The sequence below is a fragment of the Salmo trutta genome, chromosome 37, assembly GCF_901001165.1.
Source record: "Salmo trutta chromosome 37, fSalTru1.1, whole genome shotgun sequence".
NCBI lineage: Eukaryota > Metazoa > Chordata > Actinopteri > Salmoniformes > Salmonidae > Salmo > Salmo trutta.
Window position 1 is genome coordinate 19,481,528 of NC_042993.1, and position 267,142 is coordinate 19,748,669.

At 43.0% G+C, this 267,142-nt stretch overlaps 11 protein-coding genes, 1 long non-coding RNA gene, 1 other non-coding gene and 1 pseudogene across 25 annotated transcripts; 8 read left to right on the plus strand and 6 right to left on the minus strand.

The window, feature by feature from the left end:
* Positions 1-7,581: 7,581 nt before the first annotated feature.
* Positions 7,582-27,713, minus strand: LOC115177203 (immunoglobulin superfamily DCC subclass member 3-like). Its single transcript, XM_029737775.1, has 14 exons — positions 27,632-27,713; positions 19,083-19,388; positions 18,171-18,315; positions 17,874-18,016; positions 17,189-17,320; positions 16,679-16,837; positions 11,440-11,605; positions 11,034-11,284; positions 10,640-10,804; positions 10,168-10,356; positions 9,852-9,968; positions 8,346-8,475; positions 8,039-8,165; positions 7,582-7,924 (listed from the first exon to the last, which is right to left on the minus strand). The coding sequence occupies exons 1-14, from the start codon at positions 27,681-27,683 to the stop codon at positions 7,808-7,810; spliced, it is 2,199 nt and encodes a 732-aa protein (XP_029593635.1). The 5' UTR covers positions 27,684-27,713; the 3' UTR covers positions 7,582-7,807.
* A 10,943-nt stretch (positions 27,714-38,656) lies between these two features.
* LOC115176586 (DENN domain-containing protein 4B) lies at positions 38,657-78,326 on the minus strand. Of its 3 annotated transcripts, none has more exons than XM_029736658.1 (27): positions 77,859-78,326; positions 60,221-60,538; positions 59,466-59,718; positions 59,268-59,337; positions 58,882-59,051; positions 55,117-55,358; positions 54,904-54,970; positions 54,094-54,152; positions 53,762-53,906; positions 53,236-53,411; positions 53,011-53,111; positions 52,543-52,758; positions 52,172-52,317; positions 51,808-51,944; positions 51,314-51,428; positions 50,027-50,362; positions 49,764-49,908; positions 49,466-49,618; positions 47,060-47,297; positions 46,660-46,942; positions 46,220-46,500; positions 45,634-45,796; positions 45,295-45,534; positions 45,084-45,183; positions 44,829-44,994; positions 42,551-42,609; positions 38,657-42,443 (listed from the first exon to the last, which is right to left on the minus strand). In XM_029736658.1, the coding sequence occupies exons 2-27, from the start codon at positions 60,517-60,519 to the stop codon at positions 42,298-42,300; spliced, it is 4,506 nt and encodes a 1,501-aa protein (XP_029592518.1). In that variant the 5' UTR covers positions 60,520-60,538; positions 77,859-78,326; the 3' UTR covers positions 38,657-42,297. The 3 variants fall into 3 exon arrangements, with proteins under 3 accessions (XP_029592518.1, XP_029592519.1, XP_029592520.1); XM_029736659.1 differs by having other exon boundaries at positions 51,808-51,941; positions 77,859-78,324; XM_029736660.1 differs by having other exon boundaries at positions 45,634-45,784; positions 77,859-78,324.
* A 2,615-nt stretch (positions 78,327-80,941) lies between these two features.
* On the minus strand, positions 80,942-105,395 carry LOC115176587 (CREB-regulated transcription coactivator 2). 2 transcript variants are annotated; one of them, XM_029736661.1, is made up of 14 exons: positions 105,126-105,395; positions 101,649-101,750; positions 101,328-101,438; positions 101,054-101,115; positions 99,889-99,957; positions 99,379-99,479; positions 99,159-99,185; positions 98,878-99,007; positions 97,718-97,956; positions 90,660-91,138; positions 89,438-89,971; positions 83,899-83,973; positions 83,558-83,759; positions 80,942-83,295 (listed from the first exon to the last, which is right to left on the minus strand). In XM_029736661.1, exons 1-14 carry the CDS (start codon positions 105,297-105,299, stop codon positions 83,096-83,098), a joined length of 2,505 nt encoding a protein of 834 aa, XP_029592521.1. In that variant the 5' UTR covers positions 105,300-105,395; the 3' UTR covers positions 80,942-83,095. The 2 variants fall into 2 exon arrangements, with proteins under 2 accessions (XP_029592521.1, XP_029592522.1); XM_029736662.1 differs by lacking the exon at positions 99,889-99,957.
* A 462-nt stretch (positions 105,396-105,857) lies between these two features.
* LOC115176588 (zinc transporter ZIP1) lies at positions 105,858-110,169 on the minus strand. 3 transcript variants are annotated; one of them, XM_029736664.1, is made up of 5 exons: positions 110,014-110,169; positions 109,282-109,575; positions 107,805-107,935; positions 107,253-107,439; positions 105,858-107,147 (listed from the first exon to the last, which is right to left on the minus strand). In XM_029736664.1, exons 2-5 carry the CDS (start codon positions 109,472-109,474, stop codon positions 106,744-106,746), a joined length of 915 nt encoding a protein of 304 aa, XP_029592524.1. In that variant the 5' UTR covers positions 109,475-109,575; positions 110,014-110,169; the 3' UTR covers positions 105,858-106,743. The 3 variants fall into 3 exon arrangements, with proteins under 3 accessions (XP_029592524.1, XP_029592523.1, XP_029592525.1); XM_029736663.1 differs by having other exon boundaries at positions 105,858-107,439; XM_029736665.1 differs by having other exon boundaries at positions 105,858-107,439; positions 109,385-109,575; positions 110,014-110,168.
* A 5,491-nt stretch (positions 110,170-115,660) lies between these two features.
* LOC115176590 (cyclic AMP-responsive element-binding protein 3-like protein 4) lies at positions 115,661-120,295 on the plus strand. Of its 2 annotated transcripts, none has more exons than XM_029736667.1 (10): positions 115,661-115,922; positions 116,642-116,782; positions 116,964-117,228; positions 117,316-117,458; positions 117,885-117,974; positions 118,181-118,287; positions 118,557-118,625; positions 118,724-118,808; positions 118,904-119,000; positions 119,092-120,295. In XM_029736667.1, exons 2-10 carry the CDS (start codon positions 116,645-116,647, stop codon positions 119,421-119,423), a joined length of 1,326 nt encoding a protein of 441 aa, XP_029592527.1. In that variant the 5' UTR covers positions 115,661-115,922; positions 116,642-116,644; the 3' UTR covers positions 119,424-120,295. The 2 variants fall into 2 exon arrangements, with proteins under 2 accessions (XP_029592527.1, XP_029592526.1); XM_029736666.1 differs by having other exon boundaries at positions 115,663-115,922; positions 116,642-116,797.
* A 9,074-nt stretch (positions 120,296-129,369) lies between these two features.
* LOC115176591 (interleukin enhancer-binding factor 2 homolog) lies at positions 129,370-143,284 on the plus strand. The gene is made up of 14 exons (XM_029736669.1): positions 129,370-129,587; positions 130,477-130,659; positions 130,973-131,035; positions 131,202-131,244; positions 131,503-131,607; positions 136,064-136,141; positions 136,277-136,379; positions 136,501-136,566; positions 136,711-136,827; positions 140,577-140,655; positions 140,819-140,906; positions 141,353-141,529; positions 141,947-142,037; positions 142,140-143,284. The coding sequence occupies exons 1-14, from the start codon at positions 129,574-129,576 to the stop codon at positions 142,310-142,312; spliced, it is 1,380 nt and encodes a 459-aa protein (XP_029592529.1). The 5' UTR covers positions 129,370-129,573; the 3' UTR covers positions 142,313-143,284.
* A 13,389-nt stretch (positions 143,285-156,673) lies between these two features.
* On the plus strand, positions 156,674-213,571 carry LOC115176751 (atrial natriuretic peptide receptor 1). 4 transcript variants are annotated; one of them, XM_029737008.1, is made up of 22 exons: positions 156,674-157,577; positions 158,604-159,418; positions 182,430-182,617; positions 183,217-183,330; positions 185,739-185,874; positions 200,711-200,805; positions 204,770-204,905; positions 205,105-205,189; positions 205,362-205,482; positions 205,586-205,660; positions 205,742-205,819; positions 205,942-206,046; positions 206,230-206,301; positions 206,533-206,692; positions 206,856-207,011; positions 210,688-210,856; positions 212,125-212,271; positions 212,363-212,486; positions 212,618-212,686; positions 212,812-212,986; positions 213,082-213,180; positions 213,307-213,571. In XM_029737008.1, exons 2-22 carry the CDS (start codon positions 158,653-158,655, stop codon positions 213,462-213,464), a joined length of 3,228 nt encoding a protein of 1,075 aa, XP_029592868.1. In that variant the 5' UTR covers positions 156,674-157,577; positions 158,604-158,652; the 3' UTR covers positions 213,465-213,571. The 4 variants fall into 4 exon arrangements, with proteins under 4 accessions (XP_029592868.1, XP_029592867.1, XP_029592870.1 ...); XM_029737007.1 differs by having other exon boundaries at positions 158,644-159,418; XM_029737010.1 differs by lacking the exon at positions 158,604-159,418.
* A 4,116-nt stretch (positions 213,572-217,687) lies between these two features.
* Positions 217,688-221,302, plus strand: LOC115177202 (uncharacterized). Its single transcript, XR_003872368.1, has 2 exons — positions 217,688-217,872; positions 220,373-221,302. It is a non-coding gene; the product is annotated as an uncharacterized LOC115177202 (long non-coding RNA).
* Positions 219,846-220,952, minus strand: LOC115177200 (uncharacterized). The gene is made up of 2 exons (XM_029737774.1): positions 220,877-220,952; positions 219,846-220,639 (listed from the first exon to the last, which is right to left on the minus strand). Exons 1-2 carry the CDS (start codon positions 220,892-220,894, stop codon positions 219,899-219,901), a joined length of 759 nt encoding a protein of 252 aa, XP_029593634.1. The 5' UTR covers positions 220,895-220,952; the 3' UTR covers positions 219,846-219,898.
* Positions 221,303-221,424: 122 nt separating the features above from the next.
* LOC115176500 (GON-4-like protein) lies at positions 221,425-236,500 on the plus strand (annotated as a pseudogene).
* An 82-nt stretch (positions 236,501-236,582) lies between these two features.
* On the plus strand, positions 236,583-240,934 carry pdia7 (protein disulfide isomerase family A, member 7). The gene is made up of 12 exons (XM_029736671.1): positions 236,583-236,883; positions 237,456-237,534; positions 237,832-237,949; positions 238,040-238,147; positions 238,294-238,423; positions 238,590-238,829; positions 239,375-239,557; positions 239,647-239,755; positions 239,839-239,967; positions 240,069-240,148; positions 240,252-240,309; positions 240,430-240,934. The coding sequence occupies exons 1-12, from the start codon at positions 236,726-236,728 to the stop codon at positions 240,517-240,519; spliced, it is 1,482 nt and encodes a 493-aa protein (XP_029592531.1). The 5' UTR covers positions 236,583-236,725; the 3' UTR covers positions 240,520-240,934.
* Positions 240,935-242,396: 1,462 nt separating this feature from the next.
* Positions 242,397-248,053, plus strand: LOC115176594 (T-complex protein 1 subunit gamma). The gene is made up of 14 exons (XM_029736672.1): positions 242,397-242,497; positions 243,064-243,125; positions 243,244-243,294; positions 243,390-243,452; positions 243,564-243,660; positions 243,923-244,040; positions 244,127-244,313; positions 244,447-244,596; positions 244,708-244,840; positions 244,959-245,040; positions 245,146-245,326; positions 245,513-245,758; positions 247,298-247,429; positions 247,759-248,053. The coding sequence occupies exons 1-14, from the start codon at positions 242,470-242,472 to the stop codon at positions 247,849-247,851; spliced, it is 1,623 nt and encodes a 540-aa protein (XP_029592532.1). The 5' UTR covers positions 242,397-242,469; the 3' UTR covers positions 247,852-248,053.
* On the plus strand, positions 247,522-247,659 carry LOC115177564 (small nucleolar RNA SNORA15). Its single transcript, XR_003872426.1, has one exon. It is a non-coding gene; the product is annotated as a small nucleolar RNA SNORA15 (small nucleolar RNA).
* Positions 248,054-253,783: 5,730 nt separating the features above from the next.
* On the minus strand, positions 253,784-257,902 carry LOC115176595 (transmembrane protein 79). 4 transcript variants are annotated; one of them, XM_029736673.1, is made up of 5 exons: positions 257,777-257,902; positions 256,370-257,222; positions 255,916-256,110; positions 255,579-255,795; positions 253,784-255,374 (listed from the first exon to the last, which is right to left on the minus strand). In XM_029736673.1, the coding sequence occupies exons 2-5, from the start codon at positions 257,052-257,054 to the stop codon at positions 255,173-255,175; spliced, it is 1,299 nt and encodes a 432-aa protein (XP_029592533.1). In that variant the 5' UTR covers positions 257,055-257,222; positions 257,777-257,902; the 3' UTR covers positions 253,784-255,172. The 4 variants fall into 4 exon arrangements, with proteins under 4 accessions (XP_029592533.1, XP_029592534.1, XP_029592536.1 ...); XM_029736674.1 differs by having other exon boundaries at positions 257,833-257,901; XM_029736676.1 differs by lacking the exon at positions 257,777-257,902 and adding an exon at positions 257,629-257,685.
* Positions 257,903-267,142: the final 9,240 nt, after the last annotated feature.

Consider the following 267,142-nt stretch of genomic DNA (forward strand, 5'->3'; position numbering starts at 1 on the left):
CCTTAGCCTAGTGACAAAGCTGTCAATGGACTCCCCATCCTCCTGTTTGCAACAACCTAAAACATAACGCTCGTAGATAACGTTCTTTGCTGGCTTGAAGTAATGTTCAAGAGCATCAAGAATAGCTGTAGCGTTACCTTGCTGAGCTGCTGTTAGGTTCAGGTTGTGTTTGTATACGTGTCGGCATTCTGTTCCCATTATAGTCCTCAAAGTGGCAGGCACTACCTCATCGTCCTTTTCCTGAAGTCCCGTTGCTAGTGCATAGTCCTCCCATTCACCTCTAAACGTATCCCAGTTTGTGCTCCAGTCTCCGCTAAGCTTCATAACGGCGGGAGGGGGAATGTTCGCTGCCATGTCTAATCGGTGCTAACAACACTGAAGCTAACTAGCAAACTCACTCTAGCTAAGGACAATTCCGGCGTCAGGCGAAGTTTTACTCAAATAAGCATTTTTCAGGGGGTAAACCAGAACAGGTGGCTCTAATTTGCGGAAAGCATGGTTAGTTATCCGACTCTGACACCATGTTTGAATGTTAAATGACGAGACAGAGGCATGGATGCGGGTAACCAGTCTTGTTCAGTATATTGCAATACATCCGGGTATTTCAAGCACACCGGTAAAACACTGGAGTTGCAGTAATTAACATTTACCAACAGATGGCATCACTGTGCCATCTTACACCCATAACATAGATCTACAGTATGTCACTGGGGCTGGAATTCAATCAAACCCACACTCTGAATAACCTTGCATTAGGGAAGTCACTGCCTCTGAAAAAGGCATGCTTTATGGTGTAATTAATTCAACAGGGTTGACTGGTTGAAACCAGGCAATACTTATTTTAAATGAACCTCTCTAGGGGGTGTGGGATGGTAGCGTCCCACCTGGCCAACATCCGGTGAAATTGCAGAGCGCCAAATTCAAATTAAATTACTATAAATATTTAACTTTCATGAAATCACAAGTGTAATACATCAAAATAAAGCTTAACTTGTTGTTAATCCAGCCACCATGTCAGATTTCAAAAAGGCTTTACGGCGAAAGCAAACCATACGATTATCTGAGGACAGTGCTCAGCACACAAAACATTACATACAGTTACCAGCCAAGTAGATTAGTCACGAAAGTCAGAAATAGCAATAAAATTAATCACTTACCTTTGATGATCTTCGTATGGTTGCACTCACAAGACTCCCGGTTACACAATAAATGTTAATTTTGTTCGATAAAGTCCCTCTTTATATCCATGTTGGCGTGTTTTGTTCAGTAATCCAATGACTCAAATGCGGTCACAACAGGCAGACGAAAATTCCAAATAGTATCCGTAAAGTTCGTAGAAACATGTCAAACGATGTTTATAATCAATCCTCAGGTTGTTTTCAGCCTAAATAATCGCTAACATTTCAACCGGACAATAGCGTTGTCAATATAAAAGAAAAACAAGAAAGGCGCGCTCTCGGTCGCACACAGAAAACAGCTCTGGGGACATCCCACTATCCACTCATTCAAAGTTGTCATTCTCCCTCATTTTTCAGAATAAAAGCCTGAAACAATGTCTAAAGACTGTTCACAACTAGTGGAAGCCATAGGGAATGGAATCTGGGTCCTATCCCTTTAACCTCTCTTGGGTAGCGGGCAGTATTTTCACGGCCGGACGAAAAACGTACCCAGATTAAACAGCCTACTACTCGGGCCCACAAACTACAATATGCATATTATTAGTATATTTGGATGGAAAACACTCTGACGGTTCTAAAACTGTTTGAATGATGTCTGTGAGTATAACAGAACTCATATGGCAGGCAAAAACCTGAGAAAAATCTAAACAGGAAGTGGGAAATCTGGTGCTTGTAGTCCCTTCAAGTCATTGCCTATCGAACACACAGTGACTTAGGGTTCATTTTGCACTTCCTAAGGCTTCCACTAGATGTCAACAGTCTGTTTGAGGCGTCTATGGTGAACAGAAAGCGAACAGAGGAAGTTGAAAGTTGTTGACTCAGGAAAGGACATGAGTTCATTGGCGCGCATTCACGTGAGGAGGTAGCTGTGTTCCAAAACGTTTTTCAAGACACTGGAATCGTCCGGTTGGAATATTATTGAAGTTCTAAGTTAAAAAGGCCCTAAAGATTGATGCTATACAACGTTTGACATGTTTGAACGAACGTAAATATAACTTTTTTTGACTTTTCGTGGTGACATTTTTGCCGCGCTTCCTACACTTGGAGTAGCTTACTGAACGCGCAAACAATAAGGAGCTATTTGGACATAAATTATGGACTTTATCGAACAAAACAACATTTATTGTGGACCTGGGATTCCTGGAAGTGCCTTCTGATGAAGATCATCAAAGGTAAGTGAATATTTCTAATGCTATTTATGATTTTAGATGACTCCAAAATGGCAGGTATCTGTATTGCTTGATGTCTTTTTCTGAGCGCAGTACTCAGATTATTGCAAAGTGTGCTTTCCCCATGAAACTTTTTTGAAATCTGTCACAGCGGTTACATAAAGGAGATGTTCATCTATAATTCTTTGAATAACAGTTTAATATTTTATCAACGTTTATGATGAGTATTTTTGTAAATTGTTGTGCTGATTCACCGGCAGTATTGGAGGCAAAATATTTTCTGAACATCACGCGGCAATGTAAAATGCTGTTTTTGGATATAAATATGAACTTGATCGAACAAAAAATGCATGTATTGTGTAACATGATGTCCTAGGAGTGTCATCTGATGAAGATCGTCAAAGGTTAGTGCATAATTTTAGCTGGTTTTCTGGTTTTTGTGACGCCAGTCCTTGCTAGGAAAATGGCTGTGTGGTTTTTCTTGTGTTGGAACTGTCCTAACATAATCTAACTTTATGCTTTCAACGTAAAGCCTTTTTGAAATCGGACAATGGGGTTACATTAAGGAGACGTGTATCTTTAAAATGGTGTAAAATAGTCGTATGTCTGAGAACTTTGAATTATGACATTTTGTGGTTTTGAATTTGGCGCTCTGATTTTTCACTGGCTGTTGAATAGTGTGAACCGTGGGTGGGACGCTAGCGTTAGCGTCTCACCTTCCCAAGAGAGGTTAAATAGTGGATAGGCTTTCATTGGAAAAACAGCCATTTCAAAATAATGGCACTTCCTGGATGGATTTTCCTCAGGTTTTTGCCTGCCATTTCAGTTCTGTTATACTCACAGACATTATTTTAACAGTTTTAGAAACTTTGGAGTGTTTACTAATTATAATCTACTAATTATATGCATATCCTAGCTTCTGGGCCTGAGTAGCAGGCAGTTTACTTTGGGCATGCTTTTCATCCGGAGGTGAAAATAGTGCCCCCTACCCTAGTGAGGTTAAATCAGTTTTAACATTAATCATTTCATTATAATATTCAAATTTTAGCTGGTTCAGGCCCGGGGTATAGCTTTTTGATAAAAGTCTACAATGCACATCTTTGAATACTTGGAAGCTATGAACATTTGAATCGTGTTAATACATTTAAACTTTCATTCATTATAAGGGTATCAGCAGCATTATAAATGAACTCTCCAGGAAGACTGATGTCTACATAATGATCCTAGTTTTTATTTGGTTTACAGGTGCCATTTCATTTGAAAGAAGGAGAAACATAAAGAAATAGTCAACATATTCAAACAGTCATATCAACCAGAGACCTATGGTATAAAAGTCAGGGACAAAAACAACTACAATGTGATCTTACTCTGCGATAGATCAATTCAATTATTAACCAAACAATGATCCATTTGTACAGTAAAAAAAAATATGTACGTCTCTAGTTGTGCTATAATGGTACACATACACGCCTTCCTCTCTTTCATCTGGTCTGTAACTAGTTTAAAAGCAGTTTAAAGCTTTGGGGGTGGGGTTCTTATGAAATACAGAAATGAATTTTTTTAGAGAAAAGAAAAGTATGAACATTAAAGCATTTATTTTTTCATTGGTTCTAGCATTCATTCAGTACTTCTCTACATTTCAGATGTTTTCTATTATGTGTAAATGTTTAGCAAGAGGTAGGTTGTGCGTCTGGCATCAAGAAATACTGTACTTAGTTGATAGGTTACAATTCAGTGACCTGATATCAAAGTATGGACTGTAATACACGACAGTAGTGTAAATTATGGCTTAGGAAAACTCCTATATGGCTTACTTTAGTATGGCAAGTGTCCATCTTTGCAAATTAACTTAACATGGTTGTGGCTGAGCTGCTGCTAAAGTAGTTAAGAGAGGAAATATCCATTTGGAGAATACAAGACAGTTTGAGGTATCGTTCCTTCAATGTCAAAATACTGTTTTTTACACTACCCTTTGCTGACAACACACCGTTCTATTTAGAATTCTCACATTTCTAGCAAACATTTTTCACATCATTCAACTACAAATAAAACAGAAACAAAAAGAGCCAACCAATATGAAATCAAAATGAAAGGAGTGAATCCAAAAATGGCAATAATTATAATATTAATAACAATAATAACATTTTAAAAAGGAACGTCTTAATTTTGGCAAGATTTCCCATACACAGCAGGACAACCTTGAGAGGGAACATTTATAAAATGAATGAAGAAGAAATGTTCTATAAAAAGAAAAGCATATCATTTTTTTAAATCCTTTTTTGTTTTGTTCAAAGAAATATTGGGTCAACTTATGTCTTGTTATTCAAATAATAAAATATTGACCATAATGTTTTTCATTTGTCCTTTTGGTATCACACTTATCATACTGCCCCCCAAAAATGGTAGATAAGTTATTCACAGTAAAAAAAAAAAGGATGGAATCAGTGATACAGTTGAACTTAAACCTTGAGGACAGTGGCACTATGTGACTTTGTTAGGGTATGTGGCGGTAGCTAGTCCAATTCTGCACAGAATACTAGATTCAGAAACTGGCAATGAAAGATGGACCTCCACACAAAACAGAGACATAAACTTGTAGTGAGGATAAGTTTTTCACAGCCATTCAAACAGTTACAACACAATATATTTGGAGGATCTGAAAACAAATGTACTTACATGGAATCCTCTTATGCTTGATGGACACTTGCCCGAGTATCTCCAGCAAATTGACTGGAATTTTATTCAGTAGTTACAAAAAGGGGAAAGGCGGTGCCCTATCACAATACGGATATTCCTGTGGTTAGGTCATTAATAAATGGAACAGAAGTTATTTAAAATGTTAGAATATGGTTATAGTATTTCTATAATTCAAAGGACAGTTATTTGGCAATTTCAACTCCATCCTTCTTGTAACAATATATGAAAATATATATCCCATTTTCGGTTTTCAAAGTAAAATGTTATGTTGAAAAGAAACTGAAAATATGTGGAATTCCATGCCTCAAGTGGTCTGCCAGTGAGACACATGAAAAACTATCTGTGAACATTTTACAGTGTTACAGGTGGTTTCTTGAATTATCATTGTAATTTGTTTTTTGGTTTATGTAAGCTGTTTATGTAAGCTGCTTGCGTTTCTTAGTTTGTCTCGTCATTGACAAATGGCAGCCCCTTAAAACAGGAACCCAACTGAAAACAACTTTTTTTAAAAGGTTAATCGAGGAAAGACTGAAAACCGTAACAATCATTCATCTTTGGATATCGTTCGACTTGGTTTTTATAGAACATTTGGAAATATTTGTTGAAACAGCGGTCTACGGTGAAAGCTAGTGTCATTCGTGCGGTAAGTGTGAGGTAAGAATTGAATATGAATAGACATGAAGACAAAATACAAGACAAATTAGTCACTCGAGAAAGTTAACCATGGTCTGCTGAACAGAAGGTTCCCATGACAACAAAGGTATTTGAGGCACTGCAAACCAATCACCTTTAGTAGGTGACAGAAAGCTTCCTGAAAATGGCCGTCTCAGCAACAATATACATTTCTAACTAATTACATTTTGGAATACTGCAGGAATGGGCAAAATAGTCAGCAAATTCATCCATAACAGAATGGTGAAACTTGGGTTTTATATTCCTTAATGTCCATACTTTCATGCAATGTTCAAAGTTGAAAAAATGCTGTGCGTTCATATTTATCGCTCACTTTCTGTCAGGCTTCCAACTTTGTTTCCTGTTGCACGTTTCTGAGTCATGTCTTCCTCCAGCGTGACGAGATGGTGTTGGCAGCAGCAGGTGGTGCCTTAATAAAGAGACATTCATCTCGCTTTCCCTGTTTGACTGAGGAGACATGTTTGTTGTTCATGTAGTGCTCCACAGCTGGGCTCCGAGACAGCTTGTTGTGACATCATCAATGATGGTTGTCTCTCCATCACCCGTTTGTGAAGCTGCTGAGTCTGAGGTAGAATATGTACTTGAATCATATCCATGTGCTTCCATACCGCATATCAGTAGCTGAAGTGACCCAACTCTGAATAAACCGCTTTAAATTAAAGCAGACATTCAGGGTTTCGACAAGGTGTTGAGTCCCAATAGCAGGGTTAGAAGCAGGCAGGCGATTAAAGCAGAAAATCGGCGATCAGGAATTATACAATGTCAAACAACATAAGTGAACTGGCAAACCCACAGATCCAACCAGATACATTCTGGGTAGAAGGGGGGCCTAGTGACATTCAATCACGATCCAAGGCCTCCTCCTTTTCTTGACAGGAAGGAATCGAAAGAGTGTACCACCCTCTGAACACAAGGAGTGGCAGCTGGCACAGGACTGGCATTGGCACCCAAAAACAAAAAAGGAAAAGGGGGCACAGAAGTACCCTTTTGGTTGAGGTAGGTATGCTTGACCAGCAGCACGACAGGCAAAATGGTTACCTTGATAGCTCTGACGTTCTCGTCAGGCTGAGGTAGCTATCTTTGGAGGTAAAACGTTTTGGTGGGGGAGCAGAAAGTTAACAAAGAGTTTGGGGGTTGAACAAGAATGGCTGAATCTGTGATCCCTCGACACCGGACCGCCTCAAGGCTAACACGGTGACAGGTTCGGCAAGGTTAAAGCAGACCACGTTACGTAGCCCTGAGGTACAATCTTGTGAAGCTAACCAGAGAACACCTATCGACTGAAAACATTCACTACATCTACTGTATCACAAGCGGAACAGAGAAATCCCTTTGGTACTGGCCTCAATGTAAGACTGATAGACTTTCTATCTCATCCATTGACTCAAACTCAACATCTAATCATCTGAAAGCAACGTTCACTGTTCAAACTGGTGAAAGGCCTCAGTATATCTATCAGAACCTGAAAATGGCACCATTGGCCATTAACTTAAAATTACATAAAATTAAGCTATTTATGGGTTTTGGTTTTAAGAAGATGCACAATGTCCAATACCACATAGAAAATATAAGGAATATAGTAATATTGCAGTTATCTTCAGAGATGAGCCAGCAGCATTTTACCTAATGAGTAATTTTGAATAATAAATTATCTGTGCCCATTTCGTCTATGGCTATCAATACATTTCCATGGAACTCAAAATAAAATGTTAAAATAAGGCTTTCAGCTTTGGTGTAAAAGACACAAGACAGAAATGGGGTTAACATCTCAGTAGTTACTCATGACTACATTGGTACTACTTTTACTTGAAGCTATTATAAAATACCTTTTTTCCTTTGTGGTATTGGACATTCAACAGAAGTTCTCAACACATCATCTCTTACTCTCAGTTTCATTCTCAATCTCTCTCTCTCATTCACTGCTAGAACTACGGCTGGACGCTGCAATAGGCAGACTATGGCTAAGGCGTTGGTGGGCAGGTGAGGTGGAGGAACCATAGAACAGCCATTCATTTCTCAGTGTAAGGGGACTGGGGTTGGGGGAGGTAAGTGGAGTGGTGTTTGGGTGCTTTAGCCGGTGCCTGTGCCAGGCTGGCATTGTGGGGGCTGCTCGATGAGGACTTGGCACTGTGCTGGGGGGGCTTGATCCTTAACAACCATCACTGGAGCAGTGATAGAGTCACATCTCTACAGGCAGAAAAGAGAAGGATGGTTGTCATTATACTAACCGCTCCATAGGACACAGAAAGCTAGAACTGTGAGTGTGTATGATGTAGAATTGTGCATATTACAGCTCCTTACCTGAGGCACTAATTCAATGACCTCGGGCATGCGAATCACCCCCTCTTTTGGTGGGCCAGCCCGCTGGTTCCTGTCTCCTCCTCGAGGCCCTGACCAGCCATCTTGGGTCCTTTTCCTGCAGAAGAAGCTGGGGAGAGAAGCATTCAAACATGGAATGAGACCCGTGTCCTCAAGTCAAAGTGACTCAATATCCAGGCAATAATAAATAAAGCAATGTACATATTAAAATCCAAAGTTATTACACTAAAACCATATTCAAAACATATTCTGCTACCATAATACATTTGACCAAAAAGTGCTTGCTTACCTGCGGCGGTAGCCAAACATGAGGAACAGCACACAGAAAATGATGCATGCCATGCCAGTGTGGATTCCCACCACAATGCCAGTCATGGACCCCTCCTCATCCTGCTTGCAGTTACATGGGCTCTGCCCACCTGGACAAATACACACGAAAATGGGTTTTGTTAGTGGAAAAACAGTAGCGGGATACACATACACACGCACAAATGCACGCACACACACGCATAAGTGCCACGACTCACACCATCTGTGGTGTCGATACAGCGATCTGCTTTAACTTTATTATCATGAGGCAAATATTGTGCACTAATTACACCCTGAAAGAGTTGAAAACCGAAGTAGCAAAAAACACATTCCCTGTCCTTGTGTATATACTTGACACACACTGAGATGTTCTTTCTGTGATCCAAAAGATGAACTAAAGAGAATTATATTACATTTACCTTTTCATAATATAGCTGACGCACTTATCCAGGGTGAGTATATGTTTTTACATTTATCCTCTGACTAGGGTTGCAAAGCTACTGGTAATTTACCAAAGAAAATTTGATAATTAACAGAAAACATATGGCAATCTATGGTAACTTTGGTAATTTACTGAATACTTGAATAACTTACAAATATATATATTAATGTATAGTATTCATTATATCTGTGTCCATATTGTCCATGAGTTTCTAGCAGATAGACCATATGGTTCAAAAGAAAAAAGCTGAATTAATGAAAAAAAGCATCTAATATGGCATTAATTTCAATGAACTTAGCAACTCTTCCAACATTGACTTTTTTCACATCTGCCAGCAGTCTGATTCCAAAACATTGACAGCAAATACATATTGAAATAGTAAAATAAATAAAAGCATGTAAAAACAATATAGAAAGAATATTGCATGATGAAACCATCATACAGTATTACTAATGGTATTCACTAAGTTGATGGTTTATACTTAGGATAATGTTTTACAGCTTTGTCATGCAATATTTTTTTGAAATCACCTTACATAATTATTTTACATGTGATATTGCCAGAAAGAGGGCCACCGATAACTACAGACATCTGTGATAATCTAAAGTATCCAAAGGCCTCTAGATCTCTTTTGATAAATTACATACAATTCTTGAAAGTTACCAAAATTCTGGTAGGTAACTGGTAAACTTTGAACGTTTCCAGTAATATACTCTTCCTTTGCAACTCTACGGGGTGGCAGGTAGCCTAGCGGTTAAGAGTGTTGGGCCATTAACTGAAAGTTCGCTGGTTCAAATCCCAGAGCCGACTAGGTGAAAAATCTGCCGATGTGCCCTCGAGCAAGGCACTTAACTCGAATTGCTCCTGTAAGATGCTCCGGATACATTTTTTTTTTAAATGTACCCCTGACACATACTGACGAGACAGCCTCATTGCTCCACATCGCCGCCTGGTGTAGTATGTTTGACAGTACCATTTTACACTGACAGTTATACATAGGATCCTGATCCTAAATCAGCTTAAAGGTCAGTGTTTGTGTCTCACCGGTGCTGGTCTTGGCACTGGTACCAGTCTCAGCCAGTGAAACCAGACGCTTGTTGGCAGTGCCGTCCCCATTGCCGTTGTAGGCCACCAGTTGGATCTCATACACAGCAGTGGGTTCTGAAAGAGAGATGGCCAGTTAGGAAAATCAACCATAGAAAGCGACACCCTAATACACAGTTATATTCATTCAATTTCAAAGGTCCTTTTGGTACCAGTACTGGCACTCTGCATTGTGAAAATGTCTGCTTTGTGTGAGTCATTGCAATCTGAGACCCTGCAGTGACAGTGGTTAGTAGTATGCTACCTCATCACTTACCTAGATGGGAGATGGTGTGGGTGTTGATGTGACCGGGAAATGCTTCTTGCCCCTGGAAGTTAGGCTGGGGGACCTCGCGGTAGGACAGCTTGAAGCCCTCTACTTTGCCCGACTTACTGGGCAGCTCCCAGAACACCTGCATGGCCGTCTTGTTCAGTACCTTGGTGAAGAAACTGGGAGAACTGGGTACTGTGAGGGGAAAGAGGGGAGGGATGGAGAGGGTGAGCGGGTTAACATACAAATTGAATTCCAAACATGAGAAGACAGATAGAGAACAGGGAAAGAGATGAGTAAGGCTTCGAATAAACAAACAAAATGTGAAAAACTGAACGATTTTACAGAAACAGTAAAAGATAGAAAGGTGAGGAAAATAAAAGAGATGAACAAATACAAATATAGGTGCATGAGAAATTAGGCACTCTGATATGCAACTGCTTATCTCCTCTCATTTCATGACATCTAAATGACGTACCACCCCCTAGTGTTGTAGCCGCCACAGTGCTGGACTGTTGGCTGGCTCCCAGAGGGGAGTAGGCCTTGAGGTAGATGGAGTAGGTGGTGGCAGGCTCCAGGGTGGTGAAGTCATGCTGAAAGGTGGTCTTACTGACAGCCTCCTGCAGCTCTCTGCTGTCTGGCTCTGGAGGGGACAGGAAATAGGAAGTGAGGTCATCATCTTTGCATCTTACGACAGGAAGGTATTAAAAAGAGGTAGTCTTGTGTACTACTAGAGTATTACTAGAAGCTCTAGACGCATAACTGTCAGGATTTTTTCAAATTACATTCTCCATATGAATTACATAAGAAAGCAAAAATATACGATTCACTTTGGACAATGAAGTTGTACTATATTATAACAGCCTCCTTACCGCCCAACATGCGGATGTGCAGCACATATCCGATTATGCCGTCGGTGACCTCTGGGGCAGGCTGGGCCCAGGTGAGCTGTAGGGTGGTGGGGGACAGGGCTGTGGCCGTCAGGTCCTGGGGGGCCTCTGGCAACTCCGTGGACTGGGTGAGGGCCAGCCGGGCACTGGCCTGGTTGGTGCCAGCGCTGTTCTCAGCAATACACTGGTAGATAGCCTCGTCTTCCGTGGTGATGCGCGTTACCGCCAGCGTACTGTGGGGGGGGGGGGGATATTGTTAAGAGTTGGAGTGACTAATAATGATGGTGTAATGAATGTATTAATAACATTACTTCATGTTTCATTTGAATCTTATATTTGCAGATCTAAAAGTAAGTCTAGATGAGTAAAAGCATACTAACTACTGTACCTGTTATTGTTCGTGAGCTTGACGTTGTCACCAGGCGTCAGGATTTTGCCGTTCTTCAGCCAGATGAGGTGAGGCTCGGGGACTCCCTGGGCCATACACGTAAACACTGCACTGCTCCCTGCTGGTCTGGAGACAGACTGCGGCCACTGCAAAAACTCAGGAGGAGCTGGGAATAGAGAGATAGAAAAAGAAAGAGAGTGAGCTTCTCCTATTTCGCTACGTGCTATGTAATTAATGTATGTGAGGAAATGTTCCACCATCTTGTATTGTCTCAAAGTCTGCTTGGCAATATCTACATTATGTAGTTTATTTCAATTTCATTTAAATGAGAGGGGGTGCGGAGGGAGATGAATAGAGGATGAGACACTGCTTGCCATTATGGGGCTCAGTGGCTGTGCAGTGTAGTCTATGTCTTGCAATTACTATAAAGCACAGTAGAGGGCAGCATAGATGTTTAAGCAATGCACTTGACAGGTGGACTTGACATTATTCTGACCATTCTGGCTGAGACTAAGATCAGCTATAAATTTGCCAAAATCATGTTTGGGATAATGGACAGTGTACGAGAGATACAATCTTGATTTAAATTCTAGGGTTCACTCAATATTTTGTGCTCAAATTGTCGAATGTTACTCAAAGAACTTGAAAAGGATGACATGTCATTCTGTTCTGTGTTTTCTGTGGTCAGGATGAGTGTTTGCCTCTGAATCCAAATCCCCAAATAATCCACAAACAAGAAGAGCCACCACATCTCCAATGAGATAAGAACATTAAGGTCCAGACTCGGACTCCAACTGAGCATATGCCAAAACAAGGAGTTCAAAATCAAGTTCATGATCCATGACAGCAGCATCTCGTCCCCAAATTAAAGCGGCACCCCTGTCCGTCCCTCTCGTGACACCCGAGTGGAGAGGGACACAGGGTGGGGCACAGAGGCAGTCTCGCTGCCACAATGGCATAATGTCTGTGTGCAAAAACCTGAGGCCTCGCCCCCCTCCACATGCATCTCATTGATCTACTACTTCCCCCACCCCCCTCGTAAAAATTAGCCTGCTCACAAATCCATTGTCAGGACTCTGGGAAAAGTGGACCAAGAGGAGAAGAGATGGGGTGGGGGGTGTAGGCGTGAAGGGGCTGGGGGCATGGGGGGTTGGGGCGGCCATCAATCAATGGCAGGGATGGATTTTATTTCTAACCAGGGCGCTGGGCCTCAATCTCTTTGCATTAACAAGGGACAGGAAAATAAAAGATGACACGCAAGCTGGGCCTCTAAAGCTTGTGTACCGAAAAGATAAACAGAAATGCTTGGTTTAATCTTGTGGAGATTTGAGGATATTGAGGAGATATATATCTGTTAGGGTTCCCAAGGTAGCAGAACTTGGATATGACAACAAATTGTGCTAAACGTTTTTATATTACCACAGGAACCCCTTTAATCTCCCTAACAGTTTTTCTTCCATCTCCCGAACAGAAATCCACCTGAGAGCAACGCATATGGCCAAATATTGGTTTAAGGAAAGTTGAAACAGTAAGCTGCCATAGACTGCTCTCTAGATATTTCCATCAGCAACAAACTTTCCAATTCCTTATGCCTAAACTGACAGGAGTACTCCAAACATTCTAGAATAAGTGTTTAATTAATAAGTGTGTATTTCACTTCAGCTCCAGCAGTGTGGAGAGCTGAAATTGAGTTAGAGTAAACCACTCAATCAATGGTGGATGTGTGTGAGAGCCTGGTGACAGAACGGCAGTCAGGGTGATTGTCATTGTCATTCTGTTTGCAGAGAGAGCTCCCCAGCTGTCCCAGCCTGCCCCTCTGCAGAAGGGACCGAGGGGGTAGAGAAGAGGGGGAGGAGGGAGACTGTGGTTAGGGTTAGGGTGCAGGTTTGCTCATTTGAGGTCAAAAAAGATGGCTCCCATTGTGAGAGTGAATGGGGGCTGCTCCATACTACTGCATTTGGTGGGAGTTCGGGTAATGAATCTACCCTCTAGCATCCCTCTGTCCTGTGCTACAGTGCACTTCACATTTGAACTTGGGCGAGGCCATTTATTTAGAGTAGAGATGCATTCAAGCCCTGTTCTTTCAATGACGTTTAGTGGTTCCTATTATTTCAGTGAACTAGAGGAGAACCCTGCAGTGAATGCTTTTCTGTGGGTCTGCCTGTCCCTCTGTCTGGCTGTTTGCCTACCAAAGGTGTGGCTGGACTATCTAGAGTTTTCTGTGTTCCTGTACGTTGCTGTGACTCTTATTGAATACAGCAGACTTCAGCCTCCTGGTCACACACACATTTAGGTCCTCAATCATGAAAACCAATCATAGTCATTAATTGGTTTTCAACTGTTTCACACCATTTCCCATACAGAACTAAACCTGAAATATACTGAACCATCCAGAAATATACTGAATATGCTTCCCTCTCTGTAAACCTGATTCCAGTGTAATCAGAACAATACAATGAGATGACCTTGACGTGGCTAAAATCGAACATAACTTCCATCATGAGGAAGTTCACGAGACATAGGTCCCAATCAAACACCACATGGCAATTGTGAATTGTCCTATCTTCCCTGGAATATTATGCACATATTCAGAAGGTGTGAATGAAATTTGACTCTTGGCTTTCTCTATGCATGAGGATGCTAACCAGAAGCCATGGGAATGGCCTGTAGGCCTACACATAGACGTCCCTTAGAATAAGCTGTTTTGCAAACACACAATGGCTGTCGTGTCCCTTTGTGTCCTGAGCCCTTCTGTGTGTCTGTTTGGCACTCGGTGGCCTCTGTCCCCTGAACTTGGCCTTGCCTGTGTCTGTCGCCTGCAGCTGTGACAAAGACAAGTGTCCCCACAAGCCAGGGAAGTGGAGCGGGGACTGTCTCGCTGCTCTATCAAGGCCTGCCAATCAAAGGCCTATAGCACCAAAACCCCCATCATAGCCCCACCCTCTACCACCAAAACTAAAACCCCACCCCCAACCATCTCATGCATAATTTCCTTAGGGCCTGCAGGGAGAGGGTCAGGGGTGGGAGGTCAGAGGTGATCCCTCACTCTCGCATGATCACTCTGCTCCCCCTCCTCCAGAACTTGGTCTTTGCTAGCACTGTCTGTTTTATTTGGTTTCTATATCTTGTTATCTTTTTTCAGTTCTCTGTTTTACAATTTCTTCTGTATCTGTTCTCCCTATATCTCTCTTTTTCTCTCTGTCAACCTACAGATGTAGGACCTTAATTTGATCACCCTGTTGCAGAAAAACTTTCCTGCAATGCACTTGTAGTCTATTTGAAGTTTAAAAAGGCTTCTTAGAAGGCTTGTTTGTAAGTTCCACTTTAACATTTCAAACTTGATTTTCCCCTTACAATTGTTTCATTATCAAACCCTACAAAAATGTCCATTAATGGCCACCACAGATGGTGGCTATGCAGCCATTGTCTAACTGTGGTCTGCATCTGTCCTGGTCAGGTGGTCCCCTGGTGCAGCCAATTTATGACCCCCAGCAGCCAGCACCCCAAATTAGTTTGGGGAGGGGGGCAGGAGGCAGACGCAACCAGGGAGATGAGGTCTGAAAGGGCATCCCATAATATGCAAAGCCAGCCCAGACTGGCCCTAAACCTGACTTCATAAGACTGAAAAGGTCTGCAGAAGGTAAAGGCTGGTCAAGTTCAAGTAGAATCAGTGAACTTGGGAGATTTTCATGCACATTGAGGCAGACGGTATTTGACGTGAGATATCAAGGGATTGAGTTAAATATAATTATTTGGGTATAGCCTGAATTCCTGCTATAGATGGTGTTAACATTATGGACTGGATTGTTGTTATCTACCCCCACATTAACTGTATGAGAGGTTTTAGAAAGAGCAGCAATTTTATCCACACTAACATACATACATGTGTTGATCAAGTTATGAAGAAGCAAGGGAAACTAAACAGATTCATATCTGTATATGAACGCTGACTGCAATTGTACTCCTCCAAACCTATTGATGGTTTAACATCTTTGTTTTCAAATCAAGTTATGCTCTTTGTTCCTTTTTCCAACGTCAATCAATAAATGAATGAATATATTCACCAAGCCCAGCAAGGGTGCTCTGCCAGATCCCGATTTTGAAAGACACAGAAAGCAGATATTGATTGATTGAGTTGGGTGGCGAGGACAAGCAGATAGACTCAGCCATTAGCACCAGCTACCGTTATACATGTACAAATGTGTGTACTACCGTGCCATTTGGCAGTGTATTACTGATGTACAGGAAAGTATCACCTGACTAAACACTCCAACTATGAACACATACACACACTCACTCTGAAACTCAAATGTGAGTGTGTTTGTGTTTGACTGTTCATCTGAGTTTATATTTGTGAAGGCATAATTGTGAGTTGAATCCGTGGGATGAGCCACCATTAAGATGCGATAGTATAAAACAAGGTATTATGAGCTAAAATAGGTAGAGCAGAGAGGTAGGTATATAAAGTCTCGGTGAAGTAGAGGGAGAGTCACCAATAAACGGTATCTCCTCATTTATCTTTGTCCAGTTGGAGCCCAATATCAACGCCAATATCAAAAGAAAATGTTGGCCAATAGCAGAACACTAAGGCCCCGTGCCAGGAGGTCAAAGGTGACCAGAAGAGTTGGGGGATGTCAGTTCACCCTTAAGGTCGTGGTGAAATCTACCAAAGGTTAATATAGTCTGACCTTCCTAAAATAACCCCAGCATCCCCACCATCCTCCATCCTGCTTATTACCTCTCTCCCTCCATCTCCCCATCCCTCCCCCTATTTCTACTACCCAAAACAAAGCCCTGGGAGAGACAGGTGCTCCCCTGAGGGAGACTTGAGATGAATTTCCAAATTGACCCCCAGCCCCTACTCCCCCAGGCTCTTCTGTAGATCTGGAAAGATCACATAGGTTTCAACCAGATGCTAATAGCTTCAACTTGTCTCCTGATTGGCTGGGTGGAATGTCTGACATGTTTTTTCTACCTATCAACTCATTTCAGATCTACAGGAGTGTTTTCGGGGTAGGGGCTAGGGGGGCATTCAGCATAGGCCTGGGAGACATCGGTCTGTTGAGATGATGCTTGAGTGGTTTCCTGGAGACTGGTAATGGTGGGTGGGGGATACATATTGGGGTGGGAGATCTGAAAAGTGCTGTATCAACAAAGCCAATATTGCATTGTGTGTGTTTGGGGTTTGAGGGTTAATACTAGTGTGTTTGGTGTGAGATTGATGGGTACCACGACTCACCCTGCACCACCAGTCTGCCCAGCGCGGTACGCCTCATCCTGGTGCCAGGGCGGTTGGCAGAACACACGTATACCCCAGAGTGTTGCAGGTTGGCATCTGAGATCATCAGGTTCCCCGTACCCAGCACCTGGATACCTTCCACCCCGATGGAGCGCCCGTCTGGAGGAGAAGAGAGAGATAAAGAGAAAGAGGGTAGAGTTAGAGAGCTGAAGGTCTCATCTGTAGCAAACATGGATGATCTATTTAGCACAGAACTACTCAACAATATTAAGGCAGCATTCAGTCAATGTCCAACTACCAAGGCCACATTGAAGTCTTATATGATGTGTATGTTTGCTGTCACTTCTGTAATCCTAAAAGGTGTCACAAAGGTGGCAATAACAAATAGATTTTACCAGTTAGCGATAACAAATCGATGTTACAAGACAATACTCTCTGTGGTAGAAGGATTTGGACGGTGATGTAGGGCGTGTGAGAGGGGACAGAGATGGAGAGGGAGCAGAGCCCTACCCAGCCGACTCCAGGACACGATGGGTCGAGGGTTGCCAGTGGCGATGCACTCCAAGATGGCGGTCTGGTGCACAGTGATGGTCAGGTTCTGAGGACCCGACAGAATCACCGGCTCCTTGTAGATCCGTGGAGCTGCCACTGTAGAGAGAGAGAGAGAGAGAGAGAGAGAGAGAGAGAGAGAGAGAGAGAGAGAGAGAGAGAGAGAGACAGTGAGAGAGACAGTGAGAGAGACAGTGAGAGAGACAGTGAGAGAGACAGTGAGAGAGACAGTGAGAGAGACAGTGAGAGAGAGAGTGAGAGAGACAGTGAGAGAGACAGTGAGAGAGAGAGAGAATACAGGAAATGGTGAAAGGCAAAAATACAGATATCAGTAAATGCACAAACCTATGGGCATAAAACATGTAATGTTAACCTTTATTTAACTAGGCAAGTCAGTTAAGAACAAATTCTTATTTACAATGACGGCCTACCAAAGGCAAAAGGCCTCCTGCGGGGACGGGGGCTGGGATTAAAAATAAATAAATAAATAAAATAGAAATATAGGACAAAGCACACATCACAACAAGACAGACACCACAACACTACATAAAGAGAGACCTAAGACAACGGCATAGCAAGGCAGCAACACATTACAACACAGCATGGTAACAACACATTAGCAGACACATACAGACTCAGAAAGGACAGCTTCTCTTACCAGTGACAGTGAGCTGGGCCTCATGGCTGTAGCGAGTGTTAGCGATGTTGGTGGCTACGCAGCGATACACACCACTGTCAGCCCGCCTTACACCGGTTATCTGCAGGATCCCCGTGGGTAGGATGGTGTACCTGAATACAGGAAAGGAGAATTATAGTTTGTTTGTGTGTGTGTGTGTGTGTGTGTGTGTGTGTGTGTGTGTGTGTGTGTGTGTGTGTGTGTGTGTGTGTGTGTGTGTGTGTGTGTGTGTGTGTGTGTGTGTGTGTGTGTGTGTCCATGTGTTACCTGTTATCATCAGTATTCACAGCAGTTCTGTTTTTCTCCCAGGAGATGCTGGCCTCTGGGATTCCATTCACCTGGCAGGTCAGTCTGGCAACGCCACCCTCATCCACCGACATGGACTCTGGGTGTATGTGGAACTTAGGGAGAGCTGTGTGTGAGAGAAAATAGATCAGAGATTTTAAATGGACATATCCAAGACTGTTTTCAATGTCCTAGAACCCGAAAAACAACAAAGTCCCTGGAGACAGGTCTTTCTGATAGGTTGTTGGGCAGTTGTTCTAAGCCTATGCGATTTTGTAATCAATACGGTTAGGGCGTTTTTCTTAAATGAAAGTGAATCTCCATGGTAACCCCTTTCCCTGAGGGGAGCACCACCAATCCTCCCAAGAGCCATAATCCTGTTGGTTTACCCACAACCCCCTGCACCTCCCAACCCCCAACTGCCCACTTCTGGTTTTATTTGGCCAGAGGGAGGGGTCAGGGGAGTGAGTGAATGAAAGGTTGTCCACTCAGTGGGGCGTTTAGAGTGGGGGGAGGTGCTGTGGTTATTAATGTTCAGTCCCAACTGGGGGGCTGGTCAGATAATGGAGGAAGGGGTGGGAAGGAAGGATTAAAGCAGTCAGGTATGATTTAAAGGCACAATGGGCAGTATCAAATTAATGAACACACATAAAGAATGTCTTGACCAGCATGGGAGCCGGTTTATGTGAGATGCTATGTTCACTTCAATGGCTTGCTAGCCATTTCAAAGAGTTTACATATAACTTCTGCATGCCATGTAATGTGTAACACATGCCTCTTACAGTATACAGTATGTGTATCATCTGTCTTATGTATGACTACTAATGTGTGTGTGAGCACTCCAATATGTATATGTGACTGTGCGTGTGGGTGTCTGCGGCGTGTGTAACTTACATGCCAGCTGAACCCTGGCCTTGCGGCTGATCAACATGCCATAGTGGTTCTGGGCAGCACAGTCATACTCCCCAGCGTCCGTCTCGTTGCTCTCTCTCCTCTTCTGGAAGCTCTTGATCAGGAGAGTTCCGTTGGCCAACACGCTAGCCTTCGGCCCAGTGGGAACGGGCACTCCATTGCGCCGCCACATCACAGAGATAGGCCCCTCCCCTTCCACCTGGCAGTCCAGCATCAGGGGCCGATCACGCACGGCGATGACATCATTGGGCTCCTTCAGGAAGGCCAGCTCAGAGGCTCTGCCCAACACTGGGAGAGAGAAGAGGAGCATGGGAGGTCAAGTACTGCTGAAGTTCTCCTCCATTCAGATGATGATAAGGATGATGATGATGGAGGTAAGAGGGCTGATGAAGATGACAAGGGAGATCCTCAGGACAGAATGGAACCACTGATGATGATGATGGTGGTGGTGGTGGTGGTGTTGATGATGAAGAAGAGGACAATGATGAGAGGGCTGTTGAAAAATGACAATGATGAAGATGAGAATGAGGATGATAATAATGATGACATACACACACACACACACACACAAAATACTCTTGAAACTGAACCGACATAGGAATATGACCTATCACCTACTATTACACTATTACACCAATCAATCAGTGATTCCAGTACAGAGCCTTCAGAGGGCCAGAGGTTCAATCTCTCCCTGCCTGCAGGCTTTATAATGTTAACCTCAAGAAGCAGAGAAGGGCCAGGGGTGGTGCTCCTCAGTTTATAGAGTCATGAACGAATTGAAGACCACATTTTACGATGCCCACTCAACATTAAGGTGAGGGGAGGAGGAGGGAGGAAGACACTGAAAGATGGCTGATGAAGCCACCCAAGTCATCAATTTAAGTGGACTTTTTTCATAAATTATTCTCTGTTAACAACCTAACTATCGGTTTCGTGTGGTGCCTTAAGCACATATCACAGTGTTAGATCACCATTGTAAAATATAGTTCCTAGATAGTTAGCAAGTTTAGGAGCTTCCAATACCGACAATATACGGCCATCTGGTTCTGATTTATAAGAAATAAACAGTGTGTATTAGAGTTCTTGAGGAATCTACCATTACGACACATTCTCTACTGGCATTTCGTATCTTGTTTAATGTATTTTCCGTTATTCCTCTTGCACTACAGCTCCTTTATATTGAAATATCAAGTAAAGGTTAAGTAAAAAAAAAACGTAAAAAGGCCCAAACTTTGTAAACCAAGTTGTGCACCTCTGCCCAACTAGATGTTGGACATAATCCAGGCCCTTGTGTTCTTAATAACACCTTAATTACCGCTGAATAACAGGGTTGTTAATGAGAGATTAAGAGGGGAAAAAGAGGACGCTGGATTACTCCTTGGCTGGGTTTATAGCGCTAGGCTGGGAATCACACACTGATAAATTGCCATATTCATTGAGCAAGAGCAGACAGCCTGAAGCCCTAACTCTACCCCCACAATGAGACCCTGTGAAAAGTCGGACTGCCTCTCTCAGTGGTGAGCACCACACACTGTGTGCACTGGTGACAGCTTCATTCTCCAGACGGGTGTGTGTGTGTGTGTGTGTGTGTGTGTGTGTGAGAGTGAGAGTGAGAGTGAGAGTGAGAGAGAGAGAGAGAGAGAGAGAGAGAGAGAGAGAGAGAGAGAGAGAGAGAGAGAGAGAGAGAGAGAGAGAGAGAGAGAGAGAGAGAAGAGAGAAGAGAGAAGAGAGAAGAGAGAAGAGAGAAGAGAGAAGAGAGAGAGAGAGAGAGTATTGGACTGAAAAAGTGAGAAACAACAGCGCAGAGGGAGGGGAGCAAAGATAATGTCTTCAGAGGAGTCTGTGTGGGTAGTTTTCAGAAGGGTGAACTTGCACTTGACTTTCCTCCAGCCTGATTGATAGCTCTGTTAGTTACCTCCACCCCCATCCTATTCTGCCTTTCACAGTGCCCCCCCTCCTTCCCCCACACGCAAACACAATTAATTCCCAAAACTGCCTTACAATAGTGCCGAATGCCATGGAGCCATTGATGCAAGAGAGCGCCTGAACAATGTAAGAAGTGGGGAAGAAGGGGGGAGAGGGAGAGGGGTTAGGGGTCAAGTTTGGATGACTTCAATGGAGTCTGGTTGGATGACTAGTGATAGCCCCCCCACACACCCCTTTCCCCCTCTGTCCCCTTTAGTCATCGCCCACTCGGATGAGAACATCTGCCCCCCTCTCGCCATCCACTCTGCTGCACCCCCTGTCCCCCTCTCCCCTTTTTAACTTGAGCTTGGAGGTGACTTTCCCATGCCACCCCCATCTCTCACACTACACCGAACCCCGTCACCGATTCCGTCGACACGCTCGTCCCCCAATTATACGCACCATTTGGCGATACCCCTTCTGTTCCCCTTGATTTTTAACCCTCTCCCTTTCCCCTGACCCATTCTAAAGACCAATCCACCTTTCCCAGCTGTTCAAGATAAAAAGGAGAGATGCTGAGACGAAGAAAAGGTTCAGTTGATTTTCGGTCTCTTATGCTTACGTGGCGAGCTGTGGAATTGTAGCGTGTGACGTCTGGATCCCCTGACCCTGTGACCCTTCTGAAGAACAACAATACACACTACCCAGACACAACATTAACACGGCCGACCACAGCAAACCTCTGCAACCGTCAAACATCCCACCAAAACATGCCAGACAGCTGCTCTTTCTTTCCTAACTCCTTCTCCCTATCCATCCATAGTCTTCCCATCCTCGCCATAGTCCTCTCCCATAGCCCCCTCTCCCACATCAGCCCATTCTGGGAGACACAGTCTAAGCTCCAACTCCTGGCTCTGCTCCAACACATGCTGTGTAATCTCCACTGCCTCCAGTTGTTTTTTTGTTTGTCCAATTAGCCTCCCTTTACTCCATTTAATCCCTCCCCCTTTTCCCATTAATCCACCTCTATTGACTCCCTCTGTAACAAATAACAACTAACCAGAAACTACAGTCTATTCACAGTATAGCTGTGCATCCACAGGACAGATCCTTAAAGCATCTTCATCTAAACGAAGATATCTTCTCGCTCCAGTAGATACCTGATCATTACATTTAGATTCTGGTTATACACCTTTTAATCACTGACATACAATTATTCTCAATCACCTGCACCTTCCAACAACTTTATATTATATGAGTGCATGGGCCATTCTGGGGAAAAGTCCATAATTTACACAATCAATGCACACATGGAAGCATGCCAAACAAGCAGCCGCAGTACAAGGAATCTCAAACCCTTCGAAAACATAACTTATTTTGAAATCTCCTTCATATCTGCTTTGCAAAATAGATCAATTCTGGATTTCAATACTATGACCCAGGACCAGGTCCAAGCTTAAGTCACTCTCGCCTGGAGTCTTAGGACAGGCCCCAAGTCACACTGCCTGACACAGCTGGGAAGCTTGGGCCCCAGGTCTTTGTAGTTCAGAACGACTGCTTGCACTACCCAGAGACACCCAGTCAAGCTTAACATTTGATGTAAGGGGAAGCAGTGGATAATGGAATACCTGGGGATGCTATGCTGGGGATGTACAGAGAGTGAGATGTCGGTCACGGTAACTAAGGATTAGCTGCATGTCAGATCTTCTGTGGGCACATATTGGATTAGAGATATCTGGGGACTTCCATGCTGGGGATAGAGAGAGAGAGTGTGTAATGTAAGGGACTACGAGGGAAGCAGTTCAGTGCACAGTTAAGACTGATGTCAAATTGTGTTGGCTTTGAGGGGTGAGAGTGCTGGAAACAGCATTATTTTGGGGTTGCTCAAGAAGGAAACGTTAATCATTTGTTTTTAGTAGTAGTTTTTTTTTCATTTGTGCTTGAAATCAGAGGCATAAAGCGAATTATGATATTATTTATCATCTATGTATGCCAAATAAAAGCAGCCAAGCTCAGCTGTGCCTTATGAGTTCCCAGCTGTATTCCACACAGTCAGAATGCAAAGCCCATCTTTACCACTGCAGCCCTGCATTCACCCCTGTGCCCCGGAGTGTGATTAAGTGTTAAGTTCAGGGATAAATTCGCCACCCATCTGGGTGCTCATAAAGAGCAGAAGGGGGGCTATCCAGAACACTGAGGAGAGGGACCCCCGGCCCCATCCCCCTAGCTTTCCCTCACACTCTACCCCCACAAAATCCCAAATCTCTACCCCTCAGCCCCAGATTGTGACCCCAGCCCCTAAAAGGTCATGAGAGAGTTGGGTGAGGGGACTGAGGGGGCCGGGCGGAGGACAGCTTGCATTCGGTCACCAAAGCAGCCCCCTACCACAGTCCCTTCATTGTTTATTGTCGCCTCAGACTTGGCAGTGAACTTCACAGTTTCCATTGTGACTGTGGCGTGAAGGTGGCTAAGACCCCCAGGACGATGAAAAGGGGGTTCAGGGTCGAGGCAGAGAAGGCAAACACAAGTAAATCCCTTCATTGGTTGCGTCCTCTCTATATTTTTCCCTGTGTCGGTTTGTATGTTTTGTGTGTGTGTGTGTGGGGGGGATTCTGCAAGTGTGTCGCAGAATCCTTAATTGACTCGTCCCATACTATCCCCTCTCCCTAACCCTGGGAACCCCTGCATGAAGGGGTGAGGCCGACTTTGGATATAGACAGATACCATAGTGAAAATGAACGTCTTCTATGTGCGCTTCACTGTATTCACAGTGCTTTCTCACATTTTTACAGTGTTGATAAGCTCCATTAGGTGAAATGGATAAGATCAATAACCATGCTATAATAAGCATAGAATTCTAAAGGCTTAGTTGTATTAGCAGCTCAAGTCGTACCACAGAAAGACCCTCTGGTATCGGCTTAAACATGTCTCATTACCCGTGGATATTGCTATAGCCAGCAGCTCTCCCTCTCTCCTTTCACCTTTTCCTTCACTAGCCTCCTTCACTCTTCATCATAGCAGAGGGATAGGCACAGATGATGTCTACTGAATTAGGCCCATGCAGGCAGGCAGGCATAATGGATGGAGGGGAGGGGGGTAGATAGGCCTGTATAAGTATTGGGGACTGATTTCTGGGCCCAGCTGGGATTGAGGATTGGGGGTGCTGGGGCAGGGGGCTGTGCGGATTTGGGGACTGACGTCGCAGGGCTGGGCCTATTGTCCCACTAATAGGAGTTAAACTCCCCTCTCTACCCCTCTCCCAGCCCCCCATTGACTAGCTGCGTGGCACGCTCTTCTTTATGGCTGCCGATGGTGCACCAGCAGATCTACTCCCAGCATAGCTCCTCTCCTATTGTTTAAACAGCCACTTCTTCATTAATTGCCAGCCAATTTGGCATTAGCGTGTGTGTGAACACGAGACCCTTTTCCCATTGCGCTAATCAATTCACTTCCGAATACAAGCTATTCCTTACACACCCATGGGTGTGTTCAGCAAGGGCAGGGGGCATTTAATGACCAATAGTTACAAGGGGTGGCATTGTAGGAATGTGGGCAATGTTGGCAACAGACCAAGCATCCATTATGCAAAGTTTTGAGATAACATATTTAGCTTGTCTGTTATTCATCATTTTACAACCCTTAATAGCCTATTTAATGACAAGACATTCTAATGACAACACAGTGTGATGATTAATTCTTCAGTATTTTAACACTTGTTCTAACTACATGCTCCAAGCATATTTTTCATTTATTTTGAGTCTGTATTAAAGAGAAAATCACTTTCCTCAATTTTTCTCACACCCAGTTTGCTGTAAATGGGTTAGGCATATACTTTTTTCAGCACACTGTGGCCATATAAAAACAGCACAATCAAAATAAGAAAGATCTGAAATGATCCAACTTCGCTTTCCCTTTGCCTCGGCCTGAGTTCCTCAGAAACATATTAGAGAGATGCAGTGGAGTGCATTTTGTCAAAGCAATCGCAACCCGAATCAGGATGACCAAAATATATTGACATTGTCATCTTGTACTGCTGCTTGTGAAAGTGGCTTCTGTCAAGAAGTCAACATCAGGTCTCATTGACCACCAGCATTTGATTGAATGGATTTCACTTTCAAGAACAGGAAGTCTAGTTTATCTTTAATTGAAAACAATGCCAGAACAAAGGTTGTTCCATGTTTCTATTCAGTAAAAGGGGCATCGGTATTGTTTCATTTAAACTGGTAGATAGAGATGGACATGTTTTTCCAATACTGTCCTCAGAATTCACTTTTACAGGCTTTCTTGATAACTTTAATTCTTGAGGTCAATAACCTCAGTGTGTCTTTCTCTTTCTCTTATAAAAGGTTTCATTGTATAATGAACACAATGGTTATTTTCAGTTTCTGTACATCCCAGCTCAGAGGACCTTGGGAGAATTTTGCTCTCAATGTATGAGACCCGTGGTGTAAATTGTTCTTTCACCATGCCCATGATACACAGGCAATTTGTTTTAGGCAATATTGCCGAGGCAATAACAATCTTATTGACTAAGTGGCCCTGCCGATTACATTTCCCCAGATAATAAAACTATTCTCATTTGCAATGGAAAAAGTTGCAGCAACCATTGCTGACAACATTGCTTTGCAATACTGCATTAAAAAAAATGCCAGTGTTGCGAAGGACTTTAGGTCTTGCTTAAAGTTCTATAAAACATAATGCATCTTGAAACGTACAACCTACAAACTATATGTCATTCATAACTGCTGTCAAAAAGGGTTATTGAATACCTGCATATTACATGGTCTATGCATGTAATTAATTCAGTTTATGAACTGTGGGGAACGTTCTTATCCCTCATACACACAGCAATAACAGCCAGCAGCACTGTTTCTATGAGCCAACTTCAGTCTTATTTGTTAAAAATGAACCCAGGATGGGTCCAGCCACATAAGAGGTGAAGAAGTGGGGAGGCCACCAGGGAAGGCTATGACGCTATGGCACAGAGAGCAAATAAGTCTGAAGGAACTAGGGCCAAGCTTTTGGGCCTCATGGCAGGGTAGAGCCTTGGCCCTGATTCCACCTCAATGTAGATCTTTGGGATTAACACCCCAGTCAGAGGGGTGTCTGGTTGATATTTTGAGAACACTGTCTGTGCAGGCTGGGGGAGAGTGTTTGTGTGTGTGTGTGTGTGCATAGGTTTTAGGGGATATCTAATAAGGCAGCTGCAGGGGGATTACTGAACACCCAATCCCACACACACCATCATACCCCTAAATGAGGTGTGTGGGGGATGGGGGGGACAGACAGAGAGCGTCTGTCTGCTTTATGTAAATGAAGGTGTGAGGAGGTCAATCATTGTTTAACCCCAAGTGCAACTGGCTGCCCTGTGTCTGACCATGACGGGTAGATGAGTCTGATCTGACCAAATATCCCTGATGAGATTTCAATACACAGGTGGTAGCCAAAACATCGCCATTTCCTACCCTACAGTTATTGGATTTACAGATATGTTCTTTGCCTGAGTTTAACACTTTATGTGTAGTGTAAACGTGGTTCTTATGGAAACAGTTGCAAACTGCACATATTGGTTAAAAGATGATACAGTGTTTTGGATCAGATGGAGACTTAAACAGCCAATACCTGATTAAGGAATAAATGCATGAGAGGCAATAGTTGGGTTCAGGGGATGAGTAAAATGTACTAACATGTTCAAGGTTAGTATCGAAAGGTTGTATTGGATTATCGTTGTGATGATTATGTAAAGTTTGTTTCATGGATAGCCATTGCCATTCATTTGTCTTAAGTGGTGTAATCAGAGAAAATAATGTGGGAGCTGACTAAAGTCAATAACATGAAGCCTGACATGATAAAGTACCGTGAGTTCCTGTCCCCAAATTGCCTTACAGAGAAGTAAACTTGTGCGTAAAAGGAGAGAAAATAGGCTAGTATCTTTACGCATCGACTGAATGGTGCATCATGGTAGCACACCGTTGAAATCTGTGATCAAACTTATGTCAACTTTTGTGCTGATAACACATAATTAATGAAACAAATTGGAATGGAAACCGCTTTAAAAAAGCTCCTGTATTTCACCTTTCCCGAATCAATAACAAAACTGTTTTCTATTTTTTGAAGGCTCTCCATTCTGCTATCCACGCATAATGTCAAAATAACACTATAGACATGATTCTTGAAGGTCAAAGGCCTCCCTCCAAAGACACAGTTGTAAAAATCCTAACGGTTCCAACTTGGCCATTCATCTTTACGCGCGCCTTTAACAGCCCCCATTGATTTCTCTAATTACACCCATGGTATCCCAGAGGCTGCAAACTACACATGTCCCCTAATCGACACCAATGACTTCATGGAAGACATATACAGACGAGATGGAGTCGACAGGAAAGGAAATAATTGCTTTTACGCAGTGCAATAGGCTAGAGAGGCAGGTGCACACTAAAGACGCATGGCTTCGCGTTCATCTCAAATACATTAGATACTGAGGCTGCATGCTCAAATCATTTCGAAATCACATGCAAGTAGCAAAACATTCCGTGGGTTCCACATGGAGGACATTAACTTGACTTACACTATCATTACCTATTCAAAGCTAGAACATTCATGCGCTTAAATATGAAAAGCATTACCTGAAGATATGACCACCAATAGAAAAAGCTGAAAAATCCTCGTCTGGTTCATGGTTTAGTATGAATCCCTTTTAGTTTGAAGTCTAACTATTATAGCGACGCTTTAATAGCGAGCTTCACTCCTTAAAATGTATTAAATAAAAATCCCAACAAAATCTCAAAAAAACATTTCCGCGGTTTCAGTTCCACTGTCCAGCGAACGGCTGGCTTCTGGACAAGGCTGCTTTGAGAATGTTCTGTTTGCTATTGTAGAACGGCCCTCGCTGGGTTCTGTGGCTATTAGTTATGCGTAAGGTATTGTTGTACCCGCTGACATCCCGGTCAATGAATGGACACTGATACAACAATAGAACTGGCCAGCGGAGACTGGGGGCATGTAAACGAGCCAATGGCAGGATGGGGACCAGTCAAAAGGGGTGGCCCCTTCTAAACCCCAAAGCATCACTTGAGGGAACCTGCTATGAAGAGGCCCCAGAAGCCAAATATTGTCTTGATATGCAGGTCATCATCATTCTATTGTCAACCTACTCCACCATACATACACTTTAATGCTGTTAGAGTACTTATTGCTGTCAGTTGTGGAGGTGCTGATGATTACTGGCAATGGCAATGTTACTGGTACTCCACTAACCACTTTCCAAATTACATTGTGAGCATCTGTAATATATATATATATATATATATATATATATATATATATATATATATATACACACACACTACCGTTCAAAAGTTTGGGATCACTTAGAAATGTCATTGTTTTTTAAAGAAAAGCACACTTTTTGTCCATTAAAATAACATCAAATTGATCCAAAATACAGTGTAGACATTGTTAATGTTGTAAATGACTATTATAGCTGGAAATGGCAGATTTTTTATGGAATATCTACATAGGCATACAAAGGCCCATTATCAGCAACCATCACTGCTGTGTTCCAATGGCACGTTGTGTTAGCTAATCCAAGTTTAGCATTTTAAAAGGCTAATTGATCATTAGAAGAGTATTTTGCAATTATGTTAGCACAGCTGAAAACTGTTGTTCTTTTTAAAGAAGCAATAAAACTGGCCTTCTTTAGACTAGTTGAGTATCTGGAGCATCAGCATTTGTGGGTTTGATTACAGGCTCTAAAGGGCAAGAAACAAATAACTTTCTTCTGAAACTCGTCAGTCTATTCTTGTTCTGAGAAATGAAGGCTATTCTATGCGAGGAATTGCCAAGAAACTGAAGATCTCGTACAATGCCGTGTACTACTCTCTTCACAGAACAGCGCAAACTGGTTCTAACCAGAATAGAAAGAAGAGTGGGAGGCCCCGGTGCACAACTGAGCAAGAGGACAAGTACATTAGAGTGTCTAGTTTGAGAAACATACGCCTCACAAGTCCTCAACTGGCAGCTTCATTAAATAGTACCCGCAAAACACCAGTCACAACGTCAACAGTGAAGAGGCATCTCTGGGATGCTGGCCTTCTAGGCAGAGTTCCTCTGTCCAGTGTCCGTGTTCTTTTGCTCATCTTAACCTTTTATTTTTATTGGCCAGTCTGAGATATGGCTTTTTCTTTGCAACTCTGCCTAGAAGGCCAGCATCCCGGAGTTGCCTCTTCACTGTTGATGTTGAGACTGGTGTTTTGTGGGTACTATTTAATGAAGCAGCCAGTTGAGGACTCTACACTGTATTTCTGATCAGTTTGATGTTATTTTAATGGTCAAAAAAGTGCATTTCTTTCAAAAACAAGGGCATTATCAAGTGACCCCAAACTTTTTAACGGTAGTGTATATACAGCTCATTCAGAAAGTATTCAGACCCCTTGACTTTTTCCACTTTTTGTTACGTTACAGCCTTATTCTAAAATTGATTAAATAAAACATTTATGCAATTGTATTAAAAATACAAAATATTTACATAAGTATTCAGACCCTTTGCTATGAGACTCGAAATTGAGCTCAGGTGCATCCTGCTTCCAATGATCATCCTTAAGATGTTTCTACGACTTGATTGGAGTCCACTTGGTAAATGCAATTGATTGGACATGATTTGGAAAGGCATACACTTGCCTATATAAGGTCCCACAGTTGACAGAGCATGTCAGAGCAAAAACCAAGCCATGAGGTCGAAGGAATTGTCGGTAGAGCTCCGAGGAAGGATTGTGTCAACGCACAAATCTGGGGAAGGGTACCAACAAATTTATGCAGCATTGAAGGTCCCCAAGAACACAGTGGCCTCCATCATTCTTAAATGAAAGAAGTTTGGAACCACCTAGACTCATCCTAGAGCTGGCCACCCAGCCAAACTGAGCAATCGGGGGAGAAGGACCTTGGTCAGGGAGAACCCTATGACTACTCTGACAGAGCTCTAGAGCTCCTCTGTGGAGATGGGAGAACCTTCCAGAAAGACAACCATCTCTGCAGCACTCTACCAATCAGGGCTTTATGATAGAGTGGCCAGACTGAAGCCACTACTCAGTAAAAGGCACATGACAATCCACTTGGCATTTGCCAAAAGTCACCTAAAGGACTCCCAGACCATGAGAAACAAGATTCTCTGGTCTGATTAAATCAAAATTGAACTCTTTGGCCTGAATGCCAAACATCACAGGAGGAAACCTCAAACCATCCCTACGGGGAGGCATGGTGGTGGCAGCATCATGCTGTGGGGATATTTTTCAGCGGCAGGGACTGGGAGACTAGTCAGGATCGAGGGAAAGGTGAACGAAGAAAAGTACAGAGAGATCCTTGATGAAAACTTGCTCCAGAGCACCAAGGACCTCAGACTGGGTTCAAGGTTCACCTTCCAACAGGACAACGACCATAAGCACACAGCCAAGACAACGCAGGATCGGATCTGCAGAGAAGAATGGGAGAAACTACCCAAATACAAGTGTGGCAAGCTTGTAGTGTCATACCCAAGAAGACTCTAGGCTGTAATTGCTGCCAAAGTTGCTTCAACAAAGTATGAGTAAAGGGTCTGAATACTGTAATATCTCAGTTTTTAAAAAAAAAATACATTTGCAAACATTTCTAAAAAACTGTTTTTGCTTTGTAATTATGGGGTATTATGTGGAGATTGTTGAAGAAAAAAACAATTTAATACATTTTAGAATAATGCTGTAACGTAACAAAATGTGGAAATAGTGAAGGTGTCCGAATACTTTCCGAATGCACTGTATATAGATATATATATATATAAATAAAACTTGACACCCAGCATCCTAACATGTTATGACACGGGCATAACCATGTCATGTCATAACAACTGACATAACTTGTCATAACCTGTTATAATACTGTCATGACATATCAAATCAAATTGTATTTGTCACATGTGCCGAATACAACAGATGTAGACCATACAGTGAAATGCTTACTTACAAGCCCTTAATCAACAATGCAGTTAAGAAAAATAAGTGTTAAAGTATTTACTAAAATAAAGTAAAAAAGAGATGAAGAAAAAAGAACAAAGAAAAAGAAAAAAGAAAAAGAAAAATATCAAATAATTAAAGAGCAACAATAAAATAACAGTAGCGAGGCTATATACTTGGGGTACCGGTACCGAGTCAATGTGCGGGGGCACAGGTTAGTCCAGGTAATTAAGGTAATATGTACATGTAGGTAAAGTGACTGTGCATAGATAATAAACAGAGAGTAGCAGGCGGTGATGCAATCAGTCAGGATGCTCTTGATGGTGCAGCTGTATAACTTTTTGAGAATCTGAGGACCAATGCCAAATCTTTTCAGTCTCCTGAGGGGGGAATAGGCGTTGTCGTGCCCTATTCATTACTGTCTTGGTGTGTTTGGACCATGATAGTTCGTTGGTGATGTGGACAACAAAGAACTTGAAGCTCTCAACTGGCTCCACTACAGCCCCGTCGATGAGAATGGGTGTGTGCTCAGCCCTCCTTTTCCTGTAGTCCACGATCATCTCCTTTGTCTTGCTCACGTTGAGTTGAAGTTTGTTATCCTTCGGGAGCAGGACAAGACACCCTCTTTTTGATTGATGACTGACTGTACGTGATAGGCCTATCTGGCATTATGATGGTCATAATGATTCTTGACGGTGTCATAAAGTCTATTTTCTTGATCAAAGTAAAGTGACACAGGATAGTCATAATGCTTCATGACAGTGCCATAAAGTGTATTTTCTACAAGTTATTTAAAATATGATGAAAAAACATAAATGTAAAGAATTCACCACAACAACAAAGGATTTAAGAAACAAACTTTCAAACGAAAGGAAACTTCTTAGCAGGGGATAAACTCATTTGAATAAAGTCATCATGTTGTACCTCTTTGGTGTTTTTTTCTCTCCTAAAAAAAGTGGATTCTTGATGATGAGAAGGGGAAGCATATTGTACTGCAGCTTTACTAAAAACACAGTCATAGTAGCTACAAGCAAGTTGAAGGTCTGTTGAATGAAGACCATTCACCAACTCAAATCATCTCATCATCTCAATTCCACCAGCCTCAAAGAAGTTCTCAACCTTGGGTACAATAACGAATGTTTAAAAAGAAAAACACATTCAGCCACCCTCTGCCCCAACGGTCCTCACTATGGCTCCATTACCAAAGCTGTTGGAATGGAATGTGGTGCGGCTCACAGCAGGACAGACCAGCCAATTAACAGGCATCAGCCCCCCAACACACACAATACGCACCCCTCTTAAGGGAGAACAACAGGCTAGTAGCAGTGTGCTATTCATTAGGTGGTCTTCTGTTCATATAAAGGGATCTAATTGGGGATCGGTCCAAGTGGGAATGGCTGGTCTATTATGAGGGAGATATCAACATGCAAAACAAGGATCTGGGAGGAGAATGAGATGCGTGTTTTTTTTAGCCATCTGAGGGAAGAGGCATAGATCCTACCTACACACAGTTTTTTGTATCTTCTTAACTAGCTCATTAGTAAGTATCTCAGTGACTGTTCCTATCCTAATCCCCCTGGTTCTCACCATCATTAAATCTGCTCCTCATCATCTGAGGAAGGGGACCGTTTTACTCTTCTATGTAATGGTAGTGTCTAATGAAAGTAAAATGTTGTATCTTTTATCAAGTGAATGAATGAGTATCTATAGAATTGTTTTAGATATAACAAAAGTATACTGTCTTCAGAATAGCAGTTAAAATATAATACTATTGCGCAATAATACTTAATAGACGTCTTACAAAAATGAACAGATCTTCTGGTCACTCATCCTACTCTAAAATCAAGCTTACTGTCCCATGCTCCCCACCCACAGTACAACTTTTATTAAACTCACCATACAATGTACTCCCCATTACATTTTTTTTTTACACATCTTGAACACCAAATATAATGTTTTACACAGTCTTGTAAGGGAGTGAAGGTGGTCATGCTTGCCAATTTTACTGGACAGCATCAATCAACTGTCCCCCATGGGCTCGTTAAAACTATACTGCAGCTGTATCAGCATCTCATATCATATATTCTCCTAATCTGGCCATTAAAGTTGCTAGGGAGATAGAAAGGACATGAAAAAAATATATATAATTAGGGGTCTGGTCCAACTGGGAATGTCCAGAGATATGTACATGCAAAGAGTCAGAGAGAAACAGACACAAAACATGTCCACCCATTCCAGTTTTTAAAAAGGTATAGACAGTCCCCTCTCAGCCCACACCCCTTTGTGATTTTCTTAGCTAACTCATTACGCAGCCCAATTCTGATATTTTTCCCACTATTTAGTCTTTTGACCAATCACATCAGATGTTTCACATCAGCTCTTTTTCAGAGCTGATCTGATTGGTCAAAAGACCAATTTGCGGAAAATAAATATCAGAATTGCGCTGCCTGTCTAAGTGCAGCTTTTGTGATTTCTCATAATCATCCTGGTTCTTCTCACCACCATTAAATCAGTTCCTACTGAAAAGGTACCTTCATCTGCTGAGCCCAGTATGTTTAAATCTACATACTGCAAGTATCATATGGTGTCAATGTGTACATAATGTTCTGTAGACTCGTAATGAAGCCGATCAGGCTTTACTGTGCAACATCACTCAAATATCCCTCATTGACCATAAACCTCTGTGTGATGCAGTAGGTTTAAGAACAAAACATCTAACCTCATATATTGTCCTAATCTAGTCAGTAAAGGTTGGTGTCACAGAGATCAGATGGCTTGAAGATGGTTGTTGCTATGGTATTACAGGTCTGGACAGTGCGAAGTTATCCATGTCTTATCGATCAGTGAGAGGTTATTATGTCTCTAAGGTCTCTAAGGGCAACAACATACATTTCAGAGTGTTTCAGGATTTTATAGAAGAGAAGATAAACTAGTATTGTCTGTTTGGAGTATGTTCATTTACTCAAATCGGTCAAATTCATATTTTGTAGCACATACAATTCTGTATATGTTATCACAATTGAAAGGAATTCAGGGCTTCAGAATGGAGTTACTTTGGATTCAACATTCAAATTACAGGGATGCTCAACACTCACCAAACTGACATGAACCTTCAACCTGTAATGCATCAGATGATGTGAATCAGTAATCTTACCCTGCAGGTACATCAGCTTATAATAGCCTATAATATCTCACCCAAGAGGAAATGGCAAAGGGCATTTCAATCGATAGGAGCACTTTATCCTCCGTAGTATGCATACAGAGACTAATAGAGTTATTCCCAGGCCTCTGTGGTTAAACAGTGAGCAGTAAGCATGGCTGTACTGAGAACCCTCTGTAGCTCATTGTCTGCCCAGCAGTAGCAAAGCTTTATCCTGTTAGCCACATAATGGGGTTTAGGGTTTCACATAGCGACGATCACAGTGGTCTAATCTGAGCTGGCAAGACCACCTCTCACTGTATGCATATGGCTCAGATTTTCACACCATTCCTCTCTACCAGGCTTGTGGTCATGGAGGAAATAGGATGGAGGAGAGGAGTAGAGATAAAGATGAAGATGATTTGCTTCCTCACCTTTGACATTTCCCCAATATTTTCTGCACCAGACTACATCAGGAACTACATTCCATTTCATTGAATAGTAAGTCATCAGAAAATAAACAAGCTGAAGCGTATAAAGAACACCAAAAAACAGGGGGCAAAACAACCCAACACCTTTTTGCCAAACCGCCAGCGAAAAAAGACCACTTTGATATATGTTCTTGAAATAAAGGTGTCATGTACTGACTTATACTGACAGTGGAATAAAAAGGTCCATGGCAACTGGACCAGATGAATTGGTTTGGAATGTATATCCCACTGGGCTGATACAACTTCTGTACAATGTAGATCAGATAGAGCTTTAGTGTAACATGACACCGCTACCTAACCTTATGCAGGATACAATGATCTTATACTGATTATGAGTATATATATATATATATATATATATATATATATATATATATATATATATATACATACACACATACATACATACACACACACACACACACACACACACATATATACATATACATATATATGTGTGTGTGTATATATATATATATATATATATATATATATATATATATATATAGTGGGAGGACGTTACTTTTTTTTCTGAGTTTAGGTATGTGTGTGTGTGTGTGTGTGTGTGTGTGTGTGTGTGTGTGTGTGTGTGTGTGTGTGTGTATATAAACAACACAATGTAACTCCAAGTCAATCACACTTCTGTGAAATCAAACTGTCCACTTAAGAAGCAACACTGATTGACAATACATTTCACATGCTGTTGTGCAAATGGAATAGACAACAGGTGGAAATTATAGGCAATTAGCAAGACACCCCCAATAAAGGAGTGGTTCTGCAGGTGGGGACCACAGACCACTTCTCAGTTCCTATGCTTCCTGGCTGATGTTTTGGTCACTTTTGAATGCTGGCGGTGCTTTCACTCTAGTGGTAGCATGAGACGGAGTCTACAACCCACACAAGTGGCTAAGATAGTGCAGCTCATCCAGGATGGCACATCAATGCGAGCTGTGGCAAGAAGGTTTGCTGTGTCTGTCAGCGTAGTGTCCAGAGCATGGAGGCGCTACCACGAGACAGGCCAGTACATCAGTAGACGTGGAGGAGGCCGTAGGAGGGCAACAACCCAGCAGCAGGACCGCTACCTCCGCCTTTGTGCAAGGAGGAGCAGAAGAAGCACTGCCAGAGCCCTGAAAATTACCTCCAGCAGGCCACAAATGTGCATGTGTCTGCTCAAACGGTCAGAAACAGACTCCATGAGGGTGGTATGAGGGCCCGACGTCCACAGGTGGGGGTTGTGCTTACAGCCCAACACCGTGCAGGACGTTTGGCATTTGCCAGAGAACACCAAGACTGGCAAATTCGCCACTGGCGCCCTGTGCTCTTCACAGATGAAAGCAGGTTCACACTGAGCACGTGACAGACGTGACAGAGTCTGGAGACGCCGTGGAGAACGTTCTGCTGCCTGCAACATCCTCTAGCATGACCGGTTTGGCGGTGGGTCAGTCATGGTGTGGGGTGGCATTTCTTTGGGGGGCCGCACAGCCCTCCATGTGCTCGCCAGAGGTAGCCTGACTGCCATTAGGTACCGAGATGAGATCCTCAGACCCCTTGTGAGACCATATGCTGGTGCGGTTGGCCCTGGGTTCCTCCTAATGCGAGACAATGCTAGACCTCATGTGGCTGGAGTGTGTCAGCAGTTCCTGCAAGAGGAAGGCATTGATGCTATGGACTGGCCCGCCCGTTCCCCAGACCTGAATCCAATTGAGCACATCTGGGACATCATGTCTCGCTCCATACACCAACGCCACGTTGCACCACAGACTGTCCAGGAGTTGGCAGATGCTTTAGTCCAGGTCGGGGAGGAGATCCCTCAGGAGACCATCCGCCACCTCATCAGGAGCATGCCCAGGCGTTGTAGGGAGGTCATACAGGCACGTGGAGGCCACACACACTACTGAGCCTCATTTTGACTTGTTTTAAGGACATTACATCAAAGTTGGATCAGCCTGTAGTGTGGTTTTCCACTTTAATTTTGAGTGTGACTCCAAATCCAGACCTCCATGGGTTGATAAATTGGATTTCCATTGATTATTTTTGTGTGATTTTGTTGTCAGCACATTCAACTATGTAAAGAAAAAAGTATTTAATAAGATTATTTCTTTCATTCAGATCTAGGATGTGTTGTTAAAGTGTTCCCTTTATTTTTTTGAGCAGTATATATACATACACATACACACACACACACGCACACACCTAAACTCAGCAAAAAAAGAAACGTCCTCGCACTGTCAACTGCGTTTATTTTCAGCAAACTTAACATGTGTAAATAGTTGTATGAACATAAGATTCAACAACTGACATAAACTGAACAATTTCCACAGATATGTGACTAACAGAAATGGAATAATGTGTCCCTAAACAAAGGGGGGGTCAAAATCAAAAGTAACAGTCAGTATCTGGTGTGGCCACCAGCTGCATTAAGTACTGCAGTGCATCTCCTCCTCATGGACTGCACCAGATTTCCCAGTTCTTGCTGTGAGATAGATAGATAGATAGATATCTATCTTATCTATCCTATCTATCTATCTATCTATCTATCTTATCTAAAACCTGCAAGTTCCCAGACATTTCTGGGGGGAATGGCCCTAGACCTCACCCTCCAATCCAACAGGTCCCAGACGTGCTCAATGGGATTGAGATCCGGGCTCTTTGCTGGCCATGGCAGAACACTGCATTCCTGTCTTGCAGGAAATCACGCACAGAACGAGCAGTATGGCTGGTGGCATTGTCATGCTGGAGGGTCATGTCAGGATGAGCCTACAGGAAGGGTACCACATGATGGAGGAGGATGTCTTCCCTGTAACGCACAGCGTTGAGATAGCTTGTTGTCATTGCAAGCTCAGTCCAATGATGCTGTGACACACTGCCCCAGACCATGATGGACCCTCCACCTCCAAATCAATCCCACTCCAGAGTACAGGCCTCGGTGTAACGCTCATTCCTTCAGCGATAAACGCGAATCCAACCATGTGTTTGTGCCCATAGGCGACGTTGTTGCCGATGATGTCTGGTGAGGACCTGCCTTACAACAGGCCTACAAGCCCTCGGTCTAGCCTCTCTCAGCCTATTGCGGACAGTCTGAGCACTGATGGAGGGATTCTGCATTCCTGGTGTAACACGGGCAGTTGTTGTTGCCATCCTGTACCTGTCCCGCAGGTGTGATGTTCGGATGTACCAATCCTGTGCAGGTGTTGTTACATGTGGTCTGCCACTGCGAGGACGATCAGCTGTCCGCCCTGTCTCCCTGGTGCGGTGTCTTAGGTGTCTCACAGTACGGACGGTGCAATTTATTGCCCTGGCCACATCTGCAGTCCTCATGCCTCTTTGCAGCATGCCTAAGGCACGTTCACGCAGATGAGCAGGGACCCTGGGCATATTTTTTTGGGGGGGGTTTCAGAGTCAGTAGAAAGGCCTCTTTAGTGTCCTACGTTTTCATAACTGTGACCTTATTTGCCTACCGTCTTTATGCTGTTAGTGTCTTAACGACCGTTCCACAGGTGCATGTTCATTAATTGTTTGTGGTTCATTGAACAAGCATGGGAAACAGTGTTTAAACCCTTCACAATGAAGATCTGCAAAGTTATTTGGATTTTTACGAATTATCTTTGAAAGACAGGGTCCTGAAAACGGGACGTTCCTTTTGAGTTTATATATAATATATATATACGCACACATACATACATACAGTGGGGGAAAAAAGTATTTGATCCCCTGCTGATTTTGTACGTTTGCCCACTTACAAAGAAATAATCAGTCTATAATTTTAATAGTAGGTTCATTTGAACAGTGAGAGACAGAATAACAACAACAAAAATACAAAAAAACGCATGTCAAAAATGTTATAAAATGATTTGCATTTTAATGAGGGAAATAAGTATTTCCCTCATTTCCCTCAGTATTTCAATAAGTATTTCAGCTTTTCAATACTTCAGAGGAAAGATGGGTCAGAGAATACTATTTGAAGATGTAATTTAGAGCCGCTCCAATACTATTGTTAGACATAGAGAAAATCATACATTAAATCACACAAAACGGAACTTTGGGGAATCTGTTTGTATTTTCCTTCTATAAAACAAGACATTTACAACTGAAGTCACATCCATATAAATTACAACAGCAAACACAATATATTTTAAATACAGATTTCCTCTCTTCATTTCTTTGCCCACTTGACCAATTATAGGACAATGTAAATGTCCCTTATATTCACTTGCAGTGCATTGAAATAGTGGCCATAAATGTAATATTGCCTAAAATGGGGAACAAATCTAACTGCCTTATTTTTATAATCTAACTCTGGGCTGGGAAATCTCAAATTATACACCATTTTATCAACCTACTATCTATAGTTCACTACTTTCGACCAAGAGCCAAATAGGGTGTAATTAGAGACAGTGACGATAACTCAGTCTTAACTTTTAAACAGCATTCCCTCTTGAGTCTCCTTTACGTCATGACCACGGATATGTCATTTGAATAAACAGGTTCTCACCAAAGACATGTCATTTCCAAGACCAGGGTTGCCTTAGCCTGTTCAAGCCCAATTCCACTACCAATAGCTAGAACTGGACTCTGTATGCCCTACTGCCCTCTACTGGTTGAGAATGCTCAACGCTTCACTCCAGTCTGTATATCCCTGTTGACTGGATAGCTGTGTGCAAACAATGTCTCCCTTGTACTTTAATGATATATGGGTAGACTCACAATGATATCAGTGCCATCTGAAATATCTCACCCTCAGGTTAAGACTAAAATATGAGATATGAAAATTGTTCTTGCTACAACTTCACATCCCTAGTTGTAAATACAGCTTTACTCCCAGGTGGGACAATAATTTCTGTCACTCACACAATCTTCAAAGACAGAACACAAGGTATTCTCTCATGACTCTGCTACATAACACTGCAAGAACAAAAACAATAAATGACGGTAACAGAGGCATTTAACAGTGTGGCAACATTATATGAAATTGAAAGAAAATGAAAAGTCCATTGTGCAATTCATTTGTTTTCATATACAAAGCTGAACAACAAATAAAGTGTTAAAATAAGAGGGGGAAAGGCCTCACAGGTACTGTACATGAAAACAAGAACCTAGTAGGTAAGTATGTGCTCCACAGTGAAGTACCTTCCTCTCTTTAAACCCTTCCACTCAAGTGGATCTTCTGAAGTTCTTTGATCTTTGCCAACAATCCTTAACCCACTACTGGCCTAAATGTGAGGTGAATGAAAAACTGGTGATGGGTGACTCAAGTTCCATCCCAGTCTACTACTACTAAAGGTCCATCCCAGTCTACTACTACTAAAGGTCCATCCCAGTCTACTACTACTAAAGGTCCATCCCAGTCTACTACTACTAAAGGTCCATCCCAGTCTACTACTACTAAAGGTCCATCCCAGTCTACTACTACTAAAGGTCCATCCCAGTCTACTACTACTAAAGTTCCATCCCAGTCTACTACTACTAAAGGTCCATCCCAGTCTACTACTACTAAAGGTCCATCCCAGTCTACTACTACTAAAGGTCCATCCCAGTCTACTACTAAAGTTCCATCCCAGTCTACTACTACTAACAGGTCCATCCCAGTCTACTACTACTAACAGGTCCATCCCAGTCTACTACTACTAACAGGTCCATCCCAGTCTACTACTACTAACAGGTCCATCCCAGTCTACTACTACTAAAGTTCCATCCCAGTCTACTACTACTAAAGTTCCATCCCAGTCTACTACTACTAAAGGTCCATCCCAGTCTACTACTACTAAAGGTCCATCCCAGTCTACTACTACTAAAGGTCCATCCCAGTCTACTACTACTAAAGGTCCATCCCAGTCATTTCCTTGTGGACCATCCTCCCAGACAAATCACTCCCATTTAACACGGGAACAGAGGTATGAGATGAGGTAAATACGCATAAAACATGAGAAAACACATGACATCATACATACCATAATAAACCCCCTTCTACACGGTTTTCTTTTTTTCTTCTGTCAGCCACTTTCTGCAACAAATGCCTCAATCACTGAGAATCAGTTCTTGAACTGAGAACCCCCAATCACACTTCCAATTCACAAGAACAGTACAGGGAATTAAAAACACAATACAACTGATAAATCCTGTATGCAATATGTATGTGTGTCCATGTATGAAAAGTCCTTCCTGGTTATGATGTAGGGATGCAGGACTGGGGTTTTATAGGACTCGTCGATTCTCCTTGACTGTCAGTGTCTGTTCCCAGCCACACCCTCCCTCCACTTCCTGCCTAACCTAATGTTGCAGGCATAGAAAGACGCCTGAGCAGAGTTCCCACTTCCGTCAGGTTGAAAATACTGTATCCCTGAAAACCGGATGTTAGCATTTCTGTCGAGTCTGCATAGGCTATTTCCTGCCTTACCCAAAGTTTGACCATAGCTCCATTCCACACCATGAGCTGGAAAACACACACACTAAGGAAACCATAGTGATAGTGATCAAACCATTACATTGCTGATCCCCACTGCTCACCATCTGCTCCCAAAACCGATAGTTAATATCATACTCTCCCAAAATCAATAGGAAACATCATCCTTTCCCAGTCAACATCATCTCCCAGGTTTGACATCATCCTCTCCCAGGTTTGACATCATCCTTTCCCAGTCAACATCATCCTTTACCAGAGTTGACATCATCATTTCCCAGATTTGACATCATCCTTTACCAGAGTTGACATCATCCTTTCCCAGAGTTGACATCATCCTCTCCCAGGTTCGACATCATCCTTTTCCAGTCAACATCATCCTTTCTTAGTTGACATAATTCTCTCCCAGATTCGACATCTGAGTTGACATAAACCTCCCGAAGTTATCCTCTCCCGAAGTCGATAATCAATATCCTCCTCTCCCAGAGTAAACATCCTCGTTTGGATTGGCTGAGACTTGCTGAAGCAGTCTCATCCCAAAGTGATAGACTTTACCACCAATGTCCAGTTGACAAACTTCATTCCAGAGGGTGAAAAAGAGCAAGAGAGGCATGAAATGCAATCTAATCTAAAGGTTTTGACTGTGACTGATTGGTATGAACCCTTGCAATGTAATGTATGTGTTACAGTTCGATGATAGACACGTCCCATCACATCAAGGATCACTAGACATCTCCCACTCTTATGAGATTTTCTGTCTGAATGCATAGATCGCAGGTCGGTAATATGCCTTACATGTTGCATACGAATGAAATGCATGGTTTGACCTACAAACCAGTATGAGTTATATTGGTGAGGCAGAAGCCATGTATATATGAGCAATGAGCAAAGTCCAAAGGGGCTGGGTTGTATGTACCAGGTCCAATAATCCCTGTAGCCAAACTATAGGACGGGAGGCTTGTGTTTAGTTGTTGAGGAAGCTGTCCAAAGGCCAGTTGCACAATGGAAATGAATGAAGGTCAAATGTAGATATCGGGTTCACATAAACAAGGATAGTGAGGTATAGTTGCACAGTCAGGGGGCTTTTATAGTGTGGCCAAGCTGTGCTAGGTGGCAGCACAGCGGAGAAGTCCAAAGTGAAGGCAGAATTTTCTGTCTGTTGTTTTCTGTCTAGCTTTTCTCATCCCTTCTTCTTGGCAGCTGGGTATCAGTGTTCTAGGGAGCAGAGGCAGCAGCGATGGGGGCGGATCTGGATTGGAGTCGGTGGAGGCTGCAGGTGGTATCAGCACTCGAGGGGCAGCAGGAAGCTCCGTCTGCAGTCCACAGCCTTGGGGCTAGGTGGCTGGGCTCGCTTCCTGCGGAGCTCCTCGCGACCCAAGGAGCCACTCAGCCGTTGGTACGCAGCCTTGTATTTCTTATCAAACGCAGCTAAAAGACAGAGAAAGTGCTGTAAGCAATAAGCCTGGTTGGTCTGAAACTATAGTGAAGTTCCAGTATTCCAACTGTGTTTAAAGTGTCTTAAAGAGGCTGCTTACCAACGTGATCTCTACCCATGGCAGCCAGCGTGAGGAAGAGCATCTCTCTGTACAGACTCCTGGACAAACACAAAGTACTATCGATCACAATTGTGCAATCATATAACCAAAACAGTGCCTTGAGAAAGTACAGTATCATACCCCTTGACTTATTCCACATTCTGTTGTGTTACACCCTGAATTCAAAATGGATTAAATAGATGTTTTTCTCACCCATCTACACACAATACCCCATAATGACAAAGTAAAAACATGTTTAGAAATTCTTTACAATTTATTGAAAATGAAATACAGAAATATCTCATTTACATAAGTATTTATACCCCTGAGTCAATACTTTGTAGCACTTTTGGCAGTGATTACAGCTGTGAGTCTTTCTGCGTAAGTCTCAAAGAGCTTTCCACACCTAGATTGTGCAACATTTTCCCATTATTCTTTTCAAAATTCTTCAAGATCCGTCAAGTTTGTTGTTGATCATTGCTAGACAACCATTTTCAGGTCTTGCCATAGATTTTCAAGTAGATTTAAGTCAAAACTGTAACTCGGACACTCAGGAACATTTCACTGTCTTCTTGGTAAGCAACCAGTGTAGATTTGACCTTGTGTTTTAGGTTATTATCCTGCTGGTGAAAAGCAGACAATCAGGTATTCCTCTGTTTTTAGCTTCTTCCCGTTTCTTTTTTATCCTGAAAACCTCCCCAGTCCTTAATGATTACAAGCATTCCCATATCATGATGCAGCCACCATTATGCTTGAAAATATGGAGAGTGGTACTCAGTAATGTGTTGTATTTTCCCCAAACATAACACTTTGTATTCAATACAAAAAGTGAATTGCTTTGCCACATAATTTTTTGCAGTATTACTTTAATGCCTTGTTGCAAACAGGATGCATGTTTTGGAATATTTATATTCTGTACAGGCTTCCTCCTTTTCACTCTGTCAATTAGGTTAGTATTGCGCACTAACTACAATGTTATTAATCCATTCTCATTTTTCTCCCATCACAGCCATTAAACTCTGGAACAGTTAGGAACAACTGAGTTAGGAACGATGCCTACATCTTTGTAGTGACTGGGTTTATTGATACACCATCCAAAGTGTAATTAATAACTTCATCAAGGATATTCAATGTCATAATTAAAATGTTTTACCCATCTACCAATAGGTGCCCTTCTTTGCGAGGCATTGCAAAACCTCCCTGGTCTTCGTGGTTGAATCTGTGTTTGAAAATCACTGCTCAACTGAGGAACCTTACAGATAATTGTGTGTGTCGGGTACAGAGATTAAGTACTAAAAATCATGTTAAACACTATTCATGAAACTTATTATGTGACTTGTTAAGCAAATTTTTACTCATGAACTATATAAATGCAACATACAATAATTTGAATGATTTCACTGAGTTACAGTTCATATAAGGAAATCAGTCAATTTAAATAATGAATTAGGCCCTAATCTATAGATTTCACATGACTGGGCAGGGGCGCCCCTAATCTCTGCCCGCCCCTAATCAGAATGAGTTTACCCCCACAAAAGGGCTTTATTACAGACAGAAATACTCCTCGGAAGTCGGGTGTGGAGGTCCTGGGCAGACGTGGTTACATGTGGTCTGCGGTTGTGAGACCGGTTGGACGTACTGCCTAATTCTATAAAACGACGTTGCTTTTAGTTTTTATAAGCTTTTAGAGCTTTTAGTAGAGAAAATAACATCATATTCTCTAGTAACAGTGGACATTCCTGCAGTCAGCGTACCAATTGCACATCTGTGGCATTGTGTTGTGTGACAACGGCACATTTTAGAGTGGCCTTTTATTGTCCCAGGCACAAGGTGCACCTGTGTAGTTATTATGCTGTTTAATTGGCTTCTTGATATGCCACACCTGTCCGGTGGATAGAGGAGACATGCTCACTAACAGGGATATAAACAAATTTGTGTACAACATTTTAGAGAAATTTGCTTTTGTGCGTATGGAACATTTCTGGGATGTTTTATTTCAGCTAATGAAACATGGGACTAACACTTTACATGTTGCGTTTATATATTTTTTCAGTATATGTAGGCTTGCCATAACAAAGGGGTTTATTACTTATTGACTGAAGACATTTCAGCTTTTCATTTTTAATTCATGAGTGTGTAGGCCAGTGACAAAAAAAAATCAGTGTAACAACAAAATGTGAAAAAAGTCAAGGGGTGTGAATACTTTGAGGGTACTATTACTTACAAACACAAAACGCTATCAACAATTGATGATTCAGAGGCCCTTTCCTGCACTCACCTTTGTATCTTGGGCGTGCCTGGTTGCTTGGCAGTGGTTTCCAGGAGGAGAGTGATTCCCTTGTGTACCTCGTTCATGCCGACCCAGCGCAGCACTTCCTCCAGGAAGGCCAGGGTGAAGGGGTGGTTGTGCCTCCGCCAGCTGTGGTTCCGCATGGGTACGCCACCTGAGTGAGCGAGCGAGAGATGGAATTCATGAAGGGATCTGAACCTGTATCATCTTACTATTTCCATGTGAATAATGTGTTTATCTTACTATGCATCCTCCACAGGATGTAGAGGGGGGGCCAGTGGTCTGTGTCAGGGGTCAGTGTGTCCCACAGCAGCCTCACCCTCACTGCTGAGTTCTCTGAAGTCTGACATACACACAGACAGGAGCTCAACATCAGTATGACATTATGTATTGTAATATACTAATGCTAATAATTAATCACTAGGCCCCAAGAAAAGCCTGGGAGTGGAGTTACCTGTGCTAGTTGGTTGGCCAGCGGTGAGGAGCGAACCAGCTGCAGCAGATTGCTGGGCAGGCCCAGGCGATGGAAGTACCAAACCATGTTCCAGAAGATGATGGAGTGGCTGTCCAGGAGCTGGCCCTGTGCCAGCACCGCCTCACCCTCATTCTCCAGCAGGCTCTCAAGCTCCTTGCGCAGCACCAATGGGCTCAGGTAGGCCACCGTCACCTGGGGCGACCCGCCCACCGATGAACCCTGGAATCAATAACACGTTAACTGTGGGTATAGCTAGACTGAATATTTCCCAGAAGCCAACAGATAAAGATGAGAAATAAACCAGTGTTGGTAGAGTACCATGGTAGCGCTGCTGCTCTCAGAATAACTGCTGGTCTCAGAGCTGGAGTCCTCACTCACACCGTTGTGACCCAGGATGACCTCTTGGTCACCAGGGGACTTGGCTGCGCTCTCCACCTCCTCCTCCATGTTCCAGTTGGTACGCTCCAGGCTGTGGTGAGCGCTTTGTTAGTCAAAATGAAGGGATTGGGTGACAAAAAAAGTCTAAAGTTCATTCAGTTTAAGAATCATACAGTCCTCACCATACAGTCCTCACCATACACCATACAATCCTCACCATACATTACACAGTCCTCACCATACATTACACAGTCCTCACCATACATTACACAGTCCTCACCATACATTACACAGTCCTCACCATATGTATTTAGACAGTAAAACCGTAGCTTCACTTTCCAAATACATATGGTGAGGACTGTACATGGCTCTGAATAGACAGACTGAATAAGAATAGGAGTCAAAATGAAGGGATTTTGACTTCTACGGGCCCTGGTCAAAAGTAGTGCACTATATAGGGAATAGGGTGCCATTTGAGACACACTTAAATGTTAGGGTGATGTTATGATGAGAGGAGTAGTCCTACCTGCTGACGGGTCCTAGGTCACAGATCTCAGCGTTGAGAAGGGGGACGAAGGTGGTCGAGCAGAAGGGACAGCTAGAGTTGAGGTTGGAGTCGTCAGACGTCCACCCAGCCATTATCTCCTCGTCATAGACCAGGGAGTTACAGCTCCGACACAGGGAGCAGCTCGACATCAACACCTCTAGTCCAGCTCCCTCTTGGTTGGTGTCCCAGGACTTGCGGAGAGGAAAGGCCAAATTGGTGGTGTCAGGGAGGTCGACATCACTCCCCACTGACAGAGAACTCTACAGAGGGAAAGGATGGAGGAACATTAAGCACGTTTTGACAGGTTTGATAACTCTCCCTACATCTGCAAATGCATTTTACCACAGTAAACTAAATCAGATGGCTAATACAGTGTAGTTAGACTATAAGCTACAACAACCCACATGTTGTCCCCTCACCTCAGAGGTAGCAGTGTAGAGCCTCTCCTTAGCCTTCAGCAGGCTCTCAGCCACCTGGGCTTTTCGGGACGGTCTCTGTTCCGACACCCTGCGCACCGGCCCGTTTTCACCCCCCGAGCGCCGGGCGCCTACACTGGCGGCCCGCCGCCCCGAGAGTCGATGGCGAGTAGGTGTGAGCAGCTGCTGCAGTTTCCCTGCCAGGCTTCCCCGACTCGGTGGTGACACATTATTGTAGTTCTCGTCCACGGCCTTGCGGCTCACAGTGTCTCTCGGCCCAGGTGGCCTACATTGAGAACAGAGGAATGGGAAACATACTATTATAGTATATCTGAGTGATATACTAATTGTAATCCAAAAACATATCAGAACATTTCAGCCCCAGCTTCTCCACCCCCCTCACCTGCCGTCTCTGTCCCCAGGCTGGCAGCTGCAGTCGGGCTCAGAGACGGCCGTCTCGGCACAGTCTTTGTAGAAGGTGGACAGGCACACCTGGTCGCGGCGCACCAGGACACCATCAGGTGGAAAGGGAGAAGGGGTGGAGGTGTCTCGTGGCCCCACGGGGGGCTTACGGGAGACAGGATTGCTGCAGCCATTGGCACCTACGTTCCGGAGCACCGCCTTCATTGAGAGCTTAGACTCTGTGGGGAGGAAATTGTTAGGAGGGTGGTTCCCAAACATTAGACACAGTTGCTTGATGAGAGTGTTATGTTACATTAAACAACAGGAGTAGACCTTACCGTGAAATGCTTACTCACAAGCCCTTAACCAACAATGCAGTTAAAGAAATAGAGTTAAGAAAAAATCTACTAAATAAAGTGAAAATACTGGGGGTACCGATACCAAGTCAATGTGCGGAGGTACAGGTTAGTCAAGGTATTTTGTACATGTAGGTACTGGTAAAGTGACTATGCATTGATAATAAATAGTGAGTAACAGCAGTGTAAAAATGGAAATAGTCCGGGTGGCCATTTGATTAATTGTTCAGCAGTCTTATGGCTTGGGGATAGAAGCTGTTAAGGAGCCTTTTGGACCTAGATTTGGCGCTCCGCTACCACTTGCCGTGTGGTAGCAGAGAGAACAGTCTATGACCTAGGTTACTGGAGTCTGACCATTTTTTGGGCTTTCCTCTGACACTGCGTAGTAAATAGGTCCTGGATGGCAGAAAGTTTGGCCCCAGTGATGTACTGGGCCACACGCACTACCCTCTGTAGCACGTTCCGGTCAGATGCCGAGCAGTTGCCATACCAGGCGGTGATGCAACCGGTCAGGATGCTCTCAATGGTGCAGCTGTAAAACTTTTGGCCAAATCTTTTCAGTCTCCTTGTGCCTTCTTCACGACTGTCTTGGTGTGTTTGGACCATGATAGTTTGTTGGCGATGTGGAATCCAATGAACTTGAAACTCTACCCACTTCACTACAGCCCCGTGGATGTCAATGGAGCCGTGTTCGGCCCTCCTTTTCCTATAGTCCACGATCAGCTTCTTTGTCTTGCTCACGTTGAGGGAGAGGTTGTTGTCCTGACACAAACACTGCCAGGTCTCTGACCTCCTCCCTATAGGCTGTCTCATCGTTGTTGGTGATCAGGCCTAACACTGTTGCGTCGTCAGCAAACTTGATGATGGTGTTGGAGTCATGTTTGCCCATGCAGTCGTGGGTGAACAGGGATAAGAGGAGGGGAATAAGCATGCACCCCTGGGGGGCCCTCGTGTTGAGGATCACGTGGCAGATATGTTGTTGCCTACCTTTACCACCTGGGGGTGGCCCGTCAGGAAGTCCAGGAACCAGTTGCAGAGGGAAGTGTTTAGTCCCATGGTCCTTAGCTTAGTGATGATCTTTGTGGGAACTATGGTGTTGAACGCTGAGCTGTAGCCAACGAACAGAATTCTCACATAGGTGTTCCTTTTGTCCAGATGGGAAAGGGCAGTGTGGAGTGCGACTGAGATTCCGTCATCTGTGGATCTGTTGGGGCGGTATGCGAAATGGAGTGGGTCTAAGGTTTCCGGGATGATGGTGTTGATGTGAGCCATGACCAGCCTTTCAAAGCACTTCATGGCTACCGACATGAGTGCTAATGGGCGGTAGTCATTTAGTCAGGTTACCTTCGCTTTCTTGGGTACAGGAACTATGGTAGTCTGTTTGAAACATGTAGGTATTACAGACTCGGTCAGGGAGAGGTTTAAAATGTAAGCGAAGACACTAGCCAGTTGGTCCATGCGTGCTCCGAGTACACATCCTGGTAATCCGTCTGGCCCCAAGGCCTTGTGAATGTTGACCTGTTTAAAGGTCTTGCTCACATCGGCTGCGGAATCACACAGTCGTCCGGAACAGCTGGTGCTCTCGTGCATGCTCCTGTGTTTCTTGCCTTGAAGCGAGCATAAAAGTAATTTAGCCCGTCTGGTAGACTCGTGTCACTGGGCAGCTCACGGCTGGGTTTCCCTTTGTAGTCCGTAACAGTTTGCAAGCCCTGCCGCATCCGACGAGCGTCAGAGCTGGTGTAGTAGGATTCAATCTTAGTCCTGTATTGACGCTTTGCCTGTTTGATGGTTCGTCTGAGGACATAGCAGGATTTCTTATAAGCGTCCGGATGAGTGTCCTGCTCCTTGAAGGCAGCAGCATTTAACTCAGTGCAGATGTTGCCTGTAATCCATGGCTTCTGGTTGGGATATGTACGTACGGTCACTGTGGGGACGACGTCGTCAATGCACTTATTGATGAAGCCGGTGACTGAGTTGGTGTACTCCTCAATGCCATTATATAACATTCCAATGACCGTGATATTTCTATATAATAGATATCCGTCACTCACTGTCTGTTGAGCCTCTCATGCTGTTCAGGCTGTTGCTCTTCACCATAGACCCCGTCAGTGATTCGTGGCTGGAGCTTTCACTCAGGCCGCTCCAGCTGGACTGACGAATCAGGTTAGATTGTGGGCGGGACCGTTGGTTACTGTCCATTGTATCTTTTTAAAAAGACAAAACATGTTTCACCTCTATGTTTTAACATATATGATTTGAATTAAAACCATTAAAAAGGCCACTCTAAAACCAATGACTATTTATGGTTACAAATAGTAAAAAACAAATAACATGTAAATATGTCCAGACCTGTCCGCGTGCCTACTGAACCACTCTTCTGCCGCTGTTTGATTGGCTGTCTGAACTGCGCCACGGCCATCAGAACGTTACGCAACTTGGCCCAGCGCAGACGGCCACCCTGATTGGTGGAGGGCCACTTGCTCTCCAGCACTGCCTGAGGAGAGAGGGCCGAGACAGAGGTGAGTCAATATGGAGAAAAAAAAGACAACACTGCAGATGGGATCACAGACGGGGTTCAACTCTATTTTTAATTCAAGTAAATAATGGCTCACCTTGTTGTAGTATGCATAGGTAATGGTGTTGGGTGTGATCCCAGCTTTCTTCATCTCCAGAAGTACCCTAACAGCGAGCACAGGCTGCCCGTACTGCCCACACAGCTGCATCAGGATCCTGTAACACACCTCATCTGGTAGTACCATCTTCCTGGTCTCCATGTGCTTGAGCACCTCGTATGCCGTTTGCAAGGCACGCACCTTGGCACTCTCTGCCCGCACAAAGGTGGGCAAGTAGATGAACCACAGCCCATAGCAGTGGCCCAGCAGGCATTTGGACCACATGTCGGGCACTGCCGAGTATATCTGTGCCCGCTTCTGTGCCAGCTTAATCTCCTAAAGGAGAAACAGGGATACAGGAGTTAGGTAATCCAATCTAGATTTACTAAAGCCGTAATAATGTGGTTACTATGTGTCCTAGTAGGCGAACTTAACAACCCTGAAGGGTGCTTGGGGTATTCACCCAAAATACACAGCCGCCACTGTGCTTCCTGCTTTTAAATATTGAATGAAGGATGAAATATGAATGCTCATTAAATTCAAATGGCACAGAAAAACAGTGAAGCATGTTCCCTCTTTAGCTGTGGAAAACTGGGTTATCATAAAGCTAACTGGGGAGTCTTGAACAGATCAAGTTGATTAATGCTAATACAAATCAAATCAAAGTTTATTTGTCACGTGCGCCGAATACAACAGGTGTTACAGTGAAATGCTTACTTAAAGGCTCTAACCAACAGTGCAAAAAAGGTATTAGGTGAACAATAGGTAAGTAAAGAAATAAAAACAAAAGTAAAAAGACAGTGAAAAATAACAGTAGCGAGGCTATATACAGTAGTGAGGCTATAACAGTAGCGAGGCTATATACAGGCACCGGTTAGTCGGGCTGATTGAGGTAGTATGTACATGTGGGTATGGTTAAAGTGACTATGCATATATGATAAACAGAGTAGCAGCAGCGTAAAAGAGGTTTTGGGGGAGGCACACAACGCAAATAGTCCTCAAAAGGTTCTACAGCTGCAACATCGAGAGCATCCTGACTGGTTGCATCACTACCTGGTACGGCAATTGCTCGGCCTACGACCACAAGGCACTACAGAGGGTAGTGCGTACAGCCCAGTACATCACTTGTTTTGATTTGCAGGCAGGGTAATGCCCTTAAAAAAATAATAAAGATTGAAATTAAACTGCGTGAGTGAGCCTCTTAATATTATTGTATAGTTGTGTTGGCTTTCAACGGGGTTGCAGTGTGTTTTAAGGGGCTCTGGCGCAGCAGGTTGGGGTCTGTACCTGTTTAGTCCGTCGCGGGGCAGGGCTGCTGGGAGCACTCCCCTTGGTAGGGACACGTAGCTGGTCCTGAGGCCGGTCAAAAAGATCCATGCAGAGCACAGGGAATGTCTCATAGCTGTAAACAGACAAACACGCTGTCACTGGTCACAGCATCAGACAGTATAAAGTGCCGGGGCCCTTATTTGTGCTCATCTAGAATCAGATCAACCCTCGTATTCTTTATTATTTAAAAGACTAAATGGATCCTAGTCCCAGCCCTACTCTGAGAAGCTTAGTGAACACGAACCCTGCTATATGTAGAGCCTGTGTTACCTCTAGTGAGTGGGGCACTCTGAACCGTCTGGCTCCTGGGGTTCCTCTGGGGGCATGATGAAGACCCTGCTATATGTAGAGCCTGTGTTACCTGTAGTGAGTGGGGCACTCTGAACCGTCTGGCTCCTGGGGTTCCTCTGGGGGCATGATGAAGACCCTGCTATATGTAGAGCCTGTGTTACCTGTAGTGAGTGGGGCACTCTGAACCGTCTGGTTCCTGGGGTTCCTCTGGGGGCATGATGAAGACCGTGTGCTCCCCACTGTGGGCCTCGTCCAGGTCTATCAGACGCACCTCCTCAGGCTTCTCCACATCCGACTGCTTACACACACCACACACACACACACACGCCGCAAACACAGGTCACATACACAGGAATACACAAACATTGACAACATAGAGGGCAGGAATGGGATCACACACATTTCCATTAGTTGTGCAAATACAAAAAGGCTCATCCGGTTTGAGTATTAGAATCAACACACTAAAAGCTTCCATAAGATATGGTGCGTCACTAAACATCCTGTAAAACATGATGTGATTCTGACCTTCTGGACACACTCGTCGAAGAACTCGAGACAGGCATGGCGATCACTGACGAAGGAGCACTCCTCGATGAACTGAGTGAACATCTGGGTCCTGGTCAGCTGGGTGTAGAACTTCTGGTGGGTGCGTTCACGGGACTTCAGGAAGCCTGCGAGAGCCAGGGAGGGGTTAACTTCAGACACACATTAAAACACTAGCTTCACAGGGGTGTTGCTTATGGACACAGTAAGTAGGTGAGGTAAAACACCCACACACACACGTACTCAGCTAGAATGTTATATAATTTTTGGGTACACTAATGAACATTTTTTGCTGTTGTTATGAGTCACACATACAGGCAGCCACCCCCTCCCACCCCTCCACCCACACTGACCCTGCAGGTTGAAGAGGGAGCTGCAGTCGGTGGTCCTGTCTGAGGGGGCCTGGGTGATGGGCAGCAGGTAGGCGCGGTAGCCCCTCAGCAAGCAGCTCATGAAGCGCAGGAAGGCCTCCTGGATCTCCAACTCCAGCTGCTTCTGACGCCCGTAGATCAGGTCATAGTCCGTCAGCAGGAACTCCAGGGTGGCCTCCTCTTGGCCAGTGGTGTAGACTGATGGAAGGGAAAGTGAGGGAAATGGGGGTAGTGGTGGAGAGGCACAGAGAGAAAATGATGAAGATACAAAGCACTGGCACATAGAATTATCAAGAGTCAGATGTATTGGTGCAATATGTTTTAGCTTGTACTCATTTTCATGCATCAGTCCCTAGATGGGCTTCAGAATAAGTAGGCTAGAAGATGTAAAATGATTGACAGAAGGGAGAAGAGAATGCATGTCATGCATGGTCTCCAGCCATCACTCACTTTTCTCCAGAGTCTTCATCAAGTTGGTGAGGGTATTCACCAACATCTTGCCTTGCTTCCTTGGTAGCGATCGCCATGACAACGGCTTCTTGTCCTCTGCTCTGCAGGAGAAGAGAAAACAAAACTATGGATTTCATCCTTTCAAACTTGTGTATGTTTGGTTTTGTTGCTTCCTCTTCCATCAGTTGCATCCTGGTCCAGGTCCTTCAAGGTCAGTGTACTCACTGAAAGATGGTATTGGTGTCCAGGTCAACACACACAACGTCAGTAGGGGGGTCATAGAGGTCAAAGTAGCTGGAGTGGACACCCACGATGAAGGGCATGGGGGCACACAGTACGTCTGCCAGCCGCAGCGGGCACAAGGGGATGTACGGGCAGTGCCAACGCAAAGGGAACGTCATCTGGAGGGATAGAGTGCATTCTTTGATTAAAAAAATAAATACAAATTATATATATATATATTATTTAACTAGGCACGTCAGTTATGAACAAATTCTTATTTACAATGATGACCTAGGAACAGTGGGTTAACTGCCTTGTTCAGGGGCAGAACGACAGATTTTTACCTTGTCAGCTCTGGGATTCAATCTAGCAACATTTTGATTACTGGCCCAACGCGCCAACGACTAGGCTACCTGCCGCCCCCTTGGAATGAGTGTGTGTGTCCGTATATGTCTTTGTGTGTGTGTATGGCGGTGTGTGTGTGTGTGTGCATACGTGTGTGTAGTTTTGGCATGTGTGTGTGACTCACAGACACCAGGGCCTCGCTGACGGAGGTGAGAACGTCGGGGCGGAGGGAGTGGAGCAGCAGTTTGTGCTCCGTCAGCACGGCCAGTAGCAGGACACAGGCGTTCTCAGGGCCCAGGTTCTGCAGCAGCTTCACAAAGCTGGCACCACTACAGACAGAAAAGAACAGCCTCTTCATCAATTCATTATTGTTTTAATGGATTCACTTCAATATGATAATAGAAATCCCTCAGGGGAAACTAAGGCATGGTTGGAGCAATATCGCCTAGCGCAGAAGAACGCATTCCACCAAATAGTTTATTGCGACTCGACCTAATGCAGATTTACTGTACTGACCTGAGCAGTAAGGGGGAGGAGACAGGCTGACAGAGTAGAAGGTTGTCATAGGGGGAGAGCTGAAATGACACACACACACACACACACACACACACACACACTTTTCATTAACAAACCAACATGGTGGACAATAATCTATAGGTCTAAGGAAGAAAGTTTAGCCATGCTTCAATTTCATAGACCACCATTCACCAAATTGATATCTGTTGATTTGAAACAAGCCGTTAGGAATCAAGTTTGAAAAGCCCCATTTGACTCGATTTGAGTTTTCTAGAAATCCCCAAACTACTTAAACAACCGTCTCTACTTTCCAGAGCCAGAAGGATCATTCAGTGATGTGAAATTATTTTAAATCCACAGTATATTATAGATTGTTTTGATTGGGTGTTATTTTTACCCTGTCCATCTGCACACACTAACCAGTGAAACCATCAATTCATTCAACGCCCATTTCCTGTGGAGGAGGAAGTCAAATCTTAGTGAGAAACACCACAACGCTACTGGTGTCAAGTTCAAATAGAACTCAAGCTTAGGTTCCGCTTGTAACGCACACACAGGCATATACAAGCACACACAGAGCAAGCTTTTGTTCTAAACTAGCACTAAAACACCTGATTCAACTAATAATCACAGTCATGCCTTACTTGAATTAGGTGTTTTAATGCTGCCTTCTGTATTGCCGTGAGCTAAACCAATGCTTAGCAAGGTTTTCCATTCCACCTGTCTGATGCTTTAAAGTGCGTTGATGTGTTAATAAGGAATAAAGAAAACAAGGAGAATGTGAATTGAGTTAAAGACAGGTGTCCCTACCTGCACTAGGATGCGAGGCCGCTGAGGGGAGGGGAACGGGACGTTGTGCATGAAGCTGGAGATGTGCCTGGAGAGAGCAGAGTTCATGTTAATAAATCAACCAACCATAACATGAATCAATAGCCAATAGGCCGACGTTATGTTAGCCAGTAGATTAGCCAGTTTAGGTTTATAAAGACACATAGCTGATATTTGCCATGAAGGACCACTGACTTCTCAAGGGGCAGCACGTGGGGTCCGGAGATGGAGTATCGGTAGACGAAGGTGAGGAACTTCTGGAAGACGGTGAAGAAGGGCCAGTGGGAGAGAACACACACGCTCTTCTTCACTTGCAGGGTGCGGTTGGTGATAGGCCGCCGGTCCACCACGCTCACCAGGCCCAGACGGACGCTCTGCCGCTCCGAGAGGCACTCCCGTGGGAACGCCTCGTAGAACTGGATGGCAGCACCGTAAACCTGGGGCGGGAAGAGGAGACACGGGACTGTTAAAAATTAAGGATTCAGCTAACGCTAGATGCTTTGAACTGTGTAAACAGATACTGTGAGAAATAGTGGAGGTAAAAACATTTTATTAAACTGTGAGCGAGTTCATACTGAAGTCATTTGCATCTCAATGTTTTTGTTGTTTTTATAGCTTCTTGCTGCTGTCGCAGATAAAGTCTATACAGTGGGCTAATTTAAAACATGTAATTGAGGTAGGCAAGCATGATATTGAATAGCTGCATTGGTAAATAACTACACACAAGTCAAGCAACAAATAGTTGGTATTTATCAACATTAGAACACTAGGATTTGTCAATGTTCATATATCACACTTGATATACATTTCTTTGTGAGTGTGTATTTCTGAACCTTGTCAGACACTGTAGGTCATGGCATTTTGTGGAATTAGAAATATTTCAGCCCATTTGGTTCTAGAATTAGATTTTGTTGTAGCAACCATAGAATTAGCAACATACACCTTACTGGTGGCCTCACTGATGTGTCATTGTGATGTCATCACTCATGATGCTGATTCCCTGATCATAATCAGATGAGTTCTGAGTTACCATAGTGATGATTACTATATCAATCAAACAAAATCAATGGAACATCATATTCCAAAATCATCAGTCTGTGAAAAATAGAGACAACCTTGCTATTTCTGAAGATTTTTTCAAGCTGATTTCCCAAATTCATTGGACCCTCTGTTCAACAAAGCAATGAATCGACGACTAAGTGTGTCCATGTCCCGAAGAAGTGCAGTTTCTGATGAGAAAACTGTCAGCCGTGGGAGAGGCCGATCCAGGGCTAGATGCCACTGCCCTACTTCGGTAAACCAGCCAATACATAAGGCTGTAATTATTAGTAAGACAGATGTTCTGTAATAAACTTTTTCAGTTCTGTTTCAAATTAATGCAAATTAGAGTGGTCTTGGCTGAGAGTTGCTTAATTTTGTCCATACAAAGGAGAGAGAAGGCCCTGACTCTATGACCCAAACAGTGAAAAACCCTCAGAAGGCAGAGAAGGACGTAATGAATCGTGGACGGAGTGCGTCTGTCCCTCAAAGAAGGGCAAGATCGGTAAATTTAAAAAAAATCATATGAAAATTGTTTTTTTGTGTTGTTTTAATACGATAGCCTAATCTCAGATTTCTTAATCTGATACCATATACTAATCATTCTTGATCCATGTCATGTTCATGGTGATAAAACATGTTCTATTTTCAGCAGGACGAGAAATCTGTTTGCCGTGAGAGAGGCAGATCCAGGGTCAGACGCCACTGCCCAATTTTGGTAAACCAGCCCTTATATTCATTGGTTATGGAGGAACACTGACATTTTCTGAAAAGTTTTTTTATACCTGTTTCCGCCTCAACTTTCAAAGTAGGCTAACAGTTATTTCATTGTTTTAAAAGATCCAAACAAAGAGAGATGGCACTGACTCTGTGTCCCAAACAGTGGACTACTCTCAGAACGCAGAGAGGGACGTAATGACTCACGGATGGAGTGTGTCATCTATCCCTCAAAGAATGGCAATAACTGTGAGTTAAAAAAACATACAAAAAAGCTTTAAAAACATGCTACCCTAATCTCAAATTCTTAATCTCATGCCATATGCCAATCAATCTGGAACCATGTCATGTTCTTGTTAAAATGATGATTGAAACCTTTTCTTTTTTCAGGAAGACGAGAAAACTGTCTGCCGTAAGAGAGGCAGATCCAGGACCAGACGTCACTGCCCAACTTCGGTAAACCAGCCCATATATTCATGTATTAACACTGGCATTTACATTTTTTCAGATCTGTTTCAAGTGAAGGCAAATGTGAGAGTGGTCTTGGCTAAACTCTCCATATAGGCTAAGTGTTGTTCCATTTGCCCTAACAGATCCGTACACAGGAGAGAGACGGCACTGACTCTGTGAACCAAACAGTGGAACACCCACAGAAGGCAGATGGGAATGTAATTAATGGCGGACGCAGTGTGCCTATCCGCCCAAGAAGGCCAATAACAGTGAGCAAAAAATAAACTCAGAAATATTGTCAAAACACTGCAGCCTATTGTCAGATTTTCTGATGCCATATGCTAACCATTCTTGATCAATGTCATGGTCTTGTTTTATTTTTTCAGGATGACAAGAAAATTGTCAGCCATCAGAGAGGCCGTTCCAGGACCAGACACCACTGCCCAACTTCGGTAAACATTGCATTTTCTGATTCACTTTTCTGCTCTGTTTCAAGTGAAGGCAAATGTGAAAGTGGTCTCGGCTAAATTTCCATATAGGCTCATAGTCGTTTCATTTTGTCTTAACAGATCCATACAAAGGTGAGAGATGGCACGGACTCCCAAACAGTGGAACCTGCACTGACTCCCACTGACTCCCAAACAGAAGAGCACCCTCAGAAAGCAGGGGGAGATCACATGAGGAAAAAACAGGACCTAACCCCTTTTGAACAGAAACGTAACAGAATGTTTAAGAGCGAGAGGGAGTGGTTGGAGGACAAGAGGAGAGAGATCAGAAAGAGGGAGATCCTATGGAGACAGAGAAAACTGGAAGTAGAGGGAAGATACCTAGCCAAGATGGAGGGATTGCTAGAGGACATGGCTTGGCGAGTCCAGGCATTGGATTTGTTCACAGAGAAAGATGGAGAAACAAACAGTGGTCAATCAAAGGTGAGCTTTAGTGACTATTTCAGCACTATAATGTTGTTTCTACTATCCTTCTGTTGAGTAAACTATCATCTTTTCAACGTAGCCATTTTAGAACGAATTCAGTAGTAGCAGTAGTACAACTAAACATGGATCAGTAGGTATACTAGTATTTTGTTATTGGAGTTAAACAATACTTGTCATCTTTCTTAGAAGAATGGCCAGGTCCCCTTGTGGACAGGACAGTACAAGGCAGGGGATAAGAAAACACGGTTTGAGAGCAAGGCTGAGAAGAGCAGAAAAGGAAGGATAGGGCACAGAGAAAGGAAAAGGAAAGGGGAGGAGGGTGGTGATGGAGATGATGATGGCGCAGGGAAAGAATAAAGGGGTGGTTTGGCTTGATAAAGGTCTGAGGAGGGTCTGGAAACGGTTGAAGAAAGGGGTCAGGTTCATCCTGGGCGCATCTTACTAGGATGATATGATTTACTTTTTGGAATAAACTGAGCTTTTATTAGAAAATGTTTTGCTTGTTGTCTGGATTTAATATGAATTAGGAAACTTTACTATTACGATTATCACTGTTACTGCAGACATCATGGATGGAGTGAAGTATTTCAATGTCTGACAAATAATGACATCTTAAGTTATTGTCATTTGTTGAAATTGACTGAACCGGTGACTTGCAATGAGCTAAAATAGATACATTCACCTGATATACATTCACCTGATATTATACAGAGAACCTTCCTACACAGCTTAACACATAACCCAATGGATTCAACAGCTTAGCCACTGTGCAGTGTTAGTGTTGGAGAGTGTGTGTGAGAGGGAGGCAGGCAGGTGGACCCACCTTGTCGCCACAGGCACTGGTGAGGACGAAGGTAGAGAAGACAGGGAGCTGGTACTTGGTGTTGAGGGGCCAGCTCTCCACCGTCACACCCATGGGCAGACAGAACATAGGCACAGACTCTGGCAGGGGGAACGACTCCACGTCCGCTTCCGGATACCGACTGATCAGACCTGGGAAACACACACACAGAGACAGACGGTTAATAAAAGTACCATTTTGATTAGTGACTACAGAGATACTTTCATTTTTGGTAGATCTTTCTACTTCTAAATGTCTTTAATTATGAAAAAGTAAGTCAATAGGCCTTCTCTGTTTACAACGTCACATACGGCGACGCAGCAGAATGAGTGCTGTGATACCATCAGAATGGAACAGTCTACACTCACCTGCTTCATAGACTAGGGCGTTGGCTTTGGCTACAGCTCTCTTGTAGCACAGGTATAAGGCTGGACCCCACTGTGGAGCCAAATCAACAAAGCACAGTGAGAGAGAGAGAGAGAGAGAGGGATGGAGGGCGAGCAAGAGAGATTAAGAATTAAGTTTAAAAAAATACAGAGTAGAAAAACAGAGCGCTTCAAACCCACTATGCCAGTGTTGAGGTTCTTCTCCACCCGGCAGAAGGTGTGGGGGGCCACCTCCCCCTTGCTGGGCAGCAGGAGGGAGATGTCTGTGACCCCCAGGGTGTGGAGGGCCTGGGACTCTGGGGCCCGGCGGTAGGTCAGGAAGGTGCGGTGGGTGGCGGGCCCCCCGGAGCTCAGGCTGGCTGAGCGGCTGTAGGGGGTGGTCTCGATCACATACCAGCCCTGCTTCACCACCTCTTTGCCCTCGTACAGCACCCTGGGGGCCGGGGGAGGGGACAGAGTCAGGACAATGAGTCAGTCAATGTCACTAGTTATACAGTTCACAGAAAACAATTTCTATCACTCATTCAAGGAAAGCTTTTCTTTTCATGTTTAGAAGACATCCCACACTTTGTCCAGAATTAACGTATCATGTGACATGCATAGCTCTTTCATTAAATAATCTATGAGTATATAGACAATTACATTTTGCAGTCATGTATGGCTTGGCCAGACATGCTTAATTTAATGATTATGGCGGTTTAGGGCAACATAGCAATAGCATACAATAAAACCTTTGTGGTCAGACGTACATGGTTACAGCATGCAGTATGTCGATAATTGCATAACGCAAATTCAAAGCATTGTTATGCATTAGCTACAGTATGTGAACTCCAAGCACCATGCATAGCTTTACATTGATGTTGTGGCTAATGTCTGACTCCAGCACACATTAGAACAGAATGGTCATTTTCTTCATCACTGCTGGAGTGTCTCACCCGAGGTCGAGGATGGGTGGCTTGTCATGCCCACGGCGGTAACACAGGTACATGTGGGGGTTGTTGATGAGTCCGGCGCTCAGCTCGGCCGGGTGGCCCCCCTGGGTCTTCTCGATGCAGGTGAAGCCCTCGGGCACCTCTTCCCCCAAGCCCCGGGCGATCACCGCCAGGTCTGTGACCGGCTCCACCACCCGGCACCCTCTCTGCTGGCCCTCTTCGTCCAGTGGGGCTGAGCCCCCTGGAGCCAGCCCTGCCACCACAAAGTAGTCCACTAGCTGGGGACATTTCTCCTCCGTCATGCCGCCTATCTGCCAACTGCTGTGGAGAGGGAGGGAGAGGGGGAGAAAAAGAGAACGAGAAGTAGAGGGAGGGGGAACCAAGGTGAGATTGTGCAATCTCGTTTATGTAAACAGTCAACTGGCTGAGCAGTTGATGAATAATGGATTTCTTCCTTCTGACAGTCTTAGAGAAACAAAACCTTATTATCCAGACAGACAATATTTGGTTCTCATCATTGGCAATTGATATCACTGTCTTGGTTGTTGATCTATCTCATTGCATGTGGATGCACACGCATTCCCACACACAAATATTTATTTTGGACTCAAAAGCCTTTAGTCATTCTCATTTCATACAGATCTGACCGGTCTGAGAGGTAGTCTGAGGGTCAACAATAAGCTGCTGAGTTCTGCTGAGAGGGGAGATCCCACCAATTACCACTCATCCTCTCCCCATCCATTGGTTAAGTTAGTTTATTTCAGTATACATGGCAACTAAAAAGTTGGATTTCATATGCATCAGGAAATACAACAAGAAAACAAAACAATAAATGTGATACAGTTGGCAAATCAAGAAAGTTCAGAAGTCATGGATGGGATCAGGCTTGTTGTTGCACTTCGGATGGTCAGCGGAAGTCCGTAGCCTCAGCAGCATAGAGCACACCCCTCCATTATCAATTTCCTCTCCGTCGGTTGGGCTTCGTAGATAAGCCTAACCCTACCCTAACCCTTTGTAGATACCACTCCTGCTACTGGCGCACAGGCTCACCATACATTTTGTGACAGAGTAGTGGACAATCTATACTACTGCAAGCCATCTCTGCTAATGCAGTCCTATTTGTTTCTGCAGTGTTGCGGCATTCAAAGCTAGCTATTTAAAGCTAGCTAGATAGCTAGCTAACATCGATAGTTAGGTAAACCAAACTAAGCTAACAACAGATACGTCAAATCTAATTAAAAACTGATTAAAAAAAAAAGCAATTCAGAGAATTATTAAACAAATAATGTGGATGAAAAGTCAATCATAAGAGGCCATTCACATTAATGTAATTTTCCCCTCTGGATTCCCTCTCCAATCATTTCAGAGGGAGCATTACTGTCTAGAACAGCATGTATACAGGATGGATAGGCCATCCTCACAGAGCGGATGAGTCGTTAAGTCACGACTGCTAGGAAGACAGGACAGTGTGTGTTGTGTTTTTATTTCCACTGTGCTTAGTTACAAAATGAATGTGTGATTAAACTAAAAGTGCACTGAGAGTGGAGGGGAGGGTTGGAGGGCATAAAAATAGGATGCTGTTGTGTCACAGTCAGTAGAAACTGTACCAGTAAACCCCTCTTATGTAACCTAGGCTCTCCCCCTCTCTCTCTGCAACCAGCCCAATGTTTTTCTCTTGTTCTTTCTAGTCGTAATAGGCTTAGGATGACTGGGGGTTTGCTTTGCGCTGTCAATCTGTTGCTCTCTGATAAGGCACTGATACAACTGCTTTTCAGGCATTTCCAGAACGAGAGTCATAAGATTGAACAGAGATTAGGCTAACGAAAGTTGTAGCCTGCTACCGAGTATGCTTGAGACTAGTAGCCTACTGTATTTAGCACATTAACGCGTAATACATGCCTAGAGAGTGAGAGAATTACTAAAAGGGCCTTCAAAAAGTGAGAGTAGAGGAAATCGATGCAGGTTGGGCTCCAAAGGTTATCTGGCAAACAGGAAGTGGCCACTGGCAGCCTGTTTCCTGTTATATTCCAAGAGTTCATCAGTACCTTCCTAGTGACACTTCTCCAGGGGGGAAATTATGACAGGACACAGGAGGTGATAATATACAGTGAGCTCCAAAATTAAAATGTTTTGTTGTTTAACTCTGTACTCCAGCACTTTGGATTTTAAATGATACAATAACTATGAGGTTAAAGTGCAGACTGTCAGCTTTAATTTGAGGGTATTTTCATCCATATCGGGTGAACCGTTTAGAACTGTTTGTACATAGTTCCAGCATCTTTGGGGACCAAAAGTATTGAGACAAATTCACTTATATGTGTATTAAAGTAGTCAAAAGTTTAGTATTTGGTCCCATATTCATAGCACACAATGATTATATCAAGCTTGTGACTAGACATTTGATGGATGTATTTGCTGTTTGTTTTGGTTGTGTTTCAGATTATTTTGTGCCCAATAGAAATGAATGGTAAATAATGTAGTGTGTCATTTTGGAGTCATTTTTATTGTAAATAAGAATAGAACATATTTCTTAACACTTCTACATTAATGTGGATGCTAGCATGATTACGGACAATCCTGAATGAATTGTGAATAATGATGAGAAAGTCAGACGCACAAATATAATACCCCCCAATAACTAACCTCTCCTGTTATTGTAATGTTGACAGGTTAGCACGTCTTCAGGGTATGATATTTGTGCGTCTAACTTTCTCACTCATCATTATTCACGATTCATTCAGGATTATCCGTAATCATGGTAGCATCCAAATTTCATCCAATTTCTAAACGGTTCACCCGATATGTATTAAAATAGCCTCAGTCTGCAGTTTAACCTAAGTCATTGTATCATTTCAAATCCAGGGCTGGAGTACAGAGCTAAAACAACAAAAAATGTATTACTGTCACAAAAGTTTGAGCTCATTGTATTATTATCTTATGAACATTTCAGTGCAGAATTTGATGCAAAACAACCACACCAGTGTAATGGACCTGTTAGATTATAGTACAATGGTACTATAATAAAAGGGTGTTGCTCTGCTGGGAACTTATCAAGGACACTGAACCTCAGGGTTTTCCAGAAATTGCTGATGTAGGCTAATAATTGTTGGTTCCCTTTTCATAATACCCTATGTACATGGTAACGTGCACTCTCTCTCCCTCACACACACGCTTGCGCTCGCGAATGTACACACTAACACACACACACTGGAAAACCCCTTTTGAGAACAGAATTGCCCCAATGTCCAACATGTCTTAATATTGGTCACAATTCTTGCGACTGCAAGTCATTTCAATATCTTTGTCAACATAACTGAGAAATGAATTCATTAAAACTGTCAGTGGTTTGAGCGAGAGGGAGAGAGCGAGAGAGCGAGAGAGAGCGAGAGAGCGAGAGGAGAGAGCGAGAGAGAGAGAGAGCGAGCGAGTGAGCTCTGGAACTAGAGCGCCCACATCCTGACAAGAGGCTTTTGAAGTAAGAAACCCAGTGCATCATAGATCTAGAATTGAATACACCATATTTAGACAAGCAACAAGAGCAGTAAAGGTCTTATTCCCCAGAATTATGACGTGTCTGACAGTGCACGTCAGCCTGGAAGCAGTGGACCCCCCCATGATCACACGAGCTGACATCAATGTGAAGTATTGGACCATGGCCTACTATGGAATGGGAGAAGTGGAGCTAAGAAGAGGGGTTGTTTTAGTCTGTCATTCTGATAGTTCTCTTTCCTCCCTGGCACTTCATTGATAAATCAGACTGATACCAAGTGCGGACGTCAAGGACTAGAGTTGTGCATCCCTGCTTGGTTGAACTAATGTCAGAGTTTCTGACTCATAAATAACATCCACAGGCATACACAGAAATGAAATAAGATTCAAACAAGTTGAGCACATGAATTCGGGTCGCTACCCACTTCTCCATCTAGTCTGCACTGCATCTTGAACTTATCAGCCAGCCTCTCCCTCTGGCTGTTTTAACAGATATAATAATTTACTGATGTGATTATTCAGTGGGGTGATACGATACTTAAACATACAAAAACAAAGTCTGTTGTGTGCACCCTGAGGGTTCACCAAGAATTCATTGAGAAACAGTGGATTACGCAATTTGTCAAAATAGGCTAGCTAATGCTCAGAAACAAAACTGCAATTGAAAGCCTTCCAGCCACTCACATCATACCTCAACCTCCTCAGAACAGCAGCTTCAAACAAGCAGGAAATAAAAAAAGCCACAAGATATTTAAAACAGGTCGTGGGTTTGGTTCTTCTTTTAATTCACCTGCTTTTGTTGAGCACCAGCCAGGAAAGGCTTGAATATATATTTCCACAAGATTATAAACCTCTAACGCAAGCTACTGAGGAATGAGTCATCACAATGAACGTTTGAGGAAAGGAGAGATTCTCTACCTTACGTAGGTTAAATCCCCATATCAGTCAAATATAGCAGTTAGTTATAACTCACTGTGTATGTGTGTGTGAATTACAGAGTAGCCTTGCCTCCAACCGATTGAGAAGAGTTATTTCTGAGCCAGTGCAGTGACAACACTCAACCCGCGCCCCCACATCTCTCCAGGTGTGAGCTCCTGATAAGGACACCCCAAATGGACAAGGAGAGCTCTGTTCAGGCTTGGCAGCTAGACATCCTGCCCCCGAACTGGCAGACAGGCCCCCTCACTCTTCCTATACAGCAGGTTCTCAAACTCCTGACATGTTTGAGAATGTGTGAAATGATGTGTGTGAAGAGGGGCTACACGCATCATTTCACACGTGGAATTCCTTCATGGCTTTGTCAATAACACCCTCGAAAGTACAGGTTTTTACTTTGTGTTATGCAATAGCTGGGGCAACATTTTGACATTACAAAATTGTGGAGATTTTTCAAAAAAACTCCCAGATAATTTCAAATACTCACCACAGCACTCACAAAATGTATTTTAAATACAGCAGAATGTACAGTGCTAACAGCTGTTACAAATACTTGTATCTTGCAACTTAATGCAAAACATTCTTCCTCAAAATATGCTTGCCAGCTGATATACCTGTCTAAACAATGCTTAAGATAAAGTTGTTAGGGATGAATGCTGTCCAGAGGCAGTGCCTTTGTGCTTGTCAGAATGCTGCTGCCCATAGCTGGCCTTCAACCAGAGCCACAGCTAGTGACAGAGGAGGTATTCAGGGTCGCTCTTCCCAGTGAGATGATGCTGGAAGTCAGCGACGGGGAGAGAGATGCCTGGTAGCTGGTACAACCACGCCCACACCAACTCAGGGGCTTCGCCACAATACCACCCTAAAATGGAGGCCCGGACGGCCCACAATGCTCCTTTTGTGTGCATGGGGCAAGCATGTGATGACGTTAAGAGGGGAAATACATTCACACACACAGAGTGAACAGAGTGAGGCCCAGAGGGGAGTACTGCACCACAATGATCATTTCACAAGCTCACCACAATAAATAGCATTATCCAAAGTGTTGACAGTGAGAAAAATCCATTATCACACACTGTTTACCAAAGACCACAACTGACTTAACAGAGCTGCCAGGAGAAAAATGTAGGCCTAGAAGAGTGATAGTGGAACCTTCCATTAATGTGAACATAACTTGAAGGGTATGATGATTAAATACTGTAGTGGTGGGGGGACAAATCCTTCTCTGTTAAGTCAGCATGTTGTTATGAAGGTGATCTTGGCCCATTAGACCACTAAAGAGAAGGCATGACCTACACCAGTGTTTTTGGAAGTTATCAGGATTCGACAAGCTATGCTTCTCCTTCTCGGAGTAAGTGCTTCTTAACTAAAACTAGCACTAGAGGGTAGACTAAAATTGGTGTTAGATCAGATGTATGAGTAAGTGACATCTCATGGGCCAGTGCCAGTCCACAGTCCAGGGGTTGAGAAAAACTTATTGACACCTCTCTAGATGACACATGAGTCATGACTCAGCAAGGGGGCTGGGGGGGGATTCATAAATTAAATAGCAGGCTGGGGATAGTAGACAAACCAGGTCAACAATCCAACCTAAACATGGCCTGGCTGAGAGGAATCGGTATAAGGTTGATACAGATTAGGCCTAGGCCTACCTAATAAGCTTCATGTGGACACTGTTTAATTTTTCATTCATCACTTTGTATTCAGCAAGTCAATAGTAAACAGCATGCACCACGTGTTGTTCTATATTTGACTCTGGGATTTTCAAAGTAGCTCTTAAACATTGTCTTGCTGATGTTGCAACACAGGCTGGCTGAACTTAAGGATCAGGGAGCAGGAGTGTCTTTGATGTGGATAACTTCCAGAGTTGCTCCTTGATAATGCTTTGATCAATCTAAATGCCATCCACAATTCAATTCAAGAAACTTGATACATGCAACCACAGTGGGAAAGGTTAGTCATTTCAGTGGGAAAGGTTAGTCATTTCGCTTACTCCAAAAAAAACACGACTAGGCCTACTTGGTCTCAATTCTCAACCTCAAACAAAAAGTATTCCTCTGCTAGTCACTCTCCTCCTACTCACTTTCCTAGGCCATAAACTAAAAGGGGTCAAGAACAAAACCAACACAGAGCCTCTCAGGCTGCATGGTCCCCTGACCACGTCACAATGCAACATTGTCCAGGGTGTCTGAATTCACCCTGGTAATACCTCAGGGCAAGGAAGACACACCACTCTCAAGACCACAGAAGATTCTAATAACAGTTCTGGTTGGTTCACCCAAAGTCAGAGAGCCAAAGAGATTCCGAGGCCTCGGTGGCCCTAACACCAGGGTTCATGCCACCAGTGCTGTTAATTCCGATCCAGCAGCGTCCATCGAGCCACGTGGCTGGCACTGTCTCTGACTGTCAGCACTCCTTAGAAATGGTTATTTCAAACGACGCTTCTATTTAAAGCCTGCTCAGAGAGTCGGTTCTGCCTCTCTCTAATAAAGAGACCTGCTTCAGACGGCTTCAGCAGCATTCGTCTTCTCTCTCTGTTGTTGCTGAAGTTTTAGAATTCAAATTCAAATGTCTCCAGGTATTGGTGTGATAACTGACTAGCACTTAAACAAACAGCAGCTTTTCAGGATTTCTGGAAAACTGTCTCCCCTGGGCCTCGTCAGAATTTTAAGGATTAGCCTATTACAGTGGACAATATATTCCCTGACGTTGAACGAGGTGGACTACAGTGAGGGGAAAAAAGTATTTGATTCCCTGCTGATTTTGTACGTTTGCCCACTGACAAAGAAATGATCCATCTATAATTTTAATGGTAGGTTTATTTGAACAGTGAGAGACAGAATAACAACCAAAAAAATCCAGAAAAACGCATGTGAAAAATGTTATAAATTGATTTGCATTTTAATGAGGGAAATAAGTATTTGACCACCTCTCAATCAGAAAGATTTCTGGCTCCCAGGTGTCTTTTATACAGGTAACGAGCTGAGATTAGGAGCACACTCTTCAAGGGAGTGCTCCTAATCTCAGCTCGTTACCTGTATAAAAGACACCTGTCCAAAGAAGCAATCAATCAATCAGACTCCAAACTCTCCACCATGGCCAAGACCAAAGAGCTCTCCAAGGATGTCAGGGACAAGATTGTAGACCTACACAAGGCTGGAATGGGCTACAAGACCATCGCCAAGCAGCTTGGTGAGAAGGTGACAACATTTGGTGTGATTATTCGCAAATGGAAGAAACACAAAAGAACTGTCAATATCCCTCGGCCTGGGGCTCCATGCAAGATCACCTCGTGGAGTTGCAATGATCATGAGAACGGTGAGGAATCAGCCCAGAACTACACGGGAGGATCTTGTCAATGATCTCAAGGCAGCTGGGACCATAGTCACCAAGAAAACAATTGGTAACACACTACGTCGTGAAGGACTGAAATCATGCAGCGCCCGCAAGGTCCCCTTGCTCAAGAAAGCACATATACATGCCCGTCTGAAGTTTGCCAATGAACATCTGAATGATTCAGAGGACAACTGGGTGAACGTGTTGTGGTCAGATGAGACCAAAATGGAGCTCTTTGGCATCAACTTAACTCGCCGTGTTTGGAGGTGGAAACATTATGTTTTGGGGGTGTTTTTCTGCTAAGGGGACAGGACAACTTCACCGCATCAAAGGGACGATGTACGGGGCCATGTACCGTCAAATCGTGGGTGAGAACCTCCTTCCCTGAGCCAGGGCATTGAAAATGGGTCGTGGATGGGTATTCCAGCATGACAATGACCCAAAACACACGGCCAAGGCAACAAAGGAGTGGTTCAAGAAGAAGCACATTAAGGTCCTGGAGTGGCCTAGCCAGTCTCCAGACCTTAATCCCATAGAAAATCTGTGGAGAGAGCTGAAGTATCGAGTTGCCAAACGTCAGCCTCGAAACCTTAATGACTTGGAGAAGATCTGCAAAGAGGAGTGGGACAAAATCCCTCCTGAGATGTGTGCAAACCTGGTGGCCAACTACAAGAAACGTCTGACCTCTGATTGCCAACAAGGGTTTTGCCACCAAGTACTAAATCATGTTTTGCAGAGGGGTCAAATGCTTATTTCCCTCATTAAAATGCAAATCAATTTATAACATTTTTCACATGCGTTTTTCTGGATTTTTTGGTTGTTATTCTGTCTCTCACTGTTCAAATAAAACTACCATTAAAATTATAGACTGATAATTTCTTTGTCAGTGGGCAAACGTACAAAATCAGCAGGGGATCAAATACTTTTTCGCCCTCACTGTATAAATGTGGCTGGCTGGTGCAGTGTTTGCTTGTGTTTGAGGCTGTGTGAGTGTGTGCATATAACTGATATTCATGCATTTCCCTATTAAAACTTGCCATAATTTCTCCTCTTTGTGCTGCATAATGCAGCATACAGTAATCCTACATATTACACACGGTATGAGGCTTAAGTGATGCTCTGTTTTGAAAACAGCAATTTACACTGCGTTAGCCATAGCTAGTGAGGAAAAGATACAGGATGCAAGTGAAGAGGAGACATCCATCGCAGATGGCTACATAATCTTGACATTGGCCGTTTGCCAATGGAGCTGAAGGCTATAGAGCTGTTCTCAGAGCTAATCAGAGTGTACGCGAGTGCAGACAACCCAACAGTTGCAATACAGGGCTAAGCATTGTGAACCAGGACAGTGTATAATGCTGCTGTTACAGCAGTACAAAGGAGAGATTCTTGGACAGGTGACAGACTGACTGTTACTAAGCCTGTTTCTTCAACAACATCAGGTTTGCTTTTAGGAGTGACCCTGTATGAGAGGAGAGGGGCTGACACGACACACAGTTTCAGGCTAACAGAGGAGTTGCATGAGTTTCAACGGCCTCCCAACCTGACTTTGTTGTGGAGAATGGAGAGAGGAAAAACAAATAGGCTGCACCTAGACTCCAACAGAAGTAGACCCAACCTGCATAATCCCACAAACCTACTCACATTATATTCTCCCAACACTACCCCCACTTCCTAATCTGATATTCAGTAGTTGGATGACATGCCACTTCCTCAGACTGTATTATTTCTTTCTGGCAGCTGTGACAGCTGCCTAAGCACTTTCAACACCCTCATTCCTCTTTTCTTATGATGACGAGGGAGGGCCATACACATCTGGGAAGGACTCTAGCCTTCCCTCAGAATCAAATCAAATTTGTCACGTGCCGAATACAACAAGCATCACCGTCAAATTTTATTTTACCTTTATTTAACTAGGCAAGTCAGTTAAGAACATATTCTTATTTTCAATGTCGGCCTAGGAACAGTGGGTTAACTGCCTTGTTCAGAGGCAGAACGCCAATTTTTTTAATCAAATATTTATTTATTTATTTTTAACCTTGTCAGCTTGGGGATTTGATCTTGCAACCTTTCCGTTACAAGTTCAACGCTCTAACCACTAGGCTACCTGCTGCCCCACTAAAATGCTTACTTACAAGCCCTTAACCAACAATGCAGTTCAAGAAATAGAGTTAATAAAATATTCACTAAATAAGCTAAAGTACAGAAAAAAAAAAAGAAAAAAAAAACAATCAAAAAGTAACAAGAAATGTACATAATAACGAGGCTATATACAGGGGGTAACGGGTCAATGTGTGGGGGTACAGGTTAGTCGAGGTAATTTGTAAAGTGACTATGCATAGATAATAAATAGCGAGTAGCAGCAGTGTAAAAACAAAGTGTGGACAGTCTAATTAATTGTTCAGCAGTCTTATGGCTAGAAGCTGTTAAGGAGCCTTTCGGTCCTAGACTTGGCGCTCCATTACCACTTGCCATGCAGTAGCAGAGAGAACAGTCTGACTTGGGTGACTGGAGTCTGACAATTTGTTGGTCTTTCCTCTGACACCGCCTAGTATATAGGTCCTGGATGTACTGGGCTGTACGCACTACCCTCCTTACGGTCAGATGCTGAGCAGTTGCCATACTAGGCAGTGATACAACCGGTCAGTATACTCTTGATGGTGCAGCTGTAAAACTTTGAGGATCTGGGGACCCATGCCAAATCTTTTTAGTCTTCTTCACAACTGTCTTGGTGTGTTTGGACCATGATAGTTTGTTGGTGATGTGGATACTAAGGAACTTGAAGCTCTCAACCCGCTCCACTTCAGTCCCGTCGATGTGAATGGGGGCCTGTTCGGCCCTCCTATTCTTATAGTCCAGGAGCTCCTTTGTCCTGCTCACACAGAGAGAGGTTGTTGACCTGGCATCTCACTGCCAGGTCTCTGATCTCCTCCCTATAGGCTGTCTCATCGTTGTCAGTGATCAGGCCTAACACTGTTGGGTTGTCAGCAAACTTAATGATGGTGTTGCAGTCGTGTTTGGCCAGGCAGTTGTGGGTGAGCAGGGAGTACAGGAAGGGACTAAGCACGCACCCCTGAGGGGCCCCAGTGTTGAATCAGCGTGGCAGATGTGTTGTTGCCTACCCTTACCACCTGGGGGCAGCCCGTCAGGAAGTCCAGGATCCAGAGGGAGGTGTTTAATCCCAGGGTCCTTAGCTTAGAGATGACATTTGTGGGAACTATGGTGTTGAACGCTGAGCTGTAGTCAATGAACAGCATTCTCACATAGGTGTTCCCTTTGTCCAGGAGGGAAAGGGCAGTGTAGAGTGCAACTGAGATTGCGTCATCTGTGGATCTGTTGGGGCAGTATGCGAATTGGAGTGGGTCTAGGGTTTCTGGCACGATTGTGTTGATATGAGCCATGACCAGTTTTTCAAAGCACTTCATTGCTACCGACATGAGTGCTACGGGGCAGCAATAATTTAGGCAGGTTACCTTTGCTTTCATGGGTACAGGGACTATGGTGGTCTGTTTGAAACATGTAGGTATTACAGACTTGGTCAGGGAAAGGTTGAAAATGTCAGTGAAGACACTTGGCAGTTGGTCCGTGCATGCTTTGAGTACACGTCCTGGTAATCCGTCTGGCCCCGCGGCTTTGTGAATGTTGACCTGTATAAAGGACTTGCTCACATCAGCTACGGCGAGTGTGATCATACAGTCGTCTGGAACAGCTGGTGCTCTCATGCATGCTTCAGTGTTGCTTGCCTCAAAGCGAGCATAAAAGGCATTTAGCTCGTCTGGTAGGCTTGCGTCACTGGGCAGGTCACGGCTGGGTTTCCATTCGTAATCCGTAATAGTTTTCAAGAACTGTCACTTCCGACGAGCGTCAAATCCGGTGTAGTAGGATTCAATTTTAGTCCCGTATTGACGCTTTGCCTGTTTGGTGGTTCGTCTGAAGACCATGCACGGCAATAACATAGTGGGATTAGCGTCTGGATTAGTGTCCTGCTCATTGATAGCAGCAGCTCTAGCCTTTAGCTCGGTGTGGATGTTGCCTGTAATCCATGGCTTCTGGTTTGGAAATGTACGTACGGTCACTGCTGGGACGACGTCGTCGATGCACTTATTGATGAAGCCGGTGACTGAGGTGGTATACTCCTCAATGCTATTGGATGAATCCCGTAACATATTCCAGTCTGTGCTAGCAAAACAGTCCTGTAGCGTAGCATCCGCATCATCTGACCACTTCCGTATTGAGCGAGTCACTGGTACTTCCTGCTTTAGTTTTTGCTTGTAAGCAGGAATCAGGAGGATATAATTATGGTCAGATTTTCCAAATGGAGGGCGAGATAGAATGTGTGACACTGGGTCATAAAGCAAGGATCAGTGGTTTGATAAACTTGGTGAGGAATGAGGCCAAATTTCACTATTGAGATGAAATGGAATATGGCTGCTGGCTGGTATGATGACATCATACAGACACCTTCCCTGTAATAGCCAAATGAACATGTCTCAAGACAAACCCTGGTTCCTCCTTCTAAACATTCCGTTTCCACTTCATTGTTATGACATTCGACATGGACCATTATATTTTGCATTAACATACAGGCTTTTATGTAAATGCACTAGTGTGAAAGGTTAAGCAGAAACATACGCAATCCCTCATGCACAAAGCATAGCCTACCTCTGCAATGAGATATGATGTGAAAGGGAACTGGGAGTCCTGGGAGATAGTGTAAACTATAAAGATGGAATGCTGAGGAGAGTAGGTAAGAAGTGAGGCACAGACTGTTGGAGACTAGGCTCTAACACTTCATGATCAGACTATACTTTGAGCATTCAGCTTCTATTCAGAAATTGAAAAATCATAATTCAAAGTAAAAAGCAACCTTCAATTGTGGAATTAGAATTTCTTGACTAAATTGAAATGTAATTGACCCCCAACCCTAGTGGCCAGAGAGTTATGAACACTGACAATGTGTTGCTTTGAGGTGCCTTTCTTCAAGAGACATTCCCCAGCTGTAGCAAACCCCTAACAAGAGGTGACAGGTCCCAAGTGTGATCACAATCTCAGGTATCATGCAGACAGACTACTGTCTACTGACATGAGGAGGAGGAGTCTGTGAAAAAACACTGGAGAGCCATAGTTAGCAAAAGCTGATAAGTAGGCCTAAATGAGGACTGAGAGTACCCTCCGGAAACTATGTCCCAAATTCTACTACTAGGCTACATTGAGTGCTTTAGATGCATGGGGTTTTTGAGAAAGTTGTCACCATGCCTTATGGGTTTTGCGGCGATGGGTGGAAACATAGTCAGTAGACTTTTAGTTGTGTCACTAAAAGAACTTCCCCAAAGAAACACACATTTTCCTGCATGACGTTGTTCATAAATGTATGGGTAAACGTCATTAGAGGCTATTCTTTATGAAGATCCCAAACTAGGTAGAGGAATTAAGATGGTACTGTACCAAATGTGTTTTGCTAAATCAATGCTGATTAATTAGTTGGCGCATGGTTAACCTAACACTAGTGGAAAATGAGTGACAAGTAAGTGGTGAAGATATGGAACAATCAACAATGCAAGCCTCCGTTGTCTATGCAGAGGAGTAGCTAAGTAGGCCAGCCAGCAGCGAATAGCAGTTGTAACATTACTCATTTCATGTCAGGTAGGCTAAGTTCCTCTACTACTTAGAATAGCTTATCTCCAGTTGAGAAATTAGTGTAAAGAAACGTATGGTCTAAACCATCTGTCCAACCTGTGGCCACAACATCTATAGATACATTTAGACAGCGTGCTTCTCTGTGCGAGCTCAGTACACCACAACAAAGTAGGCCCACACATCTACAGCTTATTTTACCCCTACATGAAAATCTAGGTGTGTCAAGTTGAAATCGTATTTATTATATTTTGTCTGGAATTGAGTAATCTGTAAGGAATGAAAGGGCAAGAATGGATGGTGAGGATTACTGACAGCATGTCGATATTGAGCTCAGGGGCGGCAGGTAGCCTAGTGGTAAGAGCGTTGGGCCAGTAACCAAAAGGTTACTAGATCGAATCCCCGAGCTGACAAGGTAAAAATCTGTCGTTCTGTCCTTGAACAAGGCAGTTAACCCACTGTTCCTAGGTCATCATTGTAAATGAGAATTTGTTCTTAAAACCTGTTGGGGATAGGGGGCAGTATTTGCACGGCCGGATAAAAAACATACCCGATTTAATCTGGTTACTACTCCTGCCCAGTAACTGGAATATGCATATAATTAGTAGATTTGGATAGAAAACACTCTACAGTTTCTAAAACTGTTTGAATGGTGTCTGTGTATAACAGAACTCATATGGCAGTCAAAACCCTGAGACAAATCCTAACAGGAAGTGGAAATCTGATGTGTGGAATCACTTCAAACCTTTGCCATTGAAACACACAGGGACGTATTAATCATTTAGCACTTCCTACGGCTTCCACTAGATGTCAACAGTCTTTACAAAGTGGTTTGAGTCTTCTATGGTAGAAACAGACCCAAAGAGAGGCTTGGGAAGTTGGTCACAGGGGGAGGGCCATTGGGTACCCCAATGGCCGCGGGCGCCCATGGGTACCCTTTTGTTCCGAAACGTTTAGTAAGACAATGCAAGACAATCGTCCGCCTTGAATATTATTGAAGCTCTGGTTGAAAAAGGCACTAAAGATTTATGTTATACAACGTTTGACATGTTTGAACGAACGTAAATAGATATTTTTTGCACATTCGTGACGACAAGTCCCGCGCGCTTCAGTACATTATGAGTAGCCTTCGGAACGCGCTAACGAGAAGGAGCTATTGGGACATAAATTAGTAACTTTTTCTAACAAAACTACATTTGTTGTGGACCTGGGATTCCTGGAAGTGCCTTCTGATGAAGATAATCAAAGGTAAGGGAATATTTACAATAGTATTTTTGATTTTAGATGGTTCCAAGATGGCGCTAACATGTATCGCCTAGCCTATTTTTCTGAGCATACCACGTCGTTTATTGCAAAGTGTGATTTCCCAGTAAAGTTATTTTTAAATCTGGCAATGCGGTTGCATTCACGAGATGTTAATCTATAATTCTTTGAATGACAATATTACATTTTAACAATGTTTTCGAATAGTAATTTTGTAAATTGTAGGGCTGATTCACCGGAAGCTTTTGGGGGAAAAAAATTTCTGAACGTCACGCGCCGATGTAAAATGCTGTTTTTATATATAAATATGAACTTTATCGAACAAAAAATGCATGTATTGTGTAACATGATGTCCTAGGAGTGTCATCTGATGAAGATTGTCAAAGGTTAGTGCTGCATTTAGCTGTGTTTTGGGTATTTGTGATGCATCTAGTTGCTTTGAAAATGGCAGTGTGATTATTTTGGGCTGGGTACTCTCCTAACATAATCTAATGTTTTGCTTTTGCTGTAAAGCCTTTTTGAAATCGGACAACGTGGTTCGATTCAGGAGAGGTGTATCTATAAAATGGTGTAAAATAGTCATATTTTTTAGAAATTGAAGTTATAGCATTTATGAGGTTTTGTATTTCGCGTGACGCGATTCCACTGGCTGTTGACTAGGGTGGGACGCGTCCCACGTTCCCAGACAGGTTAACTGACTTGCCTAGTTAAATAAAGGTTTAAATAAAATAAAAATATGACATGTGCGAATTGTTATTTTAACAGGGGTTTGTAACACAGCAATGTTTAAACATCAGGAACAGATAGTGAGGCCATGCCATGAGACCGACACTATACACTGAGTGTACAAAACATTCCATGACATAGACTGACCAGGTGAAAGCTATGATCCCTTGTTGATGTCACTTGTTAAATCCACTTCAATCAATGTAGATGAAGAGGAGGAGACAGATTAAAGAATTTCTAAGCCTTGAGACATGGATTGTGTATGTGTGCCATTCAGAGGGTGAATGGGCAAGACAACATATGCAGAAACATGAAACACATGGGATTAACATTTGTTTGAAACATTGTAAAATGGGCAGAATATCCAAAACGACCTTATTGCCAAAATGATAAGATAAATCAAAACAATGACAGACTTGGGGCAAGATGCATGATGCTGTCAAAATAGTAACGTTACGGCATTGAGAGTATCATTCTTTCTGAGGTATTCCCCACTGGCAGAGCACCCACCCAAGGCGAGTGGGACCCATGGGCTCAGAGATTCTGCCGGCAAGGAAACTTTATTTTTATAGTTATTTGAGCTTAAAATTAACATTTTGGGGATCTTCATATTTATTTAACCTTTATTTAACTATGCAAGTCAGTTAAGAACAAATTGTTATTTATAATGATGGCCTACACCAGACGCTGGGCCAATTGTGCGCCGCCCTATGGGACTCCCAATCACAGCGGGATGTGATGCAGCCTGGATTCGAACCAGGTACTGGAGTGACGCCTCTTGCACTGACATACAGTGCCTTAGACCGCTGCGCCACTTGGGAAAATATATATTTTTAGGATTTTCTAAATACTTTCAATATTATTCATTTCCATGTCGGCTCTATGCCTGGAAATTCCCGTCCCGAGCAAAGAATACCAACTTCAAACTCTCAACAAAAAAAAGTGTTTAAAATTTGAAAAAAATCTCTCAAAACTGTGATTCTTAAAAGATGTGTCAGGGGATTTGGTCAACTGTCAGATTTCTCTAAAATCCTAAATTAATCAGGAATGAGCAGGGTCAGCATAAGGACCCCTTATTCATGTCCTCATTACTTGTAGTGCAACAAGACCACTCATTGTCTGTAAAGTTATCAACTTTTGATAGGTTTAAACAAACAATATTGGAATCACCATGGTCAGAACCATAAACTGTCAACTGCATCTGCCTGATGAACAAAGAATATGAGTTTAAATACACTACACTTAGGTTTTAGAATCATAAAGCAACTGTTGAAAAACAAAATTGATAGTGTCTGTGTATATACCACTTCAATAAAGACAAAATGTACTATTTTTGTCAAATTCCATCAGAATGCCTTAAGATCTGATAGAATGGTTGTTTTTAAATAGGGTATTTTCAAATTAATCATTCTATATTTTACAAATGTATTTAAATAAAAATAGTTAAGAGAAACAAATGTCTGTCTTGAGTATGTGTTGTCAACTCCGTCAATGATTGAAGTCAATATTTTTCCTGGTCAATATTCGGAATAAATATTGCTCGAACCTTGAGGGGCCCACGAAACTGAGCTACGCAACTGGTATTCCCATATCGTCGTGGAATATGAAGCGTTTGCAGTATGTATGTATGCTAAATACGCAAGCAGAAACACGATAAATGCACATAATGCATTTTCCTAATCCACAAAGTACCATGAATGGACAACACAGTATATGAGATAACCAACGTAGAGAAATGCGTTTCAATGCAAAGCGTGATGCACGCGCAGTACAACGTGAAATATCTTTGATCAATGTCCGCGCTGGCAACATATTTTAACATTTTTAACTAGGGGCAGGGAGCACCAGGCGATGTAGTATTACTACCAACCTTTAATTGCGTCAAAATCCGTTATACCATATACATTTGGGTCAGTGCTTGGTACCACTCATTGGATCACGACAACAGCTTAACGTTACACACAGAAATAGCCTAACGTTACTGTTGTATCGCTTCGCACATTAGCCGGTTAGCGCAGCACTACAGCCACAGATACTTTGGTATAATGGTTAACAGCTATTATTGTGGGTTTCAAATAAAACAAATCGAGAGGGGATTTGGGTTTGAGTTGTCACCGCTGGCGTACCATACCTGAATTGTGTGACATTATAATCCAAAGTAGACGCAAGCATTAGCTCGCTAACGTTACTTAGCTTCCTAGCAAGCTAACAAAATATTGTGGGGACACTACCACTATTTAACTAGTAATCTATTTACCTTGTAATCCTTGCTGGCAGTTCCGATTGCTCACTTTGGATATCATCCTGCTTAGGTCATATTTAGACATTTAACGTCCATGTTTGCGGTCGTGTGCACCATAGAGTCGGTTTCTAATTCTGAGCCAGTGCAGATGTCTGTCGTATCATTCCGCTTCTTGCTGTCCGGGAGGTTAGCTGCCAACAGCTCCTGCGGTCGAGACGGGAAACTAAAACACTGTCGTACTTCCAGTGCCACAGACAGAAAGAGCTCTCAGAACACAGAGAATTGCGCCTTGGTAGTGCGCTACTATTTCACTAATACATACAAACTAGTTATTAATTTGTGAAACTCCCTGCCGTCTATTGTTATACATTTTAAAACATGTTTGCTGTGGCAATATTCATTATAAAACTAGAAAGGAAATTGCGAGAGTAAAAACAATTGGTGGACACACCCGCGTGCATGCAGCTGTTGGGTTTTGTGTTTACAGCTGTCACTGTACTGGAGACCAGTGAATCTTATGACAACGCGGATGATAATACAATATAAAACATAAAACCAGCCTTTGACAGGATTTTTTCTATGCTTTATTTTTTGCAAAATAATGTGAAGGTACAAATATTTTCTTGTTAGGTTTAAGATGCACAGTGGTTTAGGAACATTATTTACAACATCGATGGGTCCCCTGGATATTACAAGTTTAAAATAAACATTTAAATGTAACTACTCTGAAAATACATATGGTTTTGAACCTAAACATGAAGCAAAAATGTTTACTACAACCGTAAAATACACTGAACAATACCACGGCCATCTGACTGAGCCCCATCACACATAACTTCACTGTTCAACAGCAACCCCTACTGGCAGTGTTATTGCCGTGCATGGTCTTCAACTACAACGTTATTGCCAAACAGACAGATGCTGAGAGATCAATGAAGTTGTAAGCGCAGCCTCCTTGTAGTCCTAAAAATCGGAAATGAAACCTGAGGTTCGTTCAGCCGTTCCTATGGAGGAAATTAATGGGGTTTGGGAATAAACGCAGCAAATAAGGTCCGAGGTAAACACATGCGTTGATGATTTTCTATGCTTTGTTCAATGTGATATGTCTATCAACATGACCTTTATGAATTATGAACCCTTGTGATTATTTTGATTACATAAATAATTAAAAATTCACAAAAAATAACTTTAGGTGATAAAGATGATCTCATAGAACAAAACATAAGATCTCCTAAGCCTGTGTTCTCCACAGACCTTATTTTTTGCGTTTATCAAAACGACCACTTTACTATTGCTTTCTATAGGCATGACAGCTGAAGCATCAAATTGCAGCTGTGAAGAATTGCCAGGATGTGAGACAAATTCACTTAGTATAACTAACTAATACAGAGGGGGAAAACATGAGCAAATATTGCTCCTTTTCTCAGTAAAAAAACTGCAGTGTACATATTCAAACTTTTGGATACACATGATAATTTTGGGCTCCCGAGTGGCGCAGTGGTTTAAGGCACTGCATCACAGTGCTTGAGGCGTCACTACAGACCCTGGTTTGATTCCAGGCTGTATCATAACCGGCCGTGATGGGGAGTCCCTTTGGGCGGCACACAATTGGCCCAGCGTCGTCCGGGTTAGGGTTTGGCCGGGGTAGGCAGTCATTGTAAATAAGTATTTGTTCTTAACTGACTTGCCTAGTTAAATAAAAAAAGTAAAACATTTTTTTTTAAATAATATATATATATATATATATATATATATATATATATATATATATATATATATATATATATATATATATATATATATATATAATTACCTGAAGAAAAGTGACCGATATCTCTCTGAGGCATTGCGTAACATTGTCACAAATTCTAAATCAAACAACTGGTAGAGCAAAAATGCGTCACCCTGGACTAATCAAGCAGGACAACCAATGGCGGGCATGCTCTTGGGTTTTCAAATGACAAAGTGCAGAATAACAGTAAAATGACTTTCTCAGCATTTCAAGTCTGTTCTCACACCAGGTGAAGATAGAGATCATATAATCATTACACCTCTCGAGTCAACTGCCAGCGCTGACCCTGAAATTAACTGGTACTTCATCAGAATACCCTTCAGACCCAATCCAAAATATACTACCCACACTTACATGATTCCTTCTAAACAGACAAGACATTTCATCCACTCTACCCTACAGTCCAATTAAAAAAGGCCTTATTCAAATCTCCATTAAATAGCCTATCAATTCAAATATCACTTCAAAATAATCTTTTCAGTTTTGGTTGGGAATGATCCACAGTGCAGTACTAAACAAAATCAGTAAATACAGGAAACATGCCACAGAAAATAGGGAACACGGGACTAGGCAATGCAGAAAACCTTCTAACACTTTCAAATATGATTTTCACGCTAACTTTTATTTTATTTACCTCCCCTCATTAATGGCTAAATTGAAAATGCATTATTATGACTCTTCAAAATAACTTGTGGTCTTACCAATACCACCAGCCTAGTAAGAAGGAAGATATACACCGAGGCACAACGTTGGCTCACAGTGGTGAAAGGGGACTTTGCAAACCCACACTATTACTGTTGGATAGGGGGCAGTAGTGAATGGGTTTTTACCATTGGTTTGAGTATCAAACCTCTTCAACCACCACTCCTGTCAAAACAGATTTGCATTTGGCTCATATGATCAGTGTAAAAGCAATATGGTTGAAATAAAACATACCAGTAATTAGAAGTACTTCAATATCTGTCAATAAGGGGGTTAAACTCTATGTTAGCACAACTTCAGAACAGCACTACTTCATTTTAGGATGGATGTTACCACCAATCTATGATGTAACAGTTGCATACAGCTTTCTATATCCAAGTTGCAGCGCTTGTGTTTTATTAAGTCTGTCAAACATGACCCTCTTTCAGTCCACACTGGAAAGAAGGGCTGATTTCCATAATCTTTGTCATTATGAAAGTTAAACGATATTATCTCAAGCGCTCTAACTTCCTGTTGCTGCCACACAATGTCAAACTTACAGTAGTCTTTAGACACCAATATCAAAAATTGTCACCAAAGCAAAATATGACCATTTAAAAACGAAAAAATTTTTTGACAAAAAATGTATTTTCGCTACAATAGTATGATGCAAATGTACTATATGAAAAATTGTATTTGACAACTCCCAGACAGTCACACAAGACCATTTTGCATAGCAAATGGACTACATTGTTCAGAACTTGTTGCTTTTCAAATCATGCAACCGGTTTCAGGGTGTTGCGGAACCAAACAGCTTCTCTTCTTAAATATATTCTCAGTTATTTATACATTTATATACAAAGACATATACCACCTTTAATTAAAAAATAAAACTTCATAGTAATAACTACTTTGTTACATAAAAATATGTTACTATAATCTGGCTATGGCCCTTGCTGTGGCAAGACAGGTGCAGCAGGTGGGAGGGGTTAGAGGTGTCAATCACAGTGGCTAGGATTACCTGACTAAAACGGACACTAAAGCTCCAAGGCCTTAGGATAGTAGTAACAGTTACAATACATACTATGGCAAAAATGTTGCTATGCATTCGTCTACTTGGTTTTGGCCTTGCCGTTTCCCAATTACTCAATGATAAAACATATAACTCCAATTCATGTCATTGAAATGCATTGAGGGCTTTTGCCCCCTCTTTCTTTTTCATATCAACAATGCCAATTCTCTTGATGGAAGGCAGACACTTTGTGAATAGTACACATTTAAAAACAAATGGGGACTGTACAGAAGAGGGTAGGTCTAAGATCTAAGGGGGAGCTATAGCAGGATAGCAGGCACACAGGGGTGGTACATAGCAAAAGGTCCTCGGCTTAAACTTACAGAGAAGCTCCATGGTATAGAAGCAGGCTGGCAGAATGGCAACAGCTGCCATGTTGGGACATAAATACAAAAATAATACACAAATGTTTGTCACATACACCAGATAGGCGCAGTGAAATGTGTTATTTTATGTGTTGTTTTTATAGACAGGAGAGTTGGATAATGGACTCTAAGGACTACTTGATTCAATATGAGGACAATATCCTTAGACAATCGATTCAGTTATTTTTTTAGATTCGGAACCATCAAAACGATTCGAGTTAACAGACGTCAAATGAGAAAGGTCAATTTTGCTGTGTCTTGAACACAGACAGCGATAATCTTACAGACGAATATGCCGTCCAGACACTAAAATGGCCATGTAAGTGCCAACTTGTCCTGAGGGACTGAGAAAGTCACCTCTCCAAAAAAACACTTTCTTCTCTTTGTCCGTTGAAAGACTGAACTATATCTGAACTATAGCTAGCAAGGTCTGCCATTGAATTACCTTTACCAAACTTAAATAAAATAGAAACACTTAATGACATGTCAATTGGCCACTATTGGTTGAACAGTCTCTGGTTGGGTTGATGTAATCCATAAATACCCCAGATCTACTGTATGTTCTTGCAGTAGAATGATGGCAAACATAGCTGATATTCCAGCCTCCCCATACTGGCGTTGGAATGATGGAACACCGACAAAGCCGAAATACCAGTCGGGAAAGTCCTGTCTTATAGAATGCATATTGTATGGTTTTCAAGACGGCATTTTCAAGTGTAACTGACCTCATGCGTGATCCCTGCATTTATGCATTATCCGAAGTGCATTTGTTTACATGCAGATAAGACTCGTACAAGCTAATGCCAATATTTTCTTTTTTTCTCTTAAGCATCACAAGTGCGTTTTCGATAAATGCCTGGATGTAGCGGAAAGAACCTTGAACAAACTTGCTCCACCACTGACATGTCAGTCCTGTCCTCCAACCTTCCCCACCACCACATCACCTCACAGAAAGCATGTGGAGAGGTCCCCACTAGACCAGGTGCCTCCAACTCTGGTCCTGGAGAGCATGTAGAATTCTATTCAAGCCCAGCATTAACACACACGATTCAAATAATCAAGGTCCAGACTGAAGACTGTGATTAGCTGATTATTTGACAGGTGTATTAGTACTATGGTGGATCAAAAGCCTGCTCCCCAGTTTCTCTCCGGGACCAGTCAGACAACCCTGCACTAGACCGTCCAAAACCTCCCACCTGACCTCTTATTCACAGATCCTGTGGTTGGGTCAATCGCCAAGGAGGGGTAAGCAAAGCAGGGCTCAACCCCACCTGTTCCACTTCAGCCCGGGGTTGTTCCAAGCCCCTTCCCTCCTCAGTATCCACACTAGGCGGGGGGGGGGTCACTTGAGGCGGTCGGAGCGGAAGGAGTCTTCCACGGCGGGGTCAGTCAGCATGAGGTCCCCATCCAGCATGCCCAGCCCCTCAAGGGCCAGGGGGTCCATCCTGAGGGGGTCGTCCAGGGCAAAGGAGTCCATTTCAAACCCTGGCACGTGGGACAGAGCGCTGGCGATCTCCTTGGAGAGGCCCAACGAACTGTCTCCTGGTGAAGAAAGAAAAGAGGGCTAGTAATACATAATAATAAATGTTCCATTTAGCAGACGCTTTTATCCAGTCATGTGTGCATATGTTTTTGAATGGGTGACCCCAGCAGGAACCGAATACACAACCCTTGACATTGTAAGTGCCATACTCTACCCACTGAGCCACTCAGGATTAGTGTTAGTTGTAGTTATATTTATATACTTGGAAAGCATTCCTCTCCTACAAGGGAGAAAAAGCCGAAGTGGTAGCCCAGATCTCACCTGTGAGAATGATGTTAGGGACGTTGTGGCATCCTTCTCCCCCAAAGTTCTGGTTGTTAAGGTGCTGCCTATCCCCTGAATCGTGGAGCTCCAGGAAGCCATGGTTGGAGTGGTAGAATTCCTCCTGGCCCTTTCCACCACTCCCACAGCCTAAGCCACCATGGTTGAATGACAGGCTGTCTCCCGGAGTCTCCATGTTGAACTGAGACGGGAACAAAACACCAAACGTGAACTCAGGCAGACAAATACAGTACAACAGAACTCAGCAATGAAAGCAGAGGTGCAGTAGTCAATATAAAAATGAGCCAGAGAGAAATAAAGTGTCTGCAGAAATGGTATACCTGCTGGTTCTGTCTGGAGGCGATCTGCAGGCCCAGGTAGGGATCATCCAACAGAGAGTTTAACAGTAATGTGTCCTACAACACAAAACACAGGTACTTTAGTGTAAAGACAGAACAACACGTCATACCAAGTTATGTTGAGTAACATCACCTACAATATGTATTGTAGTAGTGAAGTGGGGCTTCATTGATGCTACATCCTACAGGCCAATTTCACTGTGGTGTCAATGTCACAACCCCCCAGCACACAAAGATAGTCTGCTCTCTGGACTGCTATTAATAGAGCCATTCAACAGAGCCCAGGATCCATTTCACCTCACTTGGGCATGACATCAGCGTCCCCTCTCAAGTTTCACACACCACATTCTGCAGCTAAAAGAATTGTGTGCATGTTCAATGACATCATCTGTCAGAAGGATGTTGTGAAACAAGAGCATTGGAAATGTATTGAGAAGCTATACAGGTCCAGGAAATGTGAAGCATCAAGCAGGAAATTGTTGAGCCAAAGTTATAACATGGCCTCTTGAATAGCCTAAGTTCTGTTTTAAATACAGCACCAGTCAAAAGTTTTTTAGAACACCTACTCCTTCATGGGTTTTTCTATATTTTTACTATTTTCTGCATTGTAGACAGTGAACACAAAACTATTAAATAAGAAATATGAAATCATGTAGTAACCAAAAAAAGTGTTAAATCAAAATATATTTTATATTTGAGATTCTTCAAAGTAGCCACCCTTTGCCTTGATGACAGCTTTGTATTCTCTCAAACAGCTTCATGAGGTTTTCCTGGAATGCTTTTCCAACAGTCTGGAAGGAGTTCCCACATACAAATGAAATCGGAAGTTTACATACACTTAGGTTGGAGTCATTAAAACTCGTTTTTCAACCACTCCACAAATTTGTTGTTAACAAACTATAGTTTTGGCAAGTCGGTTAGGACATCTACTTTGTTCATGACAAGTAATTTTTCCAATAATTGTTTACAGACAGATTATTTCACTGTATTCCAGTGGGTCAGAAGTTTACATACACTAAGTTGACTGTGCCTTTAAACAGCTCGGAAAATTCCAGAAAATGATGTCATGGCTTTAGAAGCATCTGATATGCTAATTGACATCATTTGGGTCCATTGGAGGTGTACCTGTGGATGTATTTCAGGGCCTACCTTCAAGCTCAGTGCCTCTTTGCTTGACATCATGGGAAACTCAAAGGAAATCAGCCAAGACGTCATAAAAATAACTGAAGACCTCCACAAGTGTGCTTCATCCTTGGGAGCAATTTCCAAATGCCTGAAGGTACCGCGTTCATCTGTACAAACAATGTACGCAAGTATAAACACCATGGGACCACGCAGCCGTCATAACGCTCAGGAAGGAGACGCGTTGTCTCCTAGAGATGAACGTACTTTGGTGCGAAAAGTGAAAATCAATCCCAGAACAACAGCAAAGGACCTTGTGAAGATGCTGGAGGAAACAGGTACAAAAGTATCTATATCCACAGTAAAATGAGTCCTATATCAACATAACCTGAAAGGCTGCTCAGCAAGGAAGAAGCCACTGCTCCAAAACTGCCATAAAAATGCCAGACTACAGTTTGCAATTGCACATGGGGACAAAAATCGTACTTTTTTGGAGAAATGTCCTCTGGTCTGATGAAACAAAAATATAACTGTTTGGCCATAATGACCATCGTTATGTTTGGAGGAAAAAGGGGGAGGCTTGCAACCCAAAGAACACCATCCCAACCGTGAAGCACGGGGGTGGCAGCATCATGTTGTGGGGGTGCTTTGCTGCAGGAGGGACTGGTGCACTTCACAAAATAGATGGCATCATGAGAAAGGAAAATTATGTGGATATATTGAAGCAACATCTCAAGACATCAGTCAGGAAGTTAAAGCTTGGTCGCAAATGGGTTTTCCAAATGGACAATGACCATGCATACTTCCAAAGTTGTGGCAAAATGGCTTAAGGACAACAAAGTCAAGGTATTGGAGTGGCCATCAAAAAGCCCTGACCTCAATCTTATAGAAAATACGTGTCGGCAGAACTGAAAAAGCGTGTGTGAGCAAGGAGGCCTACAAACCTGACTCAGTTACACCAGCTCTGTCAGGAGGAATGGGCCAAAATTCACCCAACTTATTGTGGGAAGCTTGTGGAAGGCTACCCGAAACATTTGACCCAAGTTAAACAATTTAAAAGGCAATGCTACCAAATACTAATTGAGTGTATGTAAACTTCTGACCCACTGGAAAGTGGTGATCCTAACTGACCTAAGACAGGGAATTTTTTCTGGGATTAAATGTCAGGAATTGTGAATAACTGAGTTTAAATGCGTTTGGCTAAGGTGTATGTAAACTTCAGACTTCAACTGTGTGCTGAGCACCTGTTGGCTCCTTTTCCTTCATTCTGCGGTCCAATTCATTCCAAACTCAATTGGGTTGAGTTTGGGTGATTGTGGAGGCCAGATCATCTGGTGCAGCACTCCATCACTCTCCTTTATGGTGAAATATTCCTTACACAGCCTGGAGGTGTGTTTTGGGTCATTGTACTGTTGAAAAACAAATGATAGTCCCACTAAGCCTGAGCTGACATGGTAAAAATCTGTCGTTCTGGCCCTGAGCAAGGCAGTTAACCCACTGTTCCCCAGGCACCGAAGACATGGATGTCGATTATGGCAGCCCCCCACACCTCTCTGATTCAGAGGGGTTGGGTTAAATGCGGAAGACAGTCGTTTGAATGCATTCAGTTTTACAACTGACTAGATATCCCCTTTTCCCTAAGTGCAAACCAGATGGGATGGCATATTGCTGCAGAATGCTGTGGTAGCCATGCTGGTTAAGTGTGCCTTTAATTCTAAAATCACCAACAGTGTCACCAGCAAAGCACCCCCACATCATCACACCTCCTCCTCCATGCTTCACGGTGGGAACCACACATGCAGAGATCATCTGTTCACCTACTCTGCGTCTCACAAGGACACAGTGGTTGGAACCAGAAATCTGAAATTTGGACTCATCAGACTAAAGTACAGATTTCCACCGGTCTGTTGTCCATTGCTCGTGTTTCTTGGCCCAAGCAAGTCTCTTCTTATTGGTGTCCTTTAGTAGTGGTTTCTTTGCAGCAATTCGACCATGAAAGCCAGATTCACACAGTCTTCTCTGAACAGTTGATGTTGAGATGTATCGGTTACTTGAACTCTGTGAGGTGCAGTTAATTGCCAATTTCTGAGCCTGGAAACTCTAATGAACTTGCAGCAGAGGTAACTCTGGGTCGTCCTTTCCTGTGGCAGTCCTCATGAGAGCCAGTTTTATCATAACGCTTGATGGTTTTTGCGACTGCACTTGAAGAAACTTTCAAAGTTCTTGAAATGAACAATATTGACTGACCTTCATGTCTTAACTTCCCTGGGCTAGGTGGGACGCTTGCGTCCCACCCTAGTCAACAGCCAGTGGAATCGCGTGGCGCGAAATACAAATACCTCAAAAATGCTATAACTTCAATTTCTCATGACTATTTTACACCATTTTAATACATGCATGTTTTGTTCAATCAAGTTCATATTTATATATAAAAAAAACAGCTTTTTACATTAGCATGTGATGTTCAGAACTAGCATACCCACCGCAAACTTCCGGTGAATTTACTAAATTACTCATGATTAACGTTCACAAAATAGAACAATTATTTTAAGAATTATAGATAGAGAACTCCTTTATGCAAACGCTATGTCAGATTTTAAAATAGCTTTTCTGCGAAAGCACATTTTGCAATATTTTGAGTACATAGCCCGGCCATCACGGCTAGCTATTTTGACACCCACCAAGTTTGGGGCTCACCAAACTCAGAATTACTATTAGAAAAATTGGATTACCTTTGCTGTTCTTCATCAGAATGCACTCCCAGGACTTCTACTTCAACAACAAATGTTGTTTTGGTTCCAAATAATCCATAGTTATATTCAAATACCACCGTTTTGTTCGTGCGTTCAGGTCACTATCCTAAGGGTGGCGCGAGCGCATTTCGTGACAAAAAAATTCAAAATATTCCATTACCGTACTTCGAAGCATGTCAAACGCTGTTTAAAATCAATGTTTATGCAATTTTTCTCGTAAAATAGCGATAATATTCCAACCGGGTGACGTTGTATTCATTCAAAGGCTGAAAGAAAAAAATGGAGAATTCTCATGAACGCGCATCTCCAGTGTCACTGTCCCCAGGCTGACCACTCACAAATTCTCCTGCTGTTCTTCGCCCAGAGACAGCAGACACCCCATTACACTTTCTGGCGCCTTCTGAGAGCCAATGGAAGCCTTAGAAAATGTCACGTTACAGCAGAGATGCTGTATTTTCGATAGAGATGCAACAGAAGGACAACAAATTGTCAGACAGGGCACTTCCTGTATGGAATCTTCTCAGGTTTTGGCCTGCCATATGAGTTCTGTTATACTCACAGACACCATTCAAACAGTTTTAGAAACGTCAGTGTTTTCTATCCAAATCTACTAATTATATGCATATTCTCGTTTCTGGGCAAGAGTAGTAACCAGATTAAATCGGGTACCTTTTTTATCCGGCCGTGCAAATACTGCCCCCTAGCCCCAACAGGTTAAAGTAATGATGGACTGTCGTTTCTCTTTGCTTATTTGCTGTTCTTGCCATAATATGGACTTGGTCTTTCACCAAATAGGGCTATCTTCTGTATACCACCCCTACCATGTCACAACACAACTGATTGGCTCAAATGCATTAAGAAAATAAATTCCACAAATTCACTTTTAACAAATTGAAATGCATTCATGAACCTGGTTGAGAGAATGTCAAGAGTGTGCAAAGCTGTCATCAAGGCAAAGGGTGGCTACTTTGAAGAATCTTAAATATATTTTGATTTGTTTACAATTTTTTGGGGTTACTACATGATTCCATGTGTCATGTAATAATTTTGAATTCTTCACTCTTATTCAACAATGTAGAAAATAGTAAAAATAAAGAAAAACCCCTAACTTTTGACTGGTACTGTATATCCCATGACAGCAGAGTAATGTGTCATGTGTAAAGAGATAAAGATATTATACTATTTGAAACTTGAGGATGACACACACTAAGAGGCTGAACAGTGATCAATTTGCATGGCCAAATGTATAAATAAATCAGCTGATTATACAAATATACAATACAAAATAGTGAGCTAATTCTAGTTAGATGACAGAGTGAACTCTTAAAATATGTCCTGGTGTGACCAGAAGCCATCAGGCTGACACTGGTTATGGTCTTCATAACAGATGTGCAGATGATTACGTCATCCAGATCATTCTAGTTGACCTCAGTTTTTATCACAACCAAAAGTTAACAACATTGCGCTTGCTTTAAAACCATGCGTTTACAAAGACATCAACCCATGCAGGCTGTCATGCCCCTCTGCCCCGGAGAGGTGAGGTAGAGTAACAGTGACAGACCGATAGGAGGACATAGAGGAAGTTCTGGCTTCATGCGGCCAATTGGCAGGAGTGTGTTGTATGGGCTGGCACTAACTCCACTCACGTTGTAGAGGCCCAGGTCTGTGGCCAGGGAGTGGCTGATGTGCTGCAGCTGGGGAAGACTTCCCTGCTGCCTTTGCTGCTCCATCTGCTGCTGTTGGTCTTGCTGGTCCTGTTGTTGCTGCTGCTGTTGCTGCTGTTGGGTCGACTGCGGGTCTTGCGTCTGCAGGCACTGGGAGTTCTGGCCCTGCTCACCCTGCTTCTCAATTTTGACCGACACCCTATGCTGCTGCTGCATCTGCTGGTTCTGGACATTGCGCAGGTTCTGCAGGTGCAGCTGCTGGAGGGCCTGCTGAGACTGGGCACGTTGCTGCTGGTGCAGCTGGTATTGCAAATGCAGCTGATGGTGTTGGTGCTGCTGCTGTTGGTGCTGCTGCTGTTGTTGTACCACGGACGGCTGGGAAAGCTGTTGTCCTGCCTGAGAGGCCTGCTGGGATGCTGGAGGACCTGGCTGATGAAGCTGCTGCTGGGGTTGGCTGAAGGGGTAGGGAGGGAGCCTCTGGTCCATGGGCAGTTTGCTGGTGTCCAGAGGGACGCCCTGGGAGGAGAAACGCACTGGTTGGAAATGGAATACGAACTCAATTGGCATGCAGGTCAGCCAATGTTATGGTGCCATGTAGGCTTGAGCGGGATACAGTATAAACTGGGGTATTTTTGAAATACCCATGGCATGATTTTCAATACGTCAAAACAATTGAGCTAGTTTTTTCATAAATTTGAATATTTGTTATTTTTAAATAAATATCTACAGTCAACTTGTGCACTAGGTTAATAGATAAACAGCATTAGCTACCCTTGCATGCTGACGAAAAGGGCAGTTTACTTAAAAACTAGCAGTATTTCAATCTTCTCGATTCATCATAATTAGAAGTACAGTGCCATCTCCCATCCCTGGGCTGAGGTACGTTTTTCGAGCCATATCTTGCGCTGGCTCCGTGGTGTCCACATTCTGGCATAGCACAGTTCCAACCAGAGAGAGAAGTAATTAACGTCTAGTCAGGTTCTATTGGCTAACTAAGTGGCTAGCTTGCAAGATCAATCTTCTTGGTTACAGCAGAGACAAATCCCCTCCTGGATCAAAATCCCTGATGTCTACTATTTGTTTTGTGTGCGCAGCACAGGAACGGCATGAAGGTATGAACATCTGGATACCGCCTAACCCCAGGGCAGTCTTATTCTGTCCTGTGATTAAATCATGGTAAAAGGAGAACGTAGGTAGACATTACCTGTGTTATGGAGGACAAGTTAGGAGAGATGGTGGGGGAGAACTGTTTTGAGTGGTGCCGGCGAGACTCCCCTCCCATGGGTAGGATCAGAGGGGAGAGCTGAGCTCGTCTCCGTGGCGACGTGCTGAGTGGCGACTGCCCCTGGCTAGTTAGCAATGGCGAATAAGAGGAGCACGAGCCGGACCCTCCCACCCCGCTACTGTAACTAGGGTTACTGGCTGCGTTCTGGAGGGACTGGCCACTCAGGGAGGAGTTGCTGAGGAAGGAGTGCAGGGATTGGTTGCTCAGGGAAGACTGGAGGGAGGGGGAGGAGCTAAGGGAGGACTGCAGGGAAGGGTTGCTAAGCGACGAGTGCAAGGAGGTGGAACTGAGGGAGTTGGGGAAGGAGTGGCTGCTGAGAGATGATTGGATGTTGGGGTTGCTTAGCGAGGACTGCAAGGAGGGGTTACTGAGAGTGCCCTGAAGAGATGCCAGGAGACCTGTTCAAATAAACAAGACGGATAAACAGATCTGAATATATAGCTACATAAAATAAAACACGCATTTTGAGTCGTGGTGTGAAAAGTTGTGGTAATGCGTACATAATACACTGAACAAAAATATAAAACGCAACATGTAAAGTGTTGGTCCCAAGTTTCATGAGCTGAAATAAAAGATCACAGAAATGTTCCATATGCACAAAAAGCTTATGTCTCTCAAACTTTGCGAACAAATTTATTTGCAATTGAAAAGGAGTGGGACAAAATTGTACAGGCCACAATCAACAGCCTGATCAACTCTATGCGAAGGAGATGTGGGAAATGTGGTCACACCGGATACTGACTGGGTTTTCTGTTACACGCCCCAACCTTTTTTTTAAGGTACTGTATCTGTGAGGAACAGATGCATATCTGTATAACCAGTCATGTGAAATGTTTTATTATTTTAAATTTTTTATTTCACCTTTATTTAACCAGGTAGGCAAGTTGAGAACAATTTCTCATTTACAATTGCAACCTGGCCAAGATAAAGCAAAGCAGTTTCGACACAAACAACACAGAGTTACACATAGAGTAAAACAAACATACAGTCAATAATACAGTAGAAAAATAAGTCTATATACAATGTGAGCAAATGAGGTGAGATAAGGGAGGTAAAGGCAAAAAAAGGCCATGGTGGCAAAGTACATACAATATAGCAAGTAAAACACTGGAATGGTAGACTTGCAGTGGAAGAAAGTGCAAAGTAGAAATAGAAATAATGGGGTGCAAAGGAGCAAAATAAATAAATACAGTAGGGGAAGAGGTAGTTGTTTGGGATAAATTATAGATGGGCTATGTACAGGTGCAGTAATCTGTGAGCTGCTCTGACAGCTGGTGCTTAAAGCTAGCGAGGGAGATAAGTGTTTCCAGTTATAGAGATTTTTGTACTTCGTTCCAGTCATTGGCAGCAGAGAACTGGAAGGAGGCGGCCGAAGGAGGAATTGGCTTTGGGGGTGACCAGAGAGATATACCTGCTGGAGCGCGTGCTACAGGTGGGTGCTGCTATGGTGACCAGCGAGCTGAGATAAGCTGGGACTTTACCTAGCAGGGTCTTGTAGATGACCTGGAGCCAGTGGGTTTGGCGACAAGTATGAAGCGAGGGCCAGCCAACGAGAGCGTACAGGTCGCAGTGGTGGGTAGTACAGTGGGGCAAAAAAGTATTTAGTCAGCCACCAATTGTGCAAGTTCTCCCACTTAAAAAGATGAGAGAGGCCTGTAATTTTCATCATAGGTATACTTCAACTATGACAGACAAAATGAGAAAGAAAATCCAGAAAATCACATTGTAGGATTTTTTATGAATTTATTTGCAAATTATGGTGTAAAATAAGTATTTGGTCAATAACAAAAGTTCCTCAATACTTTGTTATATACCCTTTGTTGGCGATGACACAGGTCAAACGTTTTCTGTAAGTCTTCATAAGGTTTTCACACACTGTTGCTGGTATTTTGGCCCATTCCTCCATGTAGAGCTCCTCTAGAACAGTGATGTTTTGGGGCTGTCGCTGGTCAACACGGACTTTCAACTCCCTCCAAAGATTTTCTATGGGGTTGAGATCTGGAGACTGGCTAGGCCACTCCAGGACCTTGAAGGAGTGGCTTCGTAAGAAGCATTTCATTGCCTGGGCGGTGTGTTTGGGATCATTGTCATGCTGAAAGACCCAGCCATGTTTCATCTTCAATGCCCTTGCTGATGGAAAAGACCCAGCCATGTTTCATCTTCAATGCCCTTGCTGATGGAAGGAGGTTTTCACTCAAAATCTCACGATACATGGCCCCATTCATTCTTTCCTTTACACGGATCAGTCGTCCTGGTCCCTTTGCAGAAAAACAGCCACAAAGCATGATGTTTCCACCCCCATGCTTCACAGTAGGTATGGTGTTCTTTGGATGCAACTCAGCATTCTTTGTCCTCCAAACACGACGAGTTGAGTTTTTACCAAAAAGTTCTATTTTGGTTTCATCTGACCATATGACATTCTCCCAATCCTCTTCTGGATCATCCAAATGCTCTCTAGCAAACTTCAGACGGGCCTGGACATGTACTGGCTTAAGCAGGGGGACACGTCTGGCACTGCAGGATTTGAGTCCCTGGCGGCGTAGTGTGTTAATGATGGTAGGCTTTGTTACTTTGGTCCCAGCTCTCTGCAGGTCATTCACTAGGTCCCCCCGTGTGGTTCTGGGATTTTTGCTCACCGTTCTTGTGATAATTTTGACCCCACGGGGTGAGATCTTGCGTGGAGCCCCAGATCGAGGGAGATTATCAGTGGTCTTGTATGTCTTCCATTTCCTAATAATTGCTCCCACAGTTGATTTCTTCAAACGAAGCTGCTTACCTATTGCAGATTCAGTCTTCCCAGCCTGGTGCAGGTCTACACTTTTGTTTCTGGTGTCCTTTGACAGCTCTTTGGTCTTGGCCATAGTGGAGTTCGGAGTGTGACTGCTTGAGGTTGTGGACAGGTGTCTTTTATACTGATAACAAGCTCAAACAGGTGCCATTAATACAGGTAACGAGTGGAGGACAGAGGAGCCTCTTAAAGAAGAAGTTACAGGTCTGTGAGAGCCAGAAATCTTGCTTGTTTGTAGGTGACCAAGTACTTATTTTCCACCATAATTTGCAAATAAATTCATAAAAAATCCTACAATGTGATTTTCTGGATTTTTTTCCCTCATTTTGTCTGTCATAGTTGAAGTGTACCTATGATGAAAATTACAGGCCTCTCATCTTTTTAAGTGGGAGAACTTGCACAATTGGTGGCTGACTAAATACTTTCCCCCCCACTGTATATGGGGCTTTGGTGACAAAACGGATGGTACTGTGATAGACTGCATCCAATTTATTGAGTAGGGTATTGGAAGCTATTTTGTAAATGACATCGCCGAAGTCGAGGATCGGTAGGATGGTCTGTTTTACAAGGGTATGTTTGGCAGCATGAGTGAAGGATGCTTTGTTGCGAAATAGGAAGCCAATTCTAGATTTAACTTTGGATTGGAGATGTTTGATGTGAGTCTGGAAGGAGAGTTTACAGTCTAACCAGACACCTAGGTATTTGTAGTTGTCCACATATTCTAAGTCAGAACCGTCCAGAGTAGTGATGCTGGACGGGCGGGCAGCGATCGGTTGCATTTAGTTTTACTTGTATTTAAGAGCAGTTGGAGGCCACGGAAGGAGAGTTGTATGGCATTGAAGCTCGTCTGGAGGGTTGTTGACACAGTGTCCAAAGAAGGGCCAGAAGTATACAGAATGGTTTGGTCTGCGTAGAGGTGGATCAGAGAATCACCAGCAGCAAGAGCGACATCATTGATGTATACAGAGAAGAGAGTCGGCCCAAGAATTGAACCCTCTGGCACCCCCATAGAGACTGCCAGAGGTCCGGACAACAGGCCCTCCGATTTGACACACTGAACTCTATCGGAGAAGTAATTGGTGAACCAGGCGGGGCAATCATTTGAGAAACCAAGACTATTGAGTCTGCCGATGAGGATGTGGTGATTGACAGAGTCCAAAGCCTTGGACAGGTCAATGAATACGTCTGCACAGTATTGTTTATCGATGGCGGTTAAGATATCGTTTAGGACCTTGAGCGTGGCTGAGGTGCACCCATGACTAGCTCTGAAACCAGATCACATAGCGGAGAAGGTGCGGTGGGATTCGAAATGGTCGGTAATCTGTTTGTTGACTTGGCTTTCGAAGACCTTAGAAAGGCAGGGTAGGATAGATATAGGTCTGTAGCAGTTTGGGTCAAGAGTGTCCCCCCCTTTGAAGAGGGGGATGACCGCAGCTTCTTTCCAATCTTTGGGAATCTCAGACGATACGAAAGAGAGGTTGAACAGGCTAGTAATAGGGGTTGCAACAATTTCGGCAGATAATTTTAGAAAGGGTCCAGATTGTCTAGCCCGGCTGATTTGTAGGGGGTCCCGATTTTGCCGCTCTTTCAGAACATCAGGTGACTGGATTTGAGAGAAGGAGAAATGGGGAAGGCTTGGGTGAGTTGCTGTGGGGTGTGCAGTGCTGTTGACCGGGGTAGGGGTAGCCAGGTGGAAAGCATGGCCAGCCATAGAAAAATGCTTATTGAAATTCTCAATTATAGTGGATTTATTGGTGGTGACAGAGTTTCCTATCCTCAGTGCAGTGGGCAGCTGGGAGGAGGTGCTCTTATTCTCCAAGGACTTTACAGTGTCCCAGAACCTTTTGAGTTTGTGTTGCAGGAAGCAAATTTCTGCTTGAAAAAGCTAGCCTTGGCTTTTCTAACTGCCTGTGTATATTGGTTTCTAACTTCCCCAAAAAGTTGCATATCACGGGGGCTGTTCGATGCTAATGCAGAACGCCACAGGATGTTTGTGTGTTGGTTAAGGGCAGTCAGGTCTGGAGAGAACCAAGGGCTATATCTGTTCCTGGTTCTAAATTTCTTGAATGGGGCATGCTTATTTAAGATGGTGAGGAAGGAATTTTAAAAAAAATAACCAGGCATCCTCTACTGAAGGGATGAGGTCAATATCCTTCCAGGATACCAGGGCCAGGTCGATTAGAAAGGCCTGCTCGCTGAAGTGATTCAGGGAGCGTTTGACAGTGATGAGTGGAGGTCGTTTGACCGCTGACCCATTACGGATGCAGGCAATGAGGCAGTGATCGCTGAGATCTTGGTTGAAAACAGCAGAGGTGTATTTAGAGGGCAAGTTGGTTAGGATGATATCTATGAGGGTGCCCGTGTTTACGGCTTTGGGGTGGTACCTGGTAGGTTCATTGATAAATTTGTGTGAGATTGAGGGCATCAAGCTTAGATTGTAGGATGGCTGGGGTGTTAAGCATGTCCCAGTTTAGGTCACCTAGCAGCACAAGCTCTGAAGATAGATGGGGGGGGCAATCAGTTCACATATGGTGTCCAGAGCACAGCTGGGGGCAGAGGGTGGTCTATAGCAGGCGGCAACGGTGAGAGACTTGTTTTTAGAGAGGTGGATTTTTAAAAGTACAAGAAATCCATTGATAAGAATTTATTTCAATTGACTGGTTTCCTTATATGAACTGTAACTAAAATCTTTGAAATTGTTGCATATTGCGTTTATATTTTTGTTCAGTTTAGAAGACTACAAACATCAAAATTCAATGAAAACGTATTGCAACATTTCGTTGTTTTAACATTTACTTTTACAAATTGCAAACAGTTTGTCTCCTGGTGATCATATCAGGAGGTATAACGCTAGCTCAGTCCCCTGAAGAGGCCCTGAGCTGCAGGGTGCATCTCAAGAGTCAAACTAGGTTTCCTTTCATTGTCTCCTATCCTTAATTTGCACTGATGTAAAAGAAATAGAATAATACCAGCAAATATCTGACAAGCATTCACCATACTGTTTTCACCTGTTTCCGTCAGTGACGAAGAGACAAGACGAGAAGAGCAAGCCACCTCAGACTATTGACATGAACCCTAGGCCTTGCCTCTAGACTGAAGTTAACATTTCCTGTGTGTGGTAGGCCAAATCACCTCAACCCAGCTAAGGTCAGTAGGGCCATATAAAATCTGTTTAATTTCTTGCCTGATTCCGGTTAGTTTAATTTACCCAAATTCCGTAGAGTTTTTCCAGGTCTCCATTTCCCCCGTTTTTTTTTCAGGCTTTCACTCAAAATGACACTTGAATTGAAAAACAACTAAATGGGATTTTTTAAGTCCACAACCACATAAGGAGACCACTTTTGAGGTCTGGGAATGTTTTGGGAATTATTCAGTGTAGTTACCCTTTAAATCCAGCGCACACTTAGCAAGAGGCTGTTCAGCTGTGTTTTTGTTATGATAGAGTTTGCAAAACAAACACCCACTGGATTGATGCAAATAATCATGATATCATTCTGCCAGGTAGGCATAGGCTTTGCAGTTAACATTTAATTTAGAAGGTTTTTGGGAAAGCCTTTCCATCTACCAGAAGACTGTTTTCATTAGCATCATCGCTAACAGCTAACAGCTACACAAAGTGGTAACTGCACGCACCGCACATACACAGACGGGGGAATTCTCGTTGCCTCTTCAGAAAGTTGCAGGAAATACATATCACTGATGCATTCTAGTCATGTCTTATGATAAACCTGGGCAAATTAATTAATTTTCACTACATTTCGTTGACTCCCTACTAAGTTCAATAATTTTTTTTTTTTTTAAACATTGTTGAATTCCATTTTATTGTCAAGAATATCTGATTCTGTCCACGTTCTTCGCATCAGGGATTTTTTAGGGCCCTAGGACAGCTACTTTTTCCGAATGCACAGCCCTGCACTTAACCTCCACTTTCACTTTCTAAATAAATCTTACACGCACCCACCTAAATGAATATCGGCCTGTCTCCCTCTTGCACCAACACCCACTAGCTTCCTCCGTTTGATTCACAACTTAGACATTTTAACTTGTGTGACAGAAAGGGTTGTATTGTTCCTAGCATGCCTGCATGAGCGCACACACTAACATACACACGAGAGAGGTGCTGAAGATCAACATGACATACAATAGCACACACACTCTTCAGCCTGTGTCCCACAGCCCCTCCCTGTACCTGGTGAGTGGCGGAAGGCGTTGCTGGCATTAATGCCCAGCTGGGTGAGGGTGGAGGCCAGGTTGCCCGTGCTGCTGCCCCCACTCAGGGATGAGGGGTAGCCCGGCTCGTCTGGGTCCAGCGGGGTGGGCAGCGGCGACGGGAAGTGCAGGCTGGAGAGGTCGGGCAGGGAGCCCCCCGTGTTCAGGGCTGAGGGGGCATGGGGGGTGCTGGACTGCTGGTCCGGGGAGGGGAAGATACTGGAGGAGGAGATGGAGAAACTATTTAGAAAGACAAGAGAAACCACAGTGGTGTCTCACATTCGGCAAGAATTAGACACTGTGGTGCGTGTGATTTCCAGACAGACAGGGTGAGCTCAGCGTCCCAGAACTAAACTGACTCACACCCAACATCAGCCTCCAGACACACGCAGCGAGAAAGAGAAAACGACAGAGAGAGAAAAAGAACAGAAGAATAGACCGAGGGGAGAAAGCGAGCGAGAGAATAAATTACAGAGGAGAGAAAACAAGGGGGAAAAAAAGACATGGGAGATAAAGAGCAAGTGAATGAGAGAGGGTAAAGAAAGTCCACTACACACACATTCCAATCTAAACCCCAGCTATGAGAGAAAGATAAAATAATGTGCAACGGAAAGGCTACGGGGGAGTGGAACGTCATGTCAACCAACCCTCTGTATCCCTGGTTACACCGACTGCTAGTCATGACCAAGAAGAGGAGGATAGACAGAGGCTGAAAACGGAGGAAGATATTTCAAATGGCTGTTTCAATGGAGAACAAATGGAGATTGAGCAGAGGCTTTTACAGCAACAGATAGTGTTCAACAGAAAATCAGCCATGGATTAATTTGTCATACCTGAGGGCACACGCTAGCCATAGTACAATACTGTGTCTACTATCAGACTCCCCTCCATATATTGCTGCTTCACATTAAATTAAACAAATTACATTAAATGTAAGCAGCAACGACAAATTACATTAGGTCTACATTAATGGACAACATCGCAGGTTTTTATAACCATGTGTCTCCACTGAAACAGATTACTGTAGATAATTAATTTTGTTCAAACTTGTAGAGCCACAGACATTTCCACATAAGTTATTCTATCCTGTGAGAAAAGCTGTAGAAATGACTTGGATGTGTTTTAGAAGGATTGACTTACTTGATACCAGGAACTTCACAGGACTTGGGTCGAGAAGACAGCAGGGGCAACTTCTTGGTGTCCCAGGGCTTGAGCAGTTTGCCCTGATCCATAACGTTCTCCTCAATGGGGGGAACTGGGTACGGAAACACTGTGGGTGACAAACATGATTGAGGAAATCAATTCACTGTCTCCTTGTCACAAGGATTTCTTTCCATTGTCAAGATTATTTGTGGTGTGTTTAAAGTAGGTGTTAGTGTACATCGATGTTAGTGTACATCGAGTGGGACTTTTAGACTCACTTCTTCTCCCCTCTCCTTCACTCTGACCTAGAGGAGCACAGAGAGATACAAGTCAGAGCACTGGGGCAAACTGGGAATGGGCTTAAGGCACAATCACACTTAAGCAATTATAACAATATGGTAATTTAGCAGACACTTATCTCAGTGGCAAACCCTCAACTCCCACTCCGATTTGTTAACTAAAAACATGCTGTTGGTTTAGTCTTTAGTGAGTCCTCACCAGTGAGTCTGCCCTGAGGGGTGAGTGTGTGTCCAGCGCTGAAGGGGTCTCCCGCAGGGGGGTTCATCACACTGGTGTGGAGGGCAGAGTCTGAGTTGGTCCTGCATCGAGAAAAGGCATCAGGAGAGGAGAAATATATATCCAGGGGGTCTCTTTCCATTGCCACATCAACCAAACATTCTCCAAACAGGAACCAACTACTCAAGTCAATCCATGACTCATTAGAAAAGTCATCCGGTAACCACATCATGACAATCACCACTTACTTGACTTTTACTTCTACTCAGCCACAAACTAAATCCATCCATGGTATATTGGAACTCAGTCTTAAATATCAATTCATTCAATATAAAAAGGATCAACACATACAATATATAAGCTCTTGGAAGATCTTTGAATGGCCATATCTCGCACTGGCACAATCGTCTGTTAATGTCTGCCCCAGGACAGTAAGTTGATGCCCTATGTTGAGGGGGAGAAGAGAAGATAGATGGAGAGGGTGGGATTCACCTGTTGAGTGCCATGGTAGGGAGGCGAAATAACTGGCTTTTGTCTCCTGGGAAGTTGCCCGAACAGTTCCTTTCGTGATCAACAACAAAAATGGCCATTATTCTCCAGAGAAGGATAATACATTTTTAAAAATGTAAAGAGAAAAGGCTTGGGACGAACGACGAGCATAGGAGATGCAGAGACAGAGGGAGGAAGAGAGGGAGATTGACATTCTACAGAAGACATGGCGCATCCCATAGACACTTTTCACTCATGTAGGTGGATACAGAGAATATTGAGGGAATTGAGTGCATTTGTGGGTGTGTGTTAATGCATGCTCCTGTGCACGAATGTATGCATTCACAAGAGTGAGCTTGCGCTCATGCGTGTGTGTGCTCATGTGCTTCTGTAAGACTGGCTATTATGAGAGGTTCTTAAATTCTCTGCTAAAACGGGGTCTCGCAGCGATCAGTTCACGTCAGTAGAACTTACGAGGCTGTTTATCAGTGTTTCCAGACCCCAGTGCTGTTCTGGAAAGAATCGGACAGACTTGTGCCGACTCCACCACAAACAAGTTTCAGGAGCAGCTCCCTCCATTCACCTGATTAATGGAGGCCATTTCCCAAAGCGCAGCATCCAAGCGAGCGGGGATGAGAAACGCTGGTTTAGAGCGGCCTTCATTTTATTCATGTGTCAACGCAAATTTATAAGTCATCTTGACATGCCTTTATTTTTTACAGAGATTAAGATACAAGTGGAACTGTTGGGAGGTGTGTAAGAGTCATAATTTCATGTCAAAGCCAGTTTTCCTTTCTCAAAGAGTATGTCCTTTTCCATTTAGCAGAGAAATAAAGAAAAGAAAGAAGAGGACTGGCAAGAAGGGAAAAGAGGTGGGAGTTTCTAAAACTTGAAAAAAAAAAAGAGTGTAAGTGTATTCGGATGCCAGAAAAAAGGGAGGAAAGTGGATTAAATAAAACTAAAAGTTCTGAAAAGCAACTGAATTCAAGGCTATGAAGGAAAGCTAAAATCAGGCATCTTGTTAGTCAGTCCCAATCGCGTTAGTATGCATTGTTACCAAGCTATAATGCTGCAGAGAAAAACAACTAAGCACAATACATCAAAAATGAACAGGCTTCCCTAGGGATACCCATGTCTGAGCAGATTGGGTTCCACTCCAGAACATTACCTTCTCCAACTGGTGTCCGGAGGTGGGGACAGATAGGCTGAGTTATACGGAGAGCTGTCCACCTGAGGAGCACACAAGTCAAGACAACAACTAAATCTACTCTTCTCATCCACAATCAAGGATTTGGTCAGCACAACATAGAAAATGACAAACTAATATATTATCAAAGCAGTCCTTTGCCTAAGTAGAGCAAAACTCTGGATTAGCTGCTAGATTGTGCTTTGTGGAATACCACCCGGACTCTGGTCTCAGAGGTATTGTGAAGGATACTTACTCTCCTGTAGGGACGCACTGGGGAGATGAAGCGTCTGTCCCTCTGGACCCGCTCTACCAGGCCGTGGTGCCGTGTAGAGCGACTGGAGTCCAGGTTAGAGTGGAACAAACCCTAAGAGAGGGGGAAAGATGAGGGAAACAAGTAGGAGAACGGAGAAACAGAAATGGAGAAAGGATAAAGAGGGGTGCAAGACAGAGAGATGCCATGGTGTTTAAATTGGTGTCAAGTGATTGTATGGATAGATTTTTAGGCTATATATTAAATGTGGACCCCCACACACACACAGAGGATGAAAAAAAAAAAAAGGTGAGCCTCTCTCACCTGAAAGTCGCCTGGGTTCCTGCCAATCTGATTAACGTTGGGTAGGGAGCCCCCATAGTACGGGCCCTGGGTTCTAGCTAGACGCACTTTCTGAGCCTGGATCTGGAGAACAAAGACACGATGGAGACTTTATGCATACCTAATATCTTTTGTAAGACAAACTGCAATACTTGTGTCCTTGAAATATTTCACTGCTGGATTGCTGCATAGCCTACACAGAGACAGATGCCACAACAGTGGATTGAGATAATCAAATGGGTAACAAGATCATCAAGAGTTTGTTGTAGTGTGCTTTATCACCTGCAAAGCTGTGGTTGTCCTATGTCACAATAGAATGTTTGAAATGAGCTGGTTGGTTCTTTTAGTAAGACACTGTCTAGCCATTTTCATTAATGACACAGCCAAACATCTTGGTGTCTTTTCAGACCTTTTTCTTTTGAGTAAGAACTTAACACATTATAATGTGCTGTCCTGCCTCTGACATCTTTCATGCAGTCTCTCAACCTTTGAAACAGAGGGCAGTGAGTTCATCATTGTAAAAGATATGGACAATCATTCACAGGGAAAACCACACTTACTGAGGAAAAGCTGTTAAATTATTATTTCTAAGAAAAATAAGAACTTTGAAAACAGTCACAAAGCAACAATATCCCCACCAGCATACTGGATATTGCTATTGCTAATAACACCCAGGAGTTGCCTAATAAATTTCAAGTTGGACAAAACATTTCCAGTGAGGTGACAGTGAGAAAATACTGCTTTGTGTACCTCCCAAATGAGACATTGGCAGTGTAACATATCATTATGACAGCAGAGGAATTTGAGAAAAGGTCTTCATATGACATAAGATTAAATCTGCCCTTACACGGTTCCCTTCCCTCCTGAAATGGATTCATATGAACCACCACTGTTCCAGATTAGACCTACTGTGTCATATTTTACAAACCCATATAAAAATGCCCAAAAGCCTTAAAGCTGGAATCCTTAATTTTGAAACTGTGATTTTACAACAACAAAGAAGTTAAAGAACACTTTTTTCCCCCTCTGACATGATTGCACCAGCGATAGAACAGCAGATTATGTGATACAATTTTTACTATGATGGGTGACGCTCCTCACCTTCACTTCGTCAACAAAACAAATGCAATAACAATGGCCATGGGGCGAAAGGAGAAGCTGTTTCCCCTACTGCGGATTCAATCCCCTCTCTTTTACATAGGCCTAGCCACAGGCGAATACGATTACAGTAGCTAGAGCTTTCAGTATTCATCACACTGATGACAATATGAATTCTCCACACACATATACAGGCTGTACAACCAAACTGATGAATAAATACAATAAATGAATGGAAGTGGGCAAATCCATGGTAACAGATTTGCACAAACTCGGATTTATACCAAACAAAAAAACATTGATTTATAAGTTTAACAAACCATAGAACTCTATTCACAAGTACTACTTTTAACAATTTCCACTGAACATTTTACAAAAGCACATTTACAGGATGAACTGTGCAGATACAAAGTCTGGAAACAGAATAAAACTGAGTGAGAATTTACCGAAATTCTGTTATCAAACTTTGCACCTGCACAGTTATTCCACTAAATGTTTTTTATTTACTGAGTAAATTGTTCAAAGTAGTCATTGTGCATAGAACTGCATGGTTTGTTAAACTTTGAAATCAATGGTTTTTGTTTGACATACATTTTAAAGTGAAGTCTCAGCGTAATTCTATACTACTTTACTGTGTAGTTTGTGCCTGCTCACTCTCACGCACACAAAGCACATCAGTTTCGCAGCATGCGCCGTCTCCATTTACCGGTAACTGCGCCCCTGCCTTGCTATTAGGCTGATTGGACCACCCTGACAAAAAGTATATTAGATGGGGAGGTTGTAAAGGACGAGACTCAACGGAATTCCCAGAAAAGGCAGTGGTTGAGATGGCAAAGGGGAATTACCGTGAATGAAGGAAGTGGGGTGTTATGAGCGGTTGGGATGAGCCAAGACTTGAGCCCTTGAATGTGCTGCCCAACAATGCAATTTATGAGAGGGTGAGTCTTTGGGCTCCCGAGTGGCGCAGCGGTCTAAGGCTGCATCACTACAGTGCCTGGTTTGAATCCAGGCTGCATCACATCCGGCCATGATTGGGAGTCCCATAGGACAGCGCACAATTGGCCCAACGTCGTCCGGGTTTGGCTGGGGTAAGCCGTCATTATAAATACGAATTTGTTCTTAACCGACTTGCCTAGGTAAATAAAGGTTAAAAAAATTTAATCACTTAATTTGATTTGCCCTCATCTCCTTTCTATTCCTTCTTCACAGTCTGCATCCCATTCACCTCAAAATGTATAGGCTATTCGTAGAGGGGGGAAATGGTGGGCATTAACATGTTTCTAAAAGATTGAATGTTCAAAAAAAGATGTTCATAAATTCATTAATAACCAAATTAATAATTCGTATCTGTTTGAAAATCAGTTCAAGCTTATTTACTTCAAATTGAAAGATTCCTATAATAAACTCTGGGGTGTATTCATTGTCTTGCAACGGAAACCTGTTTAAGAACCAAACGTACACAAACAGAGCAAACGATGAAAAACGGGGGGAGACCAAACGGAATTTGCCCAATAGAAACTCTCGTTTTCGTTGAAAAAAAAAAAGTTTGTTTGGAGTAAACGGCTAGTGTTGCTAAACGTTTTGCAACAGAATCGGCGTAATTAATACAGCAGTGGAGTTCCTATAAACACACCATTTTGTGAATGTTAAACTCAGTGGAAAAATAATTGAGTTGGTTGCAGTATGCCAAGAGTTTGCAATCTGTTCTGCTGTGGTGGTTGACAGCAGCCACTATGAACCACTTCACTTGATGCACCGTCTATTTGACAAACTAGCTAACTAACTAGCTCAGCACTGAAAATCTAACGTTAAGCCTAAACATGGCTGGTAACTAACGTTATCGACCAATCACACAGTTCAGCAGTTCTTAGGTAGTTTGGTTTGTAAATGTGGGACAAACTAAAATATATTCAAGTTAGTTAACTACAATGTCTCGTTAACATTAACTCACTACGGGTAGGCAGCTAGCTAACGTTAAATAAGTAACGTAACGAACTAGTTAACGTTAGCTACTGAATTTGAAATACTATTTAGCCACAGGTGGCTAACTCAGGGCTAGCTAAATCGTTTATTTACGCTAACGTTAGTTAACTAGCTAGCTGGTTCGCGTTCCACTTTTGACAAGTTAGATAAGATAGCAATCAACATCGCAGTTAGCTAGTTAACTTTAAGTAGGTGAAATAACTAGACATTCAAACTCCAACAGATGAGGCAAGTCGTAGATAACGTTCATTATTGGCTAGAGTTAGTTAGCTAACGTTATATTAGTTTATAATTTTCGTATTTTTTTGTTGACTCTTGACAAGCCCCGGGCCTGTACTTACTCCAGCTTTCCTCTCCTGCCTCCCCCCTCCGACTTACCCTGGTAGAGGTGATGTCCATCATAACCTCCTGAAAAGCGGCAGTCTCTTCAGCCTGGCGTTGGGTATGTAGAGCTATTTTCTCGCTAAATTTTCGGGGGTTCGATGCCCCAGACCCAGCACCCGAACTGGGTCCTGCTCCGGGTCCACAACCGCCTACATCCGTAGCAGACATCTTTACCGAACGACTTCACGCAGTGGGATGATCTGACTTGGTCGTCACTAACGTTAGTTACCATAGCCACAAAGTGATACGGGCCGCCTATTTCTACAATGTATCTTCTTAAAATGTTATTTTAAACCTAACATGAAAAACACAGTTAACCTTAAATGAAGACCAAAAAGCTATTTTTTGCTTTCATGAATTTGTACGATACAGCCAATTTTTACTTTATGGCTGTGGTAACTAGCTAGTCGAAACCATCTGACTTGTGGGAGGAGAAGGTCAGAGCGCCCAAACGCAATCTGGGGCATGTAGTTTATTTTATTTTTATATAATGCTAAGTCAACACAGACATTACAGTTCTGTATAATGGATATTTTGGATATTGATTAAAAAACGTACAAAAATAAAATAAACACACTATTGTATTGGTTGGTTTCCTCAAAATAAAAGGGCTGCATATAAACCAGATTATTCAGTAGTAAAATACACTGGTTGTCTGATCACTATCGTACTCATCACAAATCCTATCACTCTCCAGAGGAAAAATAACTAGGCACCATGTTGAAAATGATTTCAGATTACTTTTAATCAGTAAACCAGGTACAGATAAACAAGTCCTGATTTAAAAGTGAACATAAAAACAAGAGCAGCCATTTCAATTATTCAAACTCAAGTTTTACAAGAGAATAGAGGACTAATTCAAAGCTTTCTCACCACATGGCAGTGAAATAAGGGCCTATATTTTGATCTCAATGTAAGGCTCTGACAAAGAGCACACTCCATTTAGCTTTTTAAGCATTTAAAGTAATAGCCAGCTGTATATGCTCTTATTGTGTTTTTGCAGGGGCTAGGTAGTCATACTACTGAACAAACAAATGTTCTGTGAACAATTCAGGACACTGCTAGTCAGATTTCACAGCCAGCAAAACATTCGGATTGCTATATTATCAAACCAGGAGTTATACATTTCTCAAAAGTGCTCATATTTCCTTTTTTAATCCGGTTATTTTGAACACATCGTCACGGTATACAGAAAGCTGTTTGTGAAGTATGTTATTGTTTATATAAAAAATATAGATACATTAAAATTCTCAAATATCTAAAATAGAAAATGTTATGATGTTAATTTAAAAGATGGCAGGATTAGCATATATCCCTTTTTCAAAAATCTGAATGAATAACGTTCATCTACATAATAAAACTAAAAGACCTCTACTGAATCAAAAGTTTCCAGTGTAAGGCAAACCAGCATTCTCCCTGCACCTTAAGGAAACATGTTTGAATTAATGATACAGTTGAGTATCTTTTGGTCTCATGCTGTAAACATTGTTTAATGCTTATCAGTCCAAATTGCATTCTCACGGCGCAAAAGGAAATTTGTTTTTGTCTTATATCCCAGAAGGGTTGTCAGTTTTTCATAGAATCAGACCCTAAGCATTGATCTACAGAATATTTACATTTTGATGAACAGCACCCCAGTGACCACTGCGAAACCAGTGAGAATCATGGCCACCTTGGAGATGCGGTTCTGCGGGGAGCTCAGCTCATGGGGCAGGATCTCCATGAAGATGATATACAAAAAGGTGCCAGATGCCAGGCCTTCTAAGGTGGACCTGGCCAGCTGGTGCTGGGGGGACGACTTGGTCTCGGTGAGGGCAATGCCCAGCCCAATGCCCAACGGGGACATGAGGGCAAAGAGCAGGAGGCAACCTACCACGGCTGCCCGCCGCAGCTTGCCCTGGGCCAGCTTTAGGGCTAGACTGAAAGAGATGATGCTCTTGTGGAGGAGTAGAGCAACACAGATCTCCAGCACCTCTTGACTGTCCTCCTGTAACCCCACAGCCAGGCCCTCGAACACTGAGTGCAGAGATAAAGAAAATACTAGAATGAAGGCCCGGATGGCCGAGGTGGAGTTAAAGTCCACATGAAAGTGGGCATCCTCTCCCCCTCGTTCCTCCCTACCATGGAAGTGGTGGGAGTATCTCTGGCCATTTCTGTCATGTGATTGGACGCTGGATTCCACCAATAGTGCGCGTCTTTCTTCAGAGTGGCCCGCCGATCGGTCTTTGAGGGCCAAGACTATTTGCTCCAGCACCAGGACCAAGAAGAAGCCCATGGCCATGATAAACTCGGGTAGAGGGAACTGAAGCTGGAAGGGGTAGATTGACAGATAAGAAGTTAACACACACTTTATAACTTACCTGGCAGAATTAACTACGACAAAGCTAGCCTAATCAGTCAGCAGATTGAGCTGACAAATGTAACATAAAAAATACATTAAAAAAAGTGACTGCGAACAGAAATTGATGAGTCTTCACAGAAAGTCATACATCTGTATTTTTCTCAGCATTCAACTTTGACACAAAGATTAAATATGTAATTCTGACATCAAGCAATACAGGGTAGGCCAAGATAACGCTGTACTTCCTAAATACTAATCAGATGTGAAATGACTAACCGAAGGGCAGAAACCAAAAAAAGACACAGCTAATGAGGGACTCCCCAAATTCTTACTGTGATGCCCAGGCTACTAAATGCTTCATTGATCCCAGATAGGTAGTCAGGCACCAGGTCCAGAAGGCAAGTAGCAAAGAACACTCCTCCAGCGAAGCAGCTCACCAAGCTCACTACCTTGTGATGCATTTCTGTGGAATACAATAGACACAACTCAGCCACAAATGTATCAGCCAGTCATGCAAGTTTATTGAAAGGCTCTACAACAAGTAAAGTCAATGTTTTAACCTGTTGGTCTTCGTCTGGTCTCCATGGAAAAGATATACAGAGTTGACAGAATACATCTTGACAACATCCGGGAACAGATTACACAAAAGTGAGTAGGTATGTCCTCTTTTTACTAATTTACCTGCACTTAATTATTCAGCTCTGTGCAAAGTTATCAGATGTGCATGTAAGTTGAACCCACTTACATTCTACTGTCTTTACATGGATTTGGGGTTCTTTCTGTTTCGTGTAGGTTTTTTGAAAGGAAGGAACACATAGGAGTTGTCACGTCCTGACTATAGAAAGATGTTATTTTCTATGGTAGAGTAGGTCAGGGCGTGACAGGGGAGTTTTTCTAGTTTAGTTTTTCTATGTTGTCAGGTTCTAGTTTTGTATTTCTATGTTGGGTTTTGTTTGGGATGATCTCTTAATTATTATTCTACAATGTAGAACATTTTAAAAAATAAAGAAAAACCCTGGAATGAGATGGTGTGTCCAAACCTTTGACTGGTACTGTATGTTGTAGCTTAGACCCTATTTTTACATCATCTGAGGTTTTTGTGTTGTGCCCGCCATCGGTTGAGACACAACATGCTGTTGAATACAGGGTGGGTGTCATTTCAATCCTAGAAATATAATTCATAGAATGGACCTATCCCTTCAGACCTCTCCAATTCAGGTGGTACACCATTGACATTTTAATTGAATTTAAGTTTTTGCTTGTAATTACTAACACAAAGATTGCCACTGGTCCACCCATTGTCGAATGTCAACTTAAATGGTCATGTATATTCTATGATCTCTATTTCTATGATTTCAATAGGTTTCCTATGGAGAATTGACAGTATATGAAACACCTGATATTCCCATACAAGTCAACATTGTGTGTAATTGACATTTAAGAAGAAAAAACGTTTTTTTAAATAAAAATAAAAACATTTTTAAAGAAATTATGAAATAATTTAAAAACCCTGTTCATAAGTTTTTCAATATATAAATCTCAACTGTTTATCTTTTCCAGTGATTAAGAGATGGATGTCTCATGGTATGGTGTGTATGCAAAATAGGTCAAATTTGAGGACTTTTATCTCTTGACTATTTTGGCATTCAGGTCCAAAAAGTAACTTTCTGAGCACTTCTACAATGGGAAAATATGTAAGGATGGTTCTATTCAATTCAAAAGGGGTGCTGTCAAAAAGTGATTTAATACAAATGGCTTTACCGTTAAGTCACATTCTCTAAATTAATTTTGATCTAAAGTGCCACTTACCTGGGTCTACATTGCACCTCCCTGCCCCCCTGACTAAGCACAAAGGGGCGAAGCCACAAACCAGTGTGATGGAGAAAAGAACAACCAATGCTCCCAGCTTTACCTCCAGGCCAGGGACATCAGTTGGGTTCATCTGCACTTCAGATGGCCACCCGGAGAGGGCAACAGAAGAAGATCCTTTTCTGAGAGCCATGTCTGCACAACCTGCTTCTCTCTTACGTCTGAGTGAAACAGCAAAGTGTAGCTCTCAGACGCCCTCCATTGGCTTACAGTCGAATGGGGAGGGGAGACCACCTGCATCAGAAGTTTGAGGAACATTTGCCTACATTCAAATCAAGTCAATACAAATAAATGCAGTTTTAAATGTATTGCATACATTTTCATAGTGCCCATGGTTTAGGGTGAGAGACTTCTGTGACAATGTCACATTGTAACATCTGCTCTGGAATCTTGGCAAACAAATAATATGAATACCCAGATACAGTATGTGAAAGGATCTGGAAAGTAAAGTTTGTGTAGGAAAGGGGGGCATAGAAAGCATGTGACTGATCTAACATCAGATAACATTAAATTGCTTTACTGGGACTGTTATAATATCATGTATAGCTGGTTAGAAAGTTTTAAAAACTATAGCTATTCCATCAAAAGTTTTCAACAATTTGACTAAACGTATAGCTTTCTGCCTTTGGCATCTTTCACGTTACAAACAGCAAGCAATAAATAATGTATTACCTTCTGTCGTATTCTCTCATAAAAGGACAGCCTTGGTGAGCAGCTTCTATTGGCACAGACTTATTAACAAGTGGGAAAAAGGCAGCAAAACGACATTACTGCTATTCCAAAAAATTGCACTCCGTACGGGAAGTGATGAGTCAGCTGATCAGAATGAGGCTGGGACGACCTCGAGGGAGGGGCATATCCCGGATTCATCAACGCTCAGTGAAATCTGATCTCAAGTCAGATCTGCGTTTTAGCTGTCGATAGTTCATCTCAAGATTGGGGGTCTGCTAAACAGATCAGTTATCAGTTGTTTCGGAGCAACTTTGAACTTTCGCGGTCTATTCATTCGTGGACTTTTGAGACAAGATACTGTACATTGTATCACTCATTAAATCGCACACAATTGCAACAGATGAAGAATTGAGAGGACATCATGTGCCATCTCTAGACTTTGTATCAGTCCAGTAAATGTGCGAAATATGACAATGTCATGAGTACCAGTACCACACCTCTGCTGCATTCTCTAATCTAGTAGGATACATACCCGCTAAACATGTACAGTCAGGCGACGTAATTTGGACGTTTTTTGTTTCTGGTCCTGTCTGGACCAGTGGTCTTTATTTATTTTTTTGCTGCGGTCCGGACTGGCCTTGATTTCAACGTCAACAGACGTCTATGATTGGTTTAGATTTGGTCAGGTCCAGGCTGGAGTTGATTTGGCCACATATAAACTTCTATGATTGGTCCTGTAGGGTGTTTGCCTTTCACACCAAGAGCTGAGTTTGTTGTTCGCTACACTGGTGTCAGAAATGGGATGGCAGCATTGACCATGAAACATCATGATGAGTAGCCTAAGCAAAATGCTGGAATCTCCTTCTTAGATTTGTGGGAAGTACTGTAGTGAGCGAGTATAGACCAACACTTCCCATTAAGAATTTACAGACATTGATGTCTTTTGGATGTCTTATTTTTTTTATAGGGCTCTGTATTGTACCCTACTTTACTCTAATATACTCTACTAAACTATACTCTACTCTTACTGTACTCTATTGTACTCTACTGAATAAAACTTGACTGTCCTGTAATGTGCCATACTGTACTGTGCTCTACTGTACTAAACTGCCGTACTCTAATGTGATGTTTAAACTTGTTAAATATACTGGCTGATCGTACCACCCCCTGTAGAGCCTTGCGATCAGCGGCGGTGGAGTTGCCGTACCAGGCTGTGATGCAGCCTGACAGTATGCTCTCGATGGTGCTCCTGTAGAAACTGTGATTGGACAAGACACATTTCTTCAGCCTCCTAAGGTTGAAGAGTCACTGTAGTGCCTTCACCACAGTGTCCATGTGGTTTGACCATTTTAGCTCCTCGGAGATGTGTAAGCTGAGGAACTTGACGTTTTGGATCATCATCACAGTGACCCTGTTGATGAGGATGTGCCCAGCCTGGTTTTTACTGAAGTCCACAATCAGCTCCTTTGTTTTGCTGATGTTGAAGGAGAGGTTGTTTACCTGGCACTACTCCGACAGAGTGCCTAACTCCTCTTTGTAGGCCGTCTTGCCAGTGTTGGTAATCATGCCTACTACTGTCGTGTTGTCAGTGAACTTGATGATGGAGTTGGAACTGTGTGAGGCCACGCTGTTGTGGGTATAAAAGGAGTACAGGAGGGGACTGAGAACACACCCTTGTGGTTCCCCTGTATTGAGGATCAGTGTGGAGGTGATGTTGCCTACCTTCACCACCTGGTCAGGAAGTCCAGGACCCAGTTGCAGAGGAAGGAGTTCAGTCCCAGAGCCGTGAGCTTTGTGGTGAACATAGAGGGCACTATGGTATTGAAGGCAGAGCTGTAGTCGAACAGCATCCTCACATGTGCATTCCTTTTGTCCAGGTGGGTGAGGTACGTCTCGTGTCAGACTGTTATGTGAATTTCGTTATCAATGTTCATAAACTTCCATTAATCTACTCAGTCTGCAACCCAGAGTTTGTAAGATTCTGGTTGAATGAAACAGACTTGAGTCCCAGCTTACAATAGTCAAAATGTTTATTCACGAGGGTACTCTGAAGTCCATAATACAAAGACATCCATTTTATAATTCACTCCTTACTTACGCACATACATCCACACAAACAGTAGGTATCCTATGCACATACATACACATGAACAGTAGGTGGGTTATATCCCTCCCCAGAGTTCTCACCACTGTTTATCACTACCCAGCGCTGTCCGTTCCATTCCCCCGAGATTAGAGGAACCTTGAAAATGACTCCCTGTCCTATCATAAGTTTCTCAGAGTTCTAGCCAGGTCGGGTAATTGTTCTCGGTATTTTGTTCGGCACACACATTTATCTCCCTCCCAGTCCAACCTAGTTGGACTTATGTTTAATACTTTAATTATTCCTTATAGATTATTCCTTATACATTAAATAATTATACCCTGAAACGTAACCATTAGGGATTATAGTTTATGTAGTATGTATAAGGAATAATTAAAGTATTAAACATAAGTCCAACTAGGTTGGACTGGGAGGGAGATAAATGTGTGTGTGTATGTGTGTGCCGATGAAAATACCAAGAACAATTAAAACTGTGTTTGACTCGACCTCGCTAGAACTCTGAGAAACTTATAACTTCCTGTATAGAATAAAAATATCTTGATTGCATAGTATATTGTTTACAATTTAGGCCCATCTGTGTTTTTCAAAAGATCACCAACACAATTATTTTATGTATTTATTGAGAGAGGCAGAAATTGCTGATGCCACAACCCAGTTATTATGAGGTGAGATCATGTGAGATCATAAAGAGGCAAACCTTGCCTTGTATAAAAATAAAAAAAATGGAGTTCCATGAGTCATATATAACTGCCCTATTTTGCCATAGTATACAGGAGATCCTATCCAGTTTATATTTGCCATAATAAAACCATAAAAAACAAATAAACCATTAAACACAGTATAAAGGACATGAATATATTAAATACATTCTCTGACATTTTGGCTAGAGGCCTGGTTTGGAATTCAGCATGTAGCTTTTGAATTTGTTGTGTTATTATATGTACATGAATGCTCAACGACACTTTCTGTTTGTTTCCTCCAGCTCCAGATATTGTTAAAGGTCTCCAGCAAAAGCTCCTCTCAATAATCCTTGAAGAACATGACTGGAAGGGTTCTAACAAAACTGCTTTAGCCCAGGATGGATACTGGGATGCAGCTTTGCACACTCTTGGCAAATTCTCTCAACCAGCTTCGTGAGGTGGAATGCACCTGGAATGCATTTCAATTAACAAGTATGCCATGTTAAAAGTTAATTTGTGGAATTTCTTTCCTTAATGCGTTTGAGCCAATCAGTTGTGACAAGGTAGGAGGGTATACAGAAGATAGCCCTATTTGGTAAAAGACCATGCTCATATTATGGCAAGAACAGCTCAAATAAACAAAGAGAAACGACAGTCCATCATTACTTTAAGACATGAAGGTCAGTCAATCGGAAAATTTCAAGAACTTTTAAAGTTTCTTCAAGTGCAGTTGCAAAAACCATCAAGTGCTATGATGAAACTGGCTCTCATGAGGACCCCCACAGGAAAGAAAGACCAGAGGATAAGTTCATTAGAGTTACCAGCCTCGGAAATTGCAGCCCAAAAAAGAAATGCTTCACAGAGTTCAAGTAACAGAAACATCTCAACATCAACTGTTCAGAGAAGACTGCGTGAATAGGGCCTTCATGGTCAAATTGCTGCAAAGAAACCACTACTAAAAAGACACCAATAGGAAAAAGAGACTTGCTTGGGCCAAGAAACACGAGTAATGGACATTAGGTGGAAATCTGTCCTTTGGTCTGATGAGTCCAAATGTGACATTTTTGGTTCCAACCGCCGTGTCTTTGTGAGACGCAGAGTAGGTGTGTTATTTCATAGTTTTGATGTCTTCACTATTATTCTACAATGTAGAAAATAGTGACCAATTTGTAAGTCGCTCTGGATAAGAGCGTCTGCTAAATGACGTAAATGTAAATGTAGTGAAAATAAAGGAAAAACCTTGAATGAGTAGGTGTTTCCAAACTTTTGACTGGTACTGTAAGTATAGAAGATGAGATATCCAGTCAAGTATCAGAGTAGGTTTCTAAGCTGTGCCAGGAACAGAGCACAGACTGAATCAAGGCTGTGACCAAAAATGTTGATGTTAAAATGGAGGGCAATAGGGCACTGGGTATGGTGCAGAGACTGAGAGCATTGGGCTTGAGTGGGCAGTCTGCTACCCAGTTCAGCCCCCTCCTGCGAAGCACTTCCAGATTAGCCTCCATTAGCATCAGTGGCTCCCAGTCATTGATAATGGTGCCACACAACAGTAGGTTTTCAACCACATGTATGCTCAGCACTGCTTTTTCTGCCTGCTTGGCTCAGGGTCACTGGGTTAAAGGCCTCAGCCTTGTACTTTTGGTCGAGTCTCTGTTGTAGTTCCTCAACGAAAGATCCTATGTCACCTACCTCACAACACAAAGAAGGAATGCCCTAACACAGACACAATAGATGATTCAAGAGAGCGGGCTATTTCAGCTCAAGATACATTGCATGATGCATGTCCATACATATAATTATAAATAACACAACTAGAGAATGTTATATGTCAAATGACTGGACCTCAGAACTGTGGCCATCAAGGACTGCAGTTGTGCACATCCCTGCTCAATAAAAACCACACTGGCATGCAAGCTATGTAGGCCTACCTCTTTGGCCAACAAGAGATATCTAGACAGTTTTTCAGATGATGGGTCGTGTCCTGGGCACAGTTTTCGGGCAAGTGACCTGTGAAAAGTGACTGCAGGCATACTCTGTCACATGTCTCTGGACGGCACCAGTAATCCCCTGGCCACTCACATTAGGAGCCACCCCCAGCCCTTGCACCACAATGGTCTCCCCACCATCCACCAGCAGCACAGACTTTAACGCCACCTACAGGGTAAAGGGAATGATACAATTTCACAAAGTTGCATTCAAGATCGCAACATTTGGCTGCCTTTTCCATTCTTGATCAGTCAATCAACTACAAAGAATGGTGAGACAAAAAGATCAGTGTCTATTGGAAATAGATATGTGCAAAGAGAGCAGTGAACACATACAAAGATTGACTCACCACTCTGCTATCCATTTTTGCAAGGAACACCAGCAGACCAGGCTCTTCCAGCCATCATTGATGTTCCAGACATGTAGTCCAAACCATCAAAACTGCTTTGAGATATCCATGACTTGTTCAAAGTCAGAACTCCAGATGGTGTCACACTTTTAGATTTTGCCATGATCCCCTGATTTTGCTCTGACTTTCCTACTGCAAAAACGTCTCAATAGAGAATGTTGGCAAAAGTATAGGCCTTTGCCTACTTCAGAACTCAATACGATACTGTAACTAATCCTTTCCAGTATGTCCAGTATCATCTCTAACTCACTGCTACATTTTGCCTCCAAAGTATTCACACCCTCTTCTGTTTTTTTTATTGGTAAATTGCCTTGCCCAATCAAAGGAGTAAAGTGGGAGGGACTTCGGGGTTATTTGACGATTTTGGACTGCACAACGTCGGTGTAAATGTACTGATTTATAAAAGGGACATGTTTTTGCATTATGGCATAAGTAAGAAACAGAGAGAAATCCACATACTCTATCAGTTAGTGATTTTTAGAGCCAACAGGTTGCGTTTAGGCGACGCACATCCGCCGTGTGAGTATGGTTATTCGCCCTACGGGATGATTGACATAAGAATTGCCAGCTGGATTTTTGGGAGAAATGCGTCTTACGCTGGTTGATCTTTAAACACTACTCGTCTGCATTTTTCTTCTCACGTTGGGCCTACTATTGTTGTAATGCACTTGAAGTAGACCTATAATATATATTCGGAACAATCATCGCTTCTGAAAACAGCAGCAGACAAGTAAGTTGTTTGTGGTGACATGAGGCTATAGTCGGAGAGTACAATGTAACTCTTGTTTATCCTGCTTGACAGGGAAGGGAATCCTACACATGATCGACGTATAGTGTCAAACTCAACATCTAATTCGAACCAATAAGGCAATCGATTACGAATGTTGAATTTTAATGGATCAACTTTATTCAAGTTCCGCCATTTAATAGTGTGAGATCATTATCTGAACACTTGGCAGGCAATATAGAAAACATACGTATAGACAGACTGTAGTTTATTAAAGACTACTGGTGTGGGTCACGTGATACTATTATTTCTGCTTGCCTAACTTGTAGGTCTACATATTACATTTGAGGCCAAAAAAGTCTAATGGTTGTGATTTTATGAGGGGTACAATTGCTATTGAGAGCCTATCAGTTTTTAATGCAACTGTGTGTGTGTGTGTGTGTGCGTGCGTGTACCAGGATGTTGATATCCTCTTGCGAAAGGACTCCCACTGATCAAACAGTAATAATATATATAGCTCCACCCTTTAACAGCTCTCTGAGCAGTTGCCACACCTTCTTCATGCTTTATAAATCTTAATTTATGACAACATAGATATGAGTTTCAAATACTTTAATAACAAAGAGTTGTAACATTGACAGTGCAATAAGAGAAGTACACAAAAGTGAACTGAATTGATACATATTTTGTAGTACTTCTAACTGCTGTTTTGTTTCTTCTAGGACATGGATGTAGAGAATGGAGAGCTGTTTTTTGGACACAAGGAGGACAGTATGACAGAGGAGAGTTGGGGACTGGAAGGGCCATTTTCTTGCTCTGATGTCATCTATGCTGGCTCTGAAAAACCCCTGGATGAATGCACGGTAGACACCCAAAGTGTGCGGATGGTTTCCCATTATGACTAGTTGTACAATATAGTGAGCCAAGTTGCAAAGACCTGGGGCTATGTTTACTCAACTTTATTTCTTAACACATTAGTAACATGTAATAATGTATTATACCATTTGCTTAAAGTATTACCAAATTCCTCTCCATATGTTACAGGGTCTAAATGACAGCGAGCCAGAGGATGTGCTTTATGCCATCAACCCAAATGATGTCTTCCCTACCAGAGCCCCAGTGGAGACCTCCTCAGAGAGCGACAGTGGCATCTCTGAGGAACCTTGCTCCGAGAGCCCCCTAGCAGCCACGGTGGACCCCTCTCAGGCCCCCACAACTATCTATCAGGTGGTCTATGACATCAGCACCCTGGCCAACATCAAGATGGAGCCAGAGCAGCATAGTGTCGATGTCATATCCATAGAACTCGGTGTGTGTGTGTGTGTGTGTGTGTGTGTGTGTGTGTGAGTGAGTCCATGTGTGTTGGGTGGGAGTTTACTCTCTTTTCCTGTGTCAGATGAGTGGCGTTCTCAGATGTTGATCTCGGAGTCCTGTATTGTCAACGAGTTACCCCAAGTATCCACTGGGAGATTTGACCATGGTCACCTTTCTACCCACTCTGCTTCCACCTCAGGCCCCACCAGTCCAGACAGCCCACTGGTGAGACTTAAAGGGGGCAAGTTGACTCAAAAATCAGAATTTTCAGATATTTTCACAACACTAAAGTGGTCTAATGCCAAGATAAGTCCATATTCAATGGCATCTGTTGTGAAGATCCCGCCATATGCATTAGAACAAAGTTGCAGGGCTCAATCACAAATAAATAGGGAATGTTTTTACCATCTTATTAGATGTAAACAGTGACAATCTTTCCTGCTTACTTATAATTGAGGCCTGCAAATGTATTGTAAAGATGTGGTGAAATCCATAGGCCTCAGTCCCTAATGCATGGAGAAGATGGGAGCAATATGAAGATAGTGGGGGAGGGCGATTGTTAGTCTGAGACCCCAGGTGGTTGTTCAAGTGTCTCTCTATGGGATTATGGAGGTGAGGATTATAAACACAATATCCTCTTCTCCTGATCAGCTTTACCCTGATCTCACGCTGACTGAGGAGGAGCAGAAACTGCTGAACCAAGAGGGGATCTCTCTGCCCAACAACCTGCCACTCACCAAGGTCAGACACACACGTACGGTAGATGGTACACTATTCTATGTACCCCAAATCCATTATTCCCCTGCATGCACTTGGATTACATTACAATTGCATAACAACTTTGACATGACAAATTACTTTGTTGTATATTTTTTATGATTTGACTGAAATTGTTTAGCTCTTGAGTTGAATTGCATCTAAATGTACTGGACTGAATTCCCTTCTAGGCTGAGGAACGGATTCTGAAAAAAGTGAGACGCAAAATACGCAACAAACAGTCAGCCCAGGACAGCCGTCGCAGGAAGAAGGACTATGTGGATGGGCTTGAGAGCAGGTGAGGCCTGAGGCTTCTATTTGGCTCCATGAAAATTGGACCCACTATGTAGTTCATGGTGGATAACCTCTATAAACAAGTCACTTGCATTTCCTTAGCATTTTCATTTGTTGTACAACAGCGAGGCATGTGCAGTAGGAAGTCCTGACAATGGGTCCTTATGTTCTATTCTACCACTGAGTTATTCTTGACTCTCCCTAATGGGGCGACACTGTCGGACAGTAGGAATGCTTTTCTGTCAGTGACCCTAGGTATTTTCTGTGTCTCAGGGCAGCGGCTTGCTCAGCGCAAAACAAAGAGCTGCAGAGGACCGTGGAACAGCTGGAGAAACACAACATGTAACTAAATTGGCTATCACCTTTTTGCACTGATGATGCTCAATGATGATGTTTGTGTCTTTTTAGTTCTGGTGTTTTTATAATATCTCCATGCACAGGTCTCTCCTGGCTCAGCTGCGCAGGCTACAGTCGCTGATCAAGCAGACGGTCACTAAAGCAGCACAGACCAGCACCTGCATCATGGTGAGATCAACATGTCTTTCCTCCATGCCTTTGTGTACTTTCAGGGTGATCTTAAAAAAAAGTGAATTTAACGTGTGTCTGTTGTTTCCCATCAGATTATCCTCTTCTCTCTGGGTCTCATCATCTTCCCAAGTTACAGCCCCTTCCACTGGGGCGCCTCATCCATAGAAGAGGACTATACACCAAAAGGAGGTTAGTTATCCATTTAGGAATTAATAATGGATTATTTTTCTTCTGAAAACTATGAAAGTTAAATAGCCTTCCCTCTTCTTTACTGTTTCAGTTATCTCCAGAAACATCCTCACAGATCCTGCTTCATCCTTGCAAGCTGCTGAGAAAGTGGATAACCATATAATTCAGCCAGATTCCCTACCCGTTTCCCGTGACCTCAGTCAATCAGATTCCCCGGATGCTTCCAGAATACTAAAGCAACCAATAGAAAGTCCCGAAATCACTGACATTGAGGGTGTGGCCCTGGAGGAGAGCCAACCAGGGAACAGCTCGACTCTGGTTGACGGGCAGACTGAACCTCTGGCCCTGGGCCTGGTGTCAGCAACAGGAAAAGGGAGCACAAGCCTTGACCCCACCAAACCAGCCCACGCTGATGAGATGTAGACAGTGTTGATGATCTAGTTTGACTGCATTCCATTTGCTTTATAGAGCTCTTCAAAGCTCCTTGCCTTCATTATGGACAATGGGAGGAATATGCTGGGGCAGTCCAATATGCTGCCCTATTACCACATTGGTTTTCAACCAGACCCCTTTGGTGCCTTAAATGCCTAACCATTGCCTTACTCTTTTTTTTTGCTGTGGTGCAAACAAGGTTTAATCTGGGATTCTGTGGAATGGTCTTCAAAATGGGTTAAACATTTTTGACTTTTCTATTTAAGTACCACTTCTTAATGTTTGTATGGTAAAGGTTCCAGTACATTTATAACTTTAAACTCCGAAGAGTTAGTTAGTACATCCTGTGGGAAGGATGAAGGTTGTTAGGTTGTAGCTGGAAAAACACCACAGATATGAATATATTGTTTTGGTTATGCATACTTTAAGCAAGTCTTAGTGTACACCACACACACACTCCTTGAAAGTGAGCCTACACCGATGGATTATGTTTTTGACTAACTACCTTACTCGTGTGTACATTAACATGTTTGTGAAACTGCCTAGCTAGTTTCTGACTGGCATCTGTGCTCAATGTAGTTTGCAGCTCCCATAACTGAATGCTGAGAGACTCATTTTGCACTGTAAGCAAACTGTCATATCTTTTGCGTGTACTTAAAAATGTTGTTTGGCCCTCATTCGGTTAAGAGATAAACATTGTGTACAATCCAAACATGTCCTTATCTTAAGCATGACATTGTGGTCCAAATGTATACTCTTCACAGAACTTGCTATCCTAATTTTAGTGGTTGCTGGTGTCCTATTTTATGTGCTTTACTTTATATTTATTAAATGGGAACAATACTGTTTTTGCTTTATGGTAATTATATAGCCTACCTGAAGTTTGACTATTCAAAGCATTGAAGAAATCCATGAAAAAATGTATTGACAACTGCCATAACTACGCTTGCCCTATGGATAATCTCGTGCTTTCGAATGCTGTTGAAGATGACGAGTTCACTGATCTGGAGCAATACACAAGAAGATGGAACCTGAGACTCTACGGCGTGCCAGAGGTGGAGAATGAGGATGTGCAACGAGAGGCTATCTGCATCTGCCAAGAAGTTATGCCTGCAGAGAAGAACAAAGTTGGTGATACCATCGATGTTGTGCATCGTCTCGGCAAGAAGCAACAGCAAAACGATTCAAGACCAAAGGGTATCATCATCCTCTTGACTGACAGATTCTACAGGGATGCTGTCTGGAAAGCTGCTAGGAAGAAGGCGTTCCTTCAGAGTCATAGTCTGCGTTTCGCCGAGCATCTCAGCCCGGAGGACATAGAAACAAGGAACAAGTTGTGGCCAACAATCAAGAAAGCAGGAAATGAGGGAAAGGCTTCATCAACGGTTCCAAAATTGATATTCCTCCCTAGAATCTCACCAGAGGGAACAGATTGATGGTTTCAGCCATGGTATTCTCATTTTCCTTGTACTGATTAACATGACCTAACAAGCCTCAGGTGACTATTTTTCAGAACACTCAGGTACCTCAATAATTTATTAGCTTGTTCTTGTATGACCAGACCAGAAGAAAGCCTATTGTGTTTACAAACTCACGAAGAAGACTGAAAGTTGTATTTATTTTTTATGTGTACAGTAACTAAGATGCTGTTTTAAAGGGGCATACAGCTCTGCTCTGACTTTACACAGTTATTTTTCTATTTAGTTATTAATACTTATTTCCAAGTGAAATGGGTCTTAGGATGTGTATATGTAAAACATTTTTACTCTTAATTTTTTTTTATGATCAGTTTTCATATTAACTTAAAATCCTTTTATTTTTTTAATTATTATTTTGTATTTTATTTTTATTTCTTAGAATAGTCCCTGATTACACTAAAGAGGGTTTTTAGTCTCTCTTACTACAGAGAACCCTTGGTTTGGTCTTGAACATAATTTTCTGTTGAGTTGAATTTCATAAGCCCGATAACAACTAGCTCAAAGTTTATGGTATAAGCTATTTTCACTAAGTTGACTTAAATGGTGCAGATCTTGGTTCCTTATCGCTTACGTTCACTGCTCCTACGTTTTTGACTCATCCTACAATTTATACTTTTATATTATCTTTGTTGTTTTGTCTTTGTCTATACTTGCTCTTAATGCTAGGGGGTTACGAAACAATGTGAAGCGCAAGGCCTTATTTTTATTTGCTAAACAATTATGAACAGATTTTTGCTTTTTTCAAGAGTCTCACTCAATTTCTGCTGATGCCAACTTCTGGAGGTCACAGTGGGGTAACGATATTTGGCTTTCCTATGGATCTGAACGCTCCGCTGGGGTCACTACAATGAAAAATACCTTTGGTGGTAATATTCTACACTCAGAATGTGACCCATTTGGCCACTTTATTTGTCTTGTGATCAGTTACAATGACATTATGCTAATTACTGTAAACAACTACATGTACAACACCAAACATGAAAATTATGAGTTGCTTGGATCTATAGAGAAACATGTACTTCATTGATTATCTAAATTTCCTAATTCGTTATTATTGATAGTAGGGAACTTTAACATTACAAAAGATAACTCATCTGATACATGGCCCCCAGGTAGGCCAACCAGTCAGAATTTGGGCTTAATAATTTTTATGGAAAAGTTTAATCTTACTGATATATGGAGAGAGAGGTTTCCGGCCAACAGATCGTTCACTTGGAGTAACAAAACAGGTTCCAGACAGTCCAGAATAGATTTGTGGCTTATATCCAAATGTATTGATAGTGAGTGTGTTACTACAAATATTTGTACTACTCCCCTCACAGATCATAGGGCCATTTACATTGATATAAAAATATTTACCCCTGATACTAATCTTGGTAGAGCATCCTACTGGAAGCTAAATAGCTTGTTATTAAATAATGATATAGTTAAGTTTGAGGTTAAAGATTTGCTCTCACACTTTTGGGAAAGGGCTGGTGAAGAAAACTCTTATTGCAAGAACTATGAGCTCTTTAAATTTGAGGTGTCCAAATACCTTAGAAAATACAGTAGTAATCTTGCTAAGACCAGAAGAGCTGAGGAGGAAAAGGTGATCATTAAGATAACTTCCCTTTCTCAGAGGTCCCCAGCCGGCCTCTGGGGGGAGGAGAAGATGGAACTGATTGAGTTACAAAATAAACTGAACAATATATATAGATTAAATCAACTGGATAATATATATAGATTAAATCAACTATAATATATATATAGATTAAATAAACTGGATAATAAATATAGATTAAATCAACTGGATATTAAATATAGATTAAATAAACTGGATAATATATATATATATTAAATAAACTGGATAATATATATAGATTAAATCAACTGGATATTAAATATAGATGAAATAAACTGGATAATATATATTGATTAAATCAACTGGATAATACATTTTGATTAAATAAACAGAATAATATATATATATTAAATAAACTAGATAATATATATAGATTAAATAAACTAGATAATATATATATAAATTAAATAAACTGGATAATATATATAGATTAAATCAACTGGATATTAAATATAGATGAAATAAACTGGATAATATATATTGATTAAATCAACTGGATAATACATTTTGATTAAATAAACAGAATAATATATATATTAAATAAACTAGATAATATATATAGATTAAATAAACTAGATAATATATATATAAATTAAATAAACTGGATAATATATATAGATTAAATCAACTGGATAATAAATATAGATTAAATCAACTGGATAATATATATAGATTAAATAAACTGGATAATATATATAGATTAAATAAACTGGATAATATATATAGATTAAATCAACTGGATAATATATATAGATTAAATAAACTGGATAATAAATATAGATTAAATCAACTGGATAATAAATATAGATTAAATCAACTGGATATTAAATATAGATTAAATCAACTGGATAATATATATAGATTAAATAAACTGGATAATATATATAGATTAAATCAACTGGATAATATATATAGATTAAATCAACTGGATATTAAATATAGATGAAATAAACTGGATAATATATATTGATTAAATCAACTGGATAATACATTTTGATTAAATAAACAGAATAATATATATATATTAAATAAACTAGATAATATATATATATTAAATAAACTAGATAATATATATATAAATTAAATAAACTGGATAATATATATAGATTAAATCAACTGGATAATAAATATAGATTAAATCAACTGGATAATATATATAGATTAAATCAACTGGATAATATATATAGATTAAATCAACTGGATAATGTATATAGATTAAATCAAATAGATAATATATATATAGATTAAATCAACTGGATATTAAATATAGATTAAATCAACTGGATAATAAATATAGATTAAATCAACTGGATATTAAATATAGATTAAATCAACTGGATATTAAATATAGATTAAATCAACTGGATATTAAATATAGATTAAATCAACTGGATAATATATATAGATTAAATCAACTGGATAATATATATAGATTAAATAAACTGGATAACATATATAGATTAAATAAACTGGATAATATATATAGATTAAATAAACTGGATAATATATATAGATTAAATAAACTGGATAATATATATAGATTAAATCAACTGGATAATAAATATAGATTAAATCAACTTGATTTAATCTATATAGATTATTGCTCAGCAAGGAAGAAGCCACTGCTCCAAAACCGGCATAAAAAAGCCAGACTGCAGTTTGCAACTGCACATGGGGACAAAGATCGTACCTTATGGAGAAATGTCCTCTGGTCTGATGAAACAAAAATAGAACTGTTTGGCCATAATGACCATCGTTATGTTTGGAGGAAAAAGGGGGAGGCTTGCAACCCGAAGAACACCATCCCAACCATGAAGCACGGGGGTGGCAGCATCATGTTGTGGGGGTGCTTTGCTGCAGGAGGGACTGGTGCACTTCACAAAATAGATGGCATCATGAGAAAGGAAAATTGTGTATATATTGAAGCAACATCTCAAGACATCAGTCAGGAAGTTAAAGCTTGGTCGCAAATGGGTCTTCCAAATGGACAATGACCCCAAGCATACTTCCAAAATTGTGGCAAAATGGCATAAGGACAACAAAGTCAAGGTATTGGAGTGGCCATCACAAAGCCCCGACCTCAATCCTATAGAAAATTTGTGGGCAGAACTGAAAAAGCTTGTGTGAGCAAGGAGGCCTACAAACGTGCCTCAGTTACACCAGCTCTGTCAGGAGGAATGGGCCAAAATTCACCCAACTTATTGTGGGAAGCATGTGGAAGGCTACCCGAAACATTTGACTCAAGTTAAACAATTTAAAGGCAATGCTACCAAATACTAATTGATTGTATGTAAACTTCTGACCCACTGGGAATGTGATGAAAGAAATAAAAGCTGAAATAAATCATTCTCTCTACTACTATTTGGACATTTCACATTCTTAAAATAAAGTGGTGATCCTAACTGACCTAAGACAGGGAATTTTTACTAGGATTAAATGTCAGGAATTGTGAAAACTGAGTTTAAATGTATTTGGCTAAGGTGTATGTAAACTTCTGACTTCAACTGTATATAGATTAAAAGCAGAAGGAGCCTTTATCAGATCTAGGAAAAAATGGCTTGAGGAGGGACGACAGAATTCATCCTATTTCTTTTAGACTTTCATTCTACAAATAATAAAATAAAATAAATAAAATAACACTATCCATAAGTTACACATTGATGGTGTTATTACAGACGACCAAAAATGAATCGCTAAATACTGTAGCAATTTTTACAGGAAATTGTATAGCTCTACGTACTCTCAGGAATCCACAGATATGTTTTTTGACTCACTGAATAATGTTCACTCTATCAGTGATACAGAATCTGTTTTATTAATCACCCAACTTCTTACAAATTCTTTAAATAATAGTCCTGTACAAGGTATTTCCATAGCTGATAAAGAAATTATAAGCCAGCTGGCTGACGATACTACACTTTTTCTGAAAGACGCCAACCAAATTCCCATATTGATCAATGTGATACAATCCTATTCCAAAGCATCTGGTCTACATCTTAACATTAATAAATGTGAACTCATGGCAGTCAAAGATTGTGTGACCCCTTCATATTATGGTATTCCAGTAAAAAAAATAACTTATATATTTAGGCATAACCATTACTAAGGATCAGATGTCTGGAGGCGTACTAAATTTTAACCCTTAACCCTCTCATTAAAAAGAAAACAGAAGAAGCTAAATCAATGGCTACAGAGGGTGTCGTGACTTCCGCCGAAGTCGGTTCCTCTCCTTGTTCAGGCGGTGCTCGGCGTCGCCAGTCTTCTAGTCATCATCGTTCCACTTTTCATTTTCCATTTGTTTTATCTTGTCTTCTCACACACCTGGTCTTTATTTCCCTCATTACATGTTGTGTATTGAACCCTCGGTTCCCCCCATGTCTTTGTGCGGAATTGTTTATTTTAAGTGCATGTGCACGTTGTCTCTGGTGCGCAACGGGTTTTGTACCCATTTGTTTGTTGTTCTGGTTACTAGTGGTTTTTATGAATAAAACTGCTCCGTTGATTACCCAGTTTTGCTCTCCTGCGCCTGACTTCCCTGCCGCCAGTTACGCACTCCCTTACAGAGGGACTTATCTTTAAAAGGAAGAGTCCTAATAACCAAAGCTGAAGGTATCTCTAGGCTAACATATGGCGCTCTATCTTTATATCTTGATGGTAAAATAAGCAAGGAGATAGACCAGATGCTTTTCAACTTTCTGTGGAGAAACCTTACCCATTACATTAGGAAAACTGTTGTAATGAACAATTTTGAGTATGGTGGGCTGAATTTTCTGGACTTTACTCCCTTAAATAATACTTTCAAGATCAATTGGATAAAAGACCCACTTCTATGTGGAATTGTATTCCTGTCTTTACTTTTGGTGGCCTTAACTTCATGTTGGTTTGCAATTATAATATTGACAAAGTTCCAGTGAAACTCTCTGCTTTTCATTAGCAGGTTTTCTTGTCATGGTCCTAAATTTATTACCATATTTTTTCTCCACTCAGATATTATATATGGAATAATCAGGATATATTGTATAAAAATACTTCTTTGTTTTTAGAATATTGGTTCAAAAATAATATCCTATTGGTGAGCCAACTTGTAAATGCAGAGGGTTTTTTACTCAGTTATAAGGAATTCTTATCACTTTACAAGATCCCTGTAACACCTAAAGATTTTGAAGTTGTTTTAGATGCCATTCCCTCAGGTGTTGCTTTATTATTCAGGAACGTGTCAAGACCTGACCCTCAGAACTACACTACCGGTCAAAAAGGTTTAGAACACATACTCATTCAAGGGTTTTTCTTTATTTTTTACTATTTTCTACATTGTATAATAATAGTGAAGACATCAAAACTATGAAATAACACATATGGAATCATGTAGTAACCAAAAAAGTGTAAAACAATTCAAAATATATTTTATATTTGAGATTCTTCAAAGTAGCCACCCTTTGCCTTGATGACAGCTTTGCACACTCTTGGCATTCTTTCAACCAGCTTCACCTTTAATGCTTTTCCAACAGTCTTGAAGGAGTTTCCACATATGCTGAGCACTTGTAGGCTGCTTTTCCTTCACTCTGCAGTCCGACTCATCCCAAACCATCTCAATTTGGTTGAGGTCAGGGGATTGTGGAGGCCAGGTCATCTGATGCAGCACTCCATCACTCTCCTTCTTGGTAAAATAGCCCTTACACAGCCTGGAGGTGGGTTGGGTCATTATCCTGTTGAAAACCAAATGACAGTCGCACTAAGCCCAAACCAGATGGTATGGCGTATCGCTGCAGAATGCTGTGGTAGCCATGCTGGTTAAGTATGCCTTGAATTGTAAATAAATTACAGACAGTGTCACCAGCACAGCACCCCCACACCATAACACCTCCTCCTCCATGCTTTACGGTGGGAAATACACATGCGGAGATCATCCGTTCACCCACACCGTGTCTCACAAAGACACAGCGGTTGGAACCAAAAATCTCAAATTTGGACTCCAGGCCAAAGGAAACATGTCCACCGGTCTAATGTCCATTGCTCGTGTTTCCTGGCCCAAGCAAGTCTCTTCTTATTATTGGTGTCCTTTAGTAGTGGTTTCTTTGCAGCAATTTGACCATGAAGGCCTGATTCACACTGTCTCCTCTGAACAGCTGATGTTGAGATGTGTCTGTTACTTGAACTCTGTGAAGCATTGACTTGGGCTGCAATTTCTGAGGCTGGTAACTCTAATGAACTTATCCTCTGCAGCAGAGGTAACTCTGGGTAATCCATTCCTGTGGCAGTCCTCATGAGAGCCAGTTTCGTCATAGCGCTTGATGGTTTTTGAGACTGCACTTGAAGAAACTTTCAAAGTTGTTGAAATGTTCCCTATTGACTGGCCTTCGTGTCTTAAAGTAATGATGGACTGTCGTTTCTCTTTGCTTATTTGAGCTGTTCTTGCCATAATGTTGACTTGGTCTTTTACAAAATAGGGCTATCTTCTGTATACCCCCCCCCCCCCCCCCCCCCCCCACACACACCTTGTCACAACACAACTGATTGGCTCAAACACATTAAGAAGGAAAGAAATTCCACACATGTAACTTTTAAGAAGGCACACCTGTTAATTGAAATTCATTCTAGATGACTACCTCATGAAGCTGGTTGAGAGAATGCCAAGAGTGTGCAAAGCTGCCATCAGGGCAAAGGGTGACTATTTGAAGAATCTCAAATATAAAATATATTTTGATTTGTTTGGTTACTTTTTTGGTTACTACATGATTCCATATATGTTATTTCATAGTTTTGATGTCTTCACTATTATTCTACAATGTAGAAAATAGTACAAATAAAGAAAAACCCTTGAATGAGTATGTGTTCTAAAACGTTTGACCGGTAGTGTACCTTTAACCCTGTTGACTCATCAGTAGGAAAGATTTGTTTCTCTTTTGGCCCATTCAACAACAGACCTTAAGTCATGCCTTATTGGAACGGTTTTATTGCTAATATCTGTTGGAAAAAAGTTTTGATGTTGCCACACACATATCTACTTGTTAACAAAATTAAGGAAGTTTCCTTTAACATTATTCATAAATATTATCCTGCCAACCACAATATGCAGAAGTTTAAGAAAAACATAAACTCAAATTGTACCTTTTGTAATGACCACCCAGAAACGGTGTTGCATCTTTTTTGGCATTGTATTCATGTAATGAACACATTTATTAAGATTTTACACTATTGTGGAGAGATGTACTGCTTGGATTCTTTACCTATGATAGAAATAAGTTGAAACAATTTTATGTAATTAATTTCATTATTCTTTTGGCCAAATTTCATATTCACAAATGCAAATTTACAAACAAAACACCACATTTTCTTACCTTACAAAAATAAATTGAACTATATTTTAAGACAATTAAATACTCTACTATCAAAAACGCTGTTAGAATTATAAGTGCATGTATGTCCCTTCAGGTCCTTGTGTAATGTGATATTGTACCCCCTAGCCCAATTGTCCTTTGTATGTTATTTATATATACTTATGTTCCCCCATGTACTTTCTGTATTGATTTGTTGAAAAAATAAGTGCTATCACTTGTGCTGTCATGACTTACCTGGAGCTCTATTGAGATTTGCCTTTTGTAATGTAAATCAGGCGTTAAGTGAGACGACAAGGAGACGGAAGTGCCACCATTCTCACGGTGGACCAGTCATTGCTGCATGCTAACGCTCTCACACTCTAGCCACGCCCACACATCGTTCGCTAACCCGTACAGTAGGTGGCGGCAATACACCTTATAGGATGTAGTCTGCCATAAAAATCCAAAGAAGAAGAAGCCGCTATCAACAGGAAAATGCTAATGAGAGATGGTGGAACTGGATGTTCTGTTTGAATCAGATGGCGCGTCGAGTGGAGATGAGAGGGATTGGAATCAGTGGCGAATACGAAAGGAAATAAGTGAAGTAAAGTGGTACTTGAAGTTGGTAAATCCAAGCCTAGTTCTGATATTGTTTTGGTGAGAGTGAGGGTTTTGAATTGATGGAGTTACCTGGGAGATTCATTTTAAGCCTATGAAAATCGTTTATGCGATGGAGAAGGTGAGCGTAACAAGAAGTGGATTTATTTTGGTTTTCTGTCTATCAGTAGAACAGACGGCGCATACTCTGTGCTTCAATAAGATATTGGATTTTAGTGTGTGGATCTTTGAAGCAGGGCGCCTATCAAGGGGGGTATGTCTGGGGTGGTGCTAGAAGTGAACGCAAAGGATATATGTGAAGAATTGGATCAAGTGGTTGGTGCTCACCATCTGACCCACGTGGTTGATAGAGTGAGGAAGCCCACTCAATCATTCTATTGTTTTTTTTTAAAGAAGAGTTTCTCCCTTCTCATGTGTATTTGTGAAATACCCTGTACAAACCTTCATGCCCAAACCCATGCAGTGTGATAAATGCCCATTTATTTGGCCAAGTGTGTATAGATGAGAGGAGTATCGTATGCCAGCAGAGCATACATGCTGCAATTATGGTGGTGAACATGGGCCTGAATTCCTGAAGTGCCAGCATGACTCCTCTACGGAGGTGGTGAGAAGAGTGGAAGAAAGGAGTGATGTTGAAGAAATAATGGTAGTAGGAGTGGAGACACCATTCATTGTCAACAGAGGGATCCTGACCTGTTGCATTTTAAGAAGGTGGACTCTATAGCGTTTATTGCATTGGTTATCAACTGCGCAGTGCAAACGAAGAGAAAATCTGAGAAAGTAGGCATTGTTGTGAGTGTGGCTGAATGTTTTTTGGGACTTATGGATTTGAGGAATTACAAGGAATCCTGTCGACCTCACATGCCCTTGAGGCTGTGTAGGGATGTTATTTGAACTGTGACTGAAGGAGTGGGAATGTTTTTTATTTAGTTACTGTGTTTTGTATGATGTCGGGGTCCCCCCCACACCTTTCCCGCAATATAATATTTTTGTTTCACTACTTCTAACAGTAGGTGGCGGCAATACACAGTAGGTTGTAGTCTGCCATTAAACCTCGAAGAAGAAGAAGAAGAAGAAGAAGAATCCACACCCACTAACAAGCCAACGCAGCCGGGTCGAACACTCTTAGCAGCAGAAGTGCACATTTTCCATATCGATTTCAAGGAAGTTTCCACAACGTCTCACATAATGAGGTAAAGTACATATAATTTACACGTATGTGATTTAGATAGCTTTCAATAATAAATCACCGTACGCATTTCACCACGCTAGTTAAAACTTCGCTCTAGGTGTTCTAGCTAGCTAACGCTAGCGCCGTAAGCGTAACGTTACCTCGTGTTGTGTACAGAGTTTAGGGAACTCGCTAGCTAGCTATTGTGCTAGAGCACGCCCCTTAATTGTTTATTAATAGATCACGTTTAACGTCGTTTAATGTTACATCATACATTACTTTGTGTCAAATACTTTGAATCAAGTTTATGAATGTGTTGTCACTTTATTTGCCAGAGGCGAGAGGGGTCGAGGCCGTGGTGGCCGTTTTGGGGTTCGCGGGGGAGGACCTGTACCAGGGTAAGCACCTTCTGAACACCACACTGAACATTGCAAAGTGCGCCCTTAATAATGTTTGAGGTAAATTATATTTCAACTCAAACCAACTGAGGAAATGCATTGAAATTCAAATGCATTTATTAAATTCATCTGTGAAATGGCCCTGTATGATCTCTTCCGTTTGTAGATTTCGCCCATTTGTCCCTCACATCCCCTTTGACCTCTATGTGGTGAGTGTTGTTGTTCAGTTTCAAAGACATGCCATGTGTTGATGTATTGAACACAAGTTGTGGTTAATATTTCCATCCTTGAGCTTCCACATTTCTTCTCATCACCCTGCTCCACAGCACACTTTAGATGCAGAGTTTCCTTCTAGAGATAATTTGACTGATGGGAAGATGTTGCTACTTACATAATACAACCTGATGACTGAGATTATATTTTTTACCATCATTGTGTTAATAAATATCTATTTTGCCTTGTCTCAGTGTGAAATAGCCTTCCCTCGCCTGAAGCCTGCCCCTGATGAGACAGCCTTCAGTGAGGCCCTACTGAAGAGGAACCAGGACCTTGGCCCCACCTCTGTTGAACAGGTCTGTGACTAAACACACACGTGCACACATTACCATTTACTATTTAAACATGTTCACATGCAGCAGACCGTACAACTGGAGTAATTCAAGTGAGGTGGCCTGACGAGACACTACAGCAGTAAGTGCCTTTTTTAGTTGTGTGTCTGTAATATAAGCTGGGAATAATATCCACTTATGTTGTTAATGGTCACTTTCCTGTCGAATTAGATGCACCGGCGCAGCATTGCATCAACCGATGGTAGCGTGCCAAGTCAATCGACTGGGCATCAATTGCTATATCATATGATGTGGTTAGCTGATATGTTAAATACTGTAACGGGAATTTCCATGTGAAGAAGAAAGGAAGCAGTCATTGATAAAATATCTGGCTTATTACAAGTTGCAAAGGGGAGACGCCTCCAGAACATGAGCAGAGAAAATGTCTAACAGGCCTTCTCTGAGAAGGCCATTACATATTAATCACACAGTACCAAATGTTCTGTAAACACAATCCCGAGAGGCTTGTAGGAAGTCACAACATCAGGGTTGTATATTCATTATGTCTTGCAGCGGAAGCCATTTACCTTTGAAGAAGCAAATGGAACGAAATGGGGAGGGACCTACTTGAATTTGTCAAATAGAAACTAGTTTTCTGTTTGGAGTAAACGGTTTCTGTTGCAAAACATTTTGCAACAGGATCGTCGTAATGAATACACCCCTGCTGCTACAGAATCCCACAGTAACCAGGTTTCCATCCAACCTTTTTATGCAAGTAAATTACATGACAGATAAAAAATGTCATTACAGGTCTGATGGAAACAGCAAATTTGCTAACTTTCCAAATGTCGACAAAACAAAATACGCTGGACAAGGTGGGATCTTTTTGTGTCGATAAAATTAAGTATGCGAGATGGTGGTGGAAATGCCTTTATCCGCAAATATTTATATAATAACCATCATATCAAAGTAAACTGGGAGTCACGCAATGATATTGTGCGGTCCTCTCACTACGACTTGGGAAAACATGCTTTATTTAGCAACAGATGAAATACGTTATGAACTTTACAGGGTGGTTAAATCAAATCAAACTTTATTTGCCACATGCGCCAAATACAACAAGTGTAGACTTTACCGTGAAATGCTTACTTACAAGCCCTTAACCAACAGTGCAGTTCAAGAAGAAGAAAATATTTACCAAGCAGGTAGAAGCTGTTGAGGAGCCTTTTGATCCTAGACTTAGCGTTCCGGTACCGCTTGCCGTGCGGTAGCAGAGAGAACAGTCTATAACTTGGGTGACTGGAGTCTCTGACAATTTTATGGGCTTTCCTCTGACTCCGCCTATTATACATGTCCTGGATGGCAGGAAGCTTGGCCCCAGTGGACCGTTCGCACTACCCTCTGTAGCACCTTACGGTCAGATGCCGAGCAGTTGCCATACCAGGCGGTGATGCAACTGGTCAGGATGCTCTCGATGGTGCAGTTGTAGAACCTTTTGAGGATCTGGGGGCCCATGCCAAATCTTTTCAGTCTCCCGAGGGAAAAGGTTTTGTCGTGCCCTCTTCACAACTGTTTTGGTATGTTTGGACCATGATAGTTTGTTGGTGCTGTGGACACCAAGGAACTTGAAACTCTCGACCCTCTCCACTACAACCCCATTGATGTTAATGGAGGCCTGTTAGGCCCTCCTTTTCCTGTAGTCCACGATCAGCTCCTTTGTCTTGTTCACGTTGAGGGAGAGGTTGTTGTCCTGGCACCACACTGCTAGTTCTCTGACCTCCTCCCTATAAGCCGTCTCATCGTCGTCGGGGATCAGGCATACCACTGTGTTGTCAGCCAACCTAATGATGGTGTTGCAGTTGTGGGTGAACAGGGAATACAGGAGGGGATGAAGTACACACTCCTGAGGAGCCCAGTGTTAACTTCTTATGGGCAGGTGGGATGGTAGCATCCCACCTGGCCAACATCCGGTGAAATTGCAGAGCGCGAAATACAGAAATACACAAAAGCATTCATAAAATATACAAGTGTTATACATCGGTTTAAAGATTAATTTCTTGTTAATCCAGCCGCTGTCAGATTTCAAGAAGGCTTTACGGCGAAAGCATACCATGCGGTTATCTGAGGACAGCGCCCCGTGTAAAAAAGCATACAAACATTTACCAGCCAAGTAGAAAAGTCACTAAAGTCAGAAATAGTGATAAAATTAATCACTTACCTTTGATCTTCATATGGTTGCACTCAAGACTCCCAGTTACATAGTAAATGTTCGATAAAGTCCCTTTTATGTCCCAAAAACTCAGTTTTGTTGGCGCGTTTTGTTCAGTAATGCAATGGCTCCAAGGCGGTCACAACAGGCAGACGAATACTAAAAGTACTGGTAAAGTTCGTCAAAACATGTCAAACGATGTTTATAATTAATCCTCAGGTTGTTTGTTGTCTTTATAATCAATAATATTTCAACCGGACAATGCAGTTTTCAATAAAGGAAAAATAACAAACGCTCACGGGAGCGCGTCCAAATCAGGTCTGCATACTTCCTGTCGTCTGACCGAAATGGCTTTTTACTCGTCGTTTTTCAAAATAAAAGCCTGAAATCATGTCTAAAGACTGTTGATATCTAGTGGAAGCCATAGGAACTGCAATCTGATTCCTAACCCATTGGATTCTCTATAGGCATTGAGTTGAAAAACAGCCTAATGAAAATAATTCCACCTCCTGGATGGATTTTTCTCAGGTTTTCGCCTGCCATATCGGTTCTGTTATACTCAGACATTATTTTAACAGTTTTGGAAACGTTAGTGTTTTCTATCCAAATCTACCAATTATATGCATATCCTAGCTTCTGGGCCTGAGTAACAGGCAGTTTACTTTGGGCACGCTTTTCATCCGGACGTGAAAAAACTGCCCCCTACCCAAGAGAGGTTAAGGATCAGCGCATACCAACTGGGGGCGGCCCGTCAGGAAGTCCAGTGCACCGTGATGAGCTTGATGTTCCTTTCCAATACATTTTGAGGGTGTTATTCTGATGACATGATCAATGTTTGCCTGCCATTTAACAAACAAAAATAATCTCTCTCATCATGTAGGTAGCCAACCTGCACTGTATCTGCGAGCTGTTGGCTAGAGTGCACGTGCCAAGACCAGAGATTTGCTATATAACACAACATTTCTTACCAAACCAACAGTCGAGTTGAGAACGTGATAGAAACCCAGTTAACTTGTATTTTTGTATTCAGTACATGGGAATTTAACAGCGAAAGTTATTTATGTGCTCTACGTCATCACGCACACTTATTTGATGGAAGTCAATTTGATGGAAACATCTCTGGTGAGACAATGGATTTAGATTTTATAACATTCACATGAAAATCTGTCGCCAATTGGATGGAAGCCTAGCTACTGTCAGTAAACTAAATCCACAACATTCAACACTTGGCAGACATTTGATCCAGGTCAAAAGTAAGATCATCAGTACATAGTTACATCAGATAATGATTAATGGGCACCAAACTGCTTCATTAAATATGGTACTTAAACATTCATGGTTAACTCCTTTTTCCCTTCCCCAAGGGAATGGTTCTGGCTGCATCTTCCCACAGATACAATCATGTTACTATCTACTGCAGCCCACACCCTCCACACACACAACACCCATTCTGCCAGTCACATTCTGTTAAAGGTCCCCAAAGCACACACATCCCTGGGTCGCTCGTCTTTTCAGTTCGCTGCAGCGAGCAACTGGAACGAGCTGCAACAAACACTCAAACTTGACAGTTTTATCTCAATTTCTTCATTCAAAGACTCAATCATGGACACTCTTACTGACAGTTGTGGCTGCTTTAGATGAATTATTTGTGGTCTCTACCTTCTTGCCCTTTGTGCTGTTGTCTGTGCCCAATAATGTTTGGCATGTTGTGTTGCTGCCATGCTATGATGTCTTGTCTCTCTTTATGTAGTGTTGTCTCTCTTGTCGTGATGTTTTTTGTATTATATTTTTATTAAATAAATTTTTAATCCCTGTCCCTGCAGGGAGGCCTTTTGGTAGGCCGTAATTGTAAATAAGAATTTGTTCTTAACTGACTTGCCTAGTTAATAGACATTTATTTACCTATCAATCCATATCCACAGTAACTCAAATACAGGAAGATAGTTACTATAATTTCCCATTACAAATACCTAATAGGTTGTAAGATCTGGCATGTCTGCAATATTCTCGGACAAGAACTGTTGTGGCAGGGATGTGGATTTCAAGTGCTCAACAAGTTGTGTGTGTTTATGGCAGTTTGATTTCAGACACTTGGTGGCAGCCTACTCCATAGTTTAGTGGCTCCCTATGTGTTTCTTCACTCCAGCTGTGTGCTTCATAGACCAGAGTTTCTTAAACCATTTTGAACCAGTGTCCAGGATGACTCCAATTAAACTAGCACGTTAGAACTGCCGCCAGACTGTAGTTTTACCTTTTCTCTCTCTCTTCTAGTCATCCATCTTGTCACTGGTCACCAAAATCACCAACGTCATTGACAACTTCATTGTTTCAGCTGGGGCTGATGAAGTGGTACGTACTACAGTGTCAGATTTGATCTCACCAGAGAAATACAGTTTGGTGAATCCTCAAATGCAGGAATGAGGGAGTTTCAAACCAGTTAGTTGAGTTGAATGTGACATTGTTTTCATCCTTTTCTAACTCTAGGAAATCGAGGAAATGAGACAGGTAGGCTCCTACAAGAAAGGCACCATGACAACAGGACACAATGTTGCAGACCTTGCTGTCATTCTGAAGATATTGCCTTCTGGTAAGTTTGCACATAAATGCATTTCTAATGTCAATATTACGTGATGATCACTACTCAGAGGAAATGCGTTAGTGGATGGAACACGGTCAAAACTGACCACCAATATGACTGTTTCTCCCAGTGGAGACAGTGACCGCTCTGGGAACCAAGGTGGTGGAGACCCTACGCACACAGGACCCTTCGGAAGGTAATGCACATCACTTTTCTTTACGTTATCATTGGTTTTAGAACCTAATCAAGTATCTGGTGCAATTATGTGCGATTTTAGGTCTGGGTTTCTGAGATGATTACATTGGTAATCTACAGTATGTGTTTGAATATATTTCCCCAGTACTCTCCATGCTGCCCAACGAGACGGGCTTTGAGATCAGTTCGGCTGACGCCACCGTGAAGATCCTCATTGCCACCGTGCCCCAAAACATGCGCAAGCTGGAGCCTGATGTGCACAGTACGTATAGCAAGGATTAACAGTAGAGGTCGACCGATTGTTTTTGTTGTTGTTTTTTTTACGCCGATACCGATTATTGTTGGGCCAAAAAAAGATGATACTGATTAATCGGGCAATTTATTTTAAATTTATTATTATTATTATTATTATTATTATATTTTTTTGTAATAATGACAATTACAACAATACTGAGTGAACACTTATTTTAACTTAATATAATACATCAATAAAATCCATTTAGCCTCAAATAAATAATGAAACGTGTTCAATTTGGTTTAAATAATTAAAAAACAAAGTGTTGGAGAAGAAAGTAAAAGTGCAATATGTGCCATGTAAAAAAGCTAACGTTTAAGTTCCTTGCTCAGAACATGAGAACGTATGAAAGCTGGTGGTTCCTTTTAACATGAGTCTTCAATATTCCCAGGTAAGAAGTTTTAGGTTGTAGTTATTATAGGAATTATAGGACTATTTCTCTCTACGATTTGTATTTCATATACCTATTGACTATTGGATGTTCTTATAGGCACTTTAGTATTGCCAGTGTAACAGTATAGCTTCCGTCCCTCTCCTCACTCGAACCAGGAACACATTGACAACAGCCACCCTCGAAGCAGCATTACCCATGCAGAGCAAGGGGAACAACTACTCCAAGTCTCAGAGCGAGTGACGTTTGAAACGCTATTAGCGCTCACCCGCTAACTAGCTAGCCATTTCACATCGGTTACACCAGCCTAATCTTGGGAGTTGATAGGCTTGAAGTCATAAACAGCTCAATGCATGAAGCACAGCGAAGAGCTGCTGGCAAAACGCACGAAAGTGCTGTTTGAATGAATGCTTACGAGCCTGCTGCTTCCTACCACCTCTCAGTCAGACTGCTCTATCAAATAATAGACTTAATTATAACATAATAACACACAGAAATACGAGCCTTTGGTCATTAACCTCTTGAGACTCTCATCCCGTTAGCGGGATAATTTTCCAGCGAAAAACTCTTAGCAACATTAGCATAACGAAATTCAAATTTTTTTTTTCAAATATAGGACTGTCTCATATCGTTTTATAGATACACCTCTCTTGAATCGACCCTCGTTGTCCGATTTCAAAAAGGTTTTACAGGAAAAGCACAATATTAGATTATGTTAGAGGAGTACATGGTAAAAGTAGCAGCATATGAATTTTACGACCAAGCACATGCATCACATATAACCAAAAAACAGCTAAATGCAGCACTAACCTTTTACAAACTTCATCAGATGACACACCTAGGACATCATGTTACACACAGCATGCAATCTTTTGTTCAATAAAGGTCATATTTCTATATAAAAACAGCATTTTACATCGGCACCTGACGTTGACTATTTTCCCATAAAATGCGTCCCGGGAAACAGTGCTACAATTTTATAAATTACTATTCGAAAACATTTTTTTTTTTTATATTGTCAATCTAAGATTTATAGATGAATATCTCTTGAAAACACCCGTCATAACAGATTTTAAATTAACTTTACAGGGTAATCACACTTTGAGATAAAAGGGGATGCGATACTCAGAAAATGAGCTAGAAAGCCTAGCTCGTCGCCATCTTGGAACAATCGCACATCACATCTGATCTTGTATAATATTGCCAATAATCCCTCACCTTTAGTTGTCTTCATCAGAAAGCACTTCCAGGAATCCCAGGTCCACGACAAATGTATTTTCGGTCGAAAAAGTCCATCCTTTATGTTCCATTAGCTTGCTGTTGTTAGCGCGTCCTAATGCTGTAACCAAATGTTGATCCGTGCGCGGCACTTGGCTAACGAAAAATGACTATTTTCCCTCCGTTAGGTTCGTTCAAACATGTCAAACGTTGTATAACATTAATCTTCAGGGCCTGTTTCAACAAGAGAGCCAATAAGATTCGAGTGGGACGATTTCATTGTGTTTCAAAACGTTTCCAAAGGTGGGGGCAGACACGGCCGCCGACGTCACAATGCTGATGGCCCTCCTACTGTGACCAATTGCCACATCGTCTCCTACACTGAGTTTCGACTGTAGAAGCCTCAAAACACTTTGTAAAGACTGGGGACATCTAGTGGATGCACTGGAAAGTGCTCAATTATCATTTTTTCACGTTGTGAATTACAGGGAAGGCTGTGAAGTCGAGTCCACAATTCAGAATCCCACTTCCTGGTTCAATCGGTCTCGGGGTTTTGACTGCCATACGAGTTCTGTTATACTCACAGACACCATTCAAACAGTTTTAGAAATTTTAGGGTGTTTTCTATCCATATAAAATAAGTATATGCATGTCCTAGCTTCTGAGTTTGATTAGTAGGCCGTTGAAAATGGGAACAAATTTTTTCCAAAATGCGCTGTGGCGCCCCCAGTGGTAGGATATACGCAAGAGGTTAATATGGTCGAATCCGGAAACTATCATCTCAAACAAAACGTTTTTCCTTTCAGTGAAATACGGACCCCTTCTGTATTTTATCTAACGGGTGGCATCCCTAAATCTTCCTGTTACATTGCACAACCTTCAATGTTATGTCATAATTATGTAAAACTCTGGCAAATTAGTTCGCAACGAGCCAGGTGGCCCAAACTGTTGCATATACCCTGACTCTGCGTGCAATGAACGCAAAATGACACAATTTCACCTGGTTAATATTGCCTGCAAACCTGGATTTCTTTTAGCTAAATATGCAGGTTTAAAAATATATATACTTCTGTGTATTGATTTTAAGAAAGGCATTGATGTTTATGGTTAGGTAGAGTCGGTCAACGATTGTGCTTTTTTCGCAAATGCGCTTTTGTTAAATCATCCCCTGTTTGGCGAAGTCGGCTGTCTTTGTTAGGAAGAAATAGTCTTCACGGTTCGCAACGAGCCAGGCGGCCCAAACTGCTGCATATAGCCTGACTCTGTTGCAGGAGAAGTGACACATTTTCCCTAGTTAAAAGAAACTCATGTTAGCAAGCAATATTAACTAAATATGCCGGTTTAAAAATATATACTTGTGTATTGATTTTAAGAAAGGCATTGATGTTTATGGTTGGAGCAACGTGTACCAAAGTGACTATATGCAACGCAAGACAGGCTAGATAAACTAGTAATATCATCAACCATGTGTAGTTAATTGGTGATTATGATTGATTGTTTTTTATAAGATAAGTTTAATGCTAGCTAGCAGCTTACCTTGGCTTCTTACTGCATTCGCGTAACAGGCAGGCTCCTCGTGGAGTGCAATGTAAAGCAGGTGGTTAGAGCGTTGGACTAGTTAACCGTAAGGTTGCAAGATTGAATCCCCGAGCTGACAAGGTAAAAATCTGTCGTTCTGCCCTTGAACAAGGCAGTTAACCCACCGTTCCTAGGCCGTCATTGAAAATAAGAATGTGTTCTTTACTGACTTGCCTAGTTAAATAAAGGTGTAGTTATTAAAAAAATCGGCCAAATCGGCGTCCAAAAATAGCTATTTCAGATTTGTTATGAGAACTTGAAATCGGGCCCAATTAATTGGCCATTCCAATTTAATCGGTTGACCTCTAACAGCTGCACTCTTACAATGGATGGGGGGATGAAAAGTGGATGGAGGCAACCAGAGATATGGTGGTTTAGCTGTTAACCTTTCAACCCTACTGTGTATCCCCTGATCAAAGAAGCCAGTCGCTGAAATATTGCTGTTATAGCTGACATGAGGGATTAAAACATCAATGTCATCAGGTTTAGCCAGATATATTGAGTGATTCTGTCTCTCCCTTCTCCACAGTCGATATGAAGCTCCTGCAGAACTCCCTGGCTGCCGTTCGCCACGCTCGCTGGTTTGAAGAAAATGCCTCCCACTCAACGTGAGCTGCCACTGCGAACACACACCCACAGTTGGCTTCATCAGTACTTTCTTTTTTTTAACAGTCAATTTTGGAATGAATAGAGAATGTAAATATTGTTGATGATAAATATACCTATCCAAACATGTCAATTTGTGTGTGTGGTCTGGTTCTGGCCTATCAGGGTGAAGGTCCTGGTCCGTTTGCTGAAGGACCTGAGGACCCGCTTCCCAGGGTTTGAACCCCTTACCCCCTGGATGTTGGACTTACTGGTGAGCACAACTGTCTGCATACGCTCAATTTATCGATTTATGTTGTATTTCTGTCCTGACCCTATTTAAGCAAACTGGTTGTCTTCGTTGGAAAGTTTGTTGAACCTGAAGAGGTGTAAAAATCACTCCCGTATGTTCGTGTCTAATGAGACCAGTTTGGGCCTAATTTGGATTTCCTGAACCTCGTGTAGTCGGCCTGCTCCTGACAAGCTTTATTTGGAGCAGAGGTTTTAGGCTCCTCAGCAGTTGGAGACGCACTCAAGGGTCTCTAGGTGTCATTTATTACCCATGCGAACTGCACTTTACGAGGCCGAAGAAATGGCCGGCCCTGCTATTTTAGCGTTGAAACAAAAGTCAATATGTGTACTGGCACAAGATGCTGCCTGCCTAGTCTGTTTTTCCGTGGTGAAGATTTTCAGTTTCTCTCTCTCTCTCTCTCTGTCCAGGGTCACTCTGCAGTCATGAACAACCCCAGCAGACAGCCGCTTGCCCTCAATGTGGCCTTCAGGCGGAGCTTGCAGATGCTGTCATCAGGGCTTTTCTTGCCTGGTTCAGCTGGGATCGCAGACCCCTGTGAGAATGGACACTACCGTGTATTCACTGTCATGAACCTGGAGCAACAGGTACTTGCCTGCTGGCCTCTCTCCATTACATTTTTGGTCATTTAGCAGATGTTCTTATCCAGAGCGAAATACTGGAACAACTAGGGTTAAATGCCTTACTCAAGGGCACATCGACAGATTTTTCACCTAGTCGGCTCGGGGATTCAAACCAGCAACCTTTCGGTTACTGGTTCAGCACTCTTAAGCGCTTGGCTACCTGCCGGCCCGTCTCTTATCTTATCTTGTAAGAGTGTAAACCTGAACTTTCTGAATGTAGTCTTGAATTATTCTATTTGAATTCAATTTATTTTGCTTGTCTAAACTGTTGTCTGCAGGACAGTCATGGCCTTATTTATAATACTAGGGTATCAAACAATACATTTTGAGTGTGTTCTCCACATTATACCAAGATGCTGACATAATATTTGCTCTGTCCAGGACATGGTGTGCCTCACTGCTCAGACCCTGGTGAGGTTGCTGTCTCATGGCGGCTACAGGAAGATTCTGGGTCTGGATGGAGACGCTAGCCGTAAGTCAACTCACCTGAACTTGAGGCATTTATAGCACTTTTATATTAGTGATTGAACTTTCTCTTCCACATGCATTTACCCGTTCTGTCATCTCTGGTCAGATCTGGTGGTGGAGACATCCATGTGGGATGGAGTGACAGTGAAGCCTTCTGAGAAGGCATATGAGAAGATGCCGGAGGTGGAATTGGAGGTGGATGATGATGATGACGACGATGATGATGATGCAGAAATGGAGAGCATGGACGCTAAAGAGGTCATGGACACTAAAGAGTGATTGTGGTGAAGGACTTTTTTCAGTTTGTCATTCAACTGTTTTGAATGGTCCCCTTCTGAGGAGGGATGGGGATTTGTTTTTTATTTTTGTACTGTCTCCTACCCGCGCCCAGTTTAATAAGGGCTTGTTTTGTTTCAAGACAAACCTGATACTAGGGACACAAGGTGTGGCTTCCAATGTTTTTTATGTTTCAGTTCATATCAAGTCTAAACAGAAATTGAACTATTTTCTCTTGGCTTATTGTATGGCAAAGATTTTGATTAAAAAAAAATATATATATTGAAAATTCTGATGTTCTATGGTCCACTCCCAATGAGCTGGCTGTCAAAAATGGATAGATCATGTCAGTTTGGTGTCTGAAGATACTGAGCAGCCAGTGAAGACAAGTCTCTGTTTATAATGTCATCTGGACTATTACATACAGCGGTGGTGTTGTCAGTAATAACTGGGCTTTAATCAATGAACCCAATTACGGAGTCCCTTGACGGCAGAACTGCAAAAAGTCATAATCGTTAGAGGAGCTGTGAAGGGAGGGTGAGGCTGCTAGCGCTCAGCAATTAAAACCCAAGGCTGGCTTATTGAGGCTTTCTTTGGCTAGACGGAGATCTTGATTGAGCCATGGCTGATAGGATATCATCTATTTTGTTTGATATAAGTGCACAAAATACTATGCTATTGGCCCTTAAACTCAAGGATTTATTCTGCCCCACACAGTGAACAGAGCTTTTTCAACTTTTTCTTGAATAATAAAGCTGAATAAACATGCTGTAGTTATTGTTGATTCTCCAGCTGACTCACCACATCCCCCTTCAAACACCACATCCCCCTTCAAATGGAATGTTGCAACTGTAGTATTGGAGTACTTGTCCTCAGATGGCAGAGGTTTAAACTTTTGCATCCTTCTGAGTGTTCCAACCATTCTGAGAAAAAACTGCTGTGTCAAAATAAAAGTACTTGCTGGTGTTTTCAAAAGTTATTTTATTCTCGTCAGTGGTACCAATTGTTAATAATTGGCTCTTGGACCTTGATAATGGTTAGCTTTTCATTGGGTTGTTGATTTGCAGTATCTGGCTACCTGTATACGGGTTGAAAATGGCAGATTTGGACAGGTATAGTGTCTAAATTGGACTGCTGTACAGTAACATGCTATACATGAGATCAGAGCTCTGGCTCTGCGCTTCACAGCTCCGTATGGGTTTTGACACAAGCCGTTCTGAACTTGCACCTCGTAGGACAAAGAAGGAGCCGCATCCCTCCCCCTAATTGGGCATCTTTAGAAAAAAATGTTTTGCTGTAAATTACGAGGACTCTGTTATTAATACAACTTTGATGTCATACAAGCAAGGCAAACACCCGTGAGTTCAAATGGGCACTTAACATTACCATATGAAACTTGTAATATAGTGTCAACGTTTATAATCACTGTTTGATGTACAGTTACTAGATGTTATGGCGTTATACCCTGGGTTGTACCGAACAGAATGAGACCATGTTTGTTGTATTGTGAAGATTTGTTGTCTACCACACATCTGCATGCACTCATGACTCCATTCTATGCTCAACAATTACAACCTGCTTTGAATTGTCTTGAGAAAGCCTAGCACTGTAAGATCATATTTTATCATTTTGCTAGTCATGTTGGCGATAGAACAAGCTTTCAGATTATGCCCTCCTAACCCAGATTGTGCTTTATAATGGGCCGTTTTTTGATTGTGTAAACAACAGTAATTGTGTAAAGGAGGGGATGCAGGGCTGTGTTCCAAACCAAACAAGTGTTCTTGCTCAACGGCAGAGCTAGGAGACTCAAAAAAACACCTTATAGTTGAAGACTTGTCTTTTAGTGTATTGAAATGACTTAGGAACTGTGCACACTGGAGAGGTGTGTGGCCAGTTGGAGACACCAGTTAGTCCTCTCACTCAAACCCGCATTTGTCTTATGTTGCACCTACCCCAGATTTTCTACGAATTTTCGTATGTTACTGAATGTATCCAGTGTATTTTCAGATTACATTACCAACAAATGTGGCAAAGTACAGTAAATGTAAAATGCACATAAAATCAACAGTAATGTTTGGATTGTCTTGTCAGGTGAACTGTTGTCCTTTAGTCTATTCATTTCCACATAATCTCAACTGTTCCCTTTTAATAGCTACCATGGGTATGCATATGATTTCCATATTTCTGTAAGAAACATTTCAATTTATCCCTGTCCATATAGGCCAATTTCCACACATGTAATTAAGCAATGTATGTCTCTGGAATTCAATGACTGGGGACATCAATGTTATTTAAATAATCTGCATAATAGAATTTGGCCTTCAGCAGAGGCTATCCTGTTGCTGTTCTGTAGCAGAGCCACTGATAAAAATAGAAAAAAGTAAAATCACTGGAGGCAAAACAATTATAATTCATAGCCTCTAAACCCATTTGACATGTTGGAGCTGGTATTTGACGAGATGTGTGTGTGTGTGTATAGGCCTGTGACTGTCATGGATTTTGGATGACGGTTATTGATCAGCCAAATGATAATCGTGAATAGCAAAAAATATACAGTTGAAGTCGGAAGTTTACATACACTTAGGTTGGAGTCATTAAAACTCATTTTTCAACCACTACAACGATTTCTTGTTAACAAACCATGTTTTTGGCAAGTCGTTTAGGACATCTACTTTGTGCCATGACACAAGTAATCTTTCCAACAATTGTTTAGACAGATTATTTCACATATAATTTACTGTATCACAATTCCAATGTGTCAGAAGTTTACATACACTAAGTTGACTCTGCCTTTTAACAGCTTGGAAAATTCCAGAAAATTATGTAATGGACTTAGAAGCTTCCGATAGGCTAATTGACATCATTTGAGTCCATTGGAGGTGTACCTGTGGATGTATTTCAAGGCCTACCTTCAAACTCAGTGCCTCTTTGCTTGACATCATGGGAAAATCAAAAGAAATCAGCCAAGACCTCAGAAAAGAAATTGACCTCCCACAAGTCTGGTTCATCTTTGGGAGCAATTTTCAAATGCCTGAATGTACCACATCCCATCTGTACAAACAATCGTATGCAAGTATAAACACCATGGGAGCCCGCAGCCGTCATACCGCTAAGGAAGGTGACGTGTTCTGTCTCCTAGAGATGAACGTACTTTGGTGCGAAAGTGCAAATCAATCCCAGAACAACAGCAAAGGACCTTGTGAAGATGCTGGAGGAAACAGGTACAAAAGTATCTTTATCCACAGTATAACGAGTCCTATATCGACGTAACCTGAAAGGCTGCTCAGCAAAAAAGCCAGACTACGGTTTTCAACTGCACATGGGGACAAAGATTATACTTTTTGGAGAAATGTCCTCAGGACTGATGAAACTAAAATAGAACTGTTTGGCCGTAATGACCATCGTTATGTTTGGAGGAAAAAGGAGGAAGGTTGCATGCCGAAGAACACCATCCCAACCGTGAAGCACGGGGGTGGCAGCATCGTGTGGGGGTGCTTTGCTGCAGGAGGGACTGGTGCACTTCACAAAATAGATGGCATCATGAGGCGGGAAAATTATGTGGATATATGCTGCTGCTGCTCCAGTTTCAACTGTTCTGGCTGCGGCTATGGAACCCTGACCTGTTCACCGGACATGCTTCCTGTCCCAGACCTGCTGTTTTCAACTCTCAAGAGACAGCAGGAGCGGTAGAGATACTCTGAATGATCAGCTATGAAAAGCCAACTGACATTTACTCCTGAGGTGCTGACCTGTTGCACCCTCGACAACCACTGTGACTATTATTATTTGACCCTGCTGGTCATCTATGAACATTTTAACATCTTGGCTATGTTCTTTTATAATCTCCACCCGGCACAGCCAGAAGAGGACTGGCCACCCCTCATAGCCTGGTTACCCTCTAGGTTTCTTCCTAGGTTCTGGCCTTTCTAGGGAGTTTTTCCTAGACACCGTGCTTCTACACCTGCATTGCTTGCTGTTTGGGGTTTTAGGCTGGGTTTCTGTACAGCACTTTGAGATATCAGCTGATGTAAGAAGGGCTTTATAAATACATTTGATTTGATATATTGAAGCAACATCTCAAGACATCAGTCAGGAAATGGGTCTTCCAAATGGACAATGACCCCAAGCATACTTCCAAAGTTGTGGCAAAATGGCTTAAGGACAACAATGTCAAGGTATTGGAGTGGCCATCACAAAGCCCTGACCTCAATCCTATAGAAAATGTGTGGGCAGAACTGAAAAATCGCGTGTGAGCAAGGAGGCCTACAAACCTGACTCAGTTACACCAGCTCTGTCAGGAGGAATGGGCCAAAATTCACTCAACTTATTGTAGAAGCTTGTGGAAGGCTACCCGAAACGTTTGACCCAAGTTAAACAATTTAAAGGCAATGCTACCAAATACTAATTGAGTGTATGTAAACTTCTGACCCACTGGGAATGTGATGAAAGAAATAAAAGCTGAAATAAATCATTCTCTCTACTATTATTCGGACATTTCACATTCTTAAAATAAAGTGGTGATCCTAACTGACCTAAGACAGGGAATTTTTATTCGGATTAAATGTCAGGAATTGTGTAAAACTGAGTTTAAATGTATTTGGCTAAGGTGTATGTAAACTTTCGACTTCAACTGTGTATTTAATAAGCACATTCTCTCCACTGCTCCTGACTGACTGCATGTGCTGTGCTGCTGCAGGGAGGGGGTGTTACCTCGGCAACCAAAGACTTGTTTGCTACAACACCTTGTTTGTTTCAGCAAGGCGCAACAATGTTTCATGTTGCAAAGGGTCCATGTTACTGTGGAAACTGACAACCCGGCCTCCCAGTCTTCAGGGAGGCCGGGCATTCATGCGGTTGTCAGTTATTTTATTTTTATGACGGTCTTCATCCATAATTGTTGGTTACGAGATGATACGATAATTGTGTCAGCCTGTAAATAATAAAAGATCTGATGCTTTTCAACAAAAAAACAACCTGACATCTCATCCCAAGCTTTTGAAAATGGCTGTCTGCTATCATCATGGAGTCGCGACTGTCCTCTAGTACATACTAGCCTACATCCCCGTTTCCACCAGGTTAGGTCTCAAATATTCTGTAATGGAATTAAAAAAGGAATGCTTTGGTTCAAGTAAATTTTTTCGCAAAGTTGATTATACTACTATTTTATTTTGTAGTGCGTGCTGACTTTGTGACATTAGTCATTTATTTTTTTATTTCAAAAAGTAGGATTTCTTTCCAATCTAATAAAATAGTTACTGATGGTCGTGTTATTGATTTATAGTGTCAAATATTTATTCTCATAGCAATAAAAAAAATTATGCAGCACAGAAAGATGAGAGAATGTCAAATTCACTCAACAGCAAGCATTAATATGTTGACGTTTAGGGACACTGATGAGCATCTTGCCCTGAGCTGATGGGGAGGGTATAGAATGTGCATTTTGCACACAATCTGCTGACTCAGATTGAGTAAACTGAGTTGTTCTTTCACTCAGGAACTCTCTTCTTCCCTCCCAGTCAGCATCTCATGGGAACAACAGTGAGACATAACAGAAACCTAATTTGCAGCAGGGTATACTGCTGTCCCAATGCCATGTTCATTTTGCCAACCAAGTGATCTGTTCATGCTGCACAAAATGCACCTTATATGAGCTTCTTTTGTGTTGATCTTCTGGAAAACAGCCACCCATAACTATTGTAACATATAAATCTAATTAACGACATATATACTATATATATCTTGGCTGTACTGGAGGGTACTCCTATTTATCCTAAAATAGCCCAATACTGGAAACAACAGTACATTAATAAATGCCAAAGCCGCACTTAGTTTTGCTTAGCATGGAGCCCTGAGGAGTGGTGCAGTAATCTGTACTTGAGAGGGGTGCAGGGCTAGAGGTCACCAGAGAGGAAGCTGACATGACAGACTCCCACACTTTGTTAACCCACTAATGGACCTCCCTCCCCACCACTAACCCCTCCCTTGCATGGACTGTTTTAGCAAAACTGAGGAAGGAAATATAATGCAGGAACAGGTAGATAAAAATTGTGATAAAAATCAACAATATTAACCATAGATGAAAATGAAATAGTATGTATACATAGCTAGGTTTCCATCCAATTGGTGACAGATTTTCATGCAAATATTCCAAACTCTGCATAAAGAAAATATGCACATTTTCCCACCAGTGGTGTTTCCAACAAATTGAATTGTTGCGGATAAAAATCAGTACGTGATGACATAGTGCACACAAAATGTACTTTTTCACTAACGTTTTCATGTACCGAATAAAAATGTAAAGTTCAATGTCTTTCCATTGCATTTTCAATTCTACTGATAGTTTTGTCACAAAAATTGTTGCGTTAAATAGCAAATTTGTCTTCTCTGGTCTTGGCATGTGCACTCTAGCCAACAGCTTGCAGATACAGTGTGAGTAGGCTAGTCTATATAATGAGATTATTATGGATAAGAGCAAGAATAGTTTTATTTGTCAAATGGCAGTCAAGCATCGTTCATCATGTCAAGACCCTCGATATTTGTTGGAAAGGAGCATCAAGCTCATCATTGTCCACTTTCGCCACCCTGTGAAGTTCATCAGAATGGATTTAATCTTTAGCTTAATAAATGGCATAGTTTCCCGAGTCATAGACCAACCGCCATATCATTGAGTGACTCTAAGTTTGCTTCGATATCATGGTTATTATTCAATATTTGCGCATAAAGGAGTTTCCACCGTCATTTCTCGCATACTTCATTTTACAGACACAAGAAGATCCCACCATGTCGAACGAGCAAATTATGTCGGCATTTGTAAAAAAAAAAAATTGTTCAATATGACTTTACTCGCATAAAAATTGTGGATGGAAACGTGCTAACATAGACAGAGGAAATAACATCCAATGCTATGGTGGCACAGTGCCAGAGCTCTCCATGATTTCCCTAGTCTGTAGTGGAACAAGACAAGGTTTTCTTGTTACCCGTTGGCTTTGATGTAAAGGTCATGGTTAAATATGAAATGTTCAGTGATCAAGCAAGTGAAAAGGATATATAGAAGCATCTGCTAGTCTGTGCGACCACAAAATACAGTGCCTTCAGAAACTATTCACACCCTTTGACTTTTTCCACATTTTGCGTTACAGCCTGAAATTAAAATTGATTAAATAGAGATTGTTTGTCACTGGCCTACACACAATAACCCATAATGTCAAAGTGGAATTATACTGAACAAAAATATAAATGCAATATGCAACATACATAGGCCCACCCACTTGGGAGCTAGGCCCAGCCAATCAGAAGGAGTTTTTCCCCACAAAAGGGCTTTATTACAGACAGAAATACTCCTCAGTTTCATCAGCTGTCCGGGTGGCTGGTCTCAGACGATCCCGCTGGTGAAGAAGCTGCATTTGAAGGTCCTGGGCTGGCGTGGTTACACGTGGTTTTGAGGCTGGTTGGACATACTGCCAAGTTCTCTAAAACAACGATGGTAGAGAAATTAACATTAAATTCGTGCAGTCAGCATGCCAAAACTTGAGACATCTGTGGCATTGTATTGACTGACAAAACTGCACATTTTAGTGGCCTTTTATTGTCCCCAGCACAAGGTGCACCTATGGGCAGCAGGTAGCCTAGTGGCTAGAGCGTTGGGCCAGCAATCGAAAGGTTGCTGGATCGAATCCCTGAGCTGACAAGGTAAAAGAATTGTCGTCCTGCCGCTGAGCAAGATAAACGTACTTTAGTGTGAAAAGTGCAAATCAATCCCAGAACAACAGCAAAGGACATTGTGAAGATGCTGGAGGAAATAGGTACAAAAGTATCTATATCCACAGTAAAACAAGTCCTATATCCACATAACTTGAACGGCCGCTCAGCAAGGAAAAAGCCACTGCTCCAAAACCGCCATAAAAAAGCAAGACTACGGTTTGCAACTGCACATGGGGACAAATCGTAAATGTCCTCTGGTCTGATGAAACAAAAATATAACTGTTTGGCCATTGTTATGTTTGGAGGAAAAAGGGGGAAGCTTGCAAGCCGAATAACACCATCCCAACCGTGAAGCACGGGGGTGGCAGCATCATGCTGTGGGGGTGCTTTGCTGCAGAAGGGACTGGTGCACTTCACAAAATAAATGGCATCATGAGAAAGGAAAATTATGTGGATATATTGAAGCAACATCTCAAGACATCAGTCAGGAAGTTAAAGCTTGGTCGCAAATGGGTCTTCCAAATGGACAATGACAATGACCCTTATGGAAGGCTACCCGAAACGTTTGACCCAAGCTAAACAATGTAAAGGCAATGTTACCAAATACTAATTGAGTCTATGTAAACTTCTGACCCACTGGGAATGTGATGAAAGAAATAAAAGCTGAAATAAATCATTCTCTCTACTATTATTCTGACATTTCAGATTCTTAAAATAAAGTGATGATCCTAACTGACCTAAGACAGGGAATTTTTACTAGGATTAAATATCAGGAATTGTGAAAAACTGAGTTTAAATGTATTTGGCTAAGGTGTATGTAAACTTCCGACTTCAACTGTATAGATACAGGGAAATATAGAAAGAGGAGAGAAGTGTGTGTTAATAGGTTACAACTGTTGCATCCTGTTAAGTTGTACTTTCTCTGCATTTGACATGTGTTCTGTCTCTGCCTGTCTATAAGTGAGCGGGGCAGAGGCGAGGGAAATCGACATGGCATAGCACTGGTTTCATCTTGGTGTGGTATCCTGGGGGTTGGTGATAGAGGGGAGGTACGTGCCGCGACGTTGGCTCCCTCTGCTGGGAGTACAAGAACTGGGCTCCCTGACATGCATGACTCCAAGTAGAGGGAATTAGGGGAAAGTGCCAACCAGCTGTGGAGGCCACATAAAATTAGCACTATGGCACACCGTGGGGAGAACAGAGAAACTGACACAGAGCAGAAGCTGAAAAGAAGGACCGAGCCAAACCTAAATTATTTCGTTGTTATGTTTATTTTATTGCCTAGTAAAGTCATGTTTGCCGACTAGAACCTCCCTGTCTCTGTTTTAATCTCTGCACGCTCAACCCAACACCTCATGGTTTACCACATATGGTGGAGAATGCGGGCATCTCAGTAGATTTGGGTGCCATGGGGTCGAGCGTACGAAGATTACCATGGAAGAACTGGTGGCTCAGTTTATCCTCAGCCAGCAGAAGCAACAGGCTCTCCAGGAGCAAGCACTGGAGGAGCAGCGCAAACAAAACCTCAGACCGGTAGCAGAGGTAGCCCAGTTGAAGGCTGGGAATTGATTAGGAGTCTGGCCCGAATCAGTTCCTGGTTAAATTAATGGAGGAAGATGACGTGGAAATGTATATGTGCACCTTCGAGAGGACGGCACAGAGGGAAGGATGGCCCAAGCCCAAGCGGGCCAGGCTCTTGGCACCCTATCTCTCCGGGAAGGCCCAGAAGGCTTACTTCGACTTGAACGCCGACCAGGCCGCGAATTATGAGGGACTCATAATGAGGGACTCAAACGTGACATCCTGAGCCGTTATGGATTCAGCCTCGCACGAAGTGCAAAACTGGTCCATGACTGGGCCTTTGACTCGACCCTCTCCCCCCACGCTCAGATGACCGACCTGGTGCGCCTGACCAAGGGCTGTCTACTGACCGATGTACCTTCCGATAATCGATAAGGCTGCCCTGGATCGATACCTTTTGGGCCATGCCATGCCATACGAGATGAAGAAGATGGCGAGCATGCAGAACCCCCAGAGCCTAGAGGAATTGCTGACCACTGTGGAAACTCACCAGAACACCCAGGGCCTGCTGAAAGGGGCCCAGGTGAAGAGAGTGGACGCGGGGAGGGGGAAGAAAAGCACAGAGAGTATGGAGGGGTTGAATGGGGCCCGGACAGACCAGCCGAGAAAACCAGGGAGTGGATCAGCACATTATAGAAACCCTTTGGTTCCCTTGCCCATTATAGGGGTGCCATTTGAGCGGGTGGCGATGGATCTGGTGGGTCCATTGGTGAAGACCACGAGGGGACACCAATACATCCTGGTAATCGCGGATTCCGCCACCCGGTATGCTGAGGTGATCCCATTACGCATGGCAGCAGCAAAAGGTATCGCACGGGAGCAATTCCATTTATTCAGCCGGGTGGGTATTCCACGGGAAATCCTGACAGTCCAGGGAACCGCATTCATGTCTCGTGTTATGAAAGATGTCTGCAATCTATTACGAATCAAACAGCTGAGGACCAGTGTGTACCATCCACAAACGGACGGGGTAGTTGAATGCTTCAATAAGACCCTAAAGCAGATGCTGAAGAAGGTCTCCCCCTTTCTTCCCCTTTGAGCTCCTGTATGGCCGTCGGCTCCACGGACTGCTGGACCTAGCCAAGGAGATCTGGGAGGAGCAACCGATGCCCCTTCACAGCGTGGTGGAACACGTGGAGGAGATGAGGGAGAGGATGACGGCGATTTGGCCAGTGGTGAGGGAGCACATGGCCCAGGCGCAACGCGCCCTGGAGCGCATATACAACCGGGGGGCCCGACCACAAGAGTTCTACCCGAGAGAGAAGGTCTTGGTGCTGATCCCCACAACGGAGAGCAAATTCCTGGCTACGTGGCATGGGACCTACGACATCGTCGAGCGGGTAGGCGACGTCTGCCAACCGGGGCGGAGAAAACCCCTCCAGCTTTACCATGTGAACTTACTGAAGAAGTGGCATGCACAAGAGGTGCTGTGCGTAATGTAAGACCTCAGCCCGACCCAACGACAAGAGCTCAGAGAGTTGGTCCAGCGCTATACGGCTGTGTTCTCCGAGGTGCCAGGGCGCACGGATTCTTCCTTTCGTGCTCCATGGGGCCCCAGCGACCATTCAGCGACTCATGGACAGCGTCCTGCACCCGCACAGTGGCGTGAACTACTGCTTATTTGGATGATATAATTGTGCAGAGTGACACTTGGGAGTCCCATCTCTGTAGGTTACAGGCAGTGGTGGATGCGCTAAGGGTTTCGGGCCTGACCACGAACCCCCACAAGTGCAAGCAGGGCTACGCCGAGGTGGAGTACCTGGGCTATGAAATTGGGCAGGGAAATGTGAAGCCCCAAGAAAATAAAATCACTGCCATTAAGGAATAGCCGGTCCCCCGAACCAAGAGGCAGGTCATGTCGTTCCTGGGGTTAGCAGGCTACTACAGTCGATTTCTACCTAACTTAGCCACAATAGCTTCTCCCCTCACAGACCTAACGAAGGCACAACTACCCCAAACGATGTGATGGACGGAGGACACAGAGGCGGCGTTCCAGGCCTTGAAGGACGAGCGAATGTTCGCACCCGGTACTCGTCACCCCGGACTTCTCAAAACACCTCCTGGTCCAGACAAACGTGTCTGACACAGGGGTAGGGGCTGTCTTGTCCCAAGAGCAGGAAGGCGAGGAGCACACATTCATGCATGTCAGCACGAAGCTCTTCCCGAGGGAGAAGTACTCGATTGTCGAGAAGGAGTGCCTCGCCGTGAAGTGGGTACTGGACACCCTCAAGTATTACCTCCTCGGGAGGAAGTTCACCCTGATCACTGACCATGCCCCCCTTGTGTGGATGGCAAGAGGTAAGGACACAAATGACCGTGTCACCTGCCGGTTCCTGTCCTTACAGCGATTCTCTTTCTCTGTCATCCACAGGTCGTGGGCCCAGCATGGCAATGCGGACGCACTCTCCAGGAGGGATGCAAACCTAGCCCTGAGCATGCCTCCCTCACACTGTCAGGGCTAAGGGGGAGGGGTGGGGTGGTATCTCGGGAGGTCTACCCCGGGGGTTGGTGATAGAGCGGAGGTACGTGCTGTGACATTGGCTCCCTCTGCTGGGAGTACACGGGCTGGGCACCCCGACACGCATGGCTCCAAGCAGAGGTAATTAGGGGAAAGTGCCAACCAGCTATGGAGCCGTGGAGGCCATAAAAGGAGCACTGTGGCACACCGCGGGGGATAACAGGGAGACCGACACATAGCAGAAGCTGAGAAGAAGGACCAAGCCAAATCTACGTGATTTTGTTGTTATGTTTATTTTATTGCCTAGTAAAGTTGTGTTTGCTGACTAGAACGTCCCTGTCTCTGTGTTAGTCTCTGCACGCTCAACCCAACACCCCACTGTTTACCACATTGGCCACAAGGGAGATAAACCGTTTGGTTGAAAGCCAGTTCACTGGCAAATGTGATTTACGAGGGGCGTCTCCCTTTCTTGTTTTTCTCCTACTATAATATATTTTTTATTTGTCAAAGGGATTTGTTGAGTTTATTGATCTGTAAACTGCTGTTGGGTAAGAGGGCATAGAAGAGAGGAAAGATAAGCCCTAGAGAAAGAATACCACAAAAATGTGAGGGGGAAGGAAGACATTAGGGTGAGGAAAAGACTATGCAGGATTCTACAGCTCTTCAGGGAACAGAGGAAGGATTAGAGAGGCCACAATGTTCATGGCATTCACATGGAAATGTACTGAATGCATTTTTCACTCAAGCATTTTTCTTCACCTACACAGCTTGCTTATAATGTATGGGGCCCTAGCTTTATTTGAAATAGAATATCGGAAGGCAATGACTATTATAATCTGCCCACGCCAGGTCTCAAGAAATGTCTCTCTGCTATTACATATGCCTGATGATGAAGAAATGGCAGTAGGTTGTCAGTCAGTCACAAAGCAACGATTTTGTCTTGACACAATGAAGATGGGTGGAAAGCATTTTTGAAAAGGTATGACAATCATACATTTTACATGAGTGAGAGTTATGACTTGACATGCACAAAATAGGGAAAGGGGGATAGGTAGTTAGTTGCACAAGTGAATGCATTCAACCGAAATGTGTCTTCTGCATTTAACCCAACCCCTCTGAATCAGAGAGGTGCGAGGGGCTTCCTTAATCAACATCCACTTCATCGGCACCCATGGAGCAGTTAACTGCCTTGCTCAAGGGCAGAACAGCAGATTTTCCCACCTTACCGAGGCTGAGAGAAAATGTTTCAGTTTTAAAGCTTATAGCCGTAATGATCCCAACGTGAGGGATTCAGCTCAGTGGCAGTTTGACCACGAAGAGATCATGCCTACAGAGATCAGGGCCGGATTACCGAACGGGCGTGCAGAGCACGTACCCCGGGGGGCCCGGCCTCCAGGGTCAGGGGCCCCCAGATAGCATATGACAGAAAAATGTGTAGCATTGCAGGAAATTAGCTTTAAAACTGCAACATTTTGCCTCAGCCTAAAGGCAAAATGTAAACAAAAGCATGAGAGGAGCTATAAAACAGCAAATGTTCCCCCTGCCCCATGGCAACAGGGTAGAATTACAGAAAAAGTGCTTTAAAACTAAATTTTTCTCTCTGCACCATGGCAATATGTGTTGAAATGCAGGAAGTTATCTGATTTCCTGACCCCCTCAGTGGGCCCCTGGAGGTCATTGCCCGTGGCCCCAAATGCAGCAGTCTGGCGGCCCAGACCATGGCCTTCACATGTCACAAACAATTGAATCAGAAAAACATATTCGCTCACTATATGACTATGGTTACCTGCACACAATAATGACATTATTGATTAATATAACAGCGCGATTAAAACGTTAGGTTAATTAACCTATATGCTTTGCAAGAAGAACGATTTCCCCTAATAATCCTATTTACATAGACACATCTGAAATCAGGCTACCTGATGACACTCTGATAAATACAGAAGATCAAAATAAATGTTCAATCAAAAATAAATGTTCTACCACAGTGACTGTGCTATTTTTGGGATGCATTTTTGATTCTGAGTTCGGACATATAAAGTTTTTGTGAAAATTACTAAACGCATACATTCAGTTGTTCCGAACTCATTTCAAAGAGGGGTGGCTCTTGGAACGCCGGTGTTTAGGCCTACATAATTCGAAAGATTGCTGGTGTTTTAATTGGTGTATGCTTACTTAGATTTTGACTTTACGCCGATTAAGATAAACAGAGTAAAGTGTTTACATGACTATTGCATAATCTGCCTACTGCCATAATCAGTTCAATATAGATTTATTACTGTCCAAGTAAACCTACCGTGTGTGTGTGTAACCTGATATACATGTTCAACCCCCGATATTTTATGAGAAAGATGCATGCACTCAACAACTGGTAACATTACTCTCAACATAGACTGTTGGACATGCTTTTAAATACAGCTTCTCTGTGGTAGAATTATTTACCACTGTGCTAATTGCTTGAGAATACATATTTGTATAGATCCACTCCTTATTTCTCGCATTCTCTCTCCTTCTCTCCCGCTCCAGTGGAAACGAAAGCCTACCGGTGCCTGAGAAAGACGCCGCCACGAGGTGAACACACACACTTTCATACAAGCACTTACACTCTGTTCCGGCGGCAGGCAGTCAGTCTCTACTCCGACTGGCCAAGGCTGCCTCATTTGGAACTTCCATAGCCTCAAGCTATCCAGCGTAACACTGAAATAGACAGAGTACAAGGAATACTGGCATGAAACCAGACATACACACACAGACACAGGGATCTACATCTGTGTGAGGATCCGGACACACCCTCAGACCAGACGAAGGGAGGCAGAGTGTGTGTGTGCGTGTTTCTTTGACCTGTGGCTGTAGAGGATTTTCCTGGTGTGTGACGGCACACTACTGTTGTCATCTCGTTTTCTCTACCTGATGCGGTGGGATTTCCTGACCCTGGAGTTCAACAGCTGACCAATGCAGGCCTAGAATCAGCTTCCCTGAGTTGGGGATCCGCAACAGAGCTAAAGGTGCTGAGCAGTGCTGGTACTTTGCTAGCCTTTTCCTGGAATATTTTCTAATTCAGGCAAAAAGTTATCATTCTACAACTATGAAACATCAGGCATATTTTCTGTCTGACACAGCATATAATCAAGGACTGTCTTTGCTTAGCCTGAAATAATTGAATCAGGAAAGCCAACGTCAACTTTGTCCAGTCTGTTTTCTTTGGTAATAAGAGGTGGGAGCTAGTACCTCTCAAATTACTGACTGGCTGTGCATTCATTCTGTTGATTCTCCTATTTTTTTTTCTTCTGGGTTCTTTGTGCGCAACTAAAAGGAAAAACTTGATAGAGGTTTTTTTGGCCGATATCCCCCGCTTTCGTGAACCAAGCGTTGCCTTTTCGCGGGTTTCGCTTGCCCATCAGCACCTCTGCCCACGCACAGCTCGAGCCTCCCAGCGGGTATTTCACCTCAGTCACCGACAGTCACACATGCCAAGACGTCGGCATACACCGGAGCTTGACATGGAGGGAGAAAACTCGATTTAAGGTAATTGTATTGTATTTAGGCAAATGTCAAATATGTTTTTGTAGCTGCAACACATTTTAATCCATGTTAAATTATACCGTCTACAGCCAGACAGTGCACCACATGTACTCCAAAATGACTTTTGAGTGTAACATTAGGCTATGATGTGAGAACAAATCTTTAGGCCTAATATAAGGCTAATAGCTGTACAAAACCAGGTATACCGTCCTTATAACGTTTTAAGGTTTTGTTATGTATACATTTAGAAGTTTGAAATATTTGTTATCTACTAGAAAAATCCTTTATCTGATTTCAGACATCAGTTTATCACAACCCTAAACGCCCTATTACTCAATTGTGTTTGTTTTTGATAAAATACTTTATAAACAAGATGTAACGTTAGCCTATATCTTCAAATGAATCAAAGTAATTGCCGTCAGACTGAACACTGTTCTATCTAGCCTACATACATGTGAAATGCCATGCAAAGCACCTTCGATTATTGCTCCATTGTTTAGGTATTTGTTGGTGTACCAGGCTTTGATGCTAAACAAATCTCAACGAGTTCAGTTAAACAATTAAATCAATGCATATCCTGTCAGGTGCAAGCTTAATGGTCTACCAGTTTGATAGAGGCAATTAACAACCATGTAGTTGTCTAGGAAAGTTCACCTTCACCATAACTTACTAAAGGGAGCTGTGACAAGTATTTTGTCACACTTTGACATTCTTTAATTATTCCGTTTATATTCTCAACTCCTGAGTATAAATCTGATTTGAGGGGACAGAACTGCCCAGTAACTCAGTAACTCCAGTCTGGTATAAGGGAGTCACCCTCTCACATATGTTCTATAACATGGTAGTGCAACTATAACATGGTAGGCCACTCAAACGTGACATGAAGAAAAATAGTTTGAGGGAATTCAGCTGTGAAGAAGCAAAACAGCTCTTTGAACAGAGTTGAACCGACATGAAGAGACTCCAAACTGAGCCTTTCGTGCGTGTCTGTGTGTGTGTAGAATAGTCTCCCTATGTCTCCCTCTTAAGCTCAACAGGATAAATAATTCACAAGGACATTATTCAACAGCCTAGCAGGATGAGGATGCAGGGAGAGAAACTGTTGCTGGTTCTTCTTCTGCTGCTGGGTGCCTGTCTCCAGTGGGTCCAGTCTGGCAAGTCCTCCCGGCACCGTGATTCACACCGACACCCCAGAGAGCACCGGGACCATCGGCAGCACCGGAACATCACGCTGGCCATCATCCTACCACAGAGAAACACTGCCTACCCCTGGGCCTGGCCCCGTGTAGGTCCGGCTCTGGACCGAGCCATTGACACCATCAACACTGACCCAGCGCTCCTCCCTGGCCACCACCTGGGTTACGTGTTTGAGAACAGCGAGAACGAGGAGGGCATCTGCTCTGAGTCCATCGCCCCACTCATGGCTGTTGACCTCAAGTTCGCCCACGACCCCTGGGCTTTCATCGGGCCGGGCTGTGACTACACCTCCTCCCCAGTGGGCCTCTTCACCACCCACTGGGACATCCCCATGGTAACGGCGGGCGCCCCAGCCGTGGGCTTCAACGGCATCAACATGTATCCGTCCATCACCAACACGGGCCCCACGCACAAGAAGCTGGGCAAGTTCGGCCTCCATATCTGCAAGCACTTTGAGTGGAAGGAGCAGGTGCTGCTCATGTTCAGTGACAACAAGAAGGACGACCGACCGTGCTACTTCGCTGTGGAGGGCCTCTACACAGAGCTGCACTTGAACAACATCACCTCGGTGGACCTGGTGTTTGAGGAGAACACTGGACCAGTCAACTACTCTGACCTGCTCCACAACATCAAGCAAGATGGCCGAGGTGGGTCCCCTATATTCACTACACTTTATTCACAGCTTTGTATTCTACATATTGTGAGAGCAAATCCGTTAATGTTCAGTGGGTTGGCACAGTGTCTTTTCGTTTTAATTTCTGTCTGGAACTTATTTCATTATGGTTATGCTTGTCAGCCTAAGAACAGCCTAAAAATAACCTTCTTGGTCCATGTTATTTATTCAGCCTAAGCCCTCATGACATAGATTTCTTTGTTGACACAGCTGTACAAAAATAGCTAAACTGTATGTGCTTGTTTTCACATTTACGATTGTGTGTGTGTATGTGTCTCACTTATTACCTATGATATTTGATGGCTCCTGCCCTCTGAATGATTCGTAGCAGCATGGTTTGTTAAGCGTGGATATTAGCTTTTGATCCTTGCTGCAGGGCATGGATGCGCTGGCAGCCTGAGCAAGAATTATGAGCTCAATCGACGCTGTGCAGATCAGACAACTCACTGTTGCAAATGGCCTGTCCCCAGGACAGACAGAGATAAGATCGGCGTCATTAGATGATACAGCAGTTTTATGAAACCCCTCAAATTTTTGCCCTCAATTTTTTCACTGTATTTTGGTTCAGTTTACCCTTCTGCTGCCTTTGAGGAAATGGACACAATGAGTACAAAGCAAATATAATTCATTGCTACTCCAATCTATCACTTTCTTTACAAAGTCAAGTGAGTCAACAAATAGATAGATAAGCCTCTCGATTGGTTCTCTATGAGCTTCCCTCTCCCGTTCCCACACGGGTATAAAAACGTCTCCAGAGAAGACAATTATTAACAGAGGTCAAGAGCCCTGCGACATTATAAGGGAGCTGCAGTCAACATATCAGATCTGTAGGTATTTCCTGTTAAACAGACTCTGTCATTGGTCTAATTACCTTGGCCCTTTGCTTTTTGTTGTTTTGCAGTTCATCATATTTAACCAGAGGTGAGCAAATTGTGGACTTGGTCAAATTAGGGATTTGTTCAAACAAAACGGGTAATCCATGTCCTGGAACAAATACTAAATATGAGTATTTCTGTTCAACAAGAAAGCATGTGTGACTTACCATGTTTCTTTTTGTTTTCACACTGTGAACTTTGCTGTTTTGGTTACATGTATCCAGATGTGTACTTTATGGAACGCCAGAAGACTGTTGTCTTTGGCTTATTCCAAATTCACAGGCATCATGGTGTGATTGATTAGGGCTTTTAGTTAAGGTTGTCTAACTGAGATCTGGTAGAATGGCCACACTAAGCCATGCATTTTGATGGAGTGCAGTTGACCTGTGTGCGCAGAACTTATGAGTTGTTTTATGTATTTAGGTTAAAGGGGCAATCTGCAGTTGCTACATCCATGTTTTGACTTATAAATGAATTATATTGATTCTTGAAAAATATAATTTATAAATGCCTCATGAGCTTAGTCCAACTGCCATACCCCATCAGAACCCAAAATACAAGCTTGTTTTACTCCAGTGTTTGTAAACAAAGTAAATATAAACTATATAACCGCAAAACATGGTTAAATCTATTATTTTAATATCATGGATGGTCAGTCCTGGCATCCATAGCTCTGTCTATGAATTTGAGAGTGGTTACATTTCTCCAGGCCCATCCCTCAGCTTTTTACCGAAACAGAGATTACTTTATTTTTTTAACTACTGATTGCCACTTTAAAGTGTCTATTTAGCATTAACAGTCAGGAAATGTTTAACCCAAAGACCTTCGTAGACATATGTTTTTTATTGCTCATACACCTGCCTGGGAAAAAGTCATCATAGGGGATGCAATGGTTCATTAGATTGGGACCAGTGTAAAATATAATTAATATCTGAGTAAAAAGGCTGTTTCCTGAATATACGCTCTGCCATGGCCCAGTTAGGAATCAAAATAAACTAAACTCCCATTTATTTATCAGCAAATCTCCAATGCTTGAAACAGCCATTTGTACAACTCCATTTAGAAGAATACCCATGGAAGAGTTATAGTGGAAATATGACTGACTCGAAGAAGAAAAGACTAAGTCATAAAGTAGCAAGTGGAACATTTGGGTTAGCCTACACAGTATATGAGAGTACAAAAATACTTCCTAATTATGTTCCTGATTGTAACTCTATTCTGTCAGAGCACACAATCAGCAGTTGATTTACATGTTGTGGTGGTTGTCAGTTTGTTTCAGAACAGCAGATGGTTTGAGGATCAGACAGACCTGCTTTATATTCAGATTTCATGCATTGCTCTTCTCAGCTCAGAGACAAGTAATATCACAACAACACCAACACCGATCTCACGCTATGGTTGGAGAGAGTGAGGGACAGAGGTGCTCAATGTGCAAAAAAAAAGTGTGTGTGGTGCGAAAAGATATTGTAACAGCCCCCCCCAGCCCACCGTAACACATAGACACACATCTGTCACACTCACCAGCAGTGCTGTGACCTTTTCCTCAGCACTCATCAAGAGAGAGGAAGCCTTTCACAATATGTTCCCCCACCTCCCCACCCCCTGCCGCCATCCCTAGGGACCAATAAATAAATACGCACACCATTATGATGAGGAAATGACGCCAGAGACGGTTTGCGTGCTGCAGGGACCTCAGTCTGTTGTTTGGGTGCATTCATTGTCTCAACAACTGTTGCTTTAGCCAATTGCCCCTTTTACTGAAAAAGAACATGGCTTGGATTGTTTTGGACTGGTTTCATTGTTGCTTCAGGGGACTTAACAATAATCCAGGAGAAAAGACTGAAAGTGCGGTCTCTCATATCTCCTTGTGTGTGTGTGTGTGTCTACACCCAAAAATGAAAATGTCTTAGATTTTCCACAGACCTTAAAAGTGGTCTCCTGATGTGGTTTAAGCATTGTTGTGGTTTTAGAACAGGGATGAGTCGAGGTCTCAACTTTCTGTTGCGAGTTAGAATACTAGAATATACAAGGTGCAATTTCAAAATATGGTTGTGGATCAGCAGTTTTTCTCTTGTTTTGTTAGTAGGGTTGCACATTTTGGGGAATATTCAGAGGTGGAAACTTTCCGTGGGATGTATTTGGAATATATAGGAATTAACGGGATTAAAATTAATACCATTTAAATGTAGATGTTTTTTGCATTGGATATATTTACCATATCATATGGAGACAGGAACATAAACATTTTTCCTTATCATAAGTAGACATAATTGAAAATGATTGAATCCTTCCAATAGAAATAAAAACATTTTTAGTTATGAATTGAACTTTAATTAAATGAGTTGACTATTCTGTAAAATCATAGTCTAGAAACTAAAGCTTTGGTTGTCTTCCTCTCAGGCTTCCATGTCTTCTCCCTGGACCACCTCAATGTCCACCTCTTGAACATCAGACTCTGAGGCCTCATCTTCACTGTCACTTTCCAACCTTGTTGAGGATGGCTCGTTGTCAGGCTCAAAAAGCCTCACATTTGCCCGGATGGCCACCAATTTTTCAACCCTTGTATTGGTCCGCCTGTTGCGTGCTTTTGGTGTGTGTGTTCCCAAACAAGGACCAGTTGCGCTCTGAGGCGGCTGATGTTGGTGGGATTTGGAGGATGATGGAGGCAACAGGGGAAAGAGCCTCAGATCCACAAAGTCCCTTCCCCCAGGTGGCTGATGAGATATGATGGCACGACTGCCATATTGCATCTCCATCCCAAAGCCCTTGCTTGGAAGTGTACTTCGCCAGACTGCCAAGAACCTTGCCCTCATCCAGGCCAAGGTGGCGAGAGACGGTAGTGATGACACCATAGGCCTTGTTGATCTCTGCACCAGACAGGATGCTCTTGCCAGCATACTTGGGGTCCAACATGTACGCTGTGGCGTGTATGGGCTTCAGGTAGAAGTCTTCACGCTTTTTGATGTATTTCAGAACTGCAGTTTCCTCTGCTTGGATCAACAGTGAAGTGGGCAGGGCAGTACGGATTTCTTCTCTTACATCTGCAAGCAGAGTCTGAACATCAGACAGGATGACATTGTCTCCCTCAATCCGTGCAATGGCTACTGCTATAGGTTTCAGGAGTTTCAGGCTGCTTACCACTCTCCCAAAGTGCATCATCCAGGAGGATCCTCTTGATGGGGCTGTCCATATCGGCAGACTGTGATATGGCCATTTCTTGGAGAGACTTCTTGTCCTTCAGGAGACTGTCAAACATGATGACAACACCACCCCAATAGGTGTTGCCGGGCAGCTTCAATGTGGTGTTATTTTTCTTCTCACTTTGCTTGGTGAGGTAGATTGTTGCTATACCTTCATGACCCTTCACATACCTAACCATTTCATTGGCTCTCTTGTAGAGTGTATTCATTGCTTTCAGTGCCATGATGTCCTTGAGCAGATTCAATGCATGAGCAGCACAGCCAATGGGTGTGATGTTAGGGTAGGACTCCTCCACTTTAGACCAATCAGCCTTCATGTTCACAGCATTCTGTCACCAGTGCAAATACCTTCTGTGGTCCAAGGTCATTGATGACTGCCTTTGGCTCATCTGCAATGTAGAGACCGGTGTGTCTGTTGTCCCTTGTGTCTGTGCTCTTGTAGAATACTGGTTGAGGGGTGGAGATGTAGTTAATTATTCCTTGCCCACGAACATTCGACCACCCATCAGAGATGATTGCAATACAGTCTGCTTTCTCTATGATTTGCTTGACCTTCACTTGAACTCTGTTGAACTCTGCATCCAGCAAATGAGTAGATAAAGCATGTCTGGTTGGAGGGGTGTATGCTGGGCGTAGAACATTCAGAAATCTCTTCCAATACACATTTCCTGTGAGCATCAGAGGTGAACCAGTTGCGTACACAGCTCGAGCAAGACATTCATCAGCATTTCTCTGACTACGTTCCTCCATTGAGTCAAAAAAACTTCTGATTCCAGGAGGACCATGAGCTGCTGCTATGGATAAGGTGAATGATTCATCATTTTCACCTCGAATAGAAGTAGAGGGACTTTTGTCAGAGGTTGCCTGTTGTGAGCGCTGAGGGAACTTTATGCACTTGGCCAGATGATTCTGCATCTTCGTTGCATTCTTCACATATGATTTGGCACAGTATTTGCAAATGTACACAGCTTTTCATTCTACATTAGCTGCAGTGAAATGTCTCCACACATTTTCCTGTAAAGATTAGGAAAAAAATAGTTAAGCAGTTAGATTAAACAACTCCTTTGTAAGATAAATGTTTTAAAATGAAACATATATGGAAACAGGTGAATTAACACTCCTCAATTAGCAAGCTAAAACCCACATGGTAGCAAAAACGAACTAGCAGAAATTATGAACAAGTTAGAAATGATTAAACACACTTTGCTGTAGGCTACTATTCACTAGTTAACAAAAAATCATGTATGTCATATAAAATATATTCACCCCACCCAGTATTGTAATCAAAACTTACCAGAAAGCATGTAGTCCTTGGCTCAGACAGTGTAGTAGTGTGGGCTCAATAGCATCTCATTAGTGTGCAGGATCTTGAGAATCAGCTGTACATATGATGGAAGAGTGCACTGCACATGTGATGGAAGAATGCACTGTGCATGCAGAGGGTTGCAATTCCATTGAATTGGGGATAGTTTAACAAAAATATGCCACAAGACCTAGAATTGCCTTGTGTATCCCACAAAAAAAGGTTCACTGTTATAAGCTAACTTTTTTGATGAATTTAAGCAAAATTCCCAAAATTCCAGGGCTCCCATGGAACATTTCCGGAAATTTACCGGAAAGTTTCCGAACCTTTGCAACCCTATTTGTCAGTCACTGATAGTCAGTCAATTAGCCCATGTCAGCAAAAATTATTTTAGATTGCTAAATTAGTTTAGCTGCGAGCTATCTCAACTTGTTACACATGGATGTGGGTGTGCAGACCCGTGAGCAACTGGCACCCTTCATGAGGAGTTGTTGTTTTTGTATAACAAAAATAATATTTTGAAAGCAAAAACCTGAAAATAGGGAAAACAAAATGGAGAAAAATTTATTTGGGAAACACTAAACGTAATTAGGCAAAAAAATTAAATAAAACTGATTTTATAGGAACACTACAAATGTGCTCGGAAAGCCCTTTAGCTGATTGAGCACTTTGACCCCGTTCCAGCTCCTTTCAAAATAGGATTCTTACCAACCAACCACCGCTGCACTGCTGTGAGCAGGATGGAGATGATGGTGTATTGAATATTGATCAAGTTTAAGGGTTTAAATAACTCAACGTTGGTAACTCATCATATAACTTGTAGAAGAGCTAAGCCCGGTGGACTGGGTGGGTGTACATGGTGTGTGAAATTTAATAAGGGGCCATTTGCTGAAATGTCAACAACAACAAAAAATCTGCCTTTTGTTTCACCCAAGAGTCCTTTCACAAGCACAGCATTTATCAGATGCAATAACCATGACCATAATTACAATAATTGATCATGATGTTTTTATGAGATAATCTTATAAAGAAAGGAAGAGTTGAATCTTGTGAAGGATTTCCTCCAGTCCACTGGTCATACATATTTTATGAGTGGATTCACACAGTCGACTGCACTTCTTGTCAATTATTTTGGTGTTAATTCCTTAAAATTAACCTGTTAATGTTATTTCCTGTCAGAAAAAGTTTTTCTGGGAATAACAAATCGCTGTCTCTGTATTAGTAGTGTAACAGTGTAGCTTCCGTTCCTCTCCTTATCCCAACCTGGGCTCGAACCAGGGACCCTATGAACACATCGACAACTGTCACCCAGGAAGCATCGTTACCTATCGCTTCACAAAAGCCGTGGGCCCTTGCAGGGCAAGCAAAACAACTACTTCAAGGTTTCAGAGCGCGTAGCATCACTAATTGAACGCCATTTCACTTAGGCTACAGTAGGAGTAGTTCTCCTCTGAAGAGGTAAGCCTACATAGACTAATCAATAAATGAATGCTGTGTGTGGAAGGAGCAGCATTTATTTCAGGACAGCTCTGTTTGGTTAGCTGTTTTTAACATCTGGAGTAGTAATCTTCCCCACATCGTGTGTGTGTGTGTGTGTGTGTGTGTGTGTGTAAGCAACCCAATTGACTGCACACAAAAAGAGCAACAGCCAAAAACATTTGGCAAAGTCTGAACTTTTTATCTACTTGATGAAATGGTTGGACAGAACACAAGACATTTATCAATGTCGTAACCTTTTTTCACAATATTTGGTATTATGAAAGACCAGATTGGTTCTTGTTTAATTTCAATCAGTTTAATTACACAAGCCATGGAATCATGTGAATGAGGCGTTTATCAACCTACAGTTGAAGTCAGAAGTTTACATACCCCTTAGCCAAACACTCTCAAAGATTGTCTATGAAAAAGCCAACTGACACTTACTCTTGTGTTACTGACGTGTTGCACCCTCGACAACTACTATGATTATTATCATTTGACCATGCTGGTCATTTATGAACATTTGAACATCTTGGCCATGTGCTGTTATAATCTCCACCCGGCACAGCCAGAAGAGGACTGGCCACCCCTCATAGCCTGGTTCCTCTCTAGGTTTCTTCCTAGGTTTTGTCCTTTCTAGGGAGTTTTTCCTAGCCACCGTGCTTCTACACCTGCATTGCTTGCTGTTTGGGGTTTTAGGCTGGGTTTCTGTACAGCACTTTGAGATATCAGCTGATGTAAGAAGGGCTATATAAATACATTTGATTTGATTTGATGAAACGCTTCTAAAGCTATGACATCATTTTCTGGAATTTTCCAAGCTGTTTAAAGGCACAGTCAAGTTAGTGTATGTAAACTTCTGACCCACTGGAATTGTGATACAGTGAATTATAAGTGAAATAATCTGTCTGTAAACAATTGTTGGAAAAATGACTTGTGTCATGCACAAAGTAGATGTCCTAACCGACTTGCCAAAACTATAGTTTGTTAACAAGAAATTTGTGGAGTGGTTGAAAAACGAGTTTTAATGACTCCAACCTAAGTGTATGTAAACTTCCGACTTTAACTGTATATTCACACACATTCCTGACCTGAATGTAAAGTTTCTGAGGTGACTTAGAAAAAGTGTGAAAGTGACTTTTGATTTGGACTTTGATGTTAGCAAATATATCACTAAAATGTATCACTAAAATGATGAACCCATGTGGACACAGCTCTCCCCTTGCCACCCCCTCTCTTCCCTACCTCCATTTTGCCCTTCTCTTTGCTCTCCTCACCCCCACCCTCACCTTGGTATGCTAATCAGTTATATTTTGGAACGGGCTGTTTTAATCAAGGACAGTGTAGCTTCACAGGTGGTTCAGTATCAGTCCCATTCATCTTATTGATGAGAAACTCTATCTTCTGTCAAAGCCATACAGTAAAGATAATCACTATCAAAGAAAGGCTGAGTTATTTTCCTTTTCACTACACACACCCACATGCCCAGTGATTACATAACTTCTATATGTTAGGGAGAGTACAGTATGCGAGTAGAAAAGCTATTCACTGCATATCCAAAAGAAACGCTTGGGTTGTTAATCATTAGTTGAGGAAATGTACAGCACCCAATTGCTTGATGAGATAGGAGCACTCAATTCATCCCAAGGGGATTACCTGTCTATAAAGAAATATCTATACACAGTTCAAAGAACATCACACTACCTGCGAAAGGGAGGGGGTGATTTTTCAATTACCTTTCATGGTGGCAGATCTTTGTAGAGATTGTAGAAAATGTTGATGAGCGAGAGAGTTTTGGCAGTTGAGCTTGTTGTCCCAGTGTTAAGAGGGACCTGTAACTCTATGGGGTTGTTGACATCACCCTTGCCTCGACATGACCCCTTCACCCCATAGCTTGGACTTCCCAAAAGGGTGACGCAAGACCCTGGAGCTTCCATCTCTTCTAGCTCGCCTCCTCCTGTCGCTATGGTTGCTGAGGCAGAAGGTGGCCATGCTGAACTAAACTACCCACAAGGCCGTGCCCAGCCTTGCCTTTCCCTTTCCTTCCCCTCAGCCCCCTCGGCCCAGTCCATCTGGCATTAGTTAAAAATTAATATCCTGGAATCCTGGAGAGGCAAGGAGAAGGAGGGGAGCCAGACATGTAGGCCTATAAGTTTGCCTTCGAGCCTGGGGGAGATGGTAGTGGTGATGGTTGTGGTTGGTTTTAGATTTGTTGGTTTGCATGATTACACACAGACGAGTCAACACACACATTGAGTTATCTTCGTGAGTTTAGGCCTGCTGTTCATCACAGGTGGAGTCTGGAGTCCTGGGAGGGACGGAGGCTGCTTCTGCCGTAATGGTTCAGCTTTGAACGCACTCCCATCCTAGTTTAACATCTAACAAAGCTTTTTATAGTTAGACATTGTATAATTGGATGTTTTCTGTATGATATTGTATATACACTCTTAGAAAAAAAGGTGCTATCTAGAACCTAAAAGCATTCTTCTGTTGTCCCAATAGAATAACCCTTTGAAGAACCCTTTTGGTTCCAGCTAGAATTTTTTTGAAACCAGAAAGGTTTCTATATGGAACCAAGAAAAGGTTATCCTATGGGGACAGCCAAAGAACCCTTTTGGAACCCTTTTTCTAAGATTGTTTAGAAAAGAAATGCTCTAAACTAGACACTGGATTGTAGTTTAGTCATGGCTGGTAGTTCCATGCCTGGGACAAATCCACAGAGTTCTCTACCACATTGAGGAACAATTAGCTTCCAGGGTGTCTAGCATGAACACACGCACACACACACACACACACGCACATACACACACACACACACACGCGCACACGCACATGCACATAGTCTCTCTGAGTGCATCTCCTGCTGAGGAAAATCATGATGTCAGAACTTGATGTGTCATAAAAAACAACACAACCTTCAACATTTGTTCTTAGGGAGAGATAGCACAGGACTAAATTCAAAAGACTCTTGTATCTCTCAATTAGCATAGAGCATTTTACATTTTGAAAGCTGACCCTTTTTAGACTGTTTTCCACCATTTTCAGCACTCACAATTCATTTAGATAGTACAGTAGTTTACCTTGATGTTGAAATGTTAGGGATAATGCCTGTTATCATCTCAGGATGGAATCAAGGAAATGTTTCTCGTGGTCAGAGCCTTTTATATAAGGAGTCTTTATGGTAGGGTAAACCTAATGGTTTGTTCACACTATGATGAAAATATTGAACTGAGGCAAGGTTCCCCCACAGACAGAAATGAGAAAAGTGATTATAAAACCAATAGTCTGTGGGACTCAATGTTCCGAGTAACTTTAATTCAAAGCTCTGGTGTGGCCTCTTGTACCATCTCATCTTTGATCTAAAAGTCAGTTCCACTGTTGAATTGACCAGCTCTTTTCTCCCTGGGGCATTTTCCAAGGCTCCCCAAGCTGTTTGTGTTGTTTGTTTGTATCAGGTATATATCCATCTAAAGCTTTTGAAATTGTCTTTTGAGTCATCAGATAAACAATACCATATTTCTGGTCAGATCCCTGCAGGCCTAAGCTGCGATACAAGAGGCTCTTGCTGATCTCATCCCACCTTTCAAGAAGGCCGTATTGGGTTTGTTTTGTGTGCTGTGGCTATGATGGCAAATGAAGCAAAACAGAAATTCAGTATGAATGGGTTGATAGTAGCCACAGTCTAAGAGAAGTATAGTATCTCAATAGTGTTCACTTATAGATATCCCACTGGGCACAAATGTTGCTCAAAGTACTTTGATTTACATTTGATTGGATTGTCAACTAACAAGAAATGAACCAAAATTTGAGCCATGTCATTGGATTTGGGTGAAAAATTGGGTGAAAAAAAGTCCCAAAATACTTTTAAGTTGATGAGTTTTGCAAAGTTGTTTGTTGAAATGACGTGAAAACAACGTTGATTCAACCAGTTTTTGCCCAGTGGGATGGTGACTGCATGGACACATAGAGGGGTCGTTTGGAGTGAAGTACGCAGTGACATACTGTTACATCATTCTCATTTAATTTGCCAGCTTCGGGTCCCCATACACTAGTCTTCTTGCTTTCATCCAAAGATCCCAATAGGTATGCCAAGCAGCAATATTTCTAAGTAATATTCCGCATAAAAATATGAATTGGGACTCACTTCCACTGTCTGCATATCGCAATTTGTAATTGTAATGAAATTAGATAATGTAATGGTTAATCAAGAACCAGGGAAGTCTGCTGTCTCAGTCACTTGACTGCGGAATTGTCGTGTGTTCAGGAGGAAGTTGACAGGTCCTACATCACAATAATTCAAAGACTTAATCAAGTGTCTTTGTTTCTCTGGAATGTTTTGGGAGATTACACTGACACAGAGGGATTGATTATGTTATCACTCACCAATTTCTAGGAGAGGAAGAAGTTGTGTGTGGTTGTGAGAGACAGAGTAAAGAGGGCTATAGAATTCAAAGCGGCAACAGAAATCCGTGACTCGATAATGGCCAATTGTAAATATATAATAATGGTCCATCAGCCTGTTGCTACTCTGCGGTTGTGGACTCTGAATTAAGTTAAGAAAAATAAATTAAGGTGGAGGGAGAGAAGGAAATGGAAAAATAGGAAATGTTCTTATTCCTTCCTTTCATCACTCTCCCTCTCCTTCTAACACCTTCTGCTAACCTTGTGTGAAGGTAAGAAAATCAGACAGGATGGTGTGGTGACGTGTGACAGACATTATATTTGCTATCTCCGCCTCACTCTTGCTCTCTCACCCAGTCGTCATGGTATGAGCTGGGCTGTCCACAGTAAAACCACTACACCATCAGTTCTTCCTGAGGTTGGAAGTTCAAAGGAAGTGTCAGACTGTCTGAAGATGATAGTGGAAGTGTGTGTGACTGTGCACTTATCAGGCATGAAAGGTATGTAAAGTCACAGTGTTTGCTCCGCCTGGTGCTGGGATCAGGGGTCAGGCCTGGGCTTTGCCCCCTTGTACCGCTCTACACTCCTCTAGCCGTTATGCTATCCTGGTTTGTTTCCATCCACTCATGTTGTCAACAGCTTGTCTTACACCAAATGTTATTTATCTTGGTGCCACTAAAAGTTGAGTGTGGCACCAAGCCACTGGTGGCGCAATTGTTTGGAGGGGATCCGGATGAGGATGGAGTCTCACCAGGAGGAGGGCAATTAGACCCTCCTTATACTTGTAAGTCTCCTGAGCCCAGGGCGACCCGGGAGATCCCTTTTAGTCTCCTTAGGTTTGTTGGTTTGGTTCCACTGCTCACTTCCTGACCAGGGCCATTAAACCCTGAAACAATAGAGCCGCCAGGACAGGAAGTGCGTGCTACAGGAAGGTCATCACGCCCCTGGAGACTTCCTGTGCCACTCTTCCACGCCACACGGTGCCAGACCAGACCACAATCAACTAGATAAGACCAGGGACGGACTGGGAATGAAAAATGGCCCTGGACTTTTTGACTCAGACCTGCCCACCAAAAACCCCACCAGTGATACACCACTATCCACGCCACACTTTATGTAAACAAGATTACTGAACAATATTTATAACAATAACTTTAGTAAAATAGATGTAAAATAGAATAAGGGGAACGTGTTGCTCTTAGGAGGAGGCTGGCTAGAAGGAGCACATATTGGCACAATGGGGCTGGCAGCAAGGTGGCAAGAATCTCTGGAACCATCTGACCAGTAAAATAAATAATACAGGAAGAAATGTGTTGGTGAAAAGACTGGTGAGTAGGCAAGTCATAGAATAAAATTAAAATAAACATATTTCCTACCTCCTTAAATTAGCAATTTCTGCAGCAGCTTACTTTTCTCATCAATGCCATCTATAACCAGGTCACTGTCCAGGGCCATTAAAACATCTCACTCAGTAGCTATGAGCATAAAAGCCTCCAGGTGCTGTTGAGATAGAGTGCTCCTGAGCCTACTCTTGATGAATTTCAGAGTAGAGAAGCCCCACTCACAAGCTACCTGGGTTACTGACAGGGTAAGTAGGAACTTGTAAGCAAGGCCCTGGATGTGGTATGCGTCGGTCAATAGGTTGTACTGACTAAGAATACGGTAGCAACACAGTGGACAGTCCTTGCAAGATGAACAGCTCTAGTTCACCATCTCCACCTCGTCTTAATTTCCTCCTGCCTTTTTCAACCAGAGCTTCAATAATATTCAAGGCGGACGATTGCATTGTCTTACTAAACGTTTTGAAAGGGGAGGGTAGCCATGGGCGCCCGCGTCATAGTAGTAAATGGCCCTCCCCCTGTGACCAACTTCCCAAGCCTCTCTTTGGGTCAGTTTCTACCATAGAAGACTCAAACCACTTTGTAAAGACTGTCGACATCTAGTGGAAGCCTTAGGAAGTGCTAAATGATTAATACGTCCCTGTGTGTTTCAATGGCAAAGGTTTGAAGTGATTCCACACATCAGATTTCCATTTCCTGTTAGGATTTGTCTCAGGGTTTTGACTGCCATATGAGTTCTGTTATACTCACAGACACCATTCAAACAGTTTTAGAAACTTTAGAGTGTTTTCTATCCAAATCTACTAATTACATGCATATTCTAGTTACTGGGCAGGAGTAGTAACCAGATTAAATCGGGTATGTTTTTTATCCGGCCGTGCAAATACTGCCCCCTATCCCCAACAGGTTTTAACCTGGTCCACTGTTCTGCCAGACTCATGAGCTCACTCTGTAAATTGGCCACCGTTGCTCTGCTGTCAAATTTGATCAAACATTTGCTTAGTTCTTGAAGGACTGTCTGTGGAAGGCCACTGGCACTGGATGTTAGCTGACTCAATTTTTTAGGGTCCAGAAGAGCCATGTCGGCATACAAAGTACCATTACTCAGAAATCGCAGATGGACGTTATCTATACCTGTATCCAGAATTTGATTATGGATGCCAATCCTGTATGCACTCTCTGCCCCAGTAAATGCCTCATATTATGCTATTTCTTTAGGCATGGCTTTCTTATTTCGAGCTCTTTTCGTTGGCAGAGTGGTCTCTAACTCCAGCTCTGTTTCCTCATCCCGTTCCTACGACTTCCTGTTGGCCCATTGAACAAATGTGTCTGCAGCTGCCTTGACTTTTTCTCTTGCCATTCCTTTCAGCTGCTCCTCTGTAGACACAACCATACTATAAGGACACCAGGCGAGACCCAAATGCAGACACAGGAGGCAGATGGTAGAGAGTTCATAAACCAGGTCAGTCCAAACAGTACCAGGCGATAGGCAGGCTCGAGGTCAGGGGCAGGCAGAGTGGTCAGGCAGGCGGGCTCAGAATGAGGACAGGCAAAGGTCAAAACCCGGAGGGCGAGAAAAGAGAGACTGTGAAAAGCAGGAGCTGAGACACAAAAACGCTGGTTGACTTGACAAACAAGACGAACTGGCACAGAGAGACATGAAACACAAGGATATATACACCAGGGTTAAAAAGCGACACCTGGAGGGGGTGGAGACAAGCACAAGGACAGGTGAAATAGATCAGGGTGTGACACATACGATGCGCAGATAGAATGTCCATTCCACTTGTTTGAAGATATTTTGAGACTGGTGAGGTGACCTGAAATATTCTGAGGAATATCTGAGCTGTAAGTATTGTTTCATACTTTAGCAACCCCTAAATGTATCCTTGTGCCTTGACACGTGCAGTAGTGTTTATGTTTTTCTGATCTTGTATGGTTGAAAAAGTGAGAAGGACATCAACATAGAGTCCCTCATCTGGATTTCCAAAACCTCCAAAGACCTTCTTTAAGGCACTGTCTTTATCCCACCAGTGTGTCTCTCCAATTGGAGCAAGATGTCTGTGAGCAAGATGTCTGTGTCTTGTGTCCTTGCTCTCCTTCGCAGCAAATGTTCATCCTCTGGTAGGATTCACGGAAGAACACAGCTATGTTGTTAACAAGGTTCAAAATGTGTGCAAGCACCACACATGCACTTGATTGGTGGACTTTTCAGAGAGCAAGGCAGATAGGCCTTTACACTGGAGGCTCCATCAGTGGAATTGCCAATGCATTTGCTGATGTCAAGCTTCATGTTTTCCAGGACTTCACTCAGTACCTGGACAAAGTATTGTCCAGTGGATGCCTCGCATTTCACCACAGTGTTACGGCTTGGTAATCGTGGTGGAGGAATGAGGCGCAGGAAGCAGCGAACACAGGGTAGTGGTGTTTTTAATATACACTCACACAAAAAACAAATGTTCCCACACACAGGGGAGAAAATACATACGGCGTCAAACAACGTAGACACGAACATAAGCCGTCTGTCAAGAAACAATCATTAATCCCGCACGAACAGGAGCGGGCCAGCTAAACTAAATAGCCCCTCTAATGGCTAATTGACCATAGGTGACACAAAATAAAAAAAGGGAAAAGCAAAAGGGAATCGGTGGCAGCTAATAGGCCGGTGACGACGACCGCCGAGTGCCACCCGAGCAGGAGGGGGCGCCACCGTCGGTGGGAATCGTGACAGTACCCCCCTCCTGACGCGCGGCTCCCGCAGCGCGCCAACACCGGCCTCGAGGTCGACCCGGAGGGCGAGGCGCAGGGCGATCCTGACGGAGGTGGTGGAACTCCCTCAACATAGATGGGTCCAGGACGTCCGCCGCCGGCACCCAGCACCTCTCCTCCGGGCCGTACCCCTCCCAGTCAACGAGGTACTGTAGGCCCCTCGCCCGGCATGTCGAGTCCAGTATGGCCCGTATGCTGTACGCCGGGGACCCCCCGATGTCCAGAGGGGGCGGAGGGACCTCCGGCACCTCATCTTCGTGAAGGGGACCAGCTACCACCGGCCTGAGGAGAGACACATGAAACGAGGGGTTAATACGGTAATAGGAAGGGAGTTGCAACCGATAACACACCTCGTTTATCCTCCTCAGGACTTTGAAGGGCCCCACACACTGCGGCCCCAGCTTCCGGCAGGGCACGCGGAGGGGCAGGTTCCGGGTCGAGAGCCAGACCCTGTCTCCCGGTGCGAACACGGGCGCCTCACTGCGGTGGCGGTCAGTACTCCTCTTCTGCCACGCACTGGCCTCCTTTAGTGAGTCCTGGACGGCTCTCCAGGTCTCCTTGGAGTGCTGGACCCAGTCCTCCACCGCAGGAGCCTCGGTCTGACTCCGGTGCCATGGTGCCAGGACCGGCTGGTAACCTAACACACACTGAAAGGGTGATATGTTAGTAGAGGAGTGGCGAAGTGAGTTCTGGGCTAACTCAGCCCAGGGAATATACCTCGCCCACTCCCCTGGCCGGTCCTGGCAATACGACCTCAGGAACCTGCCCACCTCCTGGTTCACCCTCTCCGCCTGCGGAAGACGTGGGTAAATAGGGCCTCCGCAGTCTGCAGAGCCGTAGGGAGACCGGGCAATGGGAGGAGACGGCAGGACTTAGAGAACCGATCCACAACCACCAGAATCGCCGTGTTCCCCTGAGAGGGGGGAAGATCTGTCAGGAAGTCGATGGACAGGTGCGACCATGGTCGTTGTGGAACTGGGAGGGGCTGTAACTTCCCTCTTGGTAGATGCCTAGGAGCCTTACTCTGGGCACACACCGAACAGGAAGAGACATAGGACCTCACGTCCTTAGCTAAGGTGGGCCACCAGTACTTCCCCCTTAGACTCCGCACTGTCCTCGCCTCACCAGGATGACCCGCAGTGGGTAGCGTGTGCGCCCACCGAATCAAACGATCACGAACACCGAGCGGCACATACATGTGCCCCACGGGCACCTGCGCAGGCGCAGGTTCCAACACCAATGCCCGCTCGATGTCCGCGTCCACCTCCCATACCACAGGTGCCACCAGCCTAGACGCTGGATTGATGGGAGTTGGATCGATGGGCCGGTCCTCCGTGTCATAGAGACGGGACAGCGCGTCGGCCTTAGTATTCAGGGAACCCGGTCTATAGGAGATGGTAAACTTAAACCGGGCGAAGAACATGGCCCACCTCGCCTGACGTGGATTCAGTCTCCTCGCTGCCCGGATGTACTCCAGGTTTCGGTGGTCGGTCCAAAGACGGGTCCGGGTGTGCCAACACGGGTGCGTCGGTGAACAGCGTCTTCAACTTCTTCAAGGCTCCGTCCGCCTCCGTCGACCATCGCAAACGCACCGGCCCCCCCTTCAGCAGTGAGGTAATGGGAGCCGCTACCTGGCCAAAACCCCGGATAAACCTCCGGTAGTAATTGGCAAAGCCTAAAAACCGCTGCACCTCCTTCACCGTGGTTGGAGTCGGCCAATTACGCACGGCCTTAACGCGGTCACACTTCATCACCACCCCCGTGGTGGAAATGCGATAACCCAGAAAGGAGACGGCTCGTTTGGAAAACTCACACTTCTCAGCCTTAACGTATAGGTCATGCTCCAGCAGTCTACCAAGCACCTTGCGCACCAGGGACACATGCGCGGAGCGGGTAGCGGAATATATCAGAATGTCATCGATATAGACTATCACGCCCTGCCCGTGCAGGTCCCTGAGAATCTCGTCAACAAAGGATTGAAAGACGGCTGGAGCATTTTTCAACCCATACGGCATGACGAGGTACTCATAATGGCCTGATGTGGTACTAAAGGCGTTTTTCCACTCGTCTCCCTTCTTGATACGCACCAGATTATACGCGCTCCTGAGATCCAGTTTTGTGAAGAACTGTGCTCCGTGAAATGATTCCACCGCCGTAGCGATGAGAGGTAGTGGGTAACTAAACCCCACCGTAATAGCGTTTAGACCTCGGTAATCAATGCACGGACGCAGACCTCACTCCTTTTTCTTCACAAAAAAGAAACTCGAGGAAGCGGGTGATATGGAGGGCCGAATGTACCCCTGTCCCAGGGATTCCATGACATATGTCTCCATAGCCGCAGTCTCCTCCTGTGACAAGGGGTACACGTGACTCCTGGGAAGCGCAGCGTCAACCTGAAGATCTATCGCACAATCCCCCTGTCGATGAGGTGGTAATTTAGTCGCCCTCTTTTTACAAAAAGCGATCGCCAAATCGGCGTATTCAGGGGGAATGCGCACGGTGGACACCTGGTCTGGACTTTCCACTGACGTGGCACCTATGGAAACTCCTAGACACCTACCTGAACACTCCTCTGACCACCCCTGGAGAACCCCCTGTTTCCACGAAATACGGGGATTGTGACCAGCCAGCCAGGGGACCCCCAGCACCACCGGAAACGAAGGCGAATCAATAAGGAAAAAACTAATGCGTTCCTTATGATTCCCCTGCGTTACCATGTCCAGTGGCACCGTAGACTCCCTGACTAACCCTGACCCTAATGGTCGGCTATCTAGGCAGTGCACGGGGAAAGGGAATCTATCGGCACCCGCGGAATGCCCAGCTTATTGGCAAGTCCACGGTCCATAAAATTCCCAGCTGCGCCTGAATCAACTAGCGCCCTATGCTGGGAAGAGGGAAAAAATGTAGTAAACAAAACAGGTAAAAACACGTGACCAACAGGGGGTTCTGGGTGAATCTGGTGCTGACTCACCTGAGGTGACCGAGAAGTGTTCTTCCTGCCATCTCGACTCCCAGACTGGCTCCTCCAGCACCGGTCGGCCGTGTGTCCTCTCCGACCACAGCTGGTGCAGGAGGAGCCACTTCCTCCGGTGCCCCTTGGCACGGCCCCCCCTACCTCCATAGGGGTAGGGGCGGGGATGCACGGGGGTGGAACGGGCAGGAACCTCTCCGAACGCCCGCGGGCAGCCAGCAAATTGTCCAGTCGTATGGACATATCTATGAGCTCGTCCAGGGACAGAGCTGTGTCCCGACAGGCCAGCTCCCTGCGGACGTCCGCCCGGAGACTGCAGCGGTAGTGGTCTATGAGGGCCCTGTCGTTCCACCCCGCCCCAGCAGCCAAGGTCCTGAACTCCAGCGCGAAGTCCTGGGCACTCCTCGTCTCCTGCCTGAGGTGGAACAGCCGTTCACCCGCCGCTCTTCCTTCCGGAGGGTGGTCGAACACGGCCCGAAAGCGGCGGGTGAACTCTGGGTAGTGGTCCCTCGCCGAGTCTGGACCGTTCCAGACCGCATTAGCCCACTCCAGAGCTCGGCCCGTCAGGCAGGAAACGAGGGCACTCACGCTCTCCTCCCCCGTGGGAGCAGGTCTGACGGTGGCCAGGTACAGCTCAAGCTGGAGCAAAAATCCCTGGCACCCAGCCGCCGCCCCATCGTACTCCCTCGGGAGTGCCAAACGAAGCGCGCCAGAGCCAGACGTCATGGGAGGCGAAGATGGCTGTATCGGGGGAGGTGGAGGTGGAGAGAGGATACCACTTCTCTCCCATCGGTCCATCCTCTCCATCATCTGGTCCATTGCCGATCCGATGCGATGGAGGACTGTCGTGTGGTGGAGTACGCGTTCCTCCATCGAGGGCAGAGGAGTGGCCGCTGCTCCCGCTGATTGCATGCCTTTTATCTTGGTGCGGGATTCTGTTACGGCTTGGTAATCGTGGAGGAGGAATGAGGCGCAGGAAGCAGCGAACACAGGGTAGTGGTGTTTTTAATATACACTCACACAAAGAACAAATGTTCCCACACACAGGGGAGAAAATACATACGGCGTCAAACAACGTCGACACGAACATAAGCCGTCTGTCAAGAAACAATCATTAATCCCTCACGAACAGGAGCGGGCCAGCTAAACTAAATAGCCCCTCTAATGGCTAATTGACCACAGGTGTCACAAAATAAAAAAAGGGAAAAGCAAAAGGGAATCGGTGGCAGCTAATAGGCCGGTGACGACGACCGCCGAGTGCCACCCGAGCAGGAGGGGGCGCCACCGTCAGTGGGAATCGTGACACACAGCCACAAGCCTCTCATGGATGACGTTCGTCACATATCTGACTATGACAGAGCATTGATCTTGTGTTGTAATGTCCTGTGTAGTGTCAATCTGGACTGAAAACATGCCAGCTTCCTGGATTTCACTTGCTATGGTGGCCTGTATTGTGTGTTGGATGGTGGTAATGACGTTATCGATGGTAGTCTTTGATAATAGAGTGATTAGAGAGCCTCTGCCCCCTCTTGACCCAGACTCATGCAGTGTTTTGCTTTTCTCTATGCTCTTTCATATACAGGTCGTACTTTCCCAGCAGAATGATCTCTAAAAAGTTGCCATGGTCAATGCTGCTGTCATCTAGCGTATAAGCTGCTTCAGACTGCATGCCTCTGTAGCTCAGATCCTTCTTGCCTATGACTTTAATAACATCTATAATGCGCTTTAGCACTTGCCTTCTTCTGTTCACTTGCTCTCTATGAGCAGACGTCTGACTGCCGATGAACAGGCTCTCAATGTTACCTTTGGAGGACCTTAGAAAGTAGGCCTCAGCATAATCTCTGTGCATAATGCTCTTTCACTCTCTGATGGATATGCTTCCAGTCTGATATTCCATTCATGAAAGGGCTGTTCTCTGTGGGCTTTGCAAATGCCATACAAATGAAGCAGAAGAAAGCATGGTTCTCTTCACTGTATGACAGCCACTTCCAGTTGGTCCCATCTTTACAAAAGAAAACCTTCAGACTTTTCACACTTTTGTTGGGGATGGAAACTAATAAACATATCTAGGTCCCCTGACTTCGGCCTCTTAAAATAATCAAAAATTGTGGTGGCAGTGGCATCCTGGCTCTGGCTCAATCTACATCTGTCCACTGCAGATGCACTATCCTCAACCTGGATGGGTAATTAGTATAAATTAGTATATTAGTATAATATTATAATGTTAAATAAAAAGTATAATGTTAATATAATAGTAGAATGTTAGTATAATATTAATATTAATTACATAATGTTAGTATATTCATAATTTCATGGAATAGTATACTATATACCACTAGTATAATATTAATTCCAATTGGACAATACAGCAGTTTAAGAAATACACAACCAACATTTATAATTTTTGTAGGTTTTGTTCCATCATTAAATCCTTGTGCAAGAAAAATGGTCTACATTTCATTGGTGGTTAGTCTCTAATTTGTTAATGCTAAGTACTAACTTGTCATTAATCATAACCATTCATGCATAACAATGAGTTCAACATTTTGAAAGTTTACTGTAGCACGTCAACCTTTTTTTAATGTCCCGCCCCATCCAGGCTGTTATTGGTCGGTTCACAAAAAGTGACATTGACGAGCGCTTGTTTCAACAAGAGGCACCCGATATAGCTAAATAGCCAGCTAGCGAAACCCAAACATTGCTTTTCTTATCCCTATTGTCTTCTGTCTTACCGCTTCAGCTGCAAACCTTGACTAACAGTTGAACTGGTATTGCTAGGCTCAATGGGCTGCTCTCTCTTTTCTCTGCTGCCAGTGCCTTCAGGCTCACTAGGCTGAGATGATTGACTGGTAACGGCGCCAAATGAATAATTTGTTATTTTAAAACATTTGGCTGCATCAGCCTCAAGGGACTTCAACCTCTTCTTTCTCCGCTTTTCAGCACCACCTTTACGTTTTTCTCTTTTTGTTTGGCCATCTTGCTCCACTACACTATTTATCCAAATGTCACCACTTAACAAAGATGGGAAAGGGGCGGGGCTTAGGTAAAGTTAGAATTGACTGGACCAAAAGTAATTGGCTGGGAGAGAGAGGCTGACAGATGTAATACCCAACCGCAGTGTCAGTGGGCCGGCAGCCCACTCGCCTGGGCCAGTTAGACACAGAGCACTTGGTTATTTTTATTTAAGCGGGGGTTGGGGTTATTTATATTTTGCGTTGCATCGACCCCAATTATCAAGCGACCCACCTTGAAAACTCCCAGTGCTCCAGATGGCCAGTCCGTCATTGGACAAGACCCTAAGTAGACCATAACACAATAACCCATCAGACCTGACCAGCCCAGAACACAATACACTATGACACGTTAGAATAGACTAGACTAGATAAGCCTAGATCTACCTGTACTAGAACAGGCCACACAGGATCACAGCAGCACAACTTGCTTATGGGGTATAGGGCTTAAGGGTTGTTTTTGGACCAGGCAAAACTAACACAATGGCGCACAGAGAATGCTGAACACGGTTTGACATCCACACACACTTACCGTGTGCTGCCATGGCAGTGCCAGGTACTTGGCAGCCTGCAGCAATTACCCAGGCTAATGAAGGGTCTGACCGAGACAGTTGACCTCTGGATGGGAGCAGAGCTGATCATAGAGCTAATAGAGCCCTATTTCAGATCACTGTCTTTAGTGTATTATTTTAGTGTATTATTTTCTCATCATACAGATGTAAGATCTTAATTTGATCACCCTGTTGCAGGAAATGTTAAACTTGGTAGTGTATTTGAGCTTTAAAAAGGATTCAAAAGTTTGTAATTTCCACTTTGATATTTCAGGCTTGATTTTCCTTTACGAAAAATGTATCGACTACAAAAATGTCCATTAATTATAATCCACATAATAATGAACATTTCCTGTTGCTACCGGATTATTTTCCTGCTGTTGGAGACTTTCTCAAATTAGCTCAAATCCTACATCTGTATGATGATAAGTGTGACTAGGCTAACCAGAGTGACTAATAAAGCATTTCAAATACAATTAAGAGATCCTTAACCTGATCTATTTAGCTAGACATGTGTTTTTGCTTTTCTCATTCTGCTCACACAACATTGGCCTGCAGGAGGAACTACTTTGAAAACCTGTCACATTGTTACAGATGCAGGATCTTAATTTGAGCCAGTTTGCTACAGCAGGTAAATAACCCTGCAGCAACAGGAAATGTGAATTATTATCTGTATTATAATTATTGGACATTTTTTTGTAGGGGTTGATACCTTGAATACACTACAAGTTTTCTGCTGTGCAGGAAAATACTCATCAACAAAAGAGTGATCAAATCAAGATCCTACATCTATCTATATGCTCTGGTTAAAGGGTGCTTTTTAGGATGCTTGTTGAATACACTTGAAAGAAAATTGACATATTACCTTACATGCTTTTGCTTCAGAATTAGTTAAATTTCTCATTCATTTACGATATTGTTCTAATTCCTATAGGTCTATAATTTAAAGTCAGGATTTTTATGGGTTGTTGTGTATTTTGCAAGAAAAAAAAATATTTGACCATATGTGCAATAACTATCATTTCACTCCTATTGTCTTTTTATAACCCTTTTATAACCCTTTCTCTCTCTCTCTGCCCCCGTAGTGGTGTTTGTGTGTTGCTCTCCGGACACATTCAGGCAGCTGATGGTTCACTTCCGGCGGGCAGGCCTTCCTCAGGAGGAGTTTGTTTTCTTCTACATTGACATGTTTGGACGCAGCCTGGACTCCCAGAATGCTCAACCCTGGGCCAGAGGTGACCAAGACGACCTTGTCGCCAAGGAGGCCTTCCAGGTAAGCCTTGGATCAGAGTCAAGTGTATCATCTCATTCCTCATCTCATTCCCATCATTACCTTGGAAACAGGTATCTCCTGTATTCTCCACTGACTTACACAGCAGGCCCTGAAGCAATCATATTTTGATGTCCCTATGTTTCCCCATGGTTGTCATTGGTGTCAAGTGTGCTGCAATGCAGACGAGATGACAAATCTAATCTTGTTGATTTTCCATTCTCTCACTGTGAAGTACTTTAATTTTCTTCTCAATTCTCTAGTGAGTAACAGACTCTCCATCGAGGGGGAGAGAGGCAACATAACTATATGTTTCGTGACATCCCATCAATTTGTTGATATCAGTCTCATCTCACAAAGCCTGAAAGAGCAAAACAAAGGGCCCGAGGTTTGAAAATGTAACTGATGCACGTACTGTACATCAGTGGTGCACAACATACGGCCCTACTGGTGGGTCGTGGTCATTTCGCTTAGATTGACACTGATTTAAGTGGGTCCTAATGGTCTGGGAACCAATGCCATAACCCATATGATTCTGTATAATTCAGTGAAACCTTTGTCTTATGAATCACAATCGTTTTTTTTCTTTGTGTCTGTCTCAGAGTGTGAAAATCCTGACCTATAGAGAACCACAGAACCCTGAATATAAAGATTTTGTGAGGGACCTGAAGACAGATGCCAAGAGAATGTTCAACTTTACGGTGGAGGACTCACTGGTAAGAGGCTGAAGTGTGTGTGTGTGTGTGTGTGTGTGTGTGTGTGTGTGTGTGTGTGTGTGTGTGTGTGTGTGTGTGTGTGTGTGTGTGTGTGTGTGTGTGTGTGTGTGCTCTCTTGCAGGAAGACAGTGGGTGATCAAGAGGACGAGAACTGAAAGGAGAGAGAGAAAAGGTTATAAGCAGGAAATAGGAGAGATAAACGTGCAGAGAGAACAAAGCAGATGAAGAGCAAGTGAAAAAGGAGTGACTCACTCTGGAGAGAGAGAGAGAGAGATCAAAAGGAGTATTTATTAAAAAAAGACAACTTGATCCCAAAATGGCACAGACTTGAGGCAATAGGAAGGAGAAGACATTCTAAGGCATGAAGACTTAGATCTACACAGAATAAAACTGTGTTTAATAATCTATACACTGAGAGTACAAGAAATTATGAACTTGACATAGACTGACCAGGTGAATCTAGGTAGAAGCTACGATCCCTTATTGATGTCACTTGTTCAATTCACTTCAATCAGTGTAGATGAAGACAGTTTAAAGAAGGATTTTTAAGCCTTGAGACAACTGAGACATGGATTGTGTATGTGTGCCATTCAGAGGATGAATGGGTAAGACAAAAGATTTAAGTGCCTTTGAACATGGTATGGTATTAGGTGCCCGGTGCACCGGTTTGAGTGTGTCAAGAACTGCAATGCTGCTGGGTTTTTCACGCTCAACAGTTTCCCGTGTGTATCAAGAAAGGTCCACCACCCAAAGGACATCCAGCCAACTTGACACAACTTTGGGGAGCATTGGCGTCAACAAGGGCCAGCATTCCTGTGGAACGCTTTGACACCTTGTAGAGTCCATGCCCGACAAATTGATGCTGTTCTGAGGGCAAAAGGGGTGCAACTCAATATTAGGAAGGTGTTCCTTATGTTTTGTACACTCAGTGTAGGGCTATCATATTATAGAGAACATCTCATTATGAAACATTTGATTGAGCCACATCTGACAGGCAAAGCAACACATACAAAGAACTATCAGTAGTACTAGTTCATTTAGCAGTAGTACTAGTTCATTTAGCAGTAGTACTAGTTCATTTAGCAGTAGTACTAGTTCATTTAGCAGTAGTACTAGTTCATTTAGCAGTAGTACTAGTTCATTTAGCAGTAGTTCATTTAGCAGTAGTACTAGTTCATTGGTGTTTGCACATCTGAGAGTGTGTTTGTGCATTTGTGCGTAGAAAGATGGAGAGGCTGCGATAAGTAGGCTTATACGTAATTGGCTCGCGTGCAATGCCTGGACGATTGATTCAATTTAATTCGGAAGAAAAAGCTAATTTAGTTAGTGGAGCTTATCTTCTTATTATGGTGCACAATGATGATATTCTACACGCTTCTGCAGCTGAATCACTGGTGTCTTGTTTAGGAGATGAGAGAGAGACACACGTGTGCGCACACACACACTCGCAAAGATTGGCACGATACATCCACGTATCCTCAATATGGTAGATTGACTGCCTTCAAGTCCATCGTTCATCTCTGACTCCGGATGGAGGTGTGTGTCCTTGCATGCATGTGTGTGCTTTCGCATCAGTGACAATTTACACTTCAGGAGGGGAAGCAAAATAAAGAGCTTGACAGGCCACGTCATCTAACTGCCCTCCCCGTTCGATACACACAAATCCAGAATTGTACGTCAGGGCTTCTATTCCATCCACGGGAGGAAGGGAGACTCGCCATTGGTCCTGGTTTCAGACAGGGCTGTCTGGCACCACTCACAAGCCGATGAATCACTTGTAACAGACAGCTAAGTGCAGTTAATGTAATAAATAGACAGGTCTGACTCTGGAGGATGAGAGAGAGGCACAGAGCATGAGAGCTCTGCCCTGGTCTACCTGGTCCTCATTCACCCTGTCTGGACATTGTGTCTGTACGTTTCCAATTGATCCAACTGAACTGAATGAATTGTCTGAGTGGGTTATTGTCCTCATATTCCATTCTGTGATTGACGTGGACAGTTCTTTTGGTTTGGGGCCATTGTTTGGAGAGATGACGAGATGGAAGAGGAAATTGTTTCTCAGGCAGAATTGTGAAATTAATAAAGGGGTAGAAATAGGTACGGAGATTATATAAAATAATTATAGTTGTGATAAATAGAAAAGTGGCATTAACTTGAAATATATCAAACACTGTAGAGAAGCTTGTAGAAGAGACAAGTAGTTAGCAGAATAAGTTCTGCTCTCCATGGCAGTGGCACAAATATAGCTAGACATACGCAGTAGCTCTCTAATGATAGAAAATAATATATATTGGATGAGGGATATAGATGTACTATTAATACATGTATGGTTGATCTAAGCCATCTCAAAAAAATAGGTGATGATAGATTTATTAACTATTCTACAATATCCTTTTGCTTCCCTGCAGATGAACATAATCTCCGGAGGGTTCTACGACGGGCTGATGCTGTACACCCACGCCCTGAACGAGACCATGACCTCGCCAGAGGACAGACCTGTGGGGAAAACCGTAACCAGGAGGATGTGGAACCGCACCTACAACGGTCAGTCCACTCCACGCACCTCAGTTCATAACCTGGATCTTTATTCCATTGAATCAGGGGTCAGAAAGGTTCTAGGGTTTTTTCGGAACAGGTGTGAACATGTTTTCAGTCTAGCACTAGCTCTATGCTCTGTCTCTGGTGACTACAGTGGTCTGCGTTTTGTCACAGAGACAATTTCAAAAGATTTGTGTGAAGACAAAATGTTCCATGTCACTGGATTAACTCTGAGCTCTGGCTTACGATCTCTTGTCATTTCTATCTTTGAGGAGGTAGGTCTGTAACAACAACACATTCAATGTCTTCCTTGCAATTTCTCAGCAGATTAATTATTGAGTGATTTGTGGCAGAATGAGAGAGAACCAGCACGATGTAACAATACTCCCCCATTGACAGAGGGTCCCTATTGGGTTCTTCTATTGGGTGCTTTGTGCCTTTGAAATGAGATGTACACCTCTTCAAGAGATCTTCAAGACAAGACATTGATTTAGTTGCAGGCCATAAAAAGTCATATGGTTCTCAAAAGCATACTGGACAAGTACACTACATTACCAAAAGTATGTGGACAACTACTCGTCGAACATAAAAAAAATCATAGGCATTAATATAGAGATGGTCCTCCCTTTGCTACTCCAACAGCCTCCACTGTTCTTGGAAGGCTTTCCAATAGATTATGAACATTGTGGCAGAGAATTGGTTCCATTCAGCCACAGGAGCATTATTGAGGTTGGGCACTGATGTTGGGCGATTGGGTCTGGCTCGCTGTTGGCGTTCCAGTTCATTCCAAAGGTGTTTGATGGGGTTGAGGTCAGGGCTCTGTGCAGGACAGTCAAGTTCTTCCACAATAATCTCGACAAACCATTTCTGTGTGGACCTTGCTTTGTGCACGGGGGCATGCATTGTCATGATGAAACAGGAAAGGGCCTTCCACAAACTATTGCCACAAAGTTGGAAGCACAGAATCATCTAGAATGTCATTGTATGCTGTAGTATTAAGATTTCCCTTCACGGCCTTTCGAGTGGTGTAGTGGTCTAAGGCACTGCATTGCAGTGCTAGCTGTGGCACTAGAGATTCTGGGTTCGAGTCCAGGCTCTGTTGCAGCCGGCCGCGACCGGGAGACCCATGGGGCGGCGCACAATTGGCTCACCGTCGTCTGGTTTAGGTGAGGGTTTGGCCGGAAGGGATATCCTTGTCACATTGCGCACTAGCAACTCCTGTGGTGGGCTGGGCGCAGTGCACGCTGACACGGTCGCCAGGTGCACGGTGTTTCCTCAGACACATTGGTGCGGCTGGCTTCCGGGTTAAGTGGGAATTGTGTCAAGAAGCAGTGTGGCTTGGTTGGGTTGTGTTTCGAAGGACGCACGGCTCTCGACCTTCGCCTCTCCCGAGTCTGTACGGGAGTTGCAGCGATGAGACAAGACTGTAACTACCAATTGGATACCACGAAATTGGGGAGAAAACGGGGTAAACCCAGATTCGTCCGTAGACTGTCCGATGGTGAAGCGTGATTCATCTCTCCAGAGAACGTGTTTCCATTGCTCCAGAGTCCAATGGTGGCAAGCTTTACACCACTCCAGCCGACACTTGGTATTGCGCGTGTTGATCTTAAGCTTGTGTGCGGCTCTCGGCCATGGAAACCCATTTCATTAAGCTCCCAACAAACAGTTATTGTGCTGACATTGCTTCCAGAGGCGACTTGGTAGTGAGTGTTGCAACCGAGGACAGAGGATTTTTACTCTCTACGCGTTTCAGCACTCGCCGGTCCCGTTCTGTGTGCTTGTGTGGTTTAACACTTTGCGGCTGAGTCGTTGTTGCTCCTAGAAGTTTCCACTTCACAATAACAGCACTAACAGTTGACTGGGGCAGCTCTAGCAGGGAAGAAATTTGACGAACTGTCAGAAAACTATGACAGTGCCACGTTAAAAGTCACTGAGCTCTTCAGTAAGACCATTCTACTGCCAATGTTTGTCGATGGAGATTGCAGTGTGCTCGACTTTCTACAGCTGTCAGGAACGGGTGTGGCTGAAATAGCCGAATCCACTACTATTGTATATATAGTGTAGGTTTACACCAGTAGCCGTCGGTGCCGTTTAAGATGAGGGAGGACGATTCTTTTTTGTTTTATGAGCATGACCGTATTTCTATTACAGCATATTAGATGACTATCATTCATATTCCATTCAACCAGCTCAATGTAACATCGATAGGTTTAGGCTACTACATGATACTCAAATGTTCTCTATACCCATCATGAGGTTGCTACCTAGCCTATGAATGAAAGTTTACAACTTAGGTGCACAAGTCGAGAGAAATGTTTGTAATCAATGTGACAGACAATCTTGCCTGTGTAGTTGATCTAGGGTGTAATCATTAGTCCAACCGTTGCAAACAAGAGTTTCTTTTGGACAAATTCAGGTATGTTTATTCCCGTTTCGTTCCATTTGCTTCCGTTTAAAAAAGGTTTTTCAACAGAATCGTCGGATTGAATACACTCCTGATCACCACAAACACAATTCACTTTCATAGCAGCCATATACATACAGCATGATCCCTTTGATTGTTGGATAATTTCTTATCGCATCTATGCGCTCTCCTCCTCTAAGCTTTTCCCTTCGATTCTGGATTTCAGTGCACAACACATCAGCTGTCTGTGACCAGGCAAAAAAACTTTTACAAGTCAAACTTTCATATCATAACTGCTAACCGCTACACACAGCCTACATCATTGTCACCATATTAGCTAACGTCCAGACAACATAGCTACTAGAACTAACGCCTTAGTAAACCTGCTACAATTATGCAGTACAGTGTACAGTTAGCAAGCAGTTTAGCAGTTACACCGGTGGGCCCCGGTGGCAATAAATTAATAAAACCAAAAGCTTACCTTGACCTGGAAGAGTTCCAGTGTGGGATAGCCATAGCCAGCTAGGTAACATAGCATCCCTCTCTGAGCCGGGGGTTTGAGTATGCTAAACTAGCTAGCTGCATTAGCTAGCTAAGTAAGTGAAAGGTAAAAAAATAAAAATATAGCTAGCTCTCTCTCTCGCTAATTTGTTCAAAATGGTTAAACTATTGTCTTTCTCTCTATTTGAGTCAACTACTCGCCACATTTTGTGCACAGCAGTGCTAGCTAGCTGTAGCTTATACTTTCAGTAATAGATTCATTATCTGATCCTTTAATTGGGTGGACAACATGTCAGTTCATGCTGCAAGACCTTTGATAAGTTGGACGACGTCCTCTGGAAGTTGCCATTTCTGTGTAAGTCTATGTAAGCGGGTGAGAACCACCAGCCTCCTAGGTTTTGTATTGAAGTAAAATGTACCCAGAGGAGGACGGAAACTAGTTGTCCTCCAGCTAAACCATGGTGCATGTCACACCAGCCTTCGGTTTGGCTCCCCCTCCTGTCCAGCTCAGGCGTTCGGCGTCGCCGGCCTTCTAGCTGCTGCCGAACCTACTGCTGGCAAACGGTCTTCACTCATCAACCCCGGACTTGTCTCGTCATCATTACACACATCTGGTTCCAATCCCCACTCTATCACTGTATATATACTCCCTCTGCCATTTGTCTTTGTCCGTCATTGTAAATGTTATTTGTTTTCCTGAGAGGACGCTCTCCTACTATTTCCTGAGTACTTTATATTTTTCACTTTGGGTTCACCCTGTGCCTTTTTGTTTATGAAGATATATTTTGAGCACAAGAGCGTTTGGGTTTTGTCCTGCCTTGATCTATGGTGCTTAAATAAATTCAGTAGTTCTAAACCTGCGACTGCCTCCTGCATACTCCTCTCTACACCAATGACAGTGCTATCCTACAGAGTGCTGTTGAGGCTACTTGTCACATTCTTCTTCGTCTGAAGATAGAGAGAAATCATCGTCGGAGAAAGTGGACCAATACGCAGCGGGGTTATGTGTACTCATCTTCTTTTTATTATGGATAAGAAGGTAAACCGAAAACAAAACCACGTACAGACGACGACGAACAGGCTTGTAAGGCACAAAGCTATACACAGCAATTCATCTCCCACAACTCACAAACCCAAACACATACCTATATATAGGACTCTCAATCAGAGGCAACTAGAAACACCTGCCTCCAATTGAGAGTCCAACACCCAAACCTAAACATAGAAAACTAAACAGAACGTAGAAATACAAACCTAGAACATACCCAAAACCCAGAACTAACAAACCAAACACCCTAATTAACAACCAACCACCCCGAACCACATAAAACAAATACCCTCTGCCACGTCCTGACCAAACTACAATTACAAATAATCCCTAATACTGGTCAGGACGTGACACTAATGTAGACCTTATTGGAAAACAGTGTATTTTAATAAATTATTTGGTTACATGCAAATATAAACTCAACAAAAAAAGAAACGTTCCTTTTTCAGGGCCCCGTCTGTCACGTCCTGACCAGCAGAGGGCGTATTGCTTAGTCTAGGTCAGGATGTGGCAGGTGGTTTGTGTTTGTTTAATGTTGGTGATTGGGACTTCCAATTGAAGGCAGGTGTGTATAGTTGCCTTTGATTGTGTGTGTTTGTCTTTGTGGTTTTGGGGAATTGTTCTTGCACTGTGTTTGCATAGCCTGTGAGACTGTCCATGTTGTGAGTATCATTTATTGTTTTGTTTTCCGGTGGATGCTTTGCCTTTTACCATTAAAAGAAGATGAGTATCCACAATCCCGCTGCGCCTTGGTCCTTCTCTATCCAGTATGACATTTTCAGCAACGAGTACGACATATTCTGTGACACCGTCTTTCAAAGATAATTTGTAAAAATCCAAATAACTTCACAGATCTTCATTGTAAAGGGTTTCAACACTGTTTCCCATGCTTGTTCAATGAACCATCAACAATTAATGAACATGCAACCTGTGGAACGGTCGTTAAGACACTAACAGCTTACAGATGGTAGGCAATTAAAGTCACAGTTTTGAAAACTTAGGACACTAAAGAGGCCTTTCTACTGACTCTGAAAACCCCCAAAAGAAAGATGCCCAGGGTCCCTGCTCATCTGCGTGAATGTGCCTTAGGCATGCTGCAAGGAGGCAATAGGACTGCAGATGTGGCCAGCGCAATAAATTGCAATGTCCGTACTGTAAGACGCCTAAGACAGCGCTACAGGAAGACAGGACGGACAGCTGATCGTCCTCGCAGTGGCAGACCACGTGTAACACCTGCACCTGCACAGGATCGGTACATCCAAACATCACACATGCGGGACAGGTACAGGATGGCAACAAAAACTGCCCGAGTTACACCAGGAACGCATAATCCCTCCATCTGTGCACAGACTGTCCGCAATAGTTCTGAGAGAGGCTGGACCGAGGGCTTGTAGGCCTGTTGTAAGGCAGGTCCTCACCAGACATCACCGGCAACAACGTCACCCATGGGCACAAACCCACCGTCGCTGGACCAGACAGGACTGGCAAGAAGTGCTCTTCATTGACGAGTCGTGGTTTTGTCTCACCAGGGGTGATGGTCGGATTTGCATTTATCGTCAAAGGAATTAATGTTACACCGAGGCCTGTACTCTGGAGCGGGATCAATTTGGAGGTGGAGGTTCCGTCATGGTCTGGGGCGGTGTGTCACAGCATCATCGGACTGAGCTTGTTGTCATTGCAGTCAATCTCAACGCTGCGTTACAGGGAAGACATCCTCTTCCCTCATGTGGTACCCTTCCTGCAGGCTCATCCTAACATGACCCTCCAGCATGACAATGCCACCAGCCATACTTCTCATCTGTGTGTGATTTCCTGCAAGACAGGAATGTCAGTGTTCTGCAATGGCCTGCGAAGAGCCCGGATCTCAATCCCATTGAGCATGTCTGGGACCTGTTGGATCGGAGGGTAAGGGCTATGGCCATTCCCCCCCAGAAATGTCCGGGAACTTGCGGGTACCTTGGTGGAAGAGTGGGGTAACATCTCACAGCAAGAACTGGCAAATCTGGTGCAGTCCATGAGGAGGAGATGCACTAGAGTGCTTAATGCAGCTGGTGGACACACCAGATACTGACTGTTACTTTTGATTTTGACCCCCCCTTTGATCAGGTACACATTATCCCATTTCTGGTAGTCACATGTCTGTGGAACTTGTTCAGTTTATGTCTCAGTTGTTGAATCTTGATATGTTCATACAAATATTTACACATGTTAAGTTTGCTGAAAATAAACCCAGTTGACAGTGAGGACGTTTCTTTTTTTGCTGAGTTTATTCAGTAAAGTTTTGTCTAAAAGGGATAGCTTTTTTTATGTTTCACTATTTTTATGAAATTCACTGAGGAGCATGGTCCTCCCATTCCTCCTCTGAGGAGCCTCCACAGGTTTACACTGTAGATACCATTTATGTTAGCTGTTATAAGGTGGGAATATGCTTTATAACTGTGGACATGTCCTTTGTGGGGAAGTTTTGCCAAAAACAGAAATCTCTTCAAAGCAGGGAAAATATTAAATGGACAGGATAAATTAGCGGACCATGCTTGTGTCATTTGGCCTTTTGAAGAGAGGCAGATGCTTCCTCTCTATGTCTCTGCAAGTTCTTGCAAAAGAAAGAAAGAGCATCAAAAATATACAAAACATGCCAACATTGTTATTGAACAACCTTCTTCATCTCCACTGGCAGCTGGTTTGTAGCCAAGCCAAGGTCTGTAGCTGAAGTAAATTCATCTTCACGTTCGACTTCGAACAAACACATTCCTGGACACCACAAATGAATGTGTCCCTCAAATCCATTCAAATTAATTTCATTGTGTCCAGTTCAGTAAAAAAAAAAGAAGTAATTTATCACAGAGTCCTTGGAATGTCACTAGCTGTGTCAATCAGGTGACATCGTTGTCTTTTAAAAGCAAATTAATCCATAAAATAACAGCTTTATGACCACAAAACGTCAAATTATTTTTGTGACTTTTTCCCCTGTGTTATACATTCTGGAGGAGGTAGTCCCCTTGCTGAGCATGTGCATTTCTAAATTAAAGTATTTAATCATCCTTTTATTCATCACTGACCTAAGAGAGTATAGATTTAAGGATGAAAAATACATCTGGATCCAGTATGGTGACATTTTTCCTGTGTACCTAAAGTTGATGAATATGACCAATCTTCTGTTTGTAAAACTTCCATAAAACCCAGCACACACAACTCAGTGACAACTTAGGTGATTGACGAGGTCGTATAATGCTCAACAATGGAGTAGACAAAGTCTCATCTATCTGTCACGATTCCCACCGACGGTGGCGCCCCCTCCTGCTCGGGTGGCGCTCGGCGGTCGTCGTCACCGGCCTATTAGCTGCCACCGATTCCCTTTTGCTTTTCCCTTTTTTTATTTTGTGACACCTGTGGTCAATTAGCCATTAGAGGGGCTATTTAGTTTAGCTGGCCCGCTCCTGTTCGTGCGGGATTAATGATTGTTTCTTTGACAGACGGCTTATGTTCGTGTCGACGTTGTTTTGACGCCGTATGTACTTTCTCCCCTGTGTGTGGGAACATTTGTTTTTTTGTGTGAGTATATATTAAAAACACCACTACCCTGTGTTCGCTGCTTCCTGCGCCTCATTCCTCCTCCACGACTACCAAGCCGTAACACTATCGTTCATAACACATACATTGTTCTTTTTACCACATTGGTAAAGAGTTAGACACAGCGAAGTGAAGAGTTAGACACAGCATCTTACTTTCTGAGGAAGGCCTCCATTGTCTTTCCTCAGCCAGTACCCCCCTCCCCCCAAACACACACACCTCACTGACTAAGTGTTGAGGTTATGTGTGTTTACCTAGACTTGTGGGTTTCACAAGTGTTTGACATTACTAATGGCCGATATAGAAGATGGTGGTCTCAAACCTTGTAGCAGGTTGTCATCACCCCTTCTGTCCCAGTCCTTTGTGAGGGACCTGAAGACAGTTGCCAAGTCCTAGCAACCTCTGTTTATTGGGACTTGAGGGGAATTTGAAGGGTTGGGCTGTTGATCTGACGTTTGTTTGGTTTGTCACAGAGTCACTGGGTTACAGAGTCAGATTATGTGTGAGGTCACAGGAGACAGTAAATGGCGCTTGACAACAAGTCAAAGGTAACAGCAAGAACAAATACGTTGAATCATTGGAACAGTACACATACTTGAGGAGGTGACATGTCATCAGGGACATCTCATCAGGTAAGTACCCAGGTTGTTTGCTCTGCACTCCTTTCTCCTTCCCTCTTTCACCCTGCTTCCCCATTTCCCTTTTATTCCCTCCATCTGTCCTCCATTACTGCCCGCCTGCTCCCTCTTTTTCCCTTAATCTCCTTGGCTGACCCCTCTTTACAAATGGCCATCCTTCTCTCCTCAATTACTATGAGTTGGACCAGAGCACACAAACAACAGAGATGAACACTTCAGACAGACAGTGGGAGGGCAGAGCGGGCAGCAGCCAAGAACAGATGGAGTCTCCTCACACTGATTCTGTTAGCTCAACCAAACATAGGCAATGAAAGGCTAAGGGGTTTGTTTGGTTGCATGCGAGGACAATGCTTCTTTTATTATTTTTGCCCACACCAGTGCATACTGTAACGTAAGCTGTTTGGTAGCTTTAGTTCATTGTTATGTTTCCGATTCAGTGCTTTTTAGTTATATTCTGTGTTATGTTTTTTTCGAAAGCAAGACAGCTTTAAGTTGGTTTAGTGAAATACAAACCATTCATCTGAAACTTGACTTCAGCAGTTAAACTACAGTATATGACTCATATGAGTAATTGTACATTGTAAACTTGTGAAAATGTGTGAAAAGAATATTTCAGTGTCAGAGGTGGATGTCCTGCTGCTTATGCCAGCGTGTTAATGCCAGTCTCCCTATCTTTTCTATCAGTCATTGCCCTTACTCATAGTTATTCCTTCACACATTCTTCTCGTCTCATTATTTCCTGGTCTACCTCTCCTCTCCTCTGCTCTCAACCCTCTCCTCTGTGAACAGTTCTCTAATTCCATCCCACGGGATCTGCCTTCCTCTTTTTCCTTCCTCCTCCACCAATCTGTCCATATTTTCACTGTCTTATCAAGGTGGTCCTCCTCACTTCACTGCTCTGTCAATCTCTGTCATATTTTTACTGTCTCAACATGTCTTATCCTCCTGAACTCTTATTTTACCCTCTCCTCCTACATGACCTCTCTGTTTCTTCTGAACTCTCTGTCCTTTGCCATGGAAAGATCTAATTTCTCTTTTGGCTGTCATGTTGCAAAAAAATCCCCCTGGAAAAAAAGAGGAAATCCCCAAAATAGGAGAGTAATCTAATCAGGCGAAACCAGAGCTCCCGTGGCCGTGTCAGCAGGAGCCATCTCCCTCAATCTGCCTCTGACGCCAGTCTCCACCCTCCGCTCATCCCTCTATCTCTCTCTGTCCATGTCTCCACCTCCTTCTCTTTTCCTTTTCTCTCCCCACCATCCATCACTCATTGTCCTTTTTCTCTGCCTCTGTCTTCTGTGCAGTGACCCTGGTCACTTAGGCAGCTGGTATTTCCAACGGTAGGGCTGGCCTGGGTCGAGCTGATAATGAGCTGTGTGAATCTGAAGCCTTGTCATCTGAGCCACAGTGGAGCACAGGGCTGGAGTGTAGAGTGCACTGTAGAAAGGAGACAGGCAGACAGGTGGCTAGAGGGGGATAGGAACAGAGAGAAAGAATGAAGCACTCTTGTGCTTGTGCCCTTTTGTTAATCATATGTACTAAAACTCACAGCTACATGGTACATGGTAGGCCCCCATTGTCCTAAAAATCTTTGGTAACTGGAGAACCTTGTCAATGCTATTAGTGGGCAACGGAGTGCCTGTAAAAAGGATTGACAGAGACCCTACAGATCTTAGTCTAATAGCATTTAGCGTTAGAGACCCTTTCATGTCATTCATAACTGGAGGTCTTGCTCTCTATTTCTCTCTCTCTTTCTCTCACTCCCTCTTTCTTTCTCTCCCTCCCTATCTCTCCATCAGAGGCTAAGGGAAAAATCCCATAAGTCTAGATGAATAATGAATACTATACATTATTCATAAGTAAGTCCTAGAATAGTACATTTTTTTCCATCCTTTAGTTACCTATATATTTGATGAAACAACTATGTTTATTTGATGACTGTTGTTGACTGATATGATAAGGTCCAAAGTAAACACATAGATTGCTGTACATTTTTGGACATGACAACAGGTGTGTGCCATCCTTTGTTAGTTAGGCAGGGGCTGTTATGTATGCAGAACACACTTTGATCCAGGGACATAAGCCGCAGGTGGTTTGCAGACTATTTCACGGCTGCCTGGGTAGAAGAATGCCATAGTTATTTCTCACAGTAAATGCAATTATTTCAAGGAGAGGTGCTTGTGGGGAGGCGTTAAAAGCATTCCAAAAAAGAATTCTAATTAACTAATACATTTTTCGACAAAAGTAATCACATTCTTCTCCAATGCAAGGCCAAAATTCCAAGTCTGTGTTTTCAGACATCAGACAACTAAGTAGAGTGAACAAAAAACAGCCTGCAAGTTAACCTCCTGGTCTAGCTGATGAAGAGCTCCATTATCATATCATACTACAGTGAGTGTACAATAAGGTCAATATTTGCATATACTGTATGTGACAGGAGTGCTCCCACGTTTAGCAGCAGTGATAATAAAATACACAATATATCACCTATTCCCATGTGTTCACTCAGAGGCTGTTTATGTGGCTCTAATGGAGCTCTATCAGCAGCTGCTCTCATGGCTTCACAGCAGCTAGGGATTGTAATCACCTGGTTGGCACCATACATATCCATAAACTACACTGTGACTTGGTGGAAAATCAAATGGTGCAGTGACACTTCCACTGTGCACTTTGTTAACGGTTGTTGTTATTCATAAGAGTGCGCTGTGCTTTCCCCAGATTTAAAGTCATAGTACTTTCCTGTTATGCCTTGAATCAGAGAAGTGTTTGATTGTAGGTTTCATTAATGTCTAGGGGCGCACTGCGACAACCTGCATTGTGTTGCTAGTCTTCCCTCCGTGTGCCCTTTTCAAATGCCTTGACAGTTGCCTTGTGCATTTATAGGCTATAACCCTAAAAAACACAACATGCCACTAATGTGGACTGACCTCTGGCTTTTTCATGGACATTTTCTTTCAGACACTTGACCTTTTTTTTCTACCTTGTCAAGATGTTTCTGGAATCTTTTGTTTGACTGCAAGATCTTCTTCTTATACCTCAACAAAAAGAGGACCAGACGAAAGCGATGTGCGTTGTGCAGTCTTGGATGGAGGGAGTTGACACATGATTTAGGAATAGGCAGCTCAGTAGCATGTGTCTGGTGACTTTTCACCAGGTTAGCCGTCAGTACGGAACGGGTCATGCAATGTTCTTTCAATCAGATGTTAACTTCCTCCATCAGGGACACACTGCTGTGCAAATCAAACATACTTGGAAAGGCGCAGTGGGGAAACTGATTCCCGTTTTTAGTTTAGGTAATTACAAGGATTTGAACAGTGAGGGGAATAAGATGAGACATACAGGTGTTTTACTGTTGTTGGTGATATATGAATTTACATAATGTACAAAGATGGATACAGTACATGAAGGCAGGCAGCCAGTATAGACCATGTACATAGAGGGAGGATGTCAAGATGGAAGGATCAGGTTACAGCGGCTTCTCTCTGGCTTCTGTTCCATTAACTAATGGGCCTGGATGGGTGAGAGAGATTCAGCCACTTGAGGACAGTGGAAGATGTATTGAACTTGCTTCTTCATTATTGAAAACAGCATGTTTTGGCAATACAGCCTTCATCTGGTATACTGTACTTCCAATACGCATCACTCATGATGTTAGATCAATACAGTCCATTTACCAAACTAACACACTAGCTGTCAAGCTACTGAGCTGTACCGTAGCTCACAATGTGCCACCTTTCTCCACATGCTCTGAATGCCTGCTCTGATTGCTAGCACATTGTGCAAATGCCCCCCCCCCCCAGCTCTGTTCTTTGCAGTACAATTCAAGTCTGTCAGCCCATCCAGACTAATACAGCTCTGGTGGACTGAGCATCCATCACTGCAGCCCACTGAATTCAGCCCTCCCCAACATTTCCATTCAAGGTATAAGAATTATTAAAGACTTATTAATAAAGAGTAAGACTATCAGGTATCATGGTAAGACCCAGATGTAGACCGTGTTGAAGTGACAATGTTTATTACAGCAACAGGGGCAAAGGTACAGGACGGCAGACAGGCTCAGGTCAGGCACAGGTCGGTAATCCAGAGGTGGGGCAAAGGTACAGGACAGCAGGCAGGGTCAGGGGCAGGCAGAGTGGTCAGGCGGGTAGGTACAGGGTCTGGACAGGCAACGGTCAAAAACCAGGAGGACGAGAAAAGAGAGACTGGGGAAAAGCAGGAGCTGACACAACCAGCTGACACTGGTTGGCTTGACAAACAAGACGAACTGGCAACAGACAAACAGAGAACACAGGTATAAATACACAGGGGATAATGGGGAAGATGGGCGGCACCTGGAAGGGGGTGGAGACAATCACAAAGACAGGTGTGTGACAAAGACAGCAGTAAGAGGTTTGTGAGGCTAAGAAAAATGGATGGATGAATAGATGGATGGATGCATACATGGACAGACAGAGGGATGGTTAAAGGCCACTTTTTTTTACTGTAAATGTGTCTCCATTATTTTATATCCTTCCCATACCTAGCTTTCCTTAACATAAACAGACCAGCCAGGGACCATCCCCCAAAGAAGTGTTACTCCCAATTCCTGGAAGTCGTGATGACGTCACCCACATAGCACCCACATGACTCATTGGTTGATGTTAATTGTATAATGTTCTATTAAATAGGTACTAAATCATGACTCCACTCCCCTTACTTCCACACCTTAACCTGTCCTTGACAACCAAACACCATGCATCCCCCCCCATGCAGATGCTGGCCAAATGTAATTTTCCCAGACCAACCACAAGGTTAATCATTCTCTAACCACTGCACGTCTGTGTGTGTGTGAGTAGGGCAATAACGTCTGTGGGAAAGTGTGTGTTCTTGACTATGTGCGTTTGTGCACGCGTGCATGCTACCCTATCTTCTGCATGTCCCTCTAGCCGATAATCCGTCCCATATCATAGCACATCTCTCAGGCCCTCTCTCCTCTGATTAGAGGGATGACGCCTGTATATTTCTTTATTACTAGGATAACCCCATTTGGATTGGACATTTCCATGCAGGTAATGGCGTCGCCTGTCATGTAATTTCTCTCTATAGACACCTCTTTCCATTCACAGTCAATATGGAATAGCTCTCAGGCTATTATCTGCACCTCCAAATCAACCCTGGGCTGTTGTCTTAGCCGGAAATGAAAGTAATGTTATACAAGATGGCCGACTACTAGATTTATTAGCAAGATAGCCCAAATCAAATTTATTTGTCACATACACATGGTTAGCAGGTGTTAATGCAAGTGTAGCGAAATGCTTGTGCTTCTAGTTCCGACCATGCAGTAATATCTAACAAGTAATCTACCAATTCCACAACAACTACCTTGTACACACAAGTATAAAGGAATGAATACGAATATGTACATAAAAATATATAAATGAGTGATGGCCGAACGGCATAGGCAAGATGTAGTAGATGGTATGGAGTACAGTATATACATATGAGATGAGTAATGTAGGATATGAAAACATTATATAAAGTGGCATTGTTTAAAGTGGCTAGTGATACATCTAATTAAATCAAGAAAGCCAGATGCAGTGGATGGTATGGCGTACAGTATATACATATGAGATGAATAATGTAGGTTATGTAAACATTATCTAATATAAATAATATAAAGTGGCAAGTTATAAATTGATTACATCAATTTTCCAATTATTAAAGTGGCTTGAGTTGAGTCAGTATGTTGGCAGCAGCCACTCAATGTTAGTGATGGCTGTTTAACAGTCTGATGGCCTTGAGATAGAAGCTGTTTTTCAGTCTCTCGGTTCCAGCTTTGCTCTCGATTGTGCATCTGTAAAAGTTTGTGAGTGTTTTTGGTGACAAGCCAAATTTCTTCAGCCTCCTGAGGTTGAAGAGGCGCTGCTGCGCCTTCTTCACCACGCTGTCTGTGTGGGTGGACCATTTCAGTTTGACCGTGATGTGTACGCCGAGGAACTTAAAACTCTCCACCCTCTCCACTACTGTCCCGTCAATGTAGATAGGGGGCTGCTCCCTCTGCTGTTTCCTGAAGTCCACGATCATCTCTTTTGTTTTGTTGACATTGAGTGCGAGGTTATTTTCCTGACACCACACTCCGAGGGCCCTCACCTCCTCCCTGTAGGCCGTCTCGTTGTTGTTGGTACTCAAGCCTACCACTGTAGTGTCATCTGCAAACTTGATGATTGAGTTGGATGCGTGCATGGCCACGCAGTCGTGGGCCCAGCTATATTACTGTGATTATGGATGAATACTTTTGGGTGGACCTGGGGTGTACCAACTTATACTGTTTGTGTTTGCATCTGTGTATCTCCAACACCATCATTTGAAGTGAAATTGTTGTCATGACCAATGTTTGTTTTGATAGTTATGGCTGTTTATTTTTTACGTTTGAGATGTTGTTATGGGTGTTCTAACTTGCTCAATGGTTGAGATTTCTCTCCGGTGTCAGCTAATAGGGACAACCTCAAATGTAAATCTGCTCTTGTTTCGTAATGACAGTAATAATTTGTAGTAATTACTGTTACCCGCTGAGCGCTTTGTTGATTATTTTCATCCCTGGACTGGATATTAGTGTAAGATAACATTAATATGCTCCCTTTAAATATTGTCTGACTCCTCTACCTCCCATTGGCTCCTCTCTCCTTCTGGTCCTCTCAACAGGTGTAACAGGCCTGGTGCAGATAGATGAAAATGGGGACAGAGAGACAGACTTCGCTTTCTGGGACATGACTGACACCAACACCAGTGTTTTCCAGGTACTGAATACACACACACACATCTCTCTCTCTCTTGCTCTTTCTCTCTCTCTCTCTCTCCCTCTCTCTCTATCTCTCTCTCATACACTAAGGCTCCTCATCTCTTTCATTCTGCCAGTGCTCATAAAGCTGCTTGCCTGTGTACACAGTCTCTGTGTGTTTTGGAGATTGGAGAATAAAACTAGATGTACTCCAGAGGCATTAACATCTTGAAGAAAAGATGTCTACAGTTCATAGAAAGACCTCCATGTCTCCATTACCACTACAATATACCATCTGCTCAGGGTGAGGGTAAATGGGGCAACAACTATATTTAGCTATAGCATACAGTATTACAGTTTTTCTCAATTGCTAAAACACAATTTCTGAAACCTTGCTTCATTTCCTGAAAACATTAAACACAAAACCTCATCTTCAAGCACTATTTACATAACCTCTGACTCCTCTAGCAAAATGAAACATTGCCTCAAAACAGTTTTACCTGTGTTCAAAATCAAACACTGCTCTCAAATCATAAACAAAGTGATCAAAATGGTATACACTCTCAAGCAGTCAGTAAACAATACACCGAAAAATAGAGAACACATTGTTCAAAACATACAATTCTCAGGGAGAAGTACATTTTTAATCGAAAAAAAGATTCATATTTTTCCTTCATTGTCTTTTGATGAACGAAAACATGTTCTATCATAGTAGCTCAAAATTGATCAGAAATTACTACTCTACTTTGCTCTTTGCAATTTTGTTTTTTGTTCTTCCTCCTCCTTGTACCCCTATTTTTACAGTACTGTACCCTGCATCTCACAAACTTGTCCTTTGTCTCTGTGATACTGTAATTCTTGTTCTTTGTTGATATGAACCTGCAACCAGTCAAAATCTATTAAGCAGTCAGTACTGTTAATAAATGGAAAGCACAATGTTCAGGGCCATACAATTTGTCCATTGTACAGTATACAGCCTACAATGCACTGTACTACAGTATACAATACTAAAAGGGACAAAAATCAAAGGAGTAAACATGTGATCAATGTGCTTCTTCTTGTCTTTGGGCTGGGTCAGGCCAGAGCACTTCGTCAACATCACAAGCAATATTGTCCCTCCTGAGGCAACGGGGGAAGAAGCCTCTTGTGTGCCGTATCCAGCCCTGACATGATTCCTCACCTATATCACCACAGGCTAAATCCATGGCTTGCAGCAGATTTACTCTGGTGTAGGGTTGTCTATCATACACTTTCCATCTCCAAGAGGAGAAAAACTCCTCAATCGGATTCAGGAAAGGCGAGTATGGAGGGAGGTACAAGTTCATAAACTGCCCATTGATGTTAAACCATTCCCTTACCTGAGCAGCTCGGTGGAAACTGACATTGTCCCACACTGTCACATAGGTGGGAATGGGATTCTCATTTAGCTCTAGACCCTGCTGCTCTTGAACCTGCTGCTCAAATAAAATATCTCTTAGATTGGCAATAAATCTTAGAAGGTGCTGGGTGATATATGGCTCGAGTGTAACATGGTGATGTAGAACACCATGGTTGCTGATAGCAGCACAGATTGTGACATTGCCACCTCGTTGACCAGGGACTTCAACAATGGCCCGCTGTCCAATCGTGTTTCGGCCTCTCCTTCTCCTCTTTGTTAGATTGAAGCCTGCTTCATCGACAAAGATGAACTCATGGGGTCTGTCCAAGGATTCCAAGTCAAATATTGTCTGTGTAGAAATACAATATACTGTATGTAGGATTTTGTAAGTCGTACAGAGACAGTGCTATACTGTAGAGTACAATTAGGCCTACTGTATGCACTTCTGATTCGCATACATTGTATGTACTGAAGAGAAATGTCATTCACATAGTATGTGTTAGTACTGTAGACAATCTGGATTACAGTAAATGTTTCTGAATGTACACTTACTTGCACATACTGAGCTCACAGTTCTTTCACCCTTGGTGAGTTGCGCTCAAAAGGTACTCTGTATACTTGTTTCATTCGCATCCTGTTACGATGGAGGACACGGTCAATTGTGGAAATGCTCACACTGTCGATTCCCTGGAAGTGTGTGTTGTCTTGTATCAGTCGTTCCTGGATTTCTCTGAGTCGTATTATCTTGAAGGACCATGCCAACTATAACGGCCTCTTGCTCCTGAGTGAATATAGCTGTCCTTCCACCTGCATGTAGCAGCCTTGCAATTCTACAAAAAGTAGTTGTGCAGTTACAAAACATATTCATTCAGTACAATACATACAGTGATTAACTTTACAAATGTCTATTGAAACAGCTGCATATAGTGTAGTACAGTAAATTTGCAATTACAAAACTACAGTAGTATACTGTCCCTGTTCTCTTTTCTGAGTGTCCTTACTATGGTGGACACAGAAAATCGGCTGAAATTGGGTTGCACTCTAAGTCCTGCTTCCCTCATTGTGAGTCCATGGACAAGAACATAGTCTATAACTGTTGCCCGAATTTCATCAGATATTTCCACTCTTTGTCTTCCTCTTCCTCTTCGTCCTCCTCTTCCTGTTTCTTGCCCTCCTCCTCCTCCTCGTCGCCCACCTCGCATACGCACTCGTCCTCGTCCTCTCACATTGTTTCTTCTATCCATTCTCAGACTTTCTCCTTCCCACCTTCAACAACCTGTTTGCTCTCTGAATTGGCTTATATTGGTTGTGTCGCATCATTTGAAACAGGTTAAATCAATTTTGAGTGGTTGTGTTCAGTCAATGACATGTGTTCTCTATTTGTATTTGATTGTTGCCACTTGTGTTTACCAGTATGGATGACATGTGCATTAGAGTGCAGAATGTGTTTTGAGAATGAGAATGTGTTTAGAGTTTTGCTGAAAAGTCTAAGTGAGATCTGCAAATTGTGTTTTACCATTTGAAATGGTTTAAGGTATTGACAACAGACTGCATAATTAGCTAAATGAGTCCAGGCAACTGAGAACTTTGTTCAGCCAATGGGTTTTAGTGTTTTAGCAATTGAGAAAAACTGTAACAAACCCTATTTCAGCTTACATATGATAATTTAATATGTCATTTCATCCACCCAGTGCCAATGTGTTTGTCTTATGTAATGACAGAATGATAAATATTAATTGGTGGCAAGCCACTGAGGTTAATGACCAACTGATCCAGTGAGATCAAGAGTGTGTACATGTACATGTGTGGATGGGCGAGTACGTACGTGCGTGTTTATGTGTATGTGCGTGTGTGAACAGGGAGAGAGAGTGGATGTTTTTCACCCAGTGTCAAGTCTCTGGGCTGATTAGAGGCTCATTGAAAGTCGTCTCCCATTATCACCCTATGCGTTGCATTGAGAATAATGTGTCAATCTTGCCAGCCTGCCATCTCACTGTCTAAGAGGATGTCACGACTTCCGCCGAAGTCGGTCCCTCTCCTTGTTCGGGCGGCGTTCGGCGGTCGACGTCACTGGTCTTTTAGCCATCGCCGATCCACTTTTCATTTTCCATTTGTTTTGTCTTTGTTTTCTACACACCTGGTTTCTATTCCCCAATTACATGTTCATTATTTAACCCTCTGTTTCCCACATGTTAGTGTGCGTGTTTATTGATTGTTCATGGCGGTACTTGTCGACTGGTTATGTTTGCCTGGTTATGTATTTACGCCCGTTATTTTCGAGTGACCGGTATTTCTCCGCACTTTGAGTATTGTCTGTATACTGGTGCTGTCGTGGAATTAAATACCTTGTACACTCATTTCTGCTCTCCTGCGCCTGATTCACTGCACCAGTTAACCACCGCCTGACAGAGGACCACAATGGAAATAAGCCTTCTGGCTTTATTCTGTTTTTAACCTCTAAAATGTTTAGTTATGTAATGTTGTCTCCGGCTGGAACAGCCTACTGCTTTAAATGATCTAATAAATCAAATCAATCAATGTGTGGTATGTTATTTGTCTAAAACATTAGACATGTAATAGTAAGTTATACTGTGTTCCTTGCCAGATTGTGTCTGTGTACAACGGCTCTCAGAAGAAGCTGAGGGCCTTGCCTGGGATGGACATCCAGTGGCCAGGGGGCGCTGCTCCTTTAGATGTGCCCGTCTGTGGCTTTAAGAATGACAACCCAGCCTGCCTCGCACGTCAGTGGACTCCGTCTGTCTCTCACTCACTTTTGTATATACTACCCCCCATAAAATGTCTATGTTTGCATGACGTAGCAGAATTTATACTAGTCATAATCAGTCAAAACAGCTTACGATGACTGACTACACTGTCATGCAGTGGCTGTATTGAAGGAAAACGGGACCATAAAAATGTTTCCCCTGGCTCTTTTTCCAGGAACCATCACAATCCACCAGATGGTAACAATTGTGGTGTTCTTCATCATTATCATCATCCTCACTATTACTGTCTTCATATACAGGTGAGTGTAGACAGGCCAGTTCAATCAGCAAGTAAGCACAAGGCCTAGAATCTACAGGAAGAGTTTTATGTCATTACATTTATAGCATTGTTCACATGTCTAAAAGAGCAATCTATCATCTCTCTCTTACACACACACACACACACACACACACACACACACACACACACAGGAAGCTGAAGCTTGAAAATGAGCTGGTGGCTCAGCTGTGGAGGGTCTCCTGGGAGGATATTCAGATGAGCAACATGGAGAAAGTGCTGCGAAGCGCAGGCAGCAAGCTCACTCTGTCCCTGGTGAGTCCACACTCACACGCACGCTTGCAACAACACACACATTTCACAATACACACAGTCTTGCACAAAACTGACCCCATCCCACCTTTCGCTTTATTTACAGAGGGGCTCCAACTACGGCTCCCTATTAACAGGAGATGGAAACTTTCAGGTGTTTGCCAAGACAGGCTATTACAAGGTAAGTTTGTGTGCGTGTGTACATGAAATAAAGTAACCTTTTAATGTGGATTGAATGCATAATGTTTTCTCTGTCTTTCAGGCGAACATTGTGGCCATCAAATACATCAACAGAAAACGCATTGAGCTCACCAGAAACGTGCTGTTTGAACTGAAACATGTGAGTCCTCATGAGGTTGTAGTGTGACGTGTGTATACTCCAGAATGCATATGTGCATCAGAGAATAGCGCTGTCCCTAAATGTGTAAGTCACATGGTGTCCTCCTTTCCTTCCCTCCCCAGATGCGTGATATTCAGAATGAGCACCTGACCCGCTTCATCGGAGCCTGCATCGACCCCCCCAACATCTGCATCATCACAGAGTACTGTCCTCGGGGTAGCCTACAGGTAGCCACCCCTCACCACAACTCCACTATAAGATGGTCCACTGACCCAATTCAAGTCTTTAGGAAACATTTTTCTTGTCTAAATGCTGTGTGTGGGCGTGTGTGTGTGTACGCACGCATGTGCGTGCATGGGTGTGTGTGTGTGAACGCATGTGCATGCATGGGTGTGTGTTTCATCCTTCAGGACATCATGGAAAATGAGAGCATCACACTGGATTGGATGTTCAGATACTCGTTAATCAATGACATTGTCAAGGTAACCACTGCTCTACACACTCCTGCTTATCTTTCCATGTGTCAACTTCAATTGACTTGAGGAAACACATTTGCATCATTCAACAAGTGAAAGTCCATATGCTTTGCCAAACATTTTTTGACTAAAGCTCAAAATGAAAAACTAATTTATCTCTAATCTCTCCTTTTGACTATCTCTTCTCTTTCTATATTTTACCCTCTATCCATACCTCCCTCCCCTTCTCCTATCCAGGGCATGGCTTTCCTCCACAACAGTGTCATCGTCTCCCACGGCAACCTGAAGTCGTCCAACTGCGTGGTGGATAACCGCTTTGTGCTGAAGATCACCGACTACGGCCTGTCCAGCTTCCGCACCGAGAGCAACACAGACGACGCCCATGCTTACTATGCCCGTGAGTCACCTGGCTCTGCAGGACATTTCCCTTTAGACACAGATTTAGGATCAGCTTACCCTGATCAAATCCTTAAGAGGGTGAAATACGAAACTGACCTTAGATCAGTGTCTGTAGGCAAATTAATTATACTTTTAGTCAATTTGTCTATCTATGTTTGTAGGGAAGCTGTGGATGGCCCCAGAGCTGCTGAGGTTGGAGAGTCCCCCTCCATGTGGCACCCAGAAGGGGGACGTCTACAGCTTTGGCATCATTCTCCAGGAGGTGGCGCTACGCCACGGAGCCTTCTATCTGGAGGGAGAGCCGCTCAGCCCCAAAGGTAACACACACATACACTCTCTCTTTCTACATGACAGACATTTGGGACCGATTTGATCCTATGTAGCAAAATTTGAAATTGTATTTTTTGCATTGGATAAAAGTAGAGACTCAGAGCTAGAAAATTGTATATAATACATTACAGTTGAGAAACAATGGGAAAGTAATTCTGTTTTGAAAGTTTATAAACTTGTACTTTTGAGAAAAGGACTCTTGAATGTCTTGGTACACCTACTAGAGAGCTCTTCTTTGTCTAAACCCATTCAGCATCGTTCACAACCTCTTAAGCCTTAGCCCCACCAATCTCTTTAAGGATTCACATGTGAGTCCATGTGCTAAACAGTGACTAACTAAGTAAGAACACAGCAATAATCCCAACCCATACTACTAGCAATACAAACTGATTGTCATAACTAGCCACCATGCATGAATCTCCAGGTAGCTAAAGCTAACCAACTAGGTTCAATGTTAGCTAGCTAGCTAACATAAGGTTATAACTAGCAATGCAAATAGATTTCTGAGATACAAATAATATTACATCACAGACCATACAGGTAACGTTAGCTAGTGAGCCAGCCAGCTAATGTTAGCTAGCTAGCTAACAGTACACTCTAATTTAAAATTAAAATTACTTTCTGACTAAATTAGAAATGAGAGTCAGCATGGCATGATCGTCCCCCAGAAAGTGGAGAGCAGTAGCAACACTTCTGCAGTTCTTCATGATATCTTTAAAAAAAGCTGAGGTAGAAAGGATTACCTACACATACTAAGCAGCTCATGTTATACACAGAAGCATGCTACATGGCAGACCAATCCGAACTCATCTCTCGGCATGTCCAAACCATCCATTATCTCAGCCAATCATGGCTAGCTGGAAGGTTCCTGTCTTTTCCCGTGGTTAAACCAACTAGGCTTAAGTACGGTTTTAACAAACATTCTCGAGTCAATCACCACCTTCCGGAAACACCTGAAACCCCACCTCTTTAAGGAATACCTAGGATAGGATAAAGTAATCCTTCTAACCCCCCCCCCTTAAAGGATTTAGATGCACTATTGTAAAGTGGTTGCTCCACTGGATATCTTAAGGTGAATGCACCAATTTGTAAGTCGCTCTGGATAAGAGCGTCTGCTAAATGACTTAAATGTAAAATGTAAATGTAGGCTCGTAATTTATTCACATTTACAGATGGCATACAAGTTTGTTATTAAGGCACATGAAAGTTCATTGTTCCAGAAGGCATTTCTGCCAAAAACGCATTTTGATAAAAAATTCAAATGTTTACGTTCAAATGCCTCTCCTGTGAAGTAGTGACGTGCGACATACTCCTAGTTTCCTGAAACTAGTCACATTTGTGCTCCCATACACTTTTGGTCATAAGCACGCTTATTTGCACATAAACACATATGTATTATAAAAGAAAGAGATAATACCATTGTTGCTGAGTAAATTATACCCCAGATTGTGTCCAAGATAAACAGTGTTTGTATGAATCTTCCATCAAAAGCATGACAAACAAACCTAACAAGCCTCCTTCCCATCAAGGCTCTGTGGTCTTTGCTGACTGCATTATCGCCGAGGAGCGATAAGGCAATTAGAGCAACTCAAAACAAAAGCTGTTATTCTGCACATTGCACCCGCAAGTCTGTTTACTTAGAAAAAGCTCTGTAGAAAACACAAACCTATCAAAAAACATATAACAGCTCCAGTGACTCAACAAAGCTACAGTATGTCGTTACATTTTACTCCATGTGAACTGTATTCTTTATATTTCAAGGTTCCTCCTTGACTCTACTCACAAAAAAACATGACATCAAATTCAACAAATGGAGTGTAGACCCCCAAATATTGACAAAACCAAATGGTCATTTCAGAGCTACTGACTAATATGCCACAAAATGGAGACATGGAACAGTTTTGCAATTGCAACCATTTGGCAATTTAAACTAGGGAAAGTTCATGAAATTGTCGAACACGCTCCCTAAAGTGACCGATTTTTTTCCTCATTTTCTATTTTCTCACTCAGCCCCTCTTGCACCCCACTTACCCTGAAGAGCCTACTCTAATGATATGGAGGACGAGAGCTAATGTACCTCTCTGCTTTGTACTAAGGATAGTTAAGCCCACGCATACACTTGTAGGGACAAACACACAGTCACATGCTTTATATAACACACAAACATATTATAATTGTTTACCTTCCACTGTACTGTTTTCTGTGTCTCTGGCTTGGAGTAAAGCAACACAATTTTAATAAAACATCAGATTGTAAGTACATGGCTGCAAACAAGATATTTCCTTTTCATTTGAGCAGGGGTGTGTGACTCTTTAGAATGTTTTTTATTATCAGTCAGGATTTCAGATTAAATTGTAGTTAGGACAGATTGTAGTTCCCAAACTATCTTCCTTCTTTAGAAAATTGAAAAAGAAAGAGAAGATTGGATTTCTTGCTATACAGATCAGCAATAACAGCCGTTGTGCTCCAAGTCAAGTCTCCATCACAACGTGTTGAGGAGAAAACCTTGCTGCACCCATGTCTGCCAACCACCACTGCTCAGTGAATTCATTTTTTTCCTAAACCATAATTGCATGAAATTGTGCAAAATTGAAGAAGATTGAACATGATTGTGGTCGATTGCAAGAGTGGTGTACTGAGAGGAGCAAATGTTTGTATTTGAACATCAGAGTGTAACATTTTGTACTGGGAGACAGCAGCTGTTGTGTGACAGAAAAACAATGAACTGAATTAGAACCAGAGCATGCCATTTATGCCACTGAAACCACTTTATGGTCTTAACTCAATCAGGCTGCATGGACTGCTGTTGGGTGTGTGTGTGTGTGTGTGTGTGTGTGTGTGTGTGTGTGTGTGTGTGTGTGTGTGTGTGTGTGTGTGTGTGTGTGTGTGTGTGTGTGTGTGTGTGTGTGTGCGTGCTTAACGTTTTTCTGAGTGAGGGCAGAAATAGGGGAAGAGGGTGAGAAATGATGAAAGTGTGAACGAGAGGATAGAATAAATTGGGAGGGAGAGATAATGGAAAGATTGTGAAAGCATAGATATGAACACAATGGAAAGGAAAATGGACTGGAATCTCTGGGAAGATGAAAGCAGAAGGAATGACACTAGATAGAATATATTACATTTCACCATCTATAGGAATGCTTTATAGTGTAGAAAACATTAAGAATACCTTCCTAATATTGAGTTGCACCCCCCCCCCCCACACACACACACACTTTTGCCCTCAGGACAGCCTCAATTTGTCGGGCATGGACTCTACAAGGTGTCGAAAGCATTCCACAGGGATGCTGGCCCATGTTGACTCCAATTCTTCCCACAGTTGTGTAAAGTTGGCTGGATGTCTTTTGGGTGGTGTACCATTCTTGATACACATGGGAAACTGTTGATTCTTGACACAAACCGGTGCTCCTGGCACCTACTACCATACCCCGTTCAAAGGCACTAAAATATTTTGTCTTGCCCATTCATCCTCTGAATGGCACACATACACAATCCATGTCTCAATTGTTTCAAGGCTTAAAAATCCTTCTTTAACATTTCTCCTCCCCTTCATCTATACTGATTGAAGTGGATTCAACAAGTGACATTAATAAGGGATTCACCAGGTCAGTCCATGTCATGGAAAGAGCGTAATGTTTTGTACACTCCCCCTTCTTTCTCTAGAAATCATGGACCGGGTGGCTCTGGGTGAGTGGCCGTGCCTGCGGCCTGCTGTCAACCCTCAGATCCACAGCCAGGAGCTGGGCCAACTCATGCAGCGCTGCTGGGCAGAGGAGCCCACTGAGAGGCCCGAGTTCAACCACATCAAACTGCTGCTACGCAAACAGAACAGGTGGGTGTAGGGGGGTGGAAGTGGGGAGAGATTGTGTTCCATGATGTCATTCATGTCTGTGCGTCTCCACTCCAAAAAATGGGTATGACTAGAGTACCAGTCAAAAGTTATTTATTTTTACTATTTTCTACATTATAGAAGAATAGCAAAGACATCAAAACTATGAAATAACACATATGGAATCATGTAGTAACCAAAAAAAAGTGTTAAACAAATCAAAATATCTTTTATATTTTATATTCTTAAAAGTAGCCACCCTTTGCCTTGTTGACAGCTTTGCACACTTTTGGCATTCTCTCAACCAGCTTCATGAAGAATGCTTTTCCAACAGTCTTGAAGGAGTTCCCACATATGCTGAGCACGTTGGCTGCTTTTCCTTCACTTTTCGGTCCAACTCATTCTAAACCATCCCAATTGTGTTGAGATCGGGTGATTGTGGAGGCCAGGTCATCTGATGCAGCACTCTACTTCTTGATCAAATAGCCCTTACACAAATAGCCCTTTTAGCAGTGGTTTCTTTGCAGCAATTCGACCATGAAGGCCTGATTCACGCAGTCTCCTCTGAACAGTTGATGTTGAGATGTGTCTGTTACTTGAACTGTGTGAAGCATTTATTTGGGATGCAATTTCTGAGGCTGGTAACTCTAATGAACTTATCCTCTGCAGCAGAGGTAACTCTGGGTCTTCCTTTCCTGTGGCGGTCCGCATGAGAGCCTGTTTCATCAGAGTGCTTGATGGTTTTTGCGACTGACCTTCGTGTCTTATAGTAATGATGGACTGTTATTTCTCTTTGCTTATTTGAGCTGTTCTTGCCATAATATGGACTTGGTATTTTACCAAATAGGGCTATCTTCTGTATACCACCACTAGTCACAACAAAACTGATTGGCTCAAACGCATTAAGAAGGAAAGGAATTCCACAAATGAACTTTTAACAAGGCACACCTGTTAATTGAAATGCATTCCAGGTGACTACCTCATGAAACTAGTTGAGAGAATGCCAAGAGTGTGCAAAGCTGTCATCAAGGCAAAGGGTGGCTACTTTGTAGAATCTCAAATATAAAATATTTTGATTTTTGATTTGTTTAACACTTTTTTGGTTACTACATGATTCCATATGTGTTATTTCATAGTTTTGATGTCTTCACTATTATTCTACAATGTAGAAAATAGTAAAAATAAAGAAAAACCTTTGAATGAGTAGGTGTGTCCAAACTTTTTACTGGTACTGTATATATGTGTTTGTGTGCGTGCGTGCGTGTGTGTAGGGAGTGCAGCACTAACATCCTGGATAACCTGCTGTCCCGTATGGAGCAGTATGCTAACAACCTGGAGGAGCTGGTGGAGGAGAGAACCCAGGCCTACCACGAAGAGAAACGCAAGGCTGAGGCCCTGCTCTACCAGATACTACCACAGTGAGTCTGTGCTACACAAACAAACACACACACACACACACACACACACACACACACACACAGTGCCTAATGTTACTGTCTGTACCTGTAGTTCAGTGGCGGAGCAGCTAAAGAGAGGGGAGACGGTGCAGGCCGAGGCGTTTGATTCAGTCACCATCTACTTCAGTGACATTGTGGGCTTCACAGCCATATCAGCTGAGAGCACACCTATGCAGGTGAGAGAGCACAATCACATTGTGACACGACTCCCACAGGTGTGACAAGTTACAAAGATAGACCTTACAAGGGAGGCCTTAGTCAAACCCAACAATTCCCATTCTGCTCTAAAAAATGTTTGCCTCTTTAGGTTGTGACCCTGCTCAATGACCTCTACACCTGTTTCGATGCCATCATTGACAACTTTGATGTTTACAAGGTAACATTATATTTCTCATCAATGTGCAGATGAAGGAAAGGAAAAGAGGAGATGAAGCCTCTATTGAGATCCTCCATTAGGACACACTGACCTCCCTGCCCCCGCTGTTTCTATGGCGCCCCCAGGTGGAGACCATCGGCGATGCCTACATGGTAGTGTCCGGCCTGCCGGTGAGGAACGGGAAGCTACACGGCCGAGAGATCGCCCGCATGGCCCTGGCTCTGCTCAACGCCGTACGCACCTTCAAAATCCGACACCGGCCTGACCAGCAGCTCAAACTACGCATCGGCATCCACAGCGGTGAGCAGCACGCGATGGTCACATACTAGCAGACACAGTGATGATATACCAATTTCAGTTGTGTGATTGACCAATTCACTCCACTCTATATTCAGGCCCTGTGTGTGCAGGAGTGGTGGGGCTGAAGATGCCACGGTACTGTCTGTTTGGAGACACAGTCAACACCTCTTCACGACTGGAGTCCAATGGTGAAGGTAAGCCACAGAGTAGTCATACATGTGGGTTTTAAATCTGGGATTCATGTTCCACAGTTCTGCTGGTTTTCATATCTCTGTGGTACTTAATTGGCTAATTAATGATTGCTCTTCTCTCTCGCACAGCGCTGAAGATCCATGTGTCTGCGGCCACACGTGACGTCCTGCAGGAGTTCAACTGCTTCCAGCTGGAGCTGAGAGGAGACGTGGCGATGAAAGGGAAAGGGAAAATGACCACCTACTGGCTACTGGGAGAGAGCAAGAGCAACGAGTCAACGAGCTAAGGGGACAAGCCAAGGGAAGGAGGGAGGAAGGTCATGAAGGAAGAAGTGGTGGAGGAAAATGTGAGCAAATAATGGGAACCACTGATTGATGTTCTGGAGCAAGTAAACAAATGAAGAGGCCTGGTGAATGAATGAGGTGGGGAGGGGAGGGGGGAGGTAGATGCGGGAAAACAATTGGTTCACAAACAAACCTTTACAGGAGGTTGTGGATATTGCTACCTGGTGGTCACATTATGTAACTGTTTTTTGAATTCATGTCTTTTATGAGTACACAGTATCCCACTGGGCACAGACGTCAGTTCAACGTCTAGTTTTGATTTAAATTTGGTTGAGTTGTCAACTAATTCAACATGAAATCAACATCGGATTCAGAAAAAAAGACGAAATGGCCTTACGTTGATGACTTTTTTGCAAATCCAATCAGTTTTCCACATTGATTCAACATCAGATACATTTTGGGGGTTGAAATGACATGGAAATTATGTTCGAACTTTGGGTCTGGGATTTATCATTTGATTAATTTCCACGGTAGTGTTTGTGATCATGTATCCTCAGACCCCAACCACAATAACTGAGCCTACTCTGGAGTTAAAATGACTTGCTTTATATATATGTGTGTATGTGGGTGTGTGTGTCTAATGTCTCATCGGTGTATATAATTTGTCTGTTTACAGTCATATCAGTCTTATTATTTTGTACAATACAGATGTTGTTTATTTCTCAATAGATTACTTTTCTATTGCCTAAAGGGCAATTCACAGAAATGCACTTAAGATACATCCTCTTACTCTGGTGAAATAAAGTCAAGCGTCCCACTTCTTTGGCACCATATACAGTTTCATTATTCTCACTGAAGTGTACAATTGCCTCTCAATCTGTCTAATCAGATTCAGTGTAATGCATTATTGTTGTTAGTGAAAACATGCAGCTGAGCTTACATCATACACATTGAAAGGGGCATGACTTTGAACATTACAGGTAACTGCCAAAATAATGGAAACACTTGAGTAAATGGGGAATACAAAGTATATTGAAAGCAGGTGCTTCCACACAGGTGTGGTTCGTGAGTTAATTAAGCAATTAACATCCCATCATGCTTAGGGTCATATATAAAAATGCTGGGCAGGCTATTATTTCAGCTAAGCTCCCCCATAGGATGACAATGCCCCCATCCACAGGGCACGAGTGGTCACTGAATGGTTTGATAAGAATGAAAACGGTGTAAACCATATGTCATGGCCGTCTCAGTCACCAGATCTTGACCCAATTGAATACTTATGGGATATTCTGGTGCGTTTTCCACCACCATCAGCAAAACATCAAATGATGGAATTTCTCATGGAAGAATGGTGTAGCATCCCTACAAAAAGAGTTCCAGACACTTGTAGAATTTATGCCAAGGTAAATTGAAGCTGTTCTGGCACAACGCCCTATTGAGACTTTATGATGGTGTTTCCTTTATTTTGGCAGTTACCTGTATTCAACAGTAATTGAAGAAAGGTAACCATTTCTGCTGGAAAGACAGGCTCTTGACAGAGGATAGATAGCTTTATGAACATTGTGGATTGACAGCTGGACACACACTGGCTCCTGATTTCCTGAATGGATTTGTCTGAACTGCTACTCTGAAAACACCCCTGGAATAAAATGAAGAGGTCACCAGGGAACTCTTAAAAAGGGTACACACTGAGAACCTCTATAACTTTGCAATAACAAACCATGTCGAAAGGACAAAATGAATTCTGGGGTTGATGTGTATAAAGGACTAAATTCATTCTGGGTTAGATGTGTATAAAGTTCCATATTTTGGTTTGGTGTTCACAGTAACTTTTTAGTTTGAGAGTCATGGAGAATGGTATTGTTTTTTGCGTCTCAAGCCAACAGTGTTCATCTGTTGAAGTGTTGAACAGATCAATACTGTCTGTAAGACCTCATATCAGCCTGCTGACATGTATTTTCACCATGTTTTTCTGTTTGAATCAGTAAATATGGTGTAAGTGTATTAGTGGCTGTTTAATTTCTGTGTGTCCCTATCAGTGGTGGGGTGTATGTAAGTGTATTCACTATTCAGAGCATGTGTGTGAGAGGAGGGTTAAAAAAGCAGCCACCTTTACAAGTCTTTAACAGGTACTTTTTCTCCACCAAACCCTTTAATCACTTACCGAATCTCATTTAAACTATCTGATCCCCACTTTCACTATTATCAAATATCTTTAGATTACTTCATTAAACCCTCTAATCCAGGGCAGCCTAGAGAAAATGAGCAATACTGTAGTTTAGGGTTCTTTCTCCATGTCTCTCTCCCTCTTTTCTCTTTCTCAGTCAATCATCTCTGACTGACTAATCTCTCTCTCTCTCCCCAAGGATGAAATGTAACCCTTTCCCTTAGATCAGAGCCCAAAGGTGGGTATTAGGATAAGCCTTAAACGGTAACCTGTCATCCATCATAAGGTAATGTAGTCGTTATCTAATGTGGCTTGAAGCCTGTGAAGTATGTGTTTGGTCTCGGTAACATCAAGTGCTTGAGTGAAGAAGACAATATATATAACTGTTTCTATTGTAGCTTTGAAGTGTGGTACTACACTTTATTTTACTCTATTTCATTTATCTTGCTTGTTGGTTGATTCATTTCAACTGTCATTTATTGGGGTAAAACTGAAATAGACAAGGTACATTTTTAATGCATTCATTTCTTCTAGTCAAGGGCATGGGTAAGTTTTCACAGAAGGAAAATAGTCCATATAGTAGGACAGTATACTGAACATTGTGTTCAAATGTTTGTGAAATGTATCTGGGAAACCTGGACAATGTTGTGGATTGAAAGAACAGCAATGTTATTTCATTTGACCGTAATATCTCATGGCACATCAAGGGCAATTCTACAAAGTTTGACATTACTTATTATGCCTCTATGGGGGGGGGGGGGATGGGAAGAGAGAAGAATGGGAAGAGAGAAGAATGTGCAGTTTTATCATGTTACTTTATACGTTTTGTCATGAGTCTGAGAGAAAATGTTGCTGTTTTAAAGCAAATGTTCAACGATTCTACACATTTTGCCATGGAGCAGAGAAAATGATTTGCTGTTTTATAGCTAATCTAATGCTATTCTTCACATTTTTGCCACGACGACGAAGACAAATCGATCTGTACTGAATATTGGGGGCATCCCCCGTGCCAATTTCGCCTATGTGGCACATCAAGAGTCTGATGCCTGGATCCCTGTTCCCAAAATGTTGTCGCTCTGCACAAAAGGGGCCACTCTTTTCGCCGGCCTGTACATTGCCCGAACTGAAGCCAGGCGGTTCTTGAATAGTCGCTTTATTTGTCCATTCCCCGGGGAACACAATGACAGAGGTCCGGGATGATCAGTGTCCAGACAGAGATACTCAGAATGTCGATAGTTTTCTGACTGACGTGAGGCGCAACGGTGAGTTGACGTAGCGTTGTACGAAAAGGAGTGCGCTATCCTCCTTGCGCCAGGGATGTTTACAAAATCTGATAGAGGGCGTTGGGTCTGATTTTCAGTCGATGAGGGCGTGCTGGCCCGTTGTGTCCCGTTGATCATGCAAGACTGTGTCAAGTCATCTTTAAAAAACAATGACTCCCTTCTTCGGACGCAGGGGCTTTCGCCCAGAGTGAGGAAGCCATATGGCGTTGTGATTTTGGGTAAATGGGGAAGAGACATTGCCGCCCGTGTCGTTGGATCCACCAAATCTTCTCTTGGCATGTATTGATACTCCGGGAGAGGTCCGGCGTGACTCAGTGCTCGACAGAAGACAGATGTGGAGCGCGGCAACAGTGGAATTGTATTGCGACGTGGGTAGACCAGCGCACATCCTTCCCGGTCCCTTGGATTGTGCAGACATCGTGCCTGTCCCAGGGGCGGAATGGTAAATTTTGGGATGCGGTCAGGTGTCATCACCATGTCCTCAAAATATATATGTTTTGTCTTTGCAGCCGTCTGGGTCGGTTGGAGTCGCAGTTGCGTTGACATTTTCGATTTTCCGGAATAGGATCCGATTACTTTTACGCAAATCAACTTTTACGCACATCCACTTTTACGCACATACAGAAGGCGTTATCGAAGCCAGTAGACTTCACTGTTGGCCTGCTGTAGCGTATTGTTTTACACTTGATAATCTTTTGCTATTGATTTAGTGTAAAACTTTAGGACCATATTCGACTGCAGACTAGATATGTAATGAAGGAGTGTCCAATTTCTCGGAGATATGCTTCTGAAGTGACAGATAAAGCAGTGCCCATATTTAAATGATAGGTAATCACATGCATCATTGGTTCTCGGGAACTATCACCTACTTACTGACGTCAATACGCTGTCTTTTTCAGACAGTCAACAACTGAACTCCTCCCATGGGGTTGGCTAACAGATGCCGTTGCCATACTGAAGGTAACTTTATAAGCACCTCTGTGCATTCAAATCATCAATGACACTGTCATAAACAATTATTATACAATGGCAAAAAGCAGTGGCGGTCAGTGCCGTTTAAGATGAGGGAGGACACTTTTTTTTCATGAGCATGGCCTTATTTCTATTACAGCATATTGGATGACTCTCATTCATATTTCATTCACCCAGTAAAATGTAACATCGATAGGTTTAGGCTACTACATGATACTCAAATTTTCCCTATACCCATCATGAGGTTGCTACAACCTAGCCTGTGAATGAAGTTTACAACGTAGGTACACACAGGTTGAAAGACAAATTTGAGGTGACAGACAGTGACATTCAATACCGCCTTGCACACTCTTGCCTGATATAGAGTGTAATCATTAGTCCAACAGCTGCAAACAATGTTTGTTTATCCCCGTTTTGTTCGATTTGCTTCCGCTTAAACATTTTTCTCAACAGAATCGGCGGAATGAATACACCCCTGATCACGCATAAACAAAATTCACTCTCATAACAACCACGTTGTATTCCTTCTATTCCCTTCGCTTGTGGACTTCAATGCACAACACATCAGCTGTATGTGCCCGGGTTACAAAAACCTTTCCAAGACAAACCGCTACACAAAGCCTACATCGTTGTCACCATATTAGCTAAAGTAACATCATAGTCAGCATAGCTAATAGAATTAACGTGTTAGTAAACCCACTACAATCATGCAGTAACGTTAGTGTACAGTCAGTAAGCAGTTACACTGGCGGGCCCCGGTGGCAATAAACTTGGAATCCCAAAAGTTTACCTTGACTTGGAAGAGTTCCAGTCTTGTGTTGGAAAGTCATAGTCAGATAGCTAACAAAGCATCCTTCTGTTTGAGCAGGGTGTTTCAGTAGGCTAAACTAGCTAGCTACATTTGCTAGCTAAGTCAGTGAAACTGAAAGTGAAAAAAAATTACTCTCTCTCTATTTCTCTCTTGCTTCTCCTTAATTTTGGAAGAAATACATTTTTTAACTGTTCAACTATTGTATTTCTCACTCTGAGTCAACTACTAGCCACATTTTATACACTGCAGTGCTAGCTGTAATTTATGCTTTCGGGACTAGATTAATTCTCTGACCCTTTGATTGGGTGGACAACATATCAGTTTATGCTGCAAGAGCTCTGATAGGCTGGAAGACGTCCTCCGGAAGTTGTCATAATTACTGTGTAAGTCTATGGAAAAGGGTGAGAACCATGAGTTTCCTAGGTTTTGTATTGAAGTCAACATACCCAGAGGAGGACGGAAGCTAGCTATCCTCCAGCTACACCATGGTACCCTCAGAGTGCTGTTGAGGCTACTGTAGACCTTCTTTGCAAAATAGTGTGTTTTAATCAGTTATTTGGTGATGTGATTATATTTAGTATAGTCTTATACTTTTTAGATAACTTTTGAAATGTTTTACAATTTACATTTTTATGAAATTCACTGAGGAGGATGTCCTCCCCTTCCTCCTCTGATGAGCCTCCACTGGCTAAAAGATTGCCAAAACTTTCAACCATTAATTGTGTTGATTTAATGGTTTATAGAGCACAAACAAAACATAACTGGGTTATATCTATTTTGTAGTCGCGGAAAATCCCAGACCTAGCTAGGGCACCAGCACTGTGCTGGAACATTGTAAGATTGTGGGAGGTAACCCATCTGTCTAGTGACTCTAGTGATACTAGCTACAGTATTTACAGAACGAGAGAAATACTTTTTTCTCCTAATATATAGTAGGATAAATTAAAATATGTGGCTGCAAGTTCCCATGTATACAGTATTAAGAAATTATATATAAAACATTTTTGTTAAGCTTTCAGTCAAGTCAAGCGTTGAAGATTTTATCAGCAGTATAGCTCTAGGATGGTTACATGACTCAACTACATGTCCAAAGGGAAGCTTTCTCTGGCTGTTGTAGCTAAGAATAGTGAATCAAAACACACTGACTGATGACTGTTATGTCACATTTTATTGTGCCAACTTTATATTGTTGCAATCTTTATGTTAAGAACTATTCTTGCGTGCATATGTGTGATCGGCTATGTGACTGGGTGCAAATACATATGAGTAAATATCAATGACTCTCAACTTCTTCTGGCTGGGAGGTATATTGAAGAAGCGTATGAATGAGTTGAGTTCTACTTGTTCCATCTGGCTGGCTGCTCTCTTCTGTCCCCTTCCAGGTGCCTCTAAGGTACAGCTGCTTTCTCCTTTCATCTGGCTGGCTGTTCTCTTTTGCCCCTTGTTGCTTATCGCCTTATCTGATGTACGGGCAGAGCCCCCTTCACTCTGGCTGGCTGTTGTCTTCAGTCCGCTGCTGCCATGGACGGGTTTTCTCCCCTGTCGCAGCTTGATGAGCTTGAGGATCCATTTAGGCCTCTGCAGCTGGCTCCATTTCTTTTCCAGCTCCTTTCTTTTAATTTCTTTCTTTTTGATATCTTCCAATAATTGTATTTCTTGTTTTTTTATGTTATTCAGCTGCTTCTCTGTCAGGGGGAAGCCAATCATCCTCAGGATCATCCTGATTTCATTGTGGTTGCTGGAGTCAACAAGCACGATGGACTCATATAGGACTTTAGCCTTTTGGGACTTTGGGGGGTGGTACAGGTCAGCAGTAGCCATGTGAGTGGCTTTTCCCTTTGATGGAGGTGTTGCTTTGCTGTTACTACTGGACACCAGAGACTTGACCTCTATGCCTCTGTCACTTTGGAGCCTGGGGTTCTCTGACTTGTATGCCAAGGATATCTGTAAATTGGAGAGCGAGAGAATATTCTGAGTTTACAAACAAGTTGAATTTACACTAAATACATGAATATCTTGATTTGGAAGGCTGAGGGTGAACTTTGACCAGTACTGAACATTTTAAAGCACTTTTTTAGAATGGCTTTAACAGGCAAAACCAGTCCACTTTGACTAACATTTTAGGATAAAAGTAGCTTAAACTTGTTTATTGTAAAGAATACAAATAATAATAATACTCACCGTTTCCATTTCAGGCATTTATATGTAGAACTTGCTTTCAATTAAAGTTTGTTGATAAAACAGTTATTTTAGGTTTGATCTGTAGCTATGTTTATTCCATATTCTGTGCTTTTCCAAATATTCTGGAACGATGCATCATAATGGAGGTGCGTATATAATAGTCTTTGGGAGCGTCCATTCCTAGTATCTCGCAGCTTTGCTGTCATATGATTTGTTTCAGGTATCAAGGTGCAAGATTATCCAGATCCCTCCAAATAAATAATATAAATAGAGTTTTTTTTGTGTTATTTTGTTTGTTTGTTTTACAAAAACAACCACGACAAATAATATAATAAATAATCTGTGTGCGTACGTGCAATTGTCAATGTTTCCTCCATTGATTAAAACCACAACTGTTAGAAAACAACCTGGTGAATCAACTTGAAAGATTGTGTGTGTGGTTAATAACACAAACATTTACTGTAGGCTGCTGTGAATTGAATAGTCTATCTTTTCACTGCTGATAGCAGGCCCACTGTACCTGAGGTAGGATCTCTAATTCTATGGGGAAATTAATTGGGGATGGATTTATCTGTGACACGCGGGAAAGGGCGCTGTAAATTATTTTTGAGATTTACTTAGCTCGCTAGCTTTTCATGTCACCAAATGCCTATTTGCGGGTAAGTGACACCAATAAAGTTACTAAATTTGAAAGGTCAATGTACTGTCGACCTAGAAAAGTCGGGCGTCCAATTTTGAGGCACACAAACACACAAGGTTACTTGTTGAAAAATATACGTCGTTTGTCAGCAAGCTAATAACAACAACACAAGCTAGCTACCAAAACAACTACTTCAGGGTCATTAGCGTGACTTGTATCATACGATTATTTTAACTAATAAGAAACGTTTTCTATAGCTGTGTTGACTTGGTTGTGCTTGTTGTATTGCAACCGAGAAAGCGGCACCACTAGCCTGCTAGATAAAAACAGCTAGCTAGATAGTAGCTTGAATTGCACACAAATGGGACACATACGTTAGCTGTTTTACTCGGCTATATACATTTTGTCTAGCTAGTAACAACTGCAAATATTTCATCCTATTGTCTTATTCTATGACAAAGTACATTTTACTGTCTGCTAACGTTAGCCCCCGCTCATGTAACTGTAACGTTAAAGGCCTCGATGCATGAAAGCCCAGAAACGCAAATCGAGCACCCCAAAACCACGGCCCATGTGTTCTAAAGCCTAAAAGAGGGTTGAGACAACCTGTGCCCCCAGATCTCCAATGGTGGTCCACTCTGCACTCTCTCTGTTAACAGACATATCTCCATTTCCATCCCTGCTAAGGGAAAGGGCAAGGGGGTGACGGTCCCAGATGGGCTGTCACAAAGGAGACACTCTCCCAGGTTCAAGCAGAGAACCATTGCTTCATGTACGGAGGGATGAGAAAAGGAATGGGGAAGAGGGAGGGATGACAAGTAACAGTGTGTGTTGCTGAGATATGAAGGGATATGGGAGTTTGTGTGCAAGGGCATTTAATTGGTTTTACATGCTTCAGTGGTGGGAATGTGATCATCTCCTATCTCATTGTTAAATCTTTGTATTGTGTCTGCTGCAGGCCAGCTTAAGAATGGGGAGGATTGCCAGCTATCTCCCAGCCCCTCCGAGGCAGAGGAGGAGGACACAGAACTGGGCCTGGTAATCACCTTAGGTGAACTTCTCAACTCTGCTTCTTGTGACACGCCGAATAGACAAGAAAAATGTCCAACCCCCCCACCCCGGGGGGATAGTAGAATACACATGTTGCCCTTTGAACATTTGGTTGTGCATCAGCAGTTTTTCCTCTTATGTCACTCACTCAATTAGCCCATGTCAGAATTTTTTGAGTAGAACGTTCATTCGGGCATCAGTCCTCAAGAGAACGTTCAAAACAATATTGTGATGAAATGTGCAACCCATGAATACTAGCAGACTATTCAGCTATACCAGGAAATCACCGGACTCTTATCGGGACACTATTCAGCCATATCAGGACCAAAGTCAATGTGAATATCTTAATTCATTGGTTCCATCTATCTGTTTCCAGCCTTTGACTGGAGGTGCAGGGTCTAGCCTGGTGGCGTGTCGTACCCGCTCCAAACGGATCCTGAGGAACGTGCCCCTGGGCAAGCTGGAGGCGGAGCTACATGCACCTGACATCACGCCTGACATGTACGACTACAGCTTGGCCCTGGAGGACAGCGAGTGGCTGCAGGGCCTCGTGACATCTGACATGGAGAATGACGGTTAGGATTCAAAGAAAGGGATTACGAGGGAGGGTTCAAGGATGGGCAGTGTACTATTGAAATGGAATGGTCCAACCATGTAGAAACCGATGCAACAGGATTTTACGCTGTTGCTTAAGGAACACATCATTCTCAAAAATGGGCCATGGATTCATTTTTTTCTGGAGCAAATACTTTATTAGTGAAATACACCAAAAAGTTGGCACTCCTCCAAACACTGAAAAGTGTCAAGCAGGCAGTAGGAGACAGATGGAGCTGCATTTAACCTGTGTGTGTGTACATGTTTTACGGGAGGTGTGTGTGTGTAGCTGGTTTAATTGCTCTCTGTCTGTTTGCTCTGTCATGTTTTGCTCATTTTGACCTTTCCCCCGCTGCTCTGCTCCTGTTTGTCTCCCCCACTCTGCCTCATCTCTCCCGCTTCTTCTTCACTCGTTATGGTTGTGTGTGTTGACAGCCCTTTTACCCTTAGGCCATTTACCTTTCTTCACTTTGAAATAGTTTAAAATAAATGTTTCTATGTGTCTCTTGCTACCTCCGCCTTCTCTTTTCTCTCAGAAGAGGGTGATGATGATGACGACCCAGAGTATAATTTCCTGGAGGATCTGGATGAGCCTGACCGAGAGGACTACAGGAATGACCGGGCCGGACGCATCACCAGTGATTCTCTGTAATAATGTTTCCATACATCAACCCTAATCACAGACAGACATATAGGGGCCTGGTAAATTCCATTTGTTTAATTTAAGGAAAAAATAAACCAACCTATTTCCTTTCTTCCTCTCTCAGAAAAGGAAGTGGAGGAGCTTTTCGAGACAGTGAGGAAGATTATGGGATCATATCTGCAAGTCTCTTTCTTAAGAAAAATCTCTCTTTCTGAATCTCGCTCTTTTTACCTCTTCAGTTCTAGGATGATGAGCTAATAGTGAATGGACAGGATGACGATGGGCACAAAGAAGATGAAGAGAGGGAGGAAGCTGCTCCACCCCTGAGCGCTCCGCAATTCAACCTTCCACAAGCCATTCGGTATGATTCCACCCTGACCCTTTCACTATTTCTCTCGGGAAAGAAAGGGCTTTCAAAAAGTATACCGCCAACCCAGTAAGTAAGTAGCCTTGAGTCGGAACAGCTTGTAGGAGCAGATCTCCTGTTTCTATAGCATGAGGCAGCTTGATGTACAAGTAGACCCCCTGGACAGGATGCTAGTCTATCACAGGGCCTTACCCCCAATCTATCTCCTTAATGCTGAGTGCCAAGCAGAGGCTCATTGGTTCCCATTTTTACAGTCTTTGGTATGACTCGGCTGGGGATCAAACTCCCAACATTCCGATCTTAGGGTGGACACTAACCACTATGTCACTGAGTTGGTCCACCAACCCATATTAATAAAGATGTAGAGCTTTTAATGCAGAGCAAACAACAAGAGGAAGCAACTAGACTTTGACATGCGCTTAAAATGCCAACTGTTTCATAAAATAGCATTATGATGAGCCAAATGATCCATTGCTTCCTGGTCCTCCTTGAGTCAACAGTGCTATCTATCCCAGACCTTAATGGATGTGAATGTGTGACTGTTTAGCTCACCCTTGCTTCCTTTTTTCTACAAACACGGTCCTCTTGTTGACTTTGTGCTGGTTGGTGAGCCAAATTGGCCATCTGTCGTATGTGTTATGAACAACTGCAGGATACGTGACTGCAGCCGCTCATGGCGTTTGAGCCTATCCATCTATGACATTATAGGAATTACTTGAAATTACGTACACACACACACCAAGTCCTCCCTTCGGGACAGAGCAGCGGAGGGGTGCTGTATCTGCTTGGGTAGGGAGGCAGAGAAATGCTCTGGTGTTTTCTCTTCCTCTGAAGTGTCAGGAGGTGGACAGAACTCACAGTCGAGCTACAATCCACACTAACACACAGAACTCACAGTCGAGCTACAATCCACACTAACACACAGAACTCACAGCAGAGGTACAATCCACACTAACTCACAGCAGAGGTACAATCCACACTAACACACAGAACTCACAGTAGAGGTACAATCCACACTAACACACAGAACTCACAGTAGAGGTACAATCCACACTAACACACAGAACTCACAGTAGAGGTACAATCCACACTAACACACAGGACTCACAGTAGAGGTACAATCCACACTAACACACAGAACTCACAGCAGAGGTACAATCCACACTAACACACAGAACTCACAGTAGAGGTACAATCCACACTAACACACAGGACTCACATTGGAGCTACAGCAACTGACACTTACTAACAAAAGACACACACCGCTAACAAACTCACTTTGTGTCTCACACACACTTCCAGTGCGCCAGGTGTTCAGTAGCTGGTTGGCACATGTGCCCACTTTGATGTTTGAACTGTGATGTCAGAGATCTCTGTGTGTGCGACGTGCTGTTTTCAGGCCACTTCTCTGAACTGACAGGAGCAGAGAGCGCTTTACTTCCTTCCAGCAACTGTCCACGCACGCATACGTTTGCATCACTGTGTCCTGGTCCTGGCTGTAATGGGTGTCTCTAAACGCTAACGAGGCAGTATGACGTGGGGAGGGACACAGGTTTTTCCACACTATGGAGTCAGGGCTCTGTGACAGTGCAACCACTAATGACTCAGCAACGTTAGGGAAAGTAGAGGAGGATAATAGAGGTGGGTAGAGAGGGTTAAGTCTCTCCGCTGTGATTTCAGTCTACACAAGCAGGGCTACGCTTTTGTCACGTTCCAGATGTTCAGTGCACAAAAGTACGTAGAGCTACGCAAACGAACCTCCGTCAGATCCCGTTGTGTAGACTGTAGAGCATTTTAAACAGAATATTGCATAATCCAAACATATGCTGAACAAAAATAAAAACGCAACATGTAAAGTGTTGGTCCCATGTTTCATGAGCTGAAATAAAAGATCCCAGAAATGTTCCATATGCACAAAAATTATTTCTCAATGTTCTGCACAAATTTGTTTACATCCCTGTTAGTGAACATTTCTCCTTTGGAAAGATAACCCATCCACCTGACCGGTGTGGCATATCAAGAAGCTGATTACATAGCATGATCATTACACGGGTGCATCTTGTGCTGGAGACAATAAAAGGCCACTCTAAAATGTTCAGTTTTGTCATACAATTCAATGCCACAGATGTCTCAAGTTTTGAGGGAGCGTGCAGTTGGCATGCTAACTGCAGGAATGTCCACCAGATCTGTTACCAGTGAATTGAATGTTAATTTCTCTACCATAAGCTGCCTCCAACGTTGTTTTAGAGAATTCGGCAGTATGTCCAACTGGCCTCACAACCGCAGACCACGTCTAACCATGCCAGCCCAGGACCTCAACATCTGGCTTCTTCACTTGCAGGATCGTCTGAGACCAGCCACCTGTACAACTGATGAAACTGAGGAGTATTTCTGTCTGTGGGGGGAAATGTATTCTGATTGACTGGGCCTGGCTCCCCAGTGGGTGGGCCTATTCTCACCCATGGCTGGGCCCCTGCCCAGTCAATCATCATCTCACCCATGGCTGGGCCCCTGCCTGCCCAATTAATTTAAATTGACTGATTTCCTTCTATGAACTGTAACTCAGTAAAATGTTGAGTTATATTTTTGTTGAGGATAATTCCAGTCAAGTCTCTCTTCAGTCCCATCTCCCACATGGGCCACATGTACTGATATTTTGGGGGATAAAGTCTGCAAAATGACCATATTCAAATGCCAGCCAGTGTCCAGAGGTTTGGGATGGAGAGAAGCCTGAAAGCAAGACGGTTTGCAGTGATGAGGATCGAAGGGAGGACTACTCCCTACAAGGCTACTCTTAAGTTGTTATTGAAATGTGTGCTTTCTGGCGCCACATGTCTGTCTTAGATTCACCCAATGGGTACTTCATTTTGGTAGTAGTGAAGGAGTATCTAGCTAGCTACACCTAACGTTACTACGGAGTCCATGAACTGCAGTAACTGAGCTCAAACTTAATCCGAGCCCTACTATGGAGAAGCCACAGACGGGAGGGACAGTGAGGCACCTTGATGACTCTGCTGCCTGCCTGCCATATTTTCTTGCTCTCCCCTTACGACCATCTTCCTCTGATGACCACTCAAGCCATGAACTTTCCCCACCCTCTCAGGACCTTCCTTCACATGAATTATGTTTTTCTAAATTGCTTGTCTTTTTTTATGCTTTAAAGCACTCAGATGATTTATGCAATGAAGTGCTATAAAAATTGAATGTATTATGTCATCAATATGATTTTTATTTCCCCCTCCTGACCTCTGCCGGTTACAGGAGCCACTGGCTAACATGCTAACAGAGAGGTGGTGTACTGTGAGGGAGCAGATGGAGGCTCTGCAGCAGCGGAGAGCTCTCCAGGAGACTCCTGGCCGTTCCACCCCCGTTGTCACGGTATCACCCCCCCATGGTACTGCAACCACCTCTGCCCTGCCCCGCCCTCACGCTCGACCACAGCCAGAAACTCCAGCTGCGGCAGCAAGTCCAACAGGTAGGTTGGCCCGCTCATAAAACCTAATTGAGGAACTGAAGTTGCCCTGCACCATAAGGCCCACACCACCAAACAATACCTGGTGAGTCACTGAGGCTCGCTCTATCTATATATACCCTTCTCAAGTCCTAGTCTCTGTGCCTTCCACCCAGGAGGAGCTCTAGGCGTTTGCCCAGCGTGAGGAGGCGATCAGGTCAGTCCGGGACCCAGGCTTCAGCAGCATTTTCAGGGCCTGTAACCTCCAGGGGGCACTGTCTCTGGTCCAGGAGCAGGAGAGCTCTGTCTCGCCATCTGCTCCTTCTCCAACCCCCCCCTGCCAGGCCTCAAACACGCTCTAACAATGGTAATGAACATGGAGGTCTGGTGTGTGTGTGGTTCATATGTAAAGACGTGAGAGTCTGAATTGTATGTACTAAAGATGGTATCGATAGCCTGTGTGTGTAGCTGTTTTGTGTTATCCATGTGTCAGAGGGTGGGTTTTGTGAATTGCTTGATTGTGTGTAAGTGTTTGGTTGTCCCTGCAGTGTGTACATACCCTCTGCTGCCTGCTGAGACGGCCTGGCTGCTCGCCACCTGCTCCGTCTTCCTCTATCCAGAGCTCCTGCCCCACTGCAGCCTGGACACCGCACCCTCCATGCACCAAGAACAACTTCTACACACGCGGAGAGGACAGGTACGTGCACACACACATTTACACATGCAGCACGTCCTGTGTGGGGAGACAAACTCCACAGGAACTCATGTTCATAAACAACAGCAACCTGTTCAAAAACAATCCTCATTTACACAGTCCCTGGTCAAAAATTGCTATGCCTAACGTGAGTATTTTATGTCAGTGAGTGCCTGCTCAGTATTGAGCTGAATATAAACACTTGAAGGGGTGTTAACCCGTGTTGAAAAGAGAGGGTCTCTCTCTCTCAAACCCATTCAATGACCGTTCACCGACATAGTTGGAACAATGAGGGCCTATGTCATCTTTACTGCTACAAACAAGCATCAAATTCCTCTTTGCATAGTTGAATGTTTGACTAAAGACTAGATATTTACTCGCAATGTGGATTTTTGTTCCAGACTCATTGTACTGGGGCTGAAGGACTTCAGCCAGACAGAGCTCCCCTACCAGCTCATGTGTCGCTACCTCATCCGTACCAAGCAGGACCAGCTACGCTCCTGTGTCAAGGAGCTGTGTGGCCACAAGGCATCTGACAACGCTATCAAGGTGTGGACCTCACAACTCATTGATTCTTATCACAGTCTTTCTAAATGTTTTGATCATGCCTTGATGTAACCACCTGCTGCCGTGTTGGGCTTTCTGTTATTTTCTTCTCTCTCAGTTGTACTGTCAGCACAACATAGTTCCTGCCATGTAGGAGACCTGTGGCAGGCTGATGCCAGGGGAAGAGCGCCCCCCAGTGGGGAGAGATGTCCATCATGCCCAACTGGCTACGGGTACGAAACTCACCCACCACCACTCTCAGTATTTACTTACATACCCTACATTACTCATCTCATATGTATATACTGTACTCTATACCATCTTTTGCATCTTGCCATCTTGATGTAATGTGTCACTAGCCACTTTAAACAATGCCGCTTTATGTTTTCATACCCTACATTACTCATCTCATATGTATATACTGTACCCTATACCATCTACTGCATCTTGCCTATGCCGTTTGGCCATCACTCATTTATATATTTATATATATTTATGTACATATTTGTATTCATTCCTTTACACTTGTGTGTATAAGGTAGTTGTTGTGAAATTGTTAGATTACTTGTTAGATATTACTGCATGGTCGGAACTAGAAGCACAAGCATTTCGCTACACTTGCATTAACACCTGCTAACCATGTGTATGTGACAAATAAATTTGATTTGATTTCTACGCTTTCACCCGTTCTGCCCCCCTTACGCCCCTAGCCAAAACCCCTCCAGATGTTCCTGGACCTATCCCCTTGCAAGGTGTCATCCTATTGGCCAAGGCCCCAAGCACTACAATCCGAAGGGCCCTGCCATTTTCCCAGGCTCCTGTCACTCCTGCCCATGGAGCAGTGCCATTGGTCCAGGTCTTACCCTCCATCCCGATGGGAACCCCCTCTCTCTGGTCAGGGCGTGGTCACAGCGTGTGTGATGCAAACAAGGTCTAATCAAACAGAGAAAAAAACACACCCCCGGGCACCGTTTTGCAAACTGCTGCCCATCCAGCCGGCTACCCCAAAGCCATCACCCCCAAGCCCCCGTGTTTGCTCTTCCAGCAGAGAATGGTGGTACTCCCTCATTGGTCACTAACTCTGCCCGTCGTGCCTGTGCTGCTCCGAGATTGGCCAAGCGGCCCTCACGCTCCACCACTTCCCACCAGGACACTCAGACTGGTGGGAAGGGGTGGACCAGAGTAGCTCTCGCCCATACTCTGCCCAGGCCCCTCCTGCCTGCCCCACCCAGCTTGTAAGTTTCCCAGAAGTATCCCCCCACACCCCCGGATAGCAGGCTCCAGATCAAGTCTAGCCCTGTGTTCTTCTCTCACACGCCCTATGAACCCTTCCCTGGACAATCAGAACAGCGACCTGGGGCAACCAATCCATGCAGAGGTCAAAGATGAAGTTGGGTTTGACCCATCCTTAACCTACTCCCAAAACCTGGATACACTCCGAACGCTACAAATACAGACGCTTTCACACTCCAGTCTAGCAGCTCCCATGCTATTATGTCTCCGTCAATCATCCAGAGTCTCTCAGCCCCTAAGAATGACCCGTATGTACTGGTACAAACTGTGACCCATGGTTCTACACAAATGCTCTGGGTGCCCAAAAACTGCCTGGTCTCAAATGGGTCCGTGTCATCCAATGCTTCAGAGAATGGGTTTCACTGGTCTGAAAGCCTCCCTTTTGGTCTGTCGCCTGCACCCCAACACAATATTATTGGGTTAACAAATGGCATACCTTCCTGCCACTCACCACTTTACCTAATGGCAGAATGGGCTACCAGCAGGCACTGAGTGTCCGGTTGCCCAGCAACAGTGTTCTGACCAGTGGAGATGCGTCCGGGCAGAGTTTAGAGGAGCAGCTCCACCGATTGGTGGAAGGATTACGGGAAGAGGAGGAGCTGGAAGAGAAGGAGGGTCCTCTCCTGACACTTTAAGTCGCCCTCTGGGAGCCCCTGCTCCAGCCTGGAAAGCCATGCTGACGCCCTGGAGAGAATGATGGTTGGTGAGATGGAGGATGGGGTGGAGAAGAACAGGATAGGGGGAGAAGAAGAGAGCTGGGGCTAGAGAGGTGGTGCATGGCAGCTACATCAACGCACATACCTGACATACCTCCTGAGGGAAATCGTGGTGAAGAGGATGAGAGAAGGGAAGAAGAGGAGGAAGATTGTGGTGTGCATGGCATGGGCATGCTGAGTGGAAGGACTGGAGCACAGGAACAAACTGGAGGAGGAGAGAAGAATGATGGAGAAAAAGGTGACCAAAGAGAAGGAGACAGTGGAGGAGAGAAACGGAGAGCAGGGTGGAGAGGGAAGAAGGAGAAAGAGATGGACGACAGAATGGAGGAGGAGAGAAGGATGGAGAGAAAGACGGTGATGGAGAGCAGGAGAGGCAAGGGGAGGAGGAGAACTTTGATGACCTCAGGATGAAGAGGAAGTGATGTCATCAGCCTCAGAGGAGTCTGTTCTCTCAGTGCCTGAGCTGCAGGTACGTGATTTAAAAGTTTAAGTTTTCATTTTTCTGTTCAGACAGCTAGCAAATGTTTCTATTTTTACAACATTCTAACTTAATATATCTAGAAAGTAATGAATATTATCTTCATTAGTTCTCCATAAACCTGCTAACAGTCGCACACCATCCATCCCACAGGAAACCATGAAGAAACTGACATGGCTGGCCTCCGAGGGGAGGCTGTGTGTCTCTGAGGAGGACAACTCTCCAAACTCCCCCAACTCCCTCAACTCCCCAGTCTCCCAGGAGGAGGAGGGGCCCACCAAGGGGGAGGAGCTGGAGTCTGGGGACGGCGGGGTCAGTAAGGGCCCTGGAGAGGAGGACGTGCCCCCTGGGGAGGGAACCCCCAGAGCCAGGGGGAAGGGAGCTGGATGCGGCAGAGGTCAGTCTAGGGGTGATGGAGACCCACTACAAAATGTTTTCATGTTCTCAGAAAAGGTCTACTAAGTATTCACTTCCATATGAGTACTAATTAGAATCCTCGTTTTGTATCTTTTCTCTTTTCCTGTGGTTGGGTACCCTCAGGGCGAGGCAGTCTGAGGCGTGGTCGGGAGCGGGACAGTAAGGACACATCCAAGCTGCTGCTGCTGCTGTTCTATGACGACCACATTCTAGACAACGACCCCCTCAGAGAGAGCAAGGACATCGCCTTTGCACAGGCCTACTTGAACAGGGTAAGGAACAAAAATGGATTTGGTGCTTTTTGTAAAGTGGATTTTAGATTTCGGGCAGCATACTCTAAATGACATACTTCACAACAAGTTGCATAGCATTAGTAACAGTTATCCAATAAAAAAAAAGGGTCAACTTTAACCCTCGAACCTGTCTTCCTCCTTCAGGTGCGGGAAGCCCTTCAGGGCGTACCTGGTAAGGTTTAGGAGTTCTTGGGGCTGCTATATGAGTTTGAGCAGGGGGTTGAGGGGTGCAGCGCAGTGGAGCTCTTCTCCCAGCTCCATCCTGTCCTGGGGGAATGGCCAGACCTCCTCAGAGACTTTGCGGCCTTCCTCCTCCCGGAGCAGGCTTTGGAGTGTGCCCTGGTAAGGATGACATCACAGCCGCTTATCACTTCGTATTGGATATTTTTATAGATGCTTATTAAGTATCAGGCCCAATGTAACAGATATATATATATAAATTCATATATAAATATAATTATGTTGAACAAAAATGATTATTTGTCTTGTAGCATAACACATTGTAGTGAATCTGCAAAGTTCTCACTGCTGAAAAAGCCATTAATACTCTTCGACTTTGATGTTTTATGTCCTGTCCAGTTTAAGGAGCAGCAGGCATTTGAGCGGAGTCGACGCTTCCTAAGGCAGCTGGAGATTAGTTTTGGGGAAAACCTGTCTCACTACCAGAAAATCGTACGTGCTCTGCAGGGGTGACCTGGCCTCAGTCCTGCCAGCATAAAGGAGGTATGTCAGTTTCCTACACCATTTACATTAGTTGTCACCACAGTAAACCAATGTTAAATCACCATTGTTATCCACCTGTTTTCTACAGCTTAAAGCACAGATGTCCTCCCTCCTGAAAGGCCACACACACTTGCAAAGGGAATTCTGGGTATTTTTTGACGAGCTCCGCCCACCCTCAGCCCGTCCAGGGAAGTTTGAGGAGGCTTGTTGGCCAGAGGAGGCAGGGGGCGGAATAGACGGAGGTGAGGGTGTTGGCTTGGGGTCAGGGGGAGGGGCAAGTGGTGGTTTTGACGAAGTGACCCTCCCTGATCTAGAGGAAGAAGATATTCCACCAATGAAGGTCAGAGGAGGAAGATGGGATCTCATGGCATCGACAAGGTTTGAGGATATGTGAACTGTGTAGTTTGTTGATTTCTAATTGCATTTGCAATTATGATTCTGATTCTGACTTGGCTGGTTGTCTTCCTTCACAGGAGTGTGATTGGCCAGAAAAGGACTGCTTCTGCCATGGGGCCAGCCATGATGCCAAGCTTCGCAGACACAAGAGGAAAGGATGCTCTCGCTGCCACAGCAACAAGGTAGCCTCCATAGTGTAGTGTTTTGTTGTTCTAAACTGTGAATAAAATGAGTGAGAGTTATGGAGATGACAGAATGTGACATGCAGTCTTCTCTCAGGCTTCCGATGGCGTCCCCAGGGCGATGAAGAGCCTTGACCCCTTGTACCCCACGGCAACCAGCCCCACAGCCAACCTCCACACTGAGACAGGCGGGGAGGAGGAGAGGGAGGAAGAGCAAGAGGTGGACGCTGAAGTAAAAGACGAAGTCGACAGTGGGGCCATCCTGGTAAGAATTGCACTACCAATGCTGTATGAATTAAGGTTGTTGTCATTATTTGGTCAAAAGCAAAACCGATCTACATAAGTAATATGGCTGAAAATACATTGTTGCCTATAGAATGCAAAACTTTAATGAGCGACTGCCCCTAAAAGCAACTTCTCGTTTTGAAAACTGCATTGTGGCATCGATAAGACTCATAAAGTCAGTCTTGTCCAAAACTGAGATTTGCGAGATGATAGGAAAGAATTGTATGTCACAGAATGAAGGGTACTGTTTTCCTTGGTTTGGGTTTATTTCAATCCTGCCCACAGCTGGCAGCACCCAAGTAATCATCAGTTCGGCGCACAGCTGCACGCGACCTGATTTTAATGCCTATGGTCAATTTGGTTTGACATTCAATATCCCTATGGGGCTAGTTGGGGACCATCAGTAAATGACAATGTACATGGACAAAATGTTTGTCAATGCTGACAAATTTCTGACTTAAAAACATAAACCAACTATGCATTTTAGAATTGCATATACAAATATTGGAAGCATTTAATGAGACAACTAAAAGATGTGCAATGTAAAAAATATTGTCCCATTTCCATTGTGTAATTCATTGACTGTCCCTAACTAGCCCCAGAGAGGCTAATCAATGTCAAACCAATTTTGCCACGGTCGCACACCAGCCGGCTGAAGTTAAATAGCGAAATAAGTTGGCTAGCACTAGCTAGCCTAGATGACTTCAAGACCTGGTCAATTTATCTATACTGAACAAAAATATAAACGCAACATGCAACAATTTCAAAGATTTTACTGAGTTACAGTTCATAAGGAAATCAGTCAAATGAAAAAACATTATTAGGCCCTAATTTATTGATTTCACATGACTGGGAATACAGATATGCATCTGTTGGTCATAGATACCTTTAAAAAAAAAAAAAGTTGGGGTGTGGATCTGAAAACCAGTCAGTATCTGGTGTGACCACCATTTGCCTCATGCAGCGCAACACATCTCCTTCACATAGAGTTGATCAGGCTGTTGATTGTGGCCTATGGAATGTTGTCCCATTCTTCAATGGCTGTGTGAAGTGGCTGGATATTGGCGGGAACTGGAACACGCTGTTGTACATGTCGATCCAGAGCATCCCAAATATGCTTAATGGGTGACATGTCTGGTGAGTATGCAGGCCATGGAAGAACTGGGACATTTTCAGCTGCCAGGAATTGTGTACAGATCCTTGCAACATGGGGCTGTGAATTATGTTGAAACATGAGGTGATGGCGGAGGATGAATAACACAATGGGCCTCAGGATCTCGTCACAGTATCTCTGTGATTTAAAATTGCCATCAACAAAATGCAATCATTGTCCGTAGCTTATGCCTGCCCATACCATAACCCACAGCCACCATAGGTCACTCTGGTCAGCAAACCGCTCGCCTACACAGCGCCATACAAGTGGTCTGTGGTGGTTGGACAACTCTCGTTTAGCTTCAGTCATGGCTGCTGCATTTCTGAACAAGCCAAAATATTAGAGCCAAATCAGGAAGTTCAGCCCCCCTTTAAACTCTTTTACACGTTGCAGATAAACAACCATTATGCTTTTCAGAAGAGCACGGAGCTCCTTCATGGGAGGGTCCTGAGGAAGGCTCTCTCCCCGTCCCTGAGGAGAAGGAAGAGGAGGATGACGAGGAGGATAAGGATGGGGGAGAGAACATAGCCCCTCGCCAAAGAGGAGTAAGGGGGATGGAGAAGGCTCGGGGGTGTCTGATGGCCACCCAACACCCTTTAGCGGGGAGATGGAGAACCCCCTGCAGCCTTCTCCCAACCCCTCTTCTGATCCCCCTGTGTGTGCCAAAAACATCTCCCTCACTGCCAGTGGGGAGAAGGTTATACTCTGGACAAGGTGAGAGAGACAAGCCTGAAAATGTTTGGTCTTTGTTTTAATGTTTTAAAAGGTTTTTGTTAACGAGTGATAATCCTCTTTGGGCTACAGTGAGGCTGACTGTGTCATTCTAACCACCTGTCAGCAGCAAGGTGCCAATCTGAGTACTTTCCAGGCAATTTCCACCCAACTTGGCAATAAGACACCCAATGAGGTAAAGATTGTTTTTTGGAACCGAACTATAAAAGATCCAACAGTAATGCACTTCTTGAAAAGTCTTGGCTTGTGAAACGAACCCTCGTCCACTGACTGCTTTACTACTCTCCTGTCCAGGTTTCTGAGGTTTCTGGACCTGATGCTCCTGTTCCGCACCGCTGCCTGCCAAGTCAACTTAGAGGACCAAACAATGACCACTGAACAGTCACAGACAAGGAGCAGGACTGAACTGGACAGAACCAACCCAAAAAGGACAGAACCAAGTTCAGACACTTCAAAGGAGAGGAGCAGAGAGGATACGTGTGACTGAAGTATATGCATACCACATATAAACTATTCCAGAAACCAGTTCAAGGCTGGTGAAATCTGACAGCAACATTGAGGGCATATGAACTCTTAAAAACCTCATATCAGAATCACATGAGCCTTCACTGAGCTGAAGCAACACCAGCAGCTTGAAAGATGGCAGCTTTTCAAGTTTACCATAACCAATTTTAAACAGTGAGCACTGTAACTGTACATCACTAATTTATTGAAATAAATACACCCTTGGTCTTAGTTATCACTCAAATGCACTATTGAGGGACTAGGGAACATAGTCTCTTAGTGTGACAAAGGTTGTATAAATACTATAAATAGACAATTGGGGTTTAGTCCAGGAATGTACATGTTTTGTATACTTTTTTTCAATTCCCTGAGTTGTGCATGTATGGCACAATATGGGAAATATGAACGGTAATAATACCTGTACAAGAGTTATATATTTTATACAAAATAAACGTCATTTATCCGTTTGCCTTTTTGATGAATTCCTTTCGTTTATGAGAAACGTTATAAGAGTGCGATCTCCAAGGCGCACATCTAGACGTCTACTAGACCCACACAGATGTTCTTGGTCACGTCACGGCTCTACAACACGCCCGCCCGGCAGTGAGCTTGAATGCAGAGCAGTGAGGTAGTGAAAAGCAGAGGATATCAGCTACAGTATATCGTTATTGGGAGCACTTAATTCTGCTGAGATGGGTACCTTGGGTCCATTTCGCATGTTCTTGCTTTTTGCGTTGGCTCAGCAGAACGTCTTTGTAGCCGCCAGCGACGTGCTCGAGCTCGGGGATTCTGATTTCCATTACACGGTAGCAGAGTACGAGACTGTGCTGGTAGAGTTCTTCGCGCCTTGGTAAGCAGTGTTATAGCTAGCTTTGTAGCTAATTCATTAGCATGCAAGAAACGACAGCCATCTAAACATGTATAGTAAATACAAATTCATTCCTGATTTTAAAATCTATTATGCCGCACACTGTTGTAGATTAACTTGACATTTAGAACTGCAGCTAACGTTAGCCGAAAAAACTGTCTTGCTCTCTAGCTCGCTATCTTGACTCAATGTGTCTGCTCAATTCAAACTAAGTGTTACATTATTACTTTCGCCATAAACCGTGCATGCGAATTCTAGCTAGATATATCGTGTTAGCTATTACACTACCAGTTCACTTCTGAGAGTGAACTGACACTAAATCCCGTTAGCTATAATTGGATCTAGTTAGCTATAATTGGAGTCATGACTTGAGTAAGTGCATTCTGCTCTGACATATTTGAGTGGTGGATTATGACTAGGTCTCTCTTATACACTTTTCTGAGCCACCTGATATCTCAGCTGTCACACGCCTCTTGCATTTTTCCCATGTGACATTTTATCACTCTCTTCCTTTTCTTTGTATGACGCCTCCCTTCATCTCATCTCTCTTCCAGGTGTGGTCACTGCCAGCAACTAGCCCCAGAATATGAAACTGCAGCAACAAAACTAAAAGGGACTGTGTCTTTAGCTAAAGTGAGTATACTAGTTTGTCCACACACGATACCCCAGAGGATGCATTGTATTTTCTTGCATCTATATTAGTTACAATCCATTTCTTTTTTCTGCAGTTTTGTTCCACAGAATTGGTATTGCTTGAAAATGTGGGGGTCAACTGTACATGATAGTTGTCACTTTTCTTATATATTTGTTGGTGAATTGAGGTCAGTTCCCACAGTAGCTTTAACATCAGGGCTGCTTCTGCATACCGCCACTCTGAATGCACTGCAATTTAACAGTATATTGATAAATGGTTTTTGTCATTTTCCCCAGGTAGACTGCACAGTGAACTCTGAGACATGTGGACGTTTTGGGGTCAATGGGTACCCCACACTCAAAATCTTCCGCAATGGAGAGGACTTTGCTGCTTATGATGGACCCAGGAGTGCAGGTGGCTACTTTAAAATCATTGCTGTTCTGGTTTGTGTTTTGTGTTTTAGTGTATGTATGACTCATCTAATGTTGTCCCATGTTCCCATAGATGGCATTGTGAGCTACATGAAAAAACAGGCAGGTCCCAGTTCCGTTCCTCTGCACAATGGGAGAGACCTGGATGCATTCGTCAACAATTTTGATGCCAGTGTGGTTGGTGAGTTCACTTTTATTAATCACAGCCAAGTAGAGATCCTTTAGTCTAATGAAATAAAACAATTGCATAAATGTTTTTGTATTTTAATTTATTTTTTATTTTTTGTGAACTATTTGAATGACTTATATTCTCCCTCCCTGCGTCAGGTTTTTTCTCAGGTGTTGACAGCTCTCAGATGGCTGAGTTTCTGAAGGCGTCTAGTGCCATGAGAGACAGCCACCGCTTTGCCCACACTACAGACCTGAGCCTGGGCCTCAAACACGGCGTGGAATCAGAGTATGTGTTGTAGCCCTCCTTAAATATAATCCCACCTGGGTTCTGAACCTTCAGCCCTCTGGTCACTAGACTATGAGGGCACATTGGTTGGATATGACATCATAGATTATTGCCAAGTAGTAGTAACTTGTAGTGATGTCACTCTCCTTGTGTGTCTCTTAACCAGCACGGTGGTGCTCTTTCGGCCCCCACGACTCAACAGCAAGTTTGAGGACAGCTTGGTCAAGTCTGATGAGGCTGTCTCTACCGCCTCTCTCCGTCAATTCATCAGAGATAATGTGTTTGGGCTGTGCCCCCATCTGACTGCTGAGAACAGAGAGAACATGAGGGGACGGGACTTGCTGGTGGCCTACTACGACGTGGATTACCTCCGCAACATCAAGGGCACCAACTACTGGAGGAACAGGTGAGCTGCTCTCCTTTCAGAATCACCTTTATTCGCCAATTACATTTACACATACCTGGAATTTGACTCAGTGAAATGGTGCTGCCATCTATAGACAATATACAGAGAGGAATTTGCACAAAGTCTACATACAATATAAATAAGTAAGCAAAGAACTCTACATTATACGCTGATTTACAGTAAGGATATACAATTTACAGTAGGAATTTATCAATCTATGCACGGGGAGGGATGCTACCGTGACGTGTGTGTGTGTGTGTGTGTGTGTGTGTGTGTGTGTGTGTGTGTGTGTGTGTGTGTGTGTGTGTGTGTGTGTGTGTGTGTGTGTAGTGTTGTTCAGAGGTGTACAAAGTGCAATTGCAGTATATTGTGATTATAGGTTTTACAGAATGACGATGGCATGGCGCAAAGTCACATAGTCCCTATGAACCTGATGGCCAGATGGTGAGGGCCACAGCACGGGGAAAGAAACTGCTCTTACCTGATACCTTCCTCTCTCTTTTTCTCTCTCCATCACTCTTTCACTACCCCTTCTCTCTCCCTAGAGTGATGAAAGTGGCCACTCAGTTCCAGTCTCGGGGGCTGAGTTACGCTGTGGCCAACAGGGCTGAGTTCCAGGAAGAGCTGGAGGAGGAGTTTGGCCTGGGGCTGTCCGACGGGGGAGAGCTGCCTCTCATCACCATCAGGAACAGGGAGGGCCACAAGTACAGCATGCAGGAGGAGTTCACGTGAGTTACAATAACAGATGACCATCACAAACCCTTCCTTATGCAGGTCTGGCCAGCTGTCACACTGCTCATCTGTCCGTCCGTTGCAGACGGGACGGGAAATCCCTGGAGAGGTTCTTGGAGGACTACTTTGCTGGTAAACTGAAGAGGCAGGTCAAGTCAGAGGCTGCTTCCGAAAACAACGACGGCCCAGTCAAGGTGTGCGGAATAGAACCAACAAACGTTTGACGCTTTCAAATATGGTAGGTTGACATTTAAACAAAATCCTTTTGCCTCTGCAGGTGGTGGTGGCGGACAACTTTGAGGAGATAGTGAACAACCCTTCCAAGGACGTGCTGGTGGAGTTTTATGCACCCTGGTGTGGACACTGCAAAAGCCTGGAGCCCAAATACACAGAGCTTGGGGAACAGGTGAGGTTCACATCTGCAAGTGTTGCTTAGCTGGTTTTGAAAGTTACAAACCATCATCCAGACGCTCATTATTTAGATTTTTATTTTCTTCTTCATTACAGTTGTCCGCCGACACCCACATTGTTATAGCAAAGATGGATGCCACTGCTAACGACGTTCCTCCAACCTACGATGTCCAGGGGTGAGCCTCTACTTCTTCTTATGTAGTTTGATTTTTGTCTCTTTCAAGTCACTACTCTGTGATATGCTATTTTAATCTCATCTGTTGTTATCCTTCTTCCCAGTTTCCCCACTATTTTCTTCGTCCCAGCAGGACAGAAGGACCAGCCTCGGAAATACGAGGTTAGGCTACAACACCACTTTTCCTCCTCCAAAGGACATGGATTAAATAACACTTAATGGTCTGTAATCAATATTCTGATACATTCCTTCACTGTTTTAACCATCTGTATCTGTCAATAGGGTGGCCGTGAGGTGAATGATTTCCTCAACTACCTGAAGGAGGAGGCCACACATCCCCTTGTCCTGGGCACTGCCAGAGAAGACTTGTGAGAGCGCAATGAAGAGAAAGAAAGAAAAAAACAAGGGATGAGTGGACTGGCAATGAAGCAGAAGACATGAACTATGAGGGGAAAAAAGGAGCCACCCATTGCAACACACAGTTTCAGACCAGAATATCTCCTTTGGGTTTCTGTGCCTTACCAGCAACACTGAATACTCATAACATAGAGGACTTCTAAATTAAACAATCAGCAGTTTTTTCTTGGAACTTCAAAAGGGTAATGTTCTCAATGTGAGAGGATGGAGCATCTGCAAGCAGTAATAGGCAGCACATGTGCAGATTGGCTTTGCCATTAAACTGGTGACTTGATGGTTGCGATTTAATATTCCCAAGAAAGGCATACTAGTGTAGCGTCCTTGACTCTGAGTAAGGTACCTCAGTCAGACTATAGATAAATGTAGAAAAGGAAAATTATGTGTAAAAGTTTTTGCGAAGTTGCTTACACGTACAAAGAAAAAAGTGTCTGCTAAGCAAATAGATAAAAATGGAATCAAATATCTGATACAGGAGCCTCCCGAGTGGCGAAGCGGTCTAAGGCACTGAGGCTTCACTACAGAACCGAGGTTCGATCCCGGGCTGTATCACAACCGGCCGTTATTGGGAGTCCCATAGGGCGGCGCACAATTGTCCCAGCGTCGTCCGGGTTATGGGAGGGTTTGGCCGGGGGGGCTTTACTTGGCTCATCGCGCTCTTGTGACTCCTTGTGGCGGGCCGGGTGCCTGCAGGCTGATCTCAGTTGAACGGTGTTTCCTATGACACATTGGTGCGGCTGGCTTCCGGGTTAAGCGGGCGGGTGTTAAGAAGCGTGTTTTGGTGGGTCATGTTTCGGAGGATGTATGACTCGACCTTCGCCTGACGAGCCCGTTGGGGAGTTGCAGCGATGAGGGAGAAAAAGAGGGTAAAAGGGACCGAGTTTGGGAAACTGATTTAGCAGACACTCTTATCTATTTTTGTGTGAAAATAGGGTGAAGACTACTGAAGCACAATGGACAGGCTTAGATTTCAGTTGCCTTTTATGCCAAGCATCTCACCTGCTCTTCTTGAGGAGAGGCAACCTTAAAGTTTGCAATGTCCCCTCATTGTACTGAATTTATCACATTAAACTCCATTTGATTTTTACATACTATAATACGCTCCATATCACTATTTTGTTTTGTGTTACAAATATAGCACATAATACGCATATTAGTACGTTTTATTAGAGACATCTGTTTATTTGTTATCAAATTACAGTGATATTTATTGGTATTATTTATTTTTCATAGAATGTAGTTACATCAGCTAGCCCCTCTTCTGAGATTTATGTTTTACATCACATTTGACTGTTACATCTCATTTAGCTTTTTATTTGTATAACTACTGAAATAATTTTCTTACATGAAAAGAGAATTATCAACATGGAGATCGGGCAATATGTCCAATGCATGGGTATTATTTGATAAATAACAAAAGACGTCACAGAATGGGTTTGTTTCTTTCTGGACTACATATCCCAAAATGCAATACCTGTGCGTGTAACAGCGATGAAGGTTATACGGAATTATGCACTGCCCACAGTTCCGTTAAGAGTACCAAATGGTAAGCCTAGTAAATGTAGCTAAACGGTTGAAGATACAGGTAGCTTTATGCCGTCATGCACATAATTGATACCACAGAGCTGGTCATTTATTGGGTTTCTATATAATGTCCATATATGTACTGCAACATAGGATTTGATTTGATAGTGTAATCACACGAGGAAAACTATCAACTTGAAGATAGCGCCCACTGGCGACTTCCTCTTTCGTAGTCACGCAGATTGGGTTGTACGGCTGTTCATCAAAATTTCCTTGTCCTTAATTGGTCATTTTTTGCCCAACCCGCCCAGCCACAAACAATTCAGCCTTTCCTGTGCTGCGTTTGAGAACTTGGTAGCCGGTTGATCAACGCACGCTGCCAAAATGATGGGAAGACCAATCGTCGTGTTGAGTGAGTGATAAACAAAGTTACAACATTTATCAATTAATTTAATACTGAAGTGTTTTACGTGTATTCTACGTCTTGCTACATTTGTGAGCTTTTTCATTCATGCGATGTGATGCACGGGGTTCGGGCCTAGCTAGCTAGTGATAGTCATGCTGCGTAGTTAGCGGAACAATCAACTTTTATTCAATCTGGGGAATAAACAGGGATGCTTTTCTGTTAGCGTTCTATTTGGTAATGGTATGCACATCTAACGTAGTTAACAAACCATTCGGGTCATTTTTAATGGATACTAATTTGCTAGCTGCCTTACTAGCTAGATTTAAGGTGAGTTATTTCTCTGGCGTCTCGTTTTGGGGGGATGGTCTCAGTATCTGGTTCGGGCAGTGGCAAAACGGTAGCTAACGACGGTGCAGAAATCTTGCAAATGTAAGTTCAGAAATTAAATGTACTTCTAACTACACACTTATTGGCCTACAATTTTTGTCGAGTTGCCAAATACACTGTACAACCCGCAGCATCATGGTCAGTCATTTTGAGCGTAGGCCACCTCAATAATCTTCTTTCTTCAGGCCAGAATATGAAAAGAGAGTCTGGACGCAAGGTTCAGAAAGGGAACATCGGTGCAGCAAAGGTAAAGATGATACAACTCTCCGACTTCCCATTACCCCATAATTTTTTTCCTGACGTTTGTTAATTGTAGAAATGAAACATGAGAAATTCCTGCAGCCTTACGAAGTCTAATTTTACAGGCAATAGCAGATGTCATTAGAACATGCCTGGGACCAAGAGCCATGATGAAGGTTTGTACCAAGACACAATTCCTGTCCCTTAGATACTTAAATCCCAAAGTGACGCCAAAATAGAACCGTCTTAACCTTTCCCCATCTATTAACAGATGCTGCTAGACCCCATGGGTGGCATTGTCATGACCAACGATGGCAACGCCATCCTCCGAGAGGTGAGGTTTCTGCACTACATTTCCCATCAGCACCCTTACACTGCTTTGGAAGATGGTGAATGTAAACAAATTCAGGTCTGTTCAAGTTACCTTTCTTCTAAACACAAACAGATCCAAGTGCAGCACCCGGCAGCCAAGTCCATGATTGAGATCAGCCGCACCCAGGATGAGGAGGTGGGAGACGGCACCACGTCAGTCATCATCCTCGGTAAGTGGCCTGGTAGTGGAAGTATTTCATTTCACTCCATTGACATGGAAATGACTGGGATCCAGTCAACCTCTTCAACATAGTGAATGTACCCTTTTGAGCTTCGGGCTATTTAGGATTGGATGTTGTGGCACTCCTACTCTGAGAGGGCCACGTTGATTCTTACGCATCATCAATCGTCCTCTAAGCCATCGTACTGAGTGTGCACATTTTAAAACAGCTTTTGGTTAACATTATTTTTCAATCTTTGGTCTGGCTCTAGCTGGGGAAATGCTGTCTGTAGCAGAGCAGTTCCTGGAGCAGCAGATGCACCCTACAGTCATCATTAGTGCCTACAGACACGCCCTGGACGACATGCTCGACATGCTCAAAGACATCAGGTATAGATTGCATTCACTTACACACTCAATCCTCCCTCACACACTTTTACACTCCGTTCTATTGACATGTCTCTGTTCCCTCCCAGCACCCCGGTGGACGTGAATGACAGGGCGCAGATGCTGAAGATCATCAACTCTGCCATCTGCACCAAGGCCTTGAGCCGTTGGTCTACCATGGCATGTAATATTGCCCTGGATGCTGTGCGCACTGTGGAGTTGGAGGAGCACGGACGCAAGGAGATCAACATTAAGCTGTACGCCAAAGTGGAGAAGGTAAGCTTTAACGTTGGCGTGTATGCGTTAAATGTCTTGCAGTTACAAGATTGACATCAGTGACAGAGGTGTGGTCATTGGGAAAATGACACACCAGGTTGGTTGATTCCTCGTGGTTTTGCTATGGTTATAGGTGCCTGGTGGCTTCATTGAGGACTCATGTGTGCTAAAAGGTGTGATGGTCAACAAGGACGTCACTCACCCCCGCATGCGCAGAATGATCAAGAACCCCCGCATCATTCTGCTGGACTGCTCCCTGGAGTACAAGAAGGGCGAGAGCCAGGTATTGAAAACGCATGTACAGTCATGCACACAAATGAATTACCAGCACACACATGCAGTATAAGCATAACAGTAGCAGGTACTAGCCAATAAGTGTTGTGTTCCTATGCAGACTGACATTGAGATCACACGTGAGGAAGACTTTTCCAGGATCCTTCAGATGGAGGAAGAGTATATCCAGACTATCTGTGAAGACATCATCCGCCTCAAGCCAGACCTTATCTTCACTGAGAAGGGCATCTCGGGTATTACGCGCACACACACACACACACACTATGTAAAATTCTCTAGAAACTGCTCTTAATCCTCCAAAGCTCCCCCTGCACTGACCAGAGAAACTCATCTCTCCACTCATCTCCCCAGACCTGGCACAACACTATCTGATGAAGGCCAACATCACAGCCATCCGCCGTGTCAGAAAGACTGACAACAACCGCATTTCAAGGTAAGGTCCATTCCACACAGTATTCTGAAGATGTGATGACTATTAATCCTTTTAAGTTGTCTGTTAACTGACTATTAACGCTGATATCATTATCCTCCTTCTCAGGGCATGTGGGGCTCGCATCGCCAGCCGTACAGACGAGCTGCGTGAGGAGGATGTGGGAACCGGCGCCGGCCTGTTTGAGATCAAGAAGATTGGAGACGAGTACTTCACCTTCGTCACAGAGTGCAAAGACCCCAAAGCCTGCACCATCCTGCTGAGAGGAGCCAGCAAAGAGATACTGGCTGTACGTAACAAGTTACCCCTCATGCACAAAGAATATGGCGAGATGTCTCTGTTACCGCAGAAGCAGCTCATTTCAGGAAGACTGTAACCAGGCAGGATGAATGATCCTCATGGTATGCTATCACTCTCAATGCTTCATTGTTGATCCAAACATAGTGTTGATAATGTGTTTCTCTCTGTCCCTCAGGAGGTGGAGCGTAACTTGCAGGATGCCATGCAGGTGTGTCGTAACGTGCTACTGGACCCATCTCTACTCCCTGGAGGCGGGGCGGTGGAGATGGCCGTGTCCAAGAGGCTGATGGAGCGTTCCAAGACCCTGACCGGGGTGGAGCAGTGGCCCTACCGTGCCGTGGCCCAGGCCCTGGAGGTTATCCCCCGTACACTCATCCAAAACTGTGGAGCCTCCACCATCCGCGTGCTCACCTCTCTCAGGGTACGTGTGTTTACTCTAAAATATGCACCTTTGTCATTTTGTTGGGCACAGCAGAATTGTTTTATTAACCTCTCTCGGGTATGTGGGAAGAAATCGTCCCACCTAGTCAACAGCCAGTGGAATTGAGTGGCGCGAAATGCAAAAACCTTAAAAATGATTTAACTTCAATTTCTCAAACATATGACTATTTTACACCATTTTAAAGACAAGACTCTCGTTAATCTAACCACATTGTCCGATTTCAAAAAGGCTTTACAGCGAAAGCAAAACATTAGATTATGTTAGGAGAGTACCCAGCCAGAAATAATCACACAGCCATTTTTCAAGCAACTAGCATGCATCACAAATACCCAAAACGCAGCTAAATGCAGCACTAACCTTTGATGATCTTCATCAGATGACACTCCTGGGACATTATGTTATACAATACATGCATGTTTTGTTCAATCAAGTTCATATTTATATCAAAAACCAGCTTTTTACATTAGCATGTGACGTTCAGAACTAGCATACACACAGAAAACTTCCGGTGAATTTACTAAGTTACTCTTGATAAACGTTTACAAAATACATAACAATTATTTAAAGAATTATAGATATAGAACTCCTTTATGCAATCGCGGTGTCAGATTTTAAAATAGCGTTTCGGCAAAAGCACATTTTGCAATATTCTGAGTAGATAGCTCGGCCATCAAGGCTAGCTAAACACACTCGCCAACATCGAGGCTCAGTAAACTCAGAATTACTATTAGAAAAATTGGATTACCTTTGCTGTTCTTCGTCAGAATGCACTCCCAGGACTTCTACTTCAACCACAAATGTTGTTTTGGTTCAAAATAATCCATAGTTATGTTCAAATATCCTCCGTTTTGTTCGTGCGTTCAGGTCCCTATCCGAAGGGTGACGTGCGGACGCATGTCGTGACAAAAAATGACAAAATATTCCATTACCGTACTTAGAAGCATGTCAAACGCAGTTTAAAATGTATTTTTATGCTATTTTTCTCGTAAAATAGCGATAATATTCCAACCGGGCGACGTTTACGTTCAAAGGCTGAAAGAAAAACATGGCCACTTCTCCTGTCTCTGAGCCACATCTCCTGCATCTCCTGTCTCTGAGCCACCAGCCTGACCACTCACAAACAGCGCTCCTGTACCTAGCTCAGAGACAGCAGAGATCTCATTCCACTTTCTGGCGCCTTCAGAGAGCCTATGGGAGCCTTAGAAATTGTCACGTTACAGCAGAGATGCTGTATTTTCGACAGATGCCACAGAAGCACAAGAAATGGTCAGAGAGGGCACTTCCTCTATGGAATCTTCTCAGGTTTTGGCCTGCCATATGAGATATGTTATACTCACAGACACCATTCAATCAGTTTTATAAACTTTAGGGTGTTTTTTATCCAAATCTACCAATTATATGCATATTCTCGTTTCTGGAAAAGAGTAGTAACCAGCTTAAATCGGGTACGTTTTTTTTATCCGGCCATGAAAATACTGCCCCCTACCCTAGAGAGGTAAATCTTACCCCCCTCTGTAGGCCAAGCACACCCTGGAGGCCTGTGCATCATGGGGTGTGAACGGAGAGACTGGCACCTTGGCAGACATGATGGAGCTTGGCATCTGTGAGCCGCTGGCTGTGAAGGCCCAGACTTACAAGACTGCTGTGGAGGTAAGAGGGGCCAATGGGCTGCTGTTGAAAGTGATATTCATGTCAAATATATCTGCAACAAATGCTTGCATGTTTAAAAAATATTGTACAAGGCATGGACGAATTCTGTGTTACTTTGTCTGTAGTGAATGCAGTCAGACACCATGCAATAACATTTTCACTTCTACTACTCTAAAAAGGTTGAGTGCTTCCCAGTGCCTCATCTCCTTCACATCAAAGTGAATACAATGAAACTCAAAGCACATTTAGTCTTTTTGTTTTATGATTTGAATAAACAAAGGTTTCAGTGAACCCCACTAATGTAATGTTGGTCTCTTCTTGCCTTTCAGACGGCCATCTTGCTGCTCCGCATTGATGACATTGTGTCTGGAATCAAGAAGAAAGGTGATGACCAGGCTGGAGGAGGACAGGGAGCTGAGTGAAGATGGGGGAGGAGGAAAGGAATGGATTGGTAGACCAGTGGGCAAACATACTGTGGTAGTGTACAAGCCTACTGTTCTCTTTTGGGATGCTATTTTCCAAAAACACAATGTTTGGCCTGGATTGTCAACCAAGTGTGTGTCGATAGTCAAGCGTACGCCGTAGCCATGTGTTTTGATTTGCTATAAAATTCGAATTGAATGCTGTCTGACTCACTCGGTTCATTGTATCTCTTGTCATGGCAGATTAAATGAGTATCTGTCATGAGTATTGTTTATAGCATTGTAGTACCCAGTTAAAGTGAAAACAGGTTCTGTTTTGAGCCTTTTTAAGGTTAGGTTTCTCAATGAGCAACTGCCATAAGATCCTCTTCAGCTTTATTAAAGTTAAATTCATGAAAAAACATTGCAATTCACCACATCGTATTGAAAAACAAGATCTGAGTACACAAGATAATAAAATATTACTTCTGGTTATGTCAGAATGTTCTATTTTATCTGGGTCTTAACTCCCATCCCTGACCGTGTTGAATAGGCCTTTAAGGAAGTCATAAAACCATGTGATAGAAAAGTAAACCATGACCTTTCTTTTTTTCTCTCAGTATGTTTAACTTTACAAAAATACAGTACCAGTCAGGTTTGGACACTTACTCATTCCAGGGTTTTTCTTTAATTAATTATAGAATAAAACACTTTTGGTACTACATGATTCGATGTGTTATGTCATAGTTGTCTTCACTATTATTCTACAATGTAGAAAATAGTAAAACCCTTGAATTAGTAGGTGTCCAAACTTTTGACTGGTACTGTACTTGTCAACAGACCGTGCAAGTGCATGGATTCCTGGGCTTCGTCTCTATACGCTGACCTGAGAAGACCATTCAAAGCAATATGAAGGGAGCCTTCTTTGTTAACTCATCTGCCAGTGGCTCAGAATATGAGAAAAGGGAGCAATGAAATGCCATTTCAAGGTGTGCCTTTCCCTGCCCTGTACAGAAGCATATGGCAGTGTACCAAAAGCCTCAATACACCCTAATAAAAAACATCCCCTCATATTCCTTGATGGATACTTTTTAAAGCTTGTTCACCTACCAATGTAAAGGAGATGTGAAAAGTATTTCACAACATTGGGATAGTCTGTACAGCCAGGTTCCAAACCACTTGACCTGTTCTAGACATTAATTATATCTGCAACACTGAATATATCTGACCCAGATCCCCAGGATCAGGCCAGTAGAAACAGCGGAAGAGTGGTGTTGTCATCTCTGGGCTCTCTCTCCAGTCTCTGGGTCGACACCGCTGTCCAGCTCTGGATAGGAAATCAGCACGTTACTCATCATTACAAAGCAATGAAGGTATTAGCATCTGTTTAATTTTTCCAAACTCGTCAACAGTGTGTGAGTATTTATCCTTTGATTTAGCTTTTTGAGCATGATATGACTTTTTAAAACCTACGCACCTGTGTCTGACACCGTTTAATGACGTTTAAAAAACTTACCAGATGGCACCCGCTGTTAAGTGTGTTGACTCACCCATGCTGGCCTCACTGGGTGCTGCGAAGGGGAGGCGTCTGTGCTGGCAGGCAGGTTGGAGGTTGGCAACCAGAGGACCTGGAGCCAGTACAGAGGATGGGGGGAGACTCATGACCCCCGTATTAGGAGCTTGGGGTCGGACCACCTCCATATCCACAGCTGCTCTCAGCGGAGGGCCAGAAAAAGGGAAGTGATCAGTGAGCAGTACAAAGTATAAACTGAGCATACCAAACATTAGAAACACCTTCCTTGGACTCTATAAGGTGTCGAAAGCGTTCTGCAGGGATGCTGGCCCATGCCCGCTCCAATGCTTCCAAAAGTTGTGTCAAGTTGGCTGGATGTCTTTTGGGTACTGGACTATTCTTGATACACATGGGACACTGTTGAGCATGAAAAACCCAGCAGTGTTGCAGTTCTTGACACAAACCGGTGCGCCTGGCACATACTACCATAACCTATTCAAAGGCACTTAAATCTGTTGTCTTGCCCAATCACCCTCTGAATGGCGCACATACACAATGTCTCAAGGCTTAAAAATATATTTTTAACCTGTCTCTTCATCTACACTAATTGAAGTGGATTTAAGGGATCATGGCTTTCACATGGATTCACCTGGGGTCTCATTTATAACCGTTGTGTAAATTTCACACTAAATATCTGTGTGTGGCATTTCTGAAAAGACTGAGCACGTACAAAAATAGAGATTTATAAACTTGGTGCATGCCATACATACGCATGTTTCTATTATAAATCAGAGCCGTCCTGAAAATGTGCACGTAAACAAGCGTTACAATTCTGCCTGAAAGGCCTCCCGAGTGGTGCAGTGGTCTAAGGCACGGCATCGCAATGCTTGAGGCGTCACTACAGACCTGGGTTCAATCCCAGGCTGTGTCACAGCACGCCGTGACTGGGAGACCCATGAGGCGGCGCACAATTGGCCCAGCGTCGTCAGGGTTAGTGGAAGGTTTGGCCGGTTGGATTTTCCTTGTCACACCGTGCTCTAGCGACTCCTTGTGGCGGGCCGGGAGCCTGCGAGCTGACTTCGGGAGCCTGCGAGCTGACTTCGGGAGCCTGCGAGCTGACTTCGGGAGCCTGCGAGCTGACTTCGGGAGCCTGCGAGCTGACTTTGAGTGCCTGCAAGCTGACTTCGCCAGCTGAACGGTTTTTCCTCCGACACATTGGTGCGGCTGGCTTCCGGGTTTAGTGAGCAGTGTGTCAAGAAGCCGTGTGGCTTGGCAGGGTCGTTAGTAAATACTTTCTTAACACATTTTTTCTCAAAACTGCATTGTTGGTTAAGGGCTTGTAAGGAAGCATTTCACTGTTGTTGTATTCGGCGCACGTGACAAATCAAATTTGATTCCATTTTTTATTTGATTTGGGGTCTATATTGTACATTCGCACGGTTAATTAATGAGGGCCCTGGCCAGTCTGTCATGAAAAGAGCAGTTGTTCTTAATGTTTTGTACACTCAGTGTATGGCTCTGTGAAGCACTTCCCAATAGCATACATTCTTCCTTACTTCAACAAAACAATCACTGATCTGACAAGCTGCATAGGTGAGAGCAATGTTCCCAAAATATTGCTCCCATTTATCATAGTATTATTAGAGAGATCGAGAGAGGTAACTTCTAATACTAATAATAACCAGTAACTACCATATCAAGGCTCCTGATAAAGGACGTCAGATAACTATTTGCCTTTGGAGACCATTCAACATGACATTCGGAAAGATGGCCATACAAGTGTTTTAATGGTCTTACCAGTGGGGTCCTGTGATTGGTGAGGATGGTAAATAGACTGATAGGAGGGAGGGAGGGGCTCTACATAGATGGTGCTGATAGGTCCGGTTTTGGATGCAGAAATGGGGTGCTTACTGAAGTCTCCCCAACACACCCCACTACCAGCCGAAGATGTGGCTGTAACATCTGCCAAAGGGAACATTTTTAAAGACAATTAGGCCTAAGTATCAATACTCTGAAGTGATTTCCTCTCCTTATCTTATTTCCTTCATCTGCACTGATGTGAAATAACTGAACTGGTGAAAGCAATTTTCAGTAGTTAGCTTAAACGATTGTACTTCAAATTATTGTCAGATCAGTCCAGCTGAAGGAGAGCAGGAAGCATGCAGAAAGCCTTTTTACACTGCTGACATACACACCCTGGGCACCCAGCTCTTCACAACAAGTGCAACTGAAGTACTTGACAGGAGGTGTTGAGGTGTAGGCGTAGACTAGTGCGAGTACTTTTGGACAGGTATGCCAATCCTGATGGACAAGTCTTAAGCAACCGCATGATACGTTGGGACTAAATGTTGCCTTGCTACTTTGGCCCCCAACTTCCTCAAAACTGTCGCAAATAATGGAGGAGCATCAGCATGGGCAGTTAACAACACTGACTACTTATTTTAAAGCCACAGTCAGATTTCCAGTAATTTCAACTAATGCAACTACCCCTTAATTTGGAAGAATATTACTTATTATTCATAATTTGATAAGTACAGTGGTCTTATCATAATAGAAGGACATACTACTTCATTGTTTATGTTGACATAAAATGTATACTGGTAAACAAATGATGTAATGTTTATCTTCTATAATGTTATTCCTTCAGCACTATTATAAACGTGTTTGCATGTGGAAGAATCGTTCCCTAGCAAAACAATTGCTCCCTTGATATACACATTTTATAGTATAGCCTTTATAGTAAATAAAACTTTAAAATGTAATATTATTTATAATAGGCCTACCCCTAATGTATTATCAGGCTATGGCATTTAGGCCTATAGAGCCCACCAAACAAATTCAATTGACATTTTACTGTCAAATTCATACACTGCAAGGCTGACAGGGATCTATGAAGTGTCAACTTCAATCCTAACTTCCTGGGTGATATAATTCGTCCATAGGTTAATTTTATGCATTTGTATAGGCTATGTATTTGTATCCATCAATTCTTGAAAACGATCATGTTCTTACCGTAACACCTGTTTTTCTTAAATTTTCGCCATGGACAATTTTCTTTGATTCGAAGCAGACACGCTCCGTGTTTTCTTCTAGCTGGGGCAGCTGCCATATTTTACTTGTCTTGTCCCTTCACTTCGATAACTTTAGAGGTAAATACCCCTGTGGTACAGATAAGATAGGCCTACTTTGAAACTGACGTGCAAGGGGTTGCTTTCTTGTAATTCCGAACCCAGACGTCCCTGTGGCCAGACCAATAAATAAACGAGAAGTTTGGGTGGACGTGAACAATATTTGACCTCCGACAAAAGTGTGAGCCGTTAGTCCAGTCAAAAAGTGTAGTCCTATTTTATATGCTCGATGTTATGACGTCTTCAAAACAACTGGGAACTCGGAAATCTCCGACTTCCGACCGTTCAAAACAACTGGGAACTCGGAAAAAAACGAGCTCCGACAGGGAAAAATGTTTTTGATCGGTCATCCAACTCGGAATTCCAACTCGGGAACTCGGGCCTCCTTAGAGCTCTGACTTTCTGACGTGAAGATCCTTTAAGTCATGATCCCTTAAGTCAGAGTTCCCAGTTGTTTTGAACAACGCAATATGCTCCATTCATAACCAAGTGGGAAGGTGGTAATTACCAGTTGTGGCGTTGTAAATACCAGTTGGATGCATTCATATGCTTTGAACTCGTTGACAAACGCCGATGGATAATAGACAACAAGCTGCGTAAACCATAAACTAAAAGTACAGCTATCATGCTTGTAAACAAATGATAGCTTTTTTATAATGTTTTGTTACATTTAACTGCCGAAAATGTTATCAAGGTCATTTTCTTAGTAGGTGAGGTCAGAATGTGGGTGAAGTCTGCGATCAGGGGTGATTGACGAGTTTCCCACATAGAGGCCTCTAGTGACCAAAAGCAAGTTTTAGTATGGGCAGCGCCATTAGGATTTTCACCATTTTTAAGTAGTCTCCTGGGTGGGACTTCCTATCGTTTAAGGAAAGATTGTATATTTCCATCCAGGTCATCAGGAGGGATCAGCCAATGAATTACGCTTGTGAGCAAACATTTCATAACTGCAGGTGGACAGTAAATTGCCAACCTTGGCTTTATACCTGTTGAAACAACACACCCCAGGTGGCATTTATGCACCCTTCAGTTTGTTTACCAACTCGTAGTAGTAGAAGAAAATGTACTACTTCAAAATGGAGATGGCCTCGATGGCACAGCCCATGCTCTCACAGACGCCATAATTGGACCGATACCATGTTGCGTCCTCTATCTCTATGGTTTTCCACTAGTATTTACGAGTTGGAGGGGTGTTCAAGTGGATTTCTCCCAGTCGTATGTGATAAATACCACCTTCCCACTTCGTCACGAACACAGCAATAACACAGTCCAAAAACAGGTACCCATTCAACAACTGTAATGCACAAAGATCTTCCTTAAATGCTTGCTCATTTTTATTGGTCACTAAAAGGCTTTCATACCAATAAAAATGTGTCAGCTTCACTAATGAAGCAAATGAAAGCCCAATAAAAACATCAGTTGTTACGTATAAAACAAATGTTTAAATATAAAAAGTTAAAGAAAATCATAAGAAAAGACAATGATAGACATTAAATAGACTCTACAATTGTTCCAGACTGTAATTAGCTAAAGTTTACTTGGAAACGTAGAAAGAAATCAGCGTAGTTATACATTTCATAGTCTATGCCTACACTGTAAAAATCTGATTTCATACATTACATTTTAAAATAGGTCCATTTTAAAATACAGTAACAACTCCATTCACAATCACTCTTACAGAGCTGTGCTGTATTGTGAAAGGATTAGTTTTCAGAGATAAAGGCATGGTGTTTGGGCCACCTGTGCAGGTAGGTACTTGTTGGACAGGTTTGATTTCTATAACAAAGGTTGCCATTTTTGGGGTCACAAAAAGCCATGCAATCCACATTCTCCAATAATGAAATGGTTCTCAATGTCAAAATCTTTGTACTAAATCAATTATCTTTCAGCTCTTATAATGACATGGCACTGCTAATGTGTGGATGTCCTTTTAAAAGGCAATACAGTCATGAAATTATGAGATAAAATATCCACTCAGTAGTCGATGACCTTATCACAGAACATGATTTTGTGTTTGGTTGTATTGAACACTTTCAATAGGAAATTGATTGACTAGAGGAAGTCTGAGTTTCTCTATAAACCTGATATTAGGTCCCAAATGTCAATGCAATAAATATGATTAGCCTGTAATACCAGATTATAACCAAATGCAAAACAATAGATTACAGGATGCCTCAAGTACAGATATAATTGTCAAACCAAACAGTACAGTTCAGCAAACTATTTGTCTGCAGCAGGCCTAGCTAGATATTTCTGAGGAAGGCAGTGGTTTGGTTATTGTAGACACTTCCCCAAATGGCACAATTCTGTGTGGAACTACAAACTACTTTCATTAACTCTTTGCATTGAGCCGACAATTGTGATTTCAACATTATTCCATGGTACTTAACGGTCATTCTGTCGATTAGCAGGTCTTCTACAGAATACATTCTACTGTTTCACTAAAGTGACGGTTTAATGTCATGCAAGAAGATGAATTATAAACGTAGAACCTTTCTCCAATAACGGTTTTTATAAGCTCTATCGCTGACTACCACTGCCCAGTCTATTCTACACATCATCAGTGTGGTTTAAAATCACACTAGCACGATCCACTACCATTTACATAGTAACCCTTTGAAAGTTAAATTCTACCAGTTTGTAAAACAGATCCTGGCCCTCTTCCCCGTCCTTCGATTCCTTCAGCCTTTCCTCCATCCTCCTATCCCCAGAACCTCTGGCGGGAGGCTGGGGGTTGGTCTTGTTGGTGCACCACATCCTGGGCAAAGATGGTGCCCCCAGCGTCCATGGTGAAGATGAAGTAGAGATTGGCACCCAGCATGGCCACGGTGGGCAGGAAGGACAGGCCGAAGCCAAAGCCCCGAACACTGCTGCCCAGTGCAGCTGCCACCCAGTAAATCAGCCTGTTGGCACAGAGGAGAGATGGTCATTAGACAGATGCAGTCATTTCTATAGTCTGCCCAGACTGCCTTATATTGAGATCACATGTCATATAGGGAGGGATATGACTGACTGGGCACTGAAATTAGACAACAGATTTCACTGCATCTCTCTGGTGTATGTGACAATAAAATAAACATGTTTTTTTTACATTGTTGTTTCTTTACCTGCCGAAGGCAAAGATGATGGTGAGCAGGGGCACCAGTTTGAGCAGGTCCTGGCTCAGGTAGGGCGCCATTACGCCCAGCTGCAGGAAGTAGAGCAGAAAGAGGGTGATGGAGTCATCCACATAGCGCCGGTGCACACCCACCTCCCTGGCCTCCACCTCACGCAGCGGCTTCACATCCCCCAACCGCATCCTGGAGACACCCAGCACCAACCAGCCTGGGAGGACAATACAAGTGTTAGCTTGTGATGTTAGTGTTGTTGTTCAACCCACCTTGCTGTTCACACCGGAGTAATTCTGGTAAAGAACATCTGCTGAATGACCAATGAGCCACTCACCCAGTATGATGGGCACCACAGCGAAGACAGAGCAGCGCAGTGTGTAGACCAGCCTGAGGGGGGCACTGTCCAGCAGTGGGGCATCAAAAGGCAGGAAGACATAGCCCCCCCACACTAGGAGGGGGAAAATCAGAGCTGCAGTGAACACAGACACCCCCACTTTAAGAGCATCCCTGTTGGCACAGTCACACCCACCTGGAGGGGAGAGGAAAGGAGAGACTTATCTTTCTTTTTACTTCAGAGGGCAGAAAGACTAACGGAAACATTACCACTTATAGATCAGATTACCTCAAATAAAGGAGAAGGGGAAGGATGAATTTGCACTCGCAAAACTATTTGAGCAGAACCACAGTGGCTGAATGAACAAGGGAGAGACTAGCAAAGAGAAAGACAGACAATGAGAGAGAGGTTGGAGGCCAAAAGACAAAGATGAAATGTTGGTGCGTCTCTTTACATTTTGAGGACCCCCGCTCCACTGGCCAGTCGTGGTAGTAGCCATCAGGTGGGGTTCCCTGGGGAATGAGGAGGAGGCTCTCCTCTGCGTCCACATCCCTGAATGCCTCCCTTTCTCTGGGAGATGTCGGAGCACTAGAGGAGTGTAGGATGCTGACGGATGGGTTGAAGACCTGCGCTGCCTTCTCAGGCAAAGAGTTCACATCATCTTCCACCTCTACCTTCTTCCCTCTCTTACACAGCCCTGGGTGCTGCACCTCTCTCCCCATCCATTCTTCCTCCGTTCTCATTCTCTCTGCTCCCAAACCCAGCCCTCTCTCACTCTCCATCTGGCTTTCTCCTTCTTGAAGAGAGGTGCACATGGAGTACACACTCCTCCTTTCTCCCTCAGGGTCATCCCCCTTAACTTCTTTCGCCGCAGTCAATGCACTTCCGTTCTTTGTAGTTTTCTCTACATCCCTGTCACACGGCCATTGCAGAGTGGTAGGCTCCAATTTAGCCGAGCTAACCATTTCGTCTTCCTCCACCACTCCTTCCCTCCTCTTTTCCAAATCTTCCCCCAATTCTTTAATCACCTTCTCCCCCTCTGCCCCCCATGTTGGGGGTTGGGGTTCAGCAGTCACCCTGCTGGTTTTGGAGGGGCTGTTGTCTAGCAGCTCCAGGTTTGATGGCAAGATCTCAGACATTGTTTTTTAGGTGTTAAATGTCTCCAGACTTCGTCCGTTTGTCTTGGGGAATCTGTCAGTGAGTCTATGCTTGATTGAGTGTTTTTACTTTGACTGAAGTAACATCACATTGTCAGTTTCATTCTTTGTGTCCCAGCTCTATTGGTTTAATGGTAAACAGCTCTTCACCTACAAAGAAAAGTACATTTACAGAGTGCACATTCTATAAATCATACGTCTTCCAACGCAAGAGATGGTGCACCAAATCCGACAAGATGTAACTCCAGACAGCATTCTAGTATCATTAATCAAATAATAGTCTCTAAAGTAGACATTTTTCGATGACAGGTAAGGTAAACCAAGAACGATAAGACAAGTAGAATCCCTCCCTGCCCCTTGCAAACAAAGCTCCGCCCAATGCATCTAATTATGGTCTGCGCTGAGTCGTCTAAGAAAATAAAAGCCCTATTTACGCATGACTACCGAAGAAAATACGCTTGCAATTGAAAACCACTAAATAAAAAATATTTTATATACAAATAGTTATAAAGTTGCCTGAATGTGTTAACTGTCCATACAAATGTTGTACACAGACCTTCAAAGCGCACTCCATATCACAACACGGAAGTTTCTCATACCAGCGCACTAGATAAAATGTTGGGCTTTCGAGGCCACGCAAGAAGACTGCTAGTTATACAAAGCTAGAAAACACAACTGAAAATACATAACGGTGTAATACTCACCTAACCTCAACGCTTATCAAACAATGAATTTGGGTATTTTATGGAATGTCTCTTACATCGTTTTCCTACTTCTATTGTTATTGGGTAACTTCTTTTCAGTGAGTGGAAATTCAGGTGTGGCCAGGTAAATTATTAAAGGGTATGTTGCTAAAAAAACATTAAAGGGAAAGTACGATAGGAACTGCCAGTAGGACAATATTTAGTTCCTATCGTACTTTCCCTTTAATGTATTTTAGAAACATAACCTTTAATAATTGAATAATTAAACGTAATAATTTAATGTACAAAAAAACAGCAACGTGTGTATTTCAAGCAGTCTTATATGTGACTTTCTTGGGATGAAAATAATTAGTGAGAAATTGTGGATATAGCCTACAGTAAATGTTTTGTTTCATGTTACGTGTTTGTTATTGCATTGATGTGTACTATTTTACGTATTGGTGTGTACTATTCACCTTATGTTGGTTACCCTTTCTTGGATCTAATTCCAAAAGCAATATTGGTCGAAACACAGCCCTGTCACTGACAGAATGAAGTACAGAGAACCGAAAAATCTAAATGTTGGTGTAGGCTACAAAAGGCCTACCTATTCAGTTGCCTAGCATTTAAATGGATAGTTCACCCAAATTACAAAATTGCTAATTATTTTCCATAAGCAGTCTATGGACAAGGTATGACAGCAATCCATCCTTTGGTTTAGTTTCCCTGACATTGTTTCTAAAATGCATTTGTGGCACAAATCCCATTCAAGTCATGGGACTATTAGCATTTTTTTGCGCATCATGTTGAAATAATCTATAAGTGACTTTGATAAGCTTCCCGATACATTTTTTACACTTTGTATGATTTGTACATGATGCACAGAAAATGCTTATATCGGTTCCATGATTTTAATGGGATTTGTGCCACAAATACTGAAACATTAGCGTTTGGAAACCAGGGAAATAAAACCAAACACCGGAGGTTGGTGGCACTTTAACTGGGGAAGATGGCTTGTGGTAATGGCTGGAGCGGAATAGGTGGAATGGTATCAAATACATCAAACACATGGTTTGTCCTCCCCTCAGCAGCCTCCACTAAAACCAAAGCACGGATTGCTGTCATACGTTGTCCATAGACTGCTTACAGGGTAAGGAAACCAATGTGTCATTTTGTAATTTGTGTGAACTACACCTTTAAATAGGCTAATTAAGCAATATTCCCGCATATAATTTATATTTTCGGGAATACATTTTTTTCTGTAACTTCGAGACTACTTTGTTTGATCAATTACTATTGAACACAGCCTAGGTCTATACATGGTAATACGATTTTATTGTGGATGGCTTCCAACTACTTTCTCTTCAGATGAATCAAATGCCCCAGCCAAACACTTTCCATACCCATCATGGATGATAAACTAGAGGTATTATACATAAATGGCATAATAATTCGTGTACCATGGTGTTATGATCTAATGAAACCAGTAGAGGTCACAATAGCGTTACCTGAACTTTACACACAATGGGGGGGCGGGCCGAACGTAAACCGATGACACCAATGATGTATATAAACCCTGGATTGAAATGCTGTGTATTGGCCAGCGAGATGCTTTGAAGCCACTGGTCGGCCATACTGGCACTCCCCAGAAGAAGCAGCCCTTCACAGTAATGAATGGATTTCTACAGTATTTTAATGAAATGTTTAAAGGAAAAAATCCCATGTATTTAAAAATGTTGTGTAGTGGGGGCTGTAATATTACAACTTTCTAAAAATTATACTTTAAGGAAAATGTTTTTATATATTAAAAAATATATATTTAGCTCATAATATAATTTAAAAGTATGCATTAAGATATATTTTGCTACACGCGCAATAACATTTGCTAAATATGTGTATGTGACCAATAAAATTTGATTTGATTTATATTGAATATAATAAACATGGCAAAAATAAATGTAGACTCTAATAAATGGATTTCTTTAGCTCCCCCAAAAAATGTACAAAACAGTGCCACCCTGTCAGTCATCTAGTTTATATTTAAATCATTGTTTGACACGTGTCTGGACTCAAGGCTTGCAGAACATTTTTGTCTGGTATGAGTGTTATGAAAGGTGAGATTTATTCATTAAATGACATGCACTTTGGATCAAATGTATAGGCTACACATAATAATAGTGCAGAGGGTCCTGTTCCAAAATCGAGGTCATATCCTGGGAATACTAATGTTCATGTGTGGTGTTGTGAAGTAGAAACCATACTGACTATTCTGAATAGGCTATAATACCTGAAAGACACAATTCCATTTGGGCACAGTGTCACTGATGAAATTTAATTCTCGCAACTCGGGAAGCATATGTAAACTGGAAACCACATATCCTGAGGCTGCATTTATTGTAGCTGGGGATTTAACAAGGCTAATCTGAAAACAAGGCTCCCTAAATTTTATAAATATATCGAATGCGCGACCTGGGCTGGCAAAACCCTGGATCATTGTTATTCTAACTTCCGCAACGCATATAAAGCCCTCCCCCGCCCTCCTTTCGGATAATCTGACCACGAGTCCATTTTGTTGCTCCCAGCCTATAGACAGAAACTAAAACAGGAAGTGCCCGTGCTCAGGTATGCTCAACGCTGGTCCGAACAATCGGATTCCACGCTTCAAGATTGCTTCAATCACGTGGACTGGGATATGTTCCGCATAGCGTCGGACAATAACATTGATGAATTCGGTGAGCGAGTTAATTAGCAAGTGCATCGGTGATGTTGTACCCACAGCATCTATTAAAACATTCCCCAACCAGAAACCGTGGATTGATGGCAGCATTCGCGCAAAACTGAAAGCGCGAACCACTGCTTTTAATCAGGGCAAGGTGACCAGAAATATGACCGAATACAAACAGTGTAGCTATTCCCTCCGCAAGGCAATCTAACAAGCTAAGCGTCAGTATAGAGACAAAGTAGAGTCGCAATTCAACAGCTCAGACACGAGAGGTATGTGGCAGGGTCTACAGTCAATCACGGACTACAAAAGGAAAACCAGCCCCGTCGCAGACCACGATGTCTTGCTCCCAGACAAACTAAACAACTTCTTTGGTTGCTTTGAGGACAACACAGAGCCACTGACACGGCCCGCTACCAAAACCTGCGGGCTCTCCTTCACTGCAGCCAACATGAGTAAAACATTTAAAAGTGTTAACCCTCGCAAGGCTGCAGGCCCAGACGGCATCCCCAGCCGCACCCTCAGAGCATGCGCAGACCAGCTGGCTGGTGTGTTTACGGACATATTCAATCAATCCTTATCCCAGTCTGCTGTTCCCACATGCTTCAAGAGGGCCACCATTGTTCCTGTTCCCAAGAAAGCGAAGGTAACTGAGGTAAATGACTATCGCCCTGTAGCACTCACTTCCGTCATCATGAAGTGCTTTGAGAGACTAGTCAAGAACCATATAATCTCCACCCTACCTGACACCCTAGACCCACTCCAATTTGCTTACCACCCCAATAGGTCCACAGACGACGCAATCGCAATCACACTGCCCTAACCCATCTGGACAAGAGGAATACCTATGTAAGAATGCTGTTCATCGACTATAGCTCAGCATTTAACACCATAGTACCCTCCAAACTCGTCATTAAGCTTGAGACCCTGGTCTCGACCCCGCCCTGGGCAACTGGGTCCTGGACTTCCTGACGGGCCGCCCCCAGGTGGTGAGGGTAGGTAACAACATCTCCACCCCGCTGATCCTCAACACTGGGGCCCCACAAGGGTGCGTTCTCAGCCCTCTCCTGTACTCCCTGTTCACCCATGACTGCATGGCCATGCACGCCTCTAACTCAATCATCAAGTTTGCAGACGACACTACAGTGGTAGGCTTGATTACCAACAACGATGAGACAGCCTACAGGGTGTCTCGTCGTTGAGTGTGGTGTCAGGAAAATAACCTCACACTCAATGTCAACAAAACAAAGGAGATGATCGTGGACTTCAGGAAACAGCAGAGGGAGCAGCCCCCTATCCACATCAACGGGACAGTAGTGGAGAAGGTGGAAAGTTTTAAGTTCCTCGGCATACACATCACGGTCAAACTGAAATGATTCACCCACACAGATAGCGTGGTGAAGAAGGGGCAGCAGCGCCTCTTCAACCTCAGGAGGCTGAAGAAATTCAGCTTATCACCAAAAACACTCACAAACTTTTACAGATGCACAATCGAGAGCATCCTGTCGGGCTGTATCACCGCCTGGTACGGCAGCTGCTCCGCCCACAACCGTAAGGCTCTCTAGAGGGTAGTGAGGTCTGCACATCGCATCACCGGTGGCAAACTTCCTGCCCTCCAGTACAGCTACACCACCCGATGTCACAGGAAGGCCAAAAAGATCATCAAGGACAACAACCACCCAAGCCACTGCCCGTTCACCCCGCTATCATCCAGAAGGCGAGGTCAGTACAGGTGCATCAAAGCGGGGACCCGAGAGACTGAAAAACAGCTTCTATCTCAAGGCCATCAGACTGTTAAACAGCCATCACTAACATTGAGTGGCTGCTGCCAACATACTGACTCATCTCTAGCCACTTTAATAATGACAAATTGATGTAATAAATGTATCTCTAGCCACTTTAAACAATGCCAGTTTATATAATGTTTACATACCCTACATTACTCATCTTATATGTATATACTGTACTCTATACCATCTACTACATCTTGCCTATGCCGTTCGGCCATCGCTCATTCATATATTTTTATGTACATATTCTTATTCATTCCTTTACACTTGTGTGTATAAGGTAGTTGTCGTGAAATTGTTAGGTTAGATTACTTGTTCGATATTACTGCATGGTCGGAACTAGAAGCACAAGCATTTCGCCACACTTGCGTTAACATCTGCTAACCATCTGTATGTGACAAATAAAATTTGATTTGATATAGTTTACTCTTCCACAGTGCACATCCTCTTATGTTTGTCAAGCATTTCCATCCAGGAACGACACTTCTATAACAGCTTTTGTTTATTTTCCTAGGGTTTCCTAGGGGAGGGTTGGCTTGTATATTTCATCTCTCCTCCTTCGCCTTATTTGGTGCAATGAAAAAATGTCCAAGAGAATTGATTATAGACAGAGCGAAGGTCCTAGAGAACAGGGATATTTTAGGCCTAGCCTACCTGTAGGCAGGGTTGAGGAGTAACTGATTACAAAAAAAACAGTAACTGTTATCAGTGACGTTAACCGCAAAAATATTGTAACTGTTTTGTATTAGGGTTGTACTATTTGCACCGTAGTTGTATACGCAGAGAATCATGGGTAATGTGTGTTGAGATGAGCACGTTCACATAAATGAATTGAACTGAATTCCTGTTTCCGTCTCATCATTATTGAGTTGTTATTAACACTTGGTTATGAAACCCACGAGACATAACGTAATCAGATTACAGATACTTTTGAAAAACGATTTGATTACTCCTTGGTTTACTTTTCAATTCAGAAATGATGCACTGAAAAAATGCACAAGTTTAAGTTTGTTCCACCTAAGCGAGTGTGAACCAATCCTGTATATAAGCCCTGGATTGCTGATGCTATGTATTGGCCATTGAGAGGCCTTGAAGCCACCGGTCGGCCATATTGACACTCCCCAGTAGAAGCAGTCCTACATAGGAATGAATGGAATTCTACAGTATTTCAATTAAATGTTTTATTTTTTGTTATCATGGGGACATGATTTCATTTTTTATTTTACCATTATTTTACCAGGTAAGTTGACTGAGAACACATTCTCATTTTACAGCAATGACCTGGGGAATAGTTACAGGTCATTGAGGGGGGATGAATGAGCCAATTGGAAGCTGGGGATGATTAGGTGGCCATGATGGTATGAGGGCCAGATAGTAACATTAGTCATCTCAAAAAATTATACTTTAAAGATGTCCTCCAGGTTTTTTAAAAACTTTTACTGTTGAAAAGCAACATCCCAAGTATAAATACAGTAAAGTGTACACACTAAAGGGCAAACAAATTCATTCGTGGCGCAGCGGTCTAAGGCACTGCATCGCAGTTCCTGAGGCGTCACTACAGACCCGGGTTTGATCCCGGGCTGTGTCGCAGCCGGCAGCGACCGGGAGACACATGACGCGGCGCACAATTGGCCCAGTGTCGTCTGGGTTAGGGGAGGGTTTGCCCGGCCGGGATGTCCTTGTCCCATCGCGCTCTAGCGATTCCTTATGGCAGGCCATAAGATTTGTCTTTTGTTAAATAAATCAGGTGTGAAATGAGGTGAAAAGGAGATATATTAAAATATATATGTTTAGCTCACATAATATAATTTGAAATCAAATCAAATTGTACTGATAACACACACATGGTTAGCAAATGTTATTGCAAGTTTAGCTAAATGCTTGTGCTTCTAGTTCCCGACAGTGCAGCAATATCTAACATGTAATCTAACAGTCCCACAACAACTACCTAATACACACAAATCTAAGTAAAAGAACGGAATAAGAATATATAAATATATGGATGAGCAATGTCAGAGCGGCGTAGGCTAAGATGCAATAGATAGAATACAGTATATACATATGAGATGAGTAATGCAAGATATGTAAACGTTATTAAAGTGGCCTTTATTAATGCATTAAGGTGTGTGTAATAGAATAAATGAGGCAAAAACGAATGTAGATATTAATAAATGCATTTCTATAGTTTCCAAAATATTTTTCTCAATGGTGGGGTGCCAAGATGGAGGCATGGTGGCTTCAACACAGAGCCCCTATCAGTCATATAGTGTATATATATATGTGATCATCTGACCACAAGTCAGAGACACCACTATGATGACACACCAAATGTGTTTGATGGATCCTTTTGGTCTTCTTCTAATGCCTCTTAAGGCCAGGCACCACAGGCTAATGGATTTTTTTTCTTCTTTACTCTCATCAGACTGAAACTTTACTAGTTGAAAGTATACATAAATACAAGATATTGTATTACAAGTTTTAGTTATTTAAAATGTTAAATATGCAAATGAGTCAAACCTCCTTAAATATGCACAAATTTGCATATTACGGGAATCTGTTTTTAAACACATTGCTTCAAGACAGAATGTTTTTTTTTGTTTTATTGTGATAAGACACTCAATGGTCAGACTTTTACAGATCAGTTTATCAAAATATTGTCATTTCATGGAATTATTTAAAAAACACTATTCACATGTATGATGGAGGCATATTTTGGATATATTTACACATAAAATGACACTTACAATCAAAACGACACAAGATATAAAAAAAAGCCTCTGTAAAAGTCTTGACTATAAGACCTAAGAACCTGTGTGTGGAATAATGGGAATGTACGTCCTTTGAAGGCTGAGAAAAATGAATTGGCGCACAGGGAACATGTCATTTTAAGAAAATGTCCGATAAAGATGGGCTAATGCAATTAAAATGTACTTTCCATAAATATGACCATTTATGTCACATTAATTAAACTCTTATTCATATATCACTTCTAAACTGACAAATAAACATCAAATATACCTTTTACAAATACATTAGCACGTTTAATACATTTGTTTCAAGCAATAGAAAATATGCTTTGAATACTGGTCTGTTGGGCAAATATGCAGTTTTGGGCAAATTCTCATATCACTTTGCTCAATTTGTCACATACAAGGATTTGGTATGGCTGTTTAAATGTGCAGAACATTAATCAGCTATGTCGGCCCCATATGTAGGGCCCTCGTTGAGTTGTTGCTGGTGACGCTTTACTTTCTTGACTGTGTCATGGGACCTGCGCCTACGCTTGGCACACTCCATTGAAGAAGCATCAGCTCTCACAACTCCTCTCTGATTGCTCCAGTGTCACCAAAGTGCTGCCAAGCCACAATTTGTTCATCACATTTGTTATAGCAGTGGCTCCCTCATTGAACGTGTCTACTGCCATACTGGCTGCTCCGTTAATGCGGCTTTTGCCCACGAAGACAGTTTAGTGGCATCGCGACCATATTAGAGTTCAGACATTCATTTGCATTCTGGGTTCCTCCGTGCTACATTCTTTTGAGGAGGTTATCATTTGACATATTACATATAGGTGCCACTTTCTGTGCAACCTCTCTATTAAAAATGTATGGCCTCCAAGGTTTTTGTGACAGGGTGGATCTTCACCATTTTCTATGGCTTGCTGGTACCAGCACCAATGCACACACCTAACCCGTAGTTGGAAGTGAATCCTCTCTTGTGCCAAGTGCCATCGAAGGATACGTCAATGTCTATGATTGTAACGATGTGCGCTTAGAGTCAGGAAGCAAGTTCAGGGAGTTTGTGTTTTAATAAATAAACGTACCACAATACAAAATCAGAAACCACAAACAGCACACAGACATAACACAGAAACAGAAACAAAGATGCCTGGGAAAGGAAACAAAGGGAGTGACATATGTAGGGAAGGTAATCAGGGAAGTGATAGAGTCCAGGTGAGCGTAACGATGGTGACAGGTGTGCGCCATAACGAGCAGCCAGGTGACCTAGAGGCCGGAGACGGAGCACACGTGACAATGATCTCACCCTCCTTCCGCAACTCTGCTATGTCTGGGTCTATATCTGTGTATGCTCTTCTAATTATATTTGCAGCACTCTCCATTGACTGTTGCCCTGTCTGAATCTCTGCAACTAAAGTGGGGGGGGAGTACTTATTATGTGTGTCGATATTACAGACATAACTGCAGGACTAAATATCAGCATGTTGCCCTATGTAAATATTAGCATATCAGCATGTATTTACTTTATGTAAAGCTAATTTCTCACTAATCACATTAGGCTACAGCCCTATGACACTGTAGGTCTATGTGACAGTCTCATTGTAGAGTTATATTTTCCTACCACTCTGTTTTATTAACTTTGACTACATTTGCTGGAGCAAGGAAATAAATATTATTTATACACAGCATGTCACCTGACAATGATGGGCTACTCTCCCTTTTTATTTACCTGTCATTCTCCTCTCATGTCTCTGATATGAACTGAGACGCAAGGAAGGAATCCGTAGGACTTCTTTTGTTTAGAGCTGCATAACCAAGTCCAAGTTCGTGGGCTAGAAGAACCATATTCACACTTATATCAAATGCCACATCTCCCCTGGAGCACTCCTGCAGCCTGGAGGAAGTGTAAACACTCCTCCTAAATGCATCACGATCACCTTCACAGTCTGCACATTCTATCATGATATAATTACCTAATCACTGGTTGGTGAAGTCTATGGTGATTTTCAGTCCAGTGTTTAGACACTTAGGGCAAATCAAATCAGGTACAGGTTGGTTTATTTGAGACATGTGAAATAAAAGCCACTGTTGTCTGGATGCTGTCTGGTTGATCGCTACTAGTTGTCATCTTCATCTC

Excerpts from the sequence above, each read along its gene's own strand:
- LOC115176590 (XM_029736666.1), top strand. The coding sequence starts at position 116,645 with ATGGATGTAGAGAATGGAGAGCTGTTTTTTGGACACAAGGAGGACAGT. Across the intron at positions 117,975-118,180 it reads ACAACCTGCCACTCACCAAG|GCTGAGGAACGGATTCTGAA; the intron begins GTCAGACACACA and ends ATTCCCTTCTAG. Across the intron at positions 118,626-118,723 it reads CAGCTGGAGAAACACAACAT|GTCTCTCCTGGCTCAGCTGC; the intron begins GTAACTAAATTG and ends CTCCATGCACAG.
- LOC115176586 (XM_029736658.1), bottom strand. The coding sequence starts at position 60,519 with ATGACGGAGGAGAAATGTCCCCAGCTAGTGGACTACTTTGTGGTGGCA. Across the intron at positions 53,412-53,761 it reads TCAGCGAGGCCCTGGTGTCT|ATGACGTTCCCTTTGCGTTG; the intron begins GTGAGTCACACA and ends CTATCCCTCCAG. Across the intron at positions 51,429-51,807 it reads GAGTGCCCCACTCACTACAG|CTATGAGACATTCCCTGTGC; the intron begins GTAACACAGGCT and ends GTCTGTTTACAG.
- LOC115176591 (XM_029736669.1), top strand. Across the intron at positions 131,245-131,502 it reads TCCCCTTTGACCTCTATGTG|TGTGAAATAGCCTTCCCTCG; the intron begins GTGAGTGTTGTT and ends GCCTTGTCTCAG. Across the intron at positions 136,380-136,500 it reads TCTGAAGATATTGCCTTCTG|TGGAGACAGTGACCGCTCTG; the intron begins GTAAGTTTGCAC and ends TGTTTCTCCCAG.
- LOC115176595 (XM_029736673.1), bottom strand. The coding sequence starts at position 257,054 with ATGTCTGAGATCTTGCCATCAAACCTGGAGCTGCTAGACAACAGCCCC. Across the intron at positions 256,111-256,369 it reads GGAGCGGGGGTCCTCAAAAT|GTGGGTGTGACTGTGCCAAC; the intron begins GTAAAGAGACGC and ends TCTCCCCTCCAG. Across the intron at positions 255,796-255,915 it reads TGTGGTGCCCATCATACTGG|GCTGGTTGGTGCTGGGTGTC; the intron begins GTGAGTGGCTCA and ends TTGTCCTCCCAG.
- LOC115176594 (XM_029736672.1), top strand. The coding sequence starts at position 242,470 with ATGATGGGAAGACCAATCGTCGTGTTGA. Across the intron at positions 244,314-244,446 it reads TGTACGCCAAAGTGGAGAAG|GTGCCTGGTGGCTTCATTGA; the intron begins GTAAGCTTTAAC and ends CTATGGTTATAG. Across the intron at positions 245,041-245,145 it reads GACAACAACCGCATTTCAAG|GGCATGTGGGGCTCGCATCG; the intron begins GTAAGGTCCATT and ends CCTCCTTCTCAG.
- LOC115176751 (XM_029737008.1), top strand. The coding sequence starts at position 158,653 with ATGAGGATGCAGGGAGAGAAACTGTTGCTGGTTCTTCTTCTGCTGCTG. Across the intron at positions 207,012-210,687 it reads AGAGCCGCTCAGCCCCAAAG|AAATCATGGACCGGGTGGCT; the intron begins GTAACACACACA and ends TTCTTTCTCTAG. Across the intron at positions 212,987-213,081 it reads ACGCATCGGCATCCACAGCG|GCCCTGTGTGTGCAGGAGTG; the intron begins GTGAGCAGCACG and ends CTCTATATTCAG.
- LOC115176588 (XM_029736663.1), bottom strand. The coding sequence starts at position 109,474 with ATGGCTCTCAGAAAAGGATCTTCTTCTGTTGCCCTCTCCGGGTGGCCA. Across the intron at positions 107,936-109,281 it reads GAGGTGCAATGTAGACCCAG|AAATGCATCACAAGGTAGTG; the intron begins GTAAGTGGCACT and ends TGTATTCCACAG. Across the intron at positions 107,440-107,804 it reads TTAGTAGCCTGGGCATCACA|CTTCAGTTCCCTCTACCCGA; the intron begins GTAAGAATTTGG and ends TACCCCTTCCAG.
- LOC115176587 (XM_029736661.1), bottom strand. The coding sequence starts at position 105,299 with ATGTCTGCTACGGATGTAGGCGGTTGTGGACCCGGAGCAGGACCCAGT. Across the intron at positions 99,008-99,158 it reads TGAAGGAGAGGGGAGAAGAA|TGTTTCCGTACCCAGTTCCC; the intron begins GTGAGTCTAAAA and ends TGTCACCCACAG. Across the intron at positions 83,974-89,437 it reads CAGACCTGGGCCTCTACAAC|GACACATTACTGTTAAACTC; the intron begins GTGAGTGGAGTT and ends TTTGTGTTGTAG.
- pdia7 (XM_029736671.1), top strand. The coding sequence starts at position 236,726 with ATGGGTACCTTGGGTCCATTTCGCATGTTCTTGCTTTTTGCGTTGGCT. Across the intron at positions 237,535-237,831 it reads GGACTGTGTCTTTAGCTAAA|GTAGACTGCACAGTGAACTC; the intron begins GTGAGTATACTA and ends CATTTTCCCCAG. Across the intron at positions 238,148-238,293 it reads TTTTGATGCCAGTGTGGTTG|GTTTTTTCTCAGGTGTTGAC; the intron begins GTGAGTTCACTT and ends TCCCTGCGTCAG.
- LOC115177203 (XM_029737775.1), bottom strand. The coding sequence starts at position 27,683 with ATGAACCAGACGAGGATTTTTCAGCTTTTTCTATTGGTGGTCATATCT. Across the intron at positions 11,606-16,678 it reads GGGCAGACTGGTGGTGCAGG|CTCCTCCTGAGTTTTTGCAG; the intron begins GTGAGTCGTGGT and ends CTCTATTCCCAG. Across the intron at positions 10,357-10,639 it reads GGCTACAACACTAGGGGGTG|TACCCAGTTCTCCCAGTTTC; the intron begins GTACGTCATTTA and ends TTCCCCTCACAG.